This window comes from Phacochoerus africanus, chromosome 2, assembly GCF_016906955.1.
Source record: "Phacochoerus africanus isolate WHEZ1 chromosome 2, ROS_Pafr_v1, whole genome shotgun sequence".
Taxonomy (NCBI): Eukaryota; Metazoa; Chordata; class Mammalia; order Artiodactyla; family Suidae; genus Phacochoerus; species Phacochoerus africanus.
Genome location: NC_062545.1, coordinates 98,152,680 through 98,392,971, shown reverse-complemented (window position 1 = coordinate 98,392,971; position 240,292 = coordinate 98,152,680). Strand labels below are relative to the sequence as shown.

Below are 240,292 nucleotides of genomic sequence, written 5' to 3'. Positions count from 1 at the left end.
GAGCTGGGGTGGGGGGCAGGCTATAAATATGCTGGTGCTCTAAGAGGGGGAGGAGGGACCCTGAGAGGACAGCACAGCAGGGAACAGGACCTTTCATCTGATCACCTCGTTTTATAGGCAAAGCAAAAGGCCCTGGCAGCGAGAGATAGAGGCAGGCACAGACCCTGGCCCAGGCCTCCAGGCTCTTCATCCTGGGCAACCCTCCTTCATCTTGCTTGTTTCATGTTGGTGGGCCATTATAGAGCAACGTTCCATGAACAACGCTGTTCTAGATGCTGCCCTTGATCCTGACTGAGAAAAACCTGGAGCTGCCCTGAGCCTGCCTGCTTCTCTGCAGAAAAGGGAAGTAGCCAGTGAGGCAAAGGAGGCCTGAGGACCTGGAGGCCCCGAAACACTACCAAGGACAGTGGGTGACTGTGCTTTCTTGGCTCTGCCTCTTTTTCCCAAGTGGGAAATGTCTGGGAAAGATTCCAGTTAACTGAGGTTTCCAGCTACTCCTTTGTGGTTAATTGAGCCCAGTTCTTGAAGCTCAAGAATATCAAAACCAGAAGGTTCTGAAGGACCATTTTGTCCCACTTAAGGAAACAGGTCCAGCACAGGGGAGTGACCTGGGTTAAGTCATGCCCAGGGCTCTACTGAATGCCTGCTGGGGGCTTCCAGATGGGGCAGTGTTTGGGGGCAAGAGCCTCCGTGAGTCAGACATCAGGGCTCTCCCAACCAAGGATGTCAAGGGCTGGTATTTGCCCCAGGCTGGTCCCTCTTAGGGGCTAGGGAGGAAGCATCTTGAAAATTCCAAGTAGGAGTTGGGCTCCTGGCTCCTGGTCCTATTTCAGCCTCTGGGTCTTAGGGCAAGTCCCTTCCTCTTTTGGGCTCTCAGTTTCCTCATCTCCACAGCTAGAGGCTTAGGGAAGATCCTTAGGGTCTCTGATATCTCTAATTTTACTTATGTTTTTGGTTTATTCATGATGTATGGATCTAAGCCATAAATAATATTGATTACCATAATAGCAAAGATTTACTGAGTGTTCATTCTGTGTCAGGCCCCCCACTGGGTGCTTTCTTTATTTACATTGTGATCATCACAAGATCCCCTTGGGTAAGAAGTCTCCCTGGGCAGGTGAAGAGATGGAAGCTCAGAGTGATTCAGGGACTTGCTGATGGTCAGGCACCCAATGGAGGAAACTGCCCCCAGTCTGTAGAACCCCAGAGCCCACGCTCCAAATCTCTGTCTGAGCCGCTTTCTAGCCAGTGTCACCAGGGCTGGGACAAGAGGGATCGTGACTGAGAGGACTGGACGCTGCTCTAGGGACAGTGCTGTGGGAGGCTGTCATGGGCTTGAGAAGGAATCGGTTGCAGGTGCTCCCTGCCCCTGGCAGCAGCATGGACACGCCCACAGTGCTGCGGATGGAGGGGCTCTGTGAGGGTATATACGAAATGATAGTGTGTTGGGGGACTCGCCCAAGGCCAAGGGGCTCAACCGGTACTCAGTCTCCTGATTTGTAAGCCACATGTTTGCTTCCTGCAGCCAGTGTTTGTAGGAAAAAAACATGTTTTCAAAGGCTCGAGAGACCTGGACATTGACTCCGGAAGCTCCTCCCCGTTGCTCGCAGCCCCGCCCCATCCCACGGAGGACTGCGAACTACCAGTTAAATTCTTAGTTGAGGGAAACTGATTCCCCCAGACAAAAACAACCATTATGTCTTCCTTTGTGCTCTCAACCCTCCAGGCTTGAAAGGCAGCAAAAACAAGTAAACTCGGGTGCTTAGCCAAGCAAAAGGAAAGGTGGCTCAAGGTCAGATGTAGCCTCTGAGACCGTTTCAGCAATGCTGCTGCGGCAACTCTGCCCACACTAATCACCCGGTGCTGCACAGCCCATCGCCCTTGCCTTTGCTGAAGGTGGGAGGAGGCAAAGACAGCCCTTCTTGAGAGTTAAGGGAGAGCACAGCACAGAGCTGGCTTCAGCCAGGTATTGGGCAAATCTTTACAGATTTGTGCCAGGTGTGGCGCTAGGAGCCTTTGAACTGGTGGTGAGAGAATAGACCCGTCCTCCTGGTGGGCGTGTCCAGACTGAGTCCACCAGGGACCCGTAGGAGCTGAACTGAGTGCTGGCAAGTCTGGACTGAGGGACAGCTATGGAGAGAGGAGCGCCAGGCCATCCTGGGGTCAGTCCTGAATTCTGAGGGTTGGCAGAACAATCCTAATGGCCGAAACAGAGGATGTTTCTCAGGCCTCATTCTCAACATCCATATGACCTGTGACAGGGGTGTCCTCACTGGTCTTTTGAGTCCTCTCTTCCTTTTCTGGGGGAGGAACTACTTTTTCTTGGTTTTCCGCCTACCTGGAATGCTCCTGCCCAGGCTCCTTTGTAGATTCATTTGCCATGAAGCTTCCTCAGGGTTCTCTTCTCTTATATTGGGAGCATTTCCGCAGAAATGGCATCTGTTCACAGCCTCAAGCTGCTCCTGTCCTTGCGTCTTACACCCCTTCCCTGGAGGCCAGTTCTCCCTCAGAGCATCAGCCACACGCTCACTGTGGCCATTCAAACCTCAGCATGTCCTTAACTAGTAGAGTTACAGGGATGATCTGGATTCAAAGTCACCCCCCACACACTTACTAGTGACCTTGAGGGACCTGCCCAGGCCCCTGGAGGCTCTGATTCATCATCTGAGGTTGAGGCTAGGACACTAGCCTCACCAGCTGTGGAATAGAGTACACGATGCCTAACACAATGCCGGCACAAACTAGACACCCAGAGGGCATCTCCCTCTGCCTCCTTCCTTCCCTGGTGGTCACCTGCTGAATGGCTCTGCTGCATCACTTGCCCCTCAGCCCCAATCCTGGGTCTCCCTTGGCTCCAGCTTCTCCTTTCTTTTCTACATCTATTTGTTCACCAAATCTCATCAATTCAGACTCTTAAACAGCCCTTGAATTCACTCCGTACCTGCCTTCCCTCTGCCATTGCCTGGGCTCAGTTCCTTCTGACTGATTGTTCTGCTTCTAGAGAATTACCTTCTGGAAACATCCTTGGCTTTCTTATACCATGTAATCTAGATTCCTTACCCAGATGTGCAGGGCATGCCCTAAGCTGGCTCACTCGCCTTCCCAGAGACCCTTCTGCCACCACCACCTTCCCAATACTCCTCCAAGCACTGTGCCTTTGCACAAGCTGTTGGAAATGCCTGGAATGGCCCCACACTCCCACTTCCACCCTCCTCCTCTTTGCCTCACTGCCTTTGGAGATAATGTCAGGTTATGGGTCCCACCATTCCCCCTCTGTGAACCTGGGCTGGACACTCTCTTTGTTTCTGCAGCAGCCATCAATTCTCTTCTCTTAGGACATCTTCACAGCATGCCACTGGATGCCCCTGTGTCCTTGGCCGAGGGTCTGTCCTTTCCCCAAGGGAATGCACTGTATCTGGTTCATCTTGGTGCTCCCAGCACTGGCACAGGGCCACGCATTAAGGATAGCAGTGAGGTCTCTGGTTAGCAGGTGGGTCCAATGGTCAGGAGACCCCCATGAATTAACCCAGTAACATCCTGGGGTAATTGCAAATTTAAGAGTCCTCCATTCATTATCTCTTTTGCCTGGTACCTTCTATGCGGGAAGCACTGAGCTATACAAAGATTCCCCCGCCTGCCCTTGGGGAGCTTGGAGAGCAAGAGGCCAAAATGTTCCTGGTGTGGTTGCTTGCCAACCTCGTCACTCAGCCTCTGCTACTTTCTTTTTGCTTCCTCCCATATAACCTTTTTTTTTTGCAGGGGGCGGAGGGTGCACCTGCAGCACATGGAAGTTCCCAGGCTAGGGGTTGAATTGGAGCTGCAGCTGCTGGCCACAGCCACAGCAATGCAGGATCCGAGCCACATCTGTGACCTATACCGCAGCATGCGGCAATGCCAAGGATTCTTAACCCACTGAGGGAGGCCAGGGATCAAACCCGCATCCTTGTGGATACTAGTTGGGTTCTTAACCCACTGAGCCACGAAGGGAACTCCCCATTAAAAAATTCTTGCTCATCTGCTTCTTGCCTGCTAAACGATCCTCTTTCTCTAGTTTAAACAAAAGATGGAAAGATATTTTCTTTTTTTCCTTCCCTCCCTCAAAACCATAGAGATTTGTCAGGATCTTATATCTTTGTACTGAGGTTCAGGTTGGTTAGCAGTGTATGAAGGATTTATCAGTAGTCTCAAGAGTGAATGACAAGTGCTTTATTTATTGGCCAGGAAACAGATGAGCTGAATTTTGCAAATGTCTCTCCAGATGCCCAATGGGAGGCCAGGACCTTGGGGGTCTCCCTGTGCGGAGCGGATGGTGCTACTTTGAGTTCAGCACTCCTATAGGAGGAGGCTGGTTGTGGCTTACAGCAAGGCTTGGCTAGGCTTAGGGCCAGGGGGTGCCAATTGTTGCCCAGGCTGTGACTTTTGTTGTCTTGGGGAGAGGGCTGGTCCAGCCAGGCAAGTGTTTATTTCTATATTTCTTATTTTATCATGATTTTGATCTTTTTCAGGCTGCACCCGCGGCTTATGAAACTTCCTGGGCTAGGAGTTGAATCGGAGCTGCAGCTATCGACCTACGCCACAGCAATGTCAAATCTGAACAGCATCTGTGATCTATGCCACAGCTTGTGGCAATGCTGTGGATCCTTAACTCACTGAGCGAGGCCAGAGATCTAACCCACATCCTCGTGGACACTGTGTTGGGTTCTTAACCTGCTGAGCCACAACAGGGACTCCTGAGGCCAGTCTTTTAGAAGTTGATTACATCTCTCAAGGCATCCTGATAGAGCAGTGTGCTCTTCAAAGGGTAGCCTGTATCAGAATCCCCTGGGTACTTGCTGAAACCATGGGCTCTGAACTCACAGCTGGGGGAGGGGTAGTGATGTGGAGGTGTCACCAGCTGGCCTGCTGGCCACCTGGGTTCTTCATCGCCTGTGGGTCAGTGGCCACTGTCAGGTGAGAGCTATCTGCTTGAAATTCAGACTGGAGTCTTCAGTGATAGAAGAGCGAAAATAAGCATCAGGCGCACAACCCAACTCCTGCATTTTCTAGAAATATGAATATCAAATATAATCTGCTATTAAAATAACAACAAAAATGAACTTCTCAGGAATCTATAATGTTTGCAAAATCTGTTTGGGCCTTCATGCTATGAGAGATTTCTTTTTTATTCCTATTTTTTACTGTGGTAAAATATACATAACATTTGAAGTTCCCTTGTGGTGCAGAGGATTAAGGATCCAGCATTGTTATTGCAGTGGCTTGGATCGCAGCTGTGGCGAAGGTTTGATCCCTGGTGTGGGAAATTCCATGTGCCAAGGGTGTGGCCAAAAAAAAAAGAAAATACATAAAATGTACCATCTTTACCATCTTTACCAGTTCTGTAGTGTTAAGTAATTCACATTGTCATGCAACTAATCTTCAGAATGCTTTTTTAGTTGAAAAATTAAAATTCTATGCCCATTTAATGGCCAACTCCCCACCCCCCACCCCTGCTCCTGGTAACCAGCATTCTGCTTTCCGTCTCTGTGGATTCGATCATGCTAAGTACCCCATAGACGTGGCCTCATACAGTATCAGACTTTTGGTGACTGGCTTATTTCATATAGGCTCACTTAGGTATAAGCTGTTCTCAAATGATGGTAACTATTTTCAGTGTTTCTATTAAAGGATTTCGATTTTTGCCTGGAGAAGTTGTCCAGGGCCCCCAGTTGGTCCCTGGCTTCTGGTGACCTAAGCATCTTTGCTGAGGGGCAGGGCCAACCTAGTCTTGTTTTGCTAGCTTGGCTCAGCTGTCTCGGCCAGCCAGTGTCCTGAGAGGCAACAGCCCTGCTCATCTTCTACAAGTCTTTAGCTATTTCCCCTGTGTGGTCTCTTCTGTGAACCTTCCTTTTTTTCACAAGTTGGCGGGGGGAGGTGATTGATATCTATGACTTAGCTCTTGGCACAAAAGCCAGAAATCAGTGACTGTCTCTGCTTCTAGTAGGGGGAGTGTTCCCTTGGCAGCTAAGTAGCTCATTTCCTTCAACAAAATGACTTGCCCAACTTTGGGGTAGAAGTTTTATTTCTCTAGAATTGTGGTTCTCAGCTTTGTATGCACATTGGATTCATCTGGAAATCTTTTTTTTTTTTTTTTTTTTCGTGGCATGTGGAATTTCCTGGGCCAGGGATTGAACCTGTGCCATGGCAGTGACCTGAGAGGCTGCAGTGACAATGCTGGATCCTTAACCTGCTGCACCACAAAGGAAATCCTCACCTGGGAATCTTTATAAGACAACCACCATGTCAGATTCTCATCTTCCCAGAGAGTCTGATTCCCTTGGCCTGGGGATGGGACCCCATATCCTTATTTTTAAAAATCTCCTTAAGTGACCCTCTTGCCACTGGTGGAGGCTCTTTGTCCTGATGCAGAGGGTCCCTGCCTCGGCTGCACTTCTGAATTATCTGAAGAACTTTAAGAACTACTCGTGCCTGGACTACCTCCCCCACCCAGAAGTCCTGACTCAGTTGGTCTCAGGTGCCACCTGGGTATGAGGGCTCTTCAGACTCTCCAGTTGGTTCTGCTATGCAACCATGGTGGAGAACTGCTATTCTAGGTCAGTAAGCTCTCAAACCTGAACCTGTGTGAGAATCCCTTGGCGAGCTCACTGGTTCCTGGGCCCCTCCCTGGAGCCTCCCCACCGGTTCCCAAGTGATGCTGATGCTGGTCCTGGGACTGTGCTTTGAAGAGTACTGCTCTACATGACCTTATAACCACCTCAGCCCTGCTGTGCTGCATTCGCTTTCTGCTTAGGGCTTGGGAGCATCTAATTCAGGCTTGAGACTTCATAAGAGCTACCCAACAGCTCCTTTTCTAGACATTTTAAACATTCAAATAAACATTATGGAATCTTTTTAAAGCAAAGCTACGTAGATATCTTCTCCCAGGGTTAGGAGGCTCAGAGTTAAGAATTCATCTGGGAAATTCCCATTGTGGCTCAGTGGATTAAGGACCTGATGTTGTCTCTGTGAGGATGCGGGTTTGATTCCTGTCCTTGCTCAGTGGGTTAAGCATCTGGCGTTGCCACAAGCTGCGGAATAGCTCGCAGACGAGGCTTGGATCTGGTGTTGCCATGGCTGTGATGTAGGCCTCAGCTGCAGCTCCAATTCGACTCCTAGCCCAGGAACTTCCACACACCGCACATGCAGCTGTTTAAAAAAAATAAAATAAAATAAAAAAGAATTCATGTGGGCCTGGGATTAGAATGCATTTTGGGATCAGAGCTAAGCGATTGGAGTCTCTGGCACTTGCGGCCAGCTTGGGACCAGGTAAGGGTTGCCCTGTGATGGGGGCTGGGGTAGGATCAGAGCACCATCCTGCAGTCTGTAACACAGGGAGTTTCTGGCCCTTTGGGGGTAAGGCCAGGCCTGGTGCTCTGCCCACTGCGTGGAAAACAAACAAGAAGGTGGTGATGAGGACACAGCACATGGACTGACATGACCCAGGGGTAGGGGTCATACTTGCATTATCCTCTTCCTTCCTTTCCCACCTTGTGCCCAGAAAGGCTCACGTTGAAGCCAACTAGCTGGTGCCTGGGTCCTGCCTCCGTCTCTCCATCTCTTGTGCCTCCAAGTGGAGGCAAGTCCCCAGCTGTGTGGACACAGTGAGCCCTTTGTCCTCATGTCAGCTCACAATTCCACATTCAGCCACCACTCTTACGAGAACCCTTGAACATACTGAAGATTTTTTAGAGGAGGAAACAGTTACTCTTTTATTGAAACAAGTCAAAGCACACCTCACTTCCCAGGGCCACTTGCCCAGAGAGCCACTCAAGCCCCAGGTAGCTGGGAACTTCGGTGAAGGAAAATTCATTCTGAGTCCCTGAAACAGATGCTAGAAAACTCTGTATCAAAGACCAAACGCTTTGCTCAAATGCAAATCCCTCATGGCATTCACTTTAATTTTAAATTCAATTCTTGTGAACTTGATTTTGGTTTCTAATAATAAAGCAAATTAAGGGAGAGATAACAGGTGCTAGATATAGCAAGAAGTGGCAGCTAATAGACTCATAATAATGGCATTAAAAAGACCGAAACTATCTGTCTCAGAAAATACCAGGGGAGCTGATGCTATTTAGTGGAGGGGCAAGTAGTTTTGCGGTCGGACCAATATGTGGGAATAACCCCCAGGGCAATAGAGCATTTCAGAGCAGTCCATCCTGTAGCGCCCACGATCACGCAGAGGTATGAAAACGCCCAAACAACATTCAGTCGACTGTGCTCAGGAAGGCAGACAAACATTTTATTTGCTTTGGAATCATTATTTCTGTTCCCAAACATTTAAAACGTATTCATAGACATTTTGGTGCTCAAAGGATCAGTCCTCAAGTAATGATGATGTTCAGGTAGGTGAACTTATCTGTATGTCATTATCTGATAATACAGGATTCCTGAGATGGGTAAGCTCACTCTTTTATTCATTTATTTATTTTGTCTTTTGTCTTTTTAGGGCCACACCCACGGCATATGGAGGTTCCCAGGCTAAGGGTCTAATCTGAGCTGTTCCTGCGTGCCTACACCACAGCCACAGCCAAGCAGGATCAGAGCCTGTCTGCGACCTATACCACAGCTCACGGCAATGCTGGATCCTTAACCCACTGAGCAAGGCCCAGGATGGAACCCACAATCTCATGGTTTCTAGTGGGATTCGTTTCCGCTGCGCCATGACGGGGAACTCCAGCTCACTCTTTTAGACTTAGTTTCCCTCTGACACGTGCTCCCCATCCCCCCCAGGACTGGGGGAGGGGCACCCTTTCACCTTCCCACCTTAAAGGGGACGTGCAGCGTGGGTGGGTTGGTGGTGTTGGTGGAGGGTCCTCTTCCTGCACCTCTGCTTCCACCTGTGGTGTCTTTATTGCACCAGGCAGGGGGTGGGTCAGGATTTCAGCTGGGGCAGGGGCGACCTCTGCAGTGACTCAGGCCTGGATTTAGTTGTGGATTTAAGACTCTATTTCTTCATATTCTTATCAAAGCGAGCATTTCTGCTTTCTACACACCTTCACTATCCCTCTTCTCACCAGCTGGAGGAGGTGGGTAAGGCATCTCCACTGGACTGAGGCCCAGGAAGAGGCATGCGTGCCCCCACCCCCGTCACGGGGATGGGTGGTGGAGCTCTGGTTGGGTGCGCAAGCGCCCCAAGGGGTGGGAGAGGTGGCCATGTCTCGCTCTCACTCCTGAGGCCCTTCTGTTTTCTTCCCTCTGGGTTGGTGGGCTGACCGGAGTCGGAGTCGGGGGCAGGCTTGGCTGCGTGCCCTGCTCAGCATCTGTGTGAAGCGGTCTTTCTGGTGTTCTTTCCAATCTGGACCCCAAGCACTGGGGGCTGTACCTGCTTGGGGTGGGAGGGTGGCAGTTATACTGGGCAGGGGTCCCCCAAGGCCACCGTCCTAGGCAAGGCAGGAGTGAGCAGGGGCTTGGTGGCAGACTCAGTGATGCATCTGCCTAGTGCTGTGGCCATTTTTAGGGGAGGCTGCTAGGGTCCCAAGTGACAGCTCCTGTATCTTCCTGCAAACTGTCTAGCAGGACTCTCGGCCGCCGCTGTGGCTGGCTTCTGAGCTGGTCCCTCTTCCTAAGGTTTGGGGGTAGCTGGTCCTCTCGAGGCTCCTGTACTCCTCACACATGTTTTAGGGGGTGCAGCAAATTCCCTTTCTGAACCCAACTGACCCCCTTCAGAAAGCCATAACTCTTCTTCAAAGCCCTACTGTTTGAACTGTGAAATATATGTAAATGTATATGTTATTTTTTTAAACTCACACTTTAACTCAGTGAGCATCAGTGCGTGCTTCAGTATGGGGTCAGCCTCCTGCCAGCTTGCTCCCCAAAAGAAGTCAGGACCGGCCACAGGAGAAGTCTGCAGGGAAGCTGTGGAAACCTTGGCCCTTGCAGTCACATGCTCCCTGCCCTGTGCCTGCGCAGTGGCTCCAGCCAGCCATGCTTGATGTCAATTTCCAGGAGTTCACGTGACAACAGCCAGCAGCCTATTCTTGAGGGGCTGGTGGCACCAACTCAGCCCTGAGTGGCCTCATGTGTGTGAAGACCACGTGCCCACGCGGACGTGACCTCCGCATGTTCCTCAGCCCCATCCCTCCCTGGCTTTCTTCTCGCAAGATCTGCATCATACCACCCTGTGCTCGGCAGAGCCTTTCTTCCCAATGGAGACTGAGATAGGATGCAGAGAAACTCTAACAGTGCATGGAGCTGGAGGATTGCTGAAAAAAATCCCTCTCTTGCTCGGTTGATTTTCTCCCTCTGTTTGCCCTGGAGAGAAATGCTGTGTGCCATTCTAAAGCTCAGGTGGGCTGCAGCTGTCATCTTATTTTCACGCAAATTTTCTTTGGGAGCCAGGAGTTCATACAAACTCCTGTAGCAGTAATTCTAGCCTGTGTGTGGCTATGCTTGAGTGATCCTCAAGTGGTGACTGACTTTTGCTTAAGAACATAATCAGGGTAATTTGTATCTGTCACTGTGTTTGAAAAACCCTCAGTTTCCACCCAATAAAACCAGTCAAGTGGGTCATCTAGCAAAGACTCTTTGGCTGTGGCCTCCTGTGTGTATGTGTTTGGGGGACTGGGCTGGCTAGGCTGATAGAGCACAGCTCAATGTGGGGAGGCTGCCAGCTCTTGTGAGGAAAGCAACGCTGCCTGGGGCCCACCTTTGGACAGCATTGGCCGGTCTGTCTGGCAGGCGTGGCAGGCCAGCCGGGGGACTCACAGGAAGGGCTCAGAGACAAGATCCAGACCTAATTGGATGGAGTGATGAATAGACAGTTTACTGGGGACAGGAGGACATGGAGGGGGGAGCACCGCAGGCTTCCTCTGAAGAGGGAGGTCCCTCAGGGCTGGAGGGCTGGGACAGGTGGGGTTGAGATGTGCTTACACCTGGAAACAGACCCAGGAGCTACATGGACTTTCCTCTCTTGAAGCAAATTAGCTCTGTCAAAGTCCAGAGTCACAGCAAAGGAATCCAAGCATTAATTATCTTTTTTTTTTTTTTTTTTTTTTAAGAGAGGAGTTCCTGCTGTGGTGCAATGGAATCAGTGGTGTCTCTGGAGCACTGGGACACAGGTTCAATCCCTAGCCCAATACACTGGGTTAAGGATCTGGTGCTGCTGCTGCTATGGCATAGTTTACAACTAAGGCTTGGATCCTGTCCCTGGCCTGGGAACCTCATATGCCGAGGGGCGTCCATAAAAGAAAAAAAAGATTCTTTCAGTACCAGTCTTCCTGAATGTGTTTAAAATAGGATTGTATTAAACAAAATTAAAAACAATTCATACACAAACTGCCTAGCCAGGTCCGGCCTGCCCCATGAGATACAGATGAGATTGGATTAGATGAGATATAGATGAGAAATCTGGATTTGGGGGAAATCCAAAGTCTTCTCCCATGATTTCTACAAGCTCTAAGAGACTGGCATTGTCATGATCCCTTTGCCTTTAGACTTTTGAGCTTTTGTGTATGTTTTTGTTTCATATCCTTTAACCACCTAGATCAGAGGCAGACCTTTGCTCGACTTGAGTGATCATATAATGCAGCCCAGAGTGGCGTGGGAGGAGGGGGAAAGGAATAGAAATCACTTCCAACCATGCAAATTCACATGTAATGATTGGTGTCCCCTGGCTAACACAATGGCCAACTTCCCACTGGGGACACTTCACTCCAGTCTCAGCTCACCTCTCAGGCTCCTCCTCTCCGTTCTTTGTCTCCTGTTCTTATCTCCCCAACTCCCTCTCCATGGAGAACCCATTTCTGCCATTTACTCCGTGGAGCTGTTTAAGTGTGTGCTTGGTCTTCTGCTGAGCCTAGATCTCCACTTACCTTTCACCTTCCCCAATAAGAATTTCCACGCTGGGATTTCCCATTGTGGCTCAGCAAAAATAAATCTGACTAGTATCCATGAAGATGCAGGTTCGATCCCCGGCTTTGCTCAGTGTGTTAAGAATCTGGCATTGCTGTGAGCTATAGTGTAGGTCACAGAGGCAGCTTGGATCCCGTGTTGCTGTGTCTGTGGTGTAGGCTGGCAGCTGTAGCTCTGATTCAACCCCTAGCCTGGGAACCTCCATATGCTGCAAGTGCAGCCCTTAAAAGCAATAAAAAAATTTTTTTTTCCATGCCAGCTGAAAGATAAACTTTCCTTGTTACCATTGTAAAAGGCCAGTTAAGCAAGCAACTGCAGAAACTAAGGATATTCTTTGAGGGTTAGCCCTGAGACCTGGGCAATTTATTCTGGTCCGTCATAGGAAGAAAGAGAGCTGAGAGTCAAGGCAGTAGGACTTCAATATATATTTTTGAGTGAATGCATGAATGAACCAATGAGCTGGGGGACAGAAGTTGAATGTAGTTCATTCATTTTTTATTTTATTTTTTTAAAGGACTGCACCAGTGGCACATGGAAGTTCCCAGGCTAGGGGTTGAATCAGAGCTGCAGCTGCTGGACTACACCATAGCCACAGCAATGCTAGATCTGAGCTGCATCTGTGAACTACACCAGGGCTCATGGCAACGTCAGATCCTTTAACCCACTGAGTAAGGCCAGGGATTGGACCTGTATCCTTATGGATCCTAGTCAGGTTCTTAACCCACTGAGCCATGATGGGAATTTATTTATTTATTTATTTATTTATTTATTTATTTATTTATTTATTGTCTTTTTGCCTTTTCTAGGGCCACTCCCACAGCACATGGAGGTTCCCAGGCTAGAGGTCTAACTGGAGCTGTAGTCACCGGCCTACACCAGAGCCACAGCAACGCGGGATCCGAGCCACCTCTGCGACCTGCAACACAGCTCACAGCAACGCCGGATCCTTAACCCACTGAGCAAGGCCAAGGATTGAATCCACAACCTCATGGTTCCTAGTCAGATTCGTTAACCACTAAGCCATGATGGGAACTCCCTCATTTATTTATTTAATAAATAGATGCACACAATCTGTCACTTCATTCATTCATTCAATAAATGTTTTTGGAGCTCCTATTTTGGGCCAGGCTACTTGAGGATTTGGGAATACAAAGGTGAGCAAACCCACATGCCGTCTCGGCATTTATGGGATATCGGGATTGGCCAGAGGAATAGTGGTAATCACAAAATGCCACATTTCAGTGTTTAATTATAGATAGTGCTTCAAAGGAGCATACAGTGCTGCAAGAGTTTCAGCAAATCTGGCTGACCTGAGATTGAGCAGAAGAAGAAACAGTTGAGATGAGAGCTGGAGGGTGATGAAGGGTTAACCAGGTGAAAGGTAAGGGCAGAGTTGTTTGGGAAACAAGTCCAGGCTGAGGGCCCTGGATGGGGAGCGAGCTTGGGATCCTGGGGGAAGGCTTTTGCAAGGGATAGGAGGGGGAACACAGTGGGAGATAAGTTGGAGGACTGATGGAGGCAAGACGCTCTGGGGAAGAGGTGGGCCATGCTAGCTGTTTTGATTCTAAGAGACTCAGGGAGCCCTGAATGATTTTAAAGACGAGGGCTTGGTCAGATTTACACGGAAAAAATTCCTGAGCAATATGGCCAAGGTGGCCAGTAGGAAGACCCTGAGCACATCTCCCATGGTCATACCCAAAATTACAGCTCTCTCTCTCTTTTTTTTTTCTTTTTTAGGGCCGCAGGTGCAGCATATGGAAGTTCCCAGGCTACGGGTTGAATCGGAGCTGTAACTGCCGCCTACACCACAGCCACATCAATGTGGGATCTGAGCCACATCTGGGAACTACACCACAGCTCACAGCATCACCAGATCCTTAACCCACTGAGCAAGGTCAGGGATAGAACCTGCACCCTCATTATACTAGTCAGGTGTGTTACCGCTAAGCCACGACAGGAACTCTCCACATTACAACTCTTTATGGGGCAACTCTCTATGCATACGACCTGAAGTCTAAGAGGAAAGACTTCCCACAACTAAAGATATAAAGAAGGAACCACAGCAAGACAGGTAGGGGGGGCAGAAACAGTCTAGTCGAGACCCACACCCCTGGGTAGGTTACCCACAAATGGGGGTCTGGGGGGATCACGATTGCTGAGCTTCTAAGAAGTAGGGGGTCCAAGTCCCACAGTGGGCTCCCCAGCCCAGTCCTGCACTGGGAAAACAAGCCTCTGGAAGGCCTGGCTTTAAAGGCCAGCAGGGCTTGCTTAGGGGGTAGCCAGAGGGCCATAGGACACAGAGACTCTGCTCTTACAGGGTGCACCCCAAATCTCACACAATCTGAGTCCCAGCACAGAGGGAGTAATTTGAAAGGGCCCTGGGGCAGACCCGCTGGCTGATCTTAGAGAACCTCCTGGAGAGAAAGGGGGCAGCTTGGCCTCTCCTGGGGATGGAGATGAGGGCAACAGCCATTTTTGTGAGCTTGTTCTATTGCCACAACACTGGCACTGGCAAGCACTATTGTGGAGACCTGTCTCTAGCCTATAAGTGCTGGGACCTTACCCACCCACCAGCGGGACATGGCCCTACCCGCTGGTGGGGGGGAAACCACCCCAAGATCCCCCTGGGTCATGCTGTCCCAGGACCTTGCCCTGACCATTGGCAGGCCAGTAGCCTCTGTCCAAGGTAGGGTTTGGCAGCCAAATGGGTCAAGTCCAGCCTACCCGCATGCCTATAATAATGAGGGGTGGGCTGGGGGTCAGTGCTGGCTCTTAACCCCAGGTTTAGTGAGAGGGGCTTCCATGGGACCAACTGGGGAGCATGTGATGGATTTGCTGCAGCTGGGGTACAGGGTGTTGGAGCCCTGCACTTGCCTAGGAAAGGTGACGTGGCCCAGGGCAGCAGAGTCTGATAAATGGGGAAAGTTCCAGAAGAACCCTAGTAGGGATGTGTGGTAGAGAGGTCAGCCAGGGGTCATTTAGGAATGGATTTCTGTGCAAGAGGGTGGCCTGCCAGGGTGAGGGGACCTTGGTAGTGGAGGGGTTGTGGGTTGCATTGCTGGGGCAGAAGTGGAGGTGGGATTAGGAATTGTCTACCCAAAGTAGGGGCAAGGAGCTGAGTCAGAAAGAATCCTGGGAGCAAACCCACAAATTTTCCCATAGAAGAATTGGCCTGGACTTCCTACTGTGGCTCAGCTGGTTAAAAACCCGACTAGTATCCATGAGGATGCAGACTCCATCCCTGGCCTCACTCGTGGGTTAAGGATCCTACGTTACCGTGAGCTGCAATGTAGGTCACAAACATGGCTCAGGTCTGGCATTGCTATGGCTGTGGTATAGGCTGGCAGCTGCACCTCTGATTTGACCCCTGGCCTGGGAACTTCCATATGCTGTAGGTGTGGCACACCCTGCCCCCCCAAAAATAAGAATTGGCCTTAAATATCCAAAAGGCCCAACCCCTGTGGTAGGGTAGGTGGTGGTAGGGTGGGAGGTGGGTCAGAACTTTAGCTCCTAAGAGAGGGAGGAAGTCAGCAGTTTCCCCAACCCCTTCAACCCCACAGCCCCTCTCCCCAGCGAGAGGAGAGGGAGGAAGCGAGAAGTTTTGAGTTTCATGAAGATGGGATGTGGGCCACCACAGTGGGCTGGACAGGTCTAGTCACAGACATGCATGAGATGGTGTTTTCCACTTAGAGTGACCTGATAGTAACCAGAAGAGTCAGGAGTTGATGCAAATTTTATCTAGTGTCAAGGGAAGGACTGTCCTGACAAAGCAAAAGGAAAGGTTCCTTTTGTCATAGCCACATCGATGAACTGGGTACAAAAGTGATTACAAAACAGACAACTGTGTGCGATACTGAGGTGAGAGCAAAGGGGACCGGTCTTGAGGGGTGGAGGCGGGTTTTACAGAAGCGACCAGTGACCAGATCTTGGACCAGTCACCACAGTGGGCTGGACTGGTCTAGTAATGGACATGCATGAAATGATGTTTGTCACTTAGAGTGGCCTGATAGTGACCTTCTCAGCGCTTGCCAGTCAGAGAAGGGGCCGGAGCATCATCACAAACAATGTATCAGAACATGAAAGTCACAGGAATAAGGCTGGTGAGCATGGGGAGATGGTGGAGAGGGGCCCAGGGGACTGGGACTTGGCTGGAATAGAAGACTGCACCAGATTTGGGGCTCCTTGTAATTGGAGCTAGGCATGGGTACTTTGTTTTCGAGAAGATGGGGCAACAAGGGAATAATGTGTCCACATCACTTTTCTGGAAAAGTGACTTGAGCGCAGTGAGGATATTGGAGATTTGCTGGGCATCCAGTGAGGAGGCTTGGTCCCAGTGAGGGAGGAGGAAGGTGGGTCCTCCAAAGGTGGCACTGGGGACAGAGAGGAGGGGTCTGACTCCAAAGATGTGGTCTAAGGGTTTTTGCCCTTGACAATGGGTATGTGTGTGTGTGTATGTGTGTGTGTGTGTGTGTGTGCGCGCGCGCGCACACGTGTGCGTGAGTGTGCATGTGCTTTTTTTCTTTTTTTTTTCACCACTGCACCTGCAGCACATAGAAGTTCCTGGGCCAGGGTTTGAATCAGAGCCGCAGCTGCTGGCCTACACCACAACCAAAGCAATGGGAACGTTGGATCTGAGCCACATCTGTGACCTACACTGCAGCTTGCAGCAATGCTGGATCCTTAACCCACTGAGGGAGGCCAGGGATTGAACCTTCATCCTCACAGAGAAAATATCAGGTCCTTAACTCTCTGAGTCACAATGGGAACTCCTGTGTGAGCTTTTGGATTGGCAGGGAAGGGGAAATGAAGTGGGGGGTGGTTGGAGCTAGCATGGCTGGAGATTGGGGAGGGAAGCAGGGGCAGAATGGGGAGGTGAGAGCCTGAGGGCCTTGAGGAGGCATCAGGATTTTATTCTGTGGCATGGGAAGCCACTGGAGCATGTATGCTGGGGAGTGACATGATATGATTTATTTTTAAGTAAAATCCCTTGGGCTGCTCTGAGCAGAGTGGGTCAGACAGGATGGGGGCAGGAGTGGTGGAAGCCGTGCTTTTCTAACATGTCTGGGAGCAAGAACAGGAACTGGATTTGCCTAAAATGTCTATGGGAACGAACATTTCAGTGAAACAGGAAAACAACCAACCTCACAGTATTGCATCATCCACCTGCTTCCAGAATAGGAGGTGGTTCCTTCTGAGAGACCAGAGCCCTTGTGACCTTGAGTGAGAAATTAGGGAAACGTGTGCTGCCAGGATGAGCCCTCCTGTTCTTTGCACTTGTGTGTGCTCTCTCCCCACCCCCTGTACACACCTGTCATCCATGCCTTCATTCCTCATTGTTTGAGAGTCATATTCACCTTCTCCAGACACATAGGACCTACTGTGATGGAGCTGCAGTCTGGTGGGAGAGCGAAGTCATTGGGGCAGATTGAGCTTTTGCCCTGGTTCTTCACCCCTCACTGTGTCCACACAGTGGACACCTATTGCTATGTAACTTTACAGCCTTTGACTCTGGGCTTGGACATACATATTGCTTTGCTTGGCTGAGGCTCTTAGCAGATGTGATACAAGTAAAGGTCTCAAGTGTGCTTACATTGTCAGCATCACTCTCCTGGCCCTTGACCATGACTGTGAGAAGAGCTTTCCCTGGGCAGCTGCTGCTCCTTCAAGTCTGGCCCCAGATGAACCCACGTAGCACAGGCCTGGCTCAGCCATGTTCAGCAGGTCCTATAACTGGATTCAGAGCTGCGGTTGAGCCCAGCGTAGACAAATCATCCCAGCTGAGCCCAGACACATTAGAAATAATGCTTATGGCTTAGTGGAAACGAACCTGACTAGTATCCATGAGGATGCAGGTTCCATCCCTGGCATCGCTCAGGCATTGCTGTGAGCTGTGGTGTAGGCTGGCAGCTGTAGCTCCGATTGGACCCCTAGCCTGGGAACCTCCATGTGCCATAGGTGTGGCCCTAAAAAGACAAAAAAAAAAAAAAGAAAGAAAGAAAGAAAGGAAGAATGCTTATGCCACTAGATTTTTGTGGTTGTTATGTAGCAGGAGCTGGCTTGTACAGAGACACGCACTCTAGCTCCAGTGTCAGAGTGGACTAGGGCTTGCAGAAGGAAAGCACCAGACATGTTTAGAAAAACACAACTTTTCATTTTTCATTTTTTTTAGGTTTTTATTTTAGGTGATTCACATTGTAGAAAACAGAACTTTTCAAGTTTAACGGAGTATGGCTTTCCTAAGGGGAAGGCTGGGTCAGATTACAGAGAACCTCCGATGTCAGCTCCAGGGGCTAAAATTCTCTTAGAATCAGGGACATTGTTATTCTTTTGGCAACCCAGCATATGACTGCCCTTTTAAAGTTTGAGGAGAGCACCGCTCCCAATATAAGAGGAGTTGAAAATGCCAAATCCTCACTTTCCTAGCCTCCCCTTCAGCAAGGTGTGGCGCAGGACTTGGGATCAGCCAATCAGAGGCACAAGCCCCAGACTCTGAATTGGCACAAGGCAGTAGAGTCCATGGTGGCTCAGCATCAGTGGCAACCATAAGACCTCAGGCATCTTTCCGGGGGGCAGCCCCTAAAGCATGGATCTTAGCCCTTTGGGAAATCCTGGAACCCTCTTCACCCCATAGCCTTTGTCTTGGTATTTCTAGGGCCACACCTGCGGCATATGGAGGTTCCCAGGCTAGGGGTCGAATAGGAGCTGTAGCCGCTGGCCTACACCATGGCCACAGCAATGCCAGATCTGAGTCGTGTGTGCGACCTACGCCACAGCTCACAGCAACACCAGATCCTTAACCCACTGAATGATGCCAGGGATCCAACCTGTGACCTGATGGATACTAGTCAGATTTGTTTCCGCTGAGCCACAATGGGAACTCCCCCATAGACTTTTAAATACAGATTTTTTTCTACTTAAACTAGCCTGTGATAGTTTCTGTTGTTTGCAATTCAGAATCCTGGCTGATAAAAATCTGACCGCACTGAGGTGTAACTGAAGGTTTTTGAACTGGACCAAGGGCAAACTTTAGGAGAATTGATTCCGAAGGAGCAGAATGTACCTGAATAGGGAGACTAGGGCAATTGGATCATTTTGTGTGTGTGTGTGTGTGTGTGTGTGAAAACACGTGTGTGCAAGAATGCATTCGTGCACACCTGCCAATAGTCAATGAGATAAACAGGTCTCTCCTTTAATCAGAAGTTTGGGGTGCCAATAATTACTTCTGTCTGCTCTTTGTGTCAGCTTTAGTAATCAGAGTGCGATAGTACATGACACAGTTCAGGGCCTCATGCTAAGCCTAGATTGGAGGAGGTGGCTGGCAATGACCTTGGCTCTGCCTGGGATGAGAGCTGGGTCTGCAAGTCATGCCCTGAGCACCTTTTCCCAATCAATCATGTGCAGAGTCCTCACACCAAAGAGCCTGGTTTGGGGGCCAGGTCAGTAGCAGGACCAGGGCCCTGACCCACAGAAATTTTTGCAGCAGAAAGATAGCAAATGAACAGTGAGAGACTGGGCAGAGCCTGAGGCCAAGCACCACCCCCTCATACTCCCCTCCAGCCAATCCCCTTCCCAAATGCCCAGGCCCTCAACCACTGGGCTGGTTTTACCACTTCTAGACTGTCACATACATGTAATCAGACAGCAGATAGTTTTTCCTGGTTTTTTTTTTTTCCCACTTTAAAATTTTTTATTGAAGTGTAGTTGATTTACAAGGTTGTGATAATTTCTGCTGTACAAAAAAGTGATTCAGTTATACATGTACACACACCCATTCTCTTTAAGGTTTTTTGCCTACATAGATTATCACAGAATATTGGGTAGCGTTCTCTATGCTATACAGCAGGTCCCCGTCATATATGGCCAGTCATTCCATATACCTCAGTGTGCATATGCTAGTCCCAACCACCCAGTCCATCCCTTCCACCTGTCCCCTTTAGTAACTAAAAGTTTTTCGAAGTCTGTGAGTCTGTTTCTGTTTTTCAAATAAATTCATTGGAATATTACTCAGCCATAAAAAAGAATGAAATAATGCCATTTGCAGCAACATGGATGGCCCTAGAGATTATCATACTAAGTGAAGTTAAACAGTGAAAGACAAATATCACATATCACCTATATGTGGAATCCAAAAAAAGGATGCAAATGAAATTACCTGACTGCTTTCTTTTGTTTTGAATAGTGCTCTCAGGACTTATTCATGTTGTGGCTGAATAGCCTTTTTATGGCTGAAGAGTCTTGGCCAGTCAATGGGCATCTGAGTTGTTTCTAGTTTTTGGCTATCATGGATACAATTTCCATGAACATTCACATGAGGCTTTTGTGTGGACATATCTTTTCACTACTTAGGTAGGTACCCAGTAGTGGATATTCTAGACTGTGTGGGAAATGTCTGGTTAGCTTTATAAGAAAGTGCCAAACTCTTGCAAAATAGTGGTACCATTTCACACTGCCACCAGCAGTGTGAGGGTTCTAGGTGCTCCAACTCCCCATCAAGACCTGGCATTGTTTCAGACTCTGCTGTCTTAATCATTGTATTTTAAGGCCATGGGATTGTCCATAAAGGAGTTCCCATCATGGCTCAGTAGTTAACAAACTCAACTAGTATCCATGAGGACATAGGTTTGAGCCCTGGCCTTGTTCAGTGGATTAAGGATCCAGCATTGCCATGAGCTGTGGTTTAGGCCAGGAGCTACAGCTCCAATTCATCCCCTAGCCTGGGAACCTCCATATGCCACGGGTGTGGCCCTAAAAAGACAGAAGACACACACAAACATTTTTTTGATTTCAATTTTTTGAAAAAAATTTCCAGTAAACAATTTTTTTTCTCTAAATAGGCCCTCCTATAAAGCTTTTTTTTTTGGGAAATCCTTGGTGGCCTAGGGGTCAAGAACTCAGTATTGTCACCTCTGTGACTTGGGTTGCTGCTGCGGCTCAGGGTCAGTCCCTGGCCCAGGGAACTTCTGCATGCTGCGGAAGTGGCCCCCCCAAAATGAACCCTTTATTTCATTTTTTCTCTGAATGGATCCTCATGCAAAGTGATATTTTCCTAGTAATTTTTTTTTCTCTTTATGGCTGCACCTTTGGCATATGGAATTTCCCAGGCTAGGGGTCGAATGGGAACTGCAGCCCTACACCACAGTGACAGTAACGTGGGATCCGAGACATGTCTGTGACCTACACCACAGCTCATGGAAAAGCCAGCTCCTAAACCCACTGAGCAAGCCAGAACCCATGTCCTCATGGATTCTAGCCAGGTTCGTTAGCGCTGAGCCAGGAGGGGAACTTCCCAATAATATTTAAGAGTCTTCCTCCTCCTGAACAATCTGATGTGTAATTAACAACAGAAGTCAAACCTCATTATGCCAGCAGGGGGCGTTCGTCACCCACGCTTAAACTGCTCTCTTACTGATCATTCAGACTTTGAAGTGACTCTAGGGCCGTTCCTCAGCAGAACGGAGGAGAAGTTGATCTTTCCTGGGTGAGGACATTTAGGGCCTGAGATGGTGTCCGGAGGGTAGAGATTTGCGTGGTTCCAAAGAGCAAAGCTGCCTCAGGCTCTGGGGAGGATGTGAGTGCTGGTTGCAGCTCTGATATGTCCTGTCTCTTCTGGGAGCTTTGAAAACTTCTGCTGCCCGGGCTCCACCCCAGACTGAGTAAATCCGGATCCTGGGGGAACCCAGGAACCAGCATTTTAAAACTCTCCAGGTGACTAGAGTGTGCAGTGGGTCTGTGCAACCCTGGGTTGGAAGCTTAATCCTCCTCCATAGGCCAGGTGAGCTGATGGTTGGTGAGTTTACCTGGGACATATAGGCCATTGTGGCTCCAAATTTCAGTTACACATAAAAACCCCCAGGAGAAGAGGGGCTGTTGAAAGTGTAGAATCCTAGTTTCGCCTTCAGAGAATTGTTTTTTCTTTTTCTTTTTTCTTTTTAGTGCCACACTTGCAGCACACAGAAGTTCCCAGGCTTGGGGTCAAATTGAAGCTACAGCTGCCGGCCTACCCCACAGCCACAGCAATGTGGGATCAAGGCCAGGGATCGAATCTGCGTCCTCATGGATAGTGGTTGAATTCATTTCCACTGTGCCACAGTGGGAACTCTCCAGAAATTGTGATTCAGTCATTAGGGGTAAAGGACCAGAAACTGGCATTTTGATATGCTCTTTTAAGGGTCTAATCCAGCTGGTTCTGGAATCCCATTTTAGGAAACATTTGATCTTGGCAGACTGTGTCTCAGAGGGTAGGAGACCCAGTACAGAGAAGGGGGCAGGTAGTGCCCATGGGGCCTGGGCTCTGGAGCTTGGGGGCTAAGGGCACAGTAGGTGGGCTCAGCTCCGAGCAGAGACGGGATGAGACATGAAGGCGACAAGGAGGAGCTGGCGAAGGTCTTGTTGCAGACCAGCTCCCTCCTGCTCTCTGATTCCCACCTCGGGTTTGGGGCCCAGGCATGGCAGGCAGTCTCTCCTGCCCCTTTAGTCCCCAGTGGCCAGGGATAGAGCCCCGATACCTGCTCTAGGTTTTGCAGCAGAGCCTGGAGCTAGACCATCACTGCAGCCGTTAGCTGGGTGACCTGTCGTGATTCCTCTGCTGTCACGCCTGCGCCTGCCACTCGGTTTCATAGAATGTTCCAGCTGTCAGGTCCAAACCCACCTCCTGCTGTAGGCAGACAAGCAGTGCCATCCAGCTGTCACATCTCTTCTAACACTCTCACCCCAGGCAGCACTCAATGTCCCATCCTTCTTCCTGGATTGAATCGAAACTGCATCTCTGTAATCACCACCCGCAGTTGTAAGACTGCCCCCTCAGCCTTAGTCTAGATAATCATTCACATTTGTAGACCCTTGAAATGTCTTCTTCTCCAGGCCAAATGGGCTCAGAATGTATTGGTTCTAGAACACTCACTTTACCAATATATCACTTAAAGTGTATTTTCTTTTCAGCCCATTCTGTTTTCCTTGTAGCTGCTCTAAAGCTCTGCCTGCAATTTGTTCATTCGGGCATGGCTGGAAGAGGCGTGGGGGGAGTAAGCAGGAGAGATTGGGATATGATGTTTCCATCTGTTCACCAGTGTCTCCTATGTGTTGCTGTGGGCCAGGCCCCATGGAGGAAGGAGGACCCTGGGGACTGGGGCCCGATATGGGACCCGAAGGAGGGCTTCTGGGATAATCAGAGATAAAAAAAGCATCATCCTCGCCCCTCACCCCCTCCATACAAAGTAAGAAAGAGAGAGGAATCCTGGAGTTCCCGTGGCGGCTCAGCAGGTTAAGAACCTAACTAGTATTCATGAAAATGAGGGTTTGATTCCAGGTCTCCCTCGGTTGGTTAATGATCTGCTGTTGCTGTGAGCTGCAGTGTAGGTCGAAGACATGGCTCGGATCTGGCGTTGCTGTGGCTGTGGTGTAGGCTGGCAGCTGTAGCTCTGATTTGACCCCTAGCCTGGGAACTTCATGTGCTACAGATGCAGCCCTAAATGAAAGAAAGAAAGAAAGAAAGAAAGAAAGAAAGAAAGAAAGAAAGAAAGAAAGAAAGAAAGAAAGAAAGAAAGAAAGAAAGAGAAAGAAAAAGAAAGAAAGAAAGAAAGAAGGAAAGAAAGAAAGAAAGGGAGGAGGGAGGGAGGGAAGGAAGGGAGAGAAATCCTGATTAGGGGTCGTGAACATTTATTAAGCTACTGTGGTCCAGAGGCTTCTGCTTACTAAGCACTTTCTCCGAGTGCTCCATATGCTTTAACGAGTCCTCCCCCCCCCGCCTTTTATAGATGAGGAGACAGGCTTGTTCAGGCCACACAGCCAGGAGCTTGTAGACCAGTTCTGGCTGACAATCTCACATGGCCAGGACAGAGGGATGAGAATTCCAGGTGGACTGAAAATTTCTAGCATTTCAGGATTTACACAGAAATCTTACAATCTGAGTTGTAAGAACTCTCCCCCCCACCCAGCCATGTCCTCAGCATGTGAAAATTCCCTGGGCCAGGGATCTAATCCTTGCCGCAGCAGTGAAAACACTACATTCTTAAACTGCTGTGCCATAAGGGAATTCCAAGAAATCTTAATAAAATCTTAATAAAATAAAATAAGTGAGGAAGAGGAGTCTAGTGTCCCTAAGGGAGACTTTTGCCAATTGGGGTTGAAGGGGGGTTCTCTTGCTCTGGCTCAGGACCCTGAGTAGGGCTGCAGGGGTGGAGGTAAGGGCCAGGTGGGGTGGGCATCGGAATGCTTCTAAGGGTTTCATTTGCAAGCTCAAGTGCAATATGGGCAAACAGCTCTTGCTGAAACAGATGCTGGCTAACCTAGCCGGCCCTTTGGGATGCAATGGGGGTCACCTAGGACTCAGTGGGCTTCCCCAGCGTCCTTGGCCCTGGCCAGCAACCCCAGGAACTCGCTACTCAGAAAACATTTTGAGGGAGGTCGGAGTGTAGGTTTCTCCTCGCCAAATAACCACTTCCAGGACTTGTGCTATTGAAGAGATGGAAGCCGAGAGATGGAGAAGGATCCAGTAAGTAACTTGCCTGCCCTGTAAGATGAGCAGAGCTCTTGAATAATAGAAATAGAGGCCTCCGTGTCCTGGGGGGCTGGGCTGATTCTGGGCCCTCTTGCCTCAGGAAGGCTCCAGGCCCTGGGGGCATCTTTATGGCCCTACGAGGCTGTGAGGCTAGGGGTCTCTTTATGGGGGACTCCCCACCTGCTCCTGGGAGGGGGGCCCTGCTGTGAGGCTAGGTAGGAAATAGATGGTAAGGGCTCAATGTCACCTGATTCTCTATGAAAGGAGGAGGGGGGCAGGTGAGCAGGGGTTAAGGAGGACAGGCTGCCTCATTCCCCATGAATAAATCATGAGCCCAAGGAGAAGCCCAGGGCAGGAGCAGAGGAGGTGGTTGGAGAGAGGGGCCCAGAGAGAGGGGCCGGGGACAGGAGGGGCTGAGATAAAGCACCAAGGTTCTGCTCAAGGACCAGTGAGGAGAGGGGAGCAGGACAGCTCTGTGGGCACACGTGGGCTCTGGCCCACCCAGACGTGTAGACGGAGCTCAGGCAGAGAGGGCCTTGGGTCTGAGGAGGCATGAGAAGGTGGGCACTGTGAGCCAGGGAGTGCAGGGAAGGGGCAGCTGGAAAAATGATGCCTCAGAAGAAAAAGAGGAGGAAGAAAGACATTGACTTCCTAGCCCTGTATGAGCAGGAGCTGCTGAACTACGCCTCAGAGGATGATGAAGAAGAGCTGGAGCACGAGTACTATAAGGCCAAAGGTGTGCGGGGCCCTGGCCTGAGGGGTAGGGTGCCCGGGCAGGGGCAGAGTGGCCCATACGATCTTGTTCCTTGCTTTGAGGAAGAAATTTTAGGTTGCAACTCAGCCCCTTTCTTGTAGCTTATCCTGTTGGGTCTGTACTACATCCTCTTGGGGTACACTAGGGCCCCCACTGTACTGAGGGTCACAGAGTCTTAGTGACACAGAATAGACTAGAACCACAGTGCCCACACTCTCTAGGTCCTATACATCCCAGGAGCCACATTCCAGCCTGGTCTGCTCGGTGTGCCTGTGTCAGGCTGTGAAGGGGGTGTGGGGGGAGAGCCTCATGTGTAACCGGCAGGGGGCTGGGGGGCTGCTGTCCATTGTGGCATTGGGAGATGGGGGCCTGAGGCTTTGCCAGGTGATGCTGCAGCCCACATGGGAAGGGTAGGGGTGCTTTGGACCCAGGCCCTATTCTTTTAGTCTCATCTTCCTCTGGGGTGTATGGGAGCTGCTTTTAAAGGCTCCATCTTCTTGTCAGGTGAACCAGAGAAGGGGGGAACTAGAGATCTAGGGGCCACTTTTGGCTTACAGAGGGTTTTTGTTTGTTTGGTATATTGCTGTTTTTTTGTTTTGTTTTGTTTTGTTGTTGTTGTTGGTGTTGTTTTTCCTCTTTTTCCTCTCTTTTTAGGGCTACATCCGCGGCACATGGAGGTTCCCAGGCTAGGGGTCCAGTCGGAGCTGTAGCCGCCAGCCTATGCCAGGGCCACAGCAATGCAGGATCCAAGCCAAGCCTGCAACCTACAACACAGCCCATGGCAATGCCGGATCCTTAACCCCTGAGGGAGGCCAGGGATGGAAACTTCATCCTCATGGATGCCAGTCAAGTTGCAATTAAAAAAAAATAGGTGAAGCCTATAGGTCTGTTTTACTAGTCTCTGCTGTCTGACTGGTTCCTGAAGGCATTTAAATTCTCAGTCCTTGCTCTACCCTGGCTCACTACTCCCTGTAAGCACCTTATTCACACATTCATTCATCAGATATGTATCGAATGCTTGCTCTGTGCTTATGGGCTTGGTCTCTGTCCTTAATTCCCATCCACTATGAATTCCTTGATTATAACTGATTCTTCATTGTTGCCCTGCTGCATGGGAGTCTGGTGTGTTAGGCTTGTAGCCTCAGCCACCCTGACGTCCAAGACCTCCTTGTGTTTGCTGACTCCTCCCACAGCTCCCAGCATAGACCCACGCTCAGAAAAGGTGGTTGTCACTGTGGCACCATGAAGGCTATAGCTCTTCTGAGGCCCCTTTCTTGGCGCCGTGTCCCAGGCACCTTCTGGGGTGCACGCGGGGGCGTGGGGAGGGAAGCGAGGCGTAGAACAAGTGAGATGTGGCCTACTTCTCAGCATGCATGCGTGAAGCTCTGACTGTCTAGTAGGGGGAAGGGCATTGAGGCTAGATGTGGGGGCTGCATCCTTGACAGATACACTCAGCTTCGAGGTGATTCTTCCTGGCCCACCGGGCTGCTGGTGAGAGCATTCCAGCAGGTCTCATAGCTGTCACCTCATCCACTTCTGTTCATGGACTCTGCCTGCATCAGTGTGACTATAGGGTCCCTCTCTCTTCTTACCTTTCTTGAAGCCTTTTTCCTTCCATTCTTTTAACTCTCAAGATCCAGCCCCTCCACCCCCGCCAGAAGAGTCAAGGCAGGTGTGATGAGAATCAGGTTAAGGACTGAGACTCTGAGGACTGAGGTGATTTTAGCAAGGTCACAAGCAGGAGAGACAAGAGCTTCATCTGTTCCCAAGACAAGTCCCCACGTCTCATGATGCTGACCAATAGCATGATGTACTGCACCAGGCACCACACAGAGCGCTTTACTCACATGAACTGTTTTAATCTTCATAGCAACCCAAGGAGGTGGGCTCCCTTCTCCAAATCTTTTTCAGGTGAGGAAACTGACGCATAGGGAAGTTGAATAAACTGCCCAGGATCACAAAGCTATTAAGTTGCAGAGCTAGGATTTGAATTTCATTGGTCTGGCTGATCCTTGCTCTTGTACTTGCCCAGACTTGACCCTGGTAAAAATAGCCAGAGAAGAATGAGCCAGGGTGGGGGCCCTGCTTGCATGTCTAAGAGACGTGGACCCACTGATTCTGCGGTCAGCTGCAGGACTGGGTGCTAAGTGTGGATGAAGCTGACAGTGGTCACATGCAGAGCTTCACCTGCACTGTCATTGGTGCCCCTCATTCTAGAATGATGTGGCGCCTACTCCATTTGAGCACTGGGTTCTTGCATTATGTGCAGAAGCTTGATGAGTGTGTTGGGGAAGGAGAAGAAGAAAGAGGAGTAGGGCAGAGATTTCCTTCTGTGTCTCTCAGGTCGCCTCCTGGCTACACTGGAGTCCACCAATGGCCATAGGGAGGGGCAGCTTCCTCCGTGCTCTGAGGGTAGCCTGAGCCTGGTGCACTGGTCTACCTCCTGACTAAAACAAGCCCCATAAGTGGAAAGAGTGACTCCTACCAGAATCTGGGATCCAAAGGGACCTCAGAGGCCATCCTGCACAAGCTTCCAGCCCTGGGGCCCCTTTCTCTCCTGCTTCCCAGATAGTGGGGGCTACCTAGCATCTGTTAGAATACAATTTTCCAAGGCAGCCTCCTTGGGAATGTTGTTAATGGAGATGATGGCAGTGATGATGTTGATACTGATGTTGCTATGACAACAATGGAGATGATGGTGGTGATGACAATGATGGCGAGGATGATGATAATGTTTACTGCGTGTGGAATTCATATCTTTCAACTGCTTAAGAGTGTCTGAAAGGTGAATTCCCAGAAGTGGGAATGCTGGGTCAATGAGTATAAAAGTTGAAAGCTTTGTTTTATTTGATTTAATCTTCATGATAATCTTTCATGGAAGAAATTATCTCTACTTCAGTGATAAGGAAAATGAAGCACAGTAAGAAATTTGGTTGAAATCACACAGCCAGTGATGGTAGAACTGAGATTCAAATACTGGTCAATTTATTTCCCTAGTCCACATTCATTTCATTGATTGTTTTATTCATTGATTTATTTTCTCATCCATTCATCCATGTAATTATTTATTGAACATCTCGCATTTGTCATGTTCTGTGCTGGGAGCAACGCTTGTTGCTGTTGACAGTTTTTCTTTGCGCTGATAGGGGGATTTTATTAGTTGGGACCCTCCCCTCTGGATCAAACAGAATTGTGTGTCTTCCATGAGATATTTGCCTTCCACAAGAAAGTTCTTCAGCTGTCTGAACTTTTAAAACTAAAACATTTTAAATTTAGGAATTAATTACACAGCACAAAAGGTGTATAAATGTACAGCATGATGAATTTTTACATATGTGCGTGCTTGTGTAACCATCATTCAGAACAGAACATAAAATGTTTCCAAACTCCAGAAAGCTCCTTCACTCTCCTTCCCAGAGGTAATAGCCCTCCTGATCCTATCACCATACATTAATTTTTTCTGTTCTTCAACTTCATATAAATGGAATCATACAAAATATGCTTTGTTTGTGTGTCTAGCTTCTCTTTCACTCAACATTATATCCAAGAGATTTATCCATGTTGTGACTCCTTATGTAATTTGTCCTTTTTATCATTTGCATTCTATTGCATTTTATAACTGTATCACCATTTGTTTAACCTTCCTATTGTTGATGGACGTTGGGGTTATTTCCATTTTTTAGTGACTGTGGATAAAGCTGCTACAGATCTTGTACACATCTTTGGATGGACATATGCATTCATTTCTCTTGGATTTATAATTGGAGGTAGAATTACTGAGTCATAGCATGGGCTTATGTTTCATTACCAGGGCTTGTACCAGTTTTCCCTCCCACCAGTAATAGATGAGGGTGGCAATGGCTCCACATTCTTGCCAATACTTAGTATTTGTCAGTCTTTTAAATTTTAGTCATTACGGTGGGTAGATAGTGGTGTCTCACTGTAATTTTAATTTACATTTCCCTTATGAATAATGATACTGTGCCCTTTTCGGTATGCTTATTGGTCATTTGGATATCTTCTTTTATGACATGCTTACTTAAGTCTCTTGTCCATTTTTCAACTTTGTTGAAATATAATTAACAATAAAATGAAGCTACTTTAAAGGTGCCATTTGATGAGTATTGAGAAATGCATACATCTGTGTAACCACTAGCACCATTTATATATAGAACGTTTAAATTTTCCCTCAAAAGTTCCATGTGTCCCTTCTTAGTCAACTCCCCCTACTCCAAGCCTAGCCATGTTCTACTTTCTGCTCTAATAGATTGTTTCATGTAACTGGCATTACCGAGTATGTAGTATTTTGTGTCTGACTTCATTTGCTCAGCATAATGTGCTTGAGATTCATTTGTATTATGTGTTTTTCAGTCCTTTTTATCACTGAGTAGTATTCCATTGTATGGATATGCCACACTTTGCTTATCCATTCACTTTTTGTTTTCATTTAGGGGTATTCTGAATATAGTTGCCATGAATGTATCTATTTAGATTATTTCCAGTTTGGGGGCTATTGTGAATACAGCTGCTATGAACATTTGTGTGCAGGTCTTCGTGTGGACATGTTCTTATTATTCTTGGGTAAATACCTATAAGTGGAATGTCTGGGTCTTATGCTAAGCATATGTGTATTTGAAACAAATTGTTACTCGTTAAAACAACTGTGTGGTCTTTCTTTTTCTTACTGATTTGTGTGAATTCTTTACATCTTCTGAGTATGGAGTCCTTTGTTGGCTTCAAGCACACCTTGAAGATCTGTAGACTGGGTTCTGGAGCACTGCAATAAAGCAAATATTGCAATAAAGTGAGTCACACCAATTTTTTGGTTTCCCAGCCCGTATAAAGTTATGTTTACAACTATACTGTAGTATATTAAGTGTACAATAGCATCGTGTCTAAAAAAGGATATATACCCTAATTTAAAAATGTTATTGCTAAAAAAAATACTAACCATCACCTGAGCCTTAGATGAGTCATAATCTTTTTTTGCCATAGTAACATCAAAGATCACTGCTCACAGATCATCATAACAAGTACAATAATAATGAAAAGTTTGAAATATTTCCTGAATTACCAAAATGTGACACAGAGACAAGAGTGAACAAATGCTATTGGAAAAATGGTGCCAATACACTTGCTTGATGAGGGTTGCCGCAAACCTTCAATTTGTAAAACATGCAATATCTGTGAAGCACAATAAAGCAAAATGTGATAAAACATGTGCATTCCAAGTACCTTCTAGTCTGTGCTTGCCTTCTCATCATCATGATAGTCTTAATTTTAATTGACTCTCATTTATCATTTTTTAATGGTTAGTGCCCTATGTGAGAAGAGGCTGTGTATTCTTGGATCAGATTTGGAGGTAGTTTCTTTCTTCCTCTCCCGTATCCCACATCCCTTTCTTCCAAACTAGGCATCTCCAGGCTTCTATGTCTTCTCTCATGTGATTTGGTTCCAGAATTTCCATCATGCTGGCCATTTTCCTATGGTTTGGAAATATCCTGTATATGAGCAAACCATATGGGCAACACTTCAGGTTTTGGCATTATCTCAGGGAGGGCTCTCAGAGTTCTCTACCTGCAGATCAGGAACCCCTTTGATGTAGACTGTGAAGAATGAAGGCTTTGATTGTCACAGGAGATAGGGAGTCATGCAAATGTACTGCTTCCTTTCTCCCCCTCTTGGGAATCTTCACTAGAACTGGGGACCTCAAAAGGAAGGGCATCAATAGCAAACAGAATAAGTTTCAAGGGGACAAAGAGAGGGGAAATCAATGCTCCTGCCAAAAGGGACTCACTGGCAAAACTCTGCATCCCTCAGCCCTAGGATGGCTTATCCTGAGATTACCATGGCAACGCCCAGGTGGTCACAGGAAATGAGGACATTGTGTAGAGGGGAGGCTCAGAAGAAGGTCTTAGCATCTATGTGCTGTGCTGAAAAGATCACCGATGGGCATGAGGAGGTGTTGGGCTTGGCTCTAGTGTTGACATTGTGTGACCTGGGCTTTCCTCACATGCGGAATGAGTGTGTAGCATTAAGAGACTGTGGTCTCCTGGCAAGATTTGGTGTGGCTCTGATCCTGGCCCAAAGGCTTGCAGGTTGCAGCAGGAGTTCATGGAATTCATCGAGTCCTGTGGATCTGGCAGGAGCTAGGCTTCTCCAAGCCCACATGGTAGGATTCTGGGTTTTCTTCTGAACCTGTCATCTGTCTTCTTTCCTCCTCCAGTGTACGAAGTGGTCACAGCCACAGGGGATGTGCGTGGGGCAGGGACAGATGCCAATGTCTTCATCACCATTTTTGGAGAAAATGGGCTCTCTCCCAAGCTCCATCTTACCAGCAAGTAAGTACCAACTCAACTTTGGGTAGGGGTGGGGGTGGTCCTGGGCTGTTAGTTGGGGTTGATGTAGTTTGGAGCCCATGAAAGAAGACATGTGTGTCCACAGGCCTATTAAGAGGCCTTGCCAACAACAGACTACATGTCAGCCAGGTCTCTCCCAGTGATTTCCTGTCACCCTTCCTTAGCTCTTTTCTTGATTTTTTTTTTTTTTTATGTACAGTGATGTCTACTCTGGATATCAGAATGCCCAAGAATTCATATTAGCTGTCCCTTGATGTGGGAGAATAAACCCTCTGGATCAAGAAACCTGGTCTAGGCCCAGCTTTACCATTCAGTTGCTGTATAACTTTGGCCAAATCTCTTTGTATCCAGGCCCTTGGCTTCTTCATGTGTCAACTGGAAGTGATTGTCCCCCTTTTACCAAACTCATGGGAATTTGAGGAGGAGGAGACAAGATTGTGCAGATGTGGGAGTCATGAGCTTAAATGCTCTGCCCTGCATCTCACCCAGGGATGGACGTCCTACTGAACCTGACTGTCTGCAAACACACTTCAGTCAGTGCGAGTATGTGCACATGCGTGTGCACACACACGTGTGTGTGTGTGTGCTTGTGCCCTACATGTAATTGTGACCCACCGAGAGCAGAGGCTGCTGCCTCTTCTTTTCCATCCTCTCCCCCCACCACACAGGGGCAGGGGGACACACGCTTACAACACACAGCAACACTGTAGTGGAATCATAGAATCCCAGAAATATCCAGGGGCCTTACTGGTGGCCTGGACAGCTGGTTTTCACCTGGTGTTGAATGGAACAGGGGGTTGGTCAGTTGGTTTTTCACCCCCCAAACTCCATCTTTCCTCCCCTTGGACTAGCTTTGCTGAGACCAGCTCAGCAGGATGGGGCTGAAGAACGGGTGCTGTGAAACTTAAGGAAAAAAGTTAACATAAAACAAAACACAGAGATATTTATCTTAAGTAAAGGTGGGAACCGGGGGACTCAAGGTCTCAGGGACCAAGAGCACTGCCTCGAGAAACCACACTGCTTTTATTGTGCTCTTTAGGATTACGTCAGTCGAGGAGGGGGCTATAGGTGGAGGATATAGGGGTTTTTTTAATTATTTTATGTTTTTTTATTATTTTAAAAGTCACCTAGCTGGTAGATGGTTAAGCTTTCACTCTGACCTTTAGGCATTTAACAGTCATTAGCATTTGGGGAAGCTATGCATAGCATTTCAGAGAATCCTTTATCTGCGGCAACCCAGAGTCCCTAGGTTTGCACCTTGGTTCTCTTTGCTAATGCATATTCTGCTAACGACCGCTCATAAACCACTTGGGGCCTTGAGGTTCCTCTTTCTCTTATTCTTTAGAGGACAAATCATGCTTGTGCAAACGGCGTGCCAATATGCACAGGTCCGGAGTGCCTGGATCAACGCATTAGGTCCTCATTCAGCTGACCCCATGAATAACTTATGCCTTTTGGTCTTTGTTCTTAAGCTTAAGTCACTTACCATCACTGTGACTGTTTTTCAAGCAGGAAGATGGGGTACAGTAAAGCAGGACAAGATGGAATTTTCAGCAAAGAGGCTAAGAAAATATTGTAGAAACATGTCTCATGACACAGCTTGACTTAGGCTTATTTTAGGCTTATCCACCGAGTATCCAAGTCAGACTCTTTGCACCAACGGTTCTGTAGCCAAGAAAAGTTTGAAAACCTCTCAATTCATTCCAGCCTGTTCATGGGGATTGGGGGGGCTTTGAGGGGAGTAGTGAGCAGCTCCAAGTTGGAGCTTTTGATGGTAAAGCTGGTCCTCGAACCCCAGGGTCTTGATACAGACACTTCCTGGAGCTCATGACCTCATGGCTCTGGAGGGTGTGGGGGAGACTTCCCTGCAAGCCTCCTGGGGCTCCAGGTTGCGGTGTCTGGGATTTATGGCACCTCCAAGGGTGGCAGGGGAAGTGGTAGAAGGGTGGGGGTCCTCAGGCCAGGAGGTCCACAAAGCATGCTTAGCAGACTGACAAGGCTCAGGGGAACGCCTTGACCATGAATGCAGACTCCAGTGTAAATGCAGAGGCGATGAGGCAGGTGTAACGTTCTATCTTGTCCATTTCTGCAGAACAGGGTGCCCGCCTTCTTGCACTGCTTACATTGCCGAGTGCCTCGCTTGCAGAAGTCCTTTTGTCCAGTGCTATGGGCACGGTAAAGAGAATACATGAAATGCCCATCCTCTCTGCCATGTGTCCTTCCTAGAGCATACCCCTTCAGGGAGAAGCCACTAGACCCTAGGGCACTGGCCACATTGTTTTCTGGAGTCCCCGGCCTGTCTTTTTTTTTTTTTTTAAGAACCATTTCCCCTTTTCTGGTGGTTCCTCACTGTCTTTCCTTCTTTCATGCATCTAATAGCCTCAGAGTCTCCTCCCTCACCTTTTTCATTTATGAAAAGACCCTCTAAGGGAGTTCTTGTTGTGGCTCAGCAGGTTAAGAACCCGACTATGAGGGTGCGGGTTCCATCTTTTGCCTTGCTCAGTGGGTTAAAGGATCTGGCATTGCTGTGAGCTGCAGCGTAGGTTGCAGACACAGCTAGAATCTGGCATTGCTGTGGCATAGTCTGGCAGCTGTAGCTCCGATTCAACCCCTAGTCTGGGAACTTCCATATACCATGGGTATGGCCGTAAAAAGACAAAACAAAAACAAAAAATGCTCTCTCAGGAAGGTTCCCAATGCCAACTTTTATAATCCTGGGCATGAAGGTTGGTCACTGGGTTCCCTTTCCCTGGTAGTTTCCTTCTCAATGAAGAGGACAGACTGCTCCCTGGTAGAAGGGTCTCAGGTGTGAATGAACCAGCAAGGTCAGGAACTCTCTGGGCAGTGCTGAAGCCACACAAGACAGCCAGCTTCTCTGGGATAGCCCTTCCATGTAGGAATCAACGACCCCCCAACTACTCTGTGGGTCTGCTGGTGAGGGTCCCTCCTATATCTGTGTCTTGTTCCAGGCTGGGTAGCAGGGACATAGGTCAGGCCGGGACCCCAATCCGGCTAGTCCAGAGGGTTCTTCAGGAGCCCATGGGAAGGGGGAGTGGTTTCAGGGATGCAGGCACATTTTGCATTATCAGCCCCATGTCCCTGGTGAGGCTGGAGAGATGATACAGGGAGAGATGCCAGCTGCAGCCAGAGGAGGATGGGAGGTTGGCTTTGTGCCTCCAGCATCTATCTCAGTCCTTTGCAGGTAGAGCTCACTAAATGATTGGGTCTCAGTGTGGCTAGAATAGGGCACATGATCTGGACCTCGAGTGATGAGAAGGACTCTGATAAGAGAGGGGCAGAAAGAGGGTACTTTAGATGAAGGGCAACAGCTTGCAAAAACATGGAGGCCACAATGGGCACTGCAGGCCTGTGGGGCTGGATGGGGACTTGCCCACTGCATGGAGGGGTAGAGAGGCAGAAGATGGGAAAGACATGGGAGGAATGGATTGAAGAATGCTTCCTTGAAAGCTGATCAGTGGAGGCTCAACTGACTGTGGTAGCAGGGTAAACGAGGAAGGAGGAGACCAGAGTCTGGCTGCTACACACCCAAGAAATTGTCTACCAAGAGAATTGCATAGACACAATCCTCACCATCTGAGACAATTCCAATTCAATATGGAGAACTCAGGTTTGGGAGGGGAGTGTGGCTTTTCATGCAAGTCCAGATTGCTCATATAACCCAGCTGCAGACTCTGTGCTCTGCGAGATTTAGATGCAGTTAGTCCAGCCAGCCCTCACCCTCAGCAGTCCCTGGGGTCTGGCCCAGAATGCCCACTGGTCTGGAAATCTCCTCTCCTCCTGTCTTCTGCTGTTCCATCCTTGCCACCCCAAACCCATACCCACACCCATGTGTCAACTGGAACTGAGCTCCCTTTCCTTGTTTTATACCCATAAACACATGCACATCTGCACATGCACACACACACACACACACACACACACACAAACTATAAGGCATTTTTGGTTGCCTCAGGCTTCACTGATAGCTCAGGGCACCAGAAAGAGTTCATGTGGAAACAACACAAATAACTTAAAATGTAATATTAGCTAGACCCCCCCACCCCAGGCCATAAAATTAAGCCACCACCCTTCCTGGAATTTTTCCTTAACCGCTTTCTCTGTAGTCTCTGGCTGTGTCTATCACCCTACTTTTCTCTCCTGCCTCTCCCTCATTTTCTTTCCTCTCTCTCTGCTCAATTCCCCCTTTTCTTGTGGCTTTTCTCCTCTGCTCCAGGCCTTCACCTTCTACTCCCACGTGGCTTATCAGGATTTTTAATTCTCCAATACAAAATAATTTCTACTGCAAGAAGAATGTTGGAAGTTCCCTTCGTGGCTCAGCAGTTAATGAACCTGACCAGGATCTGTAAGGATGTGGTTCAATCCCTGGCCTCATTCAGTGGGTTAAGGATCTGGCGTTGCCATGAGCTGTGGTGTAGGTCGCAGACACAGCTCAGATCTGGCGTCGCTGTGGCTGTGGCGCAGGTCAGCAGCTGTAGCTCCGACCATACCCCTAGCCTGGGAACTTCCATATGCCGCAGGTGCAGCCCTAAAAAGAAAAAGGAAGAAGAATGTTGGTGCCTGATATTAAAATGCTAATTATTCTCACCTTCATGGTCTGGAGTCTAAACTCCTCTGTCATGTTGGACCCTATCTTAGGCAGCAAAGAGCATGACACGTTCACCCCAATTCCTCTGCTAGCTGACCTCTGCCCTGACCTCCACACCAGTGAAGTGCCAACAGCTCTGGATGCCAGAGGAAGCCCCCGCTTCCCATAACCCAAGACCTCTCCTAACACTGGGTCACATGTTCAGGATGTGGCAAAAGGATGGGATTTCATGTATCTTCTGGAACACAGTTCTTCCGTTGAGAATCACCTTCTGAGAGTGTGGGGGAATCCTGGCATTTTAGCCTGCTGGCTCTGCCTGGCGGATGGCTAAAATGCTCTCTGCGGCCCTGAAAGGGCCTGCGGAACAGCAGGTAGGGGCAGGGGGCTGTGTCCTCTGTTGCGCTTTATTTGAGGATGGACCAGGAGCCGTGGAGAACTTGCAGGCTCCCAGAAGGAAGTGTGGAGATATCTCTATTTCTGATGTTTCCTTTGACCAGGGACCCTCTGTCTTCTGCTGTTTCCACCCCACCCCTAGTCAGCTTTCTGAAACCCACTGGCACTTGCATTCTGACTTATCAGAAGGGGGGATTTTGGAATCCATTCCCCATGGGTTGGGGCCCATCTGGGATAGTCCTGGCCCCTTTCGGAGGAGGGAGTCTGGATAGCTCAGTCTCTGTGGTCCTTTGCTGTCCCTCCTCTGGAGAGAGGCCCCTCTGTGTTGCAGACGGCCTTGCTCTCAGTTGCCAGGACGCTCTTCTCCATCTTGTAAACACCGTGGAGTGCGTCACATCCTGTGACACCCAGGATGCTCCAGTGTGGTCCCGAGACAGTGTGGGATGCGCTTCCTGCCCATCTTGTGACAGATCTTTCTCTCCTGGTCTTCCTTCTTCCATCTCACTTTTTAAAAAATTTGTTTTTGAGTGACTGTAAGGCTGCATGGTTGCTTATTTAACAGACATGCTGAGAAGTACGAATCCACATTCCACCTTGTCATGTGCACAGGGCCTTTCTGAAGGTATGGCGCTCCCCTTGCTGAATCTAGCTGTTGGAGTTGGAACCCTTGTCAGAAGCACGCCAGAAAGCCAGCTGCTTTCCTTCCATATCACACCTTGTCTTTTCCTTTCCAAATCACCCTCCTCTTCCCCTACTCATTGGCATTGATTGTGTCCCAAATTCCATGCACCCTCAGCAGATGAAGCCCTGTGATCTTCAAATTCATTCCAAAGAATTCACCCCAGGCAGCTGTGGGCTGGATGGAGTGAGGGCTGCTGAAACAGAGGACTGTGCTTTTTTCATAATTACAAAAACAAGACATGCTTCCTTCAGAAAACTATAAATAAATAAATAAATTACAGACCAGAATAAAACCAACATTTCCCAATAGTCTTATCATGGAGACATGATGTTTTTATATAAATTCTCTCATTCTTTTTTGTTGGTATCTTGTTAGTACTGGTTGTTCTGTTTGTAGATTCTGTTTTTAAGCTGCTTTTTCCTTCAAGCCTATTTCAAAAACCTGTTTATGTTTCATTAAATATTCTTTCATAATAAGATTTTTAATTGCTATGTAATATTCCACCAAATAGCTTCCCAGGGTGACTGTTTCTTAGGGTATTTATATGATATGAAGACTCCTGTCTATTCCAAAATTCTACTTCCTTGTCTCACATACTAAAGCAGAAAATAGCTCTTACTCATGTCTTTGTTTCCCACTTGCACAATCCTGATGCCGGAATTGATTTCACATGTTTCCCATGTCATTTAATAACTGCTTTGACTCCAAGATAGCATGCGGGCTGTGTTGTTACTTGTCCTTGGAAGTGAAATTCTGTAGCCAGCCTGGAGTTCATGCAGCCAGCCTGGAGGTGGGCCTTTTCACTCCAGCAAAACCAGGAAGTTCCCATTACTTTCTCCTCTTTCCTTTCTGTGCCTGGAGTGTACCACTGGGGGCTCTTCTGCCTGACAAGGAGGCCTTGGTGTACATTTTCACCTGATTTCATGAGCTCGACACTGCTCTAGGAGGGCCCTAGGCCCCATGTTTCATGATGTGCCCACTGTAAGGAAACTTCTCTTCAGCCCAGACTGTTTGCCAAAGTGGGTCTATTTGCAGAAGCACAGCTTCTGGGTCTCTAGAACCTTAAAAATCTGCCACTGAGAGAGTCTGAGCCTTGTTGCCTTGGGAAGAAGGCCCTTCACCTCCCTCATTAGTTTGAAACATGTGATAGCCAATAAATAGGCATGTTTTCTCTGTTTTTCTTTTCCCATGGACTGCATGCTGGTGCTGAAAGCTCTTTCCAGGAGCACTGAGGGAGTCTACAGCTCTCAGCTCTGTGAGGCCTTTACCAGCAGGGCAGGAAGAGCTGTGAGCAGGCCTGGGCTCAAGTGGCAGGGGTCCTGACCCACACAGAAGACAGAACAGATGTCCAAGTGAGATTCAGGCATTCACTCCTAGAAGACTCAGTGCTCTAGCCTTCTTATGTTTAACCTGATGGTTGCTAGGATGCTCCAGAATCTGGACTTGCTTGGGTACCTCATTGAGAAACATCTCATGTGTACTTGCATCTGTTTGCACCATATGTGGGATGCTGGCTTGCATTCCCTCACTGCCTCCACTTCCCTGGCTGCTGGTTTGGGTTGAATGTTTCCTTTCTGGTTGAAATGGCAGGACCATGGGCCACCACCCAAGGTTTGCATCTGCTTGGGGCTGCCATTGCAACTCTTTCCAGTGAGAACAAGGCCACTGAGGAGGAGAGGCCAGGAGGCATGCAGACCCAAGAGCACCATGGCCTTCATCACACCTTCCTTCCTCCTCCACTCTCCCAATCCAGGGCAACCACAGAGCATTGGATCATGACTTTGGAGAGTTGGATTCCTGTCCCAGCTCTTCTACCAACTAGCAATTTACTTGTCTGCAAAACGGAGCTAATATTGCCCATCATATTTGACTTACATGGCAAGGATCCCATGAGAACCTGGGTGTGAAAGCAAGGAATGAATACTAACCATTCTTGCCCTCCACCTCTCTGAACCATGTCAGAAAGGAATCTCAGAAGGGCATTGGTTGCCAGTAGCACTTCCTGGAGTGGGATGGTGGAGGAAGCAGGGGGATGCCAGCCCTTGGCTCTCCTCCTAGGCCTGAGAACCAAGTGCTGATCTGTACTAACTGTGCACATCTTCATTGCAGGAGCAAATCTGCCTTTGAAAAGGCCAATGTCGATGTGTTCCGGGTAAGGACCAACAATGTGGGCCTCATCTACAAAATCAGGTGAGAATCTGGCCCCTGACCAGGGTGGGGTGAGGTGAAAGCAGGGAGATCAGGAACTGACTTCATTACTGATGCTTCTGGGTGTTGATTACTCTCCTGGTGTCGTTTGAGGGGTGATCAAAAGCTCAAATCTTTCCTTCCCACCCTGAGGTCATGGTGCCCTAAACTTGACCATTAGAGATTCACTTCTTTTGGTTGAGGAAATTAGAGATAATTTTTCACGCTTGGCAGATATGCACTGAGAAACCCCAACAGAGTATTTAGTGGACTCCGTCCATTGTTGAAATCTTTGCCCTACTGTTTAACAGCTGTGGGACTATGGAGAGTTTTCCTCTCCAAGCCTCAGTTTCCTCATCTGTAATAATAATGCCCAGCTCCTAGGGTTATAGAGAACTCAGTGAGTCAGGGTTTAGAATAATAATTGGCATACGGTAAGTGCTCAGTGAGTGTTAGATCCTAGGTCACATTGCAGAGATCTCCCCTAATCTGCCTCTCTGGTGGAGTTTTTGTGAGCAAGTGGGAAGGGCTAATTCTGCCAGCGTGGTTGCCAGGAAAGAGCCTTCAATGGCTCTGTTTTGCTCCCCTCCCCCACTACCTACCCCCATTCAAGTTCATGCCCATTTGTCAGCAAATCAAGATCACTTATGGTCTGATTATAGCCAGACTAGAGAGCCTGGATGAAAGTGAAATGCTGCCTCTATTCAGTCCTGGTTTTTATTCCTCCCACTAGAAAATATAGGGCCATGAACTCTCTTTATTGGGGAAATAAGGGATGGATGAGCCCCCCTCCACTGTGTATGGGGGGGTTATGGGCAGCGATGGGGCTCTTAGAGGAGGGTGTCAGAAGAGGGTGTCAGTATATGGGAAAGGCAACCACTAAGCTGAGGTCCTACTATGTGCTGAGCTCCATGCCAGGCAGAGGCATACATCCTGCGTGTATCATCCATCTTGTTGGGGTGTGTGCTGTCTTAAACTGTTGTCCCATTAAGACCCTAAGGCCTCATCATAATGGGCAGGGGTGGGATACTTGGCACAGAGTGACGTCATCCAAGGGAGTTTTGGGGAAGTGAGTTCTCTTGTGGCACAGTGGGTTAAGGATCCGGTGTTGTCACTGCAGTGTCTCAGGTAGCTGCTGTGGTGTGGGTTTTATCCCTGGCCTGGGAACTCCCACGTGCTGTGGTTGTGTCCCCCAGAAAAAGTTCTGGGGAAGAAACTGGACCTCAGAGAGGAAGCTGGGACTGCCAAGGATGAAGAGGACTATAGGAAGTGGGAGAAGATAATGGAGGCCAGATTTTGAAGAGTCTGAGCCTCTACTCCCCACTAGAGTAGCCCCTGGCCCTATGTGGCTATTGATCAATCAAAATGTGACTGGATGTAATGTGTGTGCAAAAACTCACCAGCTTTTGAAAAACTAGTATAAGATAAAGAATGTAAAATATCTCATTAATAAATTACATGGTTACCTGTTGAAATGATAAATGCATCAAATAAAATGTATTATTAAAATTAATTTCACCAGTGTCTTTGTTTCCTTTTCAATGTGGCTACTACAAAATCTAAAATTTTCAGGAGTTGCTGTTGTGATACAGCAGAAATGAATCTGGCTAGTGTCCATGCGGATGTGGGTTTGGTCCCTGGTCTTGCTTAGGGGGTTAAGGATTTGCCACTGCTGTGAGCTGTGGTGTAGGTCACAGATGTGGCTCGGATCCCGTGTTTCAGTGGCTGTGGCATAGGCTGGCACCTATTGCTCTGATTTGACCCCATAGCCTGGGAACTTCCATATGCCCCAGGTGTGGCTCTAAAAAGCAAAAAGAAAAAAGAAAAAAAAAGTTAAATTTTCTTTCACATGGAGCTCATGCGGTATTTCTGTGGGGCAATGATAGTTTATGTGGCCATAGGGGATCCTCTGGATGGTAAGACTGAGTATTGGTGAGAAGGGGGTTCTGGGAGTCAGGAAGAGAGAGGAAGCTCAAGATGGTCCCACTGCAAGGCTTCATGATCCTGGATTTCCCACGGAAGGTAATATTTCCTTGTGGGCCATGTAGCACTGCAGCATTCATTCATAAGCACACCTGCTTTGCAAAGAGTCCCCATTTCATAGATGGGCAAACTGAGGTCTGAGAGGTAAAGTAACAACATCAAAATGACGGAACCTCTCTTTGGAGTAAACATTGAGGTATTTCAGTATGGAAGGGGCGTCGCCTCTGCTCCGCCAGTGACTATGTGGGTGTCTACTTCTGCCTCAGGATCGAGCACGACAACACAGGCTTGAATGCCAGCTGGTACCTGGACCATGTGATTGTGACTGACATGAAGCGGCCTCACCTCCGTTACTACTTCAACTGCAACAACTGGCTGAGTAATGTGGAGGGTGACCGCCAGTGGTGCCGGGACCTGCTGGCCAGCTTCAACCCCATGGACATGCCCAGAGGTCAGTGCTGAGGCTGGCCTGCCTGCCATCCCTCCCTGCCTGCACTGGGCTCATCCAGGCCTCTCTCTTGTTCTGGGCAGCCCCACTGCCCCTTGCCACCCCTCCAGAGTCTTCCCATTGGCTAGAGCCCAGGTGAAGGCCCAGCTTTTCCTTAAGACCTTTCCAAAAGGGAGTTCCTGGGGCTCAGAGAAGTGAAAGATGAGAGAGGCCCCAGAAGGGTGACGGAGGAAGGGGCACAGCCCTGAGCGTGCCCTGGCTTTTCAGCAGCTTTTGTTGGTGACTGTGTATCTATGGCCATCAGTATGTCTTCTTTGGAGAAATGTCTATTTAGGCCTTCTGCCAAATTTTTTCAATTGGGTTATCTGTCCCTCTGAGTTCAAAGGATGCTTGCCTTGTCTTCTTGTTCCCTTGCTTTTCTTCTGATGCCAAGGACCTGGTGGATGTGAGTCACAACGTGCAGCTTCCTGAGTTCCTTCATGCTGCCCCCAACTCTTCCTGATTTTGTGAGGATGAAACAACTTATTTCCAGTGCATTTCTGGCCTGAACCAGTCATTTTAGCTCTACAGGATCAATGGGAGGCAGAGGAACAAAGCATGTAAAAACACACGCTGTATCCCACGTTCTATTTTTTCACCCTTTTGCCTCCTAAAGTCCTGACCTCACCTCACTCCATCATTGAACATATTTGCTTTTCCAAAAAGGGGAATATCATGTGAGGGTGCCATCATTATAATAGCCTGCTTGCATAGAGTCATTGTCTATTGAGTGGAAAGGAACCTGGCAGCCAAGGGAAGAGAAATGACTTTCCCACTGTCACTCAATAGAACCACAGAAGGCTGACATACTCCTTGCATTCCACCTTCCATCACGTACCCAGTGGTCTCCAAGCACCAAATGCTCTTGCAATCCAGCTGGAAACATAAACATTCTCTGTTCCAATAGGCTTCATCTCTCAATTTCTCTATCTTTGATTTCCCACCTTCCCAGCTGACCTTGAACATTTGCCCCATTCCTCTGTCATCTGCATCACAATAACTTACAACTTCAGTGATTCTTTTTTTAAAGAGATATATTATTTTAAAAAATTATTATATTATTAATGTTCTGGCAATTTTTGCTGTACAGCAAAGTGACCCAGCTACGTATCTATGTATTCTTTTGCTTAAATTATCCTCCATCATGTTCCCTCAGAAGTGATTGGATACAGTTCCCTGTACTATACAGGACCTCATTGCTTATCTACTCCAAATGCAATAGTTTGCATCTACAACCCCCAAACTCCCAATCCATCCCATTCCCACCCCCTCTCCCTCCCCCTTGGCAACTGCAAGTCTCTTCTCTATGTCCATGAGTTTCTTTCTTTTCTGTAGATAGGTTCATTTGTACCATATATTAGATACCAGATATAAGTGATATCATATGGTATTTGTCCTTCTGACTTACTTCACTTAAAATGACAATCTCTAGTTGCACCCATGTTGCTGCAAATGGCATTATTTTGTTCCTTTTTATGGCTGAGTAGTATTCCATTGTGTATATATACATCTTCTTACTCCATTCATCTGTCGATGGACATTTTGGTTATTTCCATGTCTTGGCTTTTGTAAATAGTGCTGCAATGAACAGAGGGGTGAATGAATCTTTTTCAATAAAATTATTGCCTGGATATATGCCCAGGAGTGGGATTGCTGGGTCATATAGTAGTTCTATATTTAGTTTTCTGAGGTACCGCCATACTGTTTTCCATAGTGGTTGTACCAATTTACATTCCCACTAACAGTGCAGGAGGTTTCCCTTTTCTCCACACCCTCTCCAGACTTATTAATGAGAGCCATTTTGACTACTGTGATGTAGTACCTCGTTGTAGTTTTGACTTGCACTTCTCTAATAATTAGTGATGTTGATCATTTTTTTCATGTGCCTGTTGGCCATCCATATGTCTTCTTTGGAGGAATGTCTATTTAGTATTTTGCTGAATTTTTCAATTTGGTTGTTTGTCTTTTTGCTGTTGGGTTGTATGGGTTGTTTGTATATTTTTGAAATTAAGCCCTTGTCAGTGGCATCATTTGCAACTATTTTCTCCCGTTCTGTAGATTGTCTTTTCATTTTTTATTATGGTTTCCTTTGCTGTGCAAAACCTTGTAAATTTGATTAGGTCCCATTGGTTTGTTTGTTTGTTTATTTATTTATTTATTTAGTCTTTTTAGGGCCATACCCATGGCATATGTAAGTCCCCAGGTTAGGAGCTTAATTGGAACTGCAGCTGCCGGCCTATGCCACAGCCATAGCCATGCAGGATCCCAGCCGGGTCTGTGACCTACACCACAGCTCATGGCAACGCTGGATCCTTAACCCACTGAGTGGAGTCAGGGATCAAACTCACATCCTCCTGGATACTGCTGCGCCACAATGGGAACTCCCATTTTTGTATTTCTATTGCCTTGGGAGATTGACCTAAGAAATCATTTGTATGGTTGATGTCAGAGAATGTTTTGCCTATATTCTCTTCTGGGAGTTTTATGGTGCATTGTCTTATAAAGGTGTGTTATTGATTTTTTTTTATTACAAAAGCCAAATGTGATCATTGCAGAAAATTTAGAAAGTACACACATGCAAACATAAGAATATAGCTGTAATTCCATCACCTGGAAAATCATCACTGGTGACATTTTTGTGCACTATTTCTGGTCTATTCTATGCATGTATAATTTGACAGGATGGGCTGGTATAACATCCTTTGTTTTAGAGCATGTTTATTTCTATGCCATTAAATGTCACTCAACAACCCTACTGTGGAGTTCCCATTGTGGCAAGGTGGGTTAAAGTCCTGCATTGTCTCTGTGGTGGTGAGGGTTCAATCTCTGGCCTGGGCACTTTCATATGGTCATGGATGCAACCAAAAATACCAAAAACAAAACAAAACAAAAAACAAACAAAAATCAATCCTACTTGTAATGGCTGTGGTGCAGCATTCTGGTGTAGGGAGATACCATCATTTATTTGTTGAATCCTTTGCAACTGGACATTCATATTGAGTTCCCCCTCTAAACTTTCTGTGATTATAAAAAATACTTTTATAAACAATACACCTAAACTTGGCACAGGTAAATGACTCTTTCCCTCCTAAGATAAATTCCTAAGTGAAATTTCTAAGTCAAATAAAATGCACATGGTTGAGGTGCTTGATGGGTAGTCCCAAATTGCCCTAGAAAGTATTCATCTTTGCACAGCCCCACTAGATGTGCAAGAGTAGCCACTGTGCCTTTGACTCTGTCAGGCACCTGCATCCCCTCCCACCTCTCCCCATACGCCTTCCCTCTCCCCACCCCTTAGCTTCAGCTTTTCCCTCTGGAACAGGCTTTCTCCTCTGCCTGTTATGCCTCTTCTCTTCTTGCTGCTTCTCTAGTTCCTGCTTCCGGTCACTTCCTCTAAATCCATCCCTCCCCCTCTAGACAAGGCTGTCTCTTCCTCTGGATATTTTGGACAGAATTTTGTTGTCAAAAGCAGATGAAGGGAAGGGAGAGGGAAGATGTGTGAAGTGGCAGAAGGTGTTGAAAGCTGCTGCTGAAATGGTCAATTGGAGCCCAGGTGTGGAGCAATTTTATCTTATACCCCAGAACTTGGACCCATTCTCCACGTGGGAGGATGTGGGGGCTTGGGGAGAGTCATGGGAGGGTCTGGCCCTGAGCACGTTCTCACTGTGCACTAGATTTTTCTGGAACATCTATGAACTTCCATGCTGGGAGTTTTAGGTTTTCCATGGAATTCACAGAGGTAGAGATTTAGGAGGCAGACCAAATCCTGGATTTGTCACTCATCAGCTGTGTGACCTTGAGCAGGTCTCTCAACATGTGATCATTTTCCTCATCTGTGAAATGGGAACAATAACTATTCCTGTACTCTAAGGTGGTTGTGAGGATTAGCGGGGACGACATGGGTACCCACTTCTCTTACCCTTGCCAACAGCTGGTAGGATTGTTTAATTTTCCAACTGGATAGGGAAGGAAGACTTTCAATGTTCTCCTTTCAGTTACTGATGAGGTTGAATATTTTTCATGTGTTTATTGGCCATGTCTCTGTGTGTGTGTGTTTGCCTGCCCTTGCCCCCATGCCTGCCTTTTCCATTGGGGGTGCATTTCTCTGATTCTCCTACAGGCCTTAAACACTTAATTCTTGATCCAGTCTCTTGATCAGGATCAATCCTTAGCAAATTACCATTTTTTCCCTTTTTGTGTTCTTAGTTTCCCCTTTCTTGGCCCTTCTCCTTTTTAGCTCCTTATCCTACCTTCTTTGGTCACATGAAAATCCAGAGCACCACCATTAGGAGAAGAGCTTTTGCAAATCACCACTGAGAAAAAAATTAATGTAACTTGGTGGTTTCCTAACTTTCCAGGGTAGTATTTTCCTAAAGTCTCCCAGGCAGGCTGCCTTACTGGGCACTCTGACCCTTTATGGGCTGGAGGGCATTGGATTTTTAGTATTTCCAGGTTAGATTCTGCAAGAGGGAATGAAAGGTACAATTTTCAAATATTCAAGGAACCATACTGGTGAACAAAAGTTTTCTTTACTTTTCACCTGGAATTATAGTAATTTCATGTTTGGAGGTCTTGGATCATCAAAGTCGGGAGGCCAATTGTTTCTTCACCCATGCAGTTTGATAGGTAAAACTACTTCAAAACATGGGCCATGGGCCACAATAGAAAAATGACAGGGGAAAGGGGACATATTCAGGGTCAATTCCACCCCACCTCCTCTTGGTCCCCTCTTCCCACCCCCAAGGGCCATCTCCTGAAATTTTGGCTGATAATCAGCTAGAACCTTCCTTCTTTCATTCCTGCTCTTCAGGGAAGGTAGATGTTCCAGGCTGACCCTTTGATAGAGGTGATCAGCAGATAGTGGAGGGGTGGCAGGGACAGAGCCTTGATCAGGTTTCTAGATGGTTCCTCTACAGAAGATCTGACACATGGTGCTTAAAGACACATGCGTGAGGTTTGCTTGCCCTAGTTGGTGCGGAAGTTGAGCCTTGGCTGCCGCCCTGGACAGGAGTCTCACCTTCATCCTGTGGCCCTGAGTCTGACATTTACTCTTTAGGCTTCTCTCTAAGTGTACTTTTTGGGAAGGGACCCAATAGGTTCCTACCATGAGGTGGACGGCTGAGTCAGGACTGCCCTCTTCCTTCACAGAGCCACGGGGAAAAAGTCACGAGGAGGAATGGAGACAGTAGGCTCCAGAAGAAGTCGGTAGACGTCATCCACTCACAGCTGTGCAGATAGAGGATCCTAGAACTGACTTCTTTTTTTTTTGTTGTTTCTTTTTAGGGCCGCACCTGCAGCATATGGAAGTTCCCAGGGTAAGGGTCGAATTGGAGCTGCAGCTGCCAGCCTACACCACAACCACAGCAACTCGGGATCTGAGCCGCTTCTGCAAACTACACCATAGTTCATGGCAATGCCAGATCATTAACCCACTGAGCAAGACCAGGGATTGAACCTGCATCCTCATGGATACCAGTCGGATTCGTTTCTGCTGCACCACAAAGGAACTCCCTGAGTTCTATTTCTTAGCTGTCAAGTGGTTGGTAAAATCACTATACCTGACGCCTTAAAGAAACCAGGCAGCAGGACCAACCAAAAAGGGCTTGTCTTTTGGTTTTCTTTTTTTTTTTCTTTTAAAAAATTGTAATTTTTTTTAAGGGGGGGTGCTTCGCCTGCTGCATATGGAAGTTCCCAGTCTAGGGGTCGAATCAGAGTTGCAGCTGCCAACCTACGCCACAGTCACAGCAACGCCAGATCTGAGCCACATCTTTGACCTATGCTGCAGCTTGTGGCAACTCTGGATCCTTAACCTGCTGAGCGAGACCAGGGATCAAACCTGCATCCTCACCGACACTAGGTCAGGTGCTTAAGTTGCCGAGCCACAATGGAAGCTCCTCTTTGGGTTTTCTTGATGTCTGATCACAAGGCCTTTGGGTTTGTTGCTGGGGCCCAGGCTGTTATATCTTCCCAGTCCATCCACTCCAGCCACACACATTCCACCTTCCAGATTTTTGTTTTGTTCAAATATAACTCTCCTTATTATTTACTTATACTTTAACTCACTTTTTACAACTTATATTAACTTGTACATTTATTTTTAAAAAGTTGATATCACTATCTTCAAAACTTTTTAATTATCCTTTGCCAAAACATCAGGTATAATTAGCACATATTATAATAAATACAAGAGTTCCCACTGTAGCACAATGGGATCAGTGGTGTCTCTGCAGCTCCAGGACACAGGTTTGATCCCCAGCCCAACATGGATGTGCATAGGTCACAACTGCAGCCAGGGATCTAATCCCTGGCCCAGGAATTCCATATGCTGCAGGGCGGCCAATAAAATAAAATAAAACAAAACAAAACAAAATAAAATTAAATAGAAAGCCAACATTAGATAATCCTCATGTATCAGCACTAGCATGGCGTACCACCAGTGGTGTGCCATCTGCACCCTTGGAAACACCCTCCAGCTTGCTCTGGGAGGGCATAAAAGCAGAGGCCAGGAGGGAAAGGAGGAGGGCTGGCAAGGGGTCTGACCCTCCTCCTCATGAGTTTCTGCTTCACTTTGTTCTTGTCACACTTCTTGTCTGGGGGAGGTGGCAGCAAGTGAGGCAGGTGGGGGTTAGTTACACAGATGAATAAACTGAGGCCCAGGAGGTGGTGACACATCCAAGATCAGACAGCCAATCACTGATGGAGCTGGGACTAGAAGGTGAGGCTTCTCAGTCCTGGTGGGATGACCTTGTGCTTGCCCCTGGGGCAGGGCAAGACCAAGGGCAATTAGCCTGGTACCTGAGAGATCAGAGCCTGAGGGCACATGGCTGGGGCCACATCGAGGTCAGCTGGCTAAGTCTTCTAGTGTCACAGGAATCCTTCCACATCATCCACATCATCCCCACTGGATTTCTCCAGCCTTGGTGTAAATCTAGCCTTTCTTGAGTTGGGGGATTCTTCCCAACCTCCCAGGGCAGCTCATTCCACTACTAAGTGGCGCTGGTGGTCAGAGGGATCTGCCTATAATTAAACCCCATCCAGTCTCTCTGATATGTTTGCTTGTTTGAGGCAGACCTCCCCTTATACAACACAGGGTATGTTTCTTTCTTTAAAAAATTTTTTTTTATTAAAGTATAGTTGATTTACAATGTTCTTTCAATTTCCACTGTACAGCAAAGTGACCCAGTTATACATATATATGTGTGTTATATACATATACACACACATATGTATACGTATATACATTGCTTTTCTCATATTATCTTCCATCATGTTCTATCACAAGTGATTGAATATAGTTCCCAGTGTGCAGACAGGCTCTGTCCTCTCAGGGTCCTATCCCCAGATTCCTCAGCCTCTCCTTGTGGCTCACCCCAGCCTGCAGAAGGAGAAGCCCTGGTTTATCAGTGCCCCCCCCCCGCCCCCCAGGAACGTGCCTCCCAAGCTAGAACCCTGTGTTTCAGAACAGCGTGCAGAGCTGTCCCCCTTCTCGAGTCCATTGCTTGCTTCTTTTTAAAAATTACTGTGGAAAAATACACATAGCATTTACCATCTTAACTATTTAGGGGGGCCATGCCTGTGACTTGTGGAAGTTCCCAGGCCGGGGATCAAACCTGTGCCACAGCCCCAATCCAAGCTGCTGCAGTGACAATGCTGGATCCTTACCTGCTGCACCACAGCAGGAACTCCCATCTTAACTATTTTTAAGTGTACAATTCACTGGCACTAAATCCATTCACATTGTTGGGAAAGCATCACCAAAATCCATCTCCAGAACTTTCTCATCTTTCCCAACAGAACTTGTACCCATTAAAGTATAACTTCATAATCCCATTCCCCCACCCCACCCCAGTTCCCTCAGGCCTGGTAACCTCTATTCTACCTTCTCTCTCTTTGCATTTGACTACTTAGGAACTTCATATAAGTAGAATCATACAATGTTCGTATGTATTTCACTTAGCATAGTATCTTCTAGTTTCATCCATGTTGTAGCATATGTCAAAATTACATTTCTTGGTAAGGCCAAATAGTTAGAATTCCTTTGCATACAGACCACGTTTTATTTATCCGTTTGTCTGTCAATGGACATTTGTGTGGTTTCCACCTTTTGTCTATTGTGAATAATATTGCTATGAACATTGATGTACAAATGTCTGTTCAAGTTCCTGTTTTCAATTCTGCTGGATCTATACCCAGAAGTGGAATTACTGGCTCATATGGTAATTCTATGTTTAACTTTTTGAGAAACTGCCATGCTCTTTTCCACAGCAGCTGCATCATTTTGCATTCATACCAGCAATGTGCAAGTGTTCCAACTTTTATACATATTCATCAGTACTTGTTATTTTCTGCGGTTTGTATTTGTTCGTTTTTGATAATAGCCATCCTAATGATCATGAGGTGGTATCTCACTGTAGTTTCAGTTTGTATTTCTTGGTGATAAGTGATCTTGAGCGTCTCTTCACATGCTTATTGGTCATTTGTATTTCTTTTTTCTTTTTCTTGTTTGGCTGCCCCTGTGGCATATGGAAGTTCCCAGGCCAGGGATCAAATCTGAGCTGCAGCTGTGACCTACACCACACCAGATCCTTAATACACTGCACCACAGTGGAAATCCCCAAATTTTTATATCTTTGAAGTAATGTCCGTTCAAGTCTTTTGCCCATTTTTAAAATTATAGTTGAATTACAATATTGTGCCAAGTTCTGCTATACAGCAAAATGACCCAGTCATACATATATATACATTCTTTTTCTTGCATTCTGTTCTACCCCAAGTGACTGGGCACAGTTCCCTGTGCTCTATAGTAGGACCCCATTGCCCATCTAGTCTAAATATAATAATTTGCATCTACTAACCCCAACTCCCAGTATATCCCAATCCCTCCCCCTCCCCTTGGCAACCACAAGTCTGTTCTCCATGTTTGTGAGTCTGCCTCTGTTCTGTAAATAGGCTCATTTATGTCACATTTTAGATTCCACATGTAAGTGATATCATATGGTATTTGTCTTTCTCTTTCTAACATACTTCATTTAGTATGAGAATCTCTAGTTGCATCCACGTTGCTGCAAATGGCATTATTTTGTTCCTTTTATGGTTGAGTAGTATTCTATTGTGTATACGTATCACATCTTCTTAATCCACTCATCTGTCAATGGACATTTAGGTTGTTTCCCTGTCTTGGCTATTGTGAATAGTGCTGTAATGAACATAGGGGTGCATGTATCTTTTTCAATGAAAGTTTTGTCTGGATATATGCCCAGGAGTGGGGTTGCTGGATCATAGGGTAGTTCTATATTTTCACCCATTTTTAGAATCAGATTGTTTGTGGAGTTGTAAGAGTCTCTCCAGAATATGTATTTCTGGATATAAATCCCCTATCAGACGTAATTTACAGATATCTTCTCCAATTCCCTGGGCTGACTTTGGTGGTATTTGTTTCTACTGGTGCACAATTTTAAAAATTTTTATGGAGTCTAATTTATCCAGTTTTTCTTTTTTTTTCCTGTGCTTTTGGTCATTGCCAAATCCTATGTCAAGAAGTCATTGCCAAATCCTATGTCATGAAGTTTTGTCCCATGTTTTCTTCTGAGAGTGCCATAGCTTTAGCTCTAACATTTTGGTTGTTGATCCATCTTGAATTAATTTTTGAATAATATGTTAAAATTAAAGGGTCCAACCTCATTCTTTTGCATGTGGACATCTGTTTTCTCAGCACCGTTTGTGGAAAAGACTGCTTTCCTTATTGATTACTCTTAGCACTTGTTGCAAATTGTTTGACCATGTATAGGAGGGTATATTTTTGGGTTCTCTGTTCCATTCCATTGGTTTCAATGTCTGTCCTTATGCCAGTAACACACCGTTTTGATTACTATAATTTTGTAGGAGTTTTTAAATCAGCATGTGTGAGACCTCCAACTTTGTTCTTTTTAAAGATTGTATTGGATATTCAGCGTCCCTTGATGTCCTGCTTCTTTTAATGTATCCTAAACTGTTTGTTTCTGTTTTTTTTTTTTTTTAATTTTATAGCTGCACTTGTGGCATTTGGAAGTTCCTGGGCCAGGGATTAAATCTGAGCCATAGCTGCAACATACACTGCAGCTGCAGCAACACTGGATCCTTTAACCCACTGCACTGGGCTGTGGATTGAACCCACACCTCTGCAATGACCTAAGCTGCTGCAATCAGATTTTTAACCCACTGTGCCACAGCAGGAACTGTTCTTTAACAGTGATTCTGCACTATATTGATTTTGCCATCAAAGGGCTCTTATTCAACTGGAAGAAAAGACAAAAATGCTGTCTCTGCCCAAGTCCTCAGTCCTTGCCCAGAAACCTCAAGGGTTCTCTTGATTCATCCCCACATGAGTCAGCAGGTGTGGGTGTCCCAGTCTTGGCTGGCTCCTCACCACATCTAACAGAATGCTCCAGGCAGACATCGCACCTCCTAATTAAGCATCTCAGACATATATACAGCTCAAACAGGGACTTAGCAGCCATCTCTATGCTCATTTCCTTCTTAGAATGGGTGTCAGGGGTCATGACACCTTCTGGGGCCTGGGGAAGGTTGGCAGCTGCTTTTTCAGCATATCTTCATTGATTATCCCTGCAAACCCAGTCTTGACTATCAAATTGCTCCAGAAGTGTGGTGAATTTTCCTTCATGCCATATGCCTCTTTGCATCCCCCCCAGTCCACCCCATTGCCATGGGCACCTAACTCCTTTTCTAGAGGATTTCTTACACCCTGTCTGGAATGGCTCACTCTCTTGATACCCAGAATCCAGGGGCAGAGTAGATGTATTGACATTTGCACACCAGTGAAAACCCTTGGCCAGAATATCAACAGTCTCCCAGGCCTCAGATTGAAGCATCATTGTAGCAGCTGCCATCAGCGATGCCCTTTGAGCTGCTCTTAGATTCTGGGTCCAGAGTAAAGGCATGATCTTTGCCCTCAAGGTGCTCGCAGTCCAGTAGAGGACACAGATTGCCATAGCACAAGGTATCCACAAAGAGGGATGGGGGCACGATGGTTTGGAGCTCCAGTTTCAAGTCACAGAGTCCTAGGTTCAAATCCCAACAATGCCAACTACAAGCTGTGGACAAAATCCTTCTGCAGCCTGTGTTTCCAAGAGCATACACATTGCAATTACTATCTTATTTGAAATTCATAGCATCCCTAGGAGGTAAGGTCTATTATTATCCCCACTTTGCATTGGCAACCAAGGTCGAGGCGGGCATCCATGACCCTGAATAGCCTCCTCCTCTGTTTCCTGGTCTCAGACTAGCGGCTCCCATTTCTCAACCTGTTTGCTCATATTGTGTTGGTGCTCATGTCTGGCAGGCAGTGCTCTGAAAGCTGTTCTTTCCAGCTCTAATAAACCATGAGGAGGTTTCAAGGGACCCACGGGAAATGGGACTGAAGCCTGAGGGACAGGATGAGCCATACTCTCCCCACCTGCTCCTAGATGGTGCAGCGGAAGCCAGGCCACTGAGGGCAGTTTTTGGGGTTCGAGCCCCACCCCTTCTAGCCTGACAAGGGCCCAATGTGTCTGCTCTCCCCAGAGCCCCAGGGCCTGCCTGAATGCTGCCGGGGTAGGCAGGGGAAGAGGGGGGCTGCTGGTGGGGGCTGGGAGAGGGGTTCTCCTGGCTCTCAGACTTTTGCCTCAAGTCAGAGAGAAAATTGTGGATCTTGTGCTAAAACACATGTCAGGGCCAGAGGACATGTCAGGGTCTTCATCTCTTCCCCGCACCTGCTCTCTCACTCTCCTTCCGTTTTCTCTATGCCACACTTCAAACCCAGTAGGTTCTAAAGCCCCACCCTCTCTGGAAAGCATCACCTGCACCCTTGCCTCCGGTTCCCTTCCCCCTGCAAACCCCAGAAAGATGGACATCTGTGCCTTCCACTGTAGGACAGTGATTCTCAGTGGGGTCCCCCTGCCCCAGTGGTGGTCAGGGGATGTGTAAGGAACTCATGGGCAGGGAGGAGGAATTTTTCCATGTGCTTCCTGAGATTCAGACACATTCTGGCCAAATCATATCCAGAATGAGCCTCTGTGGCTGACGGGGGTAGGTTGTAGCCCTAAGGTGTTTTGAGCTGGGTAAATGGTGGAGGAAACACCATGCCTCAGGGACAGCTCCTAGCTTCTTTGGGCTCTAACTACTTTTTTTCTTTTTTTGTCTTTTTGCCATTTCTTGGGCTGCTCCCACGGCATGTGGAGGTTCCTAGGCTAGGGGTCTAATCGGAGTTATAGCTGCCAGCCTATGCCAGAGCCACAGCAACACGAGATTCGAGCCATGTCTGCAACCTATACCACAGCTCACAGCAATGCCAGATCGTTAACCCACTGAGCAAGGGCAGGGATTGAACCTGCAACCTCATGGTTCCTAGTCGGATTCGTTAACCACTGTGCCACGACGGGAACTCCTCTACTTAATATGTGTCCACCTTGTCTCTCCAGCTAAACTGGAGGTTCTCTGTCTGCACAATGGGTCACTAGGACTTAGGGGCTTGGGTGAAAAGCGGGTAGGATTCAGGCTGTTGTGTGTATGGGAGGGGGAGTCCTCTGCGACATACCCACTCATGAAGACCAGCAACAGGGATGGATGGAAAGAGCCCAGGGGTGGGGTGGTTGCAGAAGTGACTTGGATCCCACGTTGCCATGGCTGTGGTGTAGGCTGGAGGCTACAACTTCCACAGACCCCTAGCCTGGGAACTTCCATATGCCATATGTGCAGCCCTAAAAAGATGAAAAGAAAAAGGAAGTTTGGTGTGGGAGACATCAAAGTAGACAAAGCAGGACAAGATAGAGTAGAGAGCTGGCTTCTAGGCTTGTTCCTCGGTAATTGTGCACCCTAAGTTCCTTGTCCTCCGGGCTTCTCCTCATCTTATCAGCAAACCTGGGTGTTCTCCGAGGTCCCTTGTTTTTCTCTGGTTCTCTGCTAGCTGAGTATCTCCTGACTCCCTCGCCTGGATCCTGGTGTCTCCCACCTACTGATTTCACTGCCCCCCCCCCCCCACGACCTAGATGTTGTCACTTTTGGTGTGACATTCATGGGGCACAGCGCCCAAGTGCAGCTGATAAGCACACTGTAGGGCTACACGGGCTGGCTACGCATGCCCTTTCTGGCTCCAGGGAGGCTCAGGGAACATCGCTGAGTCTGGAGGCAGAATGGGGGCAGCATCCAAAGTTTGTAGGTGGATGGAATTCCTGTCATGACCCAACTAGGGTTCGATCCCTGGCCTCACTCAGCTGTTTAAGGATCTGGTGTTGCCGTGAGCTGTTGGTCACAGACGTGGCTTGGATCCCACGTTGCTGTGGCTGTGGTGTAGGCTGGTGGCTACAGCTTCCATAGACCCCTAGTCTGGGAACTTCCATATGCTAAAAAAACAAAAAACAAAAAAAGGTAAGTTTGGGGGTGGAGACATCAAAGTAGACAAATCAGGACAATATAGAGTAGGTTGGGGTGATCCAGGGTTTGGTCTTGAATGCACTTGGGCTGGGGGCTGTCACTTGGTGGAGAGGCACGAGCAAGACCTGTTTAGGGTGGATCCAGCCCAGCCTTCTCCCTGCTGAGATGATGTCATATCCTGCCTTCTGGCCAAGTAATTGTTGCCATTCTGGTGCCAACCCACAAGCCCTCCCACTTTGAAAAGCTCCAAATTGATCACGTGGCTTAAATCTGCACGAAGCCCACAAGGCGTTCAGGACAGCCTGCCAGCTTGACAGTAAGACAGGCATCTGAAGCCAGGAGCTGAGTTCCAGCTGGCCTGGGGGCTGCACACAGCCCAGGGTCCTCAGAGTCCAGACACAACAGCTCCTCAGGGTTTTAGACCCAGGCATCGCTGACAGCAGAGCCTTGTGTTCAGAAGGGCCCGGTTTGAGGTGGGTCCAGTCCCCACCCTGCTCCCAGCTGGGACCTGTTCCTTAGGAACAAACCTTCGTCTAAGGAGCTGTTAGTCTTTTTTGGTGGATTAATAATAAATAGGGATGCGGCCAATTTTGTGTTGTGCTGCAAAGAGACTGAGGGGCTGGTGGTTGGAGGAAAGAAAATCTACAAGGAGGAGCAACAGCTTGGGCAGGCGGGCTGGAGCATGCAGGCGACGGGGTGGATTGATGACGTTATCATTGTTTCTCAGTCTGGAGCAAACGGATTGGCTTTTTTATTTTTTTCTGTACCAAATGGGACAGCCAGCCCTGGGGGCTGAAAGTTGCCCGGTAGAAAAGGGATTGTGTTTGTCTGGCACGATCACTGTTTCCACTCCAGGTTATTTCATCAGGTGACTGGTTTATAATTTCATTCCAGCCCACGCTGTGCTACAAAGTGATTATCACACACTCCAGATGTTTACCCGGTCTTGGCGAGACCATGTCCGGCCCAGGACCCAGGGTGCATTTGAAGAAGGGATGGGAGGAGTTCCTGTTGTGGCTCAGTGGTTAATGAACCTGACTAGTATCCACGAGGACTCAAGTTTGATCCCTGGCCTCGAGTTCAATCCCTGGCCTTGCTCAGTGGGTTAAGGATCTAGTGTTGCCGTGAACCGTGGTGTAGGTCACAGATGCGGCTTGGATCTGGTGTTGCTGTGGCTGGGTGTAGGTTGGCAGCTGAAGCTCTGATTGGACCCCTAGCCTGGGAACTCCCATATGCTGTGGGGGCAGCCCTAAAAAAAAAAAAAAAGGATGGGACAAGAAAAAGATCGTGATTAACCTCTTAGGAGCTGTTGCAGATTGTGTGGCCCTGCAGTGGATTACAGAACAGCCTGAGAACTGCATGGAGCAGGAGCAAAGGCAAAATGAAGGCAGCTTGGGTGATTGATACAAAAAACACTCAGAGCTCATGAGAGCTCTGCCAAATAAACTGACTGCCCTGACTTATTCCCAGATTCTATTGGATGATATTATAGAGTAATTAAATCTTTAACTGAGAAATATAGCTCTCTGTGTCAGAAACCACATGGGGGCTATGCACCCCAAGTTCTAGTTCTGGCTTTGCTGCCCAGCATTGATGGGACCTGGGGTGGAGCTGGGTTCTTCTTCCTCTCTGTTTCTCCCTCTGTGGGGTGGAGGCACTAGGTGGCCTCTGGCATCTTTTCAGGAATGGTAGGGTGTTTATCATCACAGCCCAACAGAGAAGGACAATCTAGGGCTAGACCTTCTCCACAGGGGCAGAAGGAGGTTGGCTTTTGGTCCCTCCCTCCTGCAATGGTCACTTCTTCCCCGTGTCATGCTCCACCCCCTCCTATCTATTCTTCCATGCATGCCCATCCCTCCATCACTAGCGGTCTCTAGACTGCCACTCTCTATGGTCAAAACGTGGCTCTGCCTCTCTACCAGTTAAGATAAGTAGATGCCTTAAGTTCTGTTTTTCTATTTCCTCATCTGTAAAATGGGTATAACATCAACTCCCACTTCAGAAAGTGGTCAAGCTGGTTCACTGGGGAAATGAACAGAAAAGGACTCAGCACAGTGCAGGACATGGAGGAAGTGCACAGCAGATGAGGTGAGTCTGGTTGTTGCTATGGTTATGAAGCAACTGTTTCTCCCCCTGCTTCTTCCTCCACGTCTAGGCTTATTCTGACACTGAGATGCACAGACTCAAGATTCTGGCTTCTCAAAATCAGAAAGGACTTTGGAGCCCCTAAGTGGCAGGATTCCCTCTAGCATCTGGCAGGCTCATCTAGAGAACTGGGTAGAAGCTCATGACCTTCACCGCCGCTGAAGCCTACAGGGAGTACTGTCTTCCCCACCCCTTCCCTCTCCCTGACATTTCCCCTTAATTCTGCTCAGCTGTTACTCAGGGTCCCCTGAGCTCTATGTACTGCGGGTACTGCGTGGGAGTCCTTAGAACGCTACAGAGGTGGTCCTGGGCCCACAGGCTCACAGCCCTGAGGGCTTCAGGGTTGGGAGGGTGAGGCTGGCCCCACAGCACGCTCCTCCTCTGAACTTCACAGCAGCTTCCCACCCACCCCATCTGCTGCCACCTAGCACTGCAGAAAATCATCTCCGGAAAGAGTGGGAAGAGGGAACTGCTTTGAATGAGGCCCCAGTGAAGAGTATCAGATAATTTCAGGAACAAAAAGGACCTTATTTACCCTCCTCGGTGTTATAGAGAAGAAAAGGGAAATTGAGCAACCTGCTCTTGGTCACACAGTGTAACTATAGGCAGAGCTAGAGCCCTCAGCTCTAAGGCGCCAGCTCATGGTCCTTCAATGGGCATTTATTTGAAATCTTCTATGCACCAGATTCTGGACTCAGGGTACATATGTGAGGGCTTTTCTCTGCAGGAGCTTACAGAGGGAAGAGAGTCGGGACAGTAAATAATCACAGTACAAAGGGATAGAATGTTCTAGGTGGGATATGACCCAGGCCAATGGAAATGCAAAGGAAGGAGGAAGCAGGAGGGCTTCCTAGAGGAGGTGATGTTCAAGCTAAGACTTCATGAGAAGCAGTTTGCCAGTCTTTCAAACAGAATGAGGGCACTTTAGAAACTGATTGGGCCCTGGTGGCAGTGTCTCATTCATGAAGCCGGGAATAGACCCTCAAACACATAGCTTCACTGTGTCTTCAGGCCCCTTGGGACCACTGCCAGCCACAGTCTTTCAACCCAGCAGCCAGAACCTTTGAGGGAAGGCATGGAGTTGTCTATTTTCTCCATGCTTGGTTATTTTGTTTTTCAACTAGGTGTTTGTAATGACCTTTGTTTCTATTTGTGGAAATCGCCCTTTCTCAGAGCTGCATTCTGTATGCATGAGAAGGTGACCTTATGATACAGATGTTGCCTTGGCCAGGATCCAGCTGTGGTCATCCACTCCAGCCACCAATGATTTCCTGTGGGAACCCTCCCCTGAGCTCCAAGCATTGGCCAGAGTGAGCCAAGGGAAAGTCAGAGAAGGGTTCCCACCTCCCCTGGGGCCGCATGGGGACCTGGTGGCCCTTGCTTCTGTTTTTTCTCTTCCTCCCTCCATCCGCATAGCCACTCTGTGCAAATGTGTCTGGGGCCAAAGCCAGCTTGAGACATGAGCCAGTCTCTCATGTGGACAGATTTCCTTCAGGTGTATTTTATAGGTTGGCAGGAGTTCTCAACAGCTTCTTCTGTACTACAGAGGGCTTGACTTATCCAAGTATTGAGTTTAGATGACTTTGGTATTTAGTTTTCAATTACAGGGAAAAAATATGGCTGTTGTAAAAAATTTGAAAATACAGATAAGCAAGAAAAAGAGGAAAATCTTCCATAAAACTATTACCCAACAATGACAATAGCTAATATTTACTGAGCATTTACTCAGTGTCAGGCATCATTCTTATCTATCAGTGCCTATCTGTCTGTCTATCTATCTATCATCTATCTATCCATCCATCCATCTAGCTAATCTTTACAACAACCCCATAAGGGAGGTATGATTATTATTGCCATTTTACAGATGGTGGAAACAGAGGCACAAAGAGGTTAAGTAATTTGCTGCTAAGCGATGGAGCCAAAAATAAACTCAGAGCCTTGAACATAATCACCATGAAGACAGTCTTAGGAGTTCCCGATATGGCACAGTGGAAATGAATCCTACTAAGAACCATGAGGTTGGGGGTTCGATCCCTGGCCTCACTGCTCAGAGGGTTAAGGATCCAGTGTTGCTGTGAGCTGTGGTGTAGGTTGCAGATGTGGCTAAGATCCTGCGTTGCTGTGGCTGTGGTGTAGGCCTGTGGCTACAGATCCGACCCCCAGCCTGGGAACCTCCATATGCTGCAGGAGCGGCCCTAAAAAGACAAAAAAAAAAAAAAAAGGCAGTCTTAGAGACACCTCTGTTAACAATTTGGTAAATTTTCTTCCTGTTCTTTTTTTGTGCATGAATGTATTAAACATTACATATTGATGAAAAAAATGGTATTATATTATAGTCAACGCTGCACACTTAGGTTTTTTTTAAACTAAATACTATATTGAATAATCTTATAAACAGTTACTTTAATGGCTGCGTAGTATTCCATAAATAAGTGAATACCATAATTCACCCCAGGAATCCCCCATTTTGGATAATTTTTAAGTCGTTCTCAATATTTTGTTATTATTAACAGTGCTGTGTGAGACATCTTTTTAGGTAATCTATGAACACAGTTCATGCTGGAAATCCCAGCATAAACTAATTGTTATGCACAGACATTGACTTCTTGGCTCAAGGGGTTTGCTGAATGCTAAGTCTTTTGACACATATTACTTACCTCCAGCAGTAGCTGGGAAGGGCTGGCTGTGGGAAGATAAACTCCAGCTGTGGGGTGGAATCTGAGTTGGAAAGAGATGAAATGGAGCCACAATTGAGAGGGCATGGATGGGAGGAAAGGACCTTCTGCAGAGCAGCAGGAGTAGGCAAGTGAGCAGCTAGAGGCAGGGCATGTGGAAATAATGTGTGCATGGCAGGGGGACCTTGGCAATGAAGGAAGTGAGGGTGAAGAGGAGTAAAAGCTTATCTACTCCATACTACTTTTTTTTTGTCTTTTTTTTTTTTTTTTTTTTTTTAGGGCCAATGCCAGATCCTTAACCCACTGAGTGAGGCCAGGGATCAAACCTGTGTCCTCATGGATGCTGGTCGGGTTTGATAATTGCTGAGCCACAACAGGAACTCCTCTACTCCATACTGTTAAAACACCTGGTACTCTTAGGCTGACATCACAGTTTCTTAGGACATATACAAGCTGCATATTTATTTGACGGTGATGAAAGAAGCAGAGTGTTTTTTCTTGATGACCTCCTAGGAGCAACTATTAAAGACTACATGATGTTTAATGTTGTTGTGTAACCGGCTTAGCTGAGTTCAACCCATAACCTGGGTTCTAGCATGTGTTAAGTGCCAAATAAATGATACAGATGCCAGAAGTTCTGGAATGGAGCGCTGGGGGCTTGGGAGGCAGGGCACTTGGGGAGAAGCTGGACCCAGCAGCTCAGAGAGAGCCTTCTTGTCTGGATTCCATGAGTCCAGATCTGGGCTTCGACCCTTTCCAACTGTGAAAACTTTTAAGAATCTTTTTTTTTTGTCTTTTTTTTTTTGCTATTTCTTTTGGCCACTTCTGCAGCATATGGAGGTTCCCAGGCTAGGGGTCGAATTGTAGCTGTAGCCACTGGCCTACACCAGAGCCACAGCAACGCGGGATCCGAGCCGCGTCTGCAACATATACCACAGCTCACGGCAACGCCGGATCGTTAACCCACTGAGCAAGGGCAGGGACCGAACCCGAAATCTCATGGTTCCTAGTCGGATTCGTTAACCACTGCGCCACGACGGGAACTCCACTTTTAAGAATCTTAACCTTCTGCTGCCATTGATTACTTCATCAGCAAATGGTAACAATAGTTATTACACAAGATAAGAAAGTGTACTAGCCCACAGTAGTCCTCAGCAAGCACTGGAGGCTCTTATTATCTTGATTAGTGAGTGTGTCATGTCTGCAAGGTCAGTGAGCTTGAGGGCATTCTAGAGAAGGCAGAGACCTTCCAGTCTTGTTTAAAGAATAGGGTGAATCTGGGTGAGAGATTCAGGCCTCTGGGCCCAAGGGAAGGAAGAGGAAGCCATCTGGGAGCAGCACAGGGGTGGGGGGGAGACAACGACTCACGTCCATAGACCTGAAAGTCCATTTATTGGTCAGTGGTCATGACCCAGCTCCCAGAATGGGAGCCACCCACCCCTGGGCCCTGTGGACCACGTCCTCCCCACACCTGTGCAGGCTTGAGTAGTTAGGGGTGTTCCCTTGGCTGGGGGAGACCATTCCTCCTGTCCCCCAGCCCAGGGCAGCCCCCCTGAATCTCTGTCTCTGTCTCTGCCAATTTCATCTCCTCCCACGCAGAGCCTGTGAGATCTCACTTCTGTCTCGTCCCGGCTCTTGGGGAGCGGAAGGGTTGGGTGTCAGGGTGTGAATGTGGCCGATTTGGTTGAAGGTGGGGTAAAATCAAGTCCAATCCTCCTCCTTCCTCCCCCCCGCATCTCACCTGCCAAAATACATAAAGCCACATTCTAATTAAACAGGATCTGGGGATGGATGAAAGGCAGGGGAAAGACACTCTATTCCGCCAGCTCATCATCAGCTCATTCATGATTCTCTGCTTCCTGAAAAAGCCTGGATCATGTGAGCTTCTCTGAGGCTCAAACCACGTTGGGCGTGGGATGGTCTCTTCCTTGGCAAGTGGGCCCGAGGCTTAGCTATGGGGTTTTTGCATGACTTCTGCCTTTGGGAACATGATGAGCAGCTCGCCAGCTCAGCTGTTCACGTGTCACCCAATTTGGGACTCCCCACCCCTCGGGGCTGTGCCTCCCCTCCCCCTGCCCCCAAGGTTGCTCTCTGGAGTTGCCTCCCCTCTATCACTGCTGTGTGCTGACTGTTATAGACAGAGTTCTAGGGAGGCTGTGGGGGCGGCTGGCACACCCGGCGGCACAGGAGGCAGCCTAGGGCCTGCTAATGCCTGCCTTTTCTGGAAGCCTACGCAGGCAGCTGCCGGCTGGTCTGCAGGGGACAGATTTCCTGTTTGGAAGGAGCAGGCTTGAGCCTCTGCCATGGGATGTGCAGAGGGAAAAAGGGCAGGGGCTAAGCTTGTATATCATCTGGGCAGGGCAAAAAGGACACAGACAATCCTATGCTGTGGCCTTGAGGCCACAGTCTGTCTTTAAGCCACAAATAACACTGTCTGTACAGGACCCCGGCTCAATGCTGTTCAGCTTCCGAAGGCACCATGTGATCAGCACCCTGATCTGTATCTCTTGCTGTATATTGTTCAGATCAATGATTCAAACAGTTTGTCCTCTTTGAGCTCACACTGGCCTTTAGTGGAAGGAGGCTACTACCTAAAAGGCAGGGTTGCTCGGTTCAGATGTTCAGGCTGTGCACTGCACAAGTGCAACTATGTAACCATAGAGGTTGTAGATTTGTGCATTTATTATTATTACTTTTTTTTAGGGCCATACCTGCAACATATGGAGGTTCCTAGGCTAGGGGTTGAACTGGAGCTGTAGCTGCTGGCCTATGCCACACCACAGCAATACTGGATCCGAGCTGTGTTTGCGACCTACACCATGGCTCGTGGCAACAATGGATCCTTAACCCACTGAGCGAGGCCAGGGATTGAACCTGCATCCTCAGGTTCATTTCCGCTGAGCCATGATGGGAACTCCTGTGCATTTATTACCACCGCGGTCCAACAGATGGCAGTAAAGTGTCTTGAGGAAGGGAATCCCTTTATCTAATTCGCACAAAGGCACTGTATGGGCTAATGGTAACCCTGCTGAAAGACTGGAGAGAAATCAGTTCTAGAGAGAATTTTATAACAGATAATTGTGCCGAATAGGTAAACCACAAGCCAATCCTAGGGCTGGGGTTGGGGCATCTCTAGTCCCTGTTTCTCCCATGCTTTGTCAGGAAGGGGGAGGAACTTACTAGCCCCTCTTCCCACTTGACCTTCTCCTCTCTTCCCATTTCTGCTCCTTGTCATCTCTCAACCAGGCAGTGAGCTAAAAGCACAATGTCTAAGGTTACAGAACTGGACCTGTCATCATCCTCATCTTCAGAAAACCCCAGACCAGGTCCCCTTCTCCATTGGATTCCGGAACATCAGGCTCAGCCAGGTCACACAGATTGTCGGGGAAGGGAAAAGCAGCCCCGCCTACCTACACTGAGCATGGATCATCCTCTTTTTAACCCCCTCCACCTCCACAGAGAAAGGGCAATAGTTCCCCAGTCTCAAAGCCCTGAGCCGCTTAGCTAGTGATTAAGATGTGCTGTGATTATCCTGCAACCCAGCAGCTGACACCCCCGCATCAGGCTGCTCCACTCTCATTCCAGGTCGCAGAGAGAAGAGCTGTGCAGTCGCCTGCCTAGAAACACACAGGACAGAGTCTGAGAGCAAAAGAGAAATAGGGCAGAGATGGCCAAGCTCTGCCTGCCATGTCTTTGTGCAGACCTTGAGCTTAGAAAGGCTTTCACATATTTAAAGGGTTGAAAGAAATTAAAACAAGACTGTTATTTCATGACGCAGGAAAGTTCTATGAAGTTCAAATGTCCAGAAGTAAAGTTTTCTTGGAACACAGTGGGGGCCCATTTGCTTACATAGTATTTACATTGTGTCGTGCATAGCTGCTTTGATGCTTCAGCAGTAGAGCTGAGTAGTTTCAACATAGGCCAATGGCCTACAAGGCTTAGAATATTTGTTATCTGGCACTTGTAGGAAAATGTTACTGACCCCTGGCTCAGAGCTTGAGAGCCCAGAGGCTATTGTGGAAATAGCCCTGGATTTGGAGACAAGAGACCTGGCTTTGAGCCCTGCTGGCAACATTGAGCAGCTCTGTGTCCTCAGCCAAGCCATCTTGTTCTCTGAGCCTGTTTTCTCATCTGTTAATGAGAATGTACCTGCTTAGCACGTAGGGCCCTTGCACTGATCTGATGCCATGAAGGACATGCAAGTGCCTTGTGAATTGCAAGGCCTTCGTGAAGGTTTAGTATGATTTGCCAGAGAAGGTGGTCATTCTTGGCCTCTTCTTTTTACCTTTCTTCTCATCATCTTGATACGGACTGCCTTGCTCCCCTGGCCTGTGGGATAGGGGTTTGTACCGGCCATTCCCCTTTCACTCTGGCTGAACCACGTACTATGACCAGAATGGCAGGTTTGTGCTTGTTGAAACTCTGATCACAGGAAATTTATGGCTCTCATATGACCACTTAGGAGGAAGGCTTGCTGCACTGTGCTGGCCTTTGTCAACTGAGAGAGAATGATGCCCTTCCCCTCAACCTTTTTTTCTTTTTATGGCCAAACCCGTGGCGTATGGAAGTTCCCAGGCTAGGGGTGGAATCAGAGCTGCAGCTAAGGCCTGCACCACAGCCACAGCAACATTGGATCTGAGTCACATCTGTGACCTACACTGCAACTTGCAGCAACGCCAGATCCTTAACCCACTGAGTGAAGCCAGGGATCGAACCCACATCCTCACAGAGACAGTGCCGGGTCCTTAACCTGCTGAGCCACAATGGGAACTCTGAATGAAGCCCTTTTTAAGTTCAGCCTCATTCTTTCAGCAATATATTCACTTCATCACAATTTATTATGGGCACTGGCCTCGTTTGGAAAATGGCAAATTGGATACTATTCGGCTCTCCTTGAAGAGGAAGTATGGAGAAAAGGAGAGAGAAGAGTAATAACAGCCTCATTGTCTGTCTATGGGGCCTTTTAAAGAGTGAATTTAAAAGCCAGTTCTTGGAGTTCCTGTCATGGCTCAGTGGTTAAGGAATCTGACTAGCATCCATGAGGACACAGGTTTGATCCCTGGCCTTGCTCAGTGGGTTAAGGATCTGGTGTTGCCGTGAGCTGTGGTGTAGCTTGCAGACATGGATCCTGTGTGGCTATGGCTGTGGCTATGTTGTAGGCCAGCTGCTATAGCTCTGATTTGAACCCTAGCCTGGGAACCTCCATATGCCGCGGGTGCGGCACTAAAAAGCAAATAAAATAAATAAAAGGCAGTTCTTGGCCCACCTCAGTGTGATCAGAGATCATCTGATACAGGGCACCCTGCTCTCCACACAGTCAACTACTTGAGGACCCAGCGCCCCATCTTGCTAGAAAGTTTAGAAGACAGTCTAGCTGGAATCAACTTCCTCCTGCATTCTGTTCATCTGACTCCTTGACCCCTGAACATGGGTCCCTTGTCGCCTTACCTGGAAGAGCCTGGAAGCTCTGTCCAGCCTATTGGTCCCTGACCCTTGGCTTGGTGCCCGTGTTGCCTCCCTTGGGCCCTGGTACTCTGCTTCTCTGAACTTTCCCAGGATGAGGATGCTGTGTGTTCCCAAAGCCCCATGTGGGCTTCTGCTTCCCAGGACCCATCTGCAGGGCTTTCAGTATCTCTCCCATCCTCTGAGACGCTTCCTTGTTCTCCTGGGCTGCCTTTCCTCGTCAGATGTCATGGAATTGCAGATTGAAGAGGATCCTTAGTGTTCTCACATCCCTCACCTCTGCCATCTGCCTCCCCACCCTGAGCATCCCGACAGATGGCTCCCCACCAACGTACTTGGCACAGAGTAACTGCTTAGGTGTCACTGGTGATGGGAACTCACTTCCGCCAAGGGCTTCCCAGGCATTTGTTGGATAGCCCTAGATACTAGGTGAGCTAAAATATCCCTCCTTAGAATTCAACCCACTAATTCAAATGTTGCCTTCTGGAAGGATTCAGAGTATCTGTTACTCCTTCCACAAATACTTCCTAGCCCCCTCATACTTTCTTCTACCTCACAGTGCCCCGTTCTCTCTGGGGTCCTGTTGCCCCTCTGACTGACGGATATTCAGCAGTGGCCTTTATGAACCTTTCCTGATCCCCATGCACTACTGGCTAAGGGCATTTTGCCACCCTGTAGAGGGGACTTGCATCTGTGTGAAGCGAGACCTGGACTGCACCTGAGAAAGGGCTTGCACCAAAATGAGTGGTCCTCAGAGGACCTGCCAGGCAGGGGAAGAAAGAACCATCACCACTCTCCCCCCACTCCCCCTGTGCCCTGCAGGAGGCCTCTGCACCTTGGAGGATGACCCACATAATAAAGTGTCTCTGGGAGGGAACCTGGAAAGTCTGCCTTGTTAACGAGCTCCCCAAGGAGCCTGAATGTGGCCCAAGTTTCAAGCCACTGAGCTGGGGTTTGCCTGGTCTGGCCTCTTCTGAAGGCCCTGGTTCTGTGTGGTCTCAGAAGAATCTTCGTGGTGAAGCAAGAGGGGGAGGGAATCTGAGAATGACTGTCCTACAGGAGGCTTCAGTTGGGGACAAGGATTGAGGATCTTCCCTCCCCCTGGATGGTAAAGATCGAAGAGAGAAAGAGAAGGCAACACTCCCTCTTGGCTCAAGGTTCTTGGCAGGTCAGAGAACCTGCCTCATGGCTGGAGTGTCCTTGGTGGGTTCCCTGCAGGATTCTGCACTGGCTCATCTCTAGAGGGCAGCCCTGTGCTGTTGGACAGGACTTGAGATGGGAAGGGATGAGATTAGTTTTTTTCTCCTCTCCCTATCTCAGTCCTTTACCTTGAGCAACTTCCCAGAACTTTGAGCTTTAGGAAATTCAATTCAATTTGCTTTTCAATGCACTCAGTGAGATTCAGTATGTGCCCAGCACTGTGCTGGAGAGGCCATATGAGAAAAGGAAGTTCTCCCAGTTCTTTTAAGTTCTTGAGAACTTAGAAGTCTCACCTGCATGAAACAGCAAACACCACAAGGAGTAGATGGTGAAACTTGGAAATTATCGACATGGACAACATGGCAGAGCCAATGATCACCGAGGAGAAAGAGCCCTGGGGGACTGGAGCATCAGGGAAGGCTCTAGGGAGGATATAGGCAAAGGGAATGGCTTCTGGGCCTCAAATAAACTATGGAGAACAGCTTGGAGATACCTTAGAAATCTATACATAGAACTTCCATATGACCCCACAATCCCACTCTTGGGCATCTATCCGGACAAAACTCTACTTAAAAGAGACACGTGCACCCACATGTTCATTGCAGCACTATTCACAATAGCCAAGACATGGAAACAACCCAAATGTCCATTGACAGATGATTGGATTCGGAAGATGTGGTATATATACACAATGGAATACTACTCAGCCATAAAAAAGAATGACATAATGCCATTTGAAGCAACATGGATGAAACTAGAGAATCTCATACTGAGTGAAATGAGCCAGATAAACTGGTGTAATTTTTATCAGCTTCACATACTGGGCATAAGACATCTGAAAAAAATAGAAGATTTTGATATAGGAAAAAATAGAAATCTACTGCAAGAAGAGGAAAAGGAAAAGAAAGGTGCCTCAGCCCTTAGAATTGTTGACACTCAAAGAAAGTTTGGAGAAATCTCACTTTCACACTACGTAGCAACTCCTATCTTTTGCTCCCCACAAAGGGCAGGCTCCAACTGGGGAGACCTGGGCAGGACTCATCATGTTGTCAAGTTTACATTGAACCCCATGCCCCCTTGAGGCCATTGCCAAGGCTGAGGCATTTTGGGGTTACAGAGAATGGATTTCTGTTCAGTGAATGGAGCAAAGATACAGGAAGCAGATACAGGTCTTTAAATGAAGTAATGCCTAAACATGCATTGTTTGCTGGCTTTTGGTTCCTCTGGTCTTTACATTGGTTATGGCCTTGGCAATTTACATATAAATTTGATTTTCATTTGCATAATCAATTTTCCCCAATGAATTTTCACACTATGATGTAGTGTAGAGGACAGATCGAGGAAGACAGAGTAGAGGCTGAGGGCCCAGCTGAAGTAATTTCAGTGTCCCAGGGAGATATGCTGGTGGGTTGGTTCAGGGTGGCATCTTGCATTTGGGTTGATTCATGCATCCGAAAGCAGTATGTTAGTAAATGAAAACATAAGTCCCCTCTACCTCTGATTCGTGCTATGCATGAAGTTTAGCAGTTACCACTTGGAACCAACATCAGGTGACTTATGTCTTGTTCGGTTTTTGTTACTATAAACAACATTCCATGCATTGGTGGAGGAAAGGGTGGATGGTGGGGTAGCTTTGGGGCCTCTGTTCTCTCCTTAGGACCCAAACGAGCTGCAGCTTTCTCTGTGTTCATTTCCAGGTAACAAGTACGAAGTCAAGGTCTACACTGGTGACGTCATTGGGTCAGGGACCGATGCCGATGTCTTCATCAACATATTTGGAGAGTACGGAGACACGGGTAATGGCTTTGAAATCCTCTCTTCACAAGCCATGCCAAGAACTGCTTCTTAAGTGGACTGTTTCCCACCCTCCTTGCAGAGGAAGGCCCTTCCAGTCTCATCTAGGCTCATCTGTTGAGCAGCTTTCTTTATCTTGCGATTTGGTTTGTCATGGCCATCCCTGGGCAACAAGGTGCCCACCCTGTCCATTTATTTAAGAGCAAGATGTGCTTGGTTTAGGGGCTGATTTAGAGTCATCCTGCATCCTAGATCAGACCCAAGCTCCACATCTCCAGGGGACCCCTTCTTACCTACTCTCCGTCTGTCTAAGCTCCATGCCCATCTTGAATTATATTTGGGGATGTGACTGGACATGGCCTGATTCAATGCAGTGGTTTGGGGTAGAAGAGAATGGGGCCCAGGGATAGAATTAGATGTGGCCTCATAGGTGGAGAGGAACTAAGGGCATAGACACAGCCACAGGTGTTGGGAGAACGTTCAGGCCAGCAGAACTTTGACAGGTGGTTCTCTCCGGCTTCTGCCAATTTAAGGGACTAGTATAGGAGTCAGAAAAACTACAGAAACATGAACTTGGAACACGACATATTAAATAATTAAAAATGCATTGCTGGGATTATAAGAAAAAAGAGAAATCTCCAGGTGTCAGAAATGAAGAGGAAACTTAAAACCAAAGTATTAGCTTTGAATTGATACTGTGGATCTTGGAAGAAAGGAACTGTCGTGTTCAGCAATCTACAGGATGGATTTCCATACATATTTGGGGTCAGAAAATGAGATCTTGGCTCTGTAGGAGGCAAGATATGCAAAAAATCAGAGCCACACATAAACCCAGAATCCCAGAAGATTCACAGGAACATCTGCAGTGAAAGAAGAAAATAGGAAAAAACTGCTCATCAGGACAGTAAACTTATGCCTGTAAGAATTCTAGATTAAAGACAATTGCTGAGAAATTGGTACCTTATAGGCTTACACTCATGTGGGCTTGAGGTCTAATTTTATATTACAAGTATGATTTGGGGACCCTCTCCCTCAGGGACAGAAATTTGATTTCATGTCAATAATAGACTTTGGTGCTTGGCAGAAGTATTTGCAAGACAAAATGCTGGAGCTTCCCACAGATAAAATGCTGGAGAGAAGTTCACTTTCCAAAACTACAAAGCACACAAGGACACAGTCTACCTTGACTAAACATCAATAGATGTAACAAACAATAATGTTAAATCATCCAGAACTTTGGATAAAGTAATCTGAGAAAGGCTATAACTTAAATAAGTATGTTTAAATTGACTATAGACCTGAAAGAAACAATTGAGAAAAATAACTAGGCACTATGAAAAATATTGCAAAGAGAAATATAGGAAATGAAAATAAAGTTGCTAAATATAAATGGTCAATCAGTTAAACAACATAATCAGAAACAGTTGAATAGAGAATTAGTGAAGTGTTAAATAAATATGAACAAAATATGCAGACGTAGCAGAGACATAAAAGGTTGGAAAATATCAGGAAGACATGAGACAGTGGAGAGAATAAGTTCTGACATGTTGAATAGGAGTTTCAGAAAGAGAATATGTAGAATAGATGAGAGGGACTATTGGAAGAGATAAGGGCTGATCACTTTTTTTTTCAGAATTAAGCAGAGATATGAACCTTCAGATTAAAGTAACAAAAGTCATTGATCAGGAGAAATAAAAACAGATCCACATTTAGATACATTGTGGTGAAGCCAAAGGCCAAGAGAAAGCTCTTAGAAGTAACCAGATTTGGTGGAGTATCTTCTACAAAAAACAATAATTAGATTGACAGCTAATTCCTATCAGCAACCTATAGAGGATATAAGTTCATGGAATATCTTCAATCCTCTGAGCAAGGATATAGCTCAACCTAGAATTCTATATGCAACTATGTTATCATTCTAGAGGGAGGGCAAAATGAACAAATTTCCATGTAAACAAAACAAATGAATTTCCATGTAAAAAAGAGAAACAAAGGTCCACTCATAGACCTATGCTTAAATAACCACTGAGTACTTCAAGAAAAAGGAGACTGTAGCCAGAAAAAAGGAGTGAGATGTAAGAAGCAACGTTAGCAAAAATGTAATAATTACATAACAAATTTAAGCAAGCATTAACTATACAGAACAATATTAATGATGACTCTTATCAAGACATGAGGAAATGTGGACCCAAGACACTAAAAGATACTAACCACTGAGAAAGAAAGGAGACAGTGAGAGCTAAAACATAATAAAGTTCTTGGTTCCAATGCATTCCCTGACCCTTGAGTAGAGATATCATTCATTTTAGATTTTAGTAAGTCAAGTGTGCATATTAAAATTGTAAAATAGCCACCTATAAATAGAAATGTATAATTTCCAAACCAGAGGAAATAAAAGAGAATATAGACTCAAACAATCCAACAGAGGACAGGAAATGAGGAAAGAAAAATCATGGCTAATAGCAAAAAAAAAAAAAATGTATAAATAATGCAATAAATAGAAATAAACTAAACTCATCAGTTAAAGAAGAAATATTCTCATATTAAATTAAAAAAATAAAATCCAGCTTAAATATATGATACAGAAAAGACTACATCAGGAACACATCAACAACAGTCAAGAAGCTGGTATAGCTATATTAATATCCATCAAATTAAATTTTAAGAAAAGCACTTCATTAGAAGTAAGTATATTAGACAATGACACAAAGAAAAATTAACCTGGAAGATATAATAATTCTAAATTTGTGTAGATTTAACAACGTATTTTCAAAATATGTGAAGCAAAAATTAACAAAATCCTTGGTGGAAGATTTTAATACAACACTCTCCCTTTCTCTCTCTCTATTTTATTTTATTTTTTTTATGACCACCCTGTGGCACATGGAAGTTCCCAGACTAGGGGTTGAATTGGAGCCACAGCTGCCAGCCTACACCACAGCGAGCCATGTCTGCAACCTATGCCACAGCTCACGGCAAAGCAGGATCCTACTGAGTGAGGTCAGGGATCAAACTTGCATCTTCTAGATACTAGTCAGTTTTGTTTCTGCTGAGCCGTAATGGGAACTCCAATACAACACTCTCAATAACTGTTAAGTCAAATGGATAATAATTTAGAATGGGTGCAGATTTTTAACAACACAGTTAATAACCTTGATCTAACAGAAACGTGGATTGCTGCATCAAACTTGTAGAGAATACACATTATTTTCAAGCACATAATGACCCCATACTTAACCACAAAGCAGGTTGTAACAAATGCAAATGAATCAGTAACACAGAGACAACCCTCTCAGTCAATAAAATCAGAAATTCCTACCTCTCACCCCATTTAGAAACAAAATTTAATTTTCATAAAGCAAATGATCATCTGTAAAATCCAGGAGAATTTAAAAATCATTAGAAACATTAAGAAAGTTTAAGAAAGGTGCTGGATACAAGAGTAACACACAAACTAATAAAGACAGCAAGCAAACATTTAACTTAAAATATATGATTTAGAAGTTCCCATTGTGGCTCAGCAGGTTAAGAACCCAACATTGTGTCCACGAGGATATGGTTTCAATCCCTGGAAAGCTGGGGTGTAAGTCCCAGATGTGGCTTGGATCTGTTATTGCTGCTGTTATGGTGTAGGCTGGCAGCTGCAGCTCTGATTCGATCCCTAGCCCAGGAACTTCCATATGCCACAGATATGACCCTAAAAAAAGCATAAATAAATAAATAATGATTTACAACAGCAATTATAAGATGTCTTAAGAAAAACTCTAAAAAGCATTCTGGAAAAAAAAATTTGTACCTGAGGATATAGAAGAATACCTAAATAAATGGAAAAATATATTATGCTTATGGATGAGAAAATACAAATTCATTAAGATGTCCAAATTTGGAGTTCCCATCGTGGCTCAGCAGAAACAAATCTGACTAGCATCCATGAGGACACAGGTTCGATCCCTGGCCTTGCTCAGTGGACTAAGGATCTGGCATTGCTGTGAGCTGCAATGTAGGTTGCAGATGCGACTTGGATCTCAGGTTGCTGTGGCTGTGGTGTAGGCTGGCAGTTACAGCTCTGATTGGATCCTTAGCCTGGGAACTTCCAGGTACCGCAAGTGTGGACCTAAAAAGACAAAAACAAACAAAAAGTTGTCCAAAATTTCAAGTTATTCTATAAATGCAATGCAATTTCAGTCAAATTCCCAAAAGGTAATATCCCACAGCTTAAGCTGCTATTAAAATTCATGTCCACAAACAGCTTATTTTGAATAATGAAAATAATGTCGACTATTAATATGAGAATATTTAACTTACCAGATATTGAAACATCACATTTCTAAAAATCAAAATAGCGTGATATAGATATAGATAGAAGGATAAACAAATACACCAATAGAATAAAGAGTCTATAGGAGTTCCCATCATGGCTCAGTGGTTAATGAATCCAACTGGGAACTATGAGGTTGCAGGTTCGATCCCTGGCCTCACACAGCTGGTTAAGAATCGGTGTTACTGTGAGCTGTGGTGTAGGTTGCAGATGGGGTTTGGATCCCGCATTACTGTAGCTCTGGCGTAGGCTGGTCGCTACAGCTCCAATTGGACCCCTAGCCTGGGAACCTCCATATGCCTTGGGTGCGGCCCTAGAAAAGACAAAAAAAAAAAAAAGACAAAAAAAAAGAGTCTATAAACACAGAGAGAGTAGCATTACAAATCAGAGAGAAAAGGATAGACTCTTAAGTTATGGGTGTTCAAACAATTGTCTAACCATATGAGAAAAGATAAAAGTAGATCCTTTACCTTTCAACATACACAAAAATAAGTTCCAGATGGGCTGGAGACTTAAATGTGCAAAAACAAACTATGACATTTTTAGAAGAAACTTTAAGAGAATGCCTTTTTTTAAAAAAAATTTCAATTTAGGATGGAATTTTTTTGAACAATTCACGAAAAGCACAAAGGGAAATATTGATAAAGTCCATTAAAACAAGAAAAAAAGTGTTTGATAAAAGCATAGACAAAGGAAATACAATAGGAAAATATAATAAAGTATATGAAAAGCAAAGCCTAAGTGGCCTATATATATGAACCAATCTCTCATATGTATACATATGGACATCTTTTCAAATAATCTCTCAATCTTTTCAAATAATTGATGGAATGCAAATTAAAACCATAATGAGACACCTTTGTACATATGCTGATACAAAATTTTAAATGCATGTGTTATGGGGAATGGGAACCCTCATGCACTGCTGGTGATAATTGATGTAGTACAACCATTCTGGAGGGCAATTTTGCAATACTTAATACATGGAGAATGAGCACACTTCAGGACCCAGCAACTCTAGGAATCTGTTCAGATCTAGTTTTTACAAATAGGCAGCAGAAGGTAGGTACAAAAGAGTCCATTTAAGTGCTATACACACTAGCAATCAACTAGAAACAACCCAAATGTACATCAGTAAAAGAATGTGTACATGATAGTGTTTTCTTTCTTTCCTTCCTTCTTTCTTTCTTTCTTTCTTTCTTTCTTTCTTTCTTTCTTTCTTTCTTTCTTTCTATTTCTTTCTTTCTTTCTTCTTTCTTTCTTTCTTTTTCTTTTTTTTTTTTTTTTATGGCTGCACCTGCGGCGTATGGAAGTTCTCAGGCTGGGGGTCGAGTTGGAGCTGCAGGTGCCACCTACACCACAGCCACTGGATCCAAGTTGCATCTGCACCCTAAGCTCTGGTTTGCAGCAGCATCAGATCTTAACTGACTGAGTGGGCCAGGGATCAAACCTGAATCCTCACAGACAACGTTGGGTTCTTAACCTGCTGAGCCACAGTGGGAACTCCATAATAGTGTTTTCTTCATTCAATGACTTTATACAGCAGTTGGACCAATTCTGTTCCTAGCACCAATAAAATAGTCTCCAAAGTGTGATATTAACTGAAGAAAGTAAGTTGCACAAGGATGTGTAAGGAGGCTATGATGATGGTTACAGGAACAGTAGTGACAGCCCCAGTCCGTAACATAGCACTAACCATGCTCCAGCCTGCCCTAAGGGGGCTTTGTGCACATCAATTCAGTTAATCCTCACAATAGTACTTAGGGGGCGGTGCCATTGTCATCTCAAGGCAAGGAACTTGACACAGAGTGATGTACACTATGATGTTATTTATGAAACATTCTAAGGCATGTAAGAATAGTATACTTTATGGATACATACCTGTGCAAACAAAAATTCACGGGAAGAATGGATACCAACTGACCATAGTATTTGTTTGGGGGAGAGGGTAGATGGGGGAAGGGATGGATGTGAGGCTTCAGACCTGTCATTGTTTTGTTTTAAAAAAGAGAAAGGGGAGTTCCCTGGTGGCTCAGTGAATTAAGGATCCAGCATTTTCACTGCTGTGGCTCTGGTTGCTACTCTGGTGCAGATTTGATCCCTGGCCTGGGAATTTTTGCATGCCTCAGGTATGGCCAAAAAGAAAAAAAAGAAAAAAAAGAAAGGCCTAAGGAAATTATACATGTTAATATCTGTTATACCTCTTACCTCTGGGTGTCTAATATTATTATTTTTTCTTTTTTGGCTGCCCTGAGGCATATGGAGTTCCTGGGCCAAGGGTCAGATCCAAGTCACAGTTGTGACCTACACCATAGCTGTGGCAACACCAGCTCCTTTAACCCACCGCTCTGGGCTGGGGATTGAACCTGCATCCTGGTGCTGCAGGGATACCACCCAGCCTGTTGTCCCCCAGCGGGAACTCCAATAAACTCTTAATTTTTAGAGTCGTTTTAGGTTCGCACCAAAATTGAGTCCGAATATGGAGAGTTGCCTGCACACCGCGTGTCCCCACCCACACAACCTCCCACTGTGCTGACTTTTGAGGCCATCCTCCCGTGGGCGGTGCATTAAAGTTTGGAGCTGGTTCTCTCTCCCTGTCTGGTCTCCTTTGTAACTTTCTCATGGGTCTGTGCCTACAGGCGAGAGGAGGCTGGAGAATGAAAAGGACAACTTTGAAAAGGGAGCTGAAGACAAATTCATGTTGGATGCCCCCGATCTGGGGCAGCTCATGAAGATCAATGTTGGCCACAACAACAAGGGAGGGTCTGCAGGCTGGTTCCTGTCCAAGGTGGGTTCAGCCACCTGTCGGTGGTCCCTTGGACTAGGGGGGAAGGATTCTGGCTCTTCAGAGGTTATATTTCAGCCCTCACTTCCCTCTTTACATCTGTCTGTCTCCACTCTTCTACCTAAGTTTCCTGGCCAAGCACGCTGCTCTCTCCAAAACCTTCAAAAACTTTGCGAATTTTACCACTCCCCTGGAAAGCCCATTGTTACCACACTTCACCTTTCTAGAAAATCGACTTTTTTTTTTTAACGTTTTAGGGCTGCACTCTTGGCATATGTAAATTCCCTGGCTAGAGGTTGAGTTGGAGCTATAGCTGCCCGCCTACACCACACCTACAGCCACAATAACACCAGATCCAATCTGCGTCTGTGACCTACACCACAGCTCACGGCAACACCGGATCCATAACGTGCTGAGCAGGGCCAGGGATCTAACCCACATCCTCATGGTTACTTGTCAGGTTCGTTACCACTGAGCCACAAAGGGAATTCCCTAGAAAGCCTACTTGTTACCACCCTCCTAGAAAGCCCGTTTCTCTCATCCGAACCCAGCCAGGGTCTGATCATTCTTCAAGTCTCTTCCATGAATTGTTCCCTGACTCTGGCCACCAGAACCTCTCCCTCCCATGAATATTTATAACCCTGCTTGCTTGTGGCATCCATTTCACTCTAATCACAAGCTTTACTTATGACTTATCTTGGGCTGCTGTTTTATACCTCAAATTTCTGGGTCTTGGGTCCCTGTAATCTTACTTACCCGGGGCAAAGTTAAGAATCAAGAAGAAAGTGGGAGCTCCCTTTGTGGCTCAGTGGTAACAAACCCGACTAGTATCCATGAGGATGTAGGTTTGATCCCTGGCCTCGCTCAGTGGGTTAAGGATCCGGCATTGCCGTGAGCCGTGGTGTAGGTTGCAGATGTGGCTTGGATTTGGTATGGCTGTGGCTGTGGCTGTGGCTTGCAGCTGCAGCTCTAATTTGACTCCTAGCCTGGGAACCTCCATATGCCGCAGGTGTGGCCCTAAAAAAGGGGGGGGGGTGGATAAAAAGAAGAAGAAAGCAAAAAGACTTCTGAGAAGCTCAATCATATCTGACTCAGAGTTCATGAGAAAACTCATTCCCCTGTACCTGCCCTGATTTTGAAGGCAAGAACCCTCAGAGTCTAGTGCTTGCTTTAATCCCTTCTAGCAAATTCACTTCCTGTAATTTTAAGCCTGTAGCAGAAAAAGAGAAGGGAAAAGAGGCACTGTAATTGGTAGGGTTGTTGAGAAGTGTGATGGGGAATCAGAGAAGACATAAAAAACCAAAAGAATATTGAAAATTCATGGAAGTCTGAGGTCATTAAAAGTGGGTTACAAGCCCTTTGCATGGATTTTCCTCCATCATGAGGGTCTCCATCACAGATTGTTAGGAAAAGATGGATGTGTAATATATTTTTGAAAAATGTTTTGAAAAGATCTTACCGTTTAAAACAAATCCACTCAGATTGGTAACAATTCGACTATTTAGGATGAAGTTGTCTGATGCTTGAGCTTTTGTTTGTTATTCCTTAACTTCATTTGCCCTCGAGTCAGTTAGGACTGTATTTGGCTGCAAGCATCAGAAAACTGGAATGCAGCGTTATTCAATTGGGGGCTTATTTTTCTTATCTCACATTAAATCCAGATACAGTCAGATCAGGGCTGGTGCAGCCACTTTCTGAGACACCTGCTTTCTTGCTGTTACCATCCTCAACACAGCAGCTTTCATCCTCCAACTTGTCTCATTATCACATTATGGCTGCCGAAATCTCTAGACATCTTATCTGTGCTCCAGGTATGAAGGAAAAGGAAAACCAAAGGGGGAAGTTTTTTTTTTTTTTTTTTTCTGGCAAGCCTTGCTTTATTTTCAGAGAAACAAAAGTCCTCCTAGGAATACCTGCCTACATTTCATTGGCCAGAAATGTATCATGTGGCCACCCTAGCTGGAATGGAAACTGGAACTTCAAGTAGGTTTTCCAGCACTTATGGTAGAACTAGGCTAAGAAGGTGATTGGAAAGGGTGTTGAGTGAGCATCCTTAAGTGCCTGCTAAACATCTTTCTGTTAATAGCCTGCAAGTTCCTTGAGGGCACTTCCCCAGCTCTTGCCCATGGAACCAAGTGAATGGCCAAGTTTCCTTTGAAATGAGGGGATGTGCCTGGCTCAAGCACAGCCAGCCTGATGCTGGATGGGGTTCCAGGAGGTTAAGTGAAGCTGCTGCTTGAATTGGAAAAGAAATGAGGTAGGAGTCCAGAACCCTGCCCAATGGGCAGGCAGAGGTGTTTCTTCAGGGCAGAGGAAAGAGAGGAGACATGCATGTTTTAGAACCTCAGCCAGGATGGGGCACAGAGCAGGTACCCTGAAACTCAGTTCCTTCACCCTGGGAAGGAAGACAGTCTGAATAAAAACAGATTATAGTGGAGGGAGCTGCAAAGTGCACTCCAGGTCCTCAGGGTTGCCTTGACACAGTCTTTGCTCTTGCATCTTGTGAGGGAGGCTTCCTTCTTCATCACTTGGGCCCTCTCCCGCTGTGCTCTCAGAAGCTTTCATGAAGGAGGAAGCAGGTTCGTATAGCAAGACAGGCCTTTTTGTCATCTACACGCTCAAAGGAAAGGGCAGCTTGGTAAGGTGTGAAATCTGTGGATGAGAACATTTTTATTTAAAAAAAAAAACATTGTAAATCTTGTTCCATTATCTTTTGAAATTTGATGTCAAGGCCAAGCAGACTTTGTTTCTTTCTGGACAATCTGTTTTATGGTTTTTGTTTTTTGTTTTTTTTTTTTTCCAGTCAGGATGCTTGTACGATTTTTTCCTTTTTCTTTATAATTCAAAAGTCTTGCTGGCAGGTCTCTGCTAGTTCATTCACCTCCATTCCCCTCCCCTCCCCTTTCCGCCTCCTTCCTTTCTTCCTTCCTTCTTTCCTTCATTTGTTTTTAACTTCTCTGGAACATGATAAGTCTTTTCTAGGATGCTTAGGATCTCCCTTCCTTCCTTCCTTCCTTCCTTCCTTCCTTCCCTCCCTCCCTCCCTCCCTCCCTCCCTCCCTCCCTCCCTCCCTCCCTCCTCCTTCTTTCTTTCTTTCTTTCTTTCTTTCTTTCTTTCTTTCTTTCTTTCTTTCTTTCTTTCTTTCTTTCTTTCTTTCTTTCTTTCCTTCCTTCTTTCTTTCTTTTCTTATAGATTCTTCTGATCTCTTCTTCAGGAACACTAGTTATCCATTTATTGGCTCTCCATTCTCTGCTCTCAACCTCCTTTTTATTCCTTGCATCTCTATTTTCTTTGCATTCCATAAGAACTTGTAAAATTCCCCCCACTTCATTATTGATTTACTTTTTCATATCATCAGTTCCATTTCTTTCTCTTATTAATGTGCATTTTAATTATTTTTTTTGTCTGTTTGTTTGTTTTTTAGGGCCACACTTGTGGCATATGGAGTTTCCCAGGCTAGGGGTCAAATCGGAGCTGCAGCTGCCTGGCCTACACCACAGCCACGGCAACACCAGATCCGAGCCAAATCTTCGACCTACACCACAGCTCACAGCAGTGCTGGATCATTGGCCCACTGGGAAAGGCCAAGGATTGAACTTGTGTCCTCATGGATACTAGTTGGATTCATTTCTGCTACACCACAACGGGAGCTTCCTAATTCTTAATACTTCTAATTATTTTTTCTTCTTACAAAAGTAGAATGTATTCATTGTAAAAAGTTTAGGAAATACAAATAAGCTAAAATAAAATAATCTAAACCACCATAATTTCACCACACAAAGATAACCAGTGTTCGTGTTTTGATACATATCTTCCAGACATTTTTCTGTGAATTAATACACAGTCATTTTAAAATAATGGGGTCATAATAAACAGAATGGTTTACAAACTGCTTTACTTTAACTTTGAAATGTAACATGCGTATTTCCCCATGTTTTTAAAACAGAATAACATTGATATTTCACAATGTAATTTTTAATGACTACATAATGATATTTCATTGCCCAGATATCCATGCATTATTAAACCAATTCACCTTTATTGAACATTTCAATTTTTTTCCTCAAAATTATTGGTAACTGTAAATAGTGCTGTGACACACATTCTTGTAGCTTATCTTTATGTATATCTATGATTATTTCCTACAATTAGTTCCTAGGACCTGGTTAAAGGGCATGAAAAGTTGTAAAAACTTTGATGTATTTGCTGCTGTGTAGTTTTGCCTTTTTGATACCTTTCCTTATATAATTTGGTTCTGGTTCTGTTTTGTTTTGTTTTTTTCCTTTCTATATTTTTCTTTTTAGGGCTGCCCTGTCGCATATGGAGGTTCCCAGGCTAGGGGTTGAATTGGAGCTGCAGCTGCCATCCTAAACCACAGCCACAGCAATGCCAGATCTGAGCTGCACCTGTGACCTACACCACAGCTTGTGGCAATGCTGATTTCTTACCCACTGAAAGAGGCCAAGGATCAAACGTGCACCTTCATGGATACTAGTCAGGTTCTTAACCCACTGAGCCACAATGGGAACTCCCTGGATCTCTTTTCGTAACATCTTATTGCTTTCCACTGGAGCCCTTTTTTTCCTAAAAGACCACATCTTCTTATGTCTACTAAGCATACTGGTTTCTTGAATTCTTTTTCTGCATCCTTTATTCAGTCCTTTCCAGAGTTCAGCTCTTCTTCCCATTCTTCAGAATGATATTTCCTCCCTTCCTCTCGCCTACTCTTTCTCCTTCCTCTCCTTCTTTTTCTCTTCTTACTCTTTGCTAGTCATACAGTATTTTAAACCACAGGCCAAGCAAGCTGCTTTCAGTGTGAGGTTGGTTATTTTCTTTGAGGCCAGATTATGTGCAGGGGAGAGTTCAGGGATCCTCACCTGAAGCAGATCCTCACCTATACTCCAATGCCAAGGTGGGTGTCCCTCTGAGGGTTCACTAGCTTCTGAAGAATTCCTAACTTTAATTAAGTTAAAGCCAAACCACAATGTCCCCTGGGGACAAGACGTAAAAATAATTCAAGCACTTTATAGGTCAGTATACCTGGATTTATTGGATATTTTCCTGAAAGAAGGATTATGATGATAAAAGAGGAAGGAGGGTCTTAGGTACCAGGGGGTGGGGTGGGGGAGGGGCAAGCTGAAAACCAGAGGCTAGGGGAACCGCTGGCCACCTCTCATCACTTCACAATGCATAGCCAGCCCTAACCTCCTGCCTCCTCCAACTGGCTGCCTCTCCTCAACTCATTCTGGTTGACTTGCTTGTCTGCACTTCCCCAGAAACACCAGTTGAATGGATTCTTAACTTGGCTGTGTTTCCAGATTTGACACTTGTCCATTAAGTGGTCCCATTCTCAAAACCACCAGGCTAGTTGCCTTGGACGCACTCAGCAACTGCTCCTTTGGTATTTATGTGAGGGCTTGGTGGGATAAGTCTGAAAGCTGGTATAATTAACTCCTCAATAGATTGTCTCCCTCCTTTTCTTCCTTTGTTGGTTGCTCATGTGTGTTCCTCAGCCCCAGCTGGTGGCCTGAGGGTGACCAATAACCCCTGTCCCCGCTCTTCGTCCCCTCCCCCAGGCTTTGCATGTGGCCTCCGTCCCCATGTCTGGCTAGCCCAACAGTTTGTGACTGACTCAAATGATCAATTCAGCTCAACAACCACCTCCAAAGAGCAACTGTCCCAAGATGGAACATCATGCTGCCAGTAGGCCTTCTGCTCCACTAGAGGACCTGCCTGAGGTCCCACAGCAATTCAGTGGCAGGGCTGGGACCTGCCCCAAGTCCTCTGGACTCTGAGTCTGGATTCTTTCCACTGTGCCAAGAATTAGCAAATCCAGAATCAGGAGTTCTCATTGTTACTTGTGGGTTAAGAATCTGACATAGTGTCCCTGAGGATGCAGGTTTGATCCCTGGCCTTGCTCAGTGGGTTAAGGCATTGCCACAAGCCAAGGCGTAGTTTGCAGATGTGGCTTGGATCTGGCATTGTTGTGGCTGTGGTGTAGGCTGGCAGCTGCAGCTCTGATTTGACCCCTCGCTTGAGAACTTCCTATTCCACAGGTGTGGCCCTGAAAAGACCAAAAAAAAAAAAAAAAAAAAAAAAGGAAAGAATGAAAGAAAGGGAGGAAGGAAGAGAGAAAGAAAGAAAGGAAGGAAATCCAGATTCAGGTGGACTGCCTTCTACATGCTGACATCTCCGTGAACTGTGAGGGTAGTTGTCTTTCACTCTTGGAATCATGGCTGGCACACCAGTCCATGAAGACAGAAATGGTGAATCTGTATATCTGGGTTTATTAGTAGATTTGACAGCTTACCAGATAAAACAAGTCCTTTTTTTTCTTCACCTTGCTTTTCTAAGTCTGTGAAGGTCAGAGTAAAGGGGGTTAGGAGAAACAGCCCAGATTCTCGTCCGTGGCTTCCCAGTCTCCCCCTTCCCCACCCCAGGAGATGAAAGCCAGAGAGAAATGCACAGATAGATAAGCTGGGAGAAGCTGGACTTCCTTCTGTGACAGGCCACGTAGTAGTGTCCAGGCATTCAGCTCTGAAAGTACAGACACCCATCAGATCAGTAAGATCTGAAGGGTGACTCACACCAACCAAACTCACACGGGACTGACTTATAAACCAGAGCTTGAATGCTGGTTTATTTGGAGAAAGAAGCCTGGTGGGGTGGCTGGGCCTGGTCAGTGGCTCAGGCTACTAGCCCCTCCCTGGGGGGTGGTATCCTCAGGAGGCCAGCTCTGAGCCCAGAAGTTTCCTTGATGAGCATTGAATTGGAACAAGGTGAGATGCCGTTAGGCAGGTCAAGGCATGCCCTGTTTTCACACTGCAGACACTTTGATCTTAGAAGTGAGTCTTTCACTGAAAATCAGAGCCCCCCTCTGTCAGGCAGTCCTGGGAACACCTGGGCAGATATTTTTACTTTCCAACTCACTCTGTCTGTGACCAGATGCTTCTACCCTCCAGTTATAACTGGAGGACTCAGTTTAGTTATTGATGATCCCGCTTAATCTTAGAGTGAGTTTTCAGTTAGATGTTCCTGGGACATTTGGGGAGGGCCCCTCAGCATCTTGGTGTGCTCTAGAAGATGCATTTACCTCAGCCTCGCCAACCTCAGTGACATGTGAGTCTCCCGAGGGGCTTCATAGATGGCCAGTTCTCCTAGCTTCACTGTCAGTGGCTGACCTTTTCTGATCTGGTCATCTGATCCTGGGAGTCTGTGTCCCAGATTTAGCGCTTGTAGTTCCCTCTGCATGGATTCTGCTTCTTAGCAAGAAGGTCGGAATCCCAACCTTCAGCAGACGAGGAAGATGATGATCTTGGCGGTGTCTGCAAATCCAGGCTTCCAGTTCTGGTGCCTTAGTCTCTCAGGGCACATCCTGTTAAGTTTCTTGCACTGTTTTGTTTTGTTTTTTTTAAATAATCTGCAGCAGAGGAGGGAACATAGGCTCATTAATTCAAGAAGGAGGTAATTAACAGTCATTCCTGTGTTATTCTCAGTGCACCGCAAACTTTCCCTGACAACAGGTGTATCCTTGTGTTAAGCTTACCTTGGACCACCAAAGAGATGAGAACCTATGTTTCCTATTTTTTAAAAAATTTTCGGCTGCACCTGTGGCATGCAGAAGTTCTTAGGCCAGGGATTGAACGTGTGCCACAGTAGCGACAATGAGGGATCCTTAACTGGCTGAGCCATCAGGGAACTCCAAGAGTGTACACTTAGAGTACACTCGAGTGATGGAGGAATTGGATTCAGTCACCAGGTGTGCCCTCGAGGACACTTAACTTTTCTTCCCACTTTTCTCCTTCTCAGATTGTCATTGAAGATATTGGGAACAAAAGAAAGTATGATTTCCCTCTTAACCGCTGGCTGGCCTTGGATGAAGACGATGGCAAAATCCAAAGGGATATCTTAGTGGGAGGAGCTGAGACCACAGGTAGAACTGAAGAAAGGGGGCACAGCTGGCTTTCTTTCTGCCCGAGGGTCGGTGTTCTCTTCTGTGGGTCTGGAAGCCTGAAGTCAAGTAGAAACCAGCCCTGTCTTCCGACAGCATTCCTCCTTCCCCCAAAAGTCTTCTGTTCCTCTGGGCTGGACTCAGCTGATGCCAGAGGACATGGGGCAGTGCCCCAAGCAAACCCTGACTTCCCAGGGCAAGAGAAATTATCCCTAGGATGGGGCCAGGATGTGAGCTCCTCATACATGTGAATGTTTATGAGGATGTTGATTTACTCTTAACTCTGATAAATGAGTGATTACTACATGCCAGGCTCGCTTTAGGCACCTGATCCGTGTCGTCCTCTCTAATCCTCACAACCATCCTAGAATATAGGAACAGCTATTGTTCCTATTTCACAGATGAGGAAAATGATCCCATGTTAAAAGACCTGTTCAAGGTCATACAGCCAACGAGTGACAGATCCAGGATTTGGTCTGCCTCCTAAAACTCTACCCTGTGTGAATTCCATGAAAAACCTAAAACTCCAAGCATGCAAGTTCACAGATGTTCCAGAAAAATCTAGGGCACAGCTGAGAATGTGCTCAGGGTCAGACCCTCCCATGGCTCTCCCGCTGTGCGGAGAATGGGTCCAAGTTCTGGGGTATAAGAATTGCTCCACGGTTGGGCTCCAGTTGACCATTTCAGCAGCAGCTTTCAACACCTTCTCCTGCCACTTCACACACCATCCCTCGCCTCACGTGTCTTTGACTCTGTCGGGCACCTGCATCCCCTCCCCTCCCACCCCTCACCCACGCGCCTTCCCTCGCCCCACCCCTTAGCTTCAGCCTTTCCCTCTGGAACAGGCTTTCTCCTCCACCTGTTATGCCTCTTCTCTTCTTGCTGCTTCTCTAGTTCCTGTTTCCAGTCACTTCCTCTAGACCCATCCCTATCCCTCTTAGACAAGACTGTCTCTCCCTTATTTTGCTCTAGACATTTTGGACAGAATTTTGTGGCTCTTGTTTAGGAAACCAAGTGCTGCAGCACTTCTCAACCTTGGCTTTGGGGCACCTTGGCCTGGCCTGACCAATCTGGGGAGTGTCACAAGTTTATACCTAGAGTTTGCGAATTATTTACTTGAAAACATATGCTAGGGCAGATTTAATCTGCCCCCTTCAGCCACATTACTATTACTGGCTTCCAGGGGTAGAGGAGGAGGACAAACGACAGAGGCTGGAAGTGCTGACAGGCTAGGCCATGCAGTATGTCTGGTGTAAGAACATTGTCTGTCCATGTGTTGTGAAGTAAACTGGAGACCCACTCCTTGAGGGCTGTGACCATTCGCTTTTATCTTCATATTCTCCCAGGCCAGTCATGGTCTGCACTCAGTAAATGTTGAACAAAGGATGGTGTGAATGTATGAATGAATAACGTGTCCGCATAGTTACATGTGCTACCCCCCACCCCCCATATTTGGGATTTTAATTTCTCTGGGGTCAGGTGATGACAGTAGGATGAAAGGAGGTGGGGCAATTAACAAAGCTTAAGGTACCACTTTTCCTAGACTCCAGAGTGAAAACATGCAAGCCAGAGGCCTTAGCAGAATTTCCTAGTTTCCTGTTCAAATGTTTGTCTTTGGTGTTTTCCTTTACTCTGTCTCCTCTCAGAGTTTAATCTACCCCTTGCTGCCTCTTCCCCAGAACTCCATGTCCTCACATTGCCCTCTGACTGACAAAACCCCAAATGGGCCCACCTACAATGTCCTCTCTCTCCCCCAATCCTCTGTCACCCCCCATGTTTTGGTTATGGTTTTTTCTTTTTCTTTTTTCGGCTGCACCTGCAGCATTGTGGATGTTCCCATGCCAGGGATCAACTTGCGTTACAGCAGGGACCCAAACTACTGCAATGACAAGGCTGGATCCTTAACCCACAGCGCCACAAGAAAACTCCCAAGAATTATGTTTTTAAGCTATGAGCAAAAGAGCAAGCTCAATGAATCAGATAGCCCCAAATATAAAACTCTATTCATCGAGTTGACTCTTATAATTAAATGAGACATAATAGAATTCATCCGGCAGCTATTAATAATATGCACATGGTAATTAGCATTAATAATAAGTGCTATTCTTAACCAAACCCTAGCTCTTCCTTCTTTTTGTTAGTGTCCTGTAATTGGGGCTGGCAGCTTCCTGTAACCTGCAGTTTGTTCCTAAATTCAGATATGGTGACACATAAACTCAGAGAAAGATAATGTGAAGTTGAGAGGGACACTAGATGTCATCTAGGGGACAAGGACTCGGCAGGAATGAGGCTGTATGGCAGAGTGGGGGCTAGGGAGGTTCAGCCAGGTGGCGGAGAAGGTGGGAAGGATATTGTCATGAATTTGCTTCCCAACCTCTCCTTCCCCCTCTTGTTTCCATACCAGCTATTTCCTACATTGTCACTGTCTTCACTGGGGATATTCGGGGGGCTGGGACCAAATCCAAAATCTACTTGGTCATGTACGGGGCCAGAGGAAATAAGAACAGTGGGAAAATCTTCCTGGAGGGCGGTGTGTTTGACCGTGGGCGCACAGACATCTTCCACATCGAGCTGGCCGTCCTCCTCAGCCCCCTGAGCCGGGTCTCCATCGGACATGGCAACGTGGGCGTCAACAGAGGCTGGTACTGCGAGAAGGTAAGGGAAGCCCAGAGAAGACCCTGCCCTGATCCAGCCCTTGTCCTTAACTTACAAATACAAACTCTAACCTGAATCCTACTTCCTGCTTCTTTGGGCCAGTTACGGAGCCCCCGGGGAATCCCTTTTCCGAAGCCGTTTGGACGGTAACATGCCCATCAATGTTGTCTCCTGACCTTGGTGGTGAGGAAGGGGGACTGTTCTGTACATGCACCCAAGGACCAAACATAGGGTCGTTTATCCAGAGGTGCTCAGTGGGTGGTTATAAACTGATTCCTGGTTTTGGTGTTCCACTTCAGCTTAGAAAACTCTCAATCAACAAATATTTTTATTTATTTATGTATTTTTGGCCATACCCATGGCACGTGGAAGTTCCCAGGCCAGGGATCAAACCGGAGCCACAGCAGTGACAACGCCAAATCCTTAACCATGAGGCCACCAGGGAACTGCAACAAGTACTTTTAAAAATATATTTGTATTGTGGAATGTTTATGCTTAATTTTTTTGAAGTAGGACCTTGTTGTTTATCCATTCTTCATATAATAGCTTATATCTGCTAACCCCAAACTCCTCATCCATCCTCCCCCACCTCCCACCCCTTAGCAACCACAAGTCTGTCCTCCATTGCTTAATTTTTTTTAAGTTGAAACTTCTATTATTTCAATTTTCACATCTGTAAATGGACCTTTTTTAAAAAAAAATTTTTTTGCTATAGTTGATTTTCAAAGTTCTGTCAATTTCTGCTGTATAGCAAAGTGACCCAGCTATACATACATACATACATACATATATATATATATATATATATATATATACACACACACACACATTCTTTTTATCATATTGTGATTGGATAATTCCCTATGCTATATAGCAGAACCTCAGGGCTTTTCCATTCTAAATGTAACATTTTTCATCTACTAACCCCAGCCCCGCAGTCCATCTCACTCCTTCCCCTCGTCCCTGGCAGCGACAAGTCTGTTCTCCACTTCTATGAGTCTGTTTCTGTTCTGTAGATAGGTTCATCTGTGCCATATTTTAGATTCCACATGTAAGTGATATCATATGGTATTTGTCTTTCTCTTTCTGACTTACTTTACTTAGTATGAGTATCTCTAGTTGCATCCATGTTGTTGCAAATGGTATTATTTTGTTCTTTTTTATGGCTGAGTAGTATTCCATTGTGTATATGTACCACATCTTTTTTTTTTTTTATAATTTTTTTTTATTTTCCCACTGTACAGCAAGGGGGTCAGGTTATCCTTACATGTATACATTACAATTACATTTTTTCCCCCACCCTTTCTTCTGTTGCAACATGAGTATCTAGACAAAGTTCTCAATGCTATTCATCAGGATCTCCTTGTAAATCTATTCTAAGTTGTGTCTGATAAGCCCAAGCTCCCAATCCCTCCCACTTCCTCCCCCTCCCATCAGGCAGCCACAAGTCTCTTCTCCAAGTCCATGATTTTCTTTTCTGAGGAGATGTTCATTTGTGCTGGATATTAGATTCCAGTTATAAGTGATATCATATGGTATTTGTCTTTGTCTTTCTGGCTCATTTCACTCAGTATGAGAGTCTCTAGTTCCATCCATGTTGCTGCAAATGGCATTATTTTGTTCTTTTCTATAGCTGAGTAGTATTCCATTGTGTATATATACCACATCTTCTGAATCCAATCATCTGTCAATGGACATTTGGGCTGTTTCATGTCCTGGCTATTGTGAATAGTGCTGCAATGAACATGCGGGTGCACGTGTCTCTTTTAAGTAGAGTTTTGTCCGGATAGATGCCCAAGAGTAGTATTGTGGGGTCATATGGAAGTTCTATGTATAGATTTCTAAGGTATCTCCAAACTGTTCTCCATAGTGGCTGTACCAGTTTACATTCCCACCAACAGTGGAGGAGGGTTCCCTTTTCTCCACACCCCCTCCAGCACTTGTTATTTGTGGATTTATTAATGATGGCCATTCTGACAGGTGTGAGGTGATATCTCATGGTAGTTTTGATTTGCATTTCTCTTATAACCAGCGATGTTGAGCATTTTTTCATGTGTTTGCTGGCCATCTGTATATCTTCTTTGGAGAATTGTCTATTCAGGTCTTTTGCCCATTTTTCCATTGATTGATTGGCTTTTTTGCTGTTGGGTTGTATAAGTTGTTTATATATTCTAGAGATTAAGCCCTTGTCGGTTGCATCATTTGAAACTGTTTTCTCCCATTCTGTAAGTTGTCTTTTTGTTTTCTTTTTGGTTTCCTTTGCTGTGCAAAAGCTTTTCAGTTTGATGAGGTCCCATGGGTTTATTTTTGCTCTAATTTCTATTGCTTTGGGAGACTGACCTGAGAAAATATTCATGAGGTTGATGTCAGAGAGTGTTTTGCCTATGTTTTCTTCTAGGAGTTTGATGGTGTCCTGTCGTCTATTTAAGTCTTTCAGCCATTTTGAGTTTATTTTTGTGCATGGTGTGAGGGTGTGTTCTAGTTTCATTGCTTTGCAAGCAGCTGTCCAGGTTTCCCAGCAATGCTTGCTGAATAGACTTTCTTTTTCCCATTTGATGTTCTTGCCTCCCTTGTCAAAGATTAATTGACCATAGGTGTCAGGGTTGATTTCCAGGTTCTCTATTCTCTTCCATTGGTCTGTCTGTCTGTTTTGATACCAGTACCACACTGTTTTGATGACTGTGGCTTTGTAGTATTTCTTGAAGTCTGGGAGAGTTATGCCTCCTGCTTGGTTTTTGTTTCTCAGGATTGCTTTGGCGATTCTGGGTCTTTTGTGGTTCCATATAAGTGTTTGGATTATTTGTTCTAGTTCTGTGAAAAATGTCATGGGTAATCTGATAGGGATTGCATTGAATCTGTAGATTGCTTTGGGTAGTATGGCCATTTTTACAATATTGATTATCCCAATCCAGGAACATGGAATATCTTTCCATTTCTTTACATCTTCTTTGATTTCTTTGATTAAAGGTTTATAGTTCTCGGCATATAGGTCCTTTACCTCCTTGGTCAGGTGTATTCCGAGGTATTTGATTTTGTGAGGTGCAATTTTAAGAGGTATCGTATTTTTGTATTCCTTTTCTAGTATTTCATTGCTGGTATACAGAAATGCAACTGACTTCTGAATGTTAATCTCATATCCTGCTACTTTGCTGAATTTATTAATCAGTTCAAGTAGTTTTGGGGTTGAGTCCTTAGGGTTTTCTATGTATAGTATCATGTCATCTGCATACAGTGACAGTTTTATCTCTTCTCTTCCTATATGGATGCCTTTTATTTCTTTGGTTTGTCTAATTGCTGTGGCTAGGACTTCCAAAACGATGTTGAAGAGCAGTGGTGAGAGTGGGCATCCCTGTCTTGTTCCAGATTGGAGTGAGAAGGCTTTCAGTTTTTCCCCATTGAGGATTATATTTTCTGTGGGTTTATCATAAATGGCTTTGATTATATTCAAGAATGTTCCCTCTATACCCACTTTGGCGAGGGTCTTGATCATGAATGGATGTTGGACTTTGTCAAATGCTTTTTCTGCGTCTATTGAGATGATCATATGATTTTTGACCTTTTTTTTGTTAATGTGGTGTATGATGCTGATTGATTTGCGTATGTTGAACCATCCTTGTGAACCTGGGATGAACCCACCTGGTCATGGTGTATAATTTTTTTGGTATGTTGTTAGATTCGGTTGGCTAAGATTTTGTTGAGAATTTTTGCATCTATATTCATCAATGATATTGGGCGATAGTTTTCTTTTTTGGTGGTATCTCTGTCTGGTTTTGGAATGAGGGTGATGGTGGCATCATAGAATGTCTTTGGGAGTATTCCTTCTTCTTCAACCTTTTGAAAGAGTTTAAGGAGGATGGGCACCAATTCCTCTTTATATGTTTGATAGAATTCACTTGTGAAGCCATCTGGTCCTGGACTTTTATTTGTAGGGAGTGTTTTTATGACCTCTTCAATTTCATTTCTAGTGATCGGTCTGTTCAGTTGGTCTGTTTCTACTTGATTCAGTTTTGGCAGGCTGTAAGATTCTAGAAAATTGTCCATTTCTTCCAGATTGTCAAACTTGTTGCCGTATAGTTGTTCATAGTATTCTCTTATGGTTTTTTGTATTTCTGCTGTATCCGTTGTGATTTCTCCTTTCTCATTTATAATTTTGGCTATTTGGGTTCTTTCTCTCCTGTTTTTAGTGAGTCTGGCCAGGGGTTTGTCAGTTTTGTTTACCTTTTCAAAGAACCAGCTCTTGGTTTTATTAATTTTCTCTATTGTTTTTTGAGTCTCTATTTTATTGATTTCTCCTTTGATCTTTATAATTTCCTTCCTTCTGCTGACTTTAGGACTTTTTTGTTCTTCTTTTTCTAATTCATTTAGGTGGAGGGTTAAGTTGTCCATTTGGGATCTTTCTTCTTTTTTGAGAAAGGCCTGTATTGCTATAAATTTCCCTCTGAGCACTGCTTTCGCAGCATCCCATAGATTTTGAGAGGTTGTGTCTTCATTAACATTTGTTTCAAGGTAGTTTTTAATTTCCTTCTTGATTTCCCCATTGACCCATTGGTTTTTTAGTATCATGTTGTTTAGTCTCCATGTAGTAGGTTTTTTCTCTTTCCTTTTCCCATGGTTGATTTCTAATTTCATGGCATTGTGGTCAGAGAAGATACTTGAGATAATTTCTATGCTCCTAAATTTATTGAGATTCGCTTTGTGTCCCAATATGTGGTCGATTCTTGAGAATGTTCCATGAGCATTTGAGAAGAATGTGTATTCTGCTTTTTTTGGATGTAGTGTCCTGAAGATATCAATGAAGTCTAACTTTTCTATTGTTTCCTTTAGGCTCTCTGTTGCTTTATTGGTTTTCTGTCTAGAGAAAACCAATAAAGTCTGTTTTAAAGTCTATTTTGTCTGATATGAGTCACATCCTCTCCTTGGATGGATCCCTTAATCATTAAGTAGTGTCCTTCTTTGTCTTTCTTTATGTCTTTTGTTTTAAAGTCTATTTTGTCTGATATGAGCGTTGTGACTCCTGCTTTTCTGTCATGTCTATTGGCGTGAAATATTTTTCCCCACCCTTTCACTTTCAATCTATATGTATCTTTTGTCCTAAGGTGAGTTTCTTGTAGGCAGCATATTGAAGGTTTTTGCCTTTTAATCCACTCAGCCATTCTGTGTCTTTTGTTTGGGGCATTCAGTCCATTGACATTTAAGGTGATAATTGATAGATGATTATTTATTGCCATTTTGAACCTCGTGTTCCAGTTGATTCTATGGTTCTCCATTCTTCCTTTCTTTTTTTTTTTTTTTTTTGGTTGGATGGTCTCCTGTTATTATCTGCTTGAGTGTATTTTTTTTTCATTTTTTTGCGAATGCAATATTTGGTTTTGGCTTGTGGTTGCCCTGTTTTTTAAGTATGCTAACCCCTTCCCATAATTGTGTGTTTTAGCCTGATGGTCCTGTAAGTTCAAACACTTCATTACTATATTAAAATTAAGAAGAAAAACATACAAACAAACAAACAAAAAGGGTTATTTATTTCCTAACATCCCTTGCCCACATTTTATGGTTTTGATGACTCTTTTTTATTTTTTTCTTTTCAATTTTATTTTGTTTGAAGCATGTTCATGATTAAATCTGTATGCTGGCTTATTTGAGTGACTGCTCTCTGATTGCGGTTTCCTCAGTCCTAGTTCTTCCTCTTCTTCTTCTTCTTTTTTTTATTTTCTTTTTTCTTCCCTTTCCTTCCTTTCTTTTTGGTTTAGAGAAGCCCTTTCAATATTTCCTTTAACCTGGGTTTTGTGTTGCAGTATTCTTTAAGTTTTTGATTGTTGGAAAAAATTTTATTTCCCCTTCTATTTTAAATGATATTCTTGCTGGATAGAGTATTGTAGGTTGCATATTTTTTCCTTTTAGCACTTTAAATATCTCTTGCCATTCCCTCCTGGCCTGTAGTGTTTCGGTAGAGAAATCAGCTGATATTCTTATGGGGGTTCCCTTGTAGGTAGCATTCTGTTTTTCTCTTGCTGCCTTTAGGATCCTCTCTTTATCCCTAACTTTTGCCATTTTTATTATGATGTGTCTTGGTGTGGGTCTATTTGGGTTCAGTTTGTTTGGGGCCCTCTGTGCTTCTTGTATCTTGAACCCAATATCCTTTAGATTTGGGAAGTTTCCATCGGTAATTTCTTCAAATATATTTTCCATCCCCTTATCTTTTTCTACTCCTTCTGGAATTCCTATTATGCGTAGATTGGCCCACTTTATATTATCCCATAGGTCTCTTATATTGCTTTCCAGTTTTTTGATTCAGTTTTCTGTCTGTTGACCGGATTGAGTGATTTCCATTATTCTATCTTCCATATCACTGATTCGTTCTTCTGCATTATTCATTCTGGTTTTTACTGCCCTTAGTTCAGTTTGCATCTCTGCAAATGAATGTTCTAGTTTTTCTTGGCTCCTCCTTATATTTTCTAGTTCCTTTCTGAGGGTATCTGCATTACTGTTCATATCTTCTCTTAATTCCTTCAGTATTTTCACTATTTCTCTTTTGAACTCCAGGTCTGTCTGACTGCAGAGATCTGTTTCATTATTGACTGTTTTAGGTGAGTTCTCCTGTTGGTTTGACTGGGGGTGGTTTCTCAGCTTCTTCATCTTGCTTGTTGTTTTCTTTCTCCTGAGGGAGTTGTACTCTCTCTGACCAGGCAGTGTTTGCCTTGTCACTGCCGTGGAATATTTCCTGAGGGCTGGCGTTGTTGGTCAATCTTTTTTGAGGCAGTGTGGCTTTTCTGGAGTGTTGATGGGGCTAACAGTGTTTCTTTGAAGCAGAGGAGGACTTCCTGAGGGCAGACAGGACTGGGAGGTCCACACCACGATGGTAGCAGATTTTACTTAGTCATGCAGAGCTTGTTCTGGTGTGGGGTTCTTGCAGGGGGTTGGTGGTGTTGGACAGCTGTTCCTCAGGAGTGCAGCACCCCCTGGGGGCTGGAGCAGCTATCTGGGTCACTGGGAACCTAAGAGGCTCTTCCCTAGGGCAGCCCAACTCAGAAGGATGGCCTGCGAATGTAGGCGAACCTTTTCACAGTCTGGTCAAGCTTGTTGCAGCTTTTCTGGGCTGCAGGGGGTCCTCCAGGGGGCTGGTGGTGCTGAGCAGCTATTCCGGGGGAGTGGGGCACCCCCTGGGGGCTTGGGCGAGTAGCAGGGCCGTTGGAAACCCAAGAGGCTCCTCCCCGGGGCAGCCTGACTCAGAAAAACCGTCCGAGAATTAGGCAGATCTATTCACGGCCTGGCTAAGCTTGTTCTAGCTTTTCTGGGCTGCAGGCCTTTTCTCGGGGGCTGGTGGTGTTTGGTGCTGCTCTGCGGAAGTGTAGCCCCTCCAAAGGGCAAGCAGGCCTGTGCAGGGACAGCCCCTGCAGTGGTAGGCTTCAGGCAATTGTTGAGGCCAGCCCTCCTGGATGGCAGGCAGCCCCAGGTTCGGGAGAGCATAGGGGGTGGTGGGGGTGGGGGGAGGGGATGCACTGGGAAGCACAGCTTTCAGCTAGCTAGCGGGCCTGTAAGCTTGCTGTGGCATGGGGGGTATTCTATGGGGACCCACCCCTTCTTCTCTCCCCTCTCTAGCACCGGCGCAGACCAGGCTCTTCTCCTAGGTTCCCTCTGATGTGGCTTTCCACTTCCCCGCCCCTAGAGTTTTGCTCCCTTCCTCTGCGACAGCTTTGTTTTCTAGTCTCCCAGGCAGTCTCTGCCCCATCAAATGGTTTCTAGACCTCCAAAGCAGTTTCCGCTCCGCCCTGTCCGTTCTCACGGACTAACCTCTGGAGCCAAGATCTCGGTGCCCAGCCCCCATCCAGGAGTTCCCCCGGCCCTTTCCCAGGGACTAACCTCTGGAGCTGAGGACTCGGTGCCCAGCCCCCACCCAGGCGTCTCAATTTTTGGTGACTCTGCCCGTAGTTCAGATGGTCCGTTGGGTTCTTGATCGGCTTTTCCGTACTCCAACTTACTGCTACACTCTTCTCTGCATCTGGAGATTCCTCCGGTTTGTTTGATCTTTCCCCCGTGTAGGTGACTTTCCAGGGTGCAGAATCCCTTTCTCCTCCGCAGTTCCCTTTCGGGAGCGCCCGTCCTGCTCGGATTCACCTTCTCTCACTCTCCTCTTTTCTCCCATTCTGCCCCGTAATGTCACGAACTTCTTGCCATTATTGGAGTTTAGGTTCCTCTGCCAGCGATTGGTTGCTGTTCTGTGCGAGTCATTTATTCTGTAGATGTGCTTTTTTTGCTGTGTTTGTGGGAGAGGGCGAGCGTGTCCCCCTACTCCTCCACCATCTTGTCCTCTCTCATCTTCTTAATCATTCATCTGTCCATGGACATTTAGGTTGTTTCCATGTCTTGGCTATTGTGAATAGTGCTGCAATGAACATAGGGGTGCACGTATCTTTTCGAATTGTAGTTTTGTCCAGATATATGTCCAGGAGTGGGATTGCTAGATCATACGGTAGTTCTATAGTTTTCTGAGGAACCGCCATACTATTTTTCATAATGATTGTACCAGTTTACATTCCCAGAAACAATGTAGGAGGGTTCTCTTTTCTCCACACCCTCACCAGCATTTGTTATTTGTAGACTTATTAATGACAGTCATTCTGACTAGTGTGAGATGGTACCTCATTTTTATTTTGATTTGCATTTCTCTAAAAATTAGTGATATTAAGCTTTTTTTTTTTTTTTAATGTGCCTGTTGGCCATCCATGTGTCTTCTTTGGAGAAATGTCTACCAAGCTCTTTTGCCCATTCTTCAGTTTTGTTTTGTTTTGTTTTGTTTTGCTGTTGAGTTGTGTGAGTTGATTGTATATTTTGGAGATTAAGCCCTTGTTGGTTGCATTGTTTGCAATAATTTTCTCTCATTCCATAGGTTGTCTTTTCAATTTTTTATGGCTTCCTCTGCTGTGCAAAAGCTTGTCAGTTTGATTAGGTCTCATTGGTTTATTTTTGGTTTTATTCCTATTGCCTTAGGAGACTGACGAAAGAAAACATTTGTGCGGTTGATGCCAGAGAATGTTTTGCCTATGTTCTTTTCTAGGAGTTTTATGATGTCTTGTTTTATGTTTAAGCCTTTGAACCATTTTGAGTTTATTTTTGTGCACAGTGTGAGGGTGTGTTCTAGTTTCATTGATTTACATACATCTGTCCAATTTTCCCAGCCCCTCTTGCTGAAGAGACTGTCTTTTTCCCATTTTGTATTCTTGCCTCTTTTGCTGAGGATTAATTGACAGTATGTGTCTGGGTTTATTTCTGGGCTCTCTATTCTGTGGAACTTTTATGCCTTAAACAATATACATAGTAAAAGTAAGATATAGAAAATGATTTTTTAAAAAGTCAATTTTGTTTACCACTCAACTCAATAGAATGTTTTCAATGCTTTTGATTCCTGTGCCCTTCCCCAGCCATATAATCCTGTCTCTCTCAAAGAAAATACACTATTATGCCCATGTGTATATTGTTGGTAACTAGCATTTTTTTAAAGTGTTTGGCCACACCCATGTCATGCCAGAATTGGACCAGAGCCGTGGCAGAGACAATACGCTATAGGCCACAGGGGAAGTCCAGTAACTAGCAGTTTTCACTCCACATTATCTGAAATTGATAACAGAAGCTGTCATATTTCCTATCCATTCCATTGCATGAACTGATTACAATTTATTTGTCATTCTTCTATTGATGGACATTTTGGAGTTGTTTCTTGATTTTTGCTATTATAAACAATGCTTCCATGAAATTCTTGTGTGTATATCTCAGGATGGACATTCTAGGTCTTAGGGTCAGTGAATCTTTAGTTTTGAAGCATAATTGTGTTTCCAAAGTATTCCAGTTTGTGTTTCCAAGTAGTTGCACCATTTATTCTCCTACCAGCCATGTGTAAGAGACATTTTTTTCTGTGCATCCTTCTCAACACTAGATATTGCCTGGATTTTAAATTTTCACCATTTGGGAAGGGTTATAAACTGATTTTATTGTGGTTTTAATTTTTATTTTCATGATTTCTCCTGAAATTGAACATCTCTTTGTTTCTGTACTCTGTAAACTACCTGTTCCTGTCCTTTACTGATTTTTCTTTTTTTTTCATTTTTAAAGTTTTATTGAAGTATAGCTCACTTAGAATGTTGCGATAATTGATTTTTCTATTGATTAATCTATTTCTGGATTTACATTTAGGAATTGTTTATTAAATCTGGATATTAATCCTTTGTTGATAGGTTATGTTCAATTACCTTTTTATAATTTGTTTATAATGTTCTGTGAGGGAGAGAAGATTTAATTTAACAGCAATCTGTCCTATCTTTTCCTTTATGGTTAATGCATTTTGTATTGTTCAAAGAAATTTTTTTCCTTTTGTCTTTTTAGGGCCGCACCTGTGGCATATGGATGTTTCCAGGCTAGGGGTCTAATTGGAGCTGTTGCTGCTGGCCTGCACCACAACCACAGCAATGCCAGATCTGAGCCACATCTGAGACCCACACCACAGCTCACGGCAACACTGGATCTGAGTGAGGGCAGGGATCGAACCCACAACCTTAAGGTTCCCAGTCGGATTCATCTCCACTGCGCCATGACAGGAACTTCTGTTCAAAGAAATTTTACTTCTCCTAAATCTATAAAGACATTTTCCGAAATCTTCTTCCAAAATTTATAAAGCTTGGTTTTCTCATTTATATATTTATATCTTTAATCTACCAGGAATTGGTTTTTGTATGACATAGGTATCCAATTTTTCCTTTTTTTCAGTGTAGATATCCAAATTTCCCAGCAATATTTATTGAAGGGCTTTTAAAATTCAAGTAAAGTTAAGACTCACCTGGAATTCTTTTTCAAAACAGATACACTGGCTTCAACCCGGACCTACTGAGTCAGAATTTCCACGTAATCGGGTATTTATAAGTGTTTTAGGTAAATCTTATCATTAAGAAAGCACTGGTTTACTAAATAGTAATTTTCCCCACTCTTCTGAAAAGGCAACTGTCATCCATCAAATTCCCAAAGTGGATGATTTGCCTCTGAGCTTTCTAGTCTGTTCCATTTGTTGATTTAGCTTATTCTTGCACTAACACATTACTCACCATCTTCATTTTATACCTTGATATCTGCCAGGGAAAATTTGTCCACTTTATTCTTCTTCCTCAGGTATGTGTTAACCTATCTGTGGCCCTTTAACTTCCATGGAAATTTTAGAATTTTCTTGCTAAGAACGAAGAACTTGCCATGAAGAACTGTTGAATAGATCCATTTGGAAGAACTGAGATCTTCACTATATTGGCTGTTCCTATCTATGAGTATAGAATAGTAGCTCTTAAAATTTAGCTCTTTAATTTTTTTTGTATTTTCTTTCTCGTTCTTCTTTCTTATATTTATTTCTCTTTTCTTTCTTTTAGTTCTTCTTTTTATTTCTTTCCTTTCCTTCTGTCTTTCCTTTAGTTCATTCTTTACTCATTACTTACAAAGTCCATCCTTCCTTCCTTCCTTCCTTCCCTCCTTCCTTCCTTCCTTCCTTCCTTCCTTTATTTTTTGCTTTTTAGGGATGCACCCATGGCATGTGGAAGTTCCCAGGCTAGGGGGTCAAATCGGAGCTACAGCTGTCAACCTATAACACAGTCAGAGCAACACAGGATCCAAGCCACATCAATGACCTACACCACAGCTCATGGCAACGTCGGATCCCTGACCCACTCACTGACTGAGGCCAGGGATCAAACCCACATCCTCATGGATACCATATCCTCATGGATACTAGTTGGATTCGTTTCTGCTGCACCACAAAAATCTATAGACAAATGGCCACACTTGATAACAAGAGTTTAGCAATATGGCTATATGTAAACTGATGCTCCACAGCCACATCAGTGCAGGCTTCAAGCCACATCTGCCACCTACACCACCGCTGGCAGCAATACAGGATCCTTAACACACTAAGCAAGGCCAGGGATCAAACCTGTGTCTTCATGGACACTAGTTGGGTTTGTTATCACTAAGCATGATGGGAACACCCAACTCTGAATTTCTATGAGCCAAGTTTAGTCATAATGAATTTTAATTTTACATGTTTCTGGAACTGGTTTGCCAACATTTTATATAGACTTTTTTTTGTTTTGTTTTGTTTTCCTTCTTCCTTTATTAGATTTTATTGTTTATGGTAAGAACACAATATGAGAACTACCCTCTGAACAAATTTTTAGTGTAAAATACATGATCGTAGACTATAGGGATAATGCTGTTCACAGATTTCTAGAGGTTATTCATCTTGCTTCACTGAGACTTTATGCCTATTGATTAATAAGTAACTCCCCATTTACCCCCTCCCCCAGCCCCTGGGAACAACAAATTCACCTTTGATTCTATGAATTTGAATTAAATTCTATTTTAATTCAATTTTATTTTAAATATTATTCTATTTTAAATATTGCATATAAGTGGAATGATGCAGTATCTCTTTCTGTGGCTGGCTTTCTTCTTTTTTTTAAATAGTAACTTTCATTTTTTTCCATTATAGCTGGTTTACAGTGTTCTATCAATTTTCTACTGTACAGCATGGTGACCCAGTTACACATACATGTATGGTTTCATCACAAGTGATTAGACATAGTATAGACTTTTTGTATTGATGTTCATGAGTGGTGTTGGCCCTCAATTTTCCTTTCTTATGTAGTTCTTGTCAGGTTTGATTCTAGAATGAAATGATAAGTATTCCCTCTCCTGGAAGAGAGAAATGTTTGCCTTTGTTTATATCCTATCTCTATTTTCTATTTTATTTTTCTTAACTTTATTGTCTCTTTTTCATATCTCTGGGTTTCTGTTGTTGCTGTTTTTCTAAATTCTTAAGTTAGATTCTTAGCTCATTAAATGTTAGCCTTCTTCTTTTCTCATATAAGTAAGTATTTGGCACTATGATTTTCCCTACAAGTAGTGCTTTATTGCATCCCACATGACATTTATTTGATTTTATTGTTTCATTTAAAAATCAGCTTTGTTGAAGTATAATTGAGATAAAATAAAAATGCACTCTTTTGAACTGTACAGATCTGTGAGTTTTGACAAACTTATATACACCCATGTAACCATCACCAGAATCAATATGTGGAATGCATCCATCACCCAACATATTCCTTGTGCTCCCTCCCAGTCAATCTCCATGACTTCAAGCAACCAGTGGTCTGATTTCAGTCACTAAAGATTAGATTTATCTTTTCTAGCATTGTTTCATGTATTAGAATGTCATTTTTCTATTGTTAAGTAGTATTCTGTTGTAAGGGTATACAACAATTTGTCCATTCATCTGTTTGTATATATCTAGGTCATTTCCAGGATTTTTTTTTTTTTTTTTTGCTATCATGAATAATGCCGCTATGAACAATCATGTACAAGTCTTTGTATGGGCATGTTTATAAGTTTGAGGGGTAAATACATAAGAGTGGAATTTCTGTATCCTATGGTAAATATAGCTTTAAATAAAAACACAAAAAACACAAAGAACTTCTGTTTTCAAAGTGGCTGTACTGTTTTGTATGCCCATGAACCATGTGTGAGAAACTTAGTTGTTCTACATCCTCATCATCTCTTGGTATTGTCAGTCTTTTAAATTTGTAGATGTTCTAATGGGTATGCAGTGGAATTCTTTTTCCATTTTCAACCTTTTCTTTTTTTATATAATGATTTTTATTTTTTTCCATTATAGCTGGTTTACAGTGTTCTGCCAGTTTTCTACTGTACAGCGTGGTGACACAGTTACACATACATCTACGTATTCTTTTATCTCACATTATCATGCTCCGTCATAAGTGACCAGACATAGTTCCCAGTGCTACACAGCAGGATCTCATTGTTAATCCATTCCAAAGGCAATAGTCTGCATCTATTAACCCCATCCATCCCACTCCCTCCCCCTCGCCCTTGGCAACCACAAGTCTGTTCTCCAAGGCCATGAGTTTCTTTTGGATGGAAAGGTTCATTTGTGCCATATATTAGATTCCAGGTATAAGTGATATCATATGGTATATGTCTTTCTCTTTCTGACTTACGTCACTCAGGATGAGTATCTCTAGTTGCATCCATGTTGCTGCAAATGGCATTATTTTGTTCTTTTTTATGGCTGAGCAATATTCCATTATGTATATATACCACATCTTCCTAATCCAGTCATCTGTCAATGGACATTTGGGTTGTTTCCATGTCTTGGCTATTGTGAATAGTGCTGCAAAGAACATGTGGGTGCATGTGTCTTTTTTAAGGGAAGTTTTGTCCAGATATATGCCCAAGAGTGGGACTGGTGGGTCATATGGGAGTTCTATGTATAGCTTTCTAAGGTACCTCCATACTGTTCTCCATAGTGGCTGTACCAGCTTACATTCCCACCAAGAGTGCAGGAGGGTTCCCTTTTCTCCAGACCCCATCCAGCATTTGTTATTTGTGGACTTATTAATGATGGCCATTCTGACAGGTGTGATGTGGTATCTCATGTTAGTTTTGATTTGCATTTCTCTAATAATCTGGGATGTTGAGCTTTTTTCCATGTACTTGTTGGCCATTTGTATATCTTCCTTGGAAAATGTCTATTCAGGTATTTTGCTCATTTTTCAGTTGGGTTGTTGGCTTTTTTGCTGTTGAGTTGTATAGGTTGCTTGCATAATTTAGAGATTAAGCTCTTGTCTGTTACATCATTTGAAACTATTTTCTCCCATTCTGTAAGTTGTCTTTTTGTTTTCTTTTTGGTTTCCTTTGCTGTGTAAAATCTTGTTGGTTTGATTAGGTCCCATTTCCCCCGCCGTGGCGCACTGCTCCTTAGCCCCTCAAGCTGTCTCCAACTGCCAACCCCAGCCCTCCCCCAGGACTGACCTCCTGAGCCTGAGTCTCAGCGCCCAGCCCCCGCCTGAGCACCTCAGGCTGTGGTATCCAGCCAGTGGTTCAGATGATCTGTGCAGCTCTCACTCTGCTTTGCTGTTCTCAGTCCAGCTGTTGCGCTTTTCTCTGCGACTCTGAGGTCCCTCCCACTTGGCTGATCTTTCTGTCAGTTAGGCAGCTTCCCCTGATGTGGGTTCCTTTTCTCCTTCACAGCTCCCTTTCAGGAATGCTAGTCCCGTCCTGATTCCTTTTCTCTCTCTCTCTTTTTTTCTTTCTTTCTACCCAGTTATGTCAAGGGTTTCTTGCCCTTTTCAGAGGTTTAAGTTCTTCTGCCAGCATTCAGGTGATGTTCTGTATGAGTCGTTTTACATGTAGATGTGTTTTTTTGATGTGTTTGTGGGGGAAGGTGAGCACGACTTCTTACTCTTCTGCCATCTTGCTCTGCTCCCACGTAGTGGAATTTAATTATAGTTTTAATATACATGCCTCTGATAGCTAGTTATGTTGATTAATTTTTTCATGTGCTTATGGATCATTTGTGTATCTTCTTTTGTGAGGTATCTTTTGCCCCTTTTAAATTTTTTGTCTTTTTATTATTGAATTATGTTATTTATATATTCTTGATATAGGTTCTATGTCAGATATATCTATATCTATGTATATATAATATATTATATAATATTTATTATACACACACACACAAAATCCCAATGCGTGGCTTGCCTTTTCATTTTCTTAACAATGTTTTTGAAGAGCAGAGGCTTTTAATATTGATGAAAGTCAATTTGTTCTTCTATGGTTTGTGCTTTTATGGTCCTTATTTATTATTCCATTTGAAATTACTTTGTTATTCATTATTTAAAGGGTAATTTTTAGTTCCAAATACATGTTGCTTTGTTACATATTTGTTATTTATTTCTAATTTAATATTTTAATCAGAAAACATTGAATAATGGCATTTAACAATTTTTTTAGATTTATTTTACAATGCATTTAAATTTTTGTATATGTTCCAAGAGTTGAATTTAAGATTTAGATTTTACTTATTAAATTCAGTTTGTTACTTTTGTTGTTTGAATCTTCTTTCTCCTTAATAGTATTTTGTCTGTTTGATCTATTAATTACTAAGAGAGATGTGTTGAAATTTCCTATATGAGTGGTAGATATTTAAATTTCTTACTGTAGGACTAACAATTTTTATGGCTTATGGTTTGAGGCTATCTTATGAGATATAGAATTACTATAACCTTCTGGTGAATTGAATCTTTACTACAATCCATTCTGACACTATCTATCTTTTAACTAATAAATTTAGTCCACTTATATTTATTATAATTATTGACACATCTGTTTGTCCTACTTTTTCTCTGTCTTTCTTTCTGATTGATTGGTTGTGGGGTTTTTTTCCTTGATAGTGATTTGGAAATTATTCTTTCTTTCTTTTTTTTTTTTTTTAGTGGTCACAATTGAAATGTTAGCATGCATACTTACTGTGACAAGGCCTAAATTTAATCACCATCTCTACTTCCTTCTTAGACAATTCAAGAACCTTAGAAATTTCTAATGTTAATAACCCTGCATTTAGGTTGCATGCTATCTTTGCCTAGTATTCTAGATCTATTTCAAATTACTTTTAAATCTAGACATTGTATATTGTTGTTTTGTACAGTCATTGCTTGTTCATATTTACCTACCTGTTTGCCAGTATGTTTGCTTGCCAATTCTTTTAGCATCTAAGACCTCTATTCTGGTGTCAGTTTTCTTCTTTCTTCTGAAGTATATGCATTAGATTAAATAAAGTCTGTCAGTAGAAAACCCTGTTTTTGTTAATTTGAAAAATTTTAAATTTCATTTTCATTCTTAGAAGAAATTTTAGAGATATAAAATTCTAAACTGAGTTATAATTCCCCCATGCCCTAATATCCTCTGGCTTCTATTAATCTAATTGCCATCATCTGTCCTTTCTCTTTTGATACTCTGAAGATCTCTGTCATTGGCATTCCGATGCTTCTCTTCAAAACTCTAGATGTGTCTATGTTAGGTAGTTATCAGTTCAGAATGTGAGTAGAGATGGGGAAGGTGTAGGAGAGAAGGTTGAATAAGGATCAAGCCCTGGAGAGCGTGGTTAGTTTTGTATTAAATTACAGATATTAATTACCTTTTATGCAATTGACCTTTATCCTACAAGGCAAATAAAAGGGATTAATTTAGTATTCTAGTTAATTTGGTTCAGACTGAGACTTTCAGTGTGCATAAAGAAATACTGTATTCAAGGAGTTCCTGTCGTGGGGCGGCAGAAATTAATCTGACTAGGAACCATGAGGTTGTGTGTTCGATTCTTGGCCTTGCTCAGTGGGTTAAGGATCTGGTGTTGCCATGAGCTGTGGTGTAGGTTGCAGATGCGGCTCACATCTGATGCTGATGTTGCTGTGGCTGTGGTGTAGGTTGGCAGCTGTAGCTCCAAGTGGACCTCTAGCCTGGGAACCTCCATATGCCATTGGGTGAGGCCCTAAAAAGCAAAAAAAAAAAAGCAAAAAAAAAAGAAGTGTTCAAAAAGGGGTGTGTGTAGAGAGAAGAATATCTGAGATTTGGACTATTCAATTGGAGAATGGATGGTACCTACTTGGAAAGATTTCTTAGAGGAGGTATTCTTGGCTAAGATTTAATGAGATTGACAATGGGAAGAAAAGCACCATTCCTTGAGTGTCCTAATGCAGACAATCCTAAATGTGGGGCTAAGAAGGTTCTTGAACATTGCAAGGAAGTCCCAACCAGGGGACTTGCTGCTGGAGATGTGATCTTCTCCCCTAGGTGGTGATTCTGTGCCCTTTCACTGGCATCCAGCAGACCTTCCCTTGCAGCAATTGGCTGGATGAGAAGAAGGCGGATGGGCTCATCGAGAGGCAGCTCTATGAGATGGTGTCTCTCAGGAAGAAGAGGCTGAAAAGTAGGTGGAGGTGTCCAGAATCAGCAAAGGCCAGGATGTCAAACCCCTGGGCACTCCTGCTTCTCAATGCTCCTCTGGAAAGGAAGGGAAGGGGTCCCCCAGAGAGCTCAGTTCTCCAAGGTACAGGCCATTCAGAGTGATACACCTGACACCAAAGCTGATACTCCAGTGGCCCCAAATTGATAAGCTACCATGATGGGCTAATTATTAAACTGAATGCTTGAACACAGTGCACTCTGAATGTACTGGCCATACTTCCTCTTATTTAAAACATACTAATAGACTCTTTTCATTAAAAGGATCATTAAGCCACACTCTTTCAAACAGCAAAGAATCCTTGACTTCCCAAATTTAGCAGTTTTTATATTGGGTTTCTGAGTGTGGGGCACACTTGTATACAACCTGCACTTTATTCCTAATCATCTTTGATTTGTTCCTCTTTCCCATTGGTAGTGTGAAAATCTCTTTACTTCTGAAATTTGTGGTACAACTTGACTTGTCTCTGCAGAATTCCCATGGTCCTTGTGGGTCTGGACGACGGACCTGAAGAAAGCTGGTACCAACTCTCTTATCTTCATCCAGATTTATGGGCAGAAGGGGCGGACAGATGAAATTCTCCTGAATCCCAACAACAAGTGGTTCAAACCTGGCATAATTGAGAAATTTAGGGTAGGAGGGAAGTGTGATGGGGTGGGAGGGAGGAAGGAGGAAGGGGTGTAAGAAACGTCTGTCATGGGATTCTGGTTTTATAAGTCAAGTGTGGATCAAGTTTGAGGACAAAAAGGCAAAACAGAGGCCCTGCAAGGGGTGCCATATTTAATCTACAGGCAATGTATTGATGGGGTGCAATTTAGATCTAGCCCTTCAACTGAGTCAAACAATCCAGAACCAAGTGTGGGGGAAGAAGCAAGCATGGAATGGCTTTGGACATCCTGGAGCCTGGTGACTTAGAGAAATCATTGTAGAACAGAGACCTGGAGCACGGCTAGTGTCAAACTGCCCAATCTGGACTGAATTAGAGAGTGAGGAGCAAATTTAAGGGAAAGTATATATTTTAGAACATTTCAAAAGAAATTCAGCTTCAAATTTTTGGTATGTATATAAGGAGAGCAAGGCTTGTTTTGCCAACAGAAGTGTTGCTCTGACCTTTAGATAAGAATAATTTGTAATTTGCAGCTCTCTTAGAGCACCCCCGTTGGTACTTCTATTATAACCTCAGTTCATTGCTCTTTCTGTATTTGTCTTCCCGGCTAGACTTTGAGCCCCTAGGGAAAGGGCATGACCGCAGTATTGATCTTTTTGTCTGTTTCAGTGCCCAGCAGAGTCCTGGGGCTGTGGACCTGTGCTAATTTGCAGGGCTGCCATATGGATTTTGCAACCGAAAGCTTATTGCTTGGAAGATTTTCTTTAGTCTGGATCCTACTGTGGGTCAGTTATTTTTGTTCAGTTTCATCAGCCCAGTCTGAACCTTAGCTCTATATGGCTGTCTTGCCCTATGTGCCACTGGTACAAGGGGCACAAGCAGATAGAGTATATAAGTGTGGTTTGAAGCAAACCCACCCTTGAAACTGAAGAAACAGCTCAAAGCAGGTGCCTTCCTGGCAGGGGGTCAGCTATGATGATAAACACATTTCACTGGGTTCTGCACACTCAACCTTGTTATTTCTCACCATAGATTGAACTCCCAGACCTCGGCAGGTTTTATAAGATTCGAGTATGGCATGATAAAAGGAGTCCTGGTTCTGGATGGCATTTAGAAAGGGTGAGATATAACACCTTGGGATTGAAAGGTGGTTGGGAGAGGAGCCACAATGGTCCCTTTCTAATGACCCTGTCATGTAAGTTGGCCTTTATCTGTTGTGATTGTGGGTGGACCTGAATTTGGACTTTGGACACATGGATATCCTGTTGGGGACAGGACTTCCAAAGTAGACTAAGAGGATGCTCGGCCTTTTAGGAGATTTGCATTGTGCCCCAGTCACCCAACTGCTAGGCAAGTGTGGGTCTCCAGGAGACCAGAGGGATAAATATTAATCTGATATTCAACTTTCCATAAGAGTCATCTCTAGTTGATGACCTTGGCCTCCTTGAGATGAACTAACAGAATGGGGACCCCAAGGTATGGATGAATATCTCCAGACACCCTCCAGCTCACCCCAGGACTTCATTGCAGATGACCCTGATGAACACTCTGACCAAGGACAAGTATAACTTCAACTGCAATCGCTGGCTCGATGCCAATGAGGATGACAATGAGATTGTTAGGGAAATGACCGCTGAGGGCCCGACAGTACGGAGGATAATGGGCAGTAAGTACTGACTGGGTCTCCATCTTGGGGGAAGTAGCGGAACTCCTACTTTGTATGTCAGTGGGGGTCTGGTACATGAGCTATAGCTTTGTCCACTATGCATCATCAGGCGCCCCTGAGTGAGGAGTGGGCTTAGAAGGTCCTAGCTTCAAGACCAGCTTGGAGGAGCCATCTTTGGGATGTGACGTTAAGCTCTATGATAATGAGTGTGGGTGAGAATGGGAAGATTTATGGGTCTTCAGGTTGGCTATGAGGGGATGCGAAGAATTCACACTGAAAAATATTTCTTCAGACACTCCCTGAAATTAAAGGAAATATCTTCTTCAAATTATGCATGACATGCTCCCCCCAAAGATGGGCTGGTGGATTCTTATAGCCACTATTACTATTTGAGGTAGGAGAGAGCTGAGCTTTTAATCTAGAGTCTAGCATCCACATTCAAAGAGGTAAAGGGAGATGATTTTGCCTTGATGTTATAACCACCCAAGTGTTGTCAAATACACAGCACATGCCCTACCCTTCTCCCTCAGCAAATATTACTGAATGATCACAGCATTCTTTCCCATTGAATCTGATTCCTTCTTAATCCATTCATCTATCAATGGACATTTAGGTTGTTTCTATGTCTTGGCTATTGTGAATTGCGCTGCAGTGAATATAGGGGTGCATGTATCTTTGAATTATAGTTTTATCTGGATATATATCCAGGAGTAGGATTGCTAGAAAGTGTGGCAGTTTTATTTTTAGTTTTCTGAGAGACCTCCGTACTGTTTTCCATAGTGATTGTACCAATTTATATTTTCACCAAAAGTGTAGGAGGGTTCCCTTTGCTCCACACCCTCTCCAACTATTTGCAGACTTATTAATGATGGCCATTCTGACAGGTGTGAGGTGGTACCTCAGTGTAGTTTTGATTTTCATTTCTCTAATAATTGCTAATGTTGAGCATTTTTTTTCATGTTCTTAGTGGCCATCTATCTTCTTTGGAGAAATGTCTATTTAGGTCTTCTGACATTTTTCAATAGGGTTTTTTTAAATTTTTGTATATTTTGGAGATTAATCCCTGTTGGTTGGATTTTTTGCCACTAATTTCCTTTTTGACTTGCTCATTGACCCATTGGTTTTTTAGTAGCATGTTGTTTAGTCTACATGTAGTCAGTTTTTTTCTCATTTATTTTCCTGTGATTGATTTCTAGTTTTATGCCATTGTGGTCAGAGAAGATGCTTGAAATAATTTCTATACTCTTAAATTTGTTGACATTAGTTTTGTACCCCAGTATGTGGTCAATCCTTGAGAATGTTCCATATAAACTTGAAAAGAATGTATATTCTGATTTTTTTTTTTGGATGTAATGTTCTGAAAATGAAGTCTAACTTTTCTATTGTGTCATTTAGGATCTCTCTTGCCTCATTGATTTTCTGTCTAGAGGATCTGTCCCTTGATGTGAGTGGGGTGTTAAAGTCTCCTACTATTATTGTATTCCCATCAGTTTCTCCTTTTCTATCTGCCAGTATTTGTCGTAAGAACACTAAGTTTAAAGTAAAAGAACCAGATCTCGGAGTTCCCGTCGTGGCGCAGTGGTTAACGAATCCGACTAGGAACCATGAGGTTGCGGGTTCCAGCCCTGCCCTTGCTCAGTGGGTTAAGGATCCGGCACTGCCGTGAGCTGTGGTGTAGGTTGCAGACGCGGCTCGGATCCCGCGTTGCTGTGGCTCTGGCGTAGGCCGGTGGCTACAGCTCCGATTCAACCCCTAGCCTGGGAACCTCCATATGCCGCGGGAGCGGCCCAAGAAATAGCAACAACAACAACAACAACAACAAGACAAAAGACAAAAAAAAAAAAAAAGAACCAGATCTCATATGCAGTCAGATTTGTTCTTCCCTATTATAAGACTGCACATGATCCCTGCACCACGTAGATGGGCAGACTGCCTGAACCACCCCTCCAGCCTGACCTACCAATCCACTCCTACCCTCACCCTATTTAAGGAACCAGATTGCCACCTTCAGAGAGCGAGCAAAGGCACTTTTACTTGTTTTTGACCCCTCCTGCTGTAGCATAAGTTCCAATAAAGCCTTGCCTGAATTTCTCATCTGACCTCTTAGCAATTTCTATTGATTAAAGAGTCCAAGAACTTGGGTCAGTGACAGAAGGACCATCTGAAAAAGGCAATAAAGGCAATTTAATGCCTTCTCGGGGTCCTTGGCTGTACTTTGGAGCCCATATCAACTCGCATTTCTTTCCTCCAGGAAATAAATTCTGACCCACGTAAATTTCTTTTGTTTTTGAAGCAAACCGATATCCTCACTCAACACTACAGGAACTCATATGTCCTTTTCTGGTCAGGATGCTTGTTTGTAACAGTATACAGAGCTGTTGGCAACATCTCACTTCCCCAGTTGGTACCAGGATATAGTGAATAATGCGCAGGACTTCCTGGAAATCCCTTAAATGGAGGGTCTTGGAATCACGTAAAATGAGTAAATACCAATTTAAAGCCAATTCTCTGGGTTTGAAATTATGGGCCAGTCAAATGAACAATTAATGCCATGTCTGAGAGCCAAGAGGCTTTCGAGGGTGACTGCACTGGCTAACGGTGATCAGGAGGCACAAACACTCACCATCCCACAATTTAGTTCCACCTTACCTTTCCCGCAGGAGCTATGTGAAATCGTAAACCAGTGAGATCAGCATTCTCCACTGCATAAGCAGCAGAAGTTACTGCATACCACTGATGAGTGGTCAAGGGACCACTGGACTCAAGTGTTGAAAATTTTAGCTTCTTGCTGATCAGGCTGAGCTATAATTTTAAAATTAAAGTACAAGAGGCTCTCATCCTCACCCGTTGTTTAAAGTCTTTCACTGCTGATGGCTAACATTATAATTATTTTTAACTCCCCACAGGCTTCTTTCCGGGAAAGAGCCTGGCTTCTCCATGGCAGGTGGGCTGGGAGGAACCTCTAGAGAGGATCAAGACCCCTGACAGTGTCCAGACAAATAGAACCTTTGAGAAACTCAGCAAAGGGGACAGGAGATCCTGTAGAGGGATTTCAAAATTCCCTCATTGGCTTGCTTCTGAAAATGGCCTAAGAGTTACAGCCAGAAAACCAAAACTAATCTTAATCAAAATGCAGAATGAAGTGAGGCTGGTGTTCTCCCTTCCCTTTTGTGCTTCCCTCTCTCAGTACTCACTCCAGTTAATGCTATTTGTTCCTCTTACTTTTTTATTTATTTATTTTTTTGGTCTTTTTTTAGGGCCGTACCTGCAGGAACCTGGAAGTTCCCAGGCTAGGTCAAATTGGAGCTGTAGCTGCCGGCCTATGCCAGAGCCATAGCAACACCAGATTCGAGCCACATCTGTGACCTACGCTATATCACAGCTCATGGCAGCACCGGATCCTTAACTTGCTGAGAGAGGCCAGGGATCTGCAACATCATGGTTTCTAGCTGGATTTGTTTCCACTGCGCCACAGTGGGAACTCCAGTAGTGTCCATTTTTATTTTATTTTATTTGTCTTTTTTTTTTTTTTTGCCTTTTCTAGGGCTGCTTCCGTAGTATATGGAGGTTCTCAGGCTAGGGGTATAATCAGAGCTGTAGCTGCCGGCCTACACCACAGCCACAGCAACAGCAACACCAGATCTGAGCCATGTCTATGACCTACACCACAGCTCACAGCAACGCCAGATCCTCAACCCGCTGAGCGAGGCCAGGGATTGAACCTGCAACCTCATGGTTCCTAGTTGGGTTCATTAACCACTGAGCCACGACAGGAATTCCAGTGTCCATTTTTAAAAACAGCTTTATTGAGGTGTAATTCATGTTCCATACAATTCATCTATTTAAAGTATTTTGTGGCTTTTAGTATATTGATAGAATCATGCATTCTTGACCACTATCAAATTCCAGAACATTTTCATTGCCCGCAAAAGAAACCCCATATCCATTAGCAATCACACCCGTTCCCCCCACCTCACTCCTCATCTCTGTATTACACATCTGTAAACTAATAATCTATCTTTTGTCTCTATAGATTTGCCTGTTCTGGAATTTCATATAAATGGAATCATTTAATACATGGCTTTTTGTGTCTATTTCTTTCACTTAGCATAAATTTTTAAGATCTATTTGTCTAGGAGCATGTATCAGTACTTCATGTCTTTTAATTGCTGAATGATGTTTTATTGTATGGATATTCCACATTCATCTGTTGATGGACTTTTGGGTTGTTTCCCCTTTTGGCTATCATGAATAGTGCAACTATGAACATTCACGTACAAGTTTTTGTGTGGACATGTGTTTTCAGTTCTCTTGGACATATACCTATATGTTGAATTGCTGGTTCTATGGTAATTCTGTCTAACTTTTTGAGAAGCTATCATCCTGTGTTTTAAAACAGCTGCATCATTTTTGTATTTCCATCAAGCAATGTATGAGAGTGATTTCTCTCTATCCTTGCCAACACTTGTTATTTGTCTTTATAATGCTATTTCAGTAGTGTTTTGGCTATTCTGGGTCCCTTGGAATTCCATATGTATTTTAGAGTCAGCTTGTCAGTTTCTACAAAGAAGTCAGGTAGGTTTGTGATAGAGATCGCATTTTGTCTGTAGATCAGTTTGGGGAGTACTGCCCTCTTAACAATGTTAAGTCTTCCAATCCACAAACATGGGGTGCTTTTCCATTTATCTAAGTCATCTTTAATTTCTTTCAATGGTTTTTAATTTCCAGAGCATAAGTTTTTCACTTCTTTCTTTCATTTTTTTCACTTACAATGTTATATTTAGTTTCAGGTATACAACATAATGAGCTGATTGATATTTGTATATATGGCAAAATGATCAGCACAATAAGTCTCATTAACATCCATCATCAAACGTAGTTACATACTTTTCTTCTGGTGATGAGGACTTTTAAGATCAACTCTCAGCAGTTTTCAAATATGCAGTATGGTATTATTAACTGTAGTTGCCATGCTTTACATTACATCCCCATGACTTATTAATTGGTTTTCACTTTTTTTCTTAAGTTCATTCATAAGTATTTTATTCTTCTTATGTTATTTTGAATGGAAATGTTTTCTTAATTTTATTTTCAGATTATTCATTGTGAGAGAATAGAAATCAGTTGATTTTGTTGTATTGATGTTTTACTCTACAACTTTGATGAACTCATTTATTGGTTCTAATAGCTTTTGGTGAATTCCTGGTGATTTTCTATATATAAGATCATGTCATCTGTGAATAGAGATAGTTTTACATCTTTCCCATCTGGATACCTAATTGCTTTCTCTAAAACCTCCAAGACCATGTTGGATAGAAGTGGTGGGAACAGAGATCCTTGTCATGTTCCTGATCTTAGAGGAAAACCATCCAGTCTTTCACCATTAAGTATGGTGTCAGCCATGGGTGTTTCATAGATGACTTTTATGGGTTGAGGAAATTCCCCTTTGTTGATTTTTTTTATCATGAAAGATGTTAGATCATGTCAGATGCTTTTGCTGAGCTTATTGGGACAATCAAGTGATTTTGGGGTGTTTTTTTTTTGATAAATTACATTATTTGATTTTCATGTGTTTAACTTGTATCCCTGGCTGGATTTCATTTGCTAGTATTTTGTTGAACATTTTTACATCTGTATTCATAAGATATATGGGTATGCAGTTTTCTTTTCTTGTGGTATCTTTGTCTGGTCTGGGAGCAGGGAGATGCCAGTCTCACAAAGTGAATTAGGAAATGTTCCTTTCTATTTTATTTGAGAAAAATTGGTATTACTTCTTCTTTAGATGTTTGGTAGAATTCAGTAATGAAGCCATCTAGGCCTGAGTTTTTTTTCACGGGTGATTTTCTGATTACTGATTCAATTATAGAGCTATTCAGACTGTCTGTTTCTTCTTGAGCCAGTCTTGGTAGCCAGCATTTTACTCTCAACCTATTTGTGCCTTTAAATCAAAACTATTTGAATCAAAAATGTGCCTCTTCCAATAATCAGACAGATCCACTTATCTATTCTTCCAACTTCTATAAATTTAAAGAGTATGCCTTTTTTTGCAAATATTTATTCTCATCATTTTTTTATTATAGTTGGCTTACAATGTTGTGCAAATTTCTGCTGCACAGCAAAGTGACCCATGACTTTGTTTTGATGTTTGCTGACAACTTTCCAGCTAATCAGTCCCTCCTGATTTCTGCCTCATATCTGGGCAACTTGGTAAGAAAGCCTGGATGTTCTCTTCCTTGGCACTGGTATAAAGTTGAAGCCACATAAGGACCCATACAAAGAAACTCTCATCCCTGGCTACCATAAAATCCCAAGCCAGTCAACCTTTTCTGCTGTCTCAAGCCATTTTTAGATATGTTTGAAGGTCAATCATGTTCTCCCTAGAACTCCTCATTATGTGAATAACCATCTTATATTCACTCTTAGTACATGTGTGGCATCATCAGCCTTGATACCTGAGCAAATCTGAAGTAGGGGGACTCATTCTTTCTCTGCAGGATTACCATTATATTTTGCCTTTTGATTGAAATATGTAGTCCATTCACATTTAATATAATTATTAATAAAGCAGGATTTATGCCTGCCATTTTGCTATTTGTTTTTTTCTATTTGTCTTAGTCACTTTTTGCTTTTCCTTTTTTCTTCCTTCTTTTGTGTTAAATAGATATTTTCTAGAATACCATTTTAGTTCCCTTGTTTCATATATATTTAATTTTTGAGTTATTTTCTTAGTGGTTACCCAGGGAATTGCAATTAGCATCTTAGTTTATAACACTCTAGTTCAGATTAATGCCAACTTAATTTCAATAATATGCAAAAATTCTGCTCCAATGTAGATTTGTTTCTTTTCTCCTTCTTTGGGCTATATTGTCATGTAAATTACTTCTTTGTACATTATAAACCCACCAATGCAGTTTTATATTTAGTGCTTTATGCAGTTGTCTTTTATATAAGATATGAGATGAAAAGAGTTTCAAACTCACACTATCTATATATTATTATAATCTATATATTATACTCACCCTATCTATATATTTATGTATGTTCAGGTGCTCTTTATTTCTTTGGATGAATTCAAGTTGCTACCTAATGTCTAATGTGAAAGACTCCCTTTAATATTTCTTATAGAGCAGGTCTGCTAGTGATGAGTTCTTTTAGTTTTGTTCATCTGGGAATGCCTTAACATCCCCTTTATTTTTTTTAATGATTTTTATTTTTTCCATTATAGTTGGTTTACAGTGTTCTGTCAAAATAGAGTTTTTAGAGCAGTTTTAGGTTCAGAGTTAAGTACCTCTGCTTTACTGGCTGCTGCTTCTCATCTGAGTTAGCTTCTCCTGGGCTTAACTTCTAATGTTAGTGTTCCTCTACAGTCCTTGTCTGCATCCTCTCCATAGGGGATCTCACCCTGGCCCTGTGACTCAGTGTAATCTATATGCCTCTGATGGACAAAGTCATGTCAGCAGTCCTGGTCCTCCAGACAAATATTCAGTTGCCATCTTTATGATCATCTAACAGACATCTTGAATTTATAATGAACAAACAGAATCACTGATTTTTATATCCAAACCCATCCTTCTCCCCAGGTATCCCTATTTCTTATTGGAAACACCATTCACCTAGTTGCTCAAGTCAAAAACCCAGTCATTCCTGATGCCTCTCTTTCCCTCCAATCCACCACCAGATCCTGTGTTTCTACCTCAAAAATATATCTCTAATCTACCAACTTCTCTCCATCTCCACTGCACCCCCAGTCCTAGGCTCCCTCCTCTCTTTTCTAGACTACTATAACTATTCCACTAACTGGCCTCTCTGAATCAGTCCTTCTTCCCCTATAATCAGCTCTCCACATGGCAGCCAGATGCTCTGTAAAACATAGATCAGATCAAGTTACTACCTTGCTTAAAGCCTTATAATGGCTTCCTGTTGCATTAACAACAAAAAAACAAAAAACAAAGGAAGCCACATGTCTTACCTTGAACTGTCATGCCCCACAGGTCTGGCCACACCCCCCATTCCTGCAATATTGCCCTATTCTCTCTGGTCTTGGAACGTACACAGCACATCCTCACCTTAGGGCTTCACACTTACCAGCACCCTCTTCTCTCAGAGGACCTGTGGCTGGCTCCTAACCCTAACATTTTAGTCCAAACCTTGCCTCCTTGCAGCAAGATTTTCTACATCTTTAAATCTCCTTTACCCCCTCACCCCTTTCCACTTCCATCACTCTCTGTGGCATCACTCCTTTTTATTGTCTTTGTTACAGATATAGTTCAGAAATGTTCTTGTTCATAACTTAGGGTCTTACTGTCCATCCCTCCTCTCCATTCTTCCATTCTCAATTCTAATGTAAGCTCCCTGGAGCAGGAGTTTGTCCATCTTGCTCACTGCTGAATCCCTGCACCTATAATATTGCCTACCACCTACTAATCTTCAGTAAACAGACATGGGGCAAATGAGTGAATTAATTTCACTTTTACGCTTGTTTTAAGTGATAGGTAAGACTGTGGTGTAGAGGGTGCAGGTCAGCCTTCTCCATGGCACATTTTCAACTTAGGAGGAAGCTGCCGCCCTTCCCACAGCAGCTGCACTTTGTAACTTTCTGCTTCTCTTCTTGGCATGTCCTTAGCACTGGGAGGTTCTGGAGAGGGAAGGGGAGGTTCAGTTCTGGTTGGAGGAAAAGCTATCCTACTCTCCTTGGGGAGATAGGACACATATGATTGGAGAGCAACCTAAGGCAAAAAAGAAAAAAAAAATCTGCTGGGTTGAATGGAGTCAAATGCCAAAATGTTTGAATGAGACTCAGGGTTCCCAAACACTGCCAACTCCACCAGAGTCTCCTGGGGAAGCTTGCAAACAATGCAGTTGTTGGGGATCCTGCTCTGGGAACTAAGATTTGGGAGCTCTGAGGTGTGGCTCAGGAAACTGAACTCTTATATAAAAGTTTCCCAGGGGATTCTGATGATTAGCCAGGATCAGGAAGGTCTGGTCTGTCTGGGACAAGGGATGTGCCGATAGGTGGCCCTTGACTGGTGTGAGGCAGCTGGGGAAGGGGCTGGGTCAGTCCAGTTGGGACCTGGGTGGAGAAGAGGAGGCGGCTTCTCCCACTGGTGGGGAGCAGCAGGCCCATTGTTGGTATCAGGGGGCTGCCCACCAGTGGTGTCCCTTTCTGTGCTTGCCAGTGGCCCGGTACCGCGTGACTGTGTGCACAGGGGAACTCGAAGGTGCAGGAACCGATGCCAACGTCTATCTCTGCCTTTTTGGTGATGCGGGGGACACGGGGGAGCGGCTGCTCTACAACTGCAGGAATAACACCGACCTGTTTGAGAAGGGCAATGTAAGTTGAGCAGTGTGCCTCCCCCACCCCTACCCCACCCATGTCCATGACCTTGTCTTCCCTGCTCAAAGTACAGCTGACCCGTACTAGGGCCTTGGCCATCAGAGAGGTGGGCTCTGGGTGAGGGGACAGGGAACTGACATGCATGACACCCACCAGGTTCTTAGGATGGGGAGCTGGAGAGTCACCCTAGAGGGGTCATGGTCCCCTCCCCACCCCTGAACTTTGAGAAGAGGGCAGAGCAGGAGGACATGTAGGGTAGACAGGCAGGGAAGGAAGCCAGATGCCTTACATGTGACCTGGAGGTCCTAGGCCGGCAGAAAGCTGGGACACCTGAGGCCCAGCTTGGGCACGTTGCCTTCTCCACTAGGAAGGACCCCTGGGGGTACCTCATTCATTTCCATTTTGAAAAAGAAACCAGGAGAGACACTAAAGGCATTCCCTCTGTGGCGCAATGGGATTGGCGGCGTCTCTGGAGCACAAGGACATAGGTTCCATCCCCAGCCTGGCACGGTGTGTTAAAGGATCCAGCGCTGCCACCACTGCGATGTAGGTTGCAACTGCAGCTCAGATCTGATCCCTGGCGTGGGAGCTTCATATGCTGTGGGGTGGCCAAAAAAAGAAAGACACTAAACATGGAAGTGGGGGAGCTGGGCTCTGCTCCTAGCCTCATTACACATGTGCCTTTGTCTTCCCCAACCATCAAATGGGTTTACTGGGGAGGCTGTGCAAAACAATGGGGAAAGGGTCAGGCAGATGGGCCAGGCACTCCATTCCTTGAGCCTCAGTTTCCTTATGTCTAAAATGGGGGAAAGGATGCCTACCTATGGCCACCTGTTTTAAGGATTAGAGATGGCGGGTATACTCTCCTGCCAGCAGACCTGGCCAGGAGCACACAGAAGAGGCTCAGTAAAGAGTCCTATAGTTGCAATAATGTGAGGTCCAAGGTTGCTTGCTGGGCAAAAGGGATTTGCAGGTGGTCATCACACAAGTCTTGGTCCTTGCCTTCTTCTGCCACCCCTTCCTGGGCGAGGGCAGGGCAAGCCACACCCCTTCCTCCTCTTTTCTTTCTACATCTTCTGACTCCTTCCTTCATCAATCCCACCCTTGAGTCTCTGTCCCTAGGGAGCCCCAGGTATGCTCCCAGAGACTTGGCTACTCTCTAGTCCTGCTGCATTTCTGCTGCCTCATGGGCAGGCAAAACTGTGAAATGAGCAAGACCACAGATTTCTTCCCTCCAATCAACTCTCATCATTCCCTTTCTCAAAAGGGGGCCAGTGTCCTTTTGTGGCAAGGAGCCCAAGGAGATTTACCAAGGAATCAATTCACAGTAAATGTTTAGTGACTGATAACAGCTTAACATGTTAATCCTCTTGGAGGAATCTGCCCTTTAAGAGGAGATCACAGGGGAGTTCCCTCTATGGTGCAGTGGGTTAAAAATCCGACTGCAGCAGCTCAGTTCACTGTGTAAGCACGGGTTTGATCTCCGGCCTGGCATAGTTGGTTTAAAAGGCATTGCCACAACTGCGGCGTAGGTTGCAGCTGTACCTCAGATTAATTCCCTGGCCCAGGAACTTCTATACGCCATGGGTGCATCCATTAAAAAAAAAAAAAAATCACAGAGAATGGCCACTGTTTAACCAAAAAACACAGATCTCAGTTGTTGGGAACTTGACCTCTAATGATATTCTTGAGGGAGGAACTGGGAAAGGGGTGCACTCTGTCCTTTACAGGTAGTCCCCTGCCCACCTGTACAAGACCAAGAGCCCAGCCCACCAGCTATGGCTTTTATGATTTCTGGGCTCATGTCTTCGTGTCTGGGCCCCAGGGGAGCCACCATCTAACTAGCCTTGCTGTCCTTCCCTGCAAAGGCCGATGAGTTCACCATTGAGTCTGTCACCTTGCGGAAGGTGAGGCGGGTGAGGATCAGACACGATGGCAAAGGCAGCGGCAGCGGCTGGTTCCTGGAGCGGGTGCTGGTGAGAGAGGAGGGGCAGCCTGAGAGTGACAACGTGGAGTTCCCGTGTCTCAGGTACATGAGTTTTGCCTGCTCTGATTTTCTCCAGTTTAGGTTGGGGGTCTTAGTTGGGAGAAGACTCAGAGGCTTCAAGATGTGGTCAGGGCCAAAAAGAGGTGGCCCTGCTGGTGGCACTTAGACCTGGATCTCACATCCCCTACACACGTGCGCACACACACACACACACACACACACACGATGGAACGCCAGCATCAATGTCCCAAGTGTGGTGCTACTATGTGTGTTCAGTACCAAAATGTTGGCTGTTTTTTTTTTTTTTTTTCCTTTTTTAGGGCCGCACCTGCAGCAAATGGAGGTTCCCAGGCTAGGGGGCCAATCAGAGCTACAACTGCCGGCCTATACCACAGCCGCAGCAATGCCAGATGTGAGCCGTGTCTGAAACCTACACCACAGGTCACGACAATGCCAGATCTTCAAACCACTGAGCGAGGCTGGGGATTGAACCTGCATCCTCATGGTTCCTAGTCGGATTCGTTTCCGCTGCGCCACGACAGGAACTTTTTTAAATGATAAAATATAACAACTTTAGAATTTCACTGAGAGTTACCTCAGAGGCTTAGTTACCTGCTGAATTACACTTTAAAATTAAAGGTGTTTTGTTCCCTCCCTTTGGATGGCCCTTCCCCCACATCTTTTCCCTTTTGTCTTTTTTTTTTTTTTTTTTTTTTTTTAGCTATTTCTTGGGCCGCTCCCGCGGCATATGGAGGTTCCCAGGCTAGGGGTCGAATTGGAGCTGTAGCCACCGGCCTACGCCAGAGCCACAGCAACACGGGATCCGAGCCGCGTCTGCAATCTATACCACAGCTCACGGCAACGCCGGATCGTTAACCCACTGAGCAAGGGCAGGGACCGAACCCGCAACCTCATGGTTCCCAGTCGGATTCATTAACCACTGCGCCACGACGGGAACTCCATCTTTTCCCTTTTGATATCTTGCCAAGCTATCTTCCTTTGTTTCCATTTCCTTTCCCTAGGTGACTAGGAAGATAGTTTCTTTTCCCTTTTTTTTAAACCTTTGGATTTCTCTCACAGCCAGTTTGGGCTCTCTTGAGCATTTCTGATAGAGACGTTTCTAGAATGAGGAGCAATACCAGCAATTTCTGTGCTGTCCAGTTGGCAGTTCCCATTCACCTGTAGACACTTAAATGTGGCTTTGGACCCACTAGGCTATGCAAATCCCAGGTCCAGGCGAAGTCCTGCACCTGTGGACGAGATGCTACAGGTCCAAGATCCCTTCTTCAGGGCTGGCCCAGGCTTCTTGCCTAAGGACAGCCCTCCTCAGTGGGGCTGAGGGCAGGCTGCCCTACAGCCCGGCAATGTATGTGTTGCTCTTTCTCTAACCAGGCACACAAACGCACTTGTGCACACACGTGCATACAGACACATTTGCTACACCTGATTTGCATACCAGCCTGGGAAGGGCAGTTTCCTAGACAGGGAGGGCCACTGTGGCAACCCCACATGACATTGATTGCCAAATACTTTTGTCCACGACAAAGGCACTACAGTCTTCAAAGTACAGCCACTGTTAGTGTTAACAGGATTACCTTAGAAAGATAGGTCATGATGCAGGCAGTCCAAGTGAGTGGCACTAACAGAGGGAGGCTCAGAGGGAGGGCTGGGGAGCCAGGGAAGGCTTCTGGAAAGAGGCAGAACAGGACCTGGGCCTGGCAGGAAGATGAGAGAGTAGATGAATGGCCAGGAGAAGGGAGGGTGGGTCCTCCAGGCTTGCATGGGGCTGAGGAGGTGGCCCACAGGGGTTGGTGAGGGGTGTCTGGCAGGTGGGAAGGAGCACAAAGAAGGATGGGATGGAAGAGTTCTGCTGTCTCTTCAAGTCCACACTGACCCATTTGCTCCCTGCTGGATCTGGGAGCTGCTTGGCTGGGCTGCTGGAAGGATCAGTCTTTCTGGTTTTGTTCCTGCCCACTCAAAAGATATTTATAAAGCATTTACTATAGGCTTGCTCCCTGTCCTCATGAAGTGTGTAGTCTGGAGGGGAACTAGACCATAAGCAAGTGAATACACTAAGAAAGCCACAGTTACCAACTGTGAGGGGTGGCATTAAGGGAAAGCATGATGCTGATAGAGGCTGCTGGAGGTGGCCCCACTGAGATGGAGAGGGTGGGGCCAGAGATGGAGAGGGTGGGGCCAGAGGTGGGGAGGGTGGGCTGGAGGTGGAGAGGGTGGGGCCATAGGTGGGGAGGGTGGGGCCAGAGGTAAAGAGGGTGGGGCCAGAGATGGAGAGGGTGGGGCCAGAGGTGGGGAGGTTGGGCTGGAGGTGGACAGGGTGTGTTTAGAGATGGGGAGGGTGGATGAGTTCTGCCTTCACCTGGACATTTAGGCTGGGGTTTTTGTGGGATGAAGAGGAGAGTGCCAAGTGATAGGGTTTGGGGATCTAGCACTCCAATGAGACCAAAGCAGGTGGGCAAAGAAGAAAGCCTCCAGCTGAGGTCTGGAGTGGGAAGAGGCCTGTATCAGGAGGGCTTAGTGGACTCTTCCAGTTTAGGTAGTTTCCTGTGGTTTCTGGGCAGAGGACAGGTGGCAGGGGGACCAGAGAGGAAACAGAAGGTGTTGCATGGTCCGCTAGGACTGCTGTAACAAAATACTTCAAACAGAGTGGCGTAAGCAGCAGAATTTTGCCTCACAGTTCTGGAGCTCAGAGGTCCAAACTGAAGGTGTTGGCAGGGCTGAATTCCCCTGAAGGAGCACTGGTCAGGGTCTGCTCCACACCTCTCAGCCTGTGGTACTCGCAGGTGTTCCTGGGCTCAGAGAGGGCCATCTTCTCCCTCTGTTTTCACATTGTCTTGCCTCTGTATTTGTCTGTCTCTGTGTCCGGATTTCCCCTATTTATAAGAATACTAGTCATTTTGGAATTCCCTTTGTGGCTTAGCAGAAATGAACCCCACTAGTATCCATGAGGGTGCAAGTTTTACTCCTGCCCTTGCTCAGTGGGTTAAGGATCAGGTGTTCCCCTGAGCTGTGGTGTAGTTTACAGATGTGGCTCAGGTACCTTGTTGCTGTGGCTGTGGTGTAGGCTGGCAGCTACAGCTCCAATTCAGCCCCTGCCATATGCTGCGGATGGGGCCAAGGGGAGGAAAAAAAAAAAGAATACTCGTCATTTTGCATCAGGGAACCATCCTAATGACCTCATTTTAACTTGATTACCTCTGCGAGGCCACTATCTCCAAATAAAGTCACATTCTGAGTACTAGGGTTAAGGCTTCATATCTCTTTTGGGGGGTGGGGACACAATTCAACCTGTAACTTGGCAGCCTGGCCCTAGGAGGTGGCAGTGAAGGTGGGGGGAGGGGCCACACCACAGGTGGATCCGGGAGGTGGAGTTTATAGGACTTGCCACTGAAAGAGGAGAATTGAAGACCCCAGGTCTCTGCCTTCAGTAGGTGGGCACAGGTCACACTCACTACTGAAATGAGCAGCCTGGGGAGGAAGAGCTGAGGGCTGGGGATGGGCTGGCCTCTGCAGGTCCAGTGGGGGCATGTTAGCTTGAGATGCTTGTACTTCAAGTAGGTGGAAGCAGGCTTTGAGAAATAAATTCAGGAAACAAGAGCACAGAGATGGAATTTAATGTCAGGAAAATGTAGGGGATCCTTTAAGGAGAGTGTGGATAAAGAAAATGAGCCCCTGGACCAGTAAGGAAGAGGAAGGGGAACCCAAAGAGGGGATGAAGGAGAAGTCAGAGTGTCCACACTGCCTGTGCTGCCACATCCATGGTGCAGAGCTAGGAACCTGGCATCCTACCTGCTGTGCAACTTTGGGCAAAGATCTTAATTTCTCTGGTCTTCTCTGCCTTCCTGACCAGAAAGCATCTTAATGATGATTGTGAGGGTGAAATCGGTTTCTCTTTGACAGGAGCCAAGTCTGCTAAAGACACAGATGCTGCTGCTGCTGCTGAGTGTGGGGTGACTAGGAGTTGAAGCTCCAGACACTCCCCAGAGCCCTCCCTGCTCCCAAACACTTGAGAGTCCATATATTTTTTAGAAGATGCATTCTTATATCTTGCTAAAGTACGGTGATGGCATTTGCCAACTCAGGACCCGGAAGGTAGAGCCTTCCTCACACACTGCTTCTTTTTTCACCTGAGCTGTTATTTTACTCCCTGAGAGAGGAGGATGAATCAGGCCTATTTATCACAACTTCTCTGCCAGGATCAAGGAGTCATGAGCATCGTAGCTATCATAGGGGTGTGTGTGTTTATGTGTTTACATGTGTACCTGTGTGTATGTTTTGTGTGTGCATGTGTGTTTATGTGTTTGTGTGTGTGCTTGTGTGAATGTTTTTGTGTATTTTGTGTGTTTATGTGTGTGTTTTCGTATTTTTGTGAGTGCTGTGTGCATGTGTTTGTGTGCATATGGGCGTGTTTATGTTTTGTGTGTGCATGTGTGTTTATTGTATGTTTTGTGTACTATGGTTTATGTGTGTGTTTGTGTGTATGTTTTTGTGTGTATGGTATGTTTATGCGTAGACGTGTGTGTATGTGCATGTGTTTGTGTGTGTTTATGTGTGTAGGGGTGTGTGTGTGTATGTGCCTGTGTTTATGTGTCTACGTGTGTGTGCACATGTGTACGTACTTACACATTGCCATGAGTCCAGGAAAGCGTAATAAAATCTCCAGCAGACCCGCTCATCCATTTTGTCACCTCTAACTCTGAAACTGGGATGAAGTGTTTGAAGCTGAAAGAAAATGGCTATATTTGGAAATATCTATTAATACCCTGCAAGTATTTAGGAGGAAACTGAAAGGACAAGTCATGGTTTCTTTTGGTTGCCGGGCCTGGGGTTGGAGAAGTGGTGGAGAGAAAGGAGGAAGAGCAGATGGGATTCTGCAATGGTCGAGGGCCTGCTGACAGTCCGTTCTCCAGTCCCAGGAGCACACGTGGCCTGGGCTGCATTGCACCTTCCTTGGAGGTCTCCAGGTCTGTGGGAGATGCTGCAGGGACCTCAGCAGGACAATCAGCACCTGATTTGAAGGACTGTAGCTGGCACCTCCTCATTCTCAAATATCTCCAAGAATTCCGCAATTATATCTTCACGTCTTAGAATCCCAAATGCTTTTCGGTGTTCTAGATTCAGAGCACCAAAGCTCATGGGAAGCATAACAACTTAGTTGTCAGCTAATTTCTTTTTTAAATTGAAGTATATTGATTTATGATATGGTGTTAGTTTCAGGTGTACAGCAAAGTGATTCAGTTATATATTTTTCACATTATTTTCCATTAGAGGCTATTACAGGATATTGAATATGGTTTCCTGTGTTGTACAATAGATCTTGTGGTTTATCTGTTTTATGTGTAGAAGTTCATGCTAGCTAATAGCCAGCTGACAGCCAGGTCCCATGGGGATGTAAGACCATATGCTTGGTGAGGGAGAGCGAGAGAAGGGATGGGGGAGACCCCAGTTTTGCCTGCTTTGACCCTTTTGGGTGGGAGTTATGAGCAGAGACAGCTGTGGTTTAGGGAATCCTGAGCTCTATGCTGGGAGGGCAGGGGAGGAGGCAGTGCCTTGGCTTCCTTTGATAGGTTCTATGGCCTGGGAATTGCCTCCCTCTTGGGTGTATAGTAGGAGTGGGCTGCACACACCAGCCCAAGACATAGACAAATGGGGAGACACTCTGGTCAAAGGCGAGTATCTTGGTTTCTCACTGCCCTGTTCTGCCCAACAAAATAGGGTATCTCTTCTGTTGCCATCAGCCAGGTCACAGACCATGTCAAGGACTGGGGCCTGGCTAAGTCATGCATGCACGGATGTCTGATTCCTCAGGCTGGGTCTTTGTGTCCAACGGGAACAGTACTTTTCAGGCAACTTGGTGCAATGTCTTTCCCCCTGGTGGATGCCAGCAGAGAGCAGGGGCCCTGGCCACTCCATCATCTGGATGATTTGCAGCTGTCACGCTCCAGCCCTGTCTAGTCCCAACTGCTCCTTGTTTGGCAAATCTCATTCATCCTTGAGGACTCAGATCAGAGCCCTTTCACAATGAGCCTTGTGTGTATTTTTCTCAACTTCTGCCGCCTTTACTTTGGTCCAACGTGCATCTTGTCTTGGTCTCTGGTACCTCAGCCAGTCTGTCCTGTCTTCTTAATTAGACTGTAGCTTCTTTAGGGGTGAGGCTGTGTCTTTTTTTTTATCTTTTTATGGCTTCACCCGTAGCACACAGGAAGTTCCCAGGCCAGGGCATGAATTGGAGCCACAGCTGGGAGCTACGCCACAGCCATAGCAACGCCAGATCCTTAACCCACAGAGTGAGGTCAGGGATTGGGCCCACATGCTCCCAGAGACAATGTTGGGTCCTTAACCCACTGAGCCACTAAGGGAACCCCTGGGCTGTGTCTTATTGCTCATAGTGTACATTTTCTGCCTTCTCCGCATGCCATAGCCCTCAGCCACACACATGAGGGACTCTACTTAGAAAAAGAATGGGTTTGTTGTTGTTGTTGTTATGTCTTTTTCTTTTTTTTTTAGAGCCACACCCGAGGCATATGGAAGTTCCCAGGCTAGGGTTGAATCAGAGCTTCAACTGCTGGCTTATGCCACAGCCACAGCAACGCCAGATCCAAGTTGCCTCTGCGACCTACACCACAGCTCACAACAATGCCAGATCCTTAACCCACTAAGTAAGGCCAGGGATCAAACCCGCTTCCTCATGGACACTAGTCAGGTTCATTGTTGCTGAGCCAAGACAGGGTTTTTTGATGATAACAATGACACAGTTATTCATGGCTTTTAGGACAACACTTTACGGTGATTACCAAGGTCTACATCCAGTGAGCCTGCCACTTCCCCAGCTCATCTGCCAGCTCTACAACATTCACTAGCTCCATCCCATCCACACTGGCCTCTTGTCAACTCCCCGGGCTCTGCTTGGTCCAGGCACATTGTTGTCTCTGAATGCATTCCCCCCCTACCCCCTTCTGGTTAACTGCTCATCATCCTTCTAATCTCAGCCAGTTATCACCTCCCCAGGGCAGCATCCCCTCCCCCAATCTGGGTTGGGATCCTTTGTTCCAAGTTCAGGTAGAGCCATTTTCCTTTGCTGAACTCAAAGCTCTGGCCTTCTGGTGACCCTGCATGAATTGTGGTGTTTGACTGTTGGGTTGCCCCATGCAGAGAGCTAACAGCCCCTCGTTTGCCCACCAGGTGGCTGGACAAGGATAAAGATGATGGGCAGTTGGTCCGGGAGTTGTTGCCCAGCGACAGCAACGCAACCCTGAAGAGTAAGTCATCCTGAGAACAGGTGGTGGGTGTGCCCTGAGCAGAACAGATGCCCTCCCTCTGCTGCTTAGAAGCCAGACCTTGAAGGAAGCACGTGCCCATTCACTTCATTCCATGGAGGTGGCACCGGGGAGTGTGGAGAGGAAGAGACTGTGAGGGAGGCTGGAAATCTCTGGCCGAGCTGTGCACACAGCCTCTTTATGGTCTTGGGTTGGGGTCCGGACTCTGTCAACAAGAGTGACAAGACTGGTAGCACAGGCTAACGTTGCCAAGCATAGGGGATACCTATCATTCAGGGCCTTGAGAGCATAAACACATTTGGAAGGGGTTGTATGGTAAGGACATTGTTTTTATTTATTTTTTTAAGCATTATTTTTCTTTTTTGGCTGCCCCACGGCACGTGGAGTTCCCAGGCCAGGATCAGATCTGAGCCGCAGTTGTGGCAACACCAGATCCTTAACCCATTGTGCTGGGCCTGAGATCGAACCCCCATTCTAGAGCTTCAGAGATGCTGCTGATCCCATTGCACCACAGTGGGAATGCCTTCAGCATTTTTAAAATTATAGTTGATTTACAATGCTGTGCCAATTTGCGCTGTACAGCGAAGTGACCCAGCTATACATATATATGTACATATACATTCTTTTTTAAAATATTTTTGTCCATCATGGTCTATCCCAGGAGATTGGATATAGTTCCCTGTGCTATACAGTAGGGCCTCATTGCTTATCCATTCGAAATGTAATAGTTTGCATCTATTAACCCCAAACTCCCCATCCCTCCCACTCCTTCCCCCTCCCCCTTGGCAACCACAAGTCTGTTCTCTATGTCTGTGAGTCTGCTTCTGTTTTGTAGATAGGTTCATTTGTGCCATATTTTAGATTCCATATATAAGCAATATCATATGGTATTTTGAGGATGTTGTTTTTATTTTTATATATTTATTGCTTTTTGAGGCCACACCCACAGCATATGGAAGTTCCCAGCCTAGGGGTCAAATCAGAGCTACAGCTCCTGGCCTGTGCCACAGCCACAGCGACGCAGAATCCACCGCATCTGCAATCCACACCACAGCTCACAGCAATGCCAGACCCTTAACCCACTGAGCGAGGCCAAGGATTGAATCTGTATCCTCATGGATACTAGTAGGTTTCATTACTGCTAAGCCACAAAGGGAGCTCCTGGAGGACGTTGTTTTGAAATGCTGGGAATTATCCTAGTGTGGCCTCACAGTTTTCCTTATTGGTGATATTTCTTCAAGAGCCTTGGTTTGATCAAGAGTGTTAGACAAAATTTAATAGAAACTTATCTCCATGATCCTCAACACTAGCAACACCTCATTTTATCCTTTATTATCTCACAGGAGTCCTGTAATAATCCCAGAAGGTAGGCAGAGCTGATGTTGTTATGCCCCTTTGTCACAGGGAAACACAGATCTGGTGGGACTAAATATCTTCCCAAGGTCAAATAGCAAATTGCAGAGTTGGAACTAGAAAGTCCAATCTCTGGGTGCAGAATGATACCATTTAAGAGCTGGGATGGTCCTTAGGAGATGAACCAATGCCTTCACTGGATACATGACAAGGGGACCTCCCAGTAAAGCCAGGTCTGTAGCCAGGGATGGAGCTGGGACCAGCACCCAGGCTTCTGTCTTCCTGCCTTGCTCTTGCTCCCCCAGCAAGCCCTGGACAGGGCCCTTCAGTCTCCCCACTCCTCAAGTCAGAGGTTATGAAAGGACTTAGAAGGAAAACAGTGTAAGATCTTTTTCTCAGTTCCTGCTACATCTTCACAGCAAGAAAGAGAAAAGCCACTTCCTCCGTGTCCTCGGTGTCCCTAAAGGAGCTGATCTGGACCAGAACCACAAGTCTGGCCTCTACCAGAGCCAGGCCTCTCTGCAGGGCTGTCCCTGTGGCAGCTGTGCTCACCTCCTTTCTCTGAGTCCTTCTTGGCATGGGAAGGCCCTGACCCAGCTGTGAACGGTGGGCCTTGGAATCAGCATCACTTGCCTTCTCCATGCTTCCCTCCTCATTCCCAAGATCCACCCCCTATAGGACTTGGGGCCAAGACTCAGGTTATCCCAGGACTTGTCCTTCACTGAGCATTTGTATCCTCCCTTGTGGACAGACAATGCAGACCTTACTGGGTAATAAGATAGAGTAACATTGGTGTGGCTTTTAGTTAAGAACAGGACCTTTAGGTCCACATTAGGATTTCATCATGCCTAACTCCTTTTTTTAAAATTTTATTATAGTCAATTTACTTATTTATTTATTTATTTTTATTATAGTCAATTTACAACGTTCTGTCAATTTCTGCTGTACAGTAAAGTGACCCAGTTATACATATATATATACATTCTTCTTTTTCTCACATTATCCTCCATTATGTTCTATCACGAGTAACTAGATATAGTTCCCTGTGCTATCCAGCAGGATCTCATTGCTTATCCACTCCAAATGCAATAGTTTGCATCTACTAACCCCAAACTCCTGGTCCATCCCACTCCCTCCCCCTCCCCTTTGGCAAACAAAAGTCTGTTCTCCAAGGCCATGAGTTTGTTTCTTTTCTGTAGATAGGTTGATTTGTGCCACATATTAGATTCCAGATATAAGTGATATCATATGGTATTTGTCTTTCTCTTTCTGACTGACTTCACTTAGTATGCAATGCTCTAGTTTTATCCATGTTGCTGCAAATGGCATTATTTTTCTTTTTTATGGCCGAATAGTATTCCATTGTGTACATGTACCACATCTTCTTAATCCATGGCTAGCTCCTTCTTAATTGCTGCAATCTTGAGCCAAATGCATCATCTTCTGAGGCTCTGATTCCTAAAACCAAGGTCAGAACACTGAGCACTAACACCATATGTAGAACTTATTAAACACTGTCTGCAAAGGTTGTTGCTCCCTTTGCCTCAGTTTCTTGGTCTACCAGACAAGGACTTGCACGAGGTGTTTGCTTTAAATCCTTGGTCTCTTACATTTTAGTGTTCTTTGCATGCCTCCCTGTTCCCAGCACATTCACACCATGTGGGGCAGGCCAAGCAGGTACTAGAAATCTCATTTTGAGAAGAGGGGACTCCACTCTATAATTCTGGCATGCGTCCTGTGTCCAGTGAAGGCACTGATTCATCTCCTCAGGATCATCCCAGCTCTTAAACACTGTTTAAGTAGCCCAGTCTCAGGGCTACTTAAAGAGACCAAGAGCTCGAGCTCCTGACCCCCAGCCTAGTGTCCAGCCCTGGCTGCGGTGCCGTCCTGCCCCAGCTTCCTGTCCACCCTGCACTAACCCCTCCCTTCCTGCCTCCCCTCTCGGACTGTTCAGACTTCCGCTATCACATCAGCTTGAAGACGGCGGACGTCCCTGGGGCCAGCACAGATTCCCGAGTGTACATCAAGCTCTATGGGGACAAATCTGACACCATCAAGCAAGTTCTTCTTGTCTCTGACAACAACCTGAAAGACTATTTTGAACGTGGCCGGGTGGACGAGTTCACCCTGGAGACCCTGAATATCGGAACCGTAAGTTGCTTTCCTGAAACCACGTGTCGCCAGCTCACCGTGCATGTATCTGCATGTGGATTCACACACACACACACACACACACACAGATGAACTCATTTTGAAGGGAAAAATTGCTCCCTGGGGGATTAGTGAAGTACATTGTTTTCTAGGTACAACCTAGAGCCACAGAAGACATGTGAACAGTGGTCAGGCTTTCCTCATCTTTGGGGCTGGTACATGTATTCTTAGCGGCTCTAATCTCAACATTCCTTACCTCCATAGCTAGGACCAATGGACCTGGGTCCCGGACCCTCGAGAAGGTGTCCAGGGAAGGAAAAGAGAAGGAAGAGGGGCTGAAAGCACTTCCCAGTTCCAAACTGGAGTGTGTGTGTCAGAGTGCCACCCAGGAAGCATGTGGCTGTGTGCACTCCCAGACCACACCTGAGAGACTGTGCCTTGGAGCATGGGGCCCACCTCACACATACATCTCCAGTGACCAGGCTATGAGTGGAGCACTGCACCTGGAGAAGCATGGGTCTTACTGCCTGCACTTGAGTATTGGAAACATTTCTATAAATCTCTTTGTGGTACCACCTGACCCTCTCAGGGGTGGGCTTATGGAAATCAAGAGGGTGACAAGCTCCTCTTTCCTGATCCCTTCCCCTCTTGGTGAAGCCTCACCCTATTTCAGAGGCTCTATCAAAATAATGTTCTGGAGAGCTATTCATGTCAGTCATTTAATCTTTTTTTATGTGATTGATTGATTTATTTTTGCTTTTTTAGGACCACATGTGCAGAATATGGAAGCTTCCAGGCTAGGTGTTGAATTGGAGCTATAGCTGCTGGCCTACACCACAGCTCAGGGCAAGGCCAATCCTTAACCCACTGAGTGGGGCCGGGGATTGAACCTGCATCCTCATGGATGCTAGTTGGGTTCATTACTTCTGAGCCACAATGGGAACTCCTCAGTCATTTAATCTTGAAAGTCATGAGCATAAATCAAGGTTTTCCTTGACCAAAATTTATTTACATTTTAAATTGAATTAATAGTTGTTGACTGAGATGTTGTTTCCTCTACTAAGGATTTCTGGCAGCAAGCAGCAGGTAACAGACATCTGAAGGGAGGCAGAGGGTGTTTGGGCCTTTCATGTGTTTCTGAAACTCCTCAACAGACTGTGTGGCCCTGAGGTTGAGAGCGTGGGCTGGGGCTGCCAACTGCCTGGGTTTGAGGCTGTGTTTCCATTTACCTGCTGTGTGCAAGTTACTTAGTCTCTGTTGGTCTTAGTTTTCTCATTAATATCAAAAGTGATCCTAATGGGATTGTTATTAGTATGAACTATGCTAGTAACACCCACGTGCACACAGTAAGTGTTCAATAAACGCTAGCTGTTATCTACTAGTGCTAGGTGTCAGGTGCTAGGTGTTGCAGAACTGCCAGTCCCTGCCATTAAGGCACTTTCCATCACATCAGGTAGCAAACACCTGCCCCCATCTTTGCTCTGTCCCAGTCCCAGCACCACATAGACAACGAAGCTCTCCGGCGCCCCTTGGCACACACTCCAAAGGTGCTCAGGCTGTGTTGGTAACATAATCAGTCTCCCTCTGAAAATTCTAAGAGATCAGGCTACATGTTCTCAGCTGTGATTGTGTTTCCATTACCAGCTGCAAAGAGGCACTTATTATACATAAGAGCGAGACCTGGGCTCATGGGGACAATTTTCTAAATCTGGCATTTGGGCACCAGACTCATAGCTAGTGACACCCCTCCAAATCACCACAGAGAGAATCTGGGGAGCTGGAGGGGATCTCAGAGGTCATCTGATAGTTCCATCTGATGTTAGAATTGCCCTGTACCCAGCAATTCAAAAAAACATAAAAGTCATTAGAACATTGAAGACCTAAATGCACTTAAGGATAATAATTTCTTTTTTGTGCTCATCTATATCGCCTGTGGGCAAAGACTAACATAAAATATAAAATAGCGAAGCAACTGAACTGTGGAGTGTTATTGGGAAAATGTTCACCTCAGTTCTAAGAGTGAGAGGGGGTACTGGACACAGACTGACAGAGCCCTAGAGGCTGTCTGCATATTCTGTCCCCTAAAGGATGGGTGTGGCAAAGAGGACCTGCAAAAATACCTAAAACAGCCTGTGGTTTAAAACGAAGCCAGATGGCGTTCATGGCTATCAGATGCTAATGGTTAATATTTTGAATGTTTTCTTCAGGGCAGGAACAGTAAGAAAGGATGAAGTGAAGACGGCATTAAGACCATAGAAAGAAAGGAACGGAATGTGGGGTTGATGAAGTGCCTGAAGCACTCCCGCACGAACTGTAATGTGGGTGTGACAGTATCCCGTGACTGCCGCCAATCCGTCATTCCTTACTCCTTCCTTACTTTCCTTCCTTCCTTTTTTCCTTTTTCTTGTTCTTCTTTTTCTTCTTTCTTTCTTTCTTTTTTCTTCTTTTCTTTCTTTCTCTTCTTCTTCCTTTTCTTCCTTCCTTCCTTCCTTCCTTCCTTCCTTCCTTCCTTCCTTCCTTCCTTCCTTCTCTCTCTCTCTTTCTCTCTTTCATCTTTCCTTCCATCCCCTCCCTCCCTTCCTCCTTGCCATGGCACACAACTGCTTACTGTGGGATCTCAGTTCTCAGACCAGGGATTAAACCCAGGCCACAGCAGTGAAAGTCCTAACCACTAGGCCATCAGGAAACTCCCTATAATTTTTGCTTTCTTGGGTGGCCATCACATTCTTAGGCAGTACACCACCTACGATCCAGCACATCCTGGAGGTTTCAAGTTCCTTGCCATACCTGTTCCCCCACTGGCTTCTCACAATGTCCTGGAAGTGAGCTAAAGACAAGGGGGCAGAGCCTCCAGGCAGGAGAGCTGATGCCCAGGTCCCCTGGTTGGCCGATGGCAAGCAGACAGAGGACCCAGCCTTCTGCTAAGCTTGTCTCTCCCTAGGAACTGGAGGGTGGGCTTGAGGAGAGCCTTTTGCCCCAGTGTTTGGGGGGTTAGGCATACTGGCTCCCTGCTTGCACCCTGGGTTTCCTTCCAGATCAACCGGTTGGTGATCGGGCACGACAGCACAGGCCTGCACGCCAGCTGGTTCCTGGGCAGCGTCCAGATCCGCGTGCCTCGCCAAGGCAAGCAGTACACCTTCCCTGCCAACCGCTGGCTGGACAAGGATCAGGCAGATGGGCGCCTGGAGGTGGAGCTCTACCCCAGCGAGGTCATAGACATCCAGAAATGTACGGAGGCTGTGGTGGGACTGTCAACCCGGTCCCCTGGGAGGGGGATAATGGGGAAGGAGGAGGGACTAGGGGACTACTTGGGTCTTGTGTCAAGGGGGGAAAACTTCCAATTGCCCCTCATACCAGGATTCTAGGGAAGGAGAGGGGGCCCATTTTTATAGATGGGGAAACTGAGGACTCAATGGATGAAACATTGTTTTCTGGGATAAAGGTGGCAAATGACTTCATGACTTCTCAGCCCCATGTGCAGTAGGAGTTTGAGAACTAGTCCTCTTCCTGGGAAGACTGGCCAGGGAGATAAGCTGTTTATTCATTCATTTAATAAATATACATCAAATGTTAGTCTGTGCCAGCCCTGCCCTAGGCTTCGTAGAGACAGCCAGGAGCAAAACAGACTAATCCTTGTCCTCATGGACTTTACATTCCACCAGGGGAGATGAACCATCCATAACATAATGCCAAGTAAGAGCTATGAAGAAAATGAAGTGAGATAAGGGGATAGAATGGCATGGGGGCGAGGGACCTTTTTGGGCAGAGTGATGATATCTCTGAGTGTAGGTGAAGTTCAAGGTGATCTGGCCACATGATGCCAGAGATTAGGCAGGGGTCAGAGAAGCAAGAGGGTCAGGAAAACTGTAGGACCAAACTCTGGGCACAGACAATGTCTCACATCTGCATTTCTGCATCCATCCTGAAGGCAGCCAGCTAAGGCTCCTTCCCACAGGAAGCTTCCTAAAAAGGAACCTCAATACAAGCTCACCTCTTCCTCTTTGAGAACTCCTTGTGTCTGTTTACTAGGTGCATTTGCTCTCCCCAGCTAACCTGTACACTTCCTTGAGGGCTGTATCAATGCGCATGCTTTGTCATGGAACCCACCAGCGTAAAGAACCAATTCCCTCCCTTTTTTAATAAATTAAATGTTGATTTCCACCAATGTAATACAGGTACTAGTTAACAAGATGAAGATTTAAAAAAAGCAGCAATTTCCCTACCTACCTATCCCCCAACCCATCCCCCTTCTTCAGAGGTGACAGTTTTTAATTACTTTAGCTTTTTCCTCTGAAATGTCTGCCTATTTTCAAGAATATGCTTATCAGTTTCTTGATTTTTCAATCATAGACATTAACTGTTGACTTCCCAGTATAGAAGAGGAGGATTTAGTTTTTTTAACACACTGCACACATACACATACATGCATGTGCGCACATGCACACACACACACACACACACACACACACACTCTCTCTCTCTCTCTCTCAGCCTTCAATAATCAACATTTGGAGTTTTCTTTTTTCTCTCTCTCTCTTTTTTTTTTTTCCATTTCTTGGGCCACTCCCGCAGCATATGGAGGTTCCCAGGCTAGGGGTCGAATCGGAGCTGTAGCCGCTAGCCTACGCCAGAGCCACAGCAATTTGGGATCTGAGTCGCGTCTGCGACCTGCAGCACAGCTCATGGCAATGCCAGATCCTTAACCCACTGAGCAAGGCCAGGGATTGGACCCAGAACCTCATGGTTCCTAGTCGGATTCGTTAACCACTGAGCCAGGACAGGAACTCCAACATTTGAAGTTTTCTTGTGGCTCAGGGGGTTAAGCAGAGTTGTCACATCTGTGGCTCTGGTCACTGCTTTGGTGTAGGTTCAGTCCTTAGCCTGGGAACTTCTATATGCTGGGGCTGTGGCCAGAAAAATCAATATTTGATTCATACACTTTTGTGTGTGTGCTTTTTTTTAAGGCCACACCTGTGGCATATGGAGGTTCCTAGGCTAGGGGTCGAATCAGAGCTGTAACTGCCAGCCTGCACCACAGCAATGTGGGATCCAAGCTGCGTCTGTGACCTACACCACAGCTTATGGCAATGCCAGATTCTTAGCCCACTGAGCAAGGTCAGGGATCAAACCTGCATCCTCATGGATATTGGTAAGGTTCATAATCCACTGAGCCACAACAGTAACTCCCTGGATTTGTACATTACTATAACCATGTGAATGATATTCACTGCTGAGACACCTACTTATGAGGGTTATATTTCATTTTTATACACCTTTTTGTTTCTTTCTGGAGTTAATAGCCTCATGTATTCATTAGTATAGTTTTCTATATACCCATCTATATTTCTATATACCCATCTGTATACCCACTTATATGAATTAATTCGCTAGGGCTACTATAACAAAATATCACAGACTACATAACTGAAGCAATGAAAGTTTTTCTCCCAGTTCTGGAGGCTGGAAGTCCAAGATGGAAGTGTGAGCAGGTTGTGTTTCTTCTATGCTCTCAGCCTGCAGGTGGCGCCTTCTCACCATCTCTCACAAGGTCTTTCCTGTGTGCATGAGCACTGCTGTGTCCCAAACTCTTCTTATGAGGACAGCAGTCGCACTGGATTGGGACTTACATTACTGGCCTCATTTTAATTCAGTCATCTCTATAAAGGCCCTGTCTCCAAATACAGTCACTTTCTGAGATACTAGGTATTAGGGCTTCAACATATGTATTCAGGAGTGGGTGGTGTTGGGGACACAATTATTCCATAACATATCTTATCTCCATCTCTCCAACAGAACTAGAATTCTTTTCATATGTTCAAACCAAACAGGAATTCTGTTGGCTTCCTCTCTACCTCCTTCTCCCCTACTTCCTCTCTCAAGGGAAACTCTGTCCTGCTCTCTAGGCTGCCATGAAGCTGTCCTTTATCCTTTCCTTTCCTTTCCTTTCCTTTCCTTTCCTTTCCTTTCCTTTCCTTTCCTTTCCTTTCCTTTCCTTTCCTTTCCTTTCCTTTCCTTTCCTTTCTGTCTTTCTTTTCTCTTTTTAGGGCTGCACCCATGGCATATGGAATTTCCCATGCTAGGGGTCAAATCAGAGCCACAGACACAGCAATGAGGGATCCAAGACCCATCTCCAACCTACACAACAGCTCATGGCAATGCCAGATCCCCAACCCACTGAGTCATGCCAGGGATTGAACCCGCATCCTCATGGATCCTAGTTGGGTTTGTTACCTCTGAGCCAATACAGGAACTCCCAAAGGTTTTTTTTTACCATCTTTTTGGAAATTCTATTCTTCCTTCTTCTGGGTTGGATCTCCTGGTTTCTGGATTTCCTGTCTTCTTCTTTGGTTTATTCCCTTATTTGGATTAAACACATCCTTTACTAGTAGCTTCCTGAGAAAAGGTGCCTTGAAGAAGAATGTTGAGACCTTGAATGTCTGCAAATGCCTTATTCTCATCATTGATAAATAATTTGGTTTGTTCTGGAAATCAGAGATAGATCTCATTTTCTCTTAGAGTTTAGAAGGAATTATTATTCTGCCATTTTTTAGCTCCAACTTTTGCAGTTGAGAAGTCTGATGTTATTCTGCAGTAGGATCCTATTGTTAGCCTTGGAATTCTGAAATTTCATGATTTCATTACTGCCTTTTATGATTTTAGTTTCATCCAAACTTTTGGGAACTCACAGGCTCCCCCTTCAATCTAGAAGCATTTTTTTTTTTAGTTCTGGGACCTTTTGGGTATTATTTCTTTCACAATTTCCAAGTGTATATTTGCATTTTTTTTTCTTTAGAATTAAACTTTTTTTCCCCCTGTCTTTTTAGGGCTGCACCCATGGCATATAGAGGTTCCCAGGCTAGGGGTCGAATCAGAGCTGCAGCTGCCAGCCAATGCCACAGCCGCAGCAACGCCAGACCCCATTCACCAGATCCAACCTCTGTCTGTGACCTACACCACAGCTCACAGCAATACCAGATCCTTAACCCACTGAATGAGGCCAGGGATCAAACCTGCATCCTCATGGATCCTAGTTGGGTTTGTTAACCACTGAGCCATGATGGAAACTCCCAGAATTAAACTTTTAGTGAGATGTCAGACTTCCTCTGACTTTCTTATCTTTCTCTCAGTTGTCATTTTGTCCTTAGGAAATTTCCTTTTTGTTCTTCAGAGCTGTTCTTGATTTCACCATCGCTTTGAGATTTTTTATTTCAGAGACCACATGTTCATTTCCAATAACTGCCTCTTGTTCCCTGAATGCTCATTTTTTGTAAGCATTAATTTTTAAAAATTTTATGCTATTTTTAAATGTTAATATCCAATTGCAGTTATTACAAAATATTGGCCATATTCCCTATGTTGTATAGCACATCTTCGAGCTCATTTTTATCTATCCTAACTTTGTATAATCCTGTCTGTCTACTATTCCGAGAACCAAGAGAGGGTACAGAGTTTGGGGGTCTCTCCACTCAGAATGCCAGTTTTCACTGAGTCCCCTGTTGTCCACCCTCACTCCAAGCTGAGTTGAATATCTCTAGTTCAACCTTAGGTTCTCAGCCAGTCCTCTTGTTTTCAGCCCACCCCACACCCAATTTCTCACATTGCTGTGGTAATGGGTGATCCATCATATTTTTGAAAGCAGCCTTAACCTGAAAAAAGTTATGATTTTGTCTTATAGCATTGCCAAGAGGGCAAGTCTTGTAATAGTCATTTTGGAAAAGGATGGTCCTGGGATTCCGGGAGACATTTTGCTCACCAATGGGAAGGGCCCTCTAGTGGTGAATACCTATAGCACCTTTCCACCCTCTAACAGTCTGATAAAGTACGACTTCAAAATACAGACCGTTCTCTCTATGTAGCTGTATTGACTGATATCATCTGAAAGGTGCATATATTTAAATGAAAATTATAACTTCACCTCCTTGATCTTTACTGAAAATAAGGAAAAGAGACTAACACACGGCCTTTTGATTCTTTCTGCTGAGTGGTAGCTGCCCAGGGTAGGCAGGCACACAGCAGAGAGTGTCAGCTAGTATATTGACTACTTCTCATTCTTTTTTTTTTAAGGGCCGCACCCACAGCATGTGGAAGTTCCCAGGCTAGGGATCAAATCGGAGCTATAGATGCTGGTCTACGCCACAGCCACAGCAATGCAGGATCTGAGCCATGTCTTCGACCTATACCACAGCTCACACCAATACCAGATCCTTAACCCACTGAGCGAGGCCAGGGATTGAACCCTCAACCTCACGGTTCCTAGTCGGGTTTGTTAACCAATGAGCCACGAAGGGAACTCCTACTCCTCATTCTTGGTTCCAGAGGTCACATGTGGCATGTGGATAACTGAGCTTTGGAGGCAGATTGCTTGGGTTTGCCTTTTCTTTTATTTCCACTGACTACTCAATTCCTCTAAGCCTCAGTCTGTCAATCTGCAAAATGGAAATAATGGGGCTTATTGTATTGATGGGAGGATTGGATGAGCTAATGCGTTAGAAGCACCAGATAGGCTTGGCAAATGTCTGCTTTGTAACAATCATTACTATTGTTATTATTGCTATTGTAGTATAATAGCATTATTATGTAGTTATAGTAGTATTATTACTATTTTTATTATTGAAATGTCCTGTTTCTCCACCATGTGCCCACCCAGTGATCCACTACGAAGTTGAGGTTTGGACGGGGGATGTGGGCGGTGCAGGCACCACTGCCCGAGTCTACATGCAGATCTACGGCGAGGAAGGCAAGACAGAAGTGCTCTTCCTCTCCAGCCGCTCAAAAGTGTTTGATCGGGCCTCCAAGGACATATTCCAGGTGTGTAGGGTAGGGCAGCAGGGTGCCAACAGAGGACCCAGCAGACGGCTAAAAACAGAGGGATTGGGTCTCGGCTCTTGCTTCTTAATAGAATCACCTGGGGAGCTTTAAAAAAAAAAAAAGCTGCCTGGTATACAGCTGATTTACCTAAATCAGAACCTCCATGGTAGGATATGTTCTCCAGGTATGTGTCTAAAAGCTCTACCAGTGATGCTAATGTGTGCTGCCAATTCTGAGAACCACTGGAGTGGTTGATTCTAATTGAGTGAAATATGGCATCAGGCCCTTGGTTATTACATTCATTCCCAGAATGCCTTGACCTCTGATTTAACAGCTCACCCATCCTGAGGGCAGGGCCATACCTCCCAGGGAAGGATACCGGGGGCTTCTGGTTATGGCAGGAGTGCTCCAGGGCTCATTATTTCCCTTTGAAGAGAGGAGAAAAAGAAATGAGAATGTGAGCATGTTGTTGGCAGCAGAGGAGGAGGAGGATGCAAGGGTGGTGCCCCTAGAAGAACATACGGATGTTTAATATGGGACAGGTAGGTGGGTGTGTGTGTGTGTGTGTGTGTGTGCGCATGTGCACAAACTCATGAGTGCAGGAAACATGTTCATGCTGGGTGCTCTGTGTCTATGTGCCACAAGCAGCTTGGCCCTCAGCAAAGAGTCCTAACCCAGTGCCCATCAGAGAGGGTCCTAGCTGAGCCAGGCCAAGGTGGAAGGTATATGGAATGTTAGCCCCCTCACTACACTGCTGAGGAGGCAAATGACCAAGCAGTCACCTCTCTGAGCCTCATCTCTTTGTCAGCTCAAACTTTGCTTTATAGTACCTGCCTGGCCTGCTTTATAGCCCCTGGGAGGATCAAAACAGTCAATGTCCAGGAAAATACGTGGGAAAATGTGAGCAGTCATGGAGATGTAGAAGCAGAGCCTTGTCTGGATGTGAATGGACTGCGTGGCTGGACATGGTGGTGGATGTATTCACGGCTGGGCAGACAGATGTGAGAGAGGGGATGGCAAATGTGCATGACTGCAAGGATGCTGTGACCTGGAAAACATTGCAGAGGGGACTGAATGTGCTCAAGCAGGAACATATCCAGAGCTGCTACACAGTGAGAATATATTTCTCTTCTCGGTGGTCCTAGGCTCCATTTTGGCTGATAAATTTTCTCACAATGGTGGTTTGGCTGAATTGTGGCTTCATGAACAGAAAGTCAGAAGATCCGAGTTCTCATCTAGGCCTGAGCTCCTGTGAGGGGGCCCTGCGCAACGCATGGGACAGCCCTGGGCCCCAGTTTCCCCAGCACACAAGTGGGAGAAGTGGTGGGACTCGGCTTGGAGGAGTGTCAAACACCCAGACCAGGGCCCATCAGCATAGGGAGCCCTAAGAGTGGCCTGGCTGACAAGGACTCCATGTGAGCCATCCCCTGAGCTCCATGGGACCCAGACCTCCCCGTGTGAGGCTCAGAACAGAATGGCAAATGGAAGGCCAAGAGCTTGATCCTCCAAAGAAAAGCTAAGTCTACCAACACCATCTTTGAGCCAGCTGAGTGCTAGGCGTGGTAGGGGAGAGAAGCAAGAACAAATGCCCCCTGCCTCGGAACTCCCACCTGAGTGGGCATACACCAGTGCATGTGGCCAAAGAAGGCATCCCCAAAAAAAAAAAAACCAAAATAAAACAACAAAAAAAGAGGGCATCCAGGCCTCGCCCAGACCAAGGCTAAGCTTTGAGTCCCCTCTGGGCTTCCAGGGAGGGGGTAGGCCAGGTGTAGGGGAGGGGCTGGGCCTTAAGGGAGACTTTTGCTTTTGAAAAATAACATATATTTTTTGCTTTGATTAATGCTGGAACAGAAATTTGGAAAGAGAACACAGAAAAGCACAAACTGGGGAAAAAAATAATAAAGCTCAGAAACTGGAATGAAAAGGTTTAAGTTAAGAGACAGAGGAGGGAAGAAAGGCATTCTGGGTGAGGAAACAAAGATATGGAAATAAGAAAAAGAGGGATGAGTGTGACATGCATGGCCCTCAGCAAAGAGTCCTAACCCAGTGCCCATCAGAGAGGGTCCTAGCTGAGCCAGGCCAAGGTGGAAGGTATATGGAATGTGTGTGTGTGTGTGTGTGTGTGTGTGTGTGTGTGTGTGTGTGTGTGTGTAAAAAGGCTGGGGGGCTGGCGATTAGGGAGAGGGAGACCATCTCTACCATCTATAGGGACTTTAGAAGGAAATCAGTTTGGTTGGAGGGTGGGGCCGGCAGGGAAACTAGGCTGGACTGGCTTTGGGCTGAGGCCCCAGCCAGGGCCTGGCTCCGTGGGGGGACGGGGGCGGGGGAGGACGCCGCCCCCACCTGCCTCCCAGCCACTGCCCCGCGCTTTGCGCAGCTGGAGGCAGCAGATGTGGGCCCGGTCTTCAAGATCCGGCTGGGCCATACCGGCGAGGGCTTTGGGCCCAGCTGGTTTGTGGACACCGTGTGGCTGCGGCACATGGCAGTGCGGGAGGCAGACCTGACGCCCGAGGAGGAGGCGCGGAAGAAGAAGGAGAAGGACAAGCTGCGGCAGCTGCTCAGGAAGGAGCGTCTGAAGGCCAAGCTGCAGAGGAAGAAGAGAAAGAAGAAGAAGGGCAGCGACGAGGAGGACGAGAGGGATGAGGATGAGGAGTCCTCATCGGAAGAGTCCTCGTCGGAGGAGGAGGAGGAGGAGGAAACTGAGGAGGAGGAGGAGGAGGAGTTTGGGCTGCGGATGCAGGAGATGATCGAGGAGTACAAATTCGAAGCCCACCGCTGGCTGGCCCGGGGCAAGGAGGACAATGAACTTGTGGTGGAGCTGGTGCCTGCTGGCCGAGAGGGTCCGGAGCGTAAGCTGAGGAGGGGTCCCACAGTTCTTTGAGGGGTCCGGGGTGGGGGTAGGGGTATGGGGGGCTGCTCTTGTTTCATATGGGGGTCCCATGGCTCTCCTGCCCTGGGTCTGAAATGCCACCATGGACAGTTTTCTGCTGGGGTTGGCATCGCCCCTGTCCTGAGGCTCTCAGAAGAAGCTCTGATGTATGACTCACTGTAACTCAACATGGGGAACATCAGTAGGAGAGTTGCTGAGGGTGAGTTTTGACTCTCAGCCTCTTGGGCTTCATGGGAAGGAAAGTCTTGGGTAGGGAGGAGGGGCAACCTCCTTTCTGGGTGAGATTAGATGTAGATGTGCCTAGCGGCCCTTCCTGCTCCCACAATCTGTCTGGATCCAAGGGGCCAAGTCTCTGGTCCTTGCCAAGGCGCAGGTGTCCTCAACACCACATCTTTCTGTGTCCTCAGCCAACATCTACGAGGTTCAGGTGATCACAGGCAATGTGCCCAAGGCTGGCACTGATGCCAATGTCTTCCTGACCATCTATGGTGAAGAATACGGGGACACGGGCGAGCGGCCCCTGAAGAAGTCAGACAAGTCCAACAAGTTTGAACAGGGGCAGGTAGGGTGTGGGCTCTCTGATCCCTGGGAGGTGGGTGGGACCCAATGGAGGGAGCTCTCCAGGGATTCCTGAGGTAGCTCCACCCACTACAGCACCTGCTATGTCCAGCAGTGTGTTCAATCTGACCAGATAGAATGAAAGTGCCCCTTGGTAGGCACCAGTACTTTGTGGTGGGGCAGAGGTGGGGGTCCTGTGTAGGGGTCCTTCTGCAGGTAGCAGATTCTCAGAGGTAGCAGAGCAGAGGTTCAAAGGAGAAGTGCTGACTTGAAGATGATGCTTTGAGGGAAACTTGGTCAGAAGGTAGGATGTTACCCGGGCCTTGGCAGATGAGTATGATGTAGATGCCCAAAGATGACAGTGAGAGGTGCTCTTTAAAGATGGGACTGCATCACAAAGGTGCAATAGTGGAAGTGTGGGAGGTCAGTCGGAGGGCAATGTATCATCCCTATGATGTGGTTAATGCCAGGCCATGGTGGGTGTTGCCTCTGGTAGCTTGATGGGAACCAGTTTAAGGGGGTGGGGCATGAGAACTTTGAAGGACAGACTGAGAAGCCTGATCTGCATCCTGAGGTAGAAAAGCCATGAAGGCTTTTGAGCAGTGAGGGAAATGCTCTCTCCTCCACATATAGTAGGAAACGCATGGAAAAATAGTTCTGTTATGCTTGTCCTTTGAGATTTTACAGTGCCCTCTGGCTAAAAGACTGTCTCCCATCCAACCTTTCCCATTCCTGCCCCCATCCCAAGGCCAGGTTCCCTCATTAATACAAAGGAAGAGTAGAAATAAGCCTAATCCATTAAAAATACTTCTGGGTTCATTGCTTGATTTATTTCAGATGTCCTTTGCTTTTTCCTTTGACAATCCCTTCCCATGACTTGAGGATCAAGGTTTATTTCTGTGTTTCAGTACCTTCCTTTAAGAATTATAGCCACTATGATGGCTGGAATTGGAAGGAAATTGCTATAGAGGATGTAACTAGTACAGAAGACATCTGAATATAGACTGTATGTTAGATAATATTGTGTTAGTGTTAAGTTTCCTGAATTTGGTAATTGTGCTGTGATTATATGAGAATGTCCTTGTCCTTAGAAAATCTATGCTGAAGAATTTAGGAGTGAAGGATCATGGTATCTGCCATATACTTTGTTTTTTGTTTTTTTCTTTTGGTTTTTTTTTTTTTTTGGTTTTTAGGGCTGCATCTGTGGCATGCCATATACTTTCAAATGATTCAGAAAAAAACAGAGAAAGGATAAGAGAAAGAGAAAGCAAATGTTGTAAAATCTAAGTGAAAATTATACAAAATTTCATTGTACTAGTCCTGCACATTTTCTGTAAGTTTGAAATGCTTTTTAATATACATAGTTTAAAAAGTTATAACCAGTGGAGTTCCCATTGTGGGGCAGCAAAAACGAATCTGACTAGGAACCATGAGGTTGCGTGTTCGATCCCTGGCCTCGCTTGGTGGGTTAAGGATCTGGTGTTGCTGTGAGCTGTGGTGTAGGTCACAGACGTGGCTCTGATCTGGTGTTGCTGTGGCTGTGGCTGTGGCTGTGGTGTAGGCTGGCAGCTACAGCTCCAATTACACCCCTAGCCTGGGAACCTCTATGCTGTGGTGAAGCCCTAAAAAGACAAAAGACAAAAAAAAAAAGTTATGGCCAAGAAGATCCCATTCACTTATTGGCTCCTGGTGTCATCTACTTCCTCCAGTGCACATGTGTACACTTGTACCATACACATCCTGTTTTCCCACCGAAATGGTGAGCAATCTAAGTCTTACACTTGGAATTCTGTCAATCACTTTGGATTCGTACTTTGGCTCATAGTAGTTAATCAAAATTTGTGGTTGAAGGAGTTTATGCACCTGTGTGCACATACAGCACATGGTCTCAGTGCACACCCAAGCCACAGGGCCTATACACAAACACACACACACACCACAACATGAATGTGGGCATCCAGCCAAGCTATTTTCTCTACCCTTCTCTCATAGTCACCGTCATCCTCTTACTCTTTGATTCACCTTCTGGAACACAGTCAAAGTGAGAAGACCCCATGGGCAGGGGGAAGGTGAAATGATAGTAATGCAATAAGTGAAGGAAACTAAGAGGTGCAAACTTCCAGCTATAAAATCAGCCACAGGGATGTAGTGTACATATAGGGAATATAGTCAAGAATGTTGTAACAACTTGTAGGGTGACAAATGGTAACTGGTCCTATGTGGTGATCATTTCATAATGTATAAAACTATTGAACCACTATGTTGTACATCTGAAGCTAATATAATACTTATATTAATGATAATTCAATAAACAAGAACAGAAACAAAAACCAGTAGTGCAGACATGCACAAGACAACTGGCTATATTTTCTGTGCCCCCTTCCCTTTGATGTTTTGAGTCTTATAGCCAGCCTCAGGCTGGGAGGGTCTGGGAGGGTGAAGCTGATGGCAAGGTGGGGAGGGCTAGCCTCCTGTGAGTGCTACTCTGACCCTTCCCAGACGGACACCTTCACTGTCTATGCCATTGACCTGGGGGCCCTGACCAAGATTCGGATTCGCCATGACAACTCAGGCAACAGACCAGGCTGGTTCCTGGACAGGATAGACATCACGGACATGAACAATGAGATCACGTGAGTGGGACTGGAGGAGAGGAAGGGAAGGACATGGCTGCTATTAAGATAGTCATGGAAGGAAGGGAGGGGTGGGGGGATGGCTGTGAAGTTCCAGGGTGGGAATGGGGTGGTTAGAACGAGGGTGTTCCCAGAGAGCTGGCTGGGTGGGCATTGCCTCCCCCCTTTCCCTCTCCTTGGGCACCCCCCAGTTGCTGGCCCTGTCAGATGACTATCTGGTAGCACAGCCAATCCGGTTCTCAATGGCCATCATTTTAAAAGGTCTGGTTTTCTCTCTCTGCCATTGCCCAATCCACATGTCTAGACTTAGTACACATAAGTCTGTCCATGTATAAGGTGACTTCTAGAACATTGTTTTAATGTACTAGACCAGGGATAAGCAAACATATTCTGTAAAGGCCAGATAGCATATATTTTAGGCTTTTAGGGCCATTTGGTCTCTGTTACAACTGCTTGACTTTGTCTTTGCTGCAGAAAAGCAGCCACAGATGATACTAAATAAATGAATGTGGCCGTGTCCCACTAAAACTTTCTTTATGGACACTGAAACATGAATTCCATGTAATTTTCACATGTCATAAAATATTACTGTTCTTTATTTTTTATTTTATCTTTTTATTATAGTTGATTTACAATGTTGTGCCAATTTCTGCTATACAGCAAAGTGACCTAGTCTCTCTCTCTCTCTCTCACACACACACACCCTTTCTTATAAATATATTATTGTTTTTAGACTTTTTTCAACCTGTTAAAGATGTAAAATTTATGTTTAGTTTGTGATATGTACATAAGCAGGTAGTGGGTAAGATTTGGCCCACAGGCCACAGTTTGCTGCCTTCTGCTCCAGATTCACAGCTACCCTAGGAGCTAGGGTGGGAGCAGGGTATTGTCCTCCTGGCAGAGGACCCCAGGGAGATGAAGCCACTGTCTCAGCATCAGTTTGTGCTGGAGCCAGATCTCCAGACCCTCAGTGATGAATCTGTGTATTTCCACCATTTAGGCCACATCACCTTCTGGGCAAGAGGGGCCAAGGGGCAATAGATGCAGAAGAAGGGAAGAGGGAGGCAGAGGGAAGAATAGGCATATCTTGAGTGGGTTATAGAGCTGCTGAAGGCCTGGAATATAGGGGGCATGTAATAAATATTTGTTGAATTAAACAGCATCTTGGCCTATAGCCTGGTGTCTCTTGGAACATGGCCTCTTCTTGGGCTCCCCTCTGGGCAGAGCAGGGGCTGATGGGATTTACCCCATCTCCCTTCTCCACCCTGTCCCACGAGATTACTCCAGATAGGGTCACTGAGACACTGCTCATACATGACCTGATGTCATGGATTTCCATGCATCTTTGTGAGCTTTCATTTTCTCTTCTGATAAATGGGCTTAAAGATGCCAGTCCAACTTATTTCTCAAGATGTTTTCAGTTGGAGTTCCTGTTGTGGCTCAGTGGTTAATGAATCCAACTAGGAACCATGAGGTTGAGGGTTTGATCCCTGACCTTGCTCAGTGGATTAAGAATCCGGCGTTGCCGTGAACTGTGGTGTAGGTTTCAGACGCGGCTTGGATCCCGAGTTGCTATGGCTCTGGCGAAGGCAGGCGGCTACAGCTCCAACTCGACCCCTAGCCTGGGAACCTCTGTATGCCGCAGAAGCGGCCCAAGAAATGGCAAAAAGAACAAAAAAAATAAGTAAAAGAAAGAAAGAAAAAAAAAGATGTTTTCAATATCTACAGTTCCTGTTGTGGCTCAGTGGGTTAAGAACCCAATGTAGTGTCTGTGAGGATGCAGGTTTGATCCCTGGCCTTGCTCAGTGGGTTAAAGATCTGGTGTGGCTTGGATCTGGTGTTACCATAGGCTAAGACATATGCCGATTTGAATCCTAGCCTGGGAACCTCCATATGCTGCAGGTATAGCTGTAAAAAAAAAAAAAAAAAATTGTTCTAAGTATCTAAAGCATTTAAACTTGAAAAGGATAAAGTGTTGCAAAAAATCTAATGAAAGGGAAAAACTGAACATCCCTGGCTTCCCCTTGCAACTTAGGGTTAGTGAACTCTTTTTGGTTGCTTTGGCATTTCTGGGCTAGCCCAACAATTTAAAATTATTGCAGCTTTATTGTCTATTTTAATATCTGTCAGTACTTGTCCTCTCTCATTATTCTTTAAAATTAGCTCTTCTTACCTTTTCAAATTAAGACATTAAATGATTAAAAAAAAAAAATGTTCCTAGGAGTTCCCGTCGTGGTGCAGCAGAAATGAATCCGACTAGGAACCATGAGGTGGTGGGTTTGATCCCTGGCCTTGCTCAGTGGGTTAAGGATCCAGTGTTGCCATGAGCTGTGGTGTAGGTTGCAGACATGCTAGGATCCCGCATTGCTGTGGCTGTGGTGGAGGCCAGCGGCTACAGCTCTGATTTGACCCCTAGCCTGGTAACCTCCGTAAGCCATGGGCATGGCCCTGAAAAGACAAAAATAGCCCCCCCCCCCAAATTTTTTTTTAAACATCCTATTGGAATCTTTATTTTTTATTTTTATTTTTATTTTTTTATTTACTTACTTATTTTTGCTTTTTAGAGCTGCACCTGCAGCATATGGAGGTTCCCAGGCTAGAGATCGAATTGGAGCTACAGCTGCTGGCCTACACTACAGCCAGAGCAACTCAGGATACTTAACGCCCACCACAGCCACAGCAACACCAGATCCAAGCCGCGTCTGTGACCTACACCACAGCTCATGGCAACACCAGATCCTTAACCCACTGAGCGAGGCCAGGGATCGAATGCGCCACCTCATGGATACTAGTCGGGTTCATAACCTGCTGAGCATGGGAACTCCTCTATTGGAATTTTTATTGCACACATTTCCATCTATCCAAGTGTTCCCAATGTGTCTCACTAGTGCCATTTTCTACACATAGTGTGCATATTCTTGTTACATTTATGCTCGTGTCATATTTTTGTGACTTTGTGAATGGACCTTTGTCATTACTCCTCATTCCTCCTTCCCTCCCCTTCTCTTTTTCCTTCCTTTCACTTCTTCTCGCTTGCTCCCTTCATCTCCTCCTCCTCCCTTACCATCCTTTCTCATTGGTGCTATATGATGGCTTTTCTTTACTTCCCTGCTATTGAAGCCGCAGTAAGGGCTCTGTGATGAGCCAACTCCAACCATTTGTACATGGAGAGTGACTCTGAGCAAAGCCTGCTCAGGGACATAGACATAAAATTATGGACATTCAGGAGTTCCCACTGTGGCTTATGGGTTAAGAACCTGACATAGTCTCTGTGAGGATGCCGGTTCAATCCCTGGCCTCGCTCAGCGGGCTGAGGATCCCACATTGCTGCAAGCTGTGGTGTAGGTCGAAGATGCAACTTTGATCCAGCATAGATATGGATGTGACATAGGCTGGCAGCTGTGGCACCAATTTATCCCCTAGCCTGGGAACTTCCTAATGCTGCAGGTGTGACCTTAAAAAAAAGAATGAAAGCAAAAATTGTGGACATTCAGAGGAAACAAAATCAAGGTATCTGCTCCCTTGAAGAGGCACAGTCTTCCCCAGCAGTGCCTGGGGCTTTCTGTGACCTTTACCAGTTCAGGAATAAGGCCTCTGCAGCCAAAGGGGTAACTGAACACTGACCTCATCCCTTGGTTGCCCTGGCTCCTGTCACCTGTGTTCATGTAAACTAGACACCCTTGATTCCTCTCTGCTTGTCACACCCCACCCCCAATCCATCACCACTTTTTTTTTTCTTTTGTCTTTCTGTCTTCTCTGGAGCTGCACCCACGACATGTGGAGGTTCCCAGGCTAGGTGTCTAATCGGAACCTTAGCCACCGGCCTACACCAGAGCCATAGCAACACCAGATCCAAGCTTCAGCCGCGAGGTGCACCACAGCCCATGGCAATGCTGGATCATCACTGAGCGAAGCCAGGGATTGAACCCGCAACCTCATCATTCCTAGTCAGACTTGTTAACCACTGAGCCACGACAGGAACTCCCCATCACCGCTTCTTTCTGAAAAGCTGTCACACCCCATCTCTCCATCTTTAGCAGCCCTCAGGTCAAAGCCTTGTGGCCAGTCCCTCTGTTTTACCCAGGTCCTCCTGATGTCTGCAGCCATCCGGCCCTCAGGCCATATTCCTGCTCTGCTCAAACACCCTGCAGAGGCTCCCGGTTCTGTCAGGGTAAGAGCCAGAGCACTTCTGGTGGCCTGTCCCTTGTCCCCTCCTTATCGCTCTGTCCTAGCCTCCCTCTTGCTCGCTCCTTGCTGTTCCTTGAGCCCAGCAGACATGATCCCACTCCAGGGCCTTTGCATATGCTATCCCCTGCCCCGGGACTCCTTCCTCCAATGACTCACTCTCATACTTTCTCTAGGTCGGTCCTTGCTTGGGTGCCACTTGCTCAGCAAAGCCCCACCCCCACCTCTGGACCTTTATTCTGCTTCTTTTGTTTATTTTTCTCCACACCACTTATCATCTAACCTACAGTAAACTGCTATCTTGAGTCATTGTTCCTCTCCTCACAGTAGAATATTAGGTCTCTGAATGCACAAAATGGGAAAGGCCATACGTTAAATACATTGTGTAGCATTTAATGTTGCAATCTGCTCATCCCAGTTTTCCTTTCCAGGGAAACTTTACTTTTAGTGGCCCTGAGATTTGTTCCAGTGCTCAGTTTAAACCTTCAGCTGACCCAAGCCCTGGCTCTTCTTTCCGTGGCCCTTGCTAAGCGGAGTGGTAGGCATACTTTGCCAGAACACATGTATGCCTCTCTTCTCCTTTGCCTCTGAAAAATCCCCCTACATCCACTTCCCCAGACCTGGCTGAGCAGGATTTATTCCTATGGAAGAATGGGGACCAGATCAGTAGACCTCCCTTGAGTGCTTGCTGGTGCCAGTGGGGATAATCAGCTCTCAGGCCTATCCTGGCTCTGGCTCAGGTTCTCCCTTCCAGGGAGTTGGCTCTAGAGGCTCGCTGTCCTGGAATAGGATGCTGCAGCCATGGGCGTGCAGATGGGCTTCAATGGTACAGATATCTCAGGATATGCAGGAGTGGTGAGCCAGGAAGCCAGGTGCTGACTCTGCGTGCATGCGCTTTTCTGCGTCTTCTGCTCCTGCCTCCCGCTTCCAGTCTTTCCGACTTTTGTCTCTCCCAGCATAAGTCTCCCCAGCTCTTTCTTTGTGTGTTTGCCTCCCTCTGTCCTGTCCTCCTCCAGCTTCCCACACTCTCATTGTCTTTGCCTCCACCCCAACCCCACTCCTTTATTTTTGTCTCTCTCCCTTAATTGTCCATTATTTATAACCAAAGCCTATTATTCATAAATTATTTGGTTGAATAAAAACTTAACTTTACCATTCATACATCTAAAAACACGAGAGGTGAAACAATACACATTTTTCACTTAACACTAATTTTATAGCAATTTCCTTTATGTCTCCGTAGGTGGAGCTCCTCCCACCCTTTACATCTATATCCCTTAATATGCAATTGCCTTTCTGCGCCCCATCCGTGGTGTCCTCTGGGGCCAGTCCTCTAACATACTGTCCTTGGGAGACAATAAGAACTGTAGGAAGAAGTGGGGCTCATACAGGGATGAGACCCTTGGTCTACACTGCTTCCACCTCTCCAGACTTTAACCAGTCCCTGAATGAGTTTTATACACCTGGACAGTGGTGGGGGGGCGGGTCACAGACAGGATGGAACAGCCTTAACTTAGAGATGGGCCGAGTTTCTGGATCCTCTGAGTTGTTCGGGAAGCTTAGGGGCCCAATGGGAATTGTGGCCAACCTCCAGAGATCCTAGGCATGAGCTGAAGGGAAAGAAAGGGAGTATAATAGTAATAATAATAATAAACCAATAGTATTAGCAAACTCTTAACAAAGAGTGTTCCAAGAGCCAGGCATTTTTTAAGCACTTAAAAATGTTTAACTCACATAATTCTCACAACCACCGATAAAATAGGTAATATTATCCTCATTTTACAGAAGCTTGCCAGATAAAATGCAGAATGGCCAGTTCAATTTGAATGTCATACTTACCTGTCTGGGGAGATACCATGATCACAAAGGTGAAGAAGATGTGGTATATTTATACAATGGAATATTATTCAGCCCTAAAAAAGAATGAAATAATGCTATTTGCAGCAACATGGATTGAGCTAGAGATTATCATACTGAGTGAAGTAAGTCAGACAGAGAAAGACAAATATCATATAATATCATATATATGTGGAATCTAATAAAATGATGCAAAAGAATGTATTCAGTTTGAATGTCAGAAAAGCAATGGTGATGTTTCAGTATAAGTATGCCCCAAGTATTGGATAGGACATACTTATACTAGAACATTATTCCTTGCTTACCTAAAATTCAAATTTAACTCTGGGTCCTGTGATTTTATTGGCTAGGTCTGGCAACCCTTACACAAAGAGGTAAAGAAACTTGTTCAAGCTCATGTGACTGTAAGTGGCAGAGCCAGGATTCAAACCCAGTCTGGCTCTAGAGGCGAGTCCTTAGTTACAGCACTCTGCTGCCTGTCTTGTCTCTCATCCTGCCTTTCCTTCCATTCAGGTACCTCCATTGCACTGGGATCACCCTCTCCACTAAGGAGTGTTACCTGGACTTCCCTTCCCTGGTTGGCACCAGCTGTCTGCTGTGCCAGCTCCTTAGCCATAGTCTTTGTAACTTCCAGAAACATAATTAGGTCATTCTATTAAAATCCAATAATTCAACCCTTAGGTATGAAGCACCTCTTATTGTACAACACTCTCTGCTAAAGTAGCTCTGGCTAACAGATTGATTCTGGAAAAGGCTGGAACAGTCCCCAGAAACCCCTCTTCTTCTAGATTCCTCCACTATGACCCTGGCTGAGGGTCTACCATGCCCTGGGCACTGTTAGACAGCCATTTCTAATGGGGTGTTGGGAAACCACATCCCATGTTTGTCATCTACTCCAGGCAAGTGATTCTAATGGTGTGATTGCCAGGCTAGGGAGGATGGGAAGGCAGTGCTGTGGCAGGCAGACAGGGGAGCATTTGGGCCCCATGAAGGTCTCTCATTTCTCAGCCCATGACTGCTCTTTCATGAGATCCTCCCAGAAAGACATTCCCAACCTTTCCTCATTCCCCATCCCCACAGGTACTACTTCCCATGTCAACGCTGGCTGGCAGTGGAGGAGGATGACGGCCAGCTGTCCAGGGAGCTGTTACCAGTGGATGAGTCCTATGTGCTGTCACCAAGCGAGGATGAGGAGGGTGGGGGAGGTGGTGACAACAACCCCCTCAACAACCTGGCCCTGGAGCAGAAAGGTTTCCTAAACTAGAGCTGACTTCTCCCCTCCAACATCCCTCCCCTCTGTCTCTCTCCCACTAGGTCTCTATCTTCCCTTCCCCTGTGGGCTTTGGGCACTTACTTCTCTGGCAGTATATCTGTACTTCCTCTCATTCCTCCATGGCAAGAATGGGGAGGTGAAGGGGGCGTACTCTCACATCTAGCATAAGGCGGGGTATAAACTACATGGCTTTGCGTGGAGTTATGGTCAGGAATGGAATGGAATAGGATGGAATGGAATGGAATGGAATGGAATGGAATGGAATAGTTATAGCTGGTTCTGACTTAGTCTTGTATCCTCCCCTCCAGGCACATTGTAGACTCTCAATACAAATATTTTTTGTCAAGGAAAGGAATGAACTTTCAAAAGTTCTCTGATTTTGTGCTCCCTTCCCTGAAACTTGCATCCCTAAAATTTCCTAATCCAGAGGAGTCACCTGGCTGATGAGCCTCTGAACCACACATTCACCCCAAGTCTTCCCTAAGCATCCTACAATTTTATTGATTGAGGGTTTCCTGTGTGAGCCAGAGGTAGGGGGACCTCGTATCTTCCTTTAGGAAGTCTCCAGACTAAAGGCAAGTGCAGATCAACATGAGCTGCAAGTAAAGTCATTCACAGAAATAGTCAACATGGGCAGAGAAATGTGCTCAGTACATTTTCTCCCTCCTCCCTTCATGGGAGGTACAATCTGCCACTCACTTCTCTACACTCCTCTCTTGGCAGATAAATCTACGACATTCTCAGTGACCATAAAGACTGGGGACAAGAAGAATGCGGGCACTGATGCCAATGTCTTCATCACACTCTTTGGCACTCAAGACGACACTGGTAAGAAAGCATTGCAGGGATGGGGTTCACCCAGGTTCCTTTCCAGAGAGACTGGGAGATTCAGTGAAACTCCCAAGGAAACCCTGGTCATGCCTCTGTCTTCCTTTTTTAAAAAATTTCCCTTTATTGTTTTATTTTATTTTATTGTGGGAAAATACTTAACATGCAATCTATTTTCTTACCAAATTTTAGATGTCCATTATTGTTGACTGTAGTTATGTGATGTAAAGAAGATCTCTAGAGTGTATTAATCTTAACTGAACTGAAACTATATGCCTATTGATTAATAACTTCCCATTTCCTCCTATCCCCAGCTCTTGGTAACCACCATTTCAGTCTTTGATTTTATGAATTTGACTTTGGTATCTCATTTAAATGGAGTCATGCTGTATCATCTTTCTGTGCCTGGCTTATTTCACTCAGCATAATGTCTTCAAGACCATTGGAGAATCTCCTTTTTAAATGCTGTATAATATTTCATTGTATGTATTCACCATATTTTCTTTATCCATTCACCTGTCGGGGAACAGTGGGTTTTTTCCCCCACATCTTAGCTATTGTGAGTAGTGCCAAAATGAACATGAGAGTGCTAATATATTTTCAAGAATCTGATTTCAATTCTGTTAGACTCAGAAGTGGGATTGTGGGTTCATATGGAAATTCTATTTTTAATTTTTTGAGGAGCTTTCATACTATTTTCCATAGCAGCTGCATCATTTTGCACTCCCAACTTTCCAATTTCTCTACATCCTCATCAACACTTGTTGTCTTTTGATTTTTTGACAGTAGCCATCTTGACAGATGTGAGATGTTATCTCATTGTGGTTCTGATTTTCATTTCCCTCATGATTAGTGACAATGTACATTTTTCATATACTGTTGGCCGTCTTTATGTCTTCTTTGGAAAAATGTCTATTTAAGTCTTTAGCCCATTTTTAATTAGGTTTATTCGTTTTTCTATTATTGAGCTGTAGGAGTTTATATTTTGGTGATTAACCCCCTAGAGAGATATTGTTTGCAAATATGTTCTTTCATGCTATAGGTTGCATTTTTACTCTATTGATTGGTTCTTTTGCTGTGCAGAAACTTTTTAGTTTAATATAGGCTCACTTGGTAATTTTAATTTTTGTTGCCTGTGCTTTGGTGCCATATTCATGAAATTGTTGCCAAGGCCAGTGTCATAAAGCCTTTCCTCTATGTTTTGTTGTAGGAGTTTTACAATTTCAGGTCTTATGTTTATATTTGTAATTCATTTTGACTTTATTTTTGTGTATGGCGTAAGTTAATATGCAAATTAATTCTTTTACATGTAGACATCTATTTTCCTAGCACCATTTACTGGAGTGGTTATCCTTTCCTCATTGTGTGTTCTTGCATGCCTCTGACTCTTGAAAGATTCCTTCCAGCTAGCCCCATCAAAGAAAGGCAATTCCTTTTTTCTTAAAAATCTCCCTTGATGTAACTTGTCTACCTGGATGATCTTGGATAAGGCACGTAATTTCTGGGTGTGTCTCCTTTTCTTTGGATGCAAACTGAAAATAAAAATATACACATCAAAGGGTTATTGCAGAGTTCCTGTTGTGGCTCAGTGGGTTAAGAACCTGACATAGTGTCGCTGAAGATGCAGGTTCAATCCCTGCCTCACTCAGTGGGTTAAGGATCCAGCATTGCTACAAGCTGCAGCATAGGATAGGCCAGCAGCTGTGGCTCCAATTTGACCCCTAACCTGGGAATTTCCATTTGCCCTATATGCTTCAGGTACAGCCCTAAAAAAGAAAAAAAAAAAAAAAAAAGAAGGGGTGGTTATTGCAAAGCTCAATAAGAGGACATACACCAAAAAGCAAAAAGGAAAGGAAAAATGCAGAAAATGCCCAAAATGCCCAGTGGATGGTAATTGCACAGTCTTAATTTGATAAAAGTTCAGGAATTTGGTCATTATGAGGAGAGACTAAAAGAGATGGTCCGACTAGGTTTGGGAGGGTCTCTGACCCAGCCAGTCATGTTGGGGTCATTTGGTTGACAGGAATGACCCTCCTGAAATCCTCCAAGACCAACAGTGACAAGTTTGAGAGGGACAGCATTGAAATCTTCACAGTGGAGACCCTGGACCTGGGAGATCTGTGGAAAGTCAGAATCGGCCATGACAACACAGGTCTGGCTTCCCTCACTTCTGTTCCTGGCTTAGAACGTGAAGAGCATGGGCAGGTCCCCATGGGTGTCTGGGAAAGAATCTGGGGTTGGCTTGGCTGTCATCTGCCTTCCACAATGACACAGCTTCCTCAGTTCCTTCAGTCTGGTGGAGTCCTGGCTGCACTCAGAGATTCTGATCTAATTGATCAAGACACTGGTAATTTTTTTTTTGTCTTTTTGCTATTTCTTTGGGCTGCTCCCACGGCATATGGAGGTTTCCAGGCTAGGGGTCCAGTCGGAGCTGTAGCTGCCGGCCTACGCCAGAGCCACAGCAACGCGGGATCCGAGCCGCGTTTGCAACCTACACCATAACTCACGGCAACGCGGATCGTCAACCCACTGAGCAAGGGCAGGGACCGAACCTGCAACCTCATGGTTCCTAGTCGGATTCGTCAACCACTGTGCCACGACGGGAACTCCAAGACACTGGTAATTTTTAAAGCTTTCCTCAAATCCTCCACCCTGAGAAATTTTAATGTGCAACCAGATTTAAGAATCCCTGATCAATGGTTCTCAAATTTGAATGTATATCAGAATCACTTGGGGAAGGGCTTGTCAAAATACATATTTCTGGGCACCATCCCCATGGTCTTTTATTCAGTAGGTCTGGGGTGGGATCCAAGAGTTTATATCTCTCACAAGTGATGCTGAAGCTGCAGGTCTGGGGGCCCCACTTTGAGAACCACTGATGGAGCCAGTCCTTCCCAGGACCCACTGACCCTGCAGCCAGACAAAAGCTGTGCCTCAGTTTGTTCTCTCTCAGAAAAGAGAGACTTATTTTTTTGGTCTTCAGACCATATCCCCTAACCCTGCGGAAGGAGGGCTTCCTCCTGGCCCCTGGGACTGAGGGATAGCGTCTCCATCTGACTTCCATTTCCTTCTTTAAACCTCATCTCTTCCCCATCCTCCTTTGCTCTTGCGAATTTCACTGACAGCAACTTGGGGTATGATCCAGCTTCAGCTGGATGGTGCACGTTTTAACAGTAATCATTCCAGCAATGCTGGAAGCAGAAGGGATAATGTGTTCATGGAGCTATAGGCACCAGCCATCCAATAGAGAAAGGTGTTTGGAGTCCCTGAAGTTATGCACAGGAAACCCTTTGTGTAGAGGTCCTTGATGGCTTCTGTGTCTCCTTCTCTCAGGCAAGGGTCCAGGCTGGTTTGTAGACTGGGTAGAGGTGGACGCCCCATCTCTTGGAAAGTGCATGACGTTCCCCTGCGGCCGCTGGCTGGCTAAGAATGAAGATGATGGGGCCATCGTCAGGGACCTCTTCCACGCAGAACTTCAGACAAGGCTGTACACACCATGTAGGAATCTTGCATGGCAAGGCTGGGCCTCCCCCTGGAACCCCTCATCTACCACCCCAACTCAATCCCAATCCCTCATCCAGTGTTACCCTAGGCCAGACCCACCTGGGAGATTTGGGTCTCTTGCTCCTTGCCCAAAGTCCCTGGGTCCTATGCTGGCTGTGGACAGAGCCCTGGACCCCAGGAAAGGAAATAGGGAGTGCATTCCACACTCTACCCCAAACAAGCTGGTGGAAATAGGCAGAGAGCCTGACTTCTCTGGAGTTTGTTTTCCTTGTCTACAAAATAGAGATCATAAGGTAGGATGGTTATAAGACCCCAAAAGGAGAAAAGATAAAGGAAGGACTAACAGTGAGGGATCATTATCAACCCTCTCACCAATCCTTACTCCAGTCATTAACATGCCAAAGAAATCATTGCCGTATGATTTTATCCTGACTGGGGATAAAAAAACAAACGAACTTGAAAAGAAGGTAAATGTAATTCTTTTACCAGCTAAAGGAAAGGAGGAAGCAGAACAGTTAGGTGAAGTTTTAACACTTCCCTTCCTCTGTTATCATCAGAAAGTGTGCTGGAGGAGAAGGGGGCTGGCCCGTGTGGAGCCAGTGGATGAGAAACAAGGGATAGGAAGAGAAAAGAAATGATTCTCACCACTGTAGACTATCTCATCCGATTGGCAGTTGTTGCCTGAAATATGATGCTCCTGTGTAAAGAGTGTCTACAGCTAAGGACCACATTGAGGACACTTTACAAATGAGGAAAGCAAGGCTCGTAGATGACTTGCCCAGGGTACACAGATAGGTTAGAGCCTGTGCTTTCAGCCAACTCTCTGATGTGAGAGGCACGGAGACTCTGGTCTGAGGTGACAAGGGCATTTCCATGGGCATGACAGGACACCTCCTCCCACCCTGTGGTTGCTAGGCAACCACATGAAGGTTCGGGTCCCTGGGTATCAGCTCTCCATGAAGGGGTGGGCCTGGGGCAGTGGTGCTGGTGAAGAACTTGACCTGCCTACGTTTGTTTCCTGTTTTCACCTCCTCTCTGACTTTGCCTTTTTCTCCTACCCTTAGTTGTCCCTTACGAGATCACCCTCTATACTAGCGATGTCTTTGCCGCTGGAACAGACTCCAACATCTTCATCGTCATCTATGGCTGCGATGCTGTGTGCACCCAGCAGAAGTACCTGTGCACCAACAAGAGGGAGCAGAAGCTGTTTTTTGAGAGGAAGTCCGCCTCTCGTTTTATAGTGGAGGTACTGGGGTTCAGCAGTCTGCCGGGGGAGCCAGGACTGGGGCGGGGGGGATGGACTGAAGGCAGGGAGGAGAAGGAGCTTTTTTCCAGAGTCTGCCATGTGCCTTTCACCTGATGGGCTGCTGCGAGTGAGAGGGATGGACAGTTCATCTAACCTCTCTGAGCCTCAGTATAATCTGAGTAGCCAGGAGGACTGTGAACTTGCCCCTCCAGGACCAGGGTCTGGATCAAAGGTGATAATGAGTGGCTAGGGCTTGGAGGAAACTAGAGGCATGATTCCAGTTCCACTGGGGCCATCTCCAGCGCTACCAACAACAACAGGCAGGTATTCATGGGGAAAGCTGGTTGCCAGACTCATTCATCACATAACTGTGTCTCTCATTCACTCACCAAGCTATGGCCGATACAGAAGAGCATTTGGTATGTTGTTTGGCTCCCTCTCAGCTCTGGTCTGAGAGTTTGTTGTTCAGTGCTTACTCTGGATCTAAGTCGCCACGTCCACACCTTGGTATCCTGTACACTCAGTCCAGTGTCTCCCTGTGCATGCCACTCTGTGCCAGGTGGGATGGGAGAGACAAGAGACTGTGGCTGCAAGGGCTTGCAGTCCAGCTGGGAAACCCCAGATCTCACATGAGGCTAATGGGAGAGTCTGGTGATCATCACAATAACTGATCCTGAGGTTAAAAATGTGCTGTCAGTGCATTCCTGTTGTGGCTCAGTGGGTTAAGAATCTGACTAGTAACCATGAAGATGAGGGTTCAATCCCTGGCCTCGCTCAGTGGGTTAAGGATGTGGCATTGCCACAAGCTGCAATGTGGGTCACAGATATGGCTTGTATGTGGTGTTGCTGTGGCATAGGCCAGTGGTGGCAGCTCCGCTTCAACCCCTAGCTTGGGGACTTCCATAAGCCATGGACGCGGCTCTAAAAAGAAAAAAAAAGAAGAAGGCCCTGTCATAGGGACTTACCCATATTAACCCATTAACTGTCACAGCAACTCTTCTCGTATTTATCTCTTTAAAGATGGGGTAACTGAGGCACAGATTGTTTAGTGGCTTACATAAAATCACACAGCTTAGGCATAGTAGAAGCAGGATTCAAAGCTGGGATGGGCTCAGAATATGTGTGCTTTTATCCCCTGCAGTAGACTAGCCCGTGGTGATGAGGGCAAACAGTGGGGCTGGCTGAGCTGCAGGTGTTCAGAGAAGGGAGAAAGTTCCCTGGAAGTGGTGGCTTTGAGCTGGACCTGGACAGGAAACAAGGAGGAAAGACATTCCTGGTAAAGGGAACATCATGGCCAACGGCCAGAGGTGGAAGTAAACACATCATGTGCTTTGAGGTTTGGCCAGAGGGGACAGGAGGAGAGTGAGGGGATCTGGGTAGAGGACTGGATGGAGCAAGACTGAAAGGGGGAGGGGAAGGACAAGAACCAGGAGCCTGGGCAGTGGGGCACTCCTGCTAATGGGGACCTTTGGAGATGTGCCCCTTATTTTCTGGACAAAGTCCAGAGCCCCTTCCTTCCTCCTCTGGTGGCGTCTGTCCTGGGGGACTCCTGCTCCCTCCTCACTTTCTTTGGGAGCCATCAGTGCTTGTGGGCAGGTTGCCACCTCGGTGGAGTTTTTAACAAGGAAAATTCAAGGGTAATTCATCTATCCACACAAAGCAACACCTCACCCGCCCAAGATGTCACGGTGCGTGAGTCATCCAAGCCTGATGCCGTCAGCACCCGAGCTGTGATTACACCTCAGCATAGCTTCCAGCGAGTTTTATCAATGAAGTCTGCCTAATAGGCAGCTATAATTTGCCCATAATTTGTTGCCTTTTTTAAATTTTCAAATCTTTGTGGGTGTTGGGGTGGGGGGGTATGATAGCTTAGAAACAAACAAGATGCTTTGTATCTCTGTGTTTCCATTTCTAACTGATCTTCAGGTAGGAGGTGGAGCCCTTGACTGTGAGCCCATAACACTGGGTTCAGAGTCTCCTCAGCCTCTGACTCACAAGCAAGCTCCACCCTCACTGTGGCCCCATCTTCAGACACAGGGATCAGCTGAGAAGATCACAATGGCAATATTTACTGAGCACCCTCCCTGTGCCAGCCTTGTTCTAGGCACTTGATGTGTATCACCTCATTTAATCCTCATCACCACTCCAAGAGTTAGGTGGTATAATGATCTCATGTTCCAGCAGAAACAACACAGGAAGGCTAAGAGGAGTTCCCATCGTGGCTCAGTGGTTAATGAATCCGACTAGGAACCATGAGGTTGCGGGTTGAATCCCTGCCCTTCTCAGTGAGTTAAGGATCCGACATTGCCGTGAGCTGTGGTGTAGGTTGCAGACGCAGCTCGGATCCTGCGTTGCCGTGGCTCAGGTGTAGGTCGGCGGCTGCAGCTCCGATTTGACCCCTAGCCTGGGAACTTCCATATGCCACGAGAGCGGCCCAAGAAATGGCCAAAAAAAAAAAAAAAAAAAAAAAAGTAGGGCTAAGAAAGGTGCTCACGGTGTCAATTAGCCAGCAGCAGAGGTGGGATCGGGACTTGGGCAGTTCAGCTCCAGAGCCTTCTCTGCTTAACTCTTTCACTCTCAGGAGAACCCTAGGGTCCCTGCTGGCTTGGAGACCATCAGAGTCCAGCCCCGGGGCCCGCCATCCAGGCCAGCCCTCCCCTGCCTTCTTGCTCTCCTGAGGGATCACTGCTTGCAACTGAGTGGCTGGATGATTCAGGTGACAAAAGGAAGCCGAGGTCCACACATCTTGAACCTCAGAGATGGGACAGGAAGGAGGAAAAGGGGACCCTGGACAGAGGGAGAGGCAGGTTGTGCCTGGCAGTTCAGTGTCCTCAAGTGTAGATCCTGTGAACCACAACTCACCCAGAGCTTCCTGTTTTCTTCTGTTCTGAGAGAATAAGGCCCCCTGAAATCACTGTCTTGGTTTAATGATTCAGAAAGCCTGGGGGCTTGCAGGGGACATCATCTTTCTGATGACACATGGGGGAGCTTGCTAGGGGGAGAGCTAGGGCAATGCTGCAGCACAGCAGAAGCAACAGCAGCTATAGCACCTTGTTAAATAACTCAGGGTGTCTCCAGCAACAGGACACCATATCAATCACTTGGAAGGAAAGAATCATTGACAAAAGGAAGCCCATCATGATCTCAGACTCAGAAGTGACCTTGAAGGGTTGCCTTACCCATGTGCTTACCTTCTGCTGAGCAAGACCTTACTCTCCCTTTTTGATGGGTCTATTGAATCTTGGAAGGTCAGGGGGCTCAACTAGATCACCCAGCTCCTTAGGCTACAAGTTGTGGGAAGGAGGTGGGTGGGTGTGGGAGTTGGAGGAGGTTCCTCAAGCCAGGCTGATGGGCCGCCCCTTGCCTGCCCACTGCTGGAGGGGTGTGGGGAGGAGGAAAGCACTGGTAAGAGCTGTTCTAGTTCATTCCTGGGTCACATCTGTCGAGGGTTATAGAGGTTCTGCATTTGATGAATGACTCAATCTATCATTCAGATGCCATTCACTCATCAGGAGCCTTCATCCACCCTAGAGCTGACTATACCATCTCCTTTAGGTACCTTGATGGAGTAGGCCAAGCAGGTAATTCTGCAGAGGAGGTGCCAAGAACTCCCGAATGCCAAAGCAAACCTCAAGGCATGAATTCCATGCACTGACCATGAGCCAGGGCACCTGGCTGTTATCGTATTCCCTGCCCTTAACTTCCTCATCTCTTTCCTACCTGTGATTGCCCACATCCCCACAGGGAAGAGGCAGGGTGTAAGCCGACATGTACAGCACCATTTCAGCAGAGAACATGACACATGAGAACTAGAGAGACCCAAGAGGCTCCCAGAAGCCCTGGCTTGGGACCTGATAGGATGCTGGAGGACAGCCTGGCAGAGAGAGCTGGGGAGGCAGATGCCAGCTGAGTGGACACCCCGCCTTGTGTCTGGCCACCTCTCTGCTTCCTTAGAGGGCTCCAAGGGGAGGACCCAGGAGTCAGTCACTCCTGACCAAGTCCCTCCCCTGTGCCCTGTACCATAGGCTCCAGGCAGGAGAGGTGAGAGCTTATGACTCCTGGATTTCAGGGACCCACTTCAGCATGCATATATCAGCTTTTCTGTTCAAGGGGAATTTGACACACACTCTGATGGTTAAGATCCAACACTGTGTGTGAGAGAACCCTGCTGACTTTGTCACATCCATTTTGCAGATGAGGAAATACTCATTCTTTTATCCTTTCTGCCATTACTTTTTTTCAGCTTTTCAAACAATATTGTTTTTTAAAAAATGTTATTGGAGTATAGTTGACTTAAAAGTTATGTTAGTTTCAAATGTACAGCAGAGTAAATCAGTTACACATATACATATATCTGTTCCTTTTCAGATTCTTTTCTCATAGAGGTTATTACGCAGTATTGAGTAGATTTCCTTGTGCTATACAGTAGGTCCTTGTTACCTCTCTATTTCATATATAGTAGTATGTATATGTCAATCCCAACCTCCTATTTTACTCCTCCCTGTTCTACATTTCCTATTTGGTAACTCTAAGTTTGGTTTTGAAATATTTGAGTATTTTTCTGTTTTGTAAGTTCTTTTGTACCTTTTTTTTGGCCATACCCATGACATGTGGAAGTTCCCAGGCCAGGGGTAGAACCTGAGCCAAAGCAGTGACAACAATGAATCCTTAATCACCAGGCCACCAGGAAACTCCTATGTCATTTTTTATTAGATCACATATTAGTGATCGCATATGATATTTGCCTTTCCCTGTCTGACTTACTTCACCAAGTATGGTAATTTCTAGGTCCATCCATGTTGCTGCAAATATCTAGAATTACTTATTGAGAACCTAGGTCATGAGGTCTGTTCTGGGGTTTGAGGATGCAGTGATGAGTAAAACAGACATGGTGCCTGCTCCATGACTTTTAGTGGTGAGGGAGAAGGTATTATGCAAGTAAATGCAAACTTCTAACTGTGCGAGGTGCTGGTGGGAGTGGTTAGAGTATGTCATATATACTATATAGTATAGTAGATCATATATACTATATAGTAGATCATATATACTATATAGTATTGTGTATCATGAAGAAATTTGACTTTCTCAGTGTGGTCAAGAGGGTTCCCTGAAGAAGTGATCCTTGAGCTGAGACCTGAATGATAAGGCTGAGAAAACACTGGTTTATGTAAAGAAGGAGAAAGGGAAGGAGCAGAGAGAGCATTTGCAAAGGCCCTGTGGTGAGCAAATGTGAAGTTTGAAGGACTAGAATGTGAGTGATATGCAAGAGGAGTAGCTGGAGATAGAGGGGGCTCTTAGGGGCCAAGAAGGTCAGACTGGCAAGATGGGGCATGGGCAGAACCAGAACTCACCTTCTGATGCCCAAGTCAGTTCCCAAGCAGCTGCCGAAATGGTAAGTTACAGAAGACAGGAGGCTGGGCTCCACCATGGAAAGGGGAGCCAACCTTCCAGAGGCTGGTTGAACTGGATTCTGGAGTCTAGGCTGATTTTTAAGTGGGAATAAAGAAGGAGTGTATGAACCTGGCATATGCAGGGGAGAGAGGGTGGGGGCTGGCTTGACTGGACAGAAGGGAGGTACTGGAAAAAGTGGGAATTCAAAGTGACTCAAGGGTGGATGCTCTGGGGAGGCAGTGTTTTGTTGAGGTTGTACCTCCCTGGACCTTTCAGCCAACATCTAGTGTGTTTCTCTTTTCCAAAGTTAGAAGATGTAGGAGAAATCATTGAAAAAATTCGGATTGGCCATGATAATACAGGCATGAATCCTGGTTGGCACTGCTCCCACGTGGACATCCGCAGGCTCCTTCCAGATAAAGATGTGAGTTTCAGAGTGATCTGTCCTGCTGTTTCCTTTTGTCCCTTTTCAGAAGCGATTCAAGGCAGGTTCCCTGTAAGAAACGGCAGCCTCATTAAGTTGAGATAAAATCATCTAAGGAAAATTTCACCAGTTCACTCTGGGTCCAGGAAAAACTCAGGCCCAAGGCAGCATCTTTTAGAACCTGGTTTAATGGGTCAAGGAGGAGGGTCTGGGCAGCCATGTCTCTGTTCCCCACCCTCAAGGCCATACTACTAGCGAGTGACCAAGTGTGTCCTTCCTGTGATTCAAGGTCAGTTCAGAAAAAGAAATCCAGAGGAGTTCCCATTATGACTCAGTGGTAACGAACCTGACTAGAATCCATGAGGACATGGGTTCGATCCCTGGCCTCGTTCAGTGGGTTAAGATCCGGCATTGCTATGAGCTGCGATGTAGGTTTCAGACATGGCTCGGATCTGACTTTGCTGTGGCTGTGGTGTAGGCTGGCAGCTACAGTTCCAATTCAACCCCTAGCCTGGAAACATCCATATGCCACGGTATAGCCCTAAAAGAGACAAAAAGAAAAAAGAAAAGAAAAAAAAGAAATGCACCCAAAAAACTTGGCAAACATTCCCAAACGACAAATTTCTAAATCTAGGAGGCAGCTGTTTGTAATGGTTGTGGTAGGAGTGAGTTGGGAGCAGGTGAAAAGCCCACTGCATCTGCGTCTCTGGGCTGGGTTCATATATCTATTTTTAAGTGACCCAGGGAACTCCACCTTCAAGAGCCAGCCATTGACTTGGTGTGAAAGTGCTTTAAGACTGGGTCTGCTGGAAGTGAGGCAGGACTGCGGGCACTCCCCTATGGCTTATTCATTTTCAATGGGGCCCCATCACTCTTGCCCTTGGTCCCCATGAGGGTTGATGTGGTGGTGAATGACTGAAGTTGGCAATTTCCACATGAAGGGCTCAGTTGCCTCTTTCGTCCTCCCCCCAGGGCACAGAGACCTTGACTTTCCCTTGTGATCGATGGCTTGCCACCTCTGAGGATGACAAGAAGACCATTCGGGAGCTGGTCCCTTATGACATCTTCACTGAGAAATACATGAAAGATGGGTCCTTGAGGCAAGTCTACAAGGAGGTGGAGGAGCCTCTGGACAGTAAGTGCTGTGCCATCGCCCTCACCACTGTCAGCAGCAGTGTCCCTTGTAGGGGACCTTCTCTGTGCTGGGTGGAGCCTTTGCACCCAGGAGGCAGAGTCTATTATTACCTTCACTCCGTAGAGAGGGCAGCTGAGGCGCTCAGAGGTTACATAACCTGCCAAAGTTCACTCAGCTAATAAATAGCAGGGCTATTCTTCAAAGTCTCAGCTATCTCACTCTGAGGTTTGGGCTCAAATCCTTTTCTGGTCTGACAGTGTGATCATACATCCAAATATGTGGTCTCTCACGTGTGGCCTCTACTGATCCTTGTTCTCTCCCTTTGCTTAGTTAATTGGGCTACTCATTTGCAGGTCTGGGTCCTCTCTGCTCTTGCTGGATCCAGCTGTCCTAGCCAAGTATGAATCAAAAAGCATACCAGATTTATACAGAACTGGAGCTGTGGTGTCTTTGTGCTCAGGGGCTGGGTGCAGCTTCAGTGTCCAAGGTCATGGGTTTCTTTTCTCTTATGTGCCAGCTACCTCTGCCCATTCCTCATTGATGAGGTTTTTTTTTTGTTTTTTTTTTTCCTGTAGAATTTGCTCCCACCGGATCACACATTTCTTGCCCTCATTCCTTTGCTTTTGAACTACTATTTTCTGGTTCTCTTCTTACCTCTCCAAGCAGGTCCTGGGAGCTGCTTTCCCTTCTCTTGCCAATGGTATGGCTCCAGGCTCGGGCCTTAGCCTCGGCTGAGCCTCCGCTGCAGCCCTTACATTTCCTTCCATCTGAGTTGCCACTTGCTTAGAGATAAAAACAGGCATTGGAGTTCCCATCCTGGCTCAGTGGAAGTGAATCTGACTAGCATCCATGAGGACACAGGTTCGATCCCTGGCCTCGCTCAGTTGGTTAAAGGATCCATTGTTTCCGTGAGCTGTGGTGTAGGTTGCAGACACAGCTTGGATCCTGTGTTGCCGTGGCTGTGGCATCGGCCAGCAGCTACAGCTCCTGACTGGACCCCTAGCCTGGGAACCTCCATATGCTATGGCTGCGACCCTAAAAAGACAAAAAACAAACCACCACAGCAACAAAAAAAAAAAAAAGTGTTCCATCTATAACATATCCCTTTCTCCAAATTTGCTTTGCTGTTGAATCTGGGGGGTAATTCCCTTTTTCACTTGGATCCCATAGGATGTCCTGGAAAGCTGTCCTGGCAGCACACATGGCTGTTCTGTATTAATAACATGCCACAGACCCACTCTGTGCTGGGCGGTGTTTCTAAGGAAACATCTTTCCACTGAGAGTTGCTCGGCCTTGGTGGGACTGGGAGGGAGGAGGATCCAGAAATAGCCAAATCTGACTGCACAAGTGCATTGCTCAGCACCCAGAAGCTGAATCAGTTTTCCTAATTCCCATAGGACTGGGTGGTGGGAGAGCAGGAAGGCCATTTAATCACAGGCCTGGTGACAGCCCTCCACTCTGTGATGAAGGCTCCTAGAAAAGGTCCCACCCAGGTGTGGAGCCGGGCTGAGCGCCCAGCCAGGAAATAGATGGAGAAGATAAATGAGGAGGGTGGGGACAGACTGTTGTGTCTAAACTGTGATAAGATTTCTAATGTTACCCCCACGTCAGTGTTAGCCAGACAGACCTGGGTAATGTTGATTCTTTTAGATAACAAAGAGAAGATTTTATTTATTGATGCAAATGTGAAATGCCAGCCAGATTATGTGCTGATTGAGGTGGGAGGAGAGGTGGCAAGGGTGACCAGTGCTGGTTCCTCCCCTTGAGAGGACCAGCCTCTGAGACGGGGTCTCGCTGTGCCTCAAGGAGGTGTGGTCGGCAGAGGGTTGGGTGGGGTGCGGAGACGGGAGGACGGGAAGGGGGGTGTGGGAGAGGGTGGAGTTCAGGGTTGGAAGTGAGTTTGCGGTCGGTCGGGTCAGGGTGGACCCGGGGATGTGGCTCCCAAGCACAGGAGGGAGCTGGGTTGGAGATGCAGCCTCAGGACACTTAGAAATCAACACCCTGAACGTGCTGGGTGAGAGCTGAGGGCAGAGGATGGAACCCGGAGAGATCTGAGGGTGGGCAGACAATCGGGAACCTATAAAGCTGCTCAAAGAGCATGCAAAGAGGCAAAAGAGAGCAGGAAAGAATAGGAACCATGTCGTGGGCGTGGGCCCATGGCTCTGAATGGCTCACCTTACTCTCCTGATTTAATTACATGTGGTTGGGAGCCCACGTGTAAGGCTCGGTAAGAAAGTCCATCTTAGTCATGGCAGGGAGCGGGGATGCCCTTTTCTAAAGCCTTAGAAGAATCCTGAGGCTTTTAGGAGGAGCCTGGCCCTTTTGCCTGGGTGGGGACCTCCTACATCGTGGCCTCCCGCCACTTGGTGACACCGTTGTTGCTGGCTCTCGGCCGATACTCACGTTTCATTTCTCTGAGTGGCCAGAAATGCTTTTCCGTGGTTCCTGGCTTTGTCAAAGACCCTCCCTTCAGCTTGAGGCCTCCCTGCTTTGAGTCTCCAGATAAGCCAGGCAGCTCATTACTGGGCTCTGTGTGCAGGTTGGGGTTCTGATCACCCACAGGAACACTCAAACCCTCACCTGCTCCCAGGCTGGGGAAGCTGGCCCTCCTCCCAGCTGGGCCACTTGCACCTCTGCCTCAAAGCCACAACTTGTATTCCTCCCCTTGGGGATAATCCAGCAAAGTCCCTTCTTCCTTGACCCCAAAGCTCCCGGGACAAAGGAATATGGAGAGGGGACAAAGAACTCCTAGCCTTCATCAAAACAAAGATGCGCCTTTCCACTGGGGTGGAGGCGGGAAAGAGCTGCCTTATTCTTCCTTGGTGCATATATAGCAGCGAAACAAACACACGACACTGTTCATTTTTATTTTCCGTAATAATTTTTAATAACTGACACCCACCATTTAAAAAATGTTTGCTTTTTAGGGCTGCACCTGCGGCATCCAAAAACTCCCAGGCTAGGGGTCCAATCGGAGCTGCAGTTGCCGACCTACCCCACAGCCACAGCAACACCAGATCCAAGCCGCATCTGCAACCTACACCACAGCTCCTTAACCCACTAAGCGAGGCCAGGAATCAAACCCATGTCCTCAAGGATACTAGTCAGGTTCATTACCACTGAGCCGCAATGAGAACTCGACACACCCATTTTTACTGAGCCCTTTCCAAAGGCCATGAGAGATGAAGGAAAGGTTGGCAGTGACTGTGGCTTTGGTGAGAGGGGTTTCCCTGGAGCGCTGGGGGCAGGCTGTTTGGAGAGTAAAGGAAAATAAGAAAATGGACACTGATGGGAGGCTAGTCTTTAAAAAATATTTGGCTATCTTTCCATTAACCATTTAGAAGGGTCTGGCATTGTTATTGGGAAGGCACATTTCTTTTTTTCTTTTTTTAATAAAATGTTTTGTCTTTATTTTTATTTTTTTGGCATATGGAGGTTCCCAGGCTAAGGCTCCAATTCTTGCTGTAGCTGCCACCCTATATCACAGCCACAGCAACGCCAGATCCGACCCAGAGTCTGCAACCTACACTGCAACGCCAGATTCTTAACCCACTGAGCAAGGCCAGAGATCAAACCTGCATCCTCATGGTTGCTAGTCAGATTCGTTTTCCTCTGAGCCACAGTGGGAACTCCAGAAGACACATTTCTGTGTGTCACAGCAGGTGTATTTAGTGACCATGGTATACATGTGAGTCAGGCAGTTTCCTGAGTCTTTCTCCCTGGACTCTGTAGGTGGCTGGAGTGGGCGATGGTTTACGGGGTGCTGGAAAAGTCTTCACCCGTGGGGTCTCTTAGAGGCAAACGTCCCACTGGTAGCAGAAAATGCAGGATGGAGCAGACAAAGCCTGAGCCACATGCTGAGTACTTCCTACAAAGCCAGTTCCACCAAACCTAAACAAAGCCTTTTCTTTCTTCCCTTTGTTTGTCCACCTGTCTGTCTGTCCAACCGCCCACCCAGTTGTGCTGTACTCCGTGCAGATCTTCACAGGAAACGTTCCCGGAGCAGGGACAGACGCCAAGGTCTACATCACCATCTATGGAGACCTCGGGGACACTGGGGAGCGGTACCTTGGCAAGTCAGAGAACCGCACCAACAAATTTGAGAGAGGAAAGGTAGGCGGGGCCAGCCGAGTTACTCCGCCCTCTCCTCCGGTTTGTTATCAGAGTGAGGGGGGCAGCTCCTCTTGGTCTCCGAAGCTGTCTGGGAACTTTAGGAGACCTCATGCACCCTCATGTGGGCATGTGCCCCTCGCATCCCCTGCGGAGGTCTGGTCCCCCTCCCTCAGTCTATACACGAGCCCTGGGTCCTGCATGTGGGGTTGGGGTCGGGTTTGAGCAAGCAGCCCCAGGTTGCTGGCTATAAGGAACTGGGTCGTCTTCCGAGAATCCAGCTCACTGACTGCGGTCTTGAAAGTGGAGGTGTGCGTGTCCCAGAGCGGCGGGGGCCACCCCAGTGGAGGGTTGAACTATGGGTCTGGAGGCCTGGTTCCACCATCCATTCCTTATACAGCTGAGCTTCTCTGGCCTCAGTTTCCTCATCCGTGAAGTTATGGAGCCTGATGTGAGTCAGCTAAACTTCACTATGCAGAGCCTGTGCACTGGGGCCCAGGGGAGCAGGGAATGAGGGGCAGACAGGAACCCCACTCTTCTCACATTGGTCCACTTCGACCTGGTCTATCTGTTGGGGTGCCGGGCAAGCCTTCCGTTAAGCAGGGGACTCTGTGGCTACAAAAACGCTTGAAAACCACATGATCGGATGGTGTCCAAGGCCCCACCAGCTCTAACCTAATGGTGGTTTTACGAAAAGGGAGATACAGAGTTCCTGTTGTAGCTCAGCAGGTTAAGAGCCCGACAGAGTATCCATGAGGATACAGGTTCGATGCCTGGCCTTGCTCAGTGGGTTAAGGATCTGGCAATGCTGTGAGCTGTGGTGTAGGTCACAGATGCGGCTCGGATCCTGCATGGCTGCAGCCTGTGGTATAGGCTGGCAGCTCCAGCTCTCATTCAACTCCTAGGAAGACTCTCATTAGACTTCCATTTGCTGCAGGTGTGACCCTAAAAAGAAAAAAAAAAAAAGGAGGGGAGGTGATATCCATCCAAAATTCCCTTCTCTCCCTGTCACCCTGCTGGAGCTCCCCTGTCCCATGTTCCCTGCCTTCCCCCTTTCATCACTTCTCAGCCTCTCTTCTTCCTGTCTATTCGCCTAAATCTGCCAAAACCCCCAGGCCAGGGCACAGCTGTGGGGATGAAAGCAAGGTGATGCGCTCCGAACCCAGCCTTTGGTCCTCCCCGTAGCCATGTGCTGTTGGGGTTCCTGCATCAACCAGCAGATGTTTACCAGGGATTTGCCTAAGCCCGACCCTCAGTGTTGAAATATTCGCTACTGGGTGAGGAGGAAAGTAGCTCTGAGACAAGTAAAGCAGGTATCATCTAAGTGGCTCTGCAGCTGGCAGGTGACCCCGTGAGTCAGGCTGCCTGGAAGGAGCCCTATGGGGCTGCCATGGCTCCAACATCCAGATATGAACTGTTTACCATTATCTTTGGTTTATTGCTGCTGGGGTGGGAATAGCAATGTGATTGCTAGTTAGACCCCTGGATTGAAAAACTGCACAAGAGATAGAAGAGCATTTTGTATCAGGAAGAAAAGAATTTATCTCTCTCTCTCTCTCTCTCTCTCTCTCTCTCTCTCTCTCTCTCTCTCTCTCACACACACACACACACACACACACACACACACTGTAACTGTTTGCCACACTTGTAAGGTAGCTAGTAGGAGGTCTATTTATTTTGGAAACATAGAGGAAACCAAAGAGGTCAAGGGACTCCTGTGGTGTCCCTGACTCTAAAGCAGGGACATGAATATCAGGTTCACTCACATACACTGCTGTGGGACCTGGCAGTGCCCTGCACCGATCAGATGCCCAGACCTGTGCCTGGGGCCAGAGTTCAGGTCCTGGCTCTGATGCTGGCTAGCTGTGTGATCTTGGGCAAGGTACGTAGCATCTCTGTGCCTCAGTTTCCTCCAACAGAAAATAAGTTCACTGACTTAGAACCTTGCCTGGCATGGAGTTAACTCCTCGTTAGTGCTGACTGTTGCTGAGGCTTGGGAAAGCCCATCTTTCCTGTGCCTCATCACACAGCCGGGAAAATGCACTGTCAGACAGCAGTGTGTGCCACACAGATGACAGGTTGATACTTGTTTGTAGCTAAATTCACAGAGCCCAGTACAGAGTTGGCACAATGAATATTTATTGGGTGAATAAACAAGTGAAAGTATAAAGGAAGGTGATGCAATCCATTTTCCTCTGTGTTTACATTCAGATTTTTTTCTTTCTTGGCAATTGTAGGATCACAAGAAAAGTCTCTGCCCTGATCTGCCTCACCCCTTTCTCCTCTTTCCTCTGGTTTTGACATCCCATCAGGGAAGCTGGACTACTTCTGGCTCAGTTACTGATAATTTAGGGCTTTAAGTTCACTGCAGAGCATCTAAAAGCCCCCACATCTCTAATCATTTGCTCCAGAATCCAGGAGTCACCTTTGACATTCCTCTCCCGTCAGCACCCCCTCCCCATCCACATACAATCAATCACCAGGTCTTGGAGAGTCTCTCTTCCAAATAAATTCAGCCCAGTCAATTCTGTCACTACTCAGCTCTTCCATATCTCACCTCGCTTTTTTTTTCTTTTTTTGGGGGGGGTGCTTTTTAGGGCTGCACTCGCGGCATATGGAGGTTCCCAGGCTAGGAATAGAATCAGAGCTGCAGGTTCTGGCCTACGCCACAACCACAGCAACTTGGGATCCCAGCTTTGTCTTCGACCTACACATAGCTCATGGCAATGCCAGGTCCTTAACCCACTAAGCGAGGCCAAGGATGGAACCCGCATCTTCATGGATACTAGTTGGGTTCGTTTCTGCTGAACCACAAGGGGAACTCCTCACCTTGCTCACTGAACCAGCCTGCTCTCCTTGTGCCAGGCCCCTGAAATCCAATCTATCCTCCAGGCTTCCCCAATTAACCTGTCCAAAGGTACTTCAGCCCATCAGGGCTCCCCACTGATCCCAGATCTGGCTTGAGCCCTTTGGGTGACTCACAACCCTCACTGCCTGCACAGACTCCCCTGCAGACCCCTGGGCCCCAGGTTCCATAATACCCCACACTCTCTCCTGTCTCCAGGTCTTTCCAAGCCTCTTTTGCATCCGTCCCCATATACCTATAGAAAATACATAATGCAGCTCTGCAGTTTTACCTTTTTACATAAAAGGCATCATCCTCTATGAATGCTTCTTGCAGGCAATGGAATACCTTTGAAATCTTTCCATCAAGAGAGTCAAACACAGATGTTGCTGGTTTGTTCTTTGAAACCACCACACACATAACATTCCACCCACGACACTGTCATGGTGCTTCATGTTCCCTAAACACTGGACACCTAGGTGGTCCCAGTTTTCCACTGCAAAAAATTATCCTGCAATAAACATCCTTGTGCACAAATGAAGGTGTCCCCTAGGACAGATGCAAAGTGAAATTGCCATGCCCCTTCTTGCTGTAATGGACACAGCCACTTGCCAGTGGCCCTAGGACTGCACAGGTCCGGCCTGCAGTTAGCATTGCACTGTTCGCCTACACTCTCCTCAGCCCACAGCCTGACATGCCCTGGCTCCCTGGAAGGCCCAGTCCAACACATTCAGCTTAATACCACCACCTGGCAAGTCTGGCCAGCCCTGTCCCAGTCCTCATCCAGGTGGCTGCCCACCCCCCCGCACCCAGGCTGTGCTGAGGAGGGGCACAGGGCGTCCTACCCTCCCTGGGTTCCCAGCACTCAGCACAGTGACTTGGCATATCTTTCAGAAGGAAAGAAGGTGTCATTCAGGCCTACCTCTCCCTCATTCCCTTCCTTTGCTGCATTCAACCTATATTTTTCCCCATTTCACCTAAGGCCTAGAACTGCACATCTCACAGAGCAATTCTAAAACTATGCAAGCACACAAGAGGGCAAAGTCACCTTACTAAAGACATAATCAGAGTCACAGAGGAGAGCCTATGTCATGTCACCACAAAATCCCTCATGAACCCATGGGCCAGGTGTTATCCCCTGAGCTCCCCCCAGGCTGGCCTGACTCCTCCAACTGCCAGGTTCCTCCTAGGAATGTCAAGCCCCCTCTCATTATCCAGAAAACTTTCACCTCCTGGCACCACTCTTATCCCCCAGCCTCCCATCTGACCTTATGCCAACACTCCTCATAACCAAGGACATTCAGGTGCCAGGACACACTGAGCAGCCCACTCACACAGCTCATCAGGGTCCATCTTCCAAACACCCACAGGGCTTATCCCAAGAGGAGCTGGGCTGCAAAACAGGGCCAGTGTGGCAGTGAGGCCTTGGAACACCAAACCTTCTGTGTTAGGGATTTGGGCCTGGAGGGCTCCAGGCTGGGAAGATCAGGTCAACCCAACAGTTGAGGGGGATGGAAGAAACTGAATGGACGGGGTTGGAGTCAGGGAAGGTGGGCCATGCTCCCCACCCAAGTCCACAGTCTGGACTTCCCAGGCAGATACCTTCATCATCGAGGCTGCTGACCTGGGCGTCATCTACAAGATCAAGCTTCGCCACGACAACACCAAATGGTGTGCAGACTGGTATGTAGAGAAGGTGGAGATCTGGAATGACACCAATGAGGATGAATTCCTGTTCCTGTGTGGACGCTGGCTGTCCTTGAAGAAGGAGGATGGGCGGCTGGAGAGGCTCTTTTATGAGAAGGTGTGTGAAAGGCAGCTGAGGGCCTTGGGTCAGGCACAGCTTGTCATCGCCCTCTTCCCTGGGGTGGCCAGAGGTGTGATGCACCTGGTTCGCCCTCCTCTGGACAGGAGTACAGCGGGGACCGGAGCAGCAACTGCAGCAGCCCTGCTGACTTCTGGGAGATCGCCCTGAGCTCCAAGATGGCAGACATCGACATCGCCATGGTGACGGGGCCCATGGCCGACTACGTTCAGGAGGGCCCTGGTAAGCTCCACAGAGTGTTCGTCAGAGGAGCAGCAGGCACATGGAAATGTGCTTCAGCTGTTCTTGGACAGGCCATGTGTTAACCCCACCATATAGCACTCTGTAATTTACCTAGTCTCCACATCTTTCCATCCCCACAATAATCCCGTGAGGAAAGAGGACCTAAAACAAACAGACTGCCAGTTATTTCTCCATCAAGATGGGGTTTTGGCAGAGAATTGCAATTCAGAGTCTGAGACCTTGGCAAACTCCACATAAGTCCCCACACCGCAAGGAAGTAGAATTTTTGGGAAATGGTGTTGGGGGCTGCAGTAAACAAAAAGTCCACCGGTTTTTCATTGGCTGAGTTGTTGCCAGGAAAGAAAGGGGAGTCTTTCTCCTTCCTGTTTGGTTCTACTAACGTCATAGGGAGTGAGAGCCTCCCCTTTCTGGTTTCTGCATTCCAGTTGAGGTTCTGTCTGTTAATTTTGTTTACAGAGGGTAGCAAGTAAACAAAGGCTAAGAGAGGTTCAGGTTAATCTGCTGGTCTACCACCAGGAGGGTATCCTAACTCTGCCCTCACCCAGAGTCCCAGCATACAGATTCACCCCAGAGAACCTAGGACAATTCTCTTGAGACAGACACGAACAGCAGCAATGCAAATTATTTGCATGTTAGTAGAGCATCATTCAAAGGACTTAGCCATGCAAACTTAAGGCGTGATGAGGTGGGGCAGGGATGAGGGTAGGGGAGGAAGGGGGAGAAGTCCTGAGCTGGTTTTTTAGAGACTTAAGCTTCATTTCTAATGCTGACAAGAAAAGATGTGGCCTTGGACAAGTATCTCTTTTAGCTTCATTTTTTCCCCCTGTTCCATAAAACAATATTGTAATCCCCTGAGAAGTTCATTTTTTCAGCCATATTTTTGAGATAAGGCAGTTATATATTTCTCTGTTGGACACTTAAATTCACTGCTTTTCTGTTCAGTTCTCTTAGATGTAAGAGCGTGTCAACCACTATATTTTTCTCCAGGAGACCACATGGTGGGTCTATTGTGTTGGGCAGAGAGAGCCAATCTTTTTATACTTTCCCTTCTTAGACAGGACCCACAAGAAAGTGCTTCTCCTTAATTCAGCACTGTGATCAGGGGTGCTCTCCTTATAAAGATGAAATGAGGCCATGGGCAGAAAACGTTTCAGGTAATTCCAGCCAGGAAAGTCTAGTCTAGAAACTTTTCAAAGTTAGATTGCATAACCTTACCTAACACCCACTACACCAGGGCAGTGTCTCCTAGCTATTGAGGAAGATGAGCCAAGAGAAGGTTCTCCATCCTGTTTCAATTTGCAACACAAATAACAAGGGACCTAAAGGTAGTAGCTTAAAAAAATGAGGGATTTTTTTTTCCCTACACATAAAAGTTCAAAGAGTAGCAGTTGAAACTGATACAGCAAATCTGGTTAAGTCAGGGACCTGACCTGGGCTCTTTCAACCAGACCATGCTGGCAGTCTTCCATCCTAAAGGCTGCCTGTGGTTCCAAGATGACTGCTGGAGCTCCAGACATCACATCCACATCCCAAGCAGAATGAGTGGATAGGTAAGGAGCAAAAATATGCTCCTCTCAGTGGAGTCAGACCCTCCAAAATTAAAAGAAAATTTCCCAACACTTTATGTATCATGACCACCTCTAGCAACAAGCAGAATGGATATTGTGTGGGCAGCTAGAACTCTATGCCATACTACCTGAGCAAGTTTTTATGCTGATTGATTTGGTTTGTTTTGGAAATGAATGCCTTCTAGAACTTTAATTTACCATGTTGCATGTATAATAATATTCTATTATTCTTCCATGAATTCGTACTTCCCATGAGACCTTGCTTTTGCCAACCTCATTTTTGCTGGCCATGGTAAGCTTTTCAGACATCTAACCCTTGTACTTGGTTAGAGGTTATTATCCTTACCCTGCTTCAAATGATAGTGTTAGGTGCAACTAAAATAATTGGTCAATAGGGCTTTTAGATGTGGCCACAATGCTCTCTTTGACCTTCACTTGGGATTTACCTTCACTCCTTGGAGGCCAGGTCACTCTCCAGCCTGAAAAGCTCTGTTGTATTTTGTCTTGGAGGCAGGGAGCAGAGATGCATGCCTCCAGAAGACATTTCCAAGTCTACAAGCCTGCCCTGGTCCATCTGTCCCATCATGAGTCTGGGCCCCCATGATCTCTTGCAGTTATTCCCTACTATGTGTCAGTCACCACGGGGAAGCACAAGGACGCAGCCACTGACAGCCGAGCCTTCATCTTACTCATCGGGGAGGATGACGAGCGCAGTAACCGCATCTGGCTGGACTATCCCCAAGGGAAGAAGGGCTTCAGCTGTGGCTCCGTGGAGGAGTTCTATGTTGCAGGCTTGGATGTGGGCGTCATCAAGAAAATAGAGGTGCTGGGAGTTCCCATCATGGCACAGTGGAAATGAATCTGGCTAGGAACCGTGAGGTTGTGGGTTTGATCCCTGGCCTTGCTCAGTGGGTTAAGGATCCGGCATTGCCGTGAGCTCTGGTGTAGGTCGCAGACATGTCTTAGATCCTGCTTACTGTGACTGTGGCTGTGGCTGGCAGCTGTAGCTCCAATTACACCCCTAGCCTGGGAACCTCCATATGCTAGGAGTGCAGCCCTAAAAAGCAAAAAAAAAAAAAAAAAAAAAAAAGAGAGAGAGAGAGAAAGGAAAGGAAAAAAAAATAAAGGTGCTGGGCCCTAGGACCTTGGGACAGTGATCACTCCCAGGGAAGGAAGGAGCTGACCTGAGCCCTGCTCAGTACAGGCAGCAGAGGAAAAGCTCCTGGCCTCTGCCGTCCACCAGCTCGGTGACCTTCTATGAGTCACTTGCTCCTCCAGGTCCATTTTCCACCCCTCCGATGGGGATGCCTGTGTATTAGTTTTCTATTGCTGTGTAACATGCTACTACAGACTTAGTAACTTAAGGCCATAGCAATACATGATCTCATAGTGTCCTGAGTCAGGACCCCAGGCATGAGTTAGTTGGGTCCTCTTCTCAAGGTCTCACTGAACTAAAATCAAGTCTCACATGAGGCTCGGTGTCCTGTCCAAAGCTCAATGGGTGTTGGAGGAATTCATTTCCTTGTGGCTGTAGGACCAAGGCCTCCAGGTCCAGATGCTACCTATCTGTATTCCCTGCCATGTGGCTTTCTCCAAAACAAGTCGATTTGTTTCTTCAAAGCCATTCAGAGAAGATCTGTTCTACTTCAGATCTCTCTGACTTCTTCCATCTCTGATGTCTAGACCCTCCTTTAAAGGGCTGGCCTAATTAGTTCTGTCCCCACCCCCCAGAAAAATCTTTTAATTCAAGGTCATCTGATTAGATACCTTAATTACATATTCAAAATCTCTTCATCTTCATGGGAGGGAGCTGGGTCAGTGAGTGCATAGCCCATTGGAAGGCATCACTGAGGCTGTAGAATGGGGAAGAGGACACTGAGCAGTTGTGCCCAATCCTCATGGCCCTGGTGTGTCCTCTCCTAGCTGGGTCATGACGGGGCCTCCCCTGAGAGCTGCTGGCTGGTGGAGGAGCTGTGCTTGGCTGTGCCCACCCAGGGCACCAAGTACACGTTGCGCTGCAATTACTGGCTCGCCAAGGACCGAGGAGATGGCATTACCTCCCGTGTCTTTGACCTTCTGGATGCCATGGTGGTGAACATTGGGGTGAAGGTATGGAGGGCGTGTGTGAACGCATGGCCTGGCAGAGGGCAGTGCATGTTGGGCTGGGAGAGCAGCAAGGGAGACAGAAGTGAGAGAAGGAACAGACCCTGGGGCACTGGCAGGGGCTGCAGCCCACTATACCAGTCAGACCCACTTTGCTAGGAGCCAAGAGACTTAAGTCTCCTCTTGTCTTCTGCTGTGTGACCTTGGGCAAGTCATCTAGCCTCTCTGAGCCTTGGCTTTCTCATACAGCACATGGAAATAATACTTCCCATCCTGTTCCATGTAGGATCTAGATGAGAACTAATGAGATTAAGGAAAGCCTTGCATACTCTACATAGATATGCAGAGTCATTATTCTCCAAAGGCTGTTCCATCAGCACCAGTAGCCCAGTGATGGGGACAGATGGCCTTTGGGATACTGTGAGCCTCTTGGTCTCATAGTGCAGTGAGTCCTGTCTGCACAAGATCTCCCCTTAAGTGGAAAAGGCTGGAAGGCAGGAGCTCTGGGCTCCTGTCCCAGCTCCACCTCTAATCGGCCAAATGACCTGGGACAAAATGTACAAACTCACAGGTCAGTGCCAGGCAGGAGGCAGGATGCCTGGGTGCTGGGGCCCAAAAACACATGGCCAGCTGATGGCTCAGAGGCCTCTGTGTCACAAGACCCCGCAAGCTTCTCTTTCTCTCTGAAAAGCTGTGGGGTCAACAGAAGACCTCAGCCCTCATATCTGTTCCTAAATCCAAAGCCAGGGGCTGCCAGTTAATCTAAATGGTCAGAAGCCATGCATGAAAAGTAAGAAGAAACCGTCCTGGACCTGAGTGTGCCCTGCCTGTACTGCATGTGAAAACAGAAGGAAAGGCTGAGTTATAGGCTCTAAAAACCAGGAATGTGAATGCCTGCCCATCCCCTGCTTGTGAGCCAGAGAGCAGAACTTTCTACAGCATAGATACCCACCTCCCTTACCCAGCCACCTGTATCTATGGCCAGACGGTCCATGGTGGGGAGAGCACAATGCATCCAGGGATCTCTGTCCTGACCCAGTTCCCAGCATTCATGTGGGCGAGTGTGTGCACCCCCAGCACACATGCACCCCCACCTCGGTATAGCTGAATCTCCCTCTGAGCTCTTTGGTCTGTGGAAATCCAGACCCACACCCCGGTTATTCATGTTACAAAAGAGCACGGGTTTGTCACTTTACAAAGAACCACAGGGCTCTTTGGACTGGCCACCTCCACAGGACATCTGATATCAGACTGGAATCACAAAAGCCCCGTTTCTGTGTCTCTTTCTGAAAACACACCTATGACAGAAAAAGAGATGTGTCTGTGTAACGGAGAGAAAGATGGACACAGAGGACACAGGAGTCTGGAGGGGCCAGCCTTAAGGGGTCAGTCTCCCCCCCACCCCCCGGCACCCCCCAAGCAGTCATTTTGATCATTCTGTTTCTTAGGTCTGCTGGATAAGAGCAGAACAGTATCAGGTTTCTGCTTTCATTGCCCATGCCCTTGTTAGGTAGGCTAAGAGGATTTTTCTCGTAAAGCAAGGTGCTTTTCAAGTACTCCCTTGGCAAACACGTTCTGCTGGCCAGGCCTGAGGTGCTTCTTCTAAGTTTGCAGTGTCATGGTGATGGTTCTAGGTGCCACTTGGAAAGGCATAAGGTCGGGAGCATGATCGCTGCCATGAGTAACTGGGATTGAAGTTATCCGGGTGGTGGGGACTCTGCATCATTTATTTATTTGTTTATTTGTCTTTTTAGGGCTGCACCTGCAGCATATGGAAGTCCCCAGGCTAGGGGTCAAGTTGGAGCTACCTATGCCACAGCCACAGCAACTCAGGGTCCAAGTCACCTCTGCAACCTATACCACAGCTCACGGCAACACAGGATCCTTAACCCACTGAGTGAGGCCAGGGATCGAACTCGCGTCCTCATGGATACTAGTCGGATTCGTTTCCACTGTGCCACAGCAGGAACTCTGGGACTCTGCATCTTTATGAATGATATTGCAGTGCAGCAGCGAGAGTGGCAGGGAAGGGCCAGGTATGTGCAGAGGAGATGATCAGCCTGGCATCTCCTTGGCCATGTAGAAGCCTCTCCTGAACCTTCAAGGCCTAACTGCTAGCCCTTGGGCACCAGGTGAGAGGCCATGGAAGAGAAATTCAAGACCAGAGGACAGTCTAGATCAGGGATGACGGTGGCCCCTCTGGCCAGGAAGCTGCCTCCCAGAGGAAGAAACAAGGCAGGGGCTTCAGTGAGGACACTGTCCTGGGAGGAGCAGGTGGCCCCCTCCAGCAGAGACAAAAGGAATACATCCTCTTTGGAGCAAACCTCAGGCAAAAGTGCAAAATCCCAATCTAAAGTGAAAACCCCAGACAAGTGAATGGAGGCAGAGGTTCTCAAAGGTCAGCCCCAATACAATTGCCACTCACGACGTGCAGATTGTGTGCTGCCTGCGGCATGAAGGAGGGACAGTCACCTAGAAGTGCTCCTTCTCCTTGACACCAAGCCCAGTGCCAGGCACCAAGGCAAAGTGCCTCAGCTCTCATGACTCTGCAAAGTGTTTATCCCTCTTCTACTGTGGAGGAAACAGCTGGCAAGGATGGGGCACCTACCTAGGTTCAACAGCTAGCAGGGGCCAGATCTGAGATTCAGATGACACTGCAATGGCTCCAAAAGCCATTGTGTGGCCAACACCTGCTGCTGGAATGCACGGACTTAGGTTGGGATTCAAGTGACAAGGAAACCAGTTGATTCTGGGGCTTTTAGTCATGTTTCTGCTGTACACATGTTCTCTATCAGAAACCAAATTCCTCTCCAGCACTGAACTGGACACACCTGGGGACACAGTCAATGACAAAGCCTGGATCTTCCTCTCCAGACATTCACAATTGAATAGGGGGAGGGCTCTTTTCAGAGTCATGGAGCTTGGAGGGCCTGTGGTCTTGCCTTGCTGAGAGTGAGGCAAGTGGGTGGGGTTGGTGGTTAGGCCAAGGCTCAGGACCCACATTCCTCTCGTGGCAGGTGCTCTATGAAATGACGGTGTGGACAGGTGACGTGGTTGGTGGTGGCACTGACTCCAACATCTTTATGACCCTCTATGGCATCAACGGCAGCACAGAGGAAGTGCAGCTAGACAAAAAGAAGGCCAGGTATCTGGAGGTGGCCTCTGCCCTTCATCCCTCCACACGATCCAGTCCTCAGCCCTCCAGCCCTTGGGGCCTTCCAACCTCCAAACCTCTGTCCACGTCATTCCTCCTTCCTGGAATGCCCTTCATCCACTCCCTCTGTTTTGAGACCTTTCTGTTTCAAGTGCTAGCTCAAGTCCACCTCCTCCAGGAAGCCTTCCTTGATCACATCAACTCAGAGCACTCTTCCCTTTCTTCTTTATCACTTCCCTTCCTCCCTCCTTTCCTTCCTTCCTCCATTCCTCCTTCCTCCCTCCATTTTCCCTTCCTTCCGTCACTCAAAAATGTCAAGTATAAAGTCTGTAGGTTAGTTGATAGCATCATGTCATTGTGCATCTCTTGTTTTCATTAATTGTTACATTGATAATGTAAGATATGACACTAGGAGTAGCTGGGCAAAGGGAACACAGAAACTTTTTTTTATTTTTGCAACTCAACCTCAGAATAATTGAGAAAAAACAAAAATAATTCTTAAACTATTTAAAAATGCTTGAACATCTAGTGTATGTCCGGTACTTACTGGTTTTAGACACTGGAGAGAGACAAGATACCCAAACTCATGAAGCTTAACACCTGAGAGAATCACAGCAATAGCACAGACCCCGATGTGGGCTTGTTTTGTGCAATGCCTTTTTCTAAGCCCTTTGAATGTATTGACACACGTAGTCCTCCCTGTAACTCTGTGAGAACCATTATTAGCAGTACCATTTTATAGGTAGGAAAACTGAGGCACAGCAGGGTCAAGTCATGCTGCTCAAGGTCCCATAGTCAGTGAGCTGTGGCACCAAGAACTGTACCCAGGTAGCCCCAGTCTTAAGCATTATGTTCTATTTCCTCTTTTCTTTTTGTTATTTATTTTTTAAGTTTAGTCTTTTTAGGGCTGCATCCAGTGGCGTGGAAGTTCCCAGGCTAGGGATCTAATTGGAGCTATGGGTGCCGGCCACAGTCACAGTCACAGCAATGCCAGATCCCAGCCGTGTCTGCGACCTACACCACAGCTCACAACGCCGGATCCTTAACCCACTGAGCAAGGCCAGGGATCGAACCTGCATCCTCATGGATACTAGTCAGATTCATTACCACTGAGCCACAAGGGGAACTCCCTCTACTGCCTCTTAAGATATTTATTTGTCATGACAATAACGGTGGACCTCTTGTAGTGCTTCCTTCCTGTGCCTTTTATTGAATCCTCACCTTAGTCCTGGGTTGGGTTTGGTTTTCCATGTTCAGCCATTGCCCCAAATCATCCCCGGTCCCTCATATCTTAAGCAGCAGAAGGAAGAGATTCAGAGCCCAAGCTTAGGATTTCTAAAAGCCCCCTCAGCCACTCCCCTCTGAACCCACACTGCTGCCTCCCCAGGCAGGAGGGCAGGATCCAGGGCGCCTTCCTTTCTGAGTCCTCACATCTCTTGACTCTGGCCTTGCATGTAGTGGGCACTCAGTAAGTACCTCTGGACGGTGGCAGTGATGGGGATGGTGGTCATGGGGATGGGGATGCTGAAGCCTTCGGGGCCCAGGCACAGGTTTCTTCCCATGGACAGAGCACTTCATGAGAGTGGGAACTGCCCATCTTTTGTACCTCATGCCTGGGGGGTCTGATGCGGACAGTTTTTGCCTATTTTCCCTCAGCACCCTTGTACCTCTCTTTTCTTCCTGGAATTCTCCCCTGTGCAACAGAAATGATGATGATTATAATAACGGTTGACGATCAGTGAGCACCTACGCCATGCCAGGCACCATTGTAAGTGCTTTTTAAATACATAGGAATTCAGAAGTTCCTGTTGTGGCTCTTTGGGTTAAGAACCCGACTTAGTGTCTGTGAGGATGCAGGTTCAATCCGTGGCCTCGATCAGTGGGTTAAGGATCCGACATTGCTGCGAGCTGTGAAGTCAGTTGCAGATGCAGCTCAGACCCTACATTGCCATGGCTGTGGCTGTGGTGTAGGCTGGCAGCTGCAGCTCCTATTTGACCCCTGGCCTGGGAACTTTTCATGTGCCACAGATGTGGCTATAAAAAAGAAAAAAATATGAACTCAAAACATCCCCTCTGATATGCTCACTGCAAATAAGGGGCCTGAAACACAGAAAGGTGAAGTAACTTCCCCAAGATCACACAGCTAGTAAGCAGGGAAGCTGGAGTTTGACTCATGCAATTGTGGGTATAAACTAAGGCCAAATGAGAACAAGCCGAGGCTATTTCTTCAGCGCTTGCTTTTAGCAAGGATGTAAGCCATCATCACTTGGTTTGGCAGAGACCAAAGGCTGTTGGGAGCCTGAGAAAGCTTCAGAATGTGGCATTCTTTGGGGCATGGTGAAGCTGGAGAGGTGCCACCTAGAATCAGGGCATCTTATGCGATTGGACTGGGGAACATAACTTGGATTTCTCTGGTTGGTCCTGAGTCCCGTGGGGGCATCTTCGTTGATTGCTGCTTAACCTGATGAGCACCTCAGAGAGGTCTGGTGGCTCTTGCAAGGGACTGTGGAAGGGAGACAGTAGAGGCACCGAGGTTGGCCACACTCTTGACAATTAAACAATTAGCTCTGTTGCGCAGAGCCGAGGCCATCCTATTAAGGGTTGGCCATTGCCGTCCTAAGGAAGAAAGAACCGCCCCAAATTTCGGGCGACCGAGCATGTGCTGGATGGCCCACTGGTACGGAAACCCAGACTGGAAAGCACTTGATCTAATGTGAAGCTACAGCTGAACCTCTGGCCTCTGCCAACTCCAGGAGCCCCAGCCATGTTTCTGAGATGCAGAGACAAAGTGCCTGAGCTCCAGAGAGGCTGGCTTTGGACCCCACACCCTTCTTCCCCTGATGCCAGCCAGCCTTTCCCCAGGCACGCTACCCACAGATCTTACCTAGCTTCTTAGCCATATCTAAAATTCTTCCATTAGGAGTTCCCTTGTGGAGCAGTGGGTTAAGGACCCAGCATTGTCACCAAAGCAGCTTGGGTTGCTGCTGTGATGTGGGTTTGATCCTGGGGAACTTCCAAATGCCAAGGGCTCAGTCAAAAATAAAATAAAACCTGAAATAAAATAAAATCTCCCATTAAATATGTGCCTTCTAGCCTCAGGCTGATCTCACAGAGGCCTTTGATGGGGGTGGGGAGCAGAAGGAAACTAGAATTGAAGGGAGTGAGGAGCAGCTAAAGACTGCTCGCCTCTTCAGCTGCTGAGCTCCTTTGGGTAGATGAGCAGGGCAAAGCCTGAGCTACTTTAGCAGCCCTGTCCTTCAGAGCCAGTGGCAAGGGGACCTGGCTCAGAGGCAGACCACTTCCCCAGTGGCAGCCCCTCAGTGTGTGTTCTGAGAGGGCCTGAAGCAGCAGGAAACATGTGGCTGTTGTGTCATGGAGGGATGAAGAGCCAACGTGGGGTTTCCTTTTGGATGCGGGCCTTTTACCCTGAGGAGAGGAGGTCTATCCAGGTGTAATCCAGGCTTAGCCTATAATGAAAGGTGAGGGTGCAAATGGAATCCAGTCTTCAGTCTCCTAGAAGAAAATCTTTTTAGTCGCTCCCTTTCTCCTTACACCTGCCCCACCCTAAAAATCTCCATAGAAGGGAGCTATGTGGCTAAATTCAAGGGTGAAAATTAAAGAGAAATACAAAACAAAGAATTCTAAAATGCCTTTGATCTGCAAAATTATACACCTGACAAGAGTAAAGAATCAATAAGTTGAAAGCTTATTTGAGAGACTCTCCACTGTGTGATATAAGCTTGACAGGGGAATTTATGAACATGGCCTTCCAGGTTCCATGTGACCAAAGGGACCGATGGATTAAATTGAAGAAGGAGGGATTTAGGGCAGACTTCTGGGAGAGTGTTTTTTACTTCTAATAATCATAAAGTGCATATAAGCAAGTTGAGCATTGGAGTAGTTCTCGGTTTGCAGCATTCGCAATCCCAGCCCCCACTGGCTGTCCTCTGCTTTTAAAAATATGTCTTGTATTCAAGGAAGCATAAAATTGCCATGCAGTGTCATGTCTCCAGTGATATCTGCATTACCTCCAGGGGCTTATCAGCAGCATAATCTGGAATCAGTGAGCAGTCAAGCAATGTCAGCATTGAAAGTCGCATTATGCATGCAGCACTGCAGGAAGAGCAGTACGAAATAAAGATAGAGCATCTCTGAGATGATGATTCCATAGAAAAATAGTAATAGCAACAAAAGCGATGTTACCTTCTATTTACCAGCCATGTTACAATTGTTCACAATTTTACCCACTAGGGCCACTGCATTCAATTTGTGTATTGTGTGTAGAAAAATGTGAAGGTGCTATCTAGAGTTGCAGTGCACAACCTGACCCACCATGCATGGCATCCATGTCACTCGTAGAATCTCATTTAAAGCTTTGAAGCTATGGAATTCTTTTTACATTTTAAGTTGATTTCACATCCATTTAGTCTGCATGAGAGTTTTATGAAATTACAGGGCTAGTGTCATTTCCCCTAGACTACAGATGAGGAAAGCAAGTTCCAGAGAGGAGCTGGGACTATTCTATGTGGCTGGCATTATGAGATTAGGACCTGAAACTGGTAGCTTTTTTTTCTTTTCTTTTTAGGGCCACACCTGCAGCATATGGAGTTTCCCAGGCTAGAGGTCTGATCAGAGCTACAGCTGCCAGCCTACGCCACAGCCACAGCAATGCCAGATCCAAGCCACGTCTGCAACCTACATCACAGCTCATTGCAACACCAGATCCTTAACCCACTGAGCCAGGATGAGGATCAAACCCAAATCCTCGTAGACACTATGTCAGGTTTGTAACCCGCTCAGCCTAAATGGGAACTCTGTAACTGGTAGCTCTGATTCAGGGCCATTTCTACCAGCAACTCCCTCAAAGAATTTTCAGGAACACAGAGTTCCTGCCATGGTGCAGCGGAAACGAATCCGACTAGGAACCATGAGGTTGCGGGTTCAATCCCTAGCCTCGATCAGTGTGTTAAGGATCCAGCGTTACTGTGAGCTATAGTGTGGGTTGCAGATGCGGCTTGGATCTGGCGTTGCCGTAGCTGTGGTGTAGGCTGGAGGCTACAGCTCTAATTAGACCCTTAGCCTGGGAACCTCCATATGCCACGGGTGCAGCCCTCAAAAGACAAAAAGACAAAAACAACAACAACAACAACAACAAAAGAATTTTCAGGAACACATCTGGGATGCAAGAGACAGGCTACTAGGGAGCTGAGTAAAGGCCCCCTCTCCTTACCTCAGATCTGGTCCGTGTCATGGCCTCACCCCTCACCATAGCCAGCTTCCCTTCTTCATGACTCTCCTCTCCATCCCCAGATTTGAGCGGGAGCAGAATGACACCTTCATCATGGAGATTCTGGACATTGCTCCATTCACCAAGATGCGGATCCGAATTGATGGCCTGGGCAACCGGCCCGAATGGTTTCTAGAGAGGGTAACATGGCTGGACCCTCACCCTCCTTTTCACCCACTGCCCAGCCCTTCTTCCTGTTCATTGGGGTTGTCAGTGAACCTTGTTAAAGTACAGATGCCACCCTAGAGGGTTATTACACGAACCTGGCCTATGCCGTCCAATATGACCTCTGGTGTGAATTAATCAGGGAACATAGTCTCATGTGTCCAGTCAAAACTCAATCAGCTGCCAGGGGATACAATGTGCCCTGTCAGTGCATCATGGACAGAGACTGGAAGTGGGCTCTGGAGGAAGCGAGTTGGGAGGAGGAATGAGAAGGGGGGCAGCAGGACCTGGAGCTGTGAGGCTCCCACGGTGGGAACATTAGGCAGGATGGAAAGGGGTCTTCCAGTGCCCCTTGAACAGTTATCAGACTGCCTCTTCTTCCATCTCGGGCCTCTGCTCCCCTCTGAGTCATCCTCTCAACCCTCACCCGTCAAAGGCCATCTGTCCTGAGTCCCCTCAGGCTCCACTTCCCTGTTCAGCCTTTAGCAGGTTTTTCATGAGCCAGCAATACAGTGCACCCACCGAGGACAATCTGGCAACCTTTGGTACACTGTTCCCAAGGGTCTATGGCTGACAGTGGTTTGATTGGTCTGTTTTTCTGCCATTCATTCAGCAAACATTTCTCATGCACAGTGATAGGCACCTCTCAGGAAACTTATTCAAAGGAGTTGCCCATTTCCAACGCACCAAGCTAGGGAAGTCACGGTGGGGATTTCAGACCCTTTGCCGGACCCACAGGGCAGGGTCTTTGTCCTGGAGAGGGCCCTTTCTTCATGCCTCGAGTCTATGTCAGAAGAACCTGTCTCAGGTCTGGGGTTGTGAATCCCTGGGGCCCAGAAGACGGGGTTGTGTTAGCAGGTGGGCAGCTGGTGGAGGTGAGGGAGGAGCTCCTGCACTGGCCCCTCTCACCCAGATCCTCCTGAAGAACATGAACACAGGAGACCTGACCATGTTCTACTATGGAGACTGGCTGTCCCAGCGGAAGGGCAAGAAGACCTTGGTGTGTGAGATGTGTGCCGTCATCGACGAGGAGGAGATGATGGAGTGGACTTCCTACACCGTCTCAGTGAAGACCAGTGACATCCTGGGTGAGTCCAGGAGTCCCTTGATTCTCCTACGCCCACTTGCCACTAACCTTACCTGTCCCAGCTCAGGTCCTGAAACTTTTTTTGTCTTTTTAGGGCTGCACCTGCGGCATATGGAAGTTCCCAGGCTAGGGGTCAAATTGGAGCTACAGCTACTGGCCTATGCCACAGCCACAGTAATGCCAGAACTGAGCCACGTCTGCAAACTATACCACAGCTCACGGTAACGCTGGATCCTTAACCCACTGAACGAGGCCAGGGATCGAACTCTCATCCTCATGGATCCTGGTCAGATTCATTACCACTGAGCCACAACAGGAACTTCAGTATTCTGAATTCTTTTTCTTTGGAAGGTCTTCCAAAAGCTAGTCAGTACAACTCCTTTCCACAGAATGTCACCTTCTATCTGGACAAAGTCTGCTCCCATGTCTGACTTGGCACTGTCCTTCCTGCATCAAGGAAGTAGGAGGGAACATTACTGGGCAATAGGGCCAATACCTTTGAAGGCGGTGCCCAGGAGCTTGGCTCAGAGGCCTTCTGTCCCCCTGCTTCCTCCTGGCACCTCTCACCCAGGCACCATGAATCTCAGATGCCCTTGGGTTCCTTCTCACATCCCTGTGCTTGGCCACCATCTTCCAAATATGGGCTTTGGCCTGGGGTCTTAGGATGGAGATAAGTCCCTGAGCCTGTGTGTGTCTGACATCTGTGTGCAGCCTCACTGACATCACTGAGGCTCTGACAGGGGTCGGCACAGGTGCTTGGGAACCCAGAGTGGGGCGTCTTCCCTAGATCAGGGGCAAGGGTCATGGAGAGCTCCCAGAGGTAGTGCCAGAGTCCAGCCCAGAAAGACAAACAGAAGCCAGTAAGGCAGATGGAAAGGCCTTCCAAGCAAAAATTCTAGCATGTGCAAAGGCCTGCAGCTGAGAAGGAAGCAATGCCTTCCTACCTACCCTCCCCTATACCAAGCCTCTTCTCCAGAGGCTGTTGCAAGGAATATGGCAAATTCATACTACCTAGAAATGGCTAGTGAGGGATTGCCTTGTTGGCCCTGGTCGCTTGCATTTTCAGCAGAGAAGCACTCAGCCAAAGAAATGAAGCTCTCAATGGTAGCATCTCAGGCATGCATGACAGGTTAGTACAGCTGGCAAGGTTTCTTCTTGGCACTTCTTCCTCTTCTCCACAGAGTGAAGCCTTCACTCTCTTTGCTTAAAATTCCAAGTGTTCATATGTTTTCAAGTGCCTCATCGTCTTATGGTGTGCTCTCAGAAAACAATAATTTCATTGATAACTGCAGGGTATGTATTAGAAAAGCTTCAAGAGATCACCTCTTCCAAAAGCCTTTTCTTTTCTTTCTTTCTTTCTTTTTATTTTTATTTTATTTTATTTTTTTTAGGGCTGCACCTATGGCATATGGAGGTTCCCAGGCTACGGGTCAAATCGGAGCTACAGCAGCCAGCCTACACCACAGCCACAGCAATGCAGGATCCAAGCTGCATCTGCAACCTACACCACAGCTCATGGCAACGCCAGATCCTTAACCCACTGAGCAAGGCCAGGGTTTGAACCAGCAACCTCAGTGTTCCTAGTCGGATTTGTTTCCACTGAGCCACAACGGGAACTCCTTTTCTTTTTTAAAAATTTTTATTCATTTATTTTTAGGGCTGCATCTGTGGCATATGGAAGTTTCCAGGCTATGGGTCAAATTGGAGCTGTAGTGGCCAGCCTACACCAGAGCCACAGCAATGTAGGATTTGAGTTGCACCTGAAACCTATGCAACAGCTCATGGCAATGCTGGATCCTTAACCCACTGAGTGAGGACAGGGATCAAACCCGTGTCCTCACGGATACTAGTCAGTTTCATTACTGCTGAGCCACGACGGGAACTCCATAGAAGCCTTTTCTTTTCAACTGGGGTCAGTACCTCTATTTGGCTGAAGCAAATGATGTGTAGTTCTAGTGCAGAATGTCAACCAGACGCAGATTTGGGAACAAGGAATTTTCACCTTGCATCAGAGGGAGTTTATTTCCTTTTAAAATTTTTATTTTTTTTAAAATTTTATTGTGTTATAGTTTACTTACAATGTTGTTTTAGTTTTAGGTGTACAGAAAAGTGAATCAGTTATATATATACATATATCAGTTCTCTTTTCCAATATATATTTTTACAAACTATTGAATAGATTTCCTTATGCTATACAGTAGGTCACTGTAAATTATCTATTTTATATACAGTAATGTGTATATGTTATTCCCATCCACCTAATTTATCTCTCCCTCTATTGTAATCATAAGTTTGATTTTGGTATCTATGGTTTGTTTTTGTTTTATAGATAAATTCCTTCGTATTTTTTTAAAATTTGATTCTACGTATAAGTGATATACTTGTCTCTCTGACTTACTTCACTTAGTATGATAATCAGTACGTCCACCCATGTTGCTGCAAATGGCATTCTTTGGTTCTTTTTTATGGCTGAGTAATGTTCCTTTGTACATATGTACCCCATCTTCTTTATCCATTCCTCTATTGATGAACATTTAGGTTCCTTCCATGTCTTGACTATTATAAATAGTGCTGCAGTGAACATTGGGGTGTGTGTTATCTTTTCAAATTATGGTTTTCTCTGGCTATATGCCTAGGAGAGGGGTTGCTGGATCATATAGTAACTCCAGTTTTAAGGAATATCCAAACTGTTCTCCATGGTGGCTGCACCAGTTTCTATTCCCAGCAACAGTGTAGGAGGGTTCCCTTTTCTCCACACCCTCTCCAGCATTTATTGTTTGTAGACTTTTTTTCCCCTTAATTCTATGGCTACACTCAATACACATGGAAGTTCCCTGGCCAGGGAACTCAAGCCACCGCTGTGACCCACACCACAGCCATGGCAACACTGAACCTTCTTACCCACTGCAGTAGGCCAGGGATTGAACCTATACCTCCCCAGTGACCCAAGCCACTGTAGTCAAATTCCTAAGCCACTGCACCACAGCAGGAACTCCTCTGAGCTGTTTAAAAGCAACACATTGCAGGAGTTCCCACTGTGGTGCAGTGGGCCAAGGATCCAGTATTGTCTCTGTAGCGTTGCAGGCTCAATCTCCCAGCCAGCACAGTGGGTTAAGGATCTGGCATTGCTGCAACTGCAACATAGGCTGCAGCCACAACTTGGGTTCACACCTCTGCTCAGAAACCCCCACAGGCTCCCACTGCAGATGGAGTTTATTTTAAAGTGTAAAACCAGTCTATATGGCACACTTTTAAGTTCAGGTATATTTCCCCAGAACTAGGTGAGTTCTTATACTAAACCAACCATTCATGCTTGCTAACTGGGACTCCAGTTAGCCCAACCACATCTGCAAGACACAAGAGTTAAGATGAAGGATAGAATTATAGACCTGGGTTTCCCAGGACACTGAGCAGCCCTTTCTGGCCTCACCTTTGGCTTCCAAGACTCTGAAATTGCCCCTTGCACCCCTGGTTCCTCCCAGGATCCTAAGAGAAAATCCAGAGCAAGAGGGCTGGGATGCAGAGAGGCTCGCACCCAGACTGCTTGTCTTGTGCACCCCAGGAGCGGGCACCGATGCCAACGTGTTCATCATCATCTTTGGAGAGAATGGAGACAGCGGGACGCTGGCCCTGAAGCAGTCGGCCAACTGGAATAAGTTTGAACGGAACAACACTGACACATTCAACTTTCCTGACATGCTGAGCCTGGGCCACCTCTGCAAGCTGAGGGTCTGGCATGACAACAAAGGTACTTCGGGCTAAAGGTCAGGGAACGAGGGCAGGCCTCAGTTGATGGCCACCATTTTGACATTTCCATCCATTGGAAAAGCCAGTGTTTCTGAACAAATTTTAGTTTCTTCTGCTCCTGCTCCTCTCTTCAGGGTGATGAATAACTTAATTTTCTGTGATGTCAGGGCATTAATTCTACTTAGTTCAGACATAAGAATTAAGGGGGGGGGGCTCTATCACCAAATTCACTTCCCGTGGATTTTCTATAAAGGATTGTGCTTGTTTATTTATAACAGTAAGTCTAAAAATAGTCAAATTCACATATAAATATAAATGAGGGAATAGGATATATGCCAAGCAAGACATTTATTTTTAACTTCAAAATACCTAAGGAATACTTCGTTACATCTGTAACTGTGATGAAATCCATGTTCAATATTTCATTCACTATTCTTTTGTTGTCTTTAGGCCACTCTGAACATTTTTTTTTCTGAATTTGGGCCTTTAAGTTCCATGTTATATAATTATAAAAGAGTTGTTACATACTAAATTTCACCTCCATGAGACACCTGACTTTCTTAATTTATGCTGTTCTAAGTCACCCTCCTTACTTCCACTTAAACTAACTTCAGCAAAGCCTTATCCAGTCTATTCTGAGTCCCCACAACAAGTAGCCCAGAGATGTCCTAGGTGCTTTATTTGTCCTTAGAAGGTTTTTCTTGTTCTTCTTTTTCTAATTCATTTAGGTGGTGGGTTAAGTTGTCAATTTGAGACTTTTCCTCTTTTTTGAGGAAGGCCTGTATTGCTATGAACTTCCCTCTGAGCACTGCTTTTGTGGTGTCCCATAGATTCTGAGTGGTTGTGTCTTCATTATCATTTGTCTCAAGGTATCTTTTTATTTCCTTCTTGATTTCCTCATTGACTCATTGGTTTTTTAGTAGCTTGTTGTTTAGTCTCCATGTAGTAGATTTTTTTCTCATTTCTTTCCCTGTGATTGATTTCTAGTTTCATGCCATTGTGGTCAGAGAAGATGCTTGAAATAATTTCTATACTCTTATATTTGATGAGGTTAGTTTTGTGCTCCAATATGTGATCAATTCTTGAGAATGTTCCATGTGCGCTTGAGAAGAATGTGTATTCTGATGTTTTTGGATGTAATGTCCTGAAAGTGTTGATTAAGTCTAACTTTTCTATTGTTTCCTTTAGGATCTCTGTGCTTTATTGATTTTCTGTCTAGAGGATCTCTCTCTTAATGTGAGTGGGGTGTTAAAGTCTCCTACTATGATTGTATTCCCATCAGTTTCTCCTTTTATGTCTGTTAGTATTTGTTAGAGCTATCTGGGTGCTCCTATATTGGGGGCATATATATTGATGATTGTAATATCCACTTCTTGAATAGATCCTTTAACCATTAATTAGTGTCCTTCTTTATGGCCTTCATTTTAAAGTCTATTTTGTCTGATACAAGTATTGCAACTCTTGCTCTCCTGTCTTGTCCACTGGCAAAAAATATCTTTTCCCATCTGCTCACTTTCAATATATATGTGTCCTTTGCCCTAAGGTGAGTTTCTTGTAGGCAGCAGCTTGAAGGTTTTTGCTTTTTTATCCAATCTGCCACTCTGTGTCTTTTGATTGGAGCATACAATCCATTGACATTTAAAGTGGTTATTGATAGATATGTATTTATTGCCATTTTGAACCTTGTTTTCCAGTTGACTCTATGCTTCTCTTTTCTTCTTTTGGTTGGATGGATTCTATTTATTTTATGCTTGATTACTATTCTTTTAGGTTTTTGTGAATGTAATGTTAGGTTTTGATTTGTGGTTGCCCTGTTTTTTAAGTATATTAACCCCTTCCAATATCTGCTTACTTTAGCCTGATAATCATATAGGCTCAAACACATCATTAAAATAAAAAAAGAATCTATTTTTTCCAACTTCCCTTGCCCACACTGTATGAACTTGATGTCTTTATTTTATTTTATTTTTTTAACATCTTCGTGTTTAGATCTGTATGCTGGCTTATTTATGTGACTGCTTTTCAGTTGTGGTTTCCTCCATCCTATTTCTTCCTACTTCTTTTTCTTTTATTTTTAATTTAGAGAAGCACTTTCAGTATTTCTTTTAGAATGGGTTTTGTCTTTCTGTACTCTTTCAGCTTTTGTTTGTTGGAGAAATTCTATATTTCCATTTCTATTTTAAATGATATTCTTGCTGGATAGAGTATTCTAAGTTGCATATTTTTTTTCCTTTCAGTGCTTTAAATAGCATCTAGCTATAGCAATCAGACAAACAATAGAAATAAAAGGCATCCAAATAAGAAGAGAAGAGGTAAAGCTGTCACTATATACAGATGACATGATACTATATATAGAAAACCTCAAAGACTCAACACAAAAACTACTTGAACTGATCAACAAATTCATCAAAGAGGCAGGATATAAGATTAACATTCAGAAATAAGTCACATTTCTGTATACTAACAGTGAAATATTAGAAAAGGAATACAAAAATACCATACCCTTTAAATTGCACCCAAAAAATCAAATACCTGGGTATACACTTGACCAAGGAGGTAAAAGACTTATATGCTGAGAACTATAAAACATTAATCAAGGAAATTAAAGAAGATGTAAAGAGATGAAAATATACTCCATGCTCCTGCATTGGAAAAATTAATATTGTAAAAATGGCCATACTACCCAAAGTGATCTACAGATTCAATGCAATCCCTATCAAATTACCCATGACATTTTTCACAGAACTAGAACAAACAATCCAAAAATTTGTATGGAATCACAAAAGACCCAGAATTGCCAAAGCAATCCCAAGGAACAAAAACCAAGCAGGAGGCATAACTCTCCCAGACTTCAGGCAATGTTACAAAGCCACAGTAACCAAGACAGTGTGGTACTGGTACCAAAACAGATATACAGACCAATGGAACAGAACAGAGAACACAGAAATAAACCCAGACACCTATGGTCAATTAATCTTTGACAAAGGAGGCAAGAACATAAAGTGGGAAAAAGACAGTCTTTTCAGCAAGAATTGTGGGAAACCTGGGCAGCTTCATGCAAATAAATGAAACTAGAACACACCCTCACACCATGCACAAAAATAAACTCAAAATAGCTTAAAGACTTAAATATAAGACAAGACACCATTGAACATAGGCAAAACATTCTCTGACATCAACCTTACAAATGTTTTCTCAGGTGAGTCTCCCAAAGCAACAGAAATAAAAGCAAAAATAAACCAATGGGACCTAGTCAAACTGACAAGCTTTTGCACAGCAAAGGAAACCAAAAAGAAAACAAAAAGACAACTTACAGAATGGGAGAAAATAGTTTCAAATGATGTAACAGACAAGGGCTTAATCTCTAAAATATATAAGCAACTTATACGGCTCAACAGCAAAAAAGCCAACACAATGGAAAAATGGACAAAAGACCTAAATAGACAATTCTCCAAGGAAGATACACAGATGGCCAACAAAAACTTGAAACAATGCTCAACATCCCAGATTATTAGAGGAATGCAAATCAAAACTACCATGAGATACCACCTCATACCAGTCAGAATGGCCATCACTAATAAGTCTACAAATAACAAATGCTGGAGGGGGTATGGAGAAAAGGGAACCCTCCTGCACTCTTGGTGGGAATGTAAGCTGGTACAGCCACTATGGAGAACAGTATGGAGGTACCTTAGAAAGCTATACATAGAACTCCCATATGACCCACCAGTCCCACTCTTGGGCATATGTCCAGACAAAATTCTCCTTGAAAAAGACACATGCACCCGCATATTCATTGCAGCACTATTCACAATAGCCAAGACGTGGAAACAGCCCAAATGTCCATCGACAGATGATTGGATTAGGAAGATGTGGTATATATACACAATGGAATACTACTCAGCTATAGAAAAGAACAAAATAATGCCATTTGCAGCAACATGGATGGAACTAGAGACTCTCATCCTGAGTGAAGTAAGAAAGAGAAAGACAAATACCATGTGACATCACTTATACCTGGAATCTAATATATGGCACAAAGGAACCTTTCCACAGAAAAGAAAATCATGGACTTGGAGAATAGACTTGTGGTTGCCTAGGGGGAGGCGGAGGGATGGATTGGGAGTGTGGGGTTAATGGATACAAACTATTACTTTTTGAGTGGATTAGCAATGAGATCCTGCTGTTAAGCATAGAGAACTATGTCTAGTCACTTATGACGGAACATGGTAATGAGAGAAAAAGTAATGTAAGCATGTATGTGTAATTGGGTCACCATGCTGTACAGTAGGAAAAAAATTTGTATTGGGGAAATAACAATTAAAAAAAGAATCAGGAGTTCCCGTCGTGGCACAGTGGTTAACGAATCCGACTAGGAACCATGAGGTTGCGGGTTCAATCCCTGCCCTTCCTCAGTGGGTTAACGATCCGGAGTTGCCGTGAGCTGTGGTGTAGGTCGCAGACACAGCTCGGATCCCGCGTTGCTGTGGCTGTGGCGTAGGCCGGCGGCTACAGCTCCAATTGGACCCCTAGCCTGGGAACCTCCGTATGCCGCGGGAGCGGCCCAAGAAATGGCAAAAAGACCAAAAAAAAAAAAAAAGAATCAATGAATAGGATACAAATAACATAGACAGGTATTTCAAATGTATATTTTTTGTTTCATGAATAAATTAAAAAAAAGATATCCTTAAAGAATCTCTACTCTTTCCCAATAAGGAAACAAAGCAAAACTCCTGAATTGTTTCTTACCATTTCATCATCCATTATGATCATCTTAGAACAAGTAGCAAGTTATCTGGTGATTGAAAGTCTGGCTAATAAGAAAGAGTCAAATTTATTAAGATTATCTTCTGCCCCAGACAATTCATAAGATCAGGATGGGCCGCTGACCATAACACTCAATAAATGGATCACCAGTCAGGACAATCACTTTAATGTTTGATGATCGGGCTGCCATTGGCTCAGTAAAAGCACTGAGCCCCATTGTGTGCCACACCACAAGCCTAATTAGAGGGATTTGACAGATCAGATTGATGCGTGTGAGTGGAGATGGGAGTCTGTCAACCCATCCATGCAGACAGTTTCCTGTAGCAGTGTCCAACTGGAGGCAAACCATTGTTTAGGAAGTATATTCCCAGAAAATGTGCCTCTGTCTTAATCAGAAAGCAGCACAGTCCACCTTTGGGCTATGAACACACATTAACAAAGTATTACTGTTGAGGGTAGGGGCCATGGCTCATTGATATTTATCTTCATAACTGCCTACAAAAGTGCCTATGACATAGTGAAAACTCACTAAATCTTAGCTTAGTTGAGAACTATATGCCCAGGAGAGAACAGAAATATCAGGGTCTTTAATTCTGTTCTTCCACAGTCCCTATCTCAGAAGGAACAAAGAAGCAAGGGAAACAGAACCTTGAGAAGGAAGAATTATTATTCTGAGTCACTCTGAGCAAACCTCTCAGGATTCAGCCACACGATAAGATCAGAGGTCGAGGAGTTCCCTGATGACCTCCTGGTTAGGTCAGAGAACTGGGTACAATGTCATATAGACTCTGATGACCTCCCTCCCTTTCCAAGAAGGAAAGACAATGTTAGGGCTATTTTAAATATGGATGTTTTACTGATGGGGGGGTGGGGTGGGGGCAGGTGAAGGTGGAGAGGATGGCCAAAAAGACTGAGGATGCCCGTGTTAAAGACCACGGTTGTGGGGAAACATTCCACAGTCTTTGGAGCTGTGTAGCTGTCCAAGACTCTGCTTCTCTCAACTCTGGACTCTGCCACCTGTTTCCAGGGTTCCCACCTTGGGACCTATTATCAACCTGGCCTATTATAGACTCCCCTCAAGCTTGAAAAGATAGTCCAAATTACCATGCATCCCACCCTCAATTCATAGCAATAAATGGTAGAGAATTGCTGGTCAAAGAACAGAGCTCATCTCTGTCTCTTGCCTTCAAAGGCTGCTATCTCCAACCCCGTCTTATCCAACTCAGCTTGGTCGAACATTTGAAAACATACTGTTTGTTTTGTTTTATTTTTTTTGTCATTTATTTATATATATTTTTCTACTGTACAGCATGGTGACCCAGTTACACATACATGCTTACATTACTTTTTCTCTCATTACCATGTTCCGTCATAAGTGACTAGACATAGTTCTCAATGCTTAACAGCAGGATCTCATTGCTAATCCACTCAAAAAGTAATAGTTTGTATCCATTAACCCCACACTCCCAATCCATCCCTCCGCCTCCCCCTAGGCAACCACAAGTCTATTCTCCAAGTCCATGATTTTCTTTTCTGTGGAAAGGTTTCTTTGTGCCATATATTAGATTCCAGGTATAAGTGATGTCACATGGTATTTGTCTTTCTCTTTCTTACTTCACTCAGGATGAGAGTCTCTAGTTCCATCCATGTTGCTGCAAATGGCATTATTTTGTTCTTTTCTATAGCTGAGTAGTATTCCATTGTGTATATATACCACATCTTCCTAATCCAATCATCTGTCGATGGACATTTGGGCTGTTTCCACGTCTTGGCTATTGTGAATAGTGCTGCAATGAATATGCGGGTGCATGTGTCTTTTTCAAGGAGAATTTTGTCTGGACATATGCCCAAGAGTGGGACTGGTGGGTCATATGGGAGTTCTATGTATAGCTTTCTAAGGTACCTCCATACTGTTCTCCATAGTGGCTGTACCAGCTTACATTCCCACCAAGAGTGCAGGAGGGTTCCCTTTTCTCCATACCCCCTCCAGCATTTGTTATTTGTAGACTTATTAGTGATGGCCATTCTGACTGGTATGAGGTGGTATCTCATGGTAGTTTTGATTTGCATTCCTCTAATAATCTGGGATGTTGAGCATTGTTTCAAGTTTTTGTTGGCCATCTGTGTATCTTCCTTGGAGAAATGTTTTGTTTTGCTTTTTTTTGTACCTTGGATGATTCCTTCTGTTGCTTCCACACCTTCAATGTCTGCTTTCTCCTTCCATTCCAATCTCTCATCACAAACTTTCCAGAGTCATCTTGGGCAGCCTGCTCCATGCTGTATTCTTCCTTCCAAACTAAATAGGAAAGCAAAGCCTCACATATTTAAGAAAAATATTTCAGAAAATTAAGCATTAACATTTTAGGAGCCATGGACAATTTCTTGTCTTTAATGATGCTTATGTTTCCTCCTTTCTTTTTTTCTTCTCCTACTTGACAAGTCCACTCCTCAGACAGCATGAGTCCTTTAGCTCCTCTATTATTGCAGTCCTAACAATTCCCAAGTTTTTATATTGATTTCAGTCAATAAATAAAATATAATTTATTCTCATTATTTACAGTAGGTATGCTCTATAAAGTTGCCACAAACACTGAACCACAGCTCCTAGGGAAAATACAAGTTTGGGTTCCTACAAGCCTCTGGTCACAGTGTTTTCATCAACCAGTCAATGCATGACCTTGTTTTATGCATGTTCATGTTTAAAGACACTTTATCTAATATGTATCATTGATTTATTAGCAGTGAACTCATGGACAACAACACTGTAATTCATGCATAAAGGAAGGTTATGTGACAAATCTATTTTCTCTGTAACGTACATCACAACCTTCTTGCACTTAGAAACACTAAGCTCTTTAGCATTATGCTTGTTGGGGGGGGGGCATTTTAAGCAGCAAAATCACTAGCAAAAAACACACAAATGTAAAACAAACACCACTAAATAGGCCACAAAAAGGACACTTGTTTATACTGTGAGAGCTGAAAGGAGGCAGAGCACCATCTTTTTTAACCTCAGCTGAACATGTGCATCAGACAGCTCAAATTTTTGCAACACTGCACATGCCTGTGAATAACTGTGAAAGCACTGTGAGTATTGATCTGAGAGTTACAAATAAATTTTAGAAAGTAGGTGAATTGTATATGTGGATATACAATGTGGTTCAACTATATCTATCTTTGAAGATGTGATGTTTAAGTTAAGACTTGAAGAAGTGATAAGAGTAGACATTCAGTGACGTGTGGTGTGTACCAAAATGAGGGATATTTGAGGCAGAGTGAATAGCAAATATAAAAGCCCTGAAATAGAACAAATATTGATATGTTTCAGAAGTGAAAGAAGGATTTGGAATGACAGAAATAGAGAATGGGGTGGGAACAAGAAAGTAGACAGGAACCAGGCCAAGCAAGATATAAGCCATGTCAAGGATTGGAACTTAGAGTTCCCTGATGGGCTAACAGGTTAAAGATCCAGTGTAGTCACTGCCATGGCTCAGGTCACTGTTGTGATGAGGGTTTGATCCCTGGTCCTAGAATTTCTGCATGCCTCAGGTACAGCCAAAAAAGAAAAAAGAAAATGCACTGGGACTTTATACTAATTGTCCTGAGATGCCATCAAAGCATTTTGGAACACTAGTCATATGAGGAAGATTATCACAGTGTCTGTGGGGGATAAGTTAGATGGAAAAGAAAACAAGCCTCAAAAGACTGGCTAGGAGATGATGGAAGATGATGCTTTTCACAGTTATGGTAGCAATGGGGAATGGAGAAAATGTAGAAAGATTTGAGAAATATTTAAGGCAGAGGACTTATTAAAGTTTGGCCTAAGGAGGAAACTTAGAATGTGAGGATGGTAGAGGAGTTTCTTCATTTTTATATGTTTAATGTAAAGGTCTGGGAGATGTCTAAGGTGTGACATTTAGTAACAGTGTGTCTGGAGCTTGGGAGGGAAACTGGCTGGGAGATATTGATCTAAGAGTTGTTAGTGCAGAAACAGTATTGAGGCCATGAGAGTGATAAGCGCATTTGTGAAGTGCAGTGTGAGAAAAAAAAAAAGTGGCCCAGAGTAGATTCCTGAGAATTCTGAACTTTAAGGTTAGATAATAGAAAGGAAGGAAGAGGAGAATGAGGAGGAAAACAGGAGAAGAATGAGCTGCCTCAACATTTTTTACTTCCAAAAGGGAATGTGTCTGGGGAGATGGATCCTATCTGGGGATTGTATAATGTTGAGGATTGTTCACTGGCCATAAAATCCCAAGATATGGTGTGTTGGTTCCTGATGCCATAGTTTCCTGGGCATAAATTTAATCAAGGAAATATGAAACCATATTTGTTTTCAAGTAGTAAAGCAATTTAAACTACTTAAAATATTTATTTCTCCCTAGCAAATTCCCAGAATCCCTTGATGAGAAATTTTGTTATGCAGCCAAACATTTAAGTCACTATGACAGGGAGAAAGGAGGGAAAGATATACAGCCTTCCGTCATTTATGGATTCATGTTTATAAGACAAAAATATTCGTCATTGCTTCCTGAGTGGTCCATGCCTGCCCCATCTTCACTCCCCACACCCCCCGCCCCACAAATATCAAGGACACTTTCCCACCTAGCCTCACCCTCTCTGTTTGTTGGCCCTTTGTGTAAATGGAATTGCCTTTCTATTCTTGACAGCCCCAATCCATCCAGCGAATGATGTGGTACATATGAATTTGCAGCAATGAGAAATCTCTAAGATAAACTCCATTATAAATGTTCTCTCTTCTCTTCACTCTCTTCTCTTTCCTAGATCTCTGAACTTTGAAGCCATCTCTTGTTTAAATTTTACCTGACATGAAATAACTTACATCTTTTGGCCAAGCTAACAATCATTCATAAATAGATACCCAGGGGATAACTTTCCACCTGAAATTCCCTACCTCTGATAACTTCTAATGCATCCTTCGGATTAACTAACACTTTTTTTCATGAAACAAAATTAGATGCCTCCTTCTTGGTGCTTCCAAACTCTTCTGTTTATTTCCTTATTTGTGGCACTCACTGGGCTGAATTGTAATTGTCTTGCCAATTACAACTGGCAGATGTTGAGTCTCTAAAGGGTAGAGCTCTAACTTTGTTTGGTTCAACTTTGGATTCTCAGTGCCTTGCACTTAAATATCTTATAATTATGTGAACAAATGACTAAATTTATTTCAAAACCAGCTTCTAGAAGCTTCAGGATCATAAATGGGTGTCTCCAGAATGCCATCCTTTTCTAGACTTCATGGAGATCTCTTTCTCCTAAGTGTTTGAGAAGTCTCCAGATATAGCACATCCTATCAGACACTCTTATCAAAGCATTTGTAATTCTCCAAGGGAGGATTTAATGAGTTGAATAATGTTCCCCCTTAATTTTTATCTACCTTGACCTTATTGGAAATAGAGCCTTTATTAGTTAAGGATCTTAAGATGAAACCATCCTAGATTTAGGAAGTTTCTAAATCCAATGACATGTATCCTTATCAGAAGATGAAAGGACACAAATATACATATAGAGAAGAAGGCCATCTGAACATAGAGGCAGAGACCAGAAACAGAGGTAACAGCTCAAAGACATTGAATGCCAAGAACTGCCAAGAGCCACCCAAAGCTAGGAAGAGGCCAGGAAGAGTCTTCCCTGGAGGCTTCAGAGGGATTATGACCCTCCTGACACCTTGTTTTCACACTTGTAACCTCCAGGGCTGTGAGAGAATAAATTCTGTTATTTTGAGCCACCAAGTTTGTAGTAATATAGCAGCCCTAAAAACAAAACAGTAGGGATGGCCCTTCTGGGGAATAGTGAAGATTCTCTGGGGGCTCCAATTTCAGTCGCCTCTCTGCAGCAAAGAATCTGCCTCAGGATTTGCTTCTGGATGAAAAAAAATGTTCAGGGCCTTTGGGCCAAGAAAACACACCAAATCAGAGCAGAATTCCCTCAGAGAGCCCAATGTCAGTGTGGTTAACTGCAGCAGCTTAAAGTATCATAAGGCAAGGTGGTCCAGAGTTACCATTCTCAAGGTGATGTCAAGTAGGGATCTTCTTGATAGACTCATTGTTCTTAACTTTTGTAGCTGGGGTCTCCATATTCCTGTAGGCAGTTCAGTGGTAACTGGGGCTCAGAAGCCAACTAAGCAGGAAAAAGAGGAAGAATCTAGAGCTAAAAGGCATCATAGTCTAGCTTTTTTCCACTATGGGCTTGTCATTTAATTCCATCCACTGAGAATTCTGCGTTGACCTAACTCCCAGCATGCACCCTGCCATGATTACATCTTCTTGTTTATAATGAACAAACTCTCTTATGTACTCACCCTCATCACTGAGGGTTTTTCCTTTTGTTTACCTTATTTAAACCCTCTCCCAGGATAGTCATCATACTTGGGCATGCTTGGTTTCTGTCTCTTTTACTTAACTATCAGCTCCATAAATACCATTGTCATATTCATTACTCTTTCCCTAATGCCTATCTCACTTCCTGTAATATAGAAGGAACTTAAAATAGAATTTATTTATATCCTTGTTTCAGTCCCTCAGATAATCCCTGTCTTTTTATGTCTCCTCCATAGGGAAACCACATTTCTCCCGAGTCAGAGTTTTTCCTTGTGCCTTAGTACTTTAAAATTTGAGTCCTGGCCGTGAACCTTGTAGTCATGACTAGGTCCTCTAATGCTAGCTGTCCCCACCCCTTAGACACCATGCACATATCTAGACTTTCTCATTTTTCTCAATGCATTTTTCTTCTATACAAAAATGTAAATTCAAATCTTTCTGTATCATCACTGTCAAAGCCATGAAAGAGAAGGGGAGGCAGTTCAGCACCCTGGACAGCTCTAAATGATGCACGCCATTTGTTGCTACTACTTGGTTTAGATGCCAGGCTCTTCAAAGAGCTTGATTCCTCCCTTGACACCCAAGACTACCTGATTACCTTTTCCCCTCAAAGGGCTCTTGATCTTAAGAAATCCCAATTCATTGTTGTTATCCTCTTCCCTTTGTAAGCAGAGAAGTGGCTTTACAGGTGATATCAGGGCTACTTGAAAATGAGACCTGTGGGAGTTCCCATTTCGGTGCAGTGGAAATGAATCTGACTAGGGGCCATGAGACTGCGGCTTTGATCCCTGACCTTGCTTAGTGGGTTAAGGATCCGGTGTTACCGTGAGCTGTGGTGTAGGTTACAGACGCAGCTCGGTTCCTTCATGCTGGGCTGTGGTGTAGGCCAGCAGCTCTAGCTCTGATTTGACCCCTAGCCTGGGAACCTCCATATGCTGAGGGTGTGGCTCTAAAAAGGCAAATAAATAAATAAATAAAATAAGACCTGTGGGGACTTCCTGTTGTGGCACAGCAGAAACTAATCCAACTAGGAACCATGAGGTTGCATGTTTGATCCCTGGCCTCGCTCAGTGGGTTAAGGACCTGGTGTTGCCGTGAGCTGGGATGTAAGTTGCAGACACGGCTTGGATCTGGCATTGCTGTGGCTGTGGTGTAGGCTGGCAGCTGTGGCTCCAATTGGACCCCTAAACTGGGAAACTCCATATGCTGCAGGTACAGCCCTAAAAAGACAAAAAAAAAAAAAAAAAAGATACAATGACACCGGTTGGAGTTCTCCTAGTGGTGCAGGGAAAACGAATCTGACTAGTATCCATGAGGATGCAGGTTCAATCCCTGGCCTTGCTCAGTGGATGGGGGATCTGGTGTTGCCGTGAGCTGTGGTAGAGGTCACAGATGTGGCTCGGATCCCACGTGGCTGTGGCTGGCAGCTGTAGCTCTGATTTGACCCCTAGCCTGGAAACCTCCATATGCCACAAGTGTGGCTCTAAAAAGCAAAAAATTTTTAAAAAATGAGACCTGTGTACTTCATGTTACATCACAGCTGTCTTTTTCTTACTGATGCTTACATGAAATGGTGGCTCAGGGGCTGTCCATTTGATTCCTCCATTGTAAAGTCCCCCCCCCCATCACTTTTCATCTAAAGTCTTCACCCAGTTATGATCAATTAGGGTTACAAATGATGTTCTTTCTTTTCTTCTTATTTTTTTAAAAATAATTTTATGGCCATACTTGCGGCACATGGATGTTCCTGGGCCAGGGATTGAATCCAAGCTACTGCTGTGACCTATGTACAAGCTGCAGCAGGCTGGATTCTTTAACCCACTGCTTGGGGCCGGAGGTCAGACCCAAACCTCCACAGTAACCAAAGCTGCTACAGTCAGATTCTTAACCCACTGCACCACAGTGGGAGCTCCACAAATGGTTTTTTTAATTGTCATTTCTTATCCACTTATTAGCTAGAATTTTTCTGTTAAAAAAAAAGTCCCTCAGGCTACTTGATTACCATGAAATGTAGTTCATAGAGGAAAATCAAGATAAATGATTAATTCTTCCCCTTAATTCCAATTACCCTGATAGCTTTTACAATGTGGAACAAGTTATAACAAAGTGTTTATTTTCTAATTCATCTTGCTCTTCTGGCTTGCTTCCTCTGAAATGAAAACTCTGATGAAATGAAGAATTCTCTCACCACAGGATGAATTTATGTTTTCTTTTGAATAATATAAATTCATGGAAATATTAAAGAGCCTCAGAGATCATCTAATTCAACCCCATCACATTGTCCAAGTAAAGAAACAAAGGCGTGGAGATATAATATGTTCAGTTTGGTGGTTGTGCTGAGAATGGAGTCCAGATAGAGTGTCACCCTGGGCATCCTAGCTTGGATTATGTACGTGTGAAAATATTTGTGGAGAGATAATAACTAGATTCTTGTCTTCTTTTATAGCCAGGGCTCTGTGATCACTCCATATCTCATTTCAAACCATCTATTTGATATTATTTAAGAAATTTGGGAGTTCCCGTTGTGGCGCAGTGGTTAACGAATCTGACTAGGAACCATGAGATTGAAGGTTTGATCCCTGCCCTTGCTCAGTGGGTTAAGGATCCTGCGTTGCCGTGAGCTGTGGTGTAGGTTGCAGATGCTGCTCGGATCCCGCGTTGCTGTGGCTCTGGCGTAGGCTGGCGTCAACAGCTCTCTGATTCAACCCCTAGCCTGGGAACCTCCATATGCTGCAGGAGCGGCCCAAGAAATGGCAAAAGATAAAAAAAAAAAAAGAAAGAAATTTGGCTTATCCACATGGACCTTTAGCTTGCCAAGGCTTATTTTTTAAAGAGTTTCTTGGAGAAATAAATTATCTATTCAAGCAGTATTGTTAAGGGCTTGTGCTGAAATTAAAAACTGAAAGCTCACTAAAGAAAGTAAATACAGTGTATCAGTTCTATGTTTACTGAGCACTAAATTAATATCCCTGTGATGCAATCAAAGGGATACACTGTTCCCACCTTAAAATCTAACTAGAGATATCAGACACACACACACATAAAATCACCATAAAAGAGTTAGATAATGTTCATGACCTCAAAATTCAAGATTTCCCAAGCGTTCATGGCCAAGTGAATGGACAGTAATGAATGTTATGAGACTGGGGAGTTTGGAGGGACTTGTGGAGGAGGTGGAGCCTAAATTGTCCAGAGGATAGGTGGGAATTTAGGGCAGGGAGACTTAATGAAGAGGGAAGAAATGCCAAAGGGTTGCTGGATAAATCCATCTCATTGGGATGGAGAATTTGCATTAGGGGATCTTCCTTATTGAGGTAAGAAATGAGGTGGATGGAGTCAGACTGGAAAAAGCCCTAAATGTGTAAACACAGAATTGGGCCATTCTTTCCCATCAGGTGTGGAAGGACACTAAGGAGTCATAGGTAGTAGATGGCATGATGAAATCCAGGGAACATATAGCCGTCAGTTTCATTCCTATTCAGAGTCTGCTCTTTCTTGGCTGGAAAGATTGGGGCCCCACACTCCTTCAGTTTTTAAGAATTTTTCTTGGAACATTTGGTGTAAAATAATCGGTTCAACTAGGACAGGTCATTGCTCCCTGGTGGAGCTATGAATTATTTTCCCCCTCCACTCTTAGAATGTTACCACCAATGTCCTTCCTTGTTCTTCCCTGTTTAATAATAGTGTACCCTCACGTGTTCAATAAAATTTACTGAGCTTTGCTCGAGGCACTAGAGTATAGTGGTGGATATATCAGGTATATAAAGAAAGACTTCTGCTCTCATGGTGCCTGCAGCCTAGTAGAAGACAGACTATACAGGCAATGTAATGAAATAGAAATAAAATTATCTCAGATTGTGAAATGGGTATATGATGATGAGATGGCAAGTGACTGGGGAAGAGGAAACTTCTGCAAATAGTGTGGCTAGGAAAGGTCTTCCCAAAGACAGGACATTTGATCTGATACCTCAATTATGAGACACTGTGGGCATTCTGAGCTTGGTGTATATTGTCCTAGGCAGACAGAAAAGTAAATGCAAGGTTTTGGGGGCAAGACTGGATTTCCTATGTCAGGGTACTAAAAAGCCATTGTTAAGTGAACTATATTAAGTAAAATTCCAAGTAGGAGATCAGAATAGACAGGGACCAGATCATGTCAGTTCTTATAGTTGTCGGTGACCTATTTATATTTTATTCTGAGAGTGATGGGAAACCACTGAAGGGTTTTCTATGGAAAAAATCTGATTTATGACTTCAAAAGATCACTATGATTCATGTAGAAGGATAGTAATGATATACTGCATATAGGAATAAAAGTCTGGATTACAACTAATTATCCATCAATAAGGACAAGGTAGAAAATTTCTTGTGTATGCATATGATGGAATACCATGCAACTATGAAAACAGAATGACGGATATTCATGTACTCATATAGATTGTGAGTGAAAACGTAAGACATCAGAGTGGAATATTGACTCTCTTTGTGTGGAAAATATATGTAAAGCTTTGAAAGAGATTTTGTAAAAATTGATTCTCTAGGAGTTCCTGCTATGGTACAATGAGTTAAGGATCCAGCATTTCTGCAGTTGTAGCACAGGTTGCAGCTGTGGCTCAGAATTGATCCCTGACTTGGGAACTTCCATATGCTGCAGTTGCTGCGAAAATTTTTTTAAAAAAGAAATGGATTCTCTAGTAGTGGGAGTCTATTGGTCTATGGTGGAGACCATCAGGTAGTGCTGGCTACACAACTCACCGTGCTGTCTATAGCTGTGGGTCTGTGTACTTCTCTAACACCTTCACCAGCAGAACCCAGCCACATGATATCATCCTGCCCAGAGCTGCCTGTTTCCATAGTCTGATAGATTCTTAGGCCAGAAAGTCATGGTTGGATTCCTGTTAATCACATCCAACATTTCCAAAACAAGGCAACTAAATAAGCAGTGAGCACGAAGCTGAGAAGGAAGCTTCTTTATCTCAGAATGGTTGGAGTCAACCTGCTATTCACCGTGGAAGAATTTTCTTTGCAGAATCAAACATGAAAAGAGAGTTGGAGATGAGGCAAGACAATGCCATGCTTTTAGAAGCCAGAGGAAAGAGGGAGGCAGGGAAAGGGAGCAACCTGCCACCAAACACGAGGGTGACCTGAGCCATGTAGCTCCTTCTCTGGTTGTCTTCACCCACACACCGGAGCACTGAATTGCCTGTGGATTAAGTTAAAGTCAACCCAGGGAGTTTCCACTGTGGCTCAGCTGGTTAAGAAGCTCACTCATATCCACGAGGATGTGGGCTTCATCCCTGGCCTCCTTCAGTGGGTTAAGGATCAGATGTTGCTCTAAGCTGCGGTGTAAGTCACAGATGCATCTTGGACCCCACATTGCTGTGGCTGTTGTGTAGGCTAGCAGCTACCACTCTGATTCAACCCCTAGCCCATGAACTTCCATATGCCATAGGTGTGCCTGTAAAAAAGAAAGAAAGAAATAATGAATGAATGAAAAAATTTAAACTAGCCCAAAATCCATCCTTCCTCTTAGCTCACTGCTCACCCTGCCTGGAGCCCTGGAAGTGTATTTCATTCTGCCCAGGATGAAGAGCAGGGTGAGGGGTACATTCCAGCAACAGAAATGATCTCACAGTGATCCACCCCTCCAGTTAATGACATCCCCCTCCACTAGCACTCACCCACACACTCATGCATGCACACTCTCACATACTTCAAATTCTCATTGGTTCTCATTGATCACTATTGCCCTGATGTCATTGAAAGACCATCATCCTGGAGTCAGAAGAGAAAACTCATCATCCTGAAGTTGAAAGAGATGAATCTGGTCCTTTTACATTAAGCCAATAGTTCTCAAAGTGTGGCTCTGGGACCAGCAGCACCAGCATCACGCAAGAGCTGGTGAGAGAGAGAAATTCTTAGAAGCCACTACAAAACTTACTGAACCAGAATCTCTAGGGGTGGGGCCCAGTTATCTGTTTTAACTAAGGCCTCCAGGTAACTGTCATGCAGGCTCAAGCTCTCAGCTTTGGCTACACCTTGGAATCATCTAAGAAGTTTTAGACTATTGATGCCTCAGACCCACTCCAGAGATTCTGTTGTTGTTGATCTGGGTAAGGCCTGGATAGAAAATGGGAATCCTCTCATTTTCTCACTCTTTCTCCCTCCCTCCCTCTATATATCCCCCCCAACAACACACACACACACACACACACACACACACACAAAGGATAGGGAATTGAGGGGGGAGGAAGAATGTCTTCCACTGGGATATCTTCCAACAGGATCATCGATTTGTCCTGTCTTTCCTTCCCATTCACTTCTTCCTTCCTGTGTTCCACTCTAGAAGCCTGTTAGGACTGCTTCTATGGGTCTTACATGCACCATCTCTAGGCTGAATGCATGAAGGCTTATTAAATGGTTTAATCTGTGTATGATACTATCAGGGACCATCTCAGAAAGCAGCCAACTTACAAACTTACAAGTGGAAATGGCCCCAATGCAGAACATTGAAAATATTTATTGGGTTAAAAAAGTTTATCATAAACAGTGACATTTTAAAATAAAACACTTTACCTGTATCTAAAAGAGTTTATACACTTGAGCAATTTGATGCCCACATTTATCCACTTAAATATCTAAATTCTTACTAGTCAAACACTTTAGGAGTTCCTGTTGTGGCTTAGTGGGTTAAGAACCTAACTAGTATCCACGAGGATGCGGGTTCAATCCCTGGCCTCGCTCAGTGGGTTAAGGATCTGGCATTGCCACGAGCTCTGGGGTAGGTCACAGACATGGCTCGGATCCTGCATTGTTGTGACTGTGACATAGGCTGTCAGCTACAGCTCCTATTCAGTCCCCTAGCCTGGGAACTTCCATATGCTGCAGGCTGTAAATAAAAATAAAGATTAAAAAAAACCTTTACATCATTTCTTAATTTTAAACTTATATTTTATGTAACTCTAAAGAGATGAGGCAGAAGGAGAGGAAGTGTCTTACACGAGGTACTTGGCATGTACATGGCGATTATGAGTGTGAATCCAGATATCTTGCCTCAGAGTCTGTTATTTACATTTATTATTAACCATTTGTTATTTACATTTTGAACTTAAATAAAACTTAAAATATGCACGCAAAAAAAATTTGTTCGTAAAGTAACTCACCACTTTGTTACTCAACAGAACAGTTTTAAAATTTAAATTAATTGTTTTTGGATTCATTGCTTTTCCGTTTTCAGTAGATCTATTTTATAGAGCATATGAAGTACTATTTAAACTAAGAATGAAGCTCTACTAGCATTTCTGATATGTATGTTCTACCTGTGAGCCTTAATACCTACTCCCCGCAGACTGGGAGAGGGGAAGTGTGTGTGCCTCTGTGTGTATCTCTTTGTGCTTATAGCCATTGAGATCAACAGCAAGATCTAGAGTTATTGCCCTGGTCAGTGTCTGATCCTAGAGGATGGCTTTTTGGTGGGACACTAGGACTGCCCCCAGAGCCCCTAAGGGCATGAGAAGGCAAGATGGGAGAGTAGAGCATATAGATGCCGTTCCTGTGGGGTTGCCTTGTGGCCATATTATGGACATACACAGATTAGAGAACACACACACCCATCCTTTAAGGGTTCGTGAACCCAAGTTAAAGATTTTTCAAAGAGAAATACATCCCCTGGGCTGGTCAGTATCTCAGAGATCATCTCATCCCAACCCTTATTTCATCAACAAGGAGACCAAGGCCCAGAAAGGACAGAGAACTTGTCCAGGGCCACACAGCCAATGGGTGGGAGAAGTGGAATTCTGAAAGGGGAGGGGAGGCACATTCAGCTCCCAGTCCCAATGTCTCTTTATTTTTATTATTATTAGAGTTGATTTACAATGTCAAGTTCTGTTGTGCAACAAAGTGACCCAATCACATGCATTTCCCTGTGCTATACAGTAGGATCCCATTGCCCATCCATTCCAAGTATAACAGTTTGCATCCCCAAAACCCCCAAAATGCTCATCCATCCCAATTCCTTTTATTCCCCCTTTGGCCCAGGAACCCAAGAGAAGTCTGCTCTTCTTGGCCATGATCTGTCTCTGTTTTTTGTTTGCTTGTTTGTTTGTTATTTTTAGGTAGGATCATCTGTTCCATATTTTAGAGTCCACAAATAAGTGATATCATATGGTATTTGTTTTTTGCTTTATGGCTTACTTCATTTACTATGAGAGTCTCTAGATCCATCCATGTTGCTGCAAATAGCATTAGTTTGTCTTTTTATGGCTGAGTAATATTCCGTCTTCTTAATCCATTCATTTGTCAGTGGACATTTAGGTTGTTGCCATATCTTGGCTATTGTAAATAGTGTTGCAATGAACAGAGGGGTGCATGTATATTTTTCAGTGAAACTTTTGTCTGGATATATGCCCAGCAGAGGAATTGCTGGATCATATTGTAGCTCTATATTTAATTTCCTGAGGTACCTCCACACTGTTTTCCATAGTGGTTTTACCAATTTACATTCCCACCAACAGTGGAGGAGGGTACATTTTTCTCCACACCCTCTCCAGCATTTGTTATTGGTTGACTTAATGATGGCCATTTTGACTGGTATTAGGTGGTACCTAATTGTAGTTTTGATTTGCATTTCTCTAATAATTAGTGATATTGAGCATTTTTTCATATGCCTGTTGGCCATCAATATGTCTTCTTCAGAGAAAAGTCTGTTTAGAAAAGAAAATCATGGACTTGAAGAATAGATGTGGCTGCCTGGGGGGAGAGGGAGGGAGTGGGAGGGATCGGGAGCTTGGGGTTATTGGATACAACTTGTAATGGATTTACAAGGAGATCCTGCTGAGTAGCATCGAGAACTATGTCTATATACTTATATTGCAACAGAACAAAGGGTGGGAAAAAATGTATACACGTAAGAGTAACTTGGTTACCATGCTATACAGTGGAAAAAAATTAAAATAATAAAACAAGAAAAAAAAAAGAAAAGTATGTTTAGTTCTTCTGCCCATTTTTCGATTGGTTTGTTTGTTTTTTTGTTGTTGTTTAGTTGTATGAGTTGTTTGTATATTTTGGCAATTAGGCCCTTGTCTGTAGCATTGTTGGCAAAGATTTTCTCCCATTCTGCAGGTTGTCTTTTCATTTTTTTAATAGTTTCCTCTGCTGTGTAAAAGCTTTTGAGTTTGATTAAGTCGCATTGGTTTATTTGTGTCTTTATTGTCATTATTCCAGGAGGTGGGTCAAACAAGATGTTGCTATGATTTATGTCAAAGAGCATTCTGCCTATGTTTTCCTCTAGTTTTATAGTGTCTGGCCTTATGTTTAGGTCGTTTATCCATTTTGAGTTTATTTTTGTGTATGGTATTGGATAGTGTTCTACTTTCATTCTTTTACATACTGCTTTCCAGTATACCCAGCACCACTGATTGAAGAGGCAATCTTTCTTCCACTATATGTTCTGTCCTCCTTTGTCATAGATTAGTCGTCCATAGGTACTTGGGTTTATATTTGGGCTTTCTATCCTCTTCCATTGGTCTATATTTCTGTTTTTGTACCAGTACCATATTGTTTTGATGACCATAGCTTTGTAGTATTATCTGCAGTCAGGAAGCTTGATTCCTCCATTTTCATTTCTCTTTTTTAATATTGCTTTGCTATTTGGGGTCTCTTGTGTTCCACACAAATTTTAAAATATTCTGTTCTAGTTCTGTGAAGAATGTCTTTGGTAATTTGATAGGGATTGCACTGAATCTGTAGATTGCCTTGGGTAGTATAGTCATTTTGACAATATTGATTCTTCAAATCCAAGAGTATGGTCTATCTTTCCATCTGTTTGTGTCGCCTTTGATTTCTTTCATCAACAGTTTATAGTTTCCAGAGTATAGGTAGGTTTATTCCTAGGTATTTAATTCATTTTGATGGGATTTATTTGTAAATGGGATGGTTTCTTTGATTTCTCTTTCTGATCTTTCATTATTAGTATAAAGAAATGCAATTGATTTCTGTGTATTAATTTTGTAGCTTAAAACGTTGCCAGATTAATTGATGAGTTCTAACAGTTTTCTGCTTCTGTCTTAAGGGTTTTCTAAGTATACTATCGTATCATCTGCAAACAGTAATAGTTTTACTTTTTCTTTTCCAATTTGGATTCCTTTTATTTCATTTTTTTCCCTCTGATTACCATGGCTAGAATTTACAAAACTTTGTTGAATAATAGTGGTGAAAGGGGACATCCTTGTCTTGTTCCTGATGTTAGTGGGAACGTTTTCAATTTTTCCCCATTGAGAATGATGTCAGCTGTGGGTTTTTCATATATGTTTTTTATTATTTTGAGGTTGGTTCACTCTCTCCCCATTCTCTGTAGAGTTTTTATCAGAAACAGTGTTGAACTTTGTAAAAAGCCTTTTCTGCATCCTTTGAGATGATAATATGGTTTTTATTCTTCAGGTTGTTGATGTGGTGTATCACATTGATAGGTTTGTGGATATTGAAGAATCCTTGCATTCCTGGGATAAATCCTACTTGATCATGGTGTATCAATCCTTTTAATATGTACTTGGATTCAGATTGCTAGTATTTTGTTGTGGATTTTTGCATCTATGTTCATCAGTGATATTGGTCTGTAATTTTCTTTTTTTGTGGTATCTTTGTCTGATTTTTATATCAGGTTGATGGTGGCCTCATAGAATGAGCTTGGGAGTGTTCCTTGGCTATTTTTTTTTTGAGAGAGTTTCAGAAGAATAGGCGTTAATTCTTCTCTGAATGTTTGATTGAATTCTCCTGTGTAGCCATTGAGTCCTGGCTTTTTTTTTTTTTTTGTAAGGTTTTTAATCACATATTCAATCTCAGTACTTGTGATTTGTATGTTCGTATTTTCAATTTCTTCCTGGTTCAGACTTGGTAGGTTGTACCTTTGTAATAATCTGTCCATTTCTTCTAGGTTGTCCATTTTATTGGCTTATAGTTGCTTATAGTAGTCTTTTATTATCCCTTGTATTTCTGTGCAGTCAATTGTAATTTCTCCTTTTTCATTTCTAATTTTATTGATTTGAGCCTTCTCTCTTTTTTCTTGATGAGTCTGGCTAAAGATTTATCAATTTTGTTGATCTTTTCAGAGAACCAACTTTTGGTTTCATTGATCTTCTCTATTATTTTTGTCTCAGTTTCATTTATTTCTGCTCTGATCTTTATTTTTATTTCCTTCTGCTAATTTTGGGCTTTGTTCTTCTTTCTCTAATTGTTTTAGGTATAAGATTAGGCTGTTTATTTGAGCTTTTTCTTCTTTCTTGAGGTAAGACTGTATTACTATAAACTTTCCTCTCAGAACTGCTTTTGCTGTGTCCCATAGGTTTTGGATTATTGTATCTTCATTGTCATTTGTCTCTAAGTATGTTTTGATTTCCTCTTTGATTTCTTCAATGATCCATTGGTTGTTCAATAGCATATTGTTTAGCTTCCAGGAGTTTGTGGTTTTGCTGTTTTGTTTTTTGTTTTTTCCCTTATAGTTGACTTCTAGTCTCATAGCATTGTGGTTGGAGAAAACTCATGGGATCATTTCAACTTTTTAAAATTTACCAATATTTTATCTGTGGCCCAAAATGTGATCTATCCTGGAGAATGTTCCATTTGCTTTTGAGAATAATGTATATTCTGTTGCTTTGGGATGGAATGTTCAATAAATATCAGTTAAATCTATATGGTCTAGAGTATTATTTTAAGGCCTTTGTTTCCTTGTTGATTCTCTGTATAGATGATCTGTCTCTTGATGTAAGTGAGGTGTTAAAGTCCCCTGCTATTATTGTGTTGCTGTCGACTTCTACTTTTATGGCTGTCAGCAGTTGCCTTATATATTGAGGTGCTCCTATGTAAAGTGTATATATATTTACAATTGTTATTTCTTCTTCTTGGATTGATCCTTTAATTATTAGGTAGTGTCCTTCTTTGTCTTTTGTGATTTTCTTTATTTTTTTCTTTTATTTTTTTGTCTTTTTACTTTTTTTTTCTTGAGCTGCTCCCACACATATGGAGGTTCCCAGGCTAGGGGTCTAATCAGAGCTGTAGCCACTGGCTATGCCAGAGCCACAGCAACATGGGATCCAAGCCACATCTGTGACCCACACCACAGCTTATGGCAACGCTGGATCCTTAACCCACTGAGCAAGGCCAGGGATCAAACCTGCAACCTCATGATTCCTAGTTGGATTCGTTAACCACTGCACCACAATGGGAACTCCATTTTCTTGAAAGTCTATTTTGTCTGATATGAGTATTGCTACTCCTGGCTTTCCTTTATTTCCATTTGCATGTAATATCTTCTTCCATCCTCTCACTTTCAGTCTGTATGTGTTCTGAAGTGGGTCTCTTGTACACAGCATATATATGGGTCTTGTTTTTGTATTCATTCTGCCAGTTTGTATCTTTTGGTTGGAGCACTTAATCTATTTACATCCAGTGTAATTATGGATCAGTCTTCAGTGTCATGTTTGGATTGCATTTCTTTTTTATGTGTGTGTCTATTGTACTTATTTTGGTTCACAGTTCTCTTATTTTAAAATGCATTTTCAATGTTCTGCATTTGTATTCTCCTCTTATCATGTCTGCTACCCAATGTCTCTTTCCACAGGGATATTTCCTGGTTGGCACCTGAGCTATGTCGACGTGAAGGACAACTCCCGAGATGAGACCTTCCGCTTCCAATGTGACTGCTGGCTCTCCAAGAGTGTGGGTGATGGACAGACGGTCCGTGACTTTGCCTGTGCCAACAATGAGATCCATGATGAGCTGGAGGAGACCAGTACGTGGGGAAACTAGTCTCAGATTCAGCCTAGGATGAATATGCAGAATTAGCTCAGGTGGGAGGTATGAACAATGTTGGAAAATATAAAGAAGGAACTCACAGCTTTCCGGAAGGGGACTCAGATGCCCACTGAAGGAGGTAATATTGGAGATATGCATAAGTAAACACTCGAAATGTTGCTTGGTGAACATGGAACTGCGTGGTGCTGGTTGCCACCTCATGGGGTCAAGTCACAGAGACTGATTGCGTAGTAGGAAAACCCATAGGGGACCAGTTCACCCTGCCTTGAGGGCTAGACTGAGTAGTTTGATGTGATGATCCCTCTAATTTATTATTATTTTTTGTTATGGACTCTCTTCAACTGATGTCTCTGGCAGTAGCTGCCAAATCAAACCTTCCTGGAACCAGAATGTGCGGAAGGGCCAGGCTATCCACCAACCACTTTCCCTTTGATTCCTTCCTCAGGGGATGTTTAAAAAGGAAGAGTAATTTGTCCCTAAGGTGGATGTCATCAAGGACGAGGGATGTGTTTTTTTTCTTTTCTTTTCTTTTTTTTCTTTTTTTTTTTTTTTTAGGGTATCACCTGCAGCATATGGAAGTTTACAGGCTAGGGGTTAAAATTGCAGCTGTAGCTACCAGCCTACACCACAGCCACAGCAACTCGGGGTCTGAGTGGGATCTGTGATCTACACCACAGCTCACAGCAATGCCAGATGCTTAACCCACCAAGCAAGGCCAGTGATCAAACCCACATCCTCATGGATAGTAGTCAGATTTGTTTCTGCTGAGCCATGATGGGAACTCCCAGGAGGTGTTTCTTTAATACAGATGCCAGTATCTAGGTACAACAGATTTGAAGAAAGCTTATCAAAAGCAGGGCCTGATATAAGAAAGGATTTTCCAACCTTAGTTATTAAGGCAACACTAGCTGCAGTACGATATAAATCCTCAAATCTCAATGACTTAGTACTACCATTTTTTTCCTCAGTCATATAATAAATAGTCTGGTGTGGCTGTTTGTCAAGAAGCCTTCTACACCTGATTCAAGGACCCAAGCTCTTCTCATCATCTGCCATTTTCAACATGAGGCTCCCACATTTCTTACAGAGGAAAGAGAGAGCATAGAGAAGGCACACTCTCCTATCTTTTTAACACATTAACTCACACTCTGTTAGAGCAAGAAAGGGCTGAGGGGTTTGGAGCTGAAGTGAATAGAGGCAGGGAGTCTGGAGCACTGAGGCTTCAAGTATATTTATTGACCAGCAAATGGCCAGGAGCTGAGAGAAGGTTCAGGTTCTCTGGCATTAGGGGGGTGGTAGGTTTCATGGGGCCTTGTGGCTGAAGTAACCAGTGTCAGGGTTAGCACCAGGCTACATGGGAGGGGTAGGAGGAGAGGAGGCGAAAGTTCCAAGATAAAGTCATGGGAAGGGTAGAAAGAAAGGGTGAGAATGTTCCTATACAGGGCTGGGGTTGAAGATTAACAAAGCCAAAATGTAGGGCAGTCAACATTCCGGAACCATTGGTCCTTGGAAAGATAAGGGGGTTGGTGGTTTGTGAGGCTTAATCTGGCTCTGAGACTGTTAGTCATTTGTCTCCACTTAGATGTAAAGGCACCTGGGAAATGTAGTGCCTGGCTGGATTGCCCCTCCCAGGTAAGCACTGTCTACCATGGAAGCAAAGCATAGATCTTTGGTGGAAAGCTACTCAGCCTTCTCCATCGTGCTATCCAAACTACCCAAAGATGGACTTAGCTGCTTCAAGAGGTTGTGACCACTGATAGGAGCATTCAAACAAGGACCAACTGCTCATCTGGAAGCTTTAATGCATGGGGCTGCCCTAATTCAGAGGGTGAACTCCAGCTTCTGTAATTTCATTTACTGGGGAATTACTGGGTACCACGTCTTATTTTAGGTGCTATGAGTGATGCACACTGCTCTGTGATCTCTAGTTTATTTGTATTGACCTTTGCATATGTGTTGGCCTCTCTGCACAGCTGTAAGCTCCTAAAGGTCAAGGACAAAATCGCTTATGTTTGTGGACTTCTGTAGCTCTGTAAGCCTTTGGAACTTAGTAGGTGCACAATTAGTGCTCAACAAATGGAAGAAGAGGCAGTCAGTGCTTTTCTTTGGAGCCTCACAAACTCATTAGAGGGAGAAGCTTAAGCCCCTTACGCAAGTGCTAACATGAGCAGTGGAGTTTCCTTGGGTCACTGGCATTTAGGGGAGGAGAGATTCATGAGGCTTTGAGCATACCCATGGAGGTTTCCTTCACAGATTTCCTGCCAAACACCTGCTAGGACCTGCAGGATTTGGGTTGGCAGAGAAATGGCAGAGGGGAAGCAGCACTTGTGCTGATTCTATAAGGATGTGTGTGGGCCAGAGATGGGAGCCCAGGAAATGGCCTGGGTCAGTCTGTCTTTACCAGGAGCATGCAGAGCACAGAGTGGTACCCTCAAGTCTGCCCAGAAGGGGACAGACTGTAACACCCATGTCCTCAGATGGAGGCTTATCCTAGGGGAGCCAGGGACACAACTGGAGCCAAACATTCCAACCCTCAGCTACCTTTCTTTAAAGCCCCCAGCAAATACTTGTCGAGTACCTACTAAGTGCCACGGCCTATTCTGAGTTCTAGGGATGCCCCAATGACAAAAATGGAGACCCTGCCCTTGTGACAATTGCATTCTATGTCTGTGAGCCCAGGGACACCTCTGGGCACTCAGCTTGTGAGAATAAAGACCCTTACATACTTGAACAGGGTTTGGCATGTGTGAAAGCATTCCACACATCCCCTGCTCTCGCCAGGTCCTCGCTACCCCAGTCCCTCCCCAGGGGCTAAATGGAGGCAGATTCACCCCCCTATAGCATAGGTAAGGAAAACAAAGCCCCAGAAAGGTGAAGTGACACACATAGGGCCTAGCCATTGCTAGGAGGGCTCTGAGACCTTATTCCTAGATGTGGACTTATCGTACCACTTCAGGCTCCCTCTTCCTTATTGGACCTGGCCGGCATTCCAGACTGATCAATTGCCCCACCTTGTTGAGCCTTCTATTTCCTGCCTTTACCTCCAACTCTTGTTAGCAATTCCAGAAGCTGCTCCCTATCCTCTGCAAGCATCTGCCTCTGCAGATGATTCCAACATTCAGGCAAAGCTGAAAGCCACTGGCAATCTTCAAATAATATTATTTTCTGGAGTTCCCATTGTGGCTCAGTGGTAATAAATCTGACTAGTATCCAGAGGATACAGGTTCCATCCCTGGCCTCACTCAATGGGTTAGGGATCTGGCATTGACGTGAGCTGTGGTGTAGGTCGCAGACGCGGCTTTGGTCTGGCATTGCTGTGGCTGTGGCATAGGCCGGCAGCTACAGCTCCGATTAGACCCCTAGCATGGGAACCTCCATATGCCATGGGTGAGGCCCTAAAAAGACAATAATAATAATAATAATGTCTTTGTCTCATCCCAGAGATTCTGTCGTAATCGGTCCAGGCTAAGTCATATGCTCATTCGCATGTACACAGCACACCCACATACAGATGCACCCTCATGCACACACACACACACTCGCACACCTGGGAGGACAGAAATCTCCCTCTCTCTCTGGGACATCCTCCAGCAGGACCAGTGCCTCCCTTTTCACAGCCCTCCTCCTTCCTATCCATCCCCACCTGAAGCCTTTTAGGGCTGCTTAGTCCACCTTATCTGCAACATTTCCAGCACAAATACAGACCAGCTTGATGGCCAGCTCCCCAGAGGAGGAGTCACTCTTCCACCAGGCAGCGCTGTTTTAAAAAAAAAATCATCTTTATGGTCTTATTTCAGTTTTTTGTTCAGTTGGTTTTTTGCAGCTCTGTTAAAACAAGCATCTTTATATTTATGTTCTTGTTTTGGCTTTTTGTTTGTTTGGTTGGTTAATTGATTGGTTGGTTGGTTGATTGGTTGGTTTTTTTGGGCCGCACCTGTGGCATGTGGAAGTTCCCTGGCCAGGGATCAAATTTGCTCCACAGCAGTAACCCAGGCTGCTGCAGTGACAATGCTAGACACTTAACCGGCTGCACCACAGAGGAATTCCCATATTTATGTTCTTTTTTTTTTTTTCCTGTTTTTTTTTTTTAGGGCCGCACCTGTGGCATATGGAGGTTCCAAGGCTAGGGGTCGAATCAGTGCTATAGCTGCCAGCCTACTCCACAGCCACAGCAACACCAGATCCGAGCCACGTCTGCAACCTATACCACAGCTCATGGCAACACCAAATCCTTAACCCACCGAGCAAGGCCAGGGATCAAACCCGCAACCTCATGGTTCCTAGTTGGATTCGTTTCTGCTGTGCCACGACGGGAACGCCCCCATAGTTATGTTCTTGAAGTTTCTATCCTTTGGCAGTTCCCATGGGGTCAAACACAAAATTTCAGAAGTCGTCATGGGTCTTGACTGTACATGCCTGAGGCCCAGCCCTAAGCTGGCTCCAGCAAAAAGGGAGCGTATTGGTTTGCAGAACTTGGAAGGTCCAAGTAGAGTGGGCTGAGACTTGGCTATCTCCAGAGATGCCAATGATTTCAATATGTCTTTGTCTCCCTTTGCCTCTCAACAGCTTCTTTCTCTATGTTGTGGGAAGATGGCCATCCCCAACCCCATAGCCTTCTCAACAGCCTGTGGGAGGGAAGAGAATGTCTCCCAGGATTAATTCTGCCTGTCCAGGCCTGGGACTCTCAGCCTATGCAGAAGGAGCTCCCCAGAGCCAAGAACAGTCCTGACAATGTGAGGTGGGAAAGGTGATGTGGAGCAGTAAGTTCCAGATGCCCACCAGATGCCCAGGGGCCCTCTAGCACTCCTCTGCCTCACAGGGCCCTGCCATCCTGACCTCAAGGCAACACCTGTCTGTTCAGGAGATGCTCCAGCGATGGGATGTTGGCTCCTCTTGGTACATCCTAAGTGGCTTGTTCATCACCCTCTGCAGATTCCATGCCCTGCATACAGGCAAGATGTTGAGAGGAGCCGGCTCTGCTCTCTCCTGTCTTGCCACCTGAACGACATCCATGCCCCTGAACCCACAGTAGCTCTGCTGATGGTCCTGCTTTTTCTAGCCAGGCTCATTCCCTGAGGATGCGGCACAGGGTGAGCCTCTCACTGGCCCAGCCTGGGCTGGGCTTCTGACTGCCCCGCTCTGTCAGGTCTCTGGTTCTCCCCTGTCCTTTCCTCCCAGCAGCTATAAACAAAGCTGAGTCATGCCTTCCACATTTTTATCAAGGCATTGATGAAATGACTTTGATCGAAAGACCATTGATGCAACCAGACACCTTTGTTTTTAATCTGCCTCCTTGTCCTCGCTTTCACACCTTCCTTCTTTACCTTCTCCTCAGGGTCACAAGAGACTTGGCTTTGGTCCAGTTATGATCCACACACTCCATTTCTTGCATCTCTGCCTTGAGTTAACCGTAGGGAGCAAATGGGTTCCTAGCGCTCCCCACCTCCTCTCCTGGGCATTGACAAAACCTTTCCTCTACAGTGCCCAGGATCTACTTTGAACCCATGGATGTCTGGTTTGCAGAGGTACCTTGGCTGGGAAAGCAGAATGGCCATGAGAGCACCCCCTCCCTGGCATAGCTTCGGGCACCCCCATGGCTCAGCCATTTCACATCCCTGGTATGCAATCTTTCTGGCCTGCAGAGCCTTGCTCTTCTTCCTGGGCTTGTCCTCTCTGTGGATCTTGTCCCCTCCTGTGAGCTCTTTGCCCAGATTCGTTCTCCCCGTGGCCTGGGAGAAGTCACAGAGGCAATGTTGAGAGACCAGGATGGACATTACATTGAGCTGTAGGCACCACCATCCCTCCTGTCTTTGTCACGTCTCTGAGATAAAAACACAGAAATAGAACTATCCCTTTGGATCCAGAATCCCAAATCTTCGGTGATTCACTTACTGCTCTATGCATAGGGGACCCTTCAAGCAAACTTTGTGTCCTCCTGCATGTGACCTCTAGCCCAGCCCTGTCCCTGGGGAGCAGGGCTGGATCATGGAGATTTCAAGCCCCTCTCTCATGCTCCTCAGTAACTTTGCTTAGGCTCCTCCCTCCTCCTTGAGCACCCCTCTTTGTTTTATGCTGATCATAATCATGATTCTTCTTCAAGGCCAAGCTCATTTGCCACCTTCTTCCTAAAGCTTCCTGTCATTAGTCCAATCATTCATTTATTCACTTAACAAATACTTATTGAACGTTTATGTGCCAGACACTGTCCTGGGCACTTGGGATGTATCAGTGAGCACAACAAAGACCCCTGTCCTCATTCGGGTGGGAGAGGGAAATACAATAAACAATAAAATGATAGGTCAACTGCTTAGCTTGTTAGAAGGTACTAGGCGATAAGGACAAGAGAAGATAATACTCATAGAGCACAGTAGGGCAGGCAGAAGAGCAAGGAATATCAGGCTACAGTAGGTGGGAAGGAGGTGAGGGATTGAGCCAAGTTAACATGTGTGGGGGTGGGAAGAGAAAAGGGTCGCCCTGCAGGCAGAGTGCTAAGGCAAGAGTGTGCCTAGTGCTCCTGGAGCACCAAAGAGGGTGCGGACCAATTGAGAGTGAGCAAGAGAGAAAGTACTGGAAGGTGAGGTCAGAGGGTTCATGGAAACCAGCTTTATCCTCTCTCCCGTGGTACCCTTTTGATAGGTTATTCTGTCCTAGGAGCAGTCTGGGGCTAGAGATGAAGTCTAGTGTCTCCCAGAGTCCAGCCCAGTCCTGACACTTGGCACCCACTTAACAAAGTTTGGATGAAAGGAAGTGGGGGAGGGAAGCTATGATGCTGAATGTGACACAGGGGTGAAAACTAAGACAGGGCGGGAGTGAGACTGCTTGCTAGAGAAAGTGTGAGGCTCTCCTAGAGTCCTGCTTGCCTGCGTATTCCCTTCCTGATTCTGTAGCTGGACCCAGCCTCCCTTCCCTTCTTTTTGCATAGATCTCTACTTTCCATCTCAGACTCCTCCGTCCCTAAGATCCAGACCCCAGCATCTCTCTGAAAATTCACCTCCACCTCCTGGTTCTTGGAGGCAGGGCATGTGCTTCTTCACTCCCAGCAGCTCCCATGTTCACCCAGCAAAAAGGTTTCTACTGCACATAACCTGGAGACACTGCTATAGCCCCCAAGTAGAGGCAGGTTCTATTTGTAGTGCCTCAATTATAGCAATTTTAACCTGCCCCACACACACCTCAGGCTGTAGCCTAAGATCAGATGTAGGACCAGGAAGAAGTTGCCAGTTGGCTGCCCTAAGAGCGGGCGCTGCTCCCCTGAGCTGACCCTCTCCCACCTTCTGCCCCACAGCCTACGAGATCGTCATAGAAACCGGCAATGGAGGCGAAACCAGGGAGAACGTCTGGCTCATCCTGGAGGGCAGGAAAAACCGATCCAAGGAGTTTCTGGTGGAAAATTCTTCTAGACAGCGGGCCTTTAGGAAGTAAGAAGACGGGTACCCACTGGGGAATAGTGATGGGTGGCATGGGTAAGAGAGGGACCCCAAGAAGGAACTCTTTTAGTGGGGCCATGAGTATACAGATGGGCCTAATGAGCAAGAACTTGTTGAGAACCCACTGTGTACCAACGCCATTCTCGCTCCTAAGGATGAAACCAGGAGATTTAGAAAAGGGAAGGGAGGGGACTGTCATTTAAAAGAGAGCCCTGGAGTTCCCGTCTTGGCGCAGCCGAAACAAATCCAACTAGGAACCATAAGGTTGCGGGTTTGATCCCTGGCCTCACTCAGTGGGTTAAGAATCCGGCATTGCCATGATCTGTGGTGTAGGTCACAGACACTGCTTGGATCTGGCATTGCTGTGGCTGTGGTGTAGGCCGACAGCTATAGCTCCGATTAGACCCCTAGTCTGGGAACCTCCATGTGCCGCACGTGCGGCCCTAAAAAGATAAAAAACCCAAAAAAATTAAAATAAAATAAGATAAAAGAGAGCCCTCTTCAAGAGCCTAGAACCTAATTATGCCAACTACTAGAAAGAAAGGATAATTATTTAATATGATGGAAGTGCTAATTGCCACTGCAATGGCAATCATGGAACAACACAGAACTGTTTCAAACCAACACGTTGTATATCTTAAATTTATACAATGGTGTATGTTGAATGTGTTTCAATTTTTAAGAAGTTAATGGAAAAGGACCACAAGGAATTCCCATTGTTTGTGGCTCAGTGGTAACGAATCCGACTAGCATCCATGAGGACAGGGGTTCAATCCTTGGCCTCACTCCATGGGTTGAGGATCCAGTGTTGCCATGAGTTGGTGAGCTGTGGTGTAGGTTGCAGACCGGGCTTGGATCCCACATTGCTGTGGCTGTGGCTGTGGCTTAGGCCAGCAGCTGCAGCTCCAAGTCCACCCCTAGCCTGGAAACTTCCATATGCCACAGGCGTAGCCCTAAAGACACACACACACACACAAACTACCACAAAAAATCAATCAATTAATTAAAGCAAGCCCTCTACACGGCCAGGAACTACATTGATGTTATCCCGAGTCCATGCAGATGAGTAGCTCACAGTTGAACTGAAAAGGAATATATTTACCCATAAACACGAAAAAGGATCATGTAAGTCAGCAGAGAATTCTATTCTAGTTAAAACGAGGGAGGGCAGAGAGAGCCTTTAAGATGCTTCATAAGAAAACCAAAACTGGGTCTCAAGGAGCGGTGCCTCTGCTCAGCACCCCTGGCCGGCCAAAGCCTGAGAATCTCACCTCCTCCTGTGCATTGGCACCACCTCTGAACCACTCAGGTGCCTCTGCATCCCCGCTCCCATCACAACTGCTTACACAGCGTCTCCCCCTCCCATCCACTGTACCTTCTGTTCAAACTCCCTCTGTGTGGGATGGTCCGTGCTGACCTACCACTGCAGATGGCCCCACCCCGCTACTTAAAAAAAAACAATTATTGGAATATAGTTGACTTACAAAGATGTGTTAATTTCAGGCATACAGCAAAGTAAATCAGTTATACATACAAATATACCATTCCTTTTCAGATTCTTTTCCCATATAGGTTATTACACAGTATTGAGTAAATTTACTGTGCTATGCAGTAGGTCCTTGTTATTCATCTGTTTTATATATAGTAGTGTGTATATGTCAATCCCAACCTCCTAATATATCCCTCCTCATTTCTCCTTTGGTAACCATAAATTTGGTTTTGAAATCTTTAAGTCTGTTTCTGTTTTATAAGTTCTACTGTGTTTCTATTAGATTCCATGTATTAGTCATCTCATAGGATATTTGTCTTTCTCTGTCTGACTTACTTCATTTGGTGTGATAATATCTTTGTCCATAGTTTTTTATGGCTGAGTAATATTCCACCTTGATTCTTTTCTTTTTCTTTTTCTTTTTAGGGCTACACCTGCAGCATATGGAGGTTGGAAACCTGTAAGGCTAAGGGTTGAATAGGAGCTGTAGCCGCCAGCCTATGCCACAGCCACAGCAACACCAGATCCAAGCTGCATCTGTGACCTACACCACAGCTCACAGCAACACCAGATCCTTAACCCATTGAGTGAGGCCAGGGATCAAGCCTGCCTCCTCATGAATATTTTACCATCAGGTTCTTTACCACTGAGCCAAACGGGAATTTCTGGTTGTGATTGTCTTGATCCAAAACTGGACTGAATCCCTCGATCAATGGAGGCCTGACCTCAGGTCTTGCTTGCCATTCTATCCCTAGTCCTCAGACCAGTGCTTAGAATACAGTAGGCACTCAATAAATGCTTACTTCCTTCAGTGGGCACAGGCGGCTCTCACTGGTCATACTTTTGTGTCCTGCAGGGGGACCACAGACACATTTGAGTTTGACAGCATCTACCTGGGGGACATTGCCTCCCTCTGCGTGGGCCACCTCGCCAGGGAGGACCGATTCATCCCCAAGAGAGAGCTGGTCTGGCATGTCAAGACCATCACCATCACCGAGATGGAGTACGGCAACGTGTATGTCTGGGCCCCACCCCTACCCCCAGGAAAGGCCCGCCCTCATAATTGAAGGGGCCAGACCACCAGCAAGATAGTGGGAGAGGGGTGGTCCAGGGAGATGTCCCCTAAAGGCTGAAGTCACAGCACTCAGGAGGCATAGGAGGCAGGAAGGGAAGAGGCGGTTGAAGTGGTTCTCAAGCTTTCTGAACCAGAGGCAAGGTGGTAGACCAGATGACCTTGGGTGCTCCCGCCTTTTAATCCAGGCTTCTTTGGAAGGATGCTGAGCCCGTCAGATGATGCCAGGCAGCTGAGGCATTCCTTCCTTTCCCCTCCCATCACTGTATAAGGACAAAGAAATACAGCTTTGAAGCCTGCTGCTCCACAGTCAGAGTGAAAGCCCAGCACACGTGTGGGCAGAGTAGGGGCCTGAGACCAACCATAATCCCATGGCCCACAGGCAAGAAGGCCCCCAATAAGGAGCTTTGCATTTCCTCCACCAGGGCCTTCTGGGGACTCGGGCATTTCTGGAGGATTAAGGGTTTTAGTTACCTGGGTAACAGTTCACAGCCATCAGTTTTTCTAATTAAAACCACTTGGTAACCATGTTGGAAGCCAGAAAGAGCCCTGAGGCTCTGGAAGGCAGGAAAGGCCCTGAGAAGAAGCCAGGAGAGAAGGAAGGGGAAGCCAAGGGCAGTGTGTGCATGGGGGAGGGTGGACCCCAGGAGCAAGTGACACTGCTGGGACTCCCCCAGAACCGCTGCCGGCCCCTCCCAAGCCCCTTCGTGCCCACTCTGGGCTGGCTCTGCTCCTGGCAAGGCCTTTCACAAGAATTGCACCAGAGTTCCCGTCGTGGCACAGCAGAAACGAATCCGACTAGGAACCATGAGGTTGCAGGTTCGATCCCTGGCCTCACTCAGTGGGTTGAAGATCTGGCATTGCCATGAGCTGTGATGTTGGTCACAGACACTGCTCGGATCTAGCGTTGCTGTGGCTCTGGCTTAGGCTGGCAGCTATAGCTCTGATTAGACCCCTAGCCTAGGAACCTCCATATGCCACAGGTGCGACCCTCAATAGACAAAGGACAAAATAAATAAATAAATAAATAATTAAAAAAAAACCAATGAAATACGTACCAGAAGACTTGGGGCAATTCCAAGGAAGTATTGTTGAGGTAGAAAAGTGAGATATGGGAAAGCATGTATTATGCAATGCCATTTTGTAAAGGGAACATTGGCATCCCACATGTGTCTGCGTCTCTGGGGGTCTGTGCAGGGTTGGGTGAAATGGAGGCACATTTTGCAAGGATGCATCCACAACTGGTACCTGGGTTATTTGAGGTGAGGGCAGGATGCAGAAGGGGAAAAGAGGGAGAAAAGGAGATAGAGCCAAGCAAAAAGGAAAGGGAAAAAAGTGCATTTAGAAAAACATGCCTATGATCCCATGACTTGTGTATTTATATAGAATTATGTATATTAGTGAGCATTTGCATAAAGACATACATTTTAAGTAAATGTTTAAGCAAAGAATGCAATTATGTTGCCTCTAAGAAAATGTGGTAAGTAACAATCCAAGTTTATCAAGTGATAAGTTGGGGGAAGAAAGCTCTCAAGGCGGAATAAGGATTTCCTGTGAAGTGTCTTTAAATGGCTGTTCTTCAGGTGGCCAGGCAGGCTGGTTCTGGGCCCCAGCTCTGGGTCACCTTGGGAAGTGACTTCCCTTCTCTAAGCCTTTGTTTACCTCTCTGTGAAATGGGAGGATGAAGTCTACAACCCCGGGTTGTCATGGGAGTCAATGAGATGCAGGAATGCAAAATCAAGGCATGTAGTGAGCATGCGGAAACCAAATAAATTCTTTTTGCTGCCATGGATTTTCAACTAACCATTGATTTTGTACCACTGGGCACACCTTTTTAAGACGGCATTCCTGAAGTCATTAGCCAGTGCCAGGAATATTTTCAAAGCTGTGAAAATATTAGCAGTTTGGGTGGGGGAAAAAAAACAGAGCAGTTGTTCAGTCCAAACTTCTAGCATTGCCTGTGGGAAAATCAAGATCAGTGGGGATGTGACTTGCCCAAGGTCACACAGGTGGTAGGTGGCAGGGCCAGGGTAGACCCAGACCCCTTTGTGCCTTATGTAGTGTGTTCCCACCAGGCCCTCTGACTTCTTCCTTGGTATTTATCGGACTCAATATCATTACCAAAAGCTAACATTGGGAGTGGGGGTAGAAAAGGGACTTTTTGGTCCAAGACCATTTCTCTTGGCCTTGGACTTGCTTCTGCTGGTAGAAGTTTTTTCAGAAGAGGACTTTCTCTTACCCCTTTGTACTATGTTGTCCATGAGCACATGCGTGTGTGTGTGTGTGTGTGTGTGTGTGTGTGTGGGACACACACACTCATAAAGTCAGCCAAGTGCAAGGGATTTGGGAGCATACATTTCTTCTTGGCTTTGCCTGGGATTGTCATTCTGGATCCCATTGCTCCTCTGCAGGTGTTAACCAGGTAAAAACATTCATCAGTCACTTTGAAGAGGCAAGAGGATCAGCCTCTTTGCCATGGAGTGAGCTTAGAGCAGGGCAGGTAACCGGTCAGAAAGGCAAATTCTGGGAGGAAGGTCAGATCATGTGAGAGGTCTTGCAGGCCTTTGTAAGATGATGATTTTTATTTATTGTGGGAGGCCAGTGGAGGGATCTGAGTGGAAGAATGACATTCTTGGGCTAACATCTCCACAGGATCAGAGATCACTTGGATGCTGTGAAGAGAAGTCACGGTAGGTATCAAGAAGCAGGGAGATCACTTAGGAGGCTGACACATTTCAAGTAGAGGCCGGTGTTGACTGGACCAGAGAGACAGCAGGGCAGATGGTGAGGTAGTGTGTACTTTTTTAAGGAGGGCTGACTCTGGGTCTGTTTTAAAGATGGGATCAGTGGGAGTTGCCAGTGCATGTATATGGAGTGTGAGGGGAAAATAAAAGGACAATCAAGGAGCAACTAAAAAGAGATGTCACTCACTGTCGATTTCCACATAAACGAGACCCATCCTCATATTTTAATGCAGATGTTTCCTATCCTAATATCCGGTCACCTGGGGGAGGAATCACTTTCAGAGGACCAGGGTCCTGGGGGAGGGAGTGGGGCTTGGCTGCTGCGCACTAAGCTCCGCCCCCCGTCCTGCCCTCTTCCACCCAGGTACTTCTTTAACTGCGACTGCCTCATCCCCCTCAAGAGGAAGCGGAAGTACTTCAAGGTTTTCGAGGTCACCAAGACAACAGAGAGCTTTGCCAGCAAGGTCCAAAACCTGGTACCAGTCAAGTACGAGGTCATCGTGACGACGGGCTACGAGCCGGGGGCGGGCACCGACGCCAACGTCTTTGTGACCATCTTTGGGGCCAATGGTGACACGGGCAAGCGGGAGCTGAAGCAGAAGATGCGCAACCTGTTTGAGCGGGGCAGCACCGACCGCTTCTTCCTGGAGACGCTGGAGCTGGGCGAGCTGCGCAAGGTGCGGCTGGAGCACGATAGCAGTGGATACTGCTCGGGCTGGCTGGTGGACAAGGTGGAGGTCACCAACACCAGCACCGGGGTGGCCACCATCTTCACCTGTGGCAGGTGGCTGGACAAGAAGCGCGGCGACGGGCTCACCTGGAGAGACCTCTTCCCTTCTGTCTGAGGGCCAGAGGCCCCCTTCGCTCTCCCACCACTTTGTCTCAACCACACTTGCCATCTCAGTCCATCCTCGAAAGCCTCCTGAAGCTGGGATGGGGCTGGGGCCCCAGGGCTCCATCCATAGCCCTTTAGAGGCCATTGTGGGCACACACCTGTGTGGTCCTGCCCTGTCCCACACCTCCTGGATCTACAGGAATCCACCAACATGTGCATAATTCGTGGTTGCACAAAAATAACTTTTTGCATTTTCTCTTTCCATAACAGTGGTGACTAGGCTGAGACTTGCTGCCAGGCATGGATGGGAAATTGGGGCTTCACCCAGGGGATAGAAGTGGGGAAGAAGAGGCCATCAAGATGATGTATTTTAAGCAAAAACTAATTAACACTTTTTTCCCAAAAAAGCTGGGCTAATTAAATTATTACCAACCACACTCGGCAAAGAACTCATCTTGGCATCTGCTCACTTAGAAATGCATCCTTTTTCCCAGTTTCAATAACTCCCGGTGGCAGAGGGAGAAAAACATCAAGAGGAAGAGTTTCAGCTGTGGGGGGAACTTAGGAGTCTGTGAAAAGGTACATGATTCTTTCCATCACTTTACAAAGAACACATTGCCAAGTGCCCCCCGGCTGCCCCAGCCAGAAATAACAAAGTTCAGACCCAGAGACCTGAGCAGGTGTTGGGGTGTGGTGGGGCAGGGGGTAGGGGGGCAGTGGTGAGGGGCAGGAGAAGGTGCCTGGAACAGCTAGTCCCTGCTGCACCCCAGCTGGGAGGTGAGGAGGGCATTGGTGTTGTTTAGCACGTGTCACCTGTGGCTTGCTGTGGGCAATGTGGATTGAGAGCCGAGAAGCAGTGAGAAAAAAATGAAGATGTGTTCTCTGCCCTCAAGGGGGATATGATACTGATGGAGAAGCAGCAGGAGAACCACACATTCATGGGTATGTTAGCGCGTGCACACGCGTGCACACACACACAAACACTCCCTGATCAAAGATCGTAAAGGAGTGGGCCCTGCACAGCAAGAGTGCAGCAGACAGCACCTGACTTCTGATTTTCCTGTAGAGGCTGGAGCAAGACTCAGTGAGAAGGTACGTTAAGCCTGGAAGTCTTCCTGTAGGAGGTACCCAGTACCAGGGTTTCTGCTGAGCCTTCTAGCACAGACTGGTATAAACTTGGTAAGGCTTCATGGCTCTGAGCGCTCAGAGACCCTTGGAGAGAAGCCAAGGCAGGAAGCGCAAACCGAGAGGCAGCCTGACTGCGCTTGGGTCCCAGCTCTGCCTTTTCCTCACTGACAGAGCTTGGGCATATTATCTCATCTCATGGCCTCAGTTTCCTCATCTGTCCAATAGGAAGAATGAGAACACCAGCCTTGTAGGTTATTATGTGGACTGAGATAAAATGCAGACAGTTAATTTAGCACCTTCTCTGAAGGGTATGCCCATCCTACTGAACAAACCAGACTCAAGGGGTCTGGGGTTGGGGGAGGAGAGAAGGAATCATCAAACAGCTTTATTCGTATCTTTTTCTGGAACTGGTTCTTCCCCTGTGCCTGGTTGAAAATTAAGGCAACCTCATAACACTTCTGGATTCTCATATGTAATAAAACAGCCAACAGCCACTTTAAAGTCACAGAGTCCATGTCATTTCTATTATTTAAATGTTCCACTCCCGGGAGTTCCCTTTGTGACTCAGTGGGAACGAACGTGACTGGTATCCATGAGGACACGGGTTTGATCCCTGTAGATCCCAGTGGGTTAAGGATCCAGCATTGCCATGAGCTTCAGTGTAGGTCATAGACGTGGCTTGGATCCCTCGTTGCTGTGGCTGTGGTGTAGGCCAGCAGCTGCAGCTCCGATTTGACCCCTAGCCTGGGAACTTCCATATGCAGGTGGGGCCCTAAAAAGACAAAATAAATAAATAAATAAATAAAATAGGCTTTAAAATAATAAAAAGAAAAGTTCTACTCCCTTACAAAGGCCAAAACATCCTGTGTAGAATCGAGACTTCTCCCATCCCCCAGCTCAGTCCTATCACAGGCGGGAACCAAAGTGAGGGAAGGGTAAGCGTGTGTGTGTGTGTGTGTGTGTGTGTGTGTGTGTGTGTGTGTGACTGTATGTGTGTAAGAGTATGAGGTCAGTCTTACCTCTTGTCCTCACCTTGTACTTTTACTGCTACTCATTCCTCTACTCACCCCATTTCCAACCCCTTGGAGGAGAGAAGAGATGAGGGGTCAGCTTCCTGTTGGGGGCACTATTGTGGTCAGTGTCCTTTCTGGGCTGGCGGCTGTTTGGAGCCCATGAGCATTTGTGTGGGTTGGTTCTATCTTGGGCCCCTCCCACCCACCCTGTTCTCTTGTTTATCATCTAGGACACCCACTAGGAGGGCCTCTGGTGTCCTTTGCTCTGACAAATTCTGGGCATCCAGGCCACTTTCCTCTGCCATCAGCAGCCAGCCAGCCCATTCCTTATCCCCATGATTTTGCTGAGGTGGACACATCCCCCTCTCCAAATAGCCCCATTGAAACCCCAATCACTAGCCATGGGCAAAAGGACAGTCAAAAGGAAGGAATGAAAGTGTACTCCCAGCCCTGCCCCCCAGTTCTTTCTGATGTCCTACCCTCATATCCACATCCCACTTCTCAGGTTCTCCATCCTCCATCATATCTGGTCCTCCAGTTATGGTCTTGAGGATGGTCAACTCAAAATTCTTTTCTGCCATGTCTTCTGGCAAATGCTACCTGGTCTCCCTGTGGAATGTAGCACCTATTAATGTTTTTCACATGCAGAAGTTCCCAGCCAGGGATCAAATCTGAGCCACAGAAGTGACAATGCTGAGTCCTTAACCACCAAGCCATGAGGGAAATCCTGGCAGCATCTATTTTACTGTCTTGTTGATCCAGCCAAGATTGGGACTTGTTTCTAAGATGAGCCCAAGAAAGCCTTTTGTTTTTGGTCTTTTTAGGGCCGCACCTGCATCATATGGAAGTTCCCAGGCTAGGGGTCAAATCAGAGCTGCAGCTGCTGGCCTGTGCCACAGCCACAACAATGCCAGATCCAAGCCACGTCTGTGACCTACACTGCAGCTCATGGCAATGCCGGATTCTTAACCCACTGAGTGAGGCCAGGGATCCAACCTGTGGCCTCATGGTTCCTAGTCGGGCTCATTATGCTGAGCTATAATAGGAACTCCAGAAAGGCTCCTTCTTATCGTCCATTGCTGATGAGCTTAATAAACATTGCCTACTCTCACTGGGCTAGGGCAGGCCTGGCTTGGTGACACACCGCATGACCTGAGTCAGCTTGCTTTCCATCCCCTTACCTGTCCTACCTTCTCTGATTCCTCACAGAAGACTTGTCAGCATCAGAGGAAACTACTCTGTGAAAGCCCCATAGAAACCATTATCCCGTCTATTGATGCAGGTGTACTACATCACCCACGAAGCTCCTTCCCCCGCTTGTCTCCCTAAGGTCCTGGGACCTGTGCCTATTGCCCACAGCTCAGTATCCAGCTGTGCGCAAACACTATCCTCCCTACTGGGCCTCTGCTGGTGCTGTCCTTGTGCTCCAAACTCCTTGCCACTGTCCCCCGCTTCCCTCCCACCACATTCTAAGACCTCAGGCTAGTCCAGCCTCCCTGCTTTATAGGGTGGCAACTGAGGACCAGAGCAGACCTCCACCTCACCAGGGGTCCCATAGGGGCAAAGCTGCACTTGCACTAGGCTGCCTGACAGCTTCACACTCTGTGGAGGAGGTTGTGTGGGGGAAGATGTGCAGGGTGGTGGAGGAGGGAAGTCAGGGGCCAGAACTCTGGCAGTATCCACCTATGCTAGATCCCTGCAGTTCTGCTGCTTTGGGCTGGGCGCTGACTTTCCCTGGGGCCCTGCAGTCCTCCTTCCTCTCTCCAGGCTGCAGGATACCCACTTACCAGGGCATTGTGGAGGAAGAGAGAAAAAGGGGGAGCCGCTGCTGCCCCCTACTGTCCCCTGCTCCCACCTGCTGCTGCCCCCATGAGGGCTCACCCCAAATCTTACTGCATCTGCCCCTGTGCTGGGCTCTACCCTCTCAATTCCTATCTTGTCCTTGCAGGCAGGCACAGGAATCCCCTCTAGACTGGGCAGAAAGGAAAGCTGGGTTAGGGAGAATCAAGCAGGCAGCCCCAGGTTGCCAACTTCGAGGACTCAGGCTGGTGCAAAAGCAGGGCTGCCACCAAAGAAGGGGGCTTCCTTAAAGGGTACATCCAGGTCACCTCACTGTTATGATCCTAGAAGAAAGATATTCTTCTGTCCAAAGCCCCCACCAAGGGAGTTACCATCATGGCTCAGCAATAACAAACCCAGCTAGTAACCAGGAGGATGCTAGCTAGATCCCTGGCCTCGCTCAGTGGGTTAAGGATCTGGCATTGCCATGAGCTGTGGTGTAGGTCACAGATGTAGTTCAGATCCCATGTTGCTGTGGCATAGGCAAGCAGCTGAAAATCCAATTAGACCCCTAACCTGGGAACTTCCATATGTAGTGGGTGTGTCCCTAAAAAAAAGACAAACATTTTTAAAAAGGACAAAACAAAATAAAACCTCACACACACACACACACACACACACACACACACACAAAACAAAGCCTCCATCAAGCTCTGTACCTCACCAGTCCTAATTCCAAGGCTGAGACACAGCAATGAGCCATGGTGAAGGTGAACAAGGCCCCTCTCTTGGAAAGGTCCCTCCTGAACCCTTTTCACTCTGAGACTCCTCCTGCCGATGTGCCCTCGGGCTTTCTGGGGCACGGGCAGGGCAGCCATGGCAGGTGGTGCTGGATGCCACCTGTCCTGCATACCAGGGCTCAGGACGAAGAAAACAAGAGAAGGAATGGTCTCTTTCTCGCTGCACTTCTGTTCCATTTCCCACGCTCCTTGCCAGACCTGCGCAATCCTTCCCAAACCACCACCCTCCACCCCACCTTCCCCCAAAACTGACAGCTTACATTGTTAGAAAGTTCTTTTTTATGAGGACGGCGTCTTGAGTGCCAAGGTTTTATCTCAGCGCCATCTTTCTTCATCTGATTTAGAGACAACTCTGCATTAAAGGATATTTGGAGAGAACCTTAATTGCAATGCTGCAAGTAACCACTAACAAAGTATTTCCAAAGCAATATCCCCAGGGTCTACATTAAAGAAAAATGACTCATTGGCAATTAGCACAAGCTATTTACACAGGAACTGTTGCACCAAAGTCTAAGAAACTCTTCTGCTCTTAAGCAGGTTAAACAAAAGCTTTCAATCTTATTTTCTCAGCTCTTGGGTTGAACGACACTTTTCTTCAAAATCTTCATGTAAGTAAATTCAGCCTGATTCAGAAACACTCCTTCTGAATGCTAACTACGTGGGCTCCAAATGGGATGAAGTCAGTAGTACAGGCCCCCCCTCCTCCTGAGGACCCTCGGTGTGGTGTGTCTGTCCTAAACAGGGACCCCTGCCCCCATTACTCTCAGCCCTTGGCAGAACGTAGCACCAGGCATCACCCACTTGCACCCAATGCCCTGAACGAGGACAAGATAAAGGGTGCTTCCAGGGACAGGTGGGGGACCTCAGCCCATCAATGGGGGAGTTCTAGGGCCTAGGAAAAAGGAGGTTTGACATGATGGACCTGAGTGAATGAATTTTGAAGGGAGGAGAGAACATTTTAGCCCAACCTTTAAAAGCGGGAATTTGGGCAGTGTCACCAGGATGGCAGGGGAAGCAGTGTTGCTAGTGAGCTAGAGGAATGATGGATTCTGTGCTTCCAGCTTAGAGATTTCAATATGGCTTTTCTTCTAGAATCTCCAGCTGAATGTGGAAAAGACTTTGAATGAAGTGGCAATTCCTGGACTCTTGGTTTTGAGGCCTCAACCACCAGCCCATCTACTGGACAGATGATTACTGGTGACAGACCATGGCCTGGAATGGCCAGAGATAATGAGTAGACATTGATGGGGCCTGAGAGACTCTCTAGGAAAAGGAGACAGAGAAGAGGACAAGAGGAGAAAGACTATGGAAGGTGGGGATTTTTTAAAAAACACCATCACCAGAGTTCTGGTCATGGCTCACTGGGAATGAATACAATTAGTATCCATGAGAATGTGGGTTCGATCCTGAGCCTTGCTCAGTGGGTTAAGGATCTGGCATTGCTGTGAACTGGGGTGTAGGTAGAAGATGTGGCTTGGATCTGGTATTGCTGTGGCTGTGGCTTAGGTCTGCAGCTACAACTTTGATTCGACCTCTAGACTGGGAACTTCCATGTGCTTCAGGTGCGGCCCTAAAAAAGACAAAAACAAACGAGCAAAACAATCCTCTTCAGAGGTGATATTCATAGAGCAGACTCTTTTCCCTAGAGTGCCTTACACAGGTCAGCTCATTGAATCCTCAGAATTTTGATCTGTGAGGCTTGTGCTTTTATTATCCTCATTTTATAGATGGAGAAACTGAAGCACAGAAAGTGTAAGTAACTTTCCCAAGGTCACACAGCTAACAGATGCCATGGGAAGCCAAAGGCAGGGGTTTTCCTCAAATGAAATGTGAAAGGGAAGCTCCATGTATATAAGGGCGATAGAACTTCAACTGTGGCTTATTAGGGGGTTGGGGGGTCTCTGAGACGGAAACAGCTCAGGAGGAGTGTGGCTTGCAGGCAGAGGATGTGCACAGGGCAAAGGGAGGTGCAGAAAGGACAATGCCTGGCCAGGAAGGGCTATGACTTTCTGCTTCCTGGGGAATTGAGAGTTGGAGGGACAAAAAGAGGGCAAGAAGCATGGATGTCACATTGGGGTACCCAAGGTCTGGGGAGGCTAGAGGGAGGAAAGCGGGGCTGGGACACTCACACAGGGCCTGGGGATGAGGGGAGGATGGGGTGCAGGCTCACTTTCTGTGCACCTTGCCTGGCACCCAGCTTAAACATGATGTCTAGGTGCATCCCTGAGGATGTTTCTAGATGAGGGGAACAATAGAGTTGGTGGAAGCAGTAAAGTAACCGGCCTGTGTGGATGGACCTCATCCCATACCTGGAGGGTCGGAATAGAACCAAAAGCAGAGGAAGGGAGCATGTGTCCCCTCCCCATCTGCCAGCTTGAGCTGGACACCTGGCTGGCCTGAGATTTTCCCCAGTGGCTCTCAGGCCTTCAGGACTCATACTAAATTATACCATTGGTGGCTTACCAAGGGTCTCCAGCTTGCAGAGGGCAGATCGTGGGATCCCTCAGCAGTTCTTAATCATGTGAGTAGTTCTCCTTCACCATGTATATATATATATACACATACACACACACACACATATATATATACACATCGCATATGTATACATACACATACCATATATATACATATCGTGTGTATAAATACATTATATATATACATTATATATATGAGATCTCCTATTGGTTCTGTCTTCCTGGAGAGGCCTGACAATCACAGCTGGACTCTGTACCCTTGAACCTCCTGGGGGTTACACAGACTAGGAGTCTGCTCAGCGCAGAGTCTGTGTGTTTTGGGAGAAGTTTGTCCTCCTGGGTGCCACGATAGGAGCTGGGAGACAGGTGGAGACTAGGAACTGGTCCCCAACTGAGAAGAGCCAGGATTAAGCAGAGCCAGGAGGGCCTAGAAGAAGAGATTTGTTGACGTTGGAGGGAAGGAGCCTGGTGTAGGATCCACATGCTTACAGTTGCCAAATCAGGCATGTGGAGTGTCTTCTGAGGTCCACACGGCTGCCTAGTTGCGGGAGCAGGACTAAGGAGCCCCGGTTACTGAGGCAAGAGATACAGATGGAACTATGTGCAAAACTATAAACAGTATGTTGGACCATCTCACCTGAATGAGAACTAGGGATTTAACCATTCATTAACCTAATGTAAACTATGGACTTTAACAAACATATTGGTATTGGTTCCTCCACTGTAGCAAAGGTGCCTCTCCAAGGCAAGATGAGGATCATGGCAGAAACTGGGTGACGGTGAAAGAGCACATGGGAACTCTATACTTTTTTGTCTTTTTAGGGCCGCACCCACAGCACATGGAGGTTCCCAGGCTAGGGGTCCAATTAGAGCTGCAGCTGCCAGCCTATGCCAGAGCCACAGCAACGGGGGATCTGAGCTACATCTGCGACCTACACCACTGCTCACGGCAACACCAGATCCTTAACCCACTGAGGGAGGCCAGGGATCAAACCTGCAACCTCATGGATACTAGTCAGATTCGTTTCCACTGCACCACAATGGGAACTACTCTCTGCACTTTCTGCTCAATTGTCTGTCATCCTAAAACTGTTTTAAAGTTTATTACTTTTTTTAAAAAACATCCATTAATAGGGGTTCTATCCACAGTTTATTAAAGAAAGCCATCTTCCAGTTCACTGACTTACACTTTCCTGAGAGGAGACTCTAGACACAGCAAAGAGTGGATTTTGGCTCTTACCAAAGAATAAGAAATCCATACCAACTGTCAAAAATCAAATTCCTTCTCTCTTACAGAGAAACGGAGGCACCTCGTAAGCAGTTGCATTTGAAATCAATCAAAAATGAGAACTTGCAGCTTGAAAACCCATGAACTCAAGTGTGGGGAACTGGTTCATTAGATGGTTCCTTCAGCGTTTAGAACAGATTCTTTGAGAGATAAAGAAGTGAAAGAAGATAATAGATAACAGAGAAGGAGGAGGAAGGGAAGGAGAGGAGTGGGGATGAGGAGGCGGAAAGGAAGGAGAAGGGAAGCAGGTGAAGGACAGGGAGGGGAGGAGGAGAAGTGTGAGAGAGACAACAGACGTGGCCACGTGTCCTGGATGAGCGCAAGTCTGTGAGTGGCTTTCTCTGGATGTTTCCTGGGTCTGCACAGAAATAAGCACCCGGTCCAAGTGAGGTGTAGTTAGCAATGCAGTTCATTTTTATTAGTTATAAATAAAGTACAAAAAATCCACCAAAAGTGAATCTAAGCATTTACACAATTCCTAATGTCTCCGCTTTTTCATTGATGCACTATTGCTTTAATAGTCATAATAAATATTCTTCTAGCTTTTCTGCTATAAAATAGTCTATGTAGCAAAATGTTGCACAGCACAACAGAACAGAACAGCAGGAGGCTTACAAAAAAGGACAATCAACACTGAGGATAATCCTTTCACTTACCAGGGGCAACCAAATTACCCCTTCAAGGGCCTGGTGTCGCTGGCTCCAGAGCTGAGAAATGAGCCGGGGCCAAGGCCAGGGGTGGGGCTTGGGAGAGGGAAGGATGGGGTGAGGAGGGGTGGGGGGCAGGCCAGCCAGGTCAGTGGGCACTACTTCCCACTCTGACCCCACAGAGCAGCAAAAGGTGTGTCCGTCCAGGAGCCGAGGGGCAGTGTCTGCCAGGCCTGGCAGTGTGGCTATGGTGCCTCAGTGGGCAACTCCACGGGCTGCCGCCACAGAAAGCAGGTGAGCCTGGCTCTGGGGTGGGGCCAAGGGGAAGCCGGGAGGGAAGCAGGCAGGGAGTCCAGGGAATGGGACCCATGGTCCAGCCGGAGCAATGGTGGGGTCTAAGGACCCGGCAAGACCCAGCCACTCTTATAAGCCCAGCCAGGCAGTGCAGCTAACCTGGGCCTCTGCTCCATCCCCATTCAGCACCATCCTGCGGGGGGGGGGGGGGGGGGGGGGGGGGGGGGGGGGGCTCCTGTGGAGGGCGGGTTTCTCCATCAGGCAAAGGCAGTGATGTCTAGAGGCCAGAGGGAAGGGTGAGCTGGAAAGAAAGGGGAGGAGGCGAGGAGGGAGGAGGCAGATGTGCTGAGAGTGTGAGCTGCTCTCCGGGGACAGGGACCCATCTCCCTCCTTTTGGCTCAAAAGCAGTCTGGCTGTGCTCACTGCTGTGTCAGGCTTTGAAACTACTGGTTCTCCAACCCCCCTACCCCTCCCCCACTTCTCCTGGGGGCAGTGAGCCTGGAGGCCCACCCCAGTCCTCCTCAGCTGCCCCTCCTGCCCACAGCCCCCTTGGAGCAATGGCTGAGGGTAAAGAAGAGATGCTGGGAGGAGAGACCATGGGTCCAAAGCCGTGTCCCAATCTGCAGTCAAGGGCATCGCCTCAACAACAAAGGCTCTCAGAGACAATGGGATGGGGGTGCTAATCCCAAATGCGTGGTTTGGGGCTTATATTCTGCCAACCCCATCCCCACATCTAACAAGATACAGACTTCAGCTCACTCTCCAAATGACTCTCAAACCTTGTGAAAGCACATGTCCCCTGCCCAGGGCTGTGTCCACTTGTCTTGCTTCCCTGTCCCCTGCAGGGTGCTGCGGATGAAAGGACAGACTTTTTTCCAGAGGTCTCCTTTGAGCCACTCCACTGGATAAATTCTCTGCTCCCTGCTTCATCTCCTCTCTTCCTCACCTTCACTCCATTCTCCCTTTCTTCTCTCCTAGAAGGATGAGACACCCAGCATGGGGGGTTCCACCGGCTCTGTCATATTCTATTCTAGTCTGAGAGACCCTAGGGAACGCCCCCCCACCCCCACCCAGTTCCCCTTCCTCACCCCAGCCCAGAAAACAGAGGCTCAGGGAGGTGAAGTGACTTGCTCAAGGTCACAGGGAAGTTTGTAGAACTGGTCTGAAAACCCAAGCCTCTTGGCCACGTCCCCAAGCCCTGCCCCCTGGCCATGCCCCACCCCCCCAAATAAATCAGGCTTCGGGCTCTCAGATACCCCTGATGCTAATGAATGTACAAAGGGCCCAATTCTGGAGTCAGAGAGGTTTGCAGCCCAGGGGGAGCAAGTGACCTCTAGCACCCCAGACCTTCCTAGGAAGATGGGGGTGCAGGGAGGGCTGAGGTTGTGGGAATGGGGAGGAGGAAAAACAGATTCACGGTGGAGGGTTGGGGGGAGGGGCAAGGATAGCAAGTGAAAGGCTTACCCCAGTCTGCTGACAAGTGCAAATTATATTTATATATGTGCTAAATACAGTCACTATATTGGAGTTTTTTCACTAGATCACAGCATACAGAATCAAAGGTTTGCATTTCGTATGGAATGTACCCAAAGAGGCCAGCACCACAGTAGGACAGCTTGCAATCACACACCCTGATAGTCTGGACGAAATAAAGTTCGCGGAATTTTATTTAATTTTTTTTTTTGTATTCGTAGTTGTTTGTCATCGTACCAATGCATGCAAAGCATTCCACTCCCAGAAACAACGCCAAAATGAGGTAATAGGAGGAATAAAAAAAATTAGTATCCTTTCTAAATAAATAAATTATAATTAAAAATGCAAAACAACTATAAAAATAATTAAATAAGAACCCACGATATCTACAAGTTAGTCATAAATTATGATTGTTAAATATAAGGCATTTAAACTCACAAAACCCTGTAAACTAGCAACGTGCCATGTTTTTTGTTTTTTGTGTTTTTTTTTTTCGTTTTTGTTTTTCTATCAGCTGAAATCGCTCTAGCATTTGCTCTACGCGCGCGCAGGAGATGAAACACGAGGTGGGGGGAACCTGACAGACGTTGCTACAGCCCCGCGCGGGGAGTGTCTGTCCCGCCGGCAGGCGGGGGGCTTGGGGGATTTCTTCAGGAAAAAAAAAAAAAATCTGGTGCTTTTTCTTCACCATTGAAAAAACTGTGCTTGTTTATTAGGCGTAAAGAGTTAAGAATACTTGCACGGAGGCTGGAAATATTTGCAGAAGAGGAGCTTGAGTCCCGCCAAGGGCTGGGGGGCGAGGGCTGGGCGGGGTCCGGCTGGAGGAGGAGCCCCGGGCCCCACCCCCGCCGCGCCAGGTGGCCTGGGTGTCTTGGATTGGCGTCCCTGGCGACCCGCTGCGGCTGCGGCTGCGGCTGGAGGCCCAACTGGAACCCTGGGGCAGCTCTCGGCCCAGAAGGCACTCATGCGTCTCAGTCAAGAAAGGGTCTGAGTCCCTGGAGTTGAGCAAAAAGAGGACGACCTGGGGTCTCCCCTCCCGGAGGTGGTGGGTGTGAGATGCTGAGGCCCAAGCCTGCTTCTTCTCCATGCTTCCCAGTCTCCAGGAAGATGCCAGGAGGGGGCTTCGAGGGAGGAGAAGTAAAGACCCCACTCCTCTCTTCTCATCAGGCCTGACTGCAGGCAGAGGAAGCCCAGGACTGGGAGGTGCCCACCTGCAAGGTAGGACGGCCCCCAGAGAAATGGCGGGGAGGCTCCAGGATCTATCCCAAAAGTCAGTAGATCTCTCCCCTCTGGGTAACCCCACCCCCGTCACTGCCTGATGTTAGCCTGGGGCACTCAGGGAGCCTGCAGTGAACTGGGGGAGGGGAGCCCTCCCACTCAGCCTATGATGGAGATGTTGGTGCCCACAGGCAAGTCTTTGTCAACAGTTCTGTGGGCATGTGGCTCTCCTGACTTGAAAAATGTGTTGACGTTAGGGAGGATCAGAGAATGTGAGTGTTGGAAGGAAGTTTAACAAGTGTCCAGTCCAACTCCTTGTGTGCAGCTGAGGAAACCGAGGCCCAGAGAGAAGGAGGGAGGTCCTAGCTTTGCCACTTTGTCAGTGAAGAGCCAAGATGAGAAGGACAACAGAACTCAGACGCTAGCTTCAATCCCTCTGGCCTCCCCACTGATCCCCCACCTGCTGGCCTTTGAAACCAGCCAGGGAGCGAACAAAGGACTGAGACCTATCAGGGACCTGGCTTCCCTAGACCACCCTGCCTCCCTCTGGGTCAAAGCCAGGTGGGGAGGGTTCCCAGCTTCCTTGGACTACTGGTAATTAGCTCTCTTTGAAATCCTTATGAGTATTTTCCCACTCATGGGATCTCCAGCCATCAGCCCTGGAGATGTTGTTTACACACTGGAATCACTTAATGGACAGTATAGTGCTCATTGCTGTTAACCTTGAATCAGACTCGCCACCCCGTTGGCACTATTGCCCTGGCTCCCTAACTACCCTGTAAGCTCCTGGAGGCCAGGAATACTGTCTTTCTTGCTGTTGTCTCTGCCAGCACCTGCACTGGCATTCAGTAAAGATGGCCTTGGCCTGAGTAAGATCATTGAGAAACCTTCCTACCAGAAGCTGTGACCCCCACCCTCTGCCTGCAGGTGTCCTGAGCAGCCACCCCTCCACCTGATAGCTACGCGTGGGCTGGAAGGTTCTACCTCAAACCAAAATCTGCCTCCTGATCATTTTTACCCATTGGTTCTGGTTTTCCCCTTTGTAGCAGCAATGCAGACACAAATTTTCTTAACCTGGCGGAATCTTTCCCTATATGTGCTAAGTATCCTGTCCCCCTTAGTTTTCTCTTATTGACATAAGGGCATTGAGACTGGGGCAGGGGAGGCTTTGAGGGCCGTGCAAATGAGGGAGGAGGAGCAAGCAGGAGGGGCAAAGGAAGAGAGCAGAATTCCAGCTGAGCTGGTGTCTTCCACAAATGGACAAAGAGAGTTGGGTTGGGGTTGGAATTCGGTGGACTTTCACGTCTCCATTCTGCTGTTCTCCCATCTCTCTGCTCCATTTTGAGGTGCAGAGAAATCGTGGGGTGGTTCA

The 240,292-nt window shown here is 45.9% G+C and overlaps 1 protein-coding gene across 4 annotated transcripts; it reads left to right on the top strand.

Moving 5' to 3' along the window:
* The first annotated feature begins 24,988 nt into the window (after nt 1–24,988).
* On the top strand, nt 24,989–227,321 carry LOXHD1 (lipoxygenase homology PLAT domains 1). Of its 4 annotated transcripts, XM_047769422.1 has the most exons (41): nt 24,989–25,118; nt 31,363–31,477; nt 39,286–39,366; nt 41,613–41,797; nt 68,421–68,519; nt 75,475–75,623; nt 83,430–83,553; nt 85,976–86,226; nt 103,897–104,032; nt 104,541–104,701; nt 105,708–105,794; nt 106,206–106,341; nt 115,518–115,672; nt 117,544–117,704; nt 124,863–124,939; nt 128,265–128,461; nt 131,497–131,689; nt 137,109–137,269; nt 139,647–140,118; nt 140,567–140,721; nt 143,217–143,350; nt 150,473–150,642; nt 151,389–151,493; nt 153,517–153,645; nt 154,827–154,991; nt 156,062–156,243; nt 161,942–162,058; nt 163,031–163,193; nt 167,152–167,306; nt 171,743–171,952; nt 172,060–172,195; nt 174,399–174,607; nt 175,708–175,893; nt 178,905–179,032; nt 184,352–184,469; nt 185,407–185,581; nt 189,143–189,328; nt 213,046–213,216; nt 220,525–220,657; nt 223,012–223,170; nt 226,336–226,831. In XM_047769422.1, the coding sequence occupies exons 1-41, from the start codon at nt 24,989–24,991 to the stop codon at nt 226,814–226,816; spliced, it is 6,837 nt and encodes a 2,278-aa protein (XP_047625378.1). In that variant the 3' UTR covers nt 226,817–226,831. The 4 variants fall into 4 exon arrangements, with proteins under 4 accessions (XP_047625378.1, XP_047625379.1, XP_047625380.1 ...); XM_047769423.1 differs by lacking the exon at nt 175,708–175,893; XM_047769424.1 differs by lacking the exons at nt 24,989–25,118; nt 31,363–31,477; nt 39,286–39,366; ... (15 more) ...; nt 139,647–140,118; nt 140,567–140,721 and adding an exon at nt 227,077–227,321 and having other exon boundaries at nt 143,214–143,350; nt 226,336–226,634.
* Nucleotides 227,322–240,292: the final 12,971 nt, after the last annotated feature.

Bases quoted from the DNA above. Each gene is read 5' to 3' on its own strand.
- LOXHD1 (XM_047769422.1), top strand. From the start codon at position 24,989: ATGATGCCTCAGAAGAAAAAGAGGAGGAAGAAAGACATTGACTTCCTA. The intron at 163,194-167,151 runs GTAAGTGCTGTG...CCGCCCACCCAG, and splicing joins GGTGGAGGAGCCTCTGGACA to TTGTGCTGTACTCCGTGCAG. The intron at 223,171-226,335 runs GTATGTCTGGGC...TCTTCCACCCAG, and splicing joins GAGATGGAGTACGGCAACGT to GTACTTCTTTAACTGCGACT.